Here is a 288,358-nt window from a genome sequence, read left to right as displayed (position 1 = left end):
ATTGAGGCATATGAATGGTTGGCCCCCATTGTTTTGGCTCCAAAGGATGGTGGTGCAGGAGTCAGGATGTGTGTTGACTTGAGGGATCTAAATGAATGGATTTGGGTGGACCGACAACCTCTGCCAAATATCTCTGAGTCTCTGAGTATATTGAAGGGAGCTCGTGTTTTTAGTGTACTTGTGGTAAATAATTTAATTACCGGGACTTAATTTGATGCGGAAAATCTATAATAAATAGCTCAGTAAAATAAGAGGCAGAATCCGTGGTATTAGAGGTTCGGAACGGGCTTTATTCCAAAATCAATTCGAATTGAGGACTCCATATTCCATCACCACGAAGGTTCAGGAAGTGAAGGACTCCACTTTATTGACAAGTAATCATTTATATACAATAGGCATTACAGTGAAACAGATGCCGGAGGCGTAACAGTTGATAACAAAGATAAGAACATACATGCGTAACTAAAGTGGGTGTAACTAAAGAACGTCATCAGGTATGATGTCATAAATGGGTGGTTCCATGAAAGAATTTCGCAATGTCAGCAGAAATACTTGGCAGAGATGCGCACGCAGCAGCATGACGTGTGATTGACGTGTAACTAGGGGATGAAGGGGACTTGACATTTAGCTCTACATGTGGAGACAGAAGTCTGGGGTTATGTCAACCTAATCCCAAATCATATCTAATATCCTATGTTTAAAGAACTGTGTTATCCAGAAAGAAAGGTCTCTTAGGATAGAATCTTATTCTATACTGACTATACTGTCCGTTAGTGCGTGTACAAGCGTCTAAGTGTCTACACTAGATGCGAGGGCAGAAATCTTCCATAGTAATAGGGCTATGAATTACTTGCATGAAGACAGAGAAGCCGGGCCCTTTGCTCGGTAGCTGGGAGAATGTTTACTTAAACTACTAGACAGGAATGTATTGGATAGGGAGCGGAGCAAAGCAGATAATCTTGAAGGTGAAATACAGTTTTTGGCAGGCAACAGGCTGGAGTCAGGCACCGTTAGCCGCGCAGGGAGTAGGACAAAGTTCATGGGTACAGATGCGAGCTCAGACTGGAGCTTTCAGAGGCAGAAGGCAGAAAAGACTTGATGGCAGAATCAGGGCCTACTCGTCTGAACTGTAAAATGGGATAAGTGAACCATATAAAGCCGGTGGCCTTTCATACTTAGGAATAGAATATCCGGCCCATTCATGGCGGATCTGAAAGAGGACATGTTGACGGTGGACGCACATGTGTTTGCGTCTTCATAACTGGAACTGGAGGAAACATACATGTACTTATGGTTTATACATGAAACCGTTGGGGTCCAAGATAGGGGACATAACTGACCATAAAAATCCATATTTCCACATTCCCTCCTTGTCCCCTACTTGCCCTTAAGAGATATCAATCTTCATCAATCCGTTGATCTGTTCATATAGCATCATTTGTTCTTCTTTCTTCTTCCGGAGTCTTGAATGAAAACTTGGATGTGGGATACACGAGGTGGCACACAGACCACAAATCGCTGGTCCACATTGTAGGCATAAGCAGCAACTGAATACTATGAGAAAGCCAATACCTAGGAAGGATAGGACCCTCCATCCAAAGGTAGATAATATACTCCAAAACCAACTGGACCAAGTCCAGGTGCCTGGATTCTGGTGTATCTGGCTTACAATCTTATGAAGGCGAGTTATGGCTTTATATACGGATGGCGAATTTTCTGGTATGAAAATGCAACAGCTTGATCCGATGACCCTACAAGCTCCGCCCCTATCGGCCAGGATGACGTCAAGGACAAGACGATTTTGAAGCACAACAATCCGCATAGCAGACTGCTCTTCTGTTAAATTGCCTAAGGCGGAAATAGTTTCGTTCACTACTGCTTCAAGGGTTCTGGTTAATCTACGTATCAGCTTACTATTGGTAACTGTACCTATATAGGGAAAGAGACCTTTATTGAAATCTGTGTATTTTTCCCATGCTATCTCAGTGTAATCGACTATTGGGAGATCTCTCCGTTCTCTATTGTGTACTAAATGAGTATTTCTATGATAATCAGGAAGAGCTAGGAAAACAGGTGGCAAAAGGAATCCAATGTAGCAGGTACCATCCCAATCTAGAGGCAAACGTATATATGCAGTCTGACCACATACAAAGTAGGAATGGCGAGAAGCTCTAAATGTAGACTTGCCTTGATCACTGAATTCTATTACAGTGGTGCATTTACTGTGGCCCATGTGTATAGAGCCATTCTTTTTTATACATAATTTACCTTTAACTGGAAGTACTGACATAGCGGGCAAAATTGGTGCAGGTTCGGATTCGACATTCAGGATCATGAGATTAAGCGTGAAATTACCTAATCCATATACTTCATTTTCTAGATCAGTTCCTGTTCTTTTGGGAAGTCCCTCCTTGTTAGGGTAGCAGACTTTAAGTAAAACTAAGTGCAGGTTTCCCCATACCCAGTTGTCTTGATAAACTGCGGAATTCGAATCTTGGGAATTAATTAGACTAAACCATGCTCCACAGGAGCCATTGTGTGTGAACGGGTATGGAAAGAGAGGCAGAATTCCTTTATAGTTCTGATAGGGAGGGAGTCGGCCACATATCCAACAATTTGTAGCATTGCTAACCTGATGGGAATGATGTAACATACTAATAAAAGTGTTGTTGCGCAGCGCAAATCTATATGACAACTCATGCGGGGGAAGTTCACTAAAAGAATGTTCAGCAGTAACATTATGAACATGTTTAGAAATAGGATAATATATGTGCAACAATATACTTGCAGCTATTATTAAAAGACATAAGAAAAACAAAATTAATAACGTCACTGTGCAATGACTACGCAGTGATTTATAGTACGCATGTTGTTTCATTCGCTTCCTTCGGTGTCTTTCTCTATTCAGGTCTAGGGGATTCATGTCAGGGACAAATTCGACCGATTCACCTTGGAGAGGACTTAAACAATCAAATTGTCTGACTTGGTAGACCTTAATTTTAGTCTGTATTGTTCTTTGTCATTCAGTTCAACCAAAGGAAGCTTTGAGTCAATCGGTGAAGACACGCAAGGTGTGTCATTTACATCGGACGGTAGTCCATGAAATTTCTTGATATGACTTGAATGTATCCAGCCTTTTCGACCTTCGATCTTCACGGCTGTCCTCGTTTTTAACAGTACGAGTTGAGGCGATCTCCACCTAGGATCCAGCTGAGATTTCCGGTCAAAGTTCCTCACTAACACCAGGTCCCCTGGAATTACGTCATGGGGTTTCACCTCGGTGTTGTCGGGAAAAGCTGCAGCTACCTGTGAACGACAAGATTGTAGTGCAGACATCAAGGAAGCCAAGTAATCTGTCAGCATGTTACAGTCAACATCAGTTATTTTTCGTGGTATAGGCGTCCCCCACATATTTGGTGGTCTACCAAAGACCACCTCATAAGGGGATAGCCCTGTTCGAGAGTGCGCTACCATTCTCATGTAAAAGAGTGCAACTGGTAAGGCTACTACCCAGTCGACACCTTTCTCTCTACATATTTTGGACAATCTAATTTTCAGAGTTTGATTATGTCGTTCCACGAGACCTGCTGCCTCGGGGTGTCGGACACAGTGAAATCTCCACTGATAGCCTAACAAAAGTGAAACGTGTTTCATTAGTTCGGAGGAGAACGGCTGGCCGTTATCTGAGTAGACAACACGTGGTAAACCGTATCGTGGGAAGAATTCTCGAACCAACTGTTTGGCAGTAGTCGGGGCAGTGTAATCTGAAACCGGGTATGCCTCTGTCCAACGGGAAAGAGCACAGACAACTACGAGAACATATTTGAATCCTCGACATCGTTCCATCTGGATATAATCCATCTGGAGGACTTCAAAAGAGTGATCAGGAGGCTGAAATCCACCCTGTTCTACGGGAATGCTTTTACCTGGGTTAAACTGACAACAGATCATACAGGTACGGACTTTTTGTTTAGCTGCTGCTCGTAAATGTTTGTTGAACCAAATGTGTTGAATGCTGTCTAGCATAGCTTTTTCTCCTAGGTGCGCTGGACTATGTACAGTGTTAATGATAACTTGGACCATTGAATCAGGAAGGAACCACACAGATTTTTCCTTCGTCATCCATCCTTGATCCGTTTGGGTCCCTCCTAATTCAGTCCATTTCTTTATTTCATCTGGTGTAGCATGTGTCTGTATGTTAATTACGTCAAGAGCGGGATCCTTAACCGTCATGCAATGTGTTGGTGTCGGAACTATTGTCTTTGTCATGTCAGACGTGTGGGTTTGAGCAGTCTGTTTAGCTGTTCTGTCAGCTAAATCATTGCCTTGGGAAATGATATCAGTAACTTTCGTATGAGCTTTACATTTCATAATTGATATTGCAGTGGGTAGATGTATTGCATCTAGTAAGGCATGAATAAGGGGTCCGTGCTGAATGTGGGTACCGTGAGAAGTTAAATAACCTCTCTCTCGCCACAGCACGCCGAAGTCATGTACAACTCCGAATGCATAACGTGAATCAGTATATATGTTGACTTTTTTATTCGTAGCTTGAATACAGGCTTGTGTCAGAGCGACGAGCTCTGCTACTTGAGCGGACAAGGTATTTATGCGATTTGTTTCAATAACTTCAGTATCTGTTGTGACTGCATACGCGGCCACTAACTCTCCTGTACTTGTTCTCATACATGACCCATCTACATACAACGTCAGGTCTGGATCTGGCAATGGGACGTCTGTCAAGTCTTGTCTAGGTTTCGTCGTGATAGTGATAACTTCAATACAATCATGTGCAAGTGGGTCTGTTCCGTTTACTGGTAACAGTGTGGCAGGATTCAATGTACTACAACGTCTGATTTCTATATGTGGCTGAAACAATGTTAATTCGTAACCAGTGAGTCGTGCTATAGTCAAGTGTTGTGTCTGTGTGCGGTTCAAGAGAACCTCTACTGCATGTGGTACTTGTACTGTCAATTGGTGTCCTAACACTATGGCATCGCTTTGTCTGATTGCTAAAGCTGTTGCTGCCACTGATTTCAGGCACGCAGGCAAAGCCTGAGCTACGGGATGTAATGTACTAGAAAAATAAGCACACGGTTTGTGTGATCCTGCTTGTTCCTGAGTGAGTACTGACAAAGCAGTACCTTCGCGTTCTGTAACAAAGAGTATAAAATGTTTATAGTAACATGGTGTTGCTAAAACGGGTGCTTGACATAAAGCTTTCTTTAGGCTTTCAAAAGCTTGTGTATGTTCCTGAGTCCAAGGGAGGACAGTCGATGTGGCTGCCTCCTGTGTTGTCAACTGAATGAGTGGTTTTGCTAGAAATGCATACTGAGGGATCCACTGCCTACAATATGAAGTGAGGCCTATAAAAGCCCGCACCTCCTTTTGTGTCTTGGGTATTGGCATGTTAGCAATTAACTGGATGCGATCTGGTGTAAGCTGCCTTCCCTCCTTGGACAGCGAGTGACCAAGGTAAACAACTCGCTGGACACAGAATTGCAGCTTAGAAGGGGACACCTTGTGCCCCTTTTCGGCCAAAAATTTTAAAACCGTCAGTGAGGCTTTTTCACATTCAGGTTCGCTTCTAGCGGTGATCAGCAGATCATCGACATATTGAAGCAGGGCAGTGTTGACTGGCATGTGTATACTGTCAAGTTCTCGTTTCAGTGCTTGGCTATAGATGCTGGGGCTTTCTGTGAATCCTTGGGGTGCGCGTGTGAATTTAAAGCTTCGTCCATTTAAACTAAATCCGAACAAGTATTGGCTTTCCGGATCTATTGGGACGCTGGAAAAGGCATTCTTGAGATCAATTACAGTAAAGAATGTTGCTTCGGAATCAATAGCTGTCAGTAATGAAGAAATGTCTGGAACTACGGGGTATTGTGGTACAATACATTTATTTAATTCGCGCAGATCAATAACCAATCGGTATACTGGCGGGGCCTTTGGATCAGTTCGTTTAAGAATCGGAATTATCGGGGAATTACATACATTGGAGTCGGTTTCCACAACCACTCCTTGGGTAATAAGTTCGTCAATGATTTGCAGTAAAGCCACTAAAGCATCTGGTGGTAACTTGTATTGTCGCATTCGTGGTAGTACCACTCCTGCCTTTAGTGTGACTCGATATGGTGTAATGTTCATGCAACCAACATCTGTAGGGCCTTGTGCCCATAAATGTGTGGGTAAAGTCTGCAGTCGGTGATCCATGTCTCGGGACACATAGTGCCCTTTGAAATCACGTAAAAACAATCTTACTCCTTCCGGAGAACAACATATTATAGCTCCTAGAGCTTTCAAAGTTTTTATACCTAACAAGTTTTCTGGGCATGATTTAGTAAGCAATAAATCTGTAGTTCGTGTCAAAGGACCAATCGTAAGGGGAAGAGGCTGTGATACTTCGTTAACGATAGGTTTTCCAGAAAAGCCAAGGGAAATATTCTGTGAGCCTGAGAGGGGTGCCCCTGGAACTTCACTACGTTTTATTGTTGTTCGGCTTGCCCCTGTATCAAGTAAAAATTTTCTATCTTGGCCTAATAGTTCACTGTGTACATAAGGTCCTTCTTGATCTACAGGGACCTCAATAAGGGGTAAGCCAACTTCCCTCTCTAGGCTGTTTCATGAGTATCGTTGATAATCAGGATAGTCATACTGTGCGGTCTGGTACATCTGTCGTGTCGTTGTTTGTGTGGCAGCAATAGGCTGCGGTGGTGGAGCTGGCATAGACTGTTGCGGAGCTGGCATGGCCTGTGCATGCTGCGGAGCTCCTTGTTGGTTCTGATCCTGTCTAGGTGGCCGTGGTCTTTCTTTTGTATTACCTATGGCGATATTATGTTTTAAAACTGGACAATCGTGTACATAATGACCTGGCTGTTTACAATAGTTGCATGTCCCTTTTACAGGACCTGCTGGAACACTGGACTGTGTCATACCCTTTTTATGACCGTCAGCTGGAACTGTCTGGGAAACTAGCATTTTCATTTTCGTGTCTTTCATGCGTCTTTGTTCATGTTCTTGTTCCTCTCTAATTCTATTGTGATGGTACTGTAGCATTTGTAACATTTGTGACGGAGTGTTACCTTGCCAGGTACTCTCGAATTTCAATACTCTATTCTTAACTTGGGGCAAAGAATTTTCAACTAACTTTGTCACAAACAGATGTGGATACGACTCGCTACTTGCTTTTATTCCACTATTTATACCAAAACATTTTTCGAATCGGGCGTAGAAATCACTAGTGTCCTCGTCTGGTTTTTGTTTACAGGCTGAGATTGCACCCCAGTCTTCCTTTTTCGTAGTTAATAAACGTGGCAGTACCTGTACTAGTAAACCTGGTAGTGTTTTGGTCTTCTCCCCAAGCCCTGCACCTGGACCTCGAGCTTTTTCTTCGTTTTCTAATGCTGTCCAATCTATCTTTTGGTCTCCCACCTCCCAATCCTTTTCCTTGAGTTTTTCATAAATGCCCGCAGGCATTAATACCTTCAATATTGTCATAATGTCGGGGTAGGTATACTCTCCCATGAGCAACATGTCTTTAATTTCTCGGTGGAAACCCGCTGGGTCTTTGTCATGACTGGGTACCACCTTCTTCATTTCCAATAGTTCTATTTTAGATATGGGTGTGTATACAAACACACGTTTAAACTGATTGTCCTCACCTTTTATCGGGTGCACTTCGCGTAAGGGATTCTGTCTATCCATATAGTACGTCGTTCTTTCCTTGATGGGCAGTGAAACATGTTCGGGACATACAAAAAGAATGTACTGCTTTCTGGATTCTAGTATTTCTCTAATTAGCTCAGTACCTGAACCTCTCCATTTATTCGTGAGTAATTTAGTCAATATATCAGGTAAGGGACCAGGGTCGGAGTGTTGGCTTTTATATAATATAAGGAGTTTGATATATATTTTCTAAGTGTGTAGTCATTCCTGGTAGCTTCCCTAAATATATAGCAGCTCGTCGGATACGTAATGATGCTAGCATCATTTCGTCCCCTTTTCCGGGCACAGGGTCATATCTACAATCTATTAGAAGTTCCTTGAGCGTGTTGGGAGTTACTAGTTTGGGCGTCCGTTGGTGTGCTAATTCTTGAAAGGAAAGTTTATTTACTCTGGGTGGCGTGGAAAAAATGTTTGATGTACCTCCGGTAGCCCCACCTGGGGTGCTGGATGTGAAAGGATTCGTCGAACGTGATATAGCAACTATAGGTGTGGATACAGATGTCGAAGCAGATGTGCTTGCCTGAACTTGTGTCGGAGTTTGCTGTTGTGGAGGTACAGACGGAAAAGGGTCTTGGCGTTGAACCCCCTCTGCAGGCGTTCTATGTGGCGCAGCATTAGCATACTCGGGAGCTGCGTCGTCTAAATAAGAGGAAAGAAAAACATCTTCTGCGGTTCTGGGATGCCCTTTGGGATGTACCTTTATCGGAAACAATGGGGGTGGCAAGTCTTTTGGTATCTCCGGAGTAGCCTTAGGTAATCCTTCGGCCAGGAGAGGATACATACCATTCATAAGGGCATTTCGTTGTCTGTCTACTTGTTCTGATTTTACTCGAGTACCTTCTTCAATTAATATATTTTCTCGAACTTTATTTAAATTCTCCTTACTCTTCTCTTCCTGTCTACGTGCTTTTTCTGTACGTCTATACGATTCTTTACGCCATAATTCAATGGCGTCTTTCTGTGATTGTCTAGCTTTCTTTTTCCATAATTCTTCCTCTACTTTCACGATGCAATCTGCATCCCAGGTCCCAGCTGCGGGCCACCTCTGACTTTCTGGTAATTCCTTGGTGTAGTCTACCCATAAATCAAGAAATAATATGGCGTCTAGGCCATGTTTATGATACATAAAGTACCCTGGAGTGTCCCTAGGAGGAATGGGAACAGCTTCTTCGAGTACCCCTTTTCTAGTTTTGATCTGTCTTAATTTCGAAAAGAGCGGCATTTTGAGAACTGATCTGATCTGATACCTAATTTTGAACACGTTTAATACAACGAAACACAATAATGAACAGTCATTCACACCACAATATGCAGAACGTATTTAAAACATTTAACATTTAATGAACAACAATGATGGCCGTTCACTAAGCATAATACTCGATACTAACTAGATAATTCTGACTTCATATACTAGACATACTTGATATACTGCTAAACAGTACAGATACACTGCTGAAACAGTGCAGACCGGATTTGTGTACCCAAACCCGTCTTGACCGGCACAACCTATGTGCACGTCAGAACGCCTCCCCGACAATGGTACTCACCGGGTAGCTCGGAACGGAAGGCCTCGGAACTGAACTGAACTGGACTCGGACCGGACTGGACTCGACTCGATACTTCGGAACTTCGGAACTTCGGAACTGGTGGGCCTCTGTATACCTCGGATCTTGCTCTCTCAGCTAGGCTCTGGTCGGGATACTTCGCACTTCTCACCGCCTCGTCTGGGTGTTGATCGCAGCCTCAGTTATCCCCGCTCGGCAGGAGGGAGATACAGGAAGTCCTGTGGGTACGCGTTGTTGTCCGTCCAGCTGTGACAGGAGACCGGGCCTGCAACGCACCTCCGGCGCGTGAGATGAGAAAGTGTCCCTGTTCGGGCGCCATATATGTGGTAAATAATTTAATTACCGGGACTTAATTTGATGCGGAAAATCTATAATAAATAGCTCAGTAAAATAAGAGGCAGAATTCGTGGTATTAGAGGTTCGGAACGGGCTTTATTCCAAAATCAATTCGAATTGAGGACTCCATATTCCATCACCACGAAGGTTCAGGAAGTGAAGGACTCCACTTTATTGACAAGTAATCATTTATATACAATAGGCATTACAGTGAAACAGATGCCGGAGGCGTAACAGTTGATAACAAAGATAAGAACATACATGCGTAACTAAAGTGGGTGTAACTAAAGAACGTCATCAGGTATGATGTCATAAATGGGTGGTTCCATGAAAGAATTTCGCAATGTCAGCAGAAATACTTGGCAGAGATGCGCACGCAGCAGCATGACGTGTGATTGACGTGTAACTAGGGGATGAAGGGGACTTGACATTTAGCTCTACATGTGGAGACAGAAGTCTGGGGTTATGTCAACCTAATCCCAAATCATATCTAATATCCTATGTTTAAAGAACTGTGTTATCCAGAAAGAAAGGTCTCTTAGGATAGAATCTTATTCTATACTGACTATACTGTCCGTTAGTGCGTGTACAAGCGTCTAAGTGTCTACACTAGATGCGAGGGCAGAAATCTTCCATAGTAATAGGGCTATGAATTACTTGCATGAAGACAGAGAAGCCGGGCCCTTTGCTCGGTAGCTGGGAGAATGTTTACTTAAACTACTAGACAGGAATGTATTGGATAGGGAGCGGAGCAAAGCAGATAATCTTGAAGGTGAAATACAGTTTTTGGCAGGCAACAGGCTGGAGTCAGGCACCGTTAGCCGCGCAGGGAGTAAGACAAAGTTCATGGGTACAGATGCGAGCTCAGACTGGAGCTTTCAGAGGCAGAAGGCAGAAAAGACTTGATGGCAGAATCAGGGCCTACTCGTCTGAACTGTAAAATGGGATAAGTGAACCATATAAAGCCGGTGGCCTTTCATACTTAGGAATAGAATATCCGGCCCATTCATGGCGGATCTGAAAGAGGACATGTTGACGGTGGACGCACATGTGTTTGCGTCTTCATAACTGGAACTGGAGGAAACATACATGTACTTATGGTTTATACATGAAACCGTTGGGGTCCAAGATAGGGGACATAACTGACCATAAAAATCCATATTTCCACATACTGGACTTATCGTCCGCATATCATCAGATTCTTTTACACAAGAATGCGAAGCACCTAACCTCATTTGTGACACCTTTGGGGGCATACCGCTTCTTGAGGATGCCTTTGGTTTGGCGTCGGCGGTGGCGTGTTTCCAGAGGGTCATGAAGAAGGTTTTGGGGGACATAAGTAACATTATGTTTTTTCAAGATGATATCCTGATTTATGGTGAGGGCGAGGCAGAGCATTGTAAGACACTAGTTAAAGTTTTAGAGAGATTGAGAGAAAAGGGACTGACAGTAAAGAAAGAAAAATGTCGCATTGGTGTGGAGACTGTCTCTTATCTGCGTCATGTAATTTCAGGTGATGGTAGATGCTTCCACGCCAAAGGATAAAGAACAAGTGAGATCGTTCTTAAGGCTCGCAGAATTTTATTCCAAATTTGTTAGAGGGTTTGCTTGTGTGACTGAACCTATTAGGGGATTACTGAAAAAGGGGTCATATTTTGTGTGGTCTGATGATTGTCAGAAGGCTTTTGATGTGATCAAAGCAGAAATTGGAAATATGCCTACGCTTGGGCATTTTGACGTTAATAAGAAAACTGTGTTGACCATCGACGCCAGTCTCAAAGCATTGGGCACAGTGCTCTCTCAATAAGTGGATGGTGAGCAAAGAGCAGTTGCATTTGCGTCTAGAGCTCTTAAAGTTGCGGAATCTAATTATTCTTGTATTGAGAGGGAAGCATTGAGTTTTTTTTTGGGCTGTGCAGCATTTCAAATGTTATCTTTGGGGAATCCCTTTTCTGGTTAGGACAGACCATCGTCCCCTGGTTCAGATTTTTTCTTGCCGACATAGTGAGCACATTACGCCAAGAATCAAGCGTTGGAGTGAAATTGAGAGTGTATGTTAGGTAGCGGAATCTACCTTGTCGAATGAAGAGTGGACTGATGGTGTGAACAAGGATAGTGTTCTGTCATCTCTTAGACTGTGGATTAGTCAAGGTTGGCTGGATTACAAAACTTTAAATCATGAGTTGAGAGCATATTGGACTGTGAGGGATGAACTGTCATTCATTTGTGGAAATCTCATGAGAGGTAACAGAGTAATTTCACTAGTTGAATTCAGGGACAGAATTATAAATACAGCTCATGAAGGCCATCTTGGACGAAGTCTTACAAAGAGTCGGGTGAGAGAAAGATACTGGTGGCCGGGTATGGATCACATGGTTGAAAACGTTGTCAAGGACTGTGTATTGTGTGCTTCAAGTGATAAATCGCACGTACTTAATCGTGCACCACTATCTCCTGTTGAGGTTCCTGAGCTTGTATGGACAAAGTAAGGGTTAGACATCATGGGGCCTTTTGAATTGTTGCCGTCATGCGAACGTTTTGTTATTTTGCTGGTTGCCTATACTTTAAAGTGGATGATTACGAAGTGTGTTTCTTTTGTAAACACGAGGACTGTTATTGACTTTCTCAAAGATGTGTTTGTTTCGGAAGGTGTGCCTAAATTTCTGATTACTGACAATGGTGTACAGTTTGCATCTCATGAGATGCGTGAATTTCTCAAGGATTTTAACATTGTTCATGAGAAGACAGCATTATATGCACCTCAGGGAAATGGTTTGACTGAGAGATTGAGTCGAATTGTCAAAGATTGTGCTCAACGTGCTCTGGATGCTAGGATCTCCTTTAGTAGTGTTTTAAGAGACACGTGGTAGGCGCACCGTACCACACCTAATGCCATTACACAAATTTCTCCTTTTGAAGCCTTAAGAGGTAGAAAGGCTGTGTCCAAATTAAATCCTTCTTGGTTGCCTGTGTGTGTTGATGAGAGATTATCTGGGGAAACAAGGCGTTTGAGAATATTAGAATATCAACGTAAATATAAGATGAGTTATGACTCCAGGATGCATGTGAGGAACAAAAAATGGAATTTTGGTGACAAGGTTCTGGTGAAAAATCCTAAGCATACCTTGAAGGGTAAGAGTACCTTTATTGGTCCTTTTACCATTGTATCCATTAAGATGAATGTTGTGAAGGTAGATACAGGATGTGTGTGGAGTATGTCAAGGTTGGTGAAATGTATGAAAAGATCCACGAATGCACAAAATCCTGAAAATTGTGATGATCAACATGGCACAAAAAGTGATTCTTATATCGAGAAGATGAGGATTCTTCCTCAAAGGAAACAAAATCCTCCTAAAAAGTTCAAGGATTATGTTCCGCATTAACCTGTTTTTTTTATCAATAAGATTGAATTCGGTATGTATAGAATTTCATTGTTGTTCACTATTCTTTATTAATTCTTTATCATTAATTTTTATGTAAGGGAGATGCGTTGTAATTTACTTATGAATGTTAAGAATGTTGATATGCAGAACCTTTACTATGTCATAGAATGCAGAGGCTGAGGCTATTACATTGTGGCCTGAGCTTTTGACTGGACTTGACTGTTGATGCTGAGTGGTTACACTTCTTAAATAAACCACTTCTTATTCACCTTTTGGTGTTGGAAAATACTTTATCACAACCACTTTGGCTGTTCCCCTGCCGTTCTACTTGTTATGTTGCGGGGGGGCCGCCCTCCCACTTTGAGCCGCACTAACGGGCCTTGCAGCGAGCTACATTAATACACGGACACATAGTATGCAGGAATATGTGGACTGCCTACGCAGCTCTGCCTTCTTTATTATATATGCCCGCACACGCCGGCCGGCGTGAGCGCAGGGGCGGGGATTGATGAACGCAAGCCAGCGGGGAAAGCTGGTGCGCTAACTGTTACATCCCATCTCAACTCAGGCCTTGACTGGATCACACAAAGTCTCATTGCTCACTTACTTGGCAGGCAAAGTCTCTCAGGCGGGGGCTTGGTGGAGGATTCTCTCTCAGAGCATACCTGGTGGCTCCTCAGCTGGCTGTGGGTGCGGGGACCAAGGTGCTGGGGACAGGAGCCAGGTCTGGGGTGGCCTCGGTGACTCCTGGACTCCCGGCAAGGGGAGCACTCCTGAATGTTGATCATCAGCTCTCAAGGGCTCCCTTTGGCGGCCCTCGGCCTCCTCAGTGTGGTTCTCGATGGCAGCAGGAGAGACAGGTTGGTCTACTTGTTTGAACCACGAGATGTTGCGGGTCACCGTTTCTCCTGCTTTCTCCACTATCACCATGGTCCCTTGCCTGCCGACCACTGTCCAGTGCCCTTGTTCGTACCCAGTTCGGAACTTTCCTCCGGGCCTTCGGTCTCTCAGGATAACAGTGTCTCCTTGCTGGAGCGGGCGGACTGCCACTCTCCGAGTCTGGCTGGCATTGTTGTTATGCTTCTCTCTCCTCCTGAGTGCCCCTTCTTTGTCGAACGGAGGGGGTGACCATCCTGGGGCAATGGGGATGCCATCTCGGCGGGTGCCGTAGAACATTAGCGCCCAGGATGTTTGGCGCGTTGAACAATGTGGCGTGCTCTGATATTCTCGTAGGAACCTCTGGAGTTCTTGCCCGGGGTCACTCTGCTCTGCCACGGCAATACAAAGGGTCTTGTTTATTGTTCTCATGAACAGTTCGATCTCCCCATTGGCTTGAGGCCACTGTGGGGGTATGCGTTGGTGCCGGATGCCGTGGTGGTGCATGAATTCGCGGAATTCTTATCCTTGGAATGGGGGTCCATTGTCACTGCTCAGTTATTTCGGCCGCCGAACATTCCAAATATTTTCTCCAAGGTCGGGCCAACATGGAGGAAAGCTGTTGCGTTCATGACTTCTACTATCGGATACTTGGAGTAGCTGTCAATGAGGGCAAGTGTGATTCGCCCATCCGGGAATCTCCCAAAATCTGCGCTCACTTTCTCCCAGGGGCTCTGACCGTGTTCTTCTGTGTGAACGTGCGCTGGTCTATCAGGCCTGCTCGTTATTTGGCATGAAGGGCACTTGCGGACTATTTCTTCTATCTGGGCATCCATCCCTGGGAACCAGACCTTTTCTCTCATGCGGGCCTTCATTTTTTCCATTCCCTGGTTCCCTCCGAGGGCCATTTGCAGGGATGCCGGGTTGATGATGCGGGGCAACCTCAGGAGAAGGCTACCTTGGGTGAGGCTCAGTTCATTTCTCACCCTCCACATGTGCCTCCGGCTTTCTTTCTCTGGGCTTGACCATGCGTTTGCTGACTGCAGGAACTGACGCCATAGCCCTCCTTGGATGGTGTCCGGGACTTTAATCATGACAGGGTCTTCTCCAGCCGCGATGGCTGCCTCTTCAAGCGTCAGTGCCGCTATCATGTCCAGGTGGGCTTCCATGTCCTCACAGTTCCACTCCTCTCTATCTTCCCCAGTCGTGTCTATGTGTAGCTTAAGAGGGGCTCTCTTTATTTTGCATAGCCCCTTAAACAAGAATTTGAATTGGCTCAGCAACTTTTACGTCTGGTCCATCTGTATCCTCCTGGCGAACATCACCAGGCCTAGATCTTCAGCTGCGTGGCTGCTGAGCAGCGTGTCCATCTCCTCGTTGATTACGTGGACATCGATGGTGATTTCGATGCCTCCTGATCGTACTGGCACAGTCATCTTTCCTTTGAGCGGTAGTGGCGAGTTGCTGCCATATGTGAAGATTTTGGCCTTCGACGGTCTGAGTTCTGGCTTGGGTTTCAGCTTGTTGTACTGCTGGATCCCCATTACAGTCACTGATGCGCCAGTGTCAATCACCGCATTGACGTCAGACCCTGCGATCTGGATCGTGCAGAGAGGTTGGGGTCGCCTCCTACTCTTCAGGGCTCGGGTGAATAAGACTAGATATGTCTCCCCTTCGTCCTCCGATGTGGACTCGTCCCCTTGGTAGGTTGGATGTTCTCTTTTCTTGCTCCCGGGTTGTGACGTTAGCAAAACTTGCGACAGCTGGCGGACTATCCTTCTCATTGGTTTGGGCCGGTTCCCTTCCTTGCGCTGTGACTTTCTCCTGCACACAGATGCAAAGTGGTTCGTGATGCCACAGTTGGTGCAGGTCTTCCCTTGTGCCGGGCACGACTGTGAGGGATGTTCCTCATACCCACAGTGTCCTCAGCAATTCCTTGGGGCCTGCGGCTGGCTATCTCGTGGCCTTGTCTCTTGTTCTAACTGCATCAGCTCTTTCCAACTTGACCGTGACACTCTTCTCTGGCCCCCTCATCAATGCCACGTCCATCTCTTCTGCACACGCCGCCGACAGGTCATGGGACCGTGCTAGCACCAGGATATCATTCATCAGTATGTTCGGCTGCCTCAGTATGAGGCCACGTAGGACCTTGCTGTGTATCCCGAGGATCAGCTGGGCTCTGATTTCTTCCGTGGCCCGGTCACCCATGAGGTGAGTGGTGGCTTGCTCCCTGAGCCATGCGTGAAAAGCGTCTACTGACTCACACTCTCGTTGCTTGGCTTGCCTCAGCTTGAAATGTTCGAAGTCTGGGTTCATTTGGGGATCAAAATGGGCATTGAAGGCTGTGACTGCTGCGGCATAATCATTGGGGGGCCTGTGTTCGGTAGATGCTTGAACAGAAGGTAGATTTCGTCCCCCGCATAATGGAGTAAAAGCGAGCGTTTTACTGCCCCATCCTTTTCCCGCGTGGCGATTAAGTAGTTTTCAAGGCGGCCAAGCCATGTTTGCCAACGTGGTGCAGCTGTGGGCCCACTTGTGCACAGGTGTGTGGCACTTACTCGGCTGGTATAGGTAACCAGGGTGTCCTTGTGGTTCTCCTTGGGGCATGCACGACTCACCCCTTTTAAGTGTGGCGTCGGTGGCCCACCGGGTGGATGCGGCGGCCAGGAGCAGTTGAGGGGACTGTAGATGCCTCCAGGAGGCAGCTTCCTCCTGGTCTGGGGCCAAGTCAGGGAGCACGTGTGGTGGGCCTGCTGAGATCTGGAGGAGCTTTGTGGTTATAGTGGGGTGATGCCACCAGCTTCACACCTTCCACAGGGCAGGTGCAGGCATGTACTCTCCCCCTCATCGCCAGTGTTATGTTGCGGGGTGGCGCCCTCCCGAGATGAACCGTGCTAACAGGCCTCGCAGCGCGCTGCATAAGTACACGGACACATAGTATGCAGGCATACGCGGACTGCCTACGCAGCTCTGCCTCCTTTATTATATATGCGCGCTCACGCCGGCTGGCGTGAGCGCAAGGTCGGGGAGCGTTGAACGCGCGCCAGCTGGTGCGCTAACTGTTACACTACTGTCCCAGCACCCTGCCATACACCCATATCTGCTCGCCCCCGCAAGTGAACCGGGTACAGTGGCGATGGGCGGACAGACCAGCAACAGACCAACAGCAGTGATGCCGTCTATGGCTGTGGGTACAGCATCGGCCCAAACTGAGTCGGCTGCTAATTCACCAGCCGTGGAGCAAGACAAAAAGGCTGGTGTACGGTAAAAATCAAAATACAAGCAACAGGTCTTTGTGGGCTGAAAACAAAGACATCTCAGTCGCAACCAAGCCCTCGATGTCCACGGATCTCCTCTCCTCTCTCCGTGCAACACTCCCAGCAGGCAAAGTGTGTGGGCGGGCATGAGCACAGCATTAGGGAGAGAGTTCCTTGGACAATTCAATCAGAAGCATCTGAAACAAGATAAAGGGACAGCATAAACACAAGCGAACCTGCTGCTTCAAATTCCAAAAGTACTGAGTGTATTGCCTCAGCACGGGCCCTTCAACTCTGCAGGGGCCCAGGCATTGCCACGATAGTCTTTCACAGCCCATCCCGGTCCAGACCCTGCACACCTACCAGCACAGCGTGGTCAGGGGAATGGCTTCAGGAGCAGCTGTACAGATGGGCAGCAGGCACCAACAGGGCCTTCCAGGGTAGGCAATTTAGTTACCACTGGCTGTGCTTTCAGATGAGACCAGGCAATGTATCAGGCAAACAGTGTTCAAGAGCGCCAAGCCCCACAATCCAACACCATTGCAGTACCAGCCTTCATAACAGGGAGGCCTCACTGAGATGGCCCTTGCCCAGCAAGTCCAGGATTCGCTGGGGTACCAAGGAGGAGACAGTAGCGTCCAACTTGGCCCACGGACCTGCTCCTGCATGAGCACCACAGCCCGAGACAGGAAGCAACCCCGGGTGCCTTGTCCACACACACCTGCAGTCCCGGTTCCCTAACTCCGGACTGCCACACAACTGAGGCACACATGCACCCGGGGATTGCAAGTGATGTGGGGGGACCCCCTTGCAACCTGCAGGATCCTGGGAGTAGGAACACCGGGGACAGTCCAGTATCTCCCTGCTGCTGTTAGACCCCCTGGCTTTCGCTGTGATGCAGCCACGCCCCTCACTGTTGAAGAGTAATACAACTCTAGTGTGCAACAGGGAATGGGCAGGGTACCCTACAGTTTCCAGTACCGAACAAGCTTGCGCAGATTCTGTTGTGAGCTAGTAAAGGGCAGATGACATCTGATACTATAGGAGGTGGCCAGGTTAGGCAGTAGAAAACAGATCATCAAAAATGTTGCACACAGCATACTATATTTAGGAATCTCCTCATTTATGCATGATGAAAGAGTGCTGTGCATTGTGAGCCCTCTTGGAAGGGCTGTCCTGAAGCCAACTGTAGCTTCAGCGAAAGGTTATGTAATGAACAAAAAGAAAGGGTCTTGTCGTGTCCCTTGTCTAGTACAGACGACAAGGACACGTATCAGTATTCTTGTATCTCTATTTCACAAGCCCCTTCCTCCTTCTCGCTCAGTCCCTGTCTGACCCCTCCCTTTTCGTTCATCCTCCTCCCGCTCTTCCCAGGCTCCCATCCCGGGTCCTAGTGCCCGTGTCTTTACATATACCACACCACTACACCTCCCCTCTCCTTACACAATTTGAACTGGTATCAACAAACAATAGAACAAGGCAATTAAAGAAAAGAAAGGAACATAGTTACAGTTCTTCAATTAGACGTGCAGGCCTCCGATGAATACGCTGTGGCCGACAGGCAACATCTTGAGTAGGTCTTTCACTTGCAGCCAAGAGAAAAGGAGACACATGCTCACTTCCTGTCACCTGATTGTCCTCTTTTGCTGCACTTTCTGGAACTTCTAATGTCTCTCTTGTGACTGGCTTGCATCTCTGAAAATGCACAACGTTTCTTGTTATCTTCTTGTCATCTGAAGCAGCCGTGATCATGGTCCCTTTCTGTTTTGTTACCAGTAAAGGATTAGCGTGATATCGACTGTCAGATTTTTTGTTGTTGTGCTTGGCGGACAAGTACCCAATTCCCTTCTTTGATGGATGATGGTTTGGCTCTCCTACGACTGTCCGCATATTCTTTCATCTAGGCTTTTCTAGCACCATCTATTGCTGCTAAATCATCATGTTCTGGATTTTGACCCCTACAACAAGTGGATTCTTCCCAATTTGATATTCTCGTGCGCAGTCTGCGACCCAGCATCACAGTTGCTGGACATCTGTCTGTAGTGCTGTGAGGTGTGATTCGAGACGTTCTTAACACCTCGTTCAGTGCTGTTTGAATAGCTTGCTTGGAGAGTTCTGTCTGCTCTATGGCCTTCTTCAGAGTAGCCATAAATCTTTCAACCATAACATTGGCCTGTGGCCACACGGGGGTGATCTTCCGATGTCGAAAGCTGAGATGATTTGAAAATGCGGCGAATTCCTGTCCGTTAAATGGAGGGCCATTGTCTGTCTTAACTACTTTGGGAATTTTCCAAGCTGCGAAGGCTTCATCTTGCACCGGTATGGTGGTGGCTGCTCTGGTGGATGACACAAGGTGAGCAATTGGGAAGCGGGAGTATTCATCCATTATGACAAGGATGTATTTGCCAGATTGTATGGGACCAAAGAAATCAACTGCAACATGTTGCCACGCACCCTCTGGTAGTTCTGACATTTGTAGAGGTGCAGGTGGTTCATCTCTACTGACCAGCTGACACTGAGAGCAGTCTTTCAAGGTGAGTTTCACCATCTGATCGAGGGAAGGGAACCAGACCCGCTCCCTCAGTGCTCTTTTCGTAGCTACGATGCCTCGGTGTCCTTCGTGTGCTAAATTGACAATGCCTTGACACAGTTGCTTTGGAATGACAATCCTTTTATCTCTTAACAGAAGGCCATCTTTGGCAATGGACAGTTTGTCTTTTGCATGTCCGAAAGAAGCTAGCTCATGGCCATCCACCTGATGCTTGTGTTCAGGCTCTTCTAAGTGTCTCCAACTGTTTGTCCGAATGCGCTGTTTCACTTCCTGTAAAATGGCATAGTTCCTGTGACTTCAATGATGGCTTCCAGGGGAACTGCAGGGGGTGTTGCTTGAGCCACGACAAAGTGTATATATTCCTCCACTAGCGACGGATTCGAGCATGATGACTTCTTGGGAGGTCGCGACATGTAGTCTGCTGGATTGGCTGCTTTTCCAGGCTGGTGGATGATAGTGTATATATATTCTTGAAGACGAAGTCCCCAGCACTCTATTGTTAAGATCCAATTTGGCAAATAGTTGTGCACTGTTCAAAGTCATGATCATATCACTGATATGAGGTCCAGTGTGTCTTTCCCTTTCAATGGCAGAATTGGTCGCTCTCATGTCAACATATAGTCAGACCTTGCCTTCCGATCCTTTCTTTGGCACTACAACTACTGGAGAGACCCAGGGGTGGGTCCAGAAGTTCTTTCAATGATGTCTTCCCTCAGAAGATCCTGCAGCTCTTCTTCCACCGACTGTTGAAGATGAAATGGTATTTTCCTGTGGTGTTGAGCAATAGGTGTCACCCGTTCATTAATATGTAAACAAACTTGAAAGTTAGTCATTTTTCCGGGTCCTGTAAACAGTTTCGTAAATTTGTGAACTATGTCAGGTTCATCATCCACTCGGTATAGTATCTCCACCAGTTAAAGTCCTTCCGCTGTGGACAAACTAAGGAGACAGTCGGCTTCAGGCCCCTCGATGACGTGAATGCAAGCTTAAATGGATCTGTCTTTGTATGTGAGGGAGGTCTGAAATTGTCCTAAGCATGGAAGTGGCTCCTTCGACATCCATGTGTACACTCGCAGCGCAGCTTTATGCAGGAGCGGTCGTGGATCCATTTTGTTGTATTCGACAACTGAGACGTAATCAAGAGATGCCCCACTGCCCAGTACAAACTTGGCTGAGTGTTCACCCATTCGGAGGTGCAGTCTGGGATATTTCCTGGGTCTGTCCGGGTCTGTGACCTTGCAGACGTATTCCTCACTATCTTGCGATACCGGTGTGAGGGACCTTGATTCTCGAGATTCTGAATGTCGCGATCTGAGTGATACGTGAGAATGGAGACTCGAACGTGACGAGCTGGAAGACGTATCCCTGCAATCTCGTACTGCTTTGGTGTGATGTCGAGAACTGTAGTATTTGAATTGCCTGTGAGTGTCTCTGCGAGTTGCCCTGCATACCTTTTCAAAGTGATTTTCTTTTCCACATCGCCGAAACTTCGGACTTAATACAGGGCACAGCTCAGTGTGAGGAAAGTCTTGACCGCAGGGATAACATTTGAGCTGTCGCTCCCGCCCCTTGTCAGCCCGGTCCGGACTGCGATGATGACTTGGTCTTTGAGAATACTCCTTGGACTTGGACGGTCTTCGACCTGCAGAGGAGCGACGGTCCGTGTGACGAGACTGGATTTGGAAAGCTTGTTCCCGTTTGTCACCATAACCAGCCTTCCATTCGTTTTGCATGTTCCTCTGTCTGATCGTTGACTCTTGTGATTTCCTAAATTTCATCCAAGGAATAGCTCTTATTTAGAAGATGTCCGCGTAGGGATTCAGATTGACACCCTTCAATTATGCGTAGGGGAAGAGCATCTTCAGTCGTAATGGAGTCAAACGCACAGTAACGGGCTAGCCGTTTAAGGCGCAATATGAATTCTCCCATAGATTCATCTTTTTCTTGGGAAGCGAGATTGAAAGTATAACGTTCGGAGTCAATGTTACATTTGTGAAGAAATTTTCCATTGAGCGCTTCACGCACATCTGGGTAAGAAGATGCAACATCAGCTGGAAACCTCTTGATTATTTGACCAACTCCTTTCCCAACAAGATTGCGCAGGGCGATGAGTTGTTGACCAGGATCTGACACTTGTGAGCCTTTCATGAAGTCCTCAAAGTCTTCAAGCCATTCCTGCCAGTGAAGACCCATACCTCCCCCAGGTACGAGATGCAACGGTTCCGGGGGGTGCAGGAAAGGAACTCCCAGCATAACAAGGGTATGTCCTTCCACTTGGGACAAAGAGGTGGGAGCCTGGGACGCAGTTCCCTTGTCCCATGAGTCAGAGCGTCGGCCGGTAGCTGGTGAAAGAGACATAGTTGGGGGCCGACCAGGAGGGAATGAGCGTGAGGTGAAGACGTCCTCGGAGAAGAAAAAGAAACTGACCCAGCATTAACGCCGTGTCATACAGGCAATTTGAAGCTGATGAATATACGGATAGATTCCCGACTGCACTCTACCAAGGAGCAGTGGTGCGAGCAGCAGGCGGGGTCCACCCTCGTCGCCAGTTATCGTGTCCCTTGTCTAGTACAGACGACAAGGACATGTATCAGTATTCTTGTATCTCTTTATTCCACAAGCGCCTTCTTCCTTCTCGCTCGGTCCCTGTCTGACCCCTCCCTTTCTGTTTCTCCTCCTTCCGCACTTCCTTCCCAGGCTCCAGTCCCGGTTACTAGTGCGCGTGTCTTTACATACACCACGACACCACAGGTCTTTGGATCACCAATTTCAAACATTGATGTCAAGGACTGAGCACTTGAATGGTCTCTTGAGCCCCCTTCTAGATTGCCACAAGTCTCCTTAAGAGGATCCCAAATAAGAAAAAACTTAATTAGTAATCTTATAAATCTCAATTGAAGAAGATAAATGGAAATTATTAGAAATGGCAAGCACCAAATCCATATGAAACGTAATGTCAAAAAATATAATGATCACCATAAGTGCATTAAAGTGGAAAAGAGGTCTTCCTTAAAAGCCCAGAAATTAATAGTGAACTCTCAGTAGTTTAAATTACTTCAGAAGCCTTCTTCACTGTTTTAGGAATATGATTTTTTTTGTCCCTTCCTGATCAATGAACATATCACAAGCACCACTATCCAAGAAAGCAGAAGTTTGACAATTTTTCCTTCTTCTGCCTTGATATCAACCAGTAATAGAAATTAATAACTGTCATCTTGCTTCATGCATACACCAATCTAGGGGATTCAGCATGCTCCTAACATTTTCTAAGGAGAAGGCAGAATTATGTCAGTCTTGTAAGGCTGTTCAGCACAGTCTTGCATCAAGTATTCATAACCACCACAATAAAGATGCAGCTGGTAATTTCTTTCACCTTCCATCAAAGCACCCTTCATGGCTCCAACTTCTCCAAGCTTTGCCTGAGACAATCGGTCCACTGTGACCACTGAACAACCAGACAAAGAAATCTTAGAGAAATTAAAATGACTGTCTTGAAACGTCTATCTTTCCTTTTGTCACTCTTACAAATTATGTTTAATTAACAGCAACAAGCCAATAAGTTTGTATAGAAAATAAAGGAGAACATTCTGAGTAAATTAACTAATGCCTGATATTCTCTCTCAAACCCTGTGAGAAAATAGTCACCTGAGTTATCTTTGCCCAGGAAATTTCCATTGCCAAATGATGGAAATAAGTCACATGCAGCAGAATATTTATTTTGCCCTGTTGAATGTCACACAATATTCCTCTGCTCAGTAATCCAAATCAGGTGCTCAAACATCTTTTTAAAAGCTAGTAGGAAGGTCATAGGACTGCAAGCAAGCATCAAAATAGGTTACCAAAAAAGATCGCACTGAAGAAGATCCAGGAAGACATCAAATGGCATAACTCATTTTAGGTTGGTCTTGTCTAAACGACAGGGCGAAAATGTCACTTAGAGAAAAACAAAAATCCCTTAATGTCTGTTTAATGTGGCTCATGCACGAGGACACATTTTTCAAATTTGTGAACTGTAGATTACTTTCATTGAGGGAAACGATGGTGGTTATCACGGAGTGTCGGGGTCGCTGGACTGAGGCTGCATGCACTTGGAAGATGTACTTTGTAATAGCATGCTAGCAATCAGCTATGATTCCCAACAAGTGTTGAATTCTTGCACGTTCTAGAGAGACTGCGCCATTGTGGATTATTGGGTAAAACGTCCCTTGTGGTTTACGGCATAATTTGCTAGGCAATCATGCAAAAAGGTTGCTGAGCCAGGACCTTACTACATAAAAGTCAGATTTCCTGAGGGAGCCCATGGCTTCCTAAAAGAAAGTTTTGAATGGACTGTTACTTGAACATGAAATACCTTGAAAAAAACAAGAGACAAGAGGCGTTTGTCAAAACAGGAACAGTTTGTTTAATTAAACATAGTGGCTGGGAGAACAGTTACAAGCGCAGGGTCTGAGGGCCGTCTCAATTTACAGTCGGTCTGTGGCCTTCATTTACACAGTTATTTCTAGGTAATAAAAGGTTTCCAGTGATCCGTGTATGGTGAGGAATGTAAGCTGCTGTCTTTGGGGTCTTAAATTAATTGTCTAATGGAAAATATGGGTGGGCGTCGACCTTGCATGTCCAGCATGGGGAGTGCGTGATCACTGCTTGTGCTGGTCTCTGATTGGCTATATGCTCCTAACTCATGTGGCATCTGACTTTATGGTGTTTTAGGGGCGCACATACCTCCTCGGCCATGTGGGCATTATTGTGGCCCTTGACAGTAGTGGTTTCATTGCACCTATCTGTAGGATTGATCTAAGGTTTCATGTTCATGCATTTGTCTGCTGGCTACGTGCCTCCCCACCTGTGACAATCTGTAAGTGATCTTTGGCCTTAGTGCTTGCCTGACTATGCAGATGTCAGTCAGGGTTAATGTGGAGTTCACAACAGGTCAATTAGTTAATAAAGATTTGATTTCCTCCTCATAAATGAATGTATAATTTTCAATATTAACATCAACTTTTTCAATATTAACATTCCCCCTTCTTGTTGATTTTTCAACCACACTATCTAACTCATACCTTTTGACAGTTACTTTATTCTGGACCTGTTGCTCTTGATACTCACTTTTGACAACCACTGCCTTCCTGGTTACTTACATGTTTCCCAGTTTGGGGACTTCTCTTTTTTCAGCAGGTAAACCCCAATTGTACAGACCCGCACACAAATAGAAACACAATACCAACTGTCAACAGCGATTCGCACAAACCGGATATCCACCTGGGGAGCCAGGAGAACCAATTCAAAAACCATTCCTGTTTAGGGGCACCTCCCTATTCACACATGTCTCTTTGTAAGTGGTGTAATGCTTGGATGGCATGTGTCAATGTCCCATTATCCATATCATTCCCTGGAATAAAGGTACAGCAGGTAATGCCGATCTTGGTGCACACACCTCCATCCATCGCAGTCATTAAGTCCAATAAATATCGTTGCTGCATTACCATGAGATGGATTGCTCGCAGTTCTTCCTTGATTGAATTGGGGCTGAGCTCATTGCGGTTCATCATTTTGAACATTTCCCACCTGTAACCAGCTGGCGATGGCTTTCACCTGGAGGGTGTAGAAAGGTGTATGCGCTCCTGCCGACACTGTGCATCAGTAAACAGTCTGAAGTCTTTTGGAATGTCATTGTATTGAGCCCAGCCAAAATAGTCCGCAGTTTTCTTCTCCCGAGCCTGGTGCAGCAAGGTTGTCTTCTTCCTTAATGGGTGCTGGTATAAATCCAATAGTTCTTCTCCAGGAATGACCAGGTAACAGAGTCCATGCCATCCAGGGATGAGCTGAGTTTAGGCACACTTGCCGCACTGCCAGTAATAATCCATCAGTACAGAGGTGTCCCATTGCACATCCAGAATAACCCTGGGCGTAATATGCGTAGTCGCGCTATGCGTAGCTATGTGAAGTTGCACATACGCTTCACGAGCTACGCATAGCTACGCGAGCGAGCGTAGTTCCTTGTCCCGTCCGTTCGCGATGCATTTTTCTTGCTCGCGAACGTGTATTGCGTGTTCGGGAGACTGTTTGGGTGCTCGGAGTATACTATCTCGTGAACTTACCCATGCGGTCGCCTATGGGCGTGGCCATCTTGTTTTTGACTTGTCCCGCCCGTTCGTGATGCCTTATTTCCTGTTCCGGGTCGCGTATAGCGTGTTTGCGATATGCATGTCATGTTCGGAGACGCGATTAACATGTTCGCAACATTTTGTGCGTGCTCGTGGAGAAATATCGCGCAAACTTACCCACACAGTTGCGACGGGCGCGGCCATCTTGTTTTTTCACTCTATGCTATGGTTCTGGCCCTGCTTTTCTGTCCTCCCTCAATCTTTGCCATCCTTAGCTTTTGACACTGTTTTTCTGATCTTTTTTATTTATTATCTATCAGTCTCTGTCCCTAAGTCTATATTTTGCATTTTATTTCTACTTTTACTGTGTTTTTTCTCACTTTTCTACTGTTTTATATTACTTTCTTTTACTCCTTCCTCTAACTTTATTTTTCCCTTATTTTCTTTTGTGCCTCCCGCTCACCCCCAGAACCATGCCTAAGGGTACCAACGGCCGCTCCAAGGGCAAGGAGCCTGCGCCCAAGAGCCGCCTGCCTTGCGGCAGACTGCGCCATCCAGGGGTGCAGGCCCAGGAGCTTTTTAGAGAGGTGGAGGTGGCCGCCCTTGTTTTTTTGTTCTGCGCCATCTCCCCTTGACCTTGGCAGCAGGCCTGGCTCCGGGTACCAGACCCAGGAGCGTCACTGCCGGTGGGCGAAGGTTCGCCAGGCTGTGTTCCGTGAATCAGGGGTCCAGCGCACCCATCACCGGCTGTCCCACTGGTGGTCCGACATCTTGGACTGGGAGCAGGACCTGCTGGACCTGCTAGGTGTCGAGGTCATGGGGCTTGGTGAGTAGCTAATATACTAGTAGTATAAGTATTGTGTATAATTCATTTCCGAATAGCAAGAATACTGCTGCTTACATTGCAGGTAAATTACGCTTCAAAATCTTCTGTGATTGTAGGACACAGGTGCTCGGCGCTGCTCTTACTTGATTGCAACTTTGCACTCGCTTGGGCTGATTAATTATGTAAGAGTTTACTTAGAGAACTTAAGTTAGGTAATGCTATTGCTAGAGAGACTCTAGTCCTTCCTTTGTCCTCCTGTCACTAAGAAGAGATAGTGGTGTATGGATTGATAGGTTTAGTTAGTATTAGTTGGTAATTATTTAGAGGTTTGCGCGACACATCCTCTCTGTCACTGAGTGCTGCTTAGTGCTTACCCCAGTCCTTAGTAGTACCTTTTGTAGTTTGTTTAGTGAGTGGTAAGGCTAGCAGTATCACTAGCATGATAACATCAGACGCAACCAACCAACAATTTGGTGTATGACTATGCACAAATTTATGCACGTGTCCTACACCTATGCATTTTTGAGGGCTAAAATTTAAATGCAGACTTATTGAACAATTGGCCCGTCCGGAATATGTGGGCTAGGTCAGGAGGTACATAGGCTTAGTTTAGTTAGTATTCAGGAATCAGAATGGAATACTGGATTAGTGTTCATAAATAATAAGTAGACGGTCTGTGAGTCCCGCAATAATACTACTAGTCGATCAGATGACATAGGTCAATTTTGTTGCAATTGTTTCCTAAAATGTTTTTAGAGCATTTTTTAAAATATTTTATTTGTTTCATAGTACAAGAATCATTAATGTTTGTCTCTTTCTTTGTTATATCTTACATGATCAGCACTCAGGAGCAAGACAACGGGGTCAAAGGCGGCGGAGGGACAGTCACAACAACTTTAAAATCATCAAGCCTCCCAGGGCCAGGACCAGTCCTCCTCTACCGAGGTCTCTGCTGCTGGCCCCAGTAAGTCCTCCAGTGGTTATATTAATAATTATATTTCCCTAACTTTTACTGCACCTTATTTTTTCCGAAGTATCATTTCTGTTTCCTAATTCTATTTTTTTCCAAATCTTCTTCGATCTAGACTGTTTCTAAATTCTTGTCGTCGTTATCCCTGCCTCCAACTGCCTGTGCTATGAGCCGGCTATGACTCTCTGTACTACTACTATTAGTCTGTCTGTAGCTAAGCTTGCCCAGTTGGCCACTCTTTATTTAAAAGGTTTTAAATAAACTCAGACTCACCAATAGCTCTAGCAACGGAGTCCAGTCCTTTGGGTTGTCCTCTTCTGGTCTTCTTAATCTTTCTTGAGGCTTTTCGACAATTCCCACCAACAAAATGCCCAACCAGATATTTGACTATTTTTGATAGGATATACTACTACTGTTGGGGGGATTCTGTACAGCCACATAGGGTGTTGGTGATGGGAGATTGGATCTTCCTCACACCTCAGTCAGAAGTTAACCCACCACAATCCCGTGACCGACTAGCTAAACTCGCTCATTAGGACCCCGAACCCCCCCAAAGAAACCAATGATTAGACACAACCCAGAACATAATAACACCCTTTTGCTCACTCACTCGTGTAAGTCCACCACACCAAATACCACAGAGTCTTTGTGCAAGTTGAAGTTCAAAAGGTTTATTTTCAACTGACAAGCTCTGTACGTTGTTCTACAATACAAATCATTATACTATACGAGCCAGCTACAAAAGCAAAATGCATAAGATGAAAACAATAAACATTGCTACAACAAGTCCACTGAAGAGTCAGACAAACGATCTCTGTACGAATTCTGGGGTACCCCTCACCTTAGAACATAGAAGTACTGGTTACATGCATCATAAGCCTTGCAAAGCTCTGGTTTGTTCGTAGAAGGGATTCTTCCGCCTGTTTTGAGAAAAATTGTGTGCATTAGATAGTATAATGCAAGCATTTCTCATTCATGGCAAAAAGTGTAGCATGTTATGTTATGGCTAAGCAACACGGACTGACCAGAACTCCTTAACAAAGTGGCTTGTTTTTCGACCTCTTGTACGTAACGCTCAGACAGTAGCTGTATGAGCTCATGTGGTCTCAAAGCCAAAGGCAGCCACAACAAGCTGCGAGGTAACGTCCGTGCGCAAAAGACATGAAGCTAAAATGGTGCATGGCTCAGGCTAACTTTGCAAAGAGTAGAGTAGACTAGAATGACCCTAGGGACCATTACACTACTAGCCTACTCTAGTCTAGTACCCGATTTGGACTAGTGATGTATGTTTTATATGTATGTATTGGCTTTTTTTCAATCTTGCTAGTGAAAAAGAATGAATGGGGGAGGTGTATATGGCATATAAAAATGTGTAATGTTTTTTCTAGGCGTACTACTGACCACCACCAGTGCCGGGGTCAGCGGCGATGCGGCCATTCCGGAGGGAGCCGGAGATGCAGGTGCGGAACCTGCAGGAGCTACAGGGGGTGAGCCTGCAGCCACGGTGGTAAGTTATGTTCCTTACTTATTGACATTACACTAGCGTGAAGGGTGTACTAGTGTACACTCACTCACTGTACTGTTGAGACTTAGTAAGTATGAAGTTGCAGTGAACATTAGACAACGGTTGAAGAGAAGACACCCTTTAATTAGCAATGGCATAAGCAGCAATAGCATCAGCAGCGTGAGTTGAGTAACCAATGGCTTCTTCCATCTGACTCCAACTCAGCTGTGAGTTTACGGAGAAGACTAAAAGTCCGATCAGATCAGATGACCTTGATGGATGTGTTGAACAAAAAGGGAAAGAAGGGTGGAACTGAAGAAGGAAGGACGGGCGAGATGTAATATGAGCATGGGTTGTTGAAGGATGGGTGGAAAGTCAAAGAAGAGATGCCTGCATGGGTGCCCACACCGTATGGGTTTGCAAGAATCGTCAGCAGTGTTTTGGTTGCACCCAAAGCCAAGTCAAGCAAGGAAGGACGCATGGGTGGTTGTTGGTGAAACAAACTAAGGTTTGTTGAGAGATTAAGAAGCATGTTAGACGTTTACTTTGAATGGATGGATGCCTGAATGTATTTTAGCATAGTTTGCGAGTGCGACTGTCACTGGATGCAGAGTTGCAGAGTTGCATGCAGACCAGTCTTTGAAGAGAATGTTAAAAAGAAACCGCGCCACTGTAGCAAAGCTGACTACCGAGGGGAATATATAAGTTGTATTTTCAGAATACTCCCTTGACTCACAGTAGTTTGCAAGCACATCATATATATATATATATTGTGTATGATGTATGTAGTTATCAGCGCCTTCCTCCGACTCAGAGGACCACTCCCTACCTACCTATGTTAATTTTACTGTCAGCCAGCCTGCTATTGGGGTTGGTTACACGATCAATCAAAATAAAGTACCTCATGTCGTCCCATACAGAAGCAATGATCATTAGATCAGATGTATAATCTACCTTTTTGTAGTAGTCAGGGCAGGGTGAACGTGAAATTGAGCAATTTCCCTTGATGTAACAGAGAGACTATGTCCAGTGCCACCCGTAATAGAAAATTACGAGCTTCCCTACCTGCAGATAGTAGTAAATACTAAATAGAACTAACGTGAGTCTGCGTCATCATCATGAGTCAGGCTCGAGTATGTTTGTCTTCGGCGCAAGCTGACTGAGCTGGCATGTGTCGGCTACAACAAGGTTATGTAATTTTGCTAAACAAAAGAGAGAAAGAAGACTGGTGTAATGTGCCATAGTGCTAGTATAATGCCTGAAAAACTCCCACAAATGTTAGAGGCTGAGGAAGTGGGAGGAAAAATACATACCACAAATGTTATGTACTGTGCTTGGTAGTGCTACAGCTACTATGTGTTGAATTAATTTTGTGTTACTGTTTTGCTAAGAGTATTGGTAAAATATATATTTTTTCTTTCTTGATATAGCTCCTCCTAAACCAACAAGGAAGGAGTTGGCAGTTCTGGCCCGGTGCCGGAAGCCATCTGTGCCGAGTACAGACCGCTGGTGGCTCTGGCGGAGGAGGAGGAGGCGGCAGCAGCTGCAGCCTTCTCCAATGCCCCGGGCCCCAGCCAGGCACCTCCAGTTGTTCGGTGCCGCGGTCAGGCAGCCGCCATTTGCCGCCCACCAGCAACAATATCCAGCACTACTGCTGCCCCCCTGTGGATGCAACTGCAGGGCATATGCGCGGCGCATGCTCCTCCGGAATGCGTGGCTGGAGGAGGGGCTAGAGGAGGTGAAGAAGCGTCTGAAGGTCCTGGAGAGAAGAGCCCGCCGCTAGGAAAAAGACCCTGTTCAATTGCCCCTTTTTTATCGGTTCTTTTGGTGGGTGGGAATCGGGCGTTGGGGTTATGGTTATGGACAATTGGACGTTTTCATTTTGGACATTGGTTGGGGTCAGGGAGAGGGGTGGGTCAGGTGTTGTGGGATTTTTTACATAGTTTATTTTTGTTAGGGGATTAAATTATATATATTTTACTTTACATACGATGTGGTTAATGTTTTGTGGGTGGGGTTACTGTTTTACGTCACACTGTGTCCTTGCTGCTTCAGGGCTACAGCCAGCGTTTGATTTAAATAATTGGCTGACTTTGTAAGACGCAAACAGATAGCTGCGGTACACCTCACTGATTGACTTGTCCTAATGTTACGGTCACTCTCTCCTCCTCCTGTCCTAGTCCATTATTATACCTCCCCCAAATATCTTTTCTTTTCTAACCTGTGATTGATGTTTAAGTTAGGCACAGCGATGGCTGTATGACGTTGACGATGCAGGTTGGGTTTCCAAAGAGAATGCAGAATCAGATGCCATGGTTGTGGTGGTAGTAGGAGTAGAAAATGAGACAGTCAGTCACCTGAGAGAGACTCTGGGAGGAGTAGTAGAACGAAGTAAATAAAACATAATGGTGTAGGGGATAGCCTAGTACAACAAGTTACAAACGGTAGTTGTTTTCAGGTCACTTAACTAGGCCTACACTAGACACAAGCGTAACCTTTAGTGCTGTGTGTAATAGGAAGGATGACAATCGATGCCGGCAATTAATGATGATGGATTACGTTCCTTTGTTAAAATAGTTGACTCGCAATTCGCAAATCTACGTATCATCATGGGTGGGCAAGCAGAAAAAGATCCTCCACCTGCCTTGAAATTGAATTAGTGTTGCTTTCGCCACGTCTGCCCCAGCAAGCGTATGATCAATTATTGGTGTACATTAATGTAGTCACACCTCAATAAATCACACAGCCCGGGGGAAGAGGGTTAGGGTTTGATGAATGGTTGGGAAGGGGGGTTTGGGGAAAGGTTTGACAAAGAAAAACAGTACGCATGGACAAACAACAAAAGAAAACACAATTTTTTTAGACTAACATATCCATAAATGTGTTAAGGGTGAAAAAGGAAATGCATGCATGATGATGATGATAACTTGATGGTTAATGATAAGTAAAACTTACTAACTACTACTAGTCAATTAGACAGTGCAGAGCATCAGTATATATTAATATTAGGCAGAGAGACACAGATTACATACAGTTTGTGTTCTGTTCTGTTGTACCGGGCTTACTTTTAAAGATTGCAAAGAAAATTTAAAAATAGCTGTAGGGATGAATTATAAGCAGAGAGCAAACATAATTAATAATAACAACAATACACGGCATTACAGATTGAAGACCAAAAATGAATCAAATTGTTTAAAAGATGACGAAGTTGATACTGTTACTGTGTTATGTGTTATGATTGTTATCCTGGTAAAATGGGGAGTTGCATCTTGGCATTCCTCTTGGTCCTCAGTCCCTTCCATGGATGCTCCGTCCATCAATTTTGGGTGTCGCCACTGCCTGCCTGGCATATGTAGATTCATTAGGAAGGTAAGTGTGCGTTGTTTTTCCAAGTATAGCACAGGGTAGAAGCCGGCCTATAAGTGTAAATGGAAAAACAAATGGGATACTCAGAAATCAATGAATAAAAAAAATACATCAATTACGGTGGAGTGCAACAAGAGTCAGACAGAGAAGAGAACACTTTTAGACTGAGGCGGCATGGATAGATACATCATGTCTGTCTACTCTGTTTACAGCATTTTTTAAACTACACCAACAACAGGACAGAGCATGCCACGCCACGGCACCGGGCCGTGACCAAACCTCCATTTAGCTGAAAGTTTGACAGAGCCAGACAAAGCACAGATACAGCAACCTAGCCTTTTCAAAATTAAGTGACTAAATCAAATCAATGGCAATGTACCGCTGTCAGTCATACCACTGCACTACTCGACTCCACCACTACACGGACATGTAGGTCTGATGTGGTTGTTGACTTATTTACCGTTTTAAGCCACTTGATTTGAAATGCACAGAGTTATTCCATCAATCATCTCCGATCCAACTGACTGACTGCGAAAGTGCGAAGATAGTATGGTCATGACTCATCATCATGGTGTTGTTGTACGTGTTGGCCAACTCCAACTCAGTCTGTAGTATACTGAGTACGACTCTGACTAAGTCCATATTCCATATTAAAAATTGCAACGGATACTGGCCTGCAGTAGTAGTAGGAGTACAATTTGGTTATTAAACAATAAGAAGGGAAACATTGACTGTCACTTGAGTCACTTTTGGTTGGTAGATTAATTACTAGTACAGTTCGACTTCATGCACAACGTCATCAACATCAACACAAAAAACAGCAATCACTCTGAGTCTGCATACAACGCATGCATTACCTGTCTTGCTCTTCTCTTTTGCTGTCAGATGCCTAGTTCTTTTTGACAGGTGTGTGTCTTTTTATCGAGCCAGTGGCCTCATTATTACTCCACAATCATTTTGAGTGTTAGTCGCTGTTTCGGTTTTCTTACACATCTGTGGCACCTCTTTGTTGCAGGTAAAGTTGGTTCACATCATCATGGTCAGTGCTGTTAGATGGGCTGCGGCCTGGGTAGCGGTCATTGTTCAGTTGAATTGAGTTTGCAGAAATGTGACATGTCAGCAAGTTTCTTCAAAGAGTCTTTTGTCTTTCTCTGCCAAGTACCTTCTGTTCTGACATTGATGATCTTTTATGCCTGCCGAGGCGGTAGCCTATTTCTGACAGGGACGAGTTTCGGCTTGGAAACAAAAGGAGGATACCTATAGTCACGTTCCACTTCTTCTGGAGGGACTGTTAGAGGCAACAATTTTTCCTGTGCTATTCTCCATCGAATGTCTGGCTTGAGGGAAATGTATTTAGGGTGAGTCAGGAAGATGGAGGATGACTCTGAGGAGTGGGCAGTAAAATGCACAGAGGTGCAACTCCAATAGGGAAATGAAAAGAGAAGATGGTGGTGATGGATTCATTTGCTGTGGTTTGATTTGAAGAAGAAAAAGACAGATACACACATAAATAAAGGAAGGTAGAAAGTAACAATTTGAAAGCCTAGTTGTCAGGGAAGAGGAGCTTGTCCTCAAACTCTGGTGGTTCGGACACAAGTAGGTCATGTAACCCACTACTTATGTCATCAAAGTCGCTCTCCTCTTCCTGCTGTGATTCATGTATTTTGTAGTCTGGTGGTATAAAGTGCTGATTCATTTTGATCATGGTTAACCTCGCCACGCTTTTGGGAGAGAGACTGGTACTTTTCACCATTACAATTTCACCAGCAGCACTGAAAACACGCTCAGAAGAGACACTTGCGACAGGGGAAGCCAGATACTTTATCGCCAGGCTGCTGAGCACTGTCCATCTGCTTCTTTTCCCATACCAACACACCAATGGATTTCCATCCATGAAGACCTCTGTTGGGTCATCCAGATACGCCTGGACCATCCGCTCAATGCTCAGGGGTGTTCCGATGTGCTCGGCCTCTTTTGCCTTTGCATCAGCTCCGGACTTACCATACCCCTGCCGTAGAGACCAATCAGTTGCCAATTGTAGTGTGGATGATCCTGTTCTTGCTGTTGATATTATTGGTAGTGTTGGTGTCGGTGACTGCTGGGAGGCAAACGCACTGCCCTCAGGCTCTGAAATAGAACTTGACTTTGGAATCTGCCCTGGAGTACTTGTTCTGGGCTGGGGCGGGGGGCCTCTAATTACCAGCCGTTCGTTTTCAAAGTCAATGGCTTGCTCAGCTATCAAAGTTTTGTACTTGGCAACATCCACTTCTGAAAAAGGAATTACTGCCTTATTGTTCAGAAATGTTTTGTACCGTGGATCCAAAATTGCGGCAGTAATGTAATGTGGATGTGACACAATGGTATTTTGAATCCTTGTATTTTCAGAGAAGCGGACGGCTAAGGATTCCGCCAAATAATGTGCATCTTGTTTGTCATCCACACCTGCGCACGTTTCAGACACCTCCTTTAGCTGTTGCTCTAGCATGTGCAAGAATGGGATAGCTTGCCCATAGTACAGTCCTCCCTGCTGACTTCACATTTGAAGACCTCAAAAGGCATTTAACGAGGTCCCATTGACCCATCTCAACGGTCATGCCTCTCACAGTAGGATCCCCTAATCTTCGCATGACATAAGCATTGAGTGGTATGTACTGCTCAAACAGACGATCAAGCATGTAATAAGTTGAATTCCAACGTGTTGGCACCTCCTGGATGAGCGCTTTGACTGGCATTTTATGCTCACTTTGAATGACCCTCAGCCGCTTCCGCGCTTTAATCCATTCACCGCGGGGGTAATTCCCCCACCGCGCAAGGGGCGGCAGCGCCACGGTGCTCGTGATGAGCCCAGCTCGTCATGAGTCACAGTGGGCTGTGCTCACGACAAGCCGGGCTCGTCACGACTCCGCCCACTGATTAATTCACCCGCACAGGCGGGGAATCAATCACGCGTGGGCGGACCTCGGCCGGTATGATGAGCCCAGCTCGTCATGAGCACAGCTCCACTGTGACTCATGTCGAGCTGGGCTCGTCATAAGCATTGAAGGGGTTAAAAGAATGGCTGAAATGTGTGCATTTTCTTCTGAAGGTGACCAGTAAGTTGCTGACTTTGTATTCATTTTTCAGAAAGTCTTGAACAACAATGTTAATACAGTGTGCCAAACACGGGACCCAGAAATAGCCACCATCTTTCATAGCCCTAACTACATTACTGCCATTGTCCGTGGCAACAAAACCAATGTTAAGCCCTCTTGGGCGCAGCCACTCAAAGACCTTGCTGTTAAACTCATCCAAAATGTTTGCAGCAGTATGAGATTTCTCCATGGCAAACATGGCTACAGTTGCATGTTTGCGAGTGGCATCAAAAATCTCAGCAGCGTCAACACCAACAGATATCTGTTCTCTAACCCCCACGAAAGAGATCCAGTGTGCAGTTATGCACATGTAATCAGTGGCTTGACAACTGGTCCACATGTCTGTTGTCAGTTGGATGCTATGAACAGCACTCTGCTTCAAGGCGTTTCCAAGCAATTTCGGCACATCGTGATGTAGTACTGGAACAGCAACTCTGGCAAAATAATAGCAGCTGGGAACCTGCCATTTTGGGCAGATGGCTGTCACAAATTCCAGAAAACCCACCCCTTCAACAAAAGAAAAAGGGAGAAGGTCCAGTGCTAACATTTTAGCCAGCTTCGCATTGTACAAACTTGCTATTGGGTGGTTGCATTCGTACTGCCCCTCCACCGGCCTAAACATGCTGATAATGGTGGGCTGCATGGTTTTCCTTCCTCTTAGGCTCAACTACGCACTTTTTTTCATTGCGGTACCTGTTGCTGTCTCAGGCTGACTCTTACTCTTGTGCCACTGAGATGTTGCTGAAAATGTGGTCGACGATAACACTGCACTGCTGGAGACATGGGCTACTTTGTGTACCACTACCAGAGAGAATGTCCTTCCTCTCCCACCGTGATCGGATCTTCTTCTACTCGTTTATCCCCACCAACACCAATGGTTGCAGTTTTTATGCCGCGAAGGTGGTCCTCTCAGTTGATCAAGTGGTGTTTTTTCAGATGGGTTATTTGGCCTCCGGTACCATAGATTGTACCAAGCTTACCCCGACTAGCAGAGGTATTACAAATGGAGCATATAGCAATGCTCTCCTCCTTTTCACTAACCGTAAAGAAGTTCCAAACTGGGGAGCTTAACTTTTTCCTCCTGCTGGAGGTACCACTTCCAATGCCGGATGAACTGGAGGGTGTGCGTTGAATTTGACTCTGTGCTGTACCACTACATACTTCTACTGAGGTGGTGGTTGTGCTGGATGTAGGTCACTGACGGGCCTTTGATAATGCAAATATGGAAGCTGTAGGTCGTGTTGGTGTTACCTGTGATGGAGGTATGCGTGCTACATCCCTCGCAGCGATTTTGGATAGGGTAATAATGTTGGTCTCCATCTCCTCGGGGAGTGATGTTCGTGATGACTGGCTCATCATCATCATCATCCTGCTGTTCTACATCAACCTCCATAACTGTAAGGCTTTCTGGAACCTTCCTTTTCCTTGGTGGGGCTTTGGAAGTCAATGGAACTTCTGAATGAGTGGCTTCCTCTTCTTCCTCTGCATGATGCTCAATTTTTTGAACTGCCCCTACTTCGGGAGGAACAACAACTACTATTGCGGGCGGTGGTTGTGGCTGTTATCTTCTGTGTTTCCTCCTGCGTTGATTGGGTACTACTTTGAGATAGCGATAAGTTTAGCTCAGGCTTAGCATCACTGCTTTCCACCATTAGGCTGGCTACCTCTTCCACACTCATTTGCTTGGGCCTGGGTTGGTGGGTTGGGGCCACTGATGCAGAGGTGCTGGTCCCAGCTTTTCCCCCGTACACCGCTGCAGCAGGCGTAATTTTCGGTTTCCCAAAAAACGTTTTGGGCGGCACACCAGACTTAAGTGTCACTCCCTTCTTCGTTTCCTTCTTCTCAATAGCAACTTTCTTGGTACTGGAGTACCTGATACCTGCTTTCTTTGGGCCCATCTTATTCAGATGTCAGCAGCACTCAGTTGCACAAGTTGCAGAGATGTCTGGTCAGGTCACTCACACGTCACGTCGTGTACAGCAGCAGGACGGCTGTCTGGCAGCACAACGGGCTATGATGACACACCTCCTCCTCAGTCTTTTGTGCACCTAAAAGCAAAAAAGCCAGAAGAACATCAGTAAAAAGATAGTACAATCAAACTAATATAATATATAACTTCTTAGTGTGTAGTGGTGGTCACAATTATTAAATTTTAGTAACTCAGTGAACAACAGTATAGCCATTTATGAGACTTTGACAACAAGGCCAGGGCTTTCCTGGTGTACTGTACTCTGTACACTCAGGAAGAATAAGAGTAGCAAAGAACAAAAACAAAAATGTAGTGGAGCCTGTGTTTGGCCTACATTTGTGCATCACGTGGGATGGATGCAGCATCAGGGAGCTGCAGCTGGCAATGGGGATGGATTTGGAAGCAGACAAGAGGAACAATGGAAAGACACGCAGGCCAATGTGGCAAAAACAGCACACTACTAACATCCACCACAAAATTGCCCCCAGCCAAATGGTCAGGCCAGCCACAATAACAAGAAAGTGAAGACAAAGGACAGGACCAGGAAGTTGGAGACTCTGGGGAACTTCCTTCCCCTTATAAAAAAAATTGTAAAAAAGAAAAATGACTCCTTGCTCCAAAAACTACAGCCAAATGACAACCTGAGGAGTTTTTTTTACCAAAATGAAGAGAATCATCGTTTTTGAGAAGGTTTTATGCTGCTCGCAAGATATTCTTTGCCATTCGCGAACACGCATGTTGAGCGCGCGAAGAAGACAAAAAGTGTGGCGTGGCCATCTTGTTTTTGACTTGTCCCGCCCGTTCGTGATGCCTTATTTCCTGTTCCGGGTCGCGTATAGCGTGTTTGCGATATGCATGTCATGTTCGGAGACGCGATTAACATGTTCGCAACATTTTGTGCGTGCTCGTGGAGAAATATCGCGCAAACTTACCCACACAGTTGCGACGGGCGCGGCCATCTTGTTTTTTCACTCTATGCTATGGTTCTGGCCCTGCTTTTCTGTCCTCCCTCAATCTTTGCCATCCTTAGCTTTTTACACTGTTTTTCTGATCTTTTTTATTTATTATCTATCAGTCTCTGTCCCTAAGTCTATATTTTGCATTTTATTTCTACTTTTACTGTGTTTTTTCTCACTTTTCTACTGTTTTATATTACTTTCTTTTACTCCTTCCTCTAACTTTATTTTTCCCTTATTTTCTTTTGTGCCTCCCGCTCACCCCCAGAACCATGCCTAAGGGTACCAACGGCCGCTCCAAGGGCAAGGAGCCTGCGCCCAAGAGCCGCCTGCCTTGCGGCAGACTGCGCCATCCAGGGGTGCAGGCCCAGGAGCTTTTTAGAGAGGTGGAGGTGGCCGCCCTTGTTTTTTTGTTCTGCGCCATCTCCCCTTGACCTTGGCAGCAGGCCTGGCTCCGGGTACCAGACCCAGGAGCGTCACTGCCGGTGGGCGAAGGTTCGCCAGGCTGTGTTCCGTGAATCAGGGGTCCAGCGCACCCATCACCGGCTGTCCCACTGGTGGTCCGACATCTTGGACTGGGAGCAGGACCTGCTGGACCTGCTAGGTGTCGAGGTCATGGGGCTTGGTGAGTAGCTAATATACTAGTAGTATAAGTATTGTGTATAATTCATTTCCGAATAGCAAGAATACTGCTGCTTACATTGCAGGTAAATTACGCTTCAAAATCTTCTGTGATTGTAGGACACAGGTGCTCGGCGCTGCTCTTACTTGATTGCAACTTTGCACTCGCTTGGGCTGATTAATTATGTAAGAGTTTACTTAGAGAACTTAAGTTAGGTAATGCTATTGCTAGAGAGACTCTAGTCCTTCCTTTGTCCTCCTGTCACTAAGAAGAGATAGTGGTGTATGGATTGATAGGTTTAGTTAGTATTAGTTGGTAATTATTTAGAGGTTTGCGCGACACATCCTCTCTGTCACTGAGTGCTGCTTAGTGCTTACCCCAGTCCTTAGTAGTACCTTTTGTAGTTTGTTTAGTGAGTGGTAAGGCTAGCAGTATCACTAGCATGATAACATCAGACGCAACCATCAACAATTTGGTGTATGACTATGCACAAATTTATGCACGTGTCCTACACCTATGCATTTTTGAGGGCTAAAATTTAAATGCAGACTTATTGAACAATTGGCCCGTCCGGAATATGTGGGCTAGGTCAGGAGGTACATAGGCTTAGTTTAGTTAGTATTCAGGAATCAGAATGGAATACTGGATTAGTGTTCATAAATAATAAGTAGACGGTCTGTGAGTCCCGCAATAATACTACTAGTCGATCAGATGACATAGGTCAATTTTGTTGCAATTGTTTCCTAAAATGTTTTTAGAGCATTTTTTAAAATATTTTATTTGTTTCATAGTACAAGAATCATTAATGTTTGTCTCTTTCTTTGTTATATCTTACATGATCAGCACTCAGGAGCAAGACAACGGGGTCAAAGGCGGCGGAGGGACAGTCACAACAACTTTAAAATCATCAAGCCTCCCAGGGCCAGGACCAGTCCTCCTCTACCGAGGTCTCTGCTGCTGGCCCCAGTAAGTCCTCCAGTGGTTATATTAATAATTATATTTCCCTAACTTTTACTGCACCTTATTTTTTCCGAAGTATCATTTCTGTTTCCTAATTCTATTTTTTTCCAAATCTTCTTCGATCTAGACTGTTTCTAAATTCTTGTCGTCGTTATCCCTGCCTCCAACTGCCTGTGCTATGAGCCGGCTATGACTCTCTGTAATACTACTATTAGTCTGTCTGTAGCTAAGCTTGCCCAGTTGGCCACTCTTTATTTTAAAGGTTTTAAATAAACTCAGACTCACCAATAGCTCTAGCAACGGAGTCCAGTCCTTTGGGTTGTCCTCTTCTGGTCTTCTTAATCTTTCTTGAGGCTTTTCGACAATTCCCACCAACAAAATGCCCAACCAGATATTTGACTATTTTTGATAGGATATACTACTACTGTTGGGGGGATTCTGTACAGCCACATAGGGTGTTGGTGATGGGAGATTGGATCTTCCTCACACCTCAGTCAGAAGTTAACCCACCACAATCCCGTGACCGACTAGCTAAACTCGCTCATTAGGACCCCGAACCCCCCCAAAGAAACCAATGATTAGACACAACCCAGAACATAATAACACCCTTTTGCTCACTCACTCGTGTAAGTCCACCACACCAAATACCACAGAGTCTTTGTGCAAGTTGAAGTTCAAAAGGTTTATTTTCAACTGACAAGCTCTGTACGTTGTTCTACAATACAAATCATTATACTATACGAGCCAGCTACAAAAGCAAAATGCATAAGATGAAAACAATAAACATTGCTACAACAAGTCCACTGAAGAGTCAGACAAACGATCTCTGTACGAATTCTGGGGTACCCCTCACCTTAGAACATAGAAGTACTGGTTACATGCATCATAAGCCTTGCAAAGCTCTGGTTTGTTCGTAGAAGGGAATCTTCCGCCTGTTTTGAGAAAAATTGTGTGCATTAGATAGTATAATGCAAGCATTTCTCATTCATGGCAAAAAGTGTAGCATGTTATGTTATGGCTAAGCAACACGGACTGACCAGAACTCCTTAACAAAGTGGCTTGTTTTTCGACCTCTTGTACGTAACGCTCAGACAGTAGCTGTATGAGCTCATGTGGTCTCAAAGCCAAAGGCAGCCACAACAAGCTGCGAGGTAACGTCCGTGCGCAAAAGACATGAAGCTAAAATGGTGCATGGCTCAGGCTAACTTTGCAAAGAGTAGAGTAGACTAGAATGACCCTAGGGACCATTACACTACTAGCCTACTCTAGTCTAGTACCCGATTTGGACTAGTGATGTATGTTTTATATGTATGTATTGGCTTTTTTTCAATCTTGCTAGTGAAAAAGAATGAATGGGGGAGGTGTATATGGCATATAAAAATGTGTAATGTTTTTTCTAGGCGTACTACTGACCACCACCAGTGCCGGGGTCAGCGGCGATGCGGCCATTCCGGAGGGAGCCGGAGATGCAGGTGCGGAACCTGCAGGAGCTACAGGGGGTGAGCCTGCAGCCACGGTGGTAAGTTATGTTCCTTACTTATTGACATTACACTAGCGTGAAGGGTGTACTAGTGTACACTCACTCACTGTACTGTTGAGACTTAGTAAGTATGAAGTTGCAGTGAACATTAGACAACGGTTGAAGAGAAGACACCCTTTAATTAGCAATGGCATAAGCAGCAATAGCATCAGCAGCGTGAGTTGAGTAACCAATGGCTTCTTCCATCTGACTCCAACTCAGCTGTGAGTTTACGGAGAAGACTAAAAGTCCGATCAGATCAGATGACCTTGATGGATGTGTTGAACAAAAAGGGAAAGAAGGGTGGAACTGAAGAAGGAAGGACGGGCGAGATGTAATATGAGCATGGGTTGTTGAAGGATGGGTGGAAAGTCAAAGAAGAGATGCCTGCATGGGTGCCCACACCGTATGGGTTTGCAAGAATCGTCAGCAGTGTTTTGGTTGCACCCAAAGCCAAGTCAAGCAAGGAAGGACGCATGGGTGGTTGTTGGTGAAACAAACTAAGGTTTGTTGAGAGATTAAGAAGCATGTTAGACGTTTACTTTGAATGGATGGATGCCTGAATGTATTTTAGCATAGTTTGCGAGTGCGACTGTCACTGGATGCAGAGTTGCAGAGTTGCATGCAGACCAGTCTTTGAAGAGAATGTTAAAAAGAAACCGCGCCACTGTAGCAAAGCTGACTACCGAGGGGAATATATAAGTTGTATTTTCAGAATACTCCCTTGACTCACAGTAGTTTGCAAGCACATCATATATATATATATATTGTGTATGATGTATGTAGTTATCAGCGCCTTCCTCCGACTCAGAGGACCACTCCCTACCTACCTATGTTAATTTTACTGTCAGCCAGCCTGCTATTGGGGTTGGTTACACGATCAATCAAAATAAAGTACCTCATGTCGTCCCATACAGAAGCAATGATCATTAGATCATATGTATAATCTACCTTTTTGTAGTAGTCAGGGCAGGGTGAACGTGAAATTGAGCAATTTCCCTTGATGTAACAGAGAGACTATGTCCAGTGCCACCCATAATAGAAAATTACGAGCTTCCCTACCTGCAGATAGTAGTAAATACTAAATAGAACTAACGTGAGTCTGCGTCATCATCATGAGTCAGGCTCGAGTATGTTTGTCTTCGGCGCAAGCTGACTGAGCTGGCATGTGTCGGCTACAACAAGGTTATGTAATTTTGCTAAACAAAAGAGAGAAAGAAGACTGGTGTAATGTGCCATAGTGCTAGTATAATGCCTGAAAAACTCCCACAAATGTTAGAGGCTGAGGAAGTGGGAGGAAAAATACATACCACAAATGTTATGTACTGTGCTTGGTAGTGCTACAGCTACTATGTGTTGAATTAATTTTGTGTTACTGTTTTGCTAAGAGTATTGGTAAAATATATATTTTTTCTTTCTTGATATAGCTCCTCCTAAACCAACAAGGAAGGAGTTGGCAGTTCTGGCCCGGTGCCGGAAGCCATCTGTGCCGAGTACAGACCGCTGGTGGCTCTGGCGGAGGAGGAGGAGGCGGCAGCAGCTGCAGCCTTCTCCAATGCCCCGGGCCCCAGCCAGGCACCTCCAGTTGTTCGGTGCCGCGGTCAGGCAGCCGCCATTTGCCGCCCACCAGCAACAATATCCAGCACTACTGCTGCCCCCCTGTGGATGCAACTGCAGGGCATATGCGCGGCGCATGCTCCTCCGGAATGCGTGGCTGGAGGAGGGGCTAGAGGAGGTGAAGAAGCGTCTGAAGGTCCTGGAGAGAAGAGCCCGCCGCTAGGAAAAAGACCCTTTTCAATTGCCCCTTTTTTATCGGTTCTTTTGGTGGGTGGGAATCGGGCGTTGGGGTTATGGTTATGGACAATTGGACGTTTTCATTTTGGACATTGGTTGGGGTCAGGGAGAGGGGTGGGTCAGGTGTTGTGGGATTTTTTACATAGTTTATTTTTGTTAGGGGATTAAATTATATATATTTTACTTTACATACGATGTGGTTAATGTTTTGTGGGTGGGGTTACTGTTTTACGTCACACTGTGTCCTTGCTGCTTCAGGGCTACAGCCAGCGTTTGATTTAAATAATTGGCTGACTTTGTAAGACGCAAACAGATAGCTGCGGTACACCTCACTGATTGACTTGTCCTAATGTTACGGTCACTCTCTCCTCCTCCTGTCCTAGTCCATTATTATACCTCCCCCAAATATCTTTTCTTTTCTAACCTGTGATTGATGTTTAAGTTAGGCACAGCGATGGCTGTATGACGTTGACGATGCAGGTTGGGTTTCCAAAGAGAATGCAGAATCAGATGCCATGGTTGTGGTGGTAGTAGGAGTAGAAAATGAGACAGTCAGTCACCTGAGAGAGACTCTGGGAGGAGTAGTAGAACGAAGTAAATAAAACATAATGGTGTAGGGGATAGCCTAGTACAACAAGTTACAAACGGTAGTTGTTTTCAGGTCACTTAACTAGGCCTACACTAGACACAAGCGTAACCTTTAGTGCTGTGTGTAATAGGAAGGATGACAATCGATGCCGGCAATTAATGATGATGGATTACGTTCCTTTGTTAAAATAGTTGACTCGCAATTCGCAAATCTACGTATCATCATGGGTGGGCAAGCAGAAAAAGATCCTCCACCTGCCTTGAAATTGAATTAGTGTTGCTTTCGCCACGTCTGCCCCAGCAAGCGTATGATCAATTATTGGTGTACATTAATGTAGTCACACCTCAATAAATCACACAGCCCGGGGGAAGAGGGTTAGGGTTTGATGAATGGTTGGGAAGGGGGGTTTGGGGAAAGGTTTGACAAAGAAAAACAGTACGCATGGACAAACAACAAAAGAAAACACAATTTTTTTAGACTAACATATCCATAAATGTGTTAAGGGTGAAAAAGGAAATGCATGCATGATGATGATGATAACTTGATGGTTAATGATAAGTAAAACTTACTAACTACTACTAGTCAATTAGACAGTGCAGAGCATCAGTATATATTAATATTAGGCAGAGAGACACAGATTACATACAGTTTGTGTTCTGTTCTGTTGTACCGGGCTTACTTTTAAAGATTGCAAAGAAAATTTAAAAATAGCTGTAGGGATGAATTATAAGCAGAGAGCAAACATAATTAATAATAACAACAATACACGGCATTACAGATTGAAGACCAAAAATGAATCAAATTGTTTAAAAGATGACGAAGTTGATACTGTTACTGTGTTATGTGTTATGATTGTTATCCTGGTAAAATGGGGAGTTGCATCTTGGCATTCCTCTTGGTCCTCAGTCCCTTCCATGGATGCTCCGTCCATCAATTTTGGGTGTCGCCACTGCCTGCCTGGCATATGTAGATTCATTAGGAAGGTAAGTGTGCGTTGTTTTTCCAAGTATAGCACAGGGTAGAAGCCGGCCTATAAGTGTAAATGGAAAAACAAATGGGATACTCAGAAATCAATGAATAAAAAAAATACATCAATTACGGTGGAGTGCAACAAGAGTCAGACAGAGAAGAGAACACTTTTAGACTGAGGCGGCATGGATAGATACATCATGTCTGTCTACTCTGTTTACAGCATTTTTTAAACTACACCAACAACAGGACAGAGCATGCCACGCCACGGCACCGGGCCGTGACCAAACCTCCATTTAGCTGAAAGTTTGACAGAGCCAGACAAAGCACAGATACAGCAACCTAGCCTTTTCAAAATTAAGTGACTAAATCAAATCAATGGCAATGTACCGCTGTCAGTCATACCACTGCACTACTCGACTCCACCACTACACGGACATGTAGGTCTGATGTGGTTGTTGACTTATTTACCGTTTTAAGCCACTTGATTTGAAATGCACAGAGTTATTCCATCAATCATCTCCGATCCAACTGACTGACTGCGAAAGTGCGAAGATAGTATGGTCATGACTCATCATCATGGTGTTGTTGTACGTGTTGGCCAACTCCAACTCAGTCTGTAGTATACTGAGTACGACTCTGACTAAGTCCATATTCCATATTAAAAATTGCAACGGATACTGGCCTGCAGTAGTAGTAGGAGTACAATTTGGTTATTAAACAATAAGAAGGGAAACATTGACTGTCACTTGAGTCACTTTTGGTTGGTAGATTAATTACTAGTACAGTTCGACTTCATGCACAACGTCATCAACATCAACACAAAAAACAGCAATCACTCTGAGTCTGCATACAACGCATGCATTACCTGTCTTGCTCTTCTCTTTTGCTGTCAGATGCCTAGTTCTTTTTGACAGGTGTGTGTCTTTTTATCGAGCCAGTGGCCTCATTATTACTCCACAATCATTTTGAGTGTTAGTCGCTGTTTCGGTTTTCTTACACATCTGTGGCACCTCTTTGTTGCAGGTAAAGTTGGTTCACATCATCATGGTCAGTGCTGTTAGATGGGCTGCGGCCTGGGTAGCGGTCATTGTTCAGTTGAATTGAGTTTGCAGAAATGTGACATGTCAGCAAGTTTCTTCAAAGAGTCTTTTGTCTTTCTCTGCCAAGTACCTTCTGTTCTGACATTGATGATCTTTTATGCCTGCCGAGGCGGTAGCCTATTTCTGACAGGGACGAGTTTCGGCTTGGAAACAAAAGGAGGATACCTATAGTCACGTTCCACTTCTTCTGGAGGGACTGTTAGAGGCAACAATTTTTCCTGTGCTATTCTCCATCGAATGTCTGGCTTGAGGGAAATGTATTTAGGGTGAGTCAGGAAGATGGAGGATGACTCTGAGGAGTGGGCAGTAAAATGCACAGAGGTGCAACTCCAATAGGGAAATGAAAAGAGAAGATGGTGGTGATGGATTCATTTGCTGTGGTTTGATTTGAAGAAGAAAAAGACAGATACACACATAAATAAAGGAAGGTAGAAAGTAACAATTTGAAAGCCTAGTTGTCAGGGAAGAGGAGCTTGTCCTCAAACTCTGGTGGTTCGGACACAAGTAGGTCATGTAACCCACTACTTATGTCATCAAAGTCGCTCTCCTCTTCCTGCTGTGATTCATGTATTTTGTAGTCTGGTGGTATAAAGTGCTGATTCATTTTGATCATGGTTAACCTCGCCACGCTTTTGGGAGAGAGACTGGTACTTTTCACCATTACAATTTCACCAGCAGCACTGAAAACACGCTCAGAAGAGACACTTGCGACAGGGGAAGCCAGATACTTTATCGCCAGGCTGCTGAGCACTGTCCATCTGCTTCTTTTCCCATACCAACACACCAATGGATTTCCATCCATGAAGACCTCTGTTGGGTCATCCAGATACGCCTGGACCATCCGCTCAATGCTCAGGGGTGTTCCGATGTGCTCGGCCTCTTTTGCCTTTGCATCAGCTCCGGACTTACCATACCCCTGCCGTAGAGACCAATCAGTTGCCAATTGTAGTGTGGATGATCCTGTTCTTGCTGTTGATATTATTGGTAGTGTTGGTGTCGGTGACTGCTGGGAGGCAAACGCACTGCCCTCAGGCTCTGAAATAGAACTTGACTTTGGAATCTGCCCTGGAGTACTTGTTCTGGGCTGGGGCGGGGGGCCTCTAATTACCAGCCGTTCGTTTTCAAAGTCAATGGCTTGCTCAGCTATCAAAGTTTTGTACTTGGCAACATCCACTTCTGAAAAAGGAATTACTGCCTTATTGTTCAGAAATGTTTTGTACCGTGGATCCAAAATTGCGGCAGTAATGTAATGTGGATGTGACACAATGGTATTTTGAATCCTTGTATTTTCAGAGAAGCGGACGGCTAAGGATTCCGCCAAATAATGTGCATCTTGTTTGTCATCCACACCTGCGCACGTTTCAGACACCTCCTTTAGCTGTTGCTCTAGCATGTGCAAGAATGGGATAGCTTGCCCATAGTACAGTCCTCCCTGCTGACTTCACATTTGAAGACCTCAAAAGGCATTTAACGAGGTCCCATTGACCCATCTCAACGGTCATGCCTCTCACAGTAGGATCCCCTAATCTTCGCATGACATAAGCATTGAGTGGTATGTACTGCTCAAACAGACGATCAAGCATGTAATAAGTTGAATTCCAACGTGTTGGCACCTCCTGGATGAGCGCTTTGACTGGCATTTTATGCTCACTTTGAATGACCCTCAGCCGCTTCCGCGCTTTAATCCATTCACCGCGGGGGTAATTCCCCCACCGCGCAAGGGGCGGCAGCGCCACGGTGCTCGTGATGAGCCCAGCTCGTCATGAGTCACAGTGGGCTGTGCTCACGACAAGCCGGGCTCGTCACGACTCCGCCCACTGATTAATTCACCCGCACAGGCGGGGAATCAATCACGCGTGGGCGGACCTCGGCCGGTATGATGAGCCCAGCTCGTCATGAGCACAGCTCCACTGTGACTCATGTCGAGCTGGGCTCGTCATAAGCATTGAAGGGGTTAAAAGAATGGCTGAAATGTGTGCATTTTCTTCTGAAGGTGACCAGTAAGTTGCTGACTTTGTATTCATTTTTCAGAAAGTCTTGAACAACAATGTTAATACAGTGTGCCAAACACGGGACCCAGAAATAGCCACCATCTTTCATAGCCCTAACTACATTACTGCCATTGTCCGTGGCAACAAAACCAATGTTAAGCCCTCTTGGGCGCAGCCACTCAAAGACCTTGCTGTTAAACTCATCCAAAATGTTTGCAGCAGTATGAGATTTCTCCATGGCAAACATGGCTACAGTTGCATGTTTGCGAGTGGCATCAAAAATCTCAGCAGCGTCAACACCAACAGATATCTGTTCTCTAACCCCCACGAAAGAGATCCAGTGTGCAGTTATGCACATGTAATCAGTGGCTTGACAACTGGTCCACATGTCTGTTGTCAGTTGGATGCTATGAACAGCACTCTGCTTCAAGGCGTTTCCAAGCAATTTCGGCACATCGTGATGTAGTACTGGAACAGCAACTCTGGCAAAATAATAGCAGCTGGGAACCTGCCATTTTGGGCAGATGGCTGTCACAAATTCCAGAAAACCCACCCCTTCAACAAAAGAAAAAGGGAGAAGGTCCAGTGCTAACATTTTAGCCAGCTTCGCATTGTACAAACTTGCTATTGGGTGGTTGCATTCGTACTGCCCCTCCACCGGCCTAAACATGCTGATAATGGTGGGCTGCATGGTTTTCCTTCCTCTTAGGCTCAACTACGCACTTTTTTTCATTGCGGTACCTGTTGCTGTCTCAGGCTGACTCTTACTCTTGTGCCACTGAGATGTTGCTGAAAATGTGGTCGACGATAACACTGCACTGCTGGAGACATGGGCTACTTTGTGTACCACTACCAGAGAGAATGTCCTTCCTCTCCCACCGTGATCGGATCTTCTTCTACTCGTTTCTCCCCACCAACACCAATGGTTGCAGTTTTTATGCCGCGAAGGTGGTCCTCTCAGTTGATCAAGTGGTGTTTTTTCAGATGGGTTATTTGGCCTCCGGTACCATAGATTGTACCAAGCTTACCCCGACTAGCAGAGGTATTACAAATGGAGCATATAGCAATGCTCTCCTCCTTTTCACTAACCGTAAAGAAGTTCCAAACTGGGGAGCTTAACTTTTGCCTCCTGCTGGAGGTACCACTTCCAATGCCGGATGAACTGGAGGGTGTGCGTTGAATTTGACTCTGTGCTGTACCACTACATACTTCTACTGAGGTGGTGGTTGTGCTGGATGTAGGTCACTGACGGGCCTTTGATAATGCAAATATGGAAGCTGTAGGTCGTGTTGGTGTTACCTGTGATGGAGGTATGCGTGCTACATCCCTCGCAGCGATTTTGGATAGGGTAATAATGTTGGTCTCCATCTCCTCGGGGAGTGATGTTCGTGATGACTGGCTCATCATCATCATCATCCTGCTGTTCTACATCAACCTCCATAACTGTAAGGCTTTCTGGAACCTTCCTTTTCCTTGGTGGGGCTTTGGAAGTCAATGGAACTTCTGAATGAGTGGCTTCCTCTTCTTCCTCTGCATGATGCTCAATTTTTTGAACTGCCCCTACTTCGGGAGGAACAACAACTACTATTGCGGGCGGTGGTTGTGGCTGTTATCTTCTGTGTTTCCTCCTGCGTTGATTGGGTACTACTTTGAGATAGCGATAAGTTTAGCTCAGGCTTAGCATCACTGCTTTCCACCATTAGGCTGGCTACCTCTTCCACACTCATTTGCTTGGGCCTGGGTTGGTGGGTTGGGGCCACTGATGCAGAGGTGCTGGTCCCAGCTTTTCCCCCGTACACCGCTGCAGCAGGCGTAATTTTCGGTTTCCCAAAAAACGTTTTGGGCGGCACACCAGACTTAAGTGTCACTCCCTTCTTCGTTTCCTTCTTCTCAATAGCAACTTTCTTGGTACTGGAGTACCTGATACCTGCTTTCTTTGGGCCCATCTTATTCAGATGTCAGCAGCACTCAGTTGCACAAGTTGCAGAGATGTCTGGTCAGGTCACTCACACGTCACGTCGTGTACAGCAGCAGGACGGCTGTCTGGCAGCACAACGGGCTATGATGACACACCTCCTCCTCAGTCTTTTGTGCACCTAAAAGCAAAAAAGCCAGAAGAACATCAGTAAAAAGATAGTACAATCAAACTAATATAATATATAACTTCTTAGTGTGTAGTGGTGGTCACAATTATTAAATTTTAGTAACTCAGTGAACAACAGTATAGCCATTTATGAGACTTTGACAACAAGGCCAGGGCTTTCCTGGTGTACTGTACTCTGTACACTCAGGAAGAATAAGAGTAGCAAAGAACAAAAACAAAAATGTAGTGGAGCCTGTGTTTGGCCTACATTTGTGCATCACGTGGGATGGATGCAGCATCAGGGAGCTGCAGCTGGCAATGGGGATGGATTTGGAAGCAGACAAGAGGAACAATGGAAAGACACGCAGGCCAATGTGGCAAAAACAGCACACTACTAACATCCACCACAAAATTGCCCCCAGCCAAATGGTCAGGCCAGCCACAATAACAAGAAAGTGAAGACAAAGGACGGGACCAGGAAGTTGGAGACTCTGGGGAACTTCCTTCCCCTTATAAAAAAAATTGTAAAAAAGAAAAATGACTCCTTGCTCCAAAAACTACAGCCAAATGACAACCTGAGGAGTTTTTTTTACCAAAATGAAGAGAATCATCGTTTTTGAGAAGGTTTTATGCTGCTCGCAAGATATTCTTTGCCATTCGCGAACACGCATGTTGAGCGCGCGAAGAAGACAAAAAGTGTAAGTCCACGGTGTCACGCAGTGTGGAGTTGCCAAAATTGAGCGAGCTGAACACCTAGGGTTACCTACTGGCTGAAAAGGCCTATTTGTTTAACACACACCAAAAAACTGAATATTTCACCCCAAAAACCACATTACCACATTTTGCAATTCAATCCAATGCTATAAATGGTGTTAAAATTCAACTGACAACACAGAAACCGTTTTTAGGCACCCATGATGAGATGACTACCTCTGGGCCTACTGGCAGACTAGGCCACAAGCTTGGGACTGAAGCCTATGGCAAAAGCAAGCACACTTCCTGACTCCACAAAATGGCCGTCACCCACATGGCCAGGCCACCCACAGAAAGTAAAGACACTAGACAATGAATGCAGGCCTATGGCAAAAGCCGTGCACACAGCCTGGATGGCTCCACAAAATGGCCGCTGGCCACCCACAACAACAAAAAATGGAAGACAGACAATGCAATCCTATGGCAAAAGCACACTGCCTGCCTGCCTTCACAAAATGGCCGCCACTCACATGGCCAGGCCACAACAACAACAAGCATAAGCCAAGGGTAACAAAGAAAAGACATGCAGGCCTATATGGAAAAAGCAGCACACTAATAAACTACCACCATAAAATGGCCCCAAGTCACATGGATGGTCAGTCACAACAGGCCATAGCAAACAATGAACTCAAGCAGGCCTATATGACCAGACAAAGGAGGCCTGCTAAACAACACAGCTTTAATACAAAAATGCAAAAACGAAAATCAACAGGGCTACGAAAGGTTGGAAAATTACACAGCAAGCACAAACACACATCCAACAAAGGTATTTCTTTATTAACAACACACACACACCCAAAAAGTGAAATACACCCCAACCACATTTAGCAATTCCATCCAATGCCATCCATGCCCTACATGATGTTTAAAATAAAATTCAACAGACACCACAGAAACATGCACCCATGGGTCCCTCTGGGCCTACTGGCTGAAACTTCAAAGAAAAACATCTAGGCCCCTACAGAAACTACAGGCCACCCAAAACAAGAAACTTTAAAAACGATGAAAATGCCCAAAAATGTAGGTACAAGCCCCAATCAAACAAGTACACCAATTCCCCAACTTACTTGTAAAATCTCAATTCCAAAAGTCCTCAAATCCAATCCAATGATATATGATGCAGCAGACAGACACAAAAAGTGATCCTTCAATCAATCGATCAATCAATCAAACAATTTCCAATCTCCAAAATCCAAATGAAAGTGAACAGCACGGGGTTGTGTTGCAATATTTGCGTCGATTGGCCCCTGATGTGGTATTTCTTCAAGAGACGCACTTGGTGGGCAATGTATGTCATGCTATGAACAGGGGGGCTACCGACTGGTTGCACACTCTGGCTTCACCACTGGATCCCGAGGGGTGGGCATCTTGCTGCGATCTTCCCTCCCGCTTGAGATCGACAAAGTCACTCTTGATGATAGAGGGCGCTATGCGTCCTTGACTGGACGGTGGGAGGGGCAGACTCTTTCATTGGTTTCGGTCTATGTTCCCCCGGGCCTCCAGACCTCCACTTTCTCTGATGTGGGTCGTATGTTACTTGAACTTCCTGATAGTCTCTTGCTTGTGGGTGGGGATTTTAATTCCGTGATTTCTGGCGAGTTGGATCGTTACCCTCCCAGAGCCCTCTCTGCCGCCCAGGCGTGGCTCGGCAGGTTCTTGGACACTTTCGGTCTAGTGGGCTGCTGGAGGTTGATACATCCGACACAGAGTCAGTACACATTCCACTCCGGGGCCCACGGGAGTCTCTCCAGACTAGATTATTTTCTTATGCCCGCGGCCCAGACCACCCGGATCCGGGAGGTTAAGCACCTGGCCCGGGGCATTTCCGATCATTCCCCATTGTGGCTCCTCTTCGATACCGGGATGCGATCCGCTGGGCGGATTGCCCCCATTAACCCATGGTACTTGCGTGACCCCAAGATTCGCAAGGGTCTCATTAAGTCGCTTGATCAGTATTTTCTTGAGAATGAGGGGTCCGTCCTGTCCTCAGTGTCCCTGTGGGAGGCTTTCAAAACGGTTCTTCGCGGACACGCCCTATCCCTGATCGTGGAGGCCAAGAAAGCTAAGAACGGGGAGGTGGTTGCGTTGGAGGCTGAGATATCGGGGTTGGAGGCTGCCTTGGAGACGGGTGTCACTCAGGACGGGCTCCACGCCCTCAGCCTGAAGCAGTTCGAATATAAGTCCCTTGTTACAGATGCTGCTCGGACAATGTATAGGGAACAGCAGGGTAGACTGTATGATGCTGGGGATAAGGCGGGTAAATTGATTGCTTGGCTTGATAAGAAGGAGAGAGTGAATCGAGTGGTCCCCGTGCTTCAGACGTCGGAGGGAGTGAGTGTGACTGACCCTGGTGAGATTGTGGAGTGTTTTGCGGACTACTTCTGTGCTGTGTACTCCCCGGTGTCGGCTAGAGATGAGGCTGACTCTCGTCACTTGTTGAAGGATATTGCTTTGCCCTGCTTGTCGGTGGATGAGCGTGAGCAGATGGATGCCCCACTATCGGTCGACGAGATTGCTACCGCGATTCGCTCCCTTCGCTCAGGCAAGGCCATGGGCCCCAACGGACTTCCGATTGAACTCTATAAACTGCAACCGGATAAAATTGCGCCATTTCTCCGTCGTATGTTCTCGGAGTCGCTTGAACTTGGTTCTCTCCCTGATGACCAACGTCTGGCCACTATAGTCGTGATTCCCAAGGACGGTAAGCCTCGAGACCGTTGCGCCTCGTACAGGCCTATTTCTCTGTTGAACGCCGAGCCGAAAATCCTTGCCAAGGTTCTTGCGAACCGCCTGCTTACTGTTATTTGCGATCTGGTGCATCCGGACCAATCCGGTTTTATCCCGCACCGGAATACGGCCCTTAACTTGCGGCGCCTACATGGCGTACCTGCAAGGGCGGAATATCTTTCAGAGCCGGCCATCTTGGTTTCCTTGGACGCCACGATGGCCTTTGATACGATAGAATGGCCGTATCTTTGGGCCACCCTGGCAAAGTTTGGCTTCGGGGCGGGATTTATTAATTGGGTTAAACTCTTATACGCTGCTCCGCTGGCACAGGTTGTCGTTAATGGGAGGGTTTCCCGGCCTTTCGTTCTTGGGAGGGGCACTAGGCAGGGGTGTCCGTTGTCTCCCCTGCTCTTCGCGTTGGCTTTGGAACCGCTCACTGCTTGGCTTCGTTGGGAACCGTCGATAAGAGGGATCCAGTGGGCCCCTGGCTTCGAGGATCGTGTTTCGTTGTACGCGGACGACATTCTCTTGTACCTCACCTCACCACGTAAGTCACTCAATGTGCTCTTTGACATCCTCACTTCCTTCGGCAAGAACTCTGGTTTGATCATTAACTGGTCCAAATCTTGTGTCTATGCTATATCCGGTGGATTTCCTCTCTTGCCTTCTCGTTTTTCCATTAAGGCGTCCCACTCCGGCTTTACGTACCTGGGGGTGTACGTCTCATTGGACCCGGCGGTCCGCTACGAGCGTAATCTCCTCTCTCCACTTCGGAGATTGAGGTTAGACGTGGCCCGTTGGCGTCAGCTTCCCTTGTCTCCCCTCGGTCGTGCGGCACTTTTTAAAATGATGTCTCTTCCCCGATTCCTTTACGCACTTCAGAACTCCTTTGATATTATTCCGGCGGCCTACTTCCGGGAAGTGGAGAGCTTACAAAGGAGACTTGTTTGGGACGGTCGTGCACGTATTGCTCTTGCAAAACTGACTCTCCCCTGGTACGACGGGGGCATCGCGCTCCCGGACATCAGGAGGTACTATTGGGCTTCCCAGCTATCTGCTATTAACCATGCAACGTACGCACCTGGTCCTAATCTGGCTTTCGAAATGGATAGATTTTTGTTGCCTGGCGGCAACTTTAACAGAGCGCTTTACTCTCGATCGGCTGGGAGGAACTTAACCGGTCCCACTAAGATTGCAGTACGCTTGTGGGAGACTGCGAATGTGGCCATGGGCTGGAATGATCGTTTGACGGGTGCGACCCCCTTGTTTGCGTCTGAAAGATTGGGAAGCCTTTGGACGACGAAGGGATTCGAGCGTTGGGACACGATTGGCATCAGCAGAGTAGGTGACCTTTGGGTGAAGGGTGCGGTCAAATCCTTCGCTGCGCTGCAGAGTGAGTACGAATTGAGTGAGAGGGAGTTCTTTCGGTACGTTCAGGTTCGGCACGCTTTGCTCTCGGCCATCGGGGCTGAGACTGCAGTCCATGTGTCTTCGCCACTCGAGGACCGCATACTCGACGGTCACTTGCCCGACAGTACTATTTCCCTTATCTATAAAAAACTAATAAACGTTCGGGCGGATCTCCTCGTGCGTCTTCGGGAGGCGTGGATCCGGGATGGGGTGGAACTGGACGATGAGGATTGGCAGTCTGCGCTGTCCTCCCCTAAGGAAGTGGCCATACCCGCGCGTCTCCGTCTTGTCCAGCTTAAAATTCTCCACCGTGTTTACGTGACGGGCCCTCGTTTAGTTCTGATGGGTTTTTCTGAAGACGGGCTCTGTAGGCGCGGCTGTGGGCTCAGCGCCACTTTTCTCTATGTTCTTTGGGAGTGCGGTGAGGTGGCGGAGTATTGGCGCCGGGTGCATGCTGTCATGGAATGTGTCACTGGGGTCGCTCTGTTGCCTGAGGTTCGCCGATGTTTGCTGAACGTGTGGGAGCCTAATGACTATAATGCGGCTCAGACTCGGTGGGCGGCCCTTGGGAACATGGTTGCTAAGAGGGACATTGCACAGCTTTGGGGTTCCCGGCGGCCTCTCACCGTGTCAGTATGGAAGGAGAACATGGATTGGTGCATGTGCAGAGAGAAGACTGTGTATGTGGCTCGGGGTAAGCCGGGGGCGTGGGGTAGAATTTGGGGCCAGTGGAACGCGTACCGAGGGAACATCTGCACACCCCCCCTCGTGGACACATTTGATGCTGCCTTGTCCCCCTGCTCCAGAGGTTCCCGGACTATTGCATTTCACCTGTAGATGGTTGTGGCTCTCCCGTCGCCCCCACCTCCCCCCTTGATCATCCTCATTGACCACCCGAGGGTGGAGTAGGTACTGTGTGATCCCCCGGCCGTGGTTAGACGCCCTTTTTTCGATGGTTTCCGCCTTGCTTTTTGGTGTTCTTTTATTTTTCTTTCTTTGTTTGTATTTCTAAAAGTTATGTATCCTGACAACCTCTGAGGTGCACTCGGTAATTTGTTAATTCGGCTGAGCCCCAGGGGGCCTATTTCTTCCTTGATGATGTCGAACATGTATATATTAGCGGCCGGCCCTGGTGGTTGTAGGCCCATGTTTGTATTGAGTTTTTATGTGCAATAAAATTAAAAAAAAAAAAAAAGAAAGTGAACAGCACATGGACAAAGCACTGGGAGGAGCCTGCTGGACAGGAACTGGAAGTTGGAGACTCAGGGGCACTTCCTTCCTCTTGAAACAAAAAGTAAAAAAAGAAATAGGACTCCTTGCACAAAAAACTACAGCCAAATCACAATCTGAGGAGTTTTTTTGAGCAAAATGATCATTTTCAAGAAGGTTTTATGATGCTCGAGAGATATTCTTCGCCAGATTGTAGTTTCTGCGTGTTCGGGATCGCGATCCTACCAAGACTGCCACCGGAAGTCAGCTCGCGCGTCCGAATGACGTGTTCGCGTTTGCACACTCTCGCGGGATCGTGCGGCCATATTAAAAATCTCGTGGCGCACGCGAATGGATAGAAAATCGAGTCGGCGAACGCCGAATCACGGTAAGTCGTTACCGCACGCGCGAGAACACATATTGAGCGCACGAAGAAGAAAAACAGCAACGCTACATTGCAGATTGCGTAGTAACTACGCGTTCTACGTGAACTGCAAAGTTACCGAAACTACGCAAACTCCGCGAACGGAGCGCAGTTCACCGCCCAGGGCTAATCCAGAATGTGAATGATCGCTCCGCAGTTAGCATTCATGCCCATTGAAAGAGTTTCTTTACCTCTGAAACATAAGGAATATAGTGTAAGTTTCCGTACAATTTGGAGTTGTCTTTTCCATTCTAGCCAAGTGTATCCACCCACCTCGGTATACCAGATTTGCTGCCCTGGAGTGGTCATGCTCTCATTCAACCCTCCCCCATGTGACTGATTCCCCTTTCTGTCCTCGAGCTGGATGGCCCTACACAGGAATTCCATGTGGGGGACTGCTTGTTGTTAAAAAAGACCTCCCCAGATACGCTAAGGGCTATCCTCGGTCCACAGATGGATGCAGGAGAGGACGTGTTTGTGCAATGAGTTGGGGGTTTTCCTACCTCGAAGAATCTCTTCTATGGGAAGTCTCGGGTCCAAACAGTGTCCTTCCCTATGGTGTCCTTTCCATGCATCCTGTCCAGATTGATTTGGATATCATTAGGTTAATTGAAGCGGTATAATGCAGTTGAGTTAATGACGTAACAGGTCAAATTTACTACTACCCTGTGAGTTCTAACTTGTTGCGTTGGATTGTGACCTTTATTCTGCATAGATATAGGTGAAGAATGCATTTTGCTTTTTTAGGGGCTACCTCTTGGGATAAGTAAAGTCTGCCTGCGCCTACTGCATGCGGAATCAATGAACAGACATAACATGACCTGGCCGATGTTTAGGAGCCAAATGCAGTGATGTGATGGTACCAAGTGTTGTGGAAAAGGGCTTTGTGTAGTGCATGTGGGATGCTCGTCTTCTGCTTAGAGTAATTGTAGGTGACAGAGGAGAGGTCCCTACACAAGCGTTGTGGTAACTTTTGAATAGACTCCATTTTACTCAGCAGTGAATACGCGCGATATCTCCCATAGTGGACAGAGGGTACATAACAATGCAATCATGCATAACTTTTCATTTGACATTGCCAGTCTTGGTATGGGTTCACTGGGAGGTGTCTGTAGTCCTCCAGTGGCTTCCTCTCAATTCAAACAAAAAGTTTGAAGTGTTAGTTCAAAGTTTCAAATGTGAATTTCTTGTCCGGACTGGGGTGTTTGATGTAGCAGCTGGGTGAAGGTTCAGTGGTTGACATGTTTGAATAAGAACTTGGTTCATTGTTAACTTAGAAACATTACATATGTAACGTTATCAATGGTTTCCGTAGTTCCTGTATTTTTACCCATGGGTGTGTCTTGCACACTCCACTAGTTGGTATTTTAATGAGGCATCAGAAGGTGGCCCCTGTAGGGTTTCTTTTTGATAGTTTGGGGAGATTTAAGGGAGATTATTGGTTATCCAGGCAGTTTAATCTCTTTATCAGCAATTGAGCCCCTCACCCCACCCTTCCTTCCTAACTGGATGCTTAGGTTAGTGCAAGATATTTGTGGGGTGGTCTCAGGGGAATAGGGATGGATAGCATCATGCTTTAGCATGTGTTGCATGGGCCTCATTAGTTTTCTATGAAAGTGTCTCGCCTGGAGTGTGCATGGGGGTGCTGTTGATGTGCATTGTGTCTTTTTTATCTACATGTGAGTGGGAATATGTGATGGGGGCATTTCACTATTTAGTGCCTCTGGTGATTGCAATATGCCCGAGATCACGTATCTCTCAGTTTCCAGCATGTGGTGTGCCAGATGACCCTCCCTTGTGGTGCTAGGTATCTCAAACCCGCCTTTTATCTGGAAACCTATTTCTGGGCTCTTTTTCTTTATTTTTGGGCTTTTTTCTAAGTCTCGCTTGATCTACTGCCTCATTTGACATGTGTGGGAGGAGGTTGGAGGCTTCTATGTGGCCTCCTTTTTAGTCCAACCTATGCTGCCTTGTAGTGTCCGAGGTCAGGGCCAACTGCTTTCCTTGGATGGTGCATGCAAGGTTTGGAGCATTTGTTAATCGCTATGCTTGATCTGGGGGTGGGCGCATCCGGTGCCCTACCTTCGTCTGGAGCGGCAGTGGACATTTGAGATCCATCTTCCCAGGCCCCCCTCTCCCTCGGACCATCCGTTGCTTCCTTTCAGCACACTCGAGCCTGATGTCCCTATCGGGTGGCTAAGATCTCTATGATCATGCATCGTAGGGGCATGGCACAGTGACCGAACATCGTAAAAGGAGGATAGTTCATAAAGCATATGAGAAGGCTAGCTAAGTCAGTATTTTCTTTGTAACCTCAAAAAACATGGAACTCAGGAATTTTTGCAGGAGTCTGCCGGGTGACGAAAACAAATATTCAGGGATTGTTTTAGCAAATCTACGACCCTAATCACTCTGTTGAACCCTCCACTGGAAGCTTGGTCTTTACATCATGCGGATGCCTCGCAGCTTATTGGCTCTTGGTGAGTTCGCTGTGGAGTTTTTGGGGTTCTATCATCCTAGGCACTTAGGAATACTGGTTCCTGCCTCTGGGCACAACTTCATTTTAGAACTGAAAGGGAGCCTCCGTTGAGCTGAGGCTTCCAGCTCATTGGAGGCACTGTTGGGACAGAAAATATTGGTCCCGATCCGGATGCCCGAGAATGGTTACAGTTTGACTTGGTGATTGGAACCCGTCCGTATGACTTGGCTGGGGGGGCCTGAGCGTCCTCTTTTTAAATACATTCTCTGGGTGCTGTCCTGTCCTCTCATCAGACTGCCCTCTCCTGGGGTGTGCCCAGCCAACACCGCCCTAGGGGGATTAGCAGCAGAGTGGGGCCTTATGTGGAACTCTAGTGAGGATATCCGGCCAAAAGAACACATTTAGCAGCCCAAACATCCTGGACCCCAATAAAATCCATGGATTCCTATTGCTGTGGGTTTTTCTTTTTTACACTTTTTGAAGGGAGAGGGATATTGCTTGAATTTAATAGGGTTTTTGTCAGTGGTATTGTTGTTATTTGTCTAGTCTACTTTGCCCTTTGGTTCTGAGGTTGCATGAGGGCACTACCTCCCCATACTTTTACTCCTTACTGCTGGTACTGTGGCCCCAGTCCCTGATATGCTGAGTCCCTGTCTGTGGTTCATGCTTCTACAAGTTTATCCAACTACCTGATCACTGCTGCATGGGTGCGGTAGTTGGCTGACCTCCCTGATGGTGAGTGTAGAGTGCATTTTGATTCCCCCTGGGTGTAGTTTTGTGGATGGACATTCATGGGGCTTTGTGGTGGCTGACCCTGGCTCATCGATCTCTGCTAATGGTATGCCTTTAAATGGTATCTGTTTGCCAGGTGGCCCAGCCTGTGGCATTAGTAGCACTTTCTAGGGTCTGTTTGGTGCCAGCCTCCCTGGCCTCTAGGCCATAGCTAGGTTGGAACCCTCTGGGTTCTGTGGTAGAGTTACACTGGAGATTGGTGCCATTTGCACGGTCATGGCCTCCTCGAGGGCGGTCTTTTTCAATTTGTGTTGGACCAATTTAGCAGTATCTCTCTGGGCTTGCGCCTATTTTCTGTGTCTTTTTCTTGCTTCTTTTTGTGGCAGAGTAATATCTGGGCTTGTATTTCCCGCCATGGTTTTGTATCTAACTCAACCTCGCGTTTCAGCCCGCTCTGTATCTCGGTGGGTAAACCATTTTTAAGAATATTGTAGAAAAATCTGACTTGTAGGCCCATTTCGATTCACGGCACTCTTGTGATTTGTCCCCATCATTCCCTCCTTCTACTCAGGAAATCTGTTATGCTTCTCCATGGTTTCATTGTCTTTGCCATTAACCACCTTACATCTGGGTGGTCAGTGGACATATTTCTCAGGGCTGTCCATATCTGGTGCCTGAATGAATTAAAAGCGGCCCGTCATGCTCTGTATCTGTTAGCATAATTGCTGGAATGTGGGCTTAAGTGAACTGGTCTCTTCCCCAATAAGGCTAATTAACAGGCTCTTAGAAGCATAATTACAACGAAGTGGCGGAGCGTGGAGTGGCGTCAGCCTCCTTATCTTAACACCGCCACTTCTGGAACACAGGGCTGCACCATATTACAACAATATGGTGCAGTCCTGCGTTTCCCCCTGTGCTGGTGCTAAATTTAGCAGCCTAGCACCAATGCAGGCACCCTTGCACCATAGTGCAAGAGGGTCTGGGTTGAGAGGAAGATAGTTTAGGTGCAGGAAGTTGTCCCTTCCTGCACATAAGCAATCTTTAAATGGCATTTTGAAACTTCTATGTGTGCTGCTTAATGCAGCACACATACAAGTTGCAAAATTTCATTTTCTTAAAAAGATTGTTTATGTCCAGGAAGGGTCACCTTCCTGTACATAAACAATCAATAGCCTGTTGCTATTTTTATGTATGCTGCACAACACAGGACACATGGAAACAGCAAATACAAGGAGAAATAAAGCAGGTTTTCCCTGGTCTTAATTTTGGCGCTGCCTCCTATTTATGCTGCCCTTCAAATAGGGGGCAGCGTCAAAATCAGTGGGTGTTGCAGTGGAACGTCCACCACAAAACCCATTGCCCTCCCCTTTTACGCAGAGTTGAGCATAAAGGGGTACCTTATTTATAAGGCAGCGTTAAGCCATGTTAAGTGGCTCAACACTGCCTTGTAAATAAGGTGAACTACATATCGCCACAGGAACATCACTTTTCAGGAATGTCACTAAAAGTGACGTTCCTGTCACTAAAGGGTCTTATAAATATGCCCCTTAAAGTCTCCTATCGCTAGGTTGATACCTACAGTGTTTTTCTCAAAGCATGAAGTCCCTTTCCCTGCTCCATCCAGCAATGATACTAACTTTGTCCTTAAACTTTCTTTGTCCAGCTAAGCCCACAACACGTATACAATCCCAGTCTCACCCCTCTGTAGTAATTGGTGCATTCTTATTTCAGGTGACTCCATTGGTTTCTCCTTAACATGGTGTCTCCATCTTTTTAGGCATTCCTGCATGTAGGGGAAGATCCATTTGTGGTCGCCTCCTCCATGTCAGATCAAATTCTATACTATAGCCCTCTCCCCTGACTCAAATGACCCTTCCTTCATCCAAGGTCTATCATATTGGTCCCTTACCCAAAACGGGCATGCAAAGATTGCACCTTCCTCTCTTGCTACTATCTCCCTCTGGGTTAGTTTATCTTTGTTGTGCGCATGTGTGAAGCAGCGCGCTTCAGCCTCGCTGCTCCCCTCGTGTGCACACAACGGTGCCATCTTATTTTTCCTGCATCTTGGTTGGATTAGTACCAGCCTGCCTTGTTTTTTTATTCACTGGTCAGCCCCTCTCCTTTATTGACTGATTGGTGAGGCTCTGATCCCAGCTAAAAGCCTCTTATGTAATTCTGCCTCTGATTGTTCTCCAGTCAGTGCCCTGTACCGACACCTGTTTCCCTCATATTAAGAGCCCGCTGTCCTGTGTTCTTGCTCACTTCCTGGGTGCATGCTCTTTCTCTCTATCTCACCTCAGCTCACTCCTTTCGTCCTCACTCCATCTGGTTTGTCTCCTCCTCTCTGAGCTCTGCCCATTTCTTTTTGGCTGTGTTTCGCCTCAAAACTCGCTCTCTGTTGTCTCCTCAGCTACCCAGGCAAATCCTGTAGCCTCACCCTCATCATTGGTTCCTGGCGGACTTCCTCTCCCACACTCATTGTATCACTATCTAGAACTGCCACAAACCTCCATGTCACTCATGTGTGTTTCTTCAAACCAGTGGGAGTGCATGTCCTCCTTGCTGCTGAGGTCCTATGTGTTGGACATGGAAGACGGAGGGTCGAGCTTTTGGGGACTTTTTCAAGGGACTTGGGTTGTGCTGGAAATACCTGGGCTCACTGGCCTTTTGGTTTCTTATGTTTGGGCCTAAATGTCTATAGTTCGGTGGGGGGCCCATCTGCTCCTACTATTGGTGGATTGAAATATCCTAATGCCAGGAAAGCTGGCGTGAACACCTCCATTCCTGCATGTTGTGGGGGAGGTACTGACGCCTTGCTTGGTATTGGTAGTATAGGCCTATCGCTCTGGGCCTCTTCAAAGATGGCCCATAACTCCAGTAATTTCTCTCTCCTTTCTCTATTTTGACCTGTATATTTAGTTTTTATATATGTTTTAGTATGATCAATTGCGTTAGTGTCAGATGTTCCCTCCTTAGACCAGGGAAATGTGTGTGACTTTGTGTGTGTGTGCCATTATTGGCAACACTTATTAAGTTTCTTTGCTTCTGTGGGGAACCGGGTGGGGAACCGGGTTTCCATGTGTTTTAATGTGGAATCAATGCCAATTTTAGTGGTTTTGTGGATAAAATATGACGCAAATCTTTTGGGAGTTTTTGTTTACTTTAATTGTGGTGACAAATGTGAATGGTGCAATCTTACAATCCTACGTACTATGAGCTCAGCGCTATTCACAGATGCATCACACAATTCACCTTAAACAATTGAATAAACAAAGATAACTGCATATGAAGGGCTGCAACACAGATGAAAACATGCAATATAAAAACAGTATCTGCACAATATCAACTTTTTGCACCAAATACAGTTTGCAATAAATAACATAACCCTAATATGTAGTATTGAAACATGGGTGAGAAAACATGCAATATTAGGACAGTAACTGCATGATATACAATATTGCACAATATACAGTTTGCAATAAATAATAGCACCATAACATCATGTGTACATCACACCAACTCAACAAAGGTTCACAGAAAAATAATTATTGCTTTATCAAACATTTCTCAGTGCACTCCTAGCGCATGCTATCCTGTAAACAGGGGAGCTTTGCGCGGTACACGGTACTAAGTGAGCCTGATAGTCTGCTAATATCGGTTCCAGTTATGTGTCCTTTGACCTCATGCTTTGAGCCACTCTTGAGATTTGGAGACAAGACAGTAGAGCTGACACATTCTACAGCAAGTAGATGTGCTTGAGGGTGCGGGGGCTGTATGGAGTATGGAAGGCTGACCAGTAAGGAATCTGTAAGCATGCGGTAAGTCTCACTGGAAATAGTGGATGTCGCCACTAGCTCCATAATGGCCCTGGCTAAGCCTGCAGAGAAGACCTCAGCATACCCTGGCAGCAAAACGACTATACTCTAACTTACGTTGATTCTGGACAATCCTAGAAATACCCAAATGTTATTAACTCCTTTAAGTGATGGGACCTGTGTGTGCCTGGGAGTGTTATTGTATCACAGCGACGGGCAGAGCAAATAGAGCAAGCTCCTGAGGGAGCCTAAGAGGGACCCGCTACATTGACGAGGACCCCTAACAATCATCAGGGAGATGAGTATCACTTTGAATGGGCGCAGTGGAACAAATGATGTCTATCCATTCTTTCAGCTGCCAAATCTGGGGCAAAAAACAATGCAAAAGTTATACGTAACAGACAGGAGGAAAATGCACAGATTGGTAGTATATTAACCGTAGGGGTCGACATGGTGATTAGTGCCTATGAAGTGTCTCCATCTGCGGGCCTTTGAAACTAGTGTGGCTTCAGTATAAGCCCTGCTACTCCCAGGGACAACTTCCACCCCCATCCCTACACTAGCAATACACCTGGAACTATCGCCAGTGGGTGATTTCTTTGTACATGGAGGATCCCCACTCTTGTGCCCTGGCAGTCTACTGTCAATTTTACAGGCCCTGGCTGTGGATGCCTCAAGTGATTTATGGAGAATTCTTGAAGAAGTGATGAGAGAAGCCAAAACAATCAAATCTCCACAGAGAGACATGGCTGATGACAAAAAATAAATGTTGGATGGTTTGTATGTAGGGCATCTGTCCTCCTGGATTGACGAGATGGAGCAACAGGTGTCTGAGTGCAAGGATAATGTACACTCATTTGCTGAATTTTATGAGAATGTGGAGAAAGAGCTTTAATGACTCAAAGATAAACAAGAGCTGTTGGAGAACCATTCAAAATGCACCCAATCTGCGCATAACATGAATTCCAGAGCACCAGGAGCATAACGTGGGCTCTGCCTCGTTCATCAAAGGACTATTAAAATCTTATGTAATACCTTAATATATGCATGATCTAACAATTATGCACGCCCACTGACACCCAGCTCAGGCATTCAGTCAAGCCAAATACTCCAGGACAATGGTGGTGAATTTCTTAGTTTACAGAGTCAGAGAAGCAATCCTTGCATGAGCAATTAAAGAGAAGTCATTTGTTACACAGAATAATTTTGCCTTCCGTAGCTTTTCTGACATAATGGTAGAAATGGCCCAATTATGAAAGGAGTTTAAAGACTTGCTCCACAATTTGAAGCGGCAGGGGAAAAGGCCTTGGTTTTTCAATTGTCCATATTAAAAGAGGATTTGGGTGTATTTTATGATATGGCTGTGGGACCTTAATTATAGAATACATTCACAAAAACTGTCTTGGGTCCAGTCAGGCTCGTTTGTATTACCTTTGCTTAATCCTGGGTAGCTGTGGCTTCAAGCAGCAAGGCTTGACAAAGGAACTTAGTGTAAAGCATTTAACAGTATCACACAATGAATAAAGAAAGTCACACAACGAGAGAAAGACACAACAATTTATAAACATAGAGCATATTTTTATGAATGTTTAGAGATCTTGATCATCAAAATCCAAAGGAGGGTTTCGGAGGTACATATTCTTGAAGATATAAATACTTTTAGATGCAACTGTAATCAAGCATTGGTCCAAACAAAGTTTGTAAACTTTTGAAAAGTTTGAAACAGTTAGTTTGGCAACTCCGGCCATGCTTGGATGACCAAATCCCACAGGATGGAGGTCTAGGGGGTCAGAGAGGATACTTAGGACAGTTACTTGGCCACCAGAGTGTTTTTAAAGAGTGCTCCGGATGCTCATGATACAGCGGAAAAGATGCTGAAGGATTCTCCGGTTGAGGTGTGGTCAATGGGTGGGGTCCTAAGGGTGAGTCCTCGGTCCACGGGTAATGTGGGATGACTTAGGTCACAGAGATAAGGGTCCCTCAAAGTCCTCTTTGTTGCAGTAACTGGCTACCCACTGCTCAGCTACTGGTCTCCTTGCACCGCGGTTGGGGCAAAATCACTTGGTGGGGGCTGGTGTGCCTCTTGGTTGATGAATTCGGACTCGGACAACACTCCCAATCGGGTGCAACTTTTGTCCCTCGAGGATTAGTGTACATCCGGCAGAAGGTAGCAGCAACACTTCTGCCGTGGCTACCAACTTGCCAGCTTGAGCTTCTTCAGCTCTTGTGTTCCTGGAGTTGGTTCCAGGGAATCAGCCACCTGATTCTTGGAGTCACTACTTGGATCTGGAGCCAGGAATCAACGTTTCCCTAGGTCAGGAGCCAGCTGAAACTTTACTAACCCAGAGTGCAGCAGATGCAGTCCTTCCAATGGTGCAGGCTCTCTTCATATAGTGTCAAGGGCAGCAAGGCGGTTTTTCTCTGTTTTTTTCTTCAAATCCAATGCCATAATTATCCCAGGAAAGTGCCCTGTGAAGACCTTGCAGTCACTGGCCAGTGGACTGCTGGGTCACCTACCTTCTGGTGACATGTCTCCTGCAATGTGTGTCATCTGGTTATCCCAGAGTGCACTATTCTAGCCACTTCCAACATGTCTTGACCCTTCCTCAGTTGTCAATAGCTGTATAGCCCACCCTAGAGGTGTGGTTACCTGTGGGCTACACACCCAAGGGAAAACAGCTTTGAGTATGGTTTTCGCCTCTCTGTCCCTGTATCCATCTTTTTCTGCAGGAAAAAATGGCATCCTGCTCAGGAGTGTTGTCATTGACGGACCTTAAAAGACTGCTTCCCCTTTGAAGCTCGCCTTTTGTGCTAACATCCCGAGTGGCCTTCCTGGGCAAGGAGGTAACACCACACTCTACAGCAATTGCCTTTGTTCCTTAGCCTGGGAATCATTCATGTCTCCTCATACGGGCTGAAAGTTGTCTGTGTGTTGGAGCCTTTGTGAAGCCACAGGAATAGCTGGGAACAGAGTAGCAACTTTCTAAAAGTTGCTTAACTTTAATTGTGACAATAACTTTGACCTGGGAATCAGGTCGAGTTCATTGCCATGATTATTTTGATACCTTACATTACCCAGTTAAGTAGTCCCATTCAGAAGTTATCCAGGCTGGAGTGCCAGCCGGTAACCTTGTGCTACCTAATGGGGCTACTAACCTGTCGCCAGCAAAATGAAAATTTAGAAATGTTGCTGTTAGTACACATGATTTTTTTTTTCTTAGTTAACACTATATAGCTCTCTACCTTAGGGCTCCATAGGCCTTCCTTAGGGGAGGCAGACATAAAGGGTTAAAGGAGTTTTGGCTTTGCTGAAGTTTTTAAATGGCAAAGTCGAACTAGATGTGTAAACACTTGCTCTTACTATCTGCAGTGGCAGGCTGGGAGCCATTTTGTCCTTTGTCACACTCAGGGTGGCACAAACTGTGCTGCAGTCCTGGGTGGACTCTCTGATTACATGCCCTGGGTACCATATACTAGGGACTTATAAATAAGTCAGTACTTGCCAAATGGGTATAGCCAATTTGACATACACTTTGAAAGAGTAAGAACACTGCCACTGAGGTCTGATTAGCAGGCCTCAGTGCACTTCCAGAGTCGAATAACCAGCAGCCTCAGTCCAGAAAATGTGGGGGTGAACATGCAAAAAGAGGCACTTCCTTACAAGAGTACTTAAAAAGTTTTCCATGTGGTCAAGGATGCAGTATCCCCCATTGTAAGCAGCAGTCTGTATGTTTGCTGTCTGATTGCATGTTTGTCTATAACAGTGTGTGTGTGTGTGTGTGTGTGTGTGTGTGTGTGTGTGTGTGTATGGGTGCCAGTATTTGTGGCATCAAACCATATCATACATCAACATATGACTATAACTTCAAAGAACGTGTACACCCATAATAAGCCATACCTGTGGGATTTGCCAATGCTTATGTGACACGTGGTGTAGAAACTTTGTCAAATCAAGAATTACAAACCTTTATCCATATCCTTGGAAATCAATGGGAAAGTCTTTTAGATGAATCAGAGTCTTAAACTTTATCAAAACTCTAACATTTATTACCTTCATTGATTTTGTTCCTATGACATCATATTTAACTAAAACTTTACATTACCTCTTTAAACAATCTTTTAATGATATTGGTAACAGATGTCAATGAATAAGTTCAAATGAAACATATTAGCTCAACTTTATGAATGAGTACTGTTGGCTGTAGCATATTTATCCTATTGATCCACAAAGTTCCTTTCGGGGTGTAGATTGTTTGCCAAAATTTGAAATCTGATTATTTTGAGATTAAGGCCTTGATCTTTCCACTGGACCCTCACTGGTGCCCTCATTGTGCATGTTTTCATGTTACTTTTATGATGTAAAAAAAAGGTTATCATATAAGAAGGATGTGAATTATTCATAAGCAATAAATCTGTAACGTCCCTTTTACTGGGAACAAAGAACTCCATTGTAGCACTTGACTCTCGCCGGGTTAAAGAAGTAGAGCAGTCAAAGGCCTACTATGGGAAAGTGGTGCGAGATAGTACTCCAGCTTGTTGAAACAGAACAAGTAACACTCAATAAATCATTGCCCAGTCAGAGCTTTTTCTCATGAAAAGAAAAAGTACTTTTATTACACAGACACTATTAAATACTTTGCATTAATTACAAATATATACAGTCAAATAGATGGAAACACCCTTGTGACACCCTCAGAACACTTTACACCCTCAGCAATCTCTAAACACTCCGTTATCATCCTCCCCTTATAATAGATATAATATCACAATAAAAGTGGGTGTCAGTATCAATATGGCAGGGGTACCAGCTTTATTAGGGCATCACCACATTAGTAAAAGCAGAAGACATATTACAATCTACCACTGCAACACCAATGAAATCATTGTGGATAGTCCCCACACTATCCATTATAATGTATAACCTTGCATTGCCAATCATCAACATTGTCAATAAAGCATTGTATTGAATAACATGTCTCCCAGAGTCTTATTTCTAGTTTTACTATGCCGCTCCAGCAGCTCTAGGACTAACCAACAGTGTAGAGCCCATGTGCAAAAGCAAAGGCTCTAGAGGAGCTTGAAAACCTTAATCTCTCTCAGTGGCATGCCTGTGAGCTCCTGTGAGACTTAGGATGAGTCTTGGTACAACTTATGGGGGAGCTGGTGCACACCTGGCATTCTCACAGACCTCATATGAAAATGTTGGTGGAGCCCCTGTCCCTTCTGGGTCACCACAAAAGCCAGGTCTGCAACATTAAGGGCCCTTGCAATGACTTATGGGTGCTCCATCACCCCAGGCAAGAATATTTCAATAGCGGCTTTGATGCTTTAAAAGAAAAAATGCATCTCTCTCTTCATATACTGTCTTGCACTGCGATCCTTTTTTAGATGCCAGGTGTCCGTGCCCATCTGCACTGGGGTATTGCGTAGGGTCATGGCAAAATGGGAAGCCCACTCCAGTGGTGCCCTGCCAGCTTCCTGCACTACAGCACCATTCTTAGGTGCTGAACAGGAGCTGGCTCCTTCTTTGCTCCTGCACAAGCTAACCATGGGTGGCAGGCTTGAACCGGTATGCGCCAGGCTGACCCGCGAAATTGGCAGGGAGGCAGGTGGAGCAACCCAAAGACTCTGCAGCCCTCGTCCTTTCTGTCCTGGGGAGATGGCGACCCCCAGGACAGCAGACTTTGTTTTGGGCCCTTGGGGATCGGGTCCCCAGAGACATAGGACTGCTCAGGGAGAAGGTCCCGTGCATGCCCCTCCCCATCAAAATTAAAGTGATGAGAATCCACTGATCCTGGTGGCTTGGCTCTCCAAGGGGAAGTTTTAGAAACTACAGCGGAATACTATGTGCTAGTTTTCCAGCCTGGTCCCCCTAAGGCCAAACTGCTGAGACTGGTTTAACATGCCTCGTAAGGCTAATTTTCTTGCTTTTGGTCTCCAAACTGGTCCTGTGGACCAGTTTTGGACACCAGAAGCATTGTATTTCAGCCAGGCTGGCCTCTAAATTGGTATTTCATGTGGGAACCTGGTTTTGCTGCTCCCTTGCCAGCTCTGTCCTCTGCCTGGGCTCCTGAAGCTCTGTACTTGTTGGGCATCTTCCTTAGCCCATCCACAGCCAGGAAGCCGAACACATTCCCTGCCACATTCCACTGTAACCACAGTCTTCGAGCTACTTGAAAGGAACCCATGTGTCAGCTGCATCCAGGGCCAACCCACAGACATTACATGGGAACCATACCCCAGCAGGTCCCCCCCCCCCCAACTGTTCCTCAGGGACAAGACAGAGCCAGCATCAGTGACCCTGGAGAGACCCATCCTAATCCTGGGTTACAGTTAGAACTTAAGAGTCCCAATGTCCTTACTTATAGGGGAGTTAGTTGTCTTGTTCCTTCATGCTGGGCATTATTTAGGAATAGCAGCCCCAGGTTCAGTGTCTTCTCAAGTGCCTTTCACTTGTGCAGGGGTTTTTAAGTAGGAGTAGAATGTTCTAAAAACCAGACACTACTGGCCAATCCTAGGGTGCCACACAATCACTCCACCACTGCCCGAACTCTCCTGCACAACATTCCTGGCAACTTCAAATGGTCCATGGAAAGATTTTCCCTGGGAAAATCAGCTCTACCCTATAATGATACAGCTACTTGATCCCTTCCTACCCAAATGTCAAAGGAGAGCTCCTCCTGTGTTTAGTTCCAGAGGTCTGGCCTTCCTCTCTTGTTTCTATGATCCTGGACTTTTCCAGGTGCAGGCTGAAGAGTTAATTAGCACATTCAGATTTCTTCCCCACCCCTTCCTTTTCCAGGAACTAGGCCAAGCACTAGTAGTGGCTCTTTTTTGTGAGGAGACCTTTGATCCTCTGGCCAGCAGAGTAATCAATTTGACCTAGTAGGGGGAACAAAGGCCATGAATTTGATTAGGGCTGAGTCAGGGAAGTAGGACAATTCTCAATGTGCCATAAGGAGTACAGTTATCACAAATGTGAGAGTGAATCGCCACTTGGTGTACATGCTAACCCTAAAATTTATACCTGACCAGTATCTCTAGGCCTAAGTTTCGTAAAACTGTAGTGGTATAATGCAGTTGGCACGCAGACTTTTTAATACACACTACCGATCTACACAATGAATGCCCCCGACATTATAAGTCCTACACCAGATCTGCCCCAGTCTCTGAAGGGTCCGATCTGTGACAGGCTTAGAGTAGGGAATACCTGCATCACCCCAGAAAAGGACATGGGGGTAGATGGAGGGCGCCAAACACTTCTGCGACAGGGTACCTGTGTGCCAATACTGGGCAAAAATAGACAGGAGTGGCAAATTAACTGCAACTTTTACAGTTATATCCTTATTCGTAGCAGGATTTCTCAAGCTTTATTCTTCCTTTTTTGTAAGATTTTGTTTATTACTTAAGATGCAACTAATCTGTTTTGGATCCTTTTTCACACTTAGTTCAAACAAATTCAAATTTTAATGTGACATCAATGCCTCAAATCGCCCTTGCCACAAACAACTTAAATCCTTGGTGTCTTGCTCTTTCATGTGAAAGGGAAAGTATGGTTTCAAGCGTGAAGAATAAATTCAGAAGTTGGAGGGCAAAAATGAACACACCAAAAAGCATTTAATAACCTTTTGTAAAAATATATTGGGACTGATTTACAAGAAAGTCCTGCAGCGCGGCAACTCAAAGCCCTTTGGGGGCACCATGCTGCGGCACTTTCAAAGCACAGGAATGCAGCATATTTACCATAATATGTTGCATTCCTGTGCTCTCCCCAGCGCTGGCCCACAAACAGCTGCCATGCACCGGCACAGGCACCCTTGCACCAAGGATAGATGGGTCATGGGGAGATTGTTTTTGTGCGCACAAAAAAAATCACTACAGGCATTTTCTTCTTTCAATGCATGCTGTAGAATGCAGCATGCATTGAAAGAGGAAAAAAACAAGGAGAAATGAAAACATTTCTCCTCGTGGCACCACGCTACGCCACCCTTAGAGTGGCGTTGCATTTTGACGCATTTCCAGGTTTACGATTCCTCCTAAATCTGGAAATGTGTCTGGTTCCATGGGTGTTGTGTGGGAACACCCGCAGCAACACCCATGGAACACCCCTTTCGCGCAAAGTGTTGCGTGTAAAGGGGCCATATTTACAAGGACAGGAAAAGTCACACAGGGTGGCTTTTCCTGTCCTTGTAGTTATGGAGCAGTAAAATGCGCCAGCAGTACGACACAAAAAGTCACGCACCGGTGGTGGCGCAAGGGGCCTGTAAATCTTCCCCATTGTGATTAATGTAAATCAGATTAAAAACATGCTCTAGCTCAGAATTTTAGTGTAATGATGCATCGCTGTTTGCTTAAACTGCAGCAGTAAGGATGTACCACAATCTGACTTTCACCTTCGCTGCTGGCATTATGATGTCACAAATAAATGTAATACCTAATACTTTTGAGCAACTACGTCATTTCATTATTGCAGGTGACAAGAGATGTCCCAACTGGACTCCAATAAGGATTTTAGAGACAAGCTTTTATACTGAGATTGCAGGCACCCATGTGTAATATTAACATTGGCCTCATTTAAAACAACAACAACAAAAATAATAATCTGATTTGAATTTGGCATGGTAAGTTTTGTTCAGATCCTTTGTGCAGGGATAAAAATGTATTTTTCGTTTTAACCGCTATAGAAAGCTTTCAACTGTGCTACAAGAAAACAACTGACGGATTTACACCAAACATGGAATGAACTGAGAACTTCACTTAAGGAAATGGTGTAGCTTGAATTGCAGTAAATCCATTTAGTAGTTTTTGAGAAATTATCATTAGAAAAGAGATTTTTGCAGGCCTCAAATTTAGTCAATATGTTAACTCAAAATTTGTGGGCCATCCATTGACCCACATTTTATAAAATAATCAAATCAAAATGGGCAAGGGAATTTTTTCTCTCATCATCTATTTTGGATCTGTGTAGCCAAAAATGGATTTGCTGGTCTGTAGATCTGTGATTCGCTGGTAGCAATTTGAAGAAATATGTTGTGGCTGCCATTATAGGGCACCGGGACAAGTCAACTTGCTGGCCACAGTAAATGCACTGTAACTCATCCCTTCTCTGTGTAGTTCTTATACACTTTCATATTACATCACTTATAGCATGTTAAATAATAGCTTTCATAACAAGACTCATGACATCTGAAATGACATTATTTATGAGAATACTGTGCATGGTATAGGGGGTGTTATAGTTCATTTACTGTGGCTAGCAAGTTGACAACACTGTGTATGGAATTATATTAAGTTCGAACTATACCTTTAGGATTTCTAATGTTTGTGTAGTTTAAGTTGGTTTTGTATCGAAATAATAAATTATGTTTTCCTTACTATAACTAATCTTAAACCTTTGTTTTTTTCATTGATGCTATTTATTAGAGTGGAGTGGCGTCTTGTAGAGTAGAGAGGCGTAGAGTGGAGTAGAATGTTGTAGGGTAGAGTAGATTGGGGTGGCATGTCGAAGAGCATATAGTGAAGTACAGTGTTGTAAAGTGGAGTTGTGTAGATTGGTGTACAGTGGAGTAAAGTGTTGTACAGTGGAATGGAGTGGAGTAGAGTGGAGTGGCTTAACGTATAGTGAAAAAGTGCCATAGAGTGGAGTGACGTGTCATAGAGTAGAGTGGCGTGGAGTGGAGTAGAGTGGAGTGTTGTAGCATAGAATGGCGTAAAGTGCCATAGAGTGAAGTGGCATGTCATAGAGTGGAGTAGAGAGGTGTGTCACAGAGTGTCGTACAGTGGAGTGGAGTGGCATAGAGTGGAGGACATAGAGTGAAGTAGAATGTTGTAGAGTGGAGTTGTGTAGAGTGCAGTGACGTGTCGTAGAGTACAGTGGAGTGGCATTTCATAGATTTGCGTGGCGTAGTGTCTTACAGTGGGGTGGTTTAGAGTGGAGTGGTGTAAAATGGAGTGGCATATCAGAGAGTAGAGTGGTGTCTCAAATAGTGTAGTGGTGTGTCATACAGTGGACTGGCTGATGTAGAGTGGAGTGAAGTGATATGTCCTGGATTGGAGTTGAGTAGAGTGGTGTGTCATAGAGTGAAGTAGCATCTTGTAGTGTAGCATGGAGTAGCTTAGAGTGGAGTGCCATTTCATAATGTAGAGTGGGGTGGCCTGTCATAGATTGCCATGTTGTAGAGTAACTTAGAGTGGAGGGGCATGGGATGGAGTGCCGTACAGTGGAGTGGCATGGAGTTGAGTAGAGTGGAGTGGCGTGTCATAGATTGGCCTGTAGTGGAGGGGTGTGGAGTGAAGTAGAGTGTTGTAGAGTGGAGTGGCGTAGAGTGTAGTGAAATGCCATTAAGTAGAGTGTAGTTACTTGTGATACAGTGTTGTGTCATACAGTATCTTAGAGTGGAGTTGCGTAGAGTGGAGTAGAGTGGAGTAGCGTGGAGTAGTGAGTCATAGGGTAGAGTGGAGTAAAGCGGTGTGGAGTGGCTTAGAGGGAGTTCCATAGAGTGGAGAAGAGTGTTGTAGTTTGGAGAAGCATAGAGTGGAGTACTGTGTTGTAAAGTGGAGTGGCGTGGAGTGGCGTAGATTGGAGTGGTGTAGCATACAGTGGAGTAAAGTGTCATACAGTGGAGTACCATGGAGTAGAGTGGAGTGCTGTAGCATGTCATAGAGTGGTATACAGTGGAGGGGTAGAGACTGAAGTATGATGCTGTATAGTGGAGTGGCATAGCATGAAGTTGCATGTCGTAGAGTACAGTGGAGTGGCATGCCTTAGAGTAGAATGGCGTAGATTGGAGTGATGTAGAGTGAAGTGGCATGTAGTAGAATGGAGAGGAGTGTCATAGAGTGGAGTGGCATGTCATTGAGTGGAGAGCAGTATCGTAGAGTAGAGTGGGGTGTTGTATTGTGGAGTGCGTATACAGTGGAGGGGCAGAGACTGAAGTATGATGCTGTATAGTGGGGTGGCATAGCATGAGGTTGCATGTCATAGAGTACAGTGGAGTGACGTGTCATAGAGTGGCATGCCTTAGAGTAGAATGGCGTAGATTGGAGTGATGTAGAGTGTAGTGGCATGTTGTAGAGTGGAGAGAAGTGTCGTAGAGTGAAGTGGCATGTCGTAGAGTGGAGAGCAGTATCGTAGGGGTGTTGTAGAGTAGAGTGGAGTGCGTATTGTGTCGTACAGTAGAGTGGCGTGCAGTGTCACAGAATGGTGTAGAGTGGGGGGGATATAGTGGTGTGTCATACAGGGCAGTGACATGTCATAGAGTGAAGTGGTGTGGAGTGACGTAGAGTGGAGTGCAGTGTCGTAAAGTGGGGTGGCGTCAAATAAAGTGAAGTGGCACATTGTAGAGTGTAACGGCATGTCGTAGACTGGAGTGGCTTATTGTTGAGTGTCTTTTGTGATATGTAATTTTTATTTCAATAGGTACTGAGGTACTTTCTAGATATGGCTAAAGGCAAAAGTGTTTTTCTGGTCAAAAAAAGTTACACATTACCATGGAACAGCCGGCACTGAAGCGAACTAAAATGTTTGTGAATTTATTCCTTGTGAAAAGGCAGCATGCCGTAACTCATGGTGAAGTCAGTCACTGGCTGAAGTGGGCTAATATTGCCCCTTGATGCATGCTGGTGTGAATGAAAGACATATGTGAATGATAGATTCACACGCCAATAGATGAACTCTGTCTGAAAACCGCTGTATGTAACTATATTATGCACACTTTTAGTAAAATCTCACGGTCTTGCCATACACACACCTAAAAAAAGCAATGGCGTATATAAGGACAAGGGGCAACCCAGTAATGCTGGGACCTGGATAATAAAGTGATATAGAAAAACAGTGGTCCATCAAGGGAGAAGTGTAATCCTCTACTTCCTTGGGAGAAGTTAGTCAATCAATCAATCAATCAATCATTTGTAGAGCGCACTACATACCCGCGAGAGTCTCAAGGCGCTGGGAGGGGGGGCGCTACTGGTTGAACAGTCAGGTCTTGAGTAGCCTCCTGAACGTCAGCAGGTCTTGGGTCTGTCGTTGGCTCAGTGGGAGGGTGTTCCAGGTCTTGGTGGCGAGGTGGGAGAAGGATCTTCCGCCGGTGGTTGTTCTACGGATGCAAGGGACAGTGGCGAGTGCGAGGTTGGCGGAGCGGAGCAGGTGGTTGGGGATGTAGAAAGAGAGTCATCTGTTTAGGTAGGCTGGGCCGGTCTTGTGGAGTGCCTTGTGTGTGTGGAGGAGGAGCTTGAAGGATATCCTCTTTTTGACCAGGAGCCAGTGCAGGTTTCTCAGGTGGGGGTTGATGTGGCTGTGGCGTGGTACGTCGAGGATCAGTCATGCAGAGGCGTTTTGGATGCGTTGCAGACGTTTGATGAGCTTGGTCGGGGCTCCCGCGTGGAGGGCATTTCCGTAGTCGAGTCTGCTGCTGACGAAGGCCTGGGTGACTGTTCTTCTTGTGTCTGTCGGGATCTACCTGTAGATCTTGCGGAGCAGGCGGAGGGTGTTGAAGCAGGAGGAGGAGACGGCGTTGATTTGCTTGGTCATGGAGAGCGTTGAGTCGAGGATGATTCCCAGGTTGCGTGCGTGGTCGGTGGGTGTCGGGGGTGTCCCCAGTGCTGTCGGCCACCAGGAGTCGTCCCAGGCAGAAGGGTTGGAGCCGAGGATGAGGACCTCCGTCTTGTCCATGTTCACCTTCAGTGGGCCGATCTTCATCCAGTCGGCGACGGCCTTCATTCCTTCGTGAAGGTTGGATTTGGCGGTGATGGGATCCTTGGTGAGGGAGAGGATCAGTTGAGTGTCGTCGGCGTAGATTATGTTGAGGTCATGCTGTTGGGCAATGTGTGCGAGCGGGGCCATGTAGATGTTGAACAGTGTTGGGCTGAGGGAAGATCCCTGGGGTATGCCGCAGAAGATCTCGGAGGCTTCGGATCGGAATGGGGGAGGCGGACGCTCTGGGTTCTGCCGGAGAGGAAGGAGGTGGTCCATTCCAGAGCCTTGTCTCGGATCCCTACGGCGTGGAGGCGTGCACGTAGTGTGCGGTGGCAGACGGTGTCGAATGCGGCGGAGAGGTCCAGGAGGATGAGGGCCGCAGTCTCACCGTTGTCCAGCAGGGTCCTGATGTCGTCAGTGGCGGCGATGAGGGCAGTCTCGGTGCCATGGTTGCTGCGGAACCCTGACTGGGAAGGGTCCAGGATTCTGTTTTCTTCAAGGTATCGGGTTAGCTGTCTGTTGACGATCTTCTCGATGGCCGGGAACAGAAGCAGAGAGATGGGCCGGAAGTTCTTGAGGTCTCTAGGGTCTGCCTTGGGTTTTTTGAGTAGGGCGTTGATCTCAGTGTGTTTCCAGCTCTCTGGGAAGGTTGCGGTCTTGAGCGAGAGATTGATGACGTTGCGCAGATGGAGTGCGATGGAGCTGCTGGCTTTGTTGAAGATGTGGTGCGGGAGTGGGTCTGACGGGGAGTTGGAGTGGATTGTGCTCATGGTCTTGATGGTGTCATCGAGGCTCACGTTGGCCCAGGCTAGCAGGGGGTCGTGGTCGATGGTGTGCGGAGAGTCTGTTGTGTTTATGTCTGTTGGGGCTGTCAGGGTGTTGAAGCTGTCGTGGATGTCTGCTATCTTGCTGTGGAAAAAGGTGGCGAGGGAGTCGCACAGGGCTTGCGACGGCGGGATGTCGTTGGTCTTGGATCTGGGGTTGGAAAGTTCCTTCACGATGTTGAAGAGCTCCTTGCTATTGTGTGTGTTGTTGTCGAGGCAGTCTTTGAAGGAGGTCAACCTGGCAGTCCCGATGAGTTGATGGTGGTTGCGGATGGCGTCCTTGTGGGCTGCGTGGCTGTCCGGAGTCTGCTCACTGTGCCATTTCTTCTTTAGTTTACGGCAGGCTCGCTTGGAGGCTAGGAGTTCTGGGGTGAACCAGCTGGCCCTCTTGCTGGTGTCACTGTGGGAGGGTTTCTTCAGCGGGGCGAGGGTGTTGGCACAGTCGTCGATCCAGCAACTGAGGCTGTGGGTGGCGTCGTCGGTGTTGGAGGGTTCGGTGGGTGGGCTGAGAGCGAGGTTTGCGTGTAGTTGGTCTTCGGTGATTTTGCTCCAGCAGCGGCGAGGGATCTGTTAGGTGTGGTGGGTTTCTGGAAGGTGAATCAATCAATCAATCATAGCATTTGTAAAGGGCACTATATACCCGTGAGGGTCTCAAGGCGCTAGGGGGGGAAGCTGCTACTGTTCGAAGAGCCAGCTCTTGAGAAGTCTTCTGAAGGTCAGAAGGTCTTCGGTCTGCCGTAGGCAGATGGGGAGGGTGTTCCATGTCTTGGCGGCGAGGTGGGTAAATTGATCTGCCGCCTGCGGTCACTCTTCGGATGCAGGGGACGGTGGCGAGGGCGCGGTCTGCGGAGTGGAGCTGGCGTGTGGAGGTGTAGAGGTTGAGTCGGCTGTTGAGGTACGCTGGTCCGGTGTTGTGAATCTGGAAGTGTAGGTGTTCGGCGGTGCTGAGGGTGTCGTCGGTGTTGGTTGAGACTTTGAGAGTGTTCCTGTGGACGATGGCGATTCCTCCTCCTACTCCATTGGTGTGGTCCTTGTGGGTGATCTTGTAGGCTTCCGGGATGGCTATGGTGATGTCAGGTGCCGAGGAGGGGTTCAGCCAGGTCGCCGTCAGGAAGGCGACGTCTGGGGTGTTGGAGTCCAGTAGGTCCCAGAGTTCCACGGCGTGTTTGCGTGTGGATCGGGTGTTGAGGAGGATGCATCTGAGGTAGTTGGGTTCTTTGGTAGGTGGTTTGGTGGGCCGGATGCTGGTGAAGCGGCAGACCTGGCAGGTGAAGGGTCCATGGGTGCGTTTTGGGGCAGCTAGGCAGCAGGTGCGTGATCGTCCGGTGTTGAGTGCGTGGAGGGTGCTGGAGTCGTAGTGGATGCGGGTGTCGTGGTGCTTGTGGGGGCCAGGGGTCCTGGCGCTGGGTGCGGTTCAGGCGCGGACGGGGCAGACGGGCTTGCCTTAGGCGTGCCTCCGGCGTGCCAACGGCGCGCCCGCTGCATGGCCTCCATATGTGGGGATGTGGGAGGGAGGAGCAGTTGGGAGGCGGGAGCGGGCGGCGAATGGGATTGCGGGGGCGGGGCCACAGGGGACGCAGCGGCGGGAAGAGCGAGGGGGGAGTGGGTGGGCTTTACCGAAGGCAAAAGCGGGCACCGGGGAGAAGTAAGACGAGACAACAGTGCAAACTGTGGAATAAAGAAACGGGCAAGACATCAGTGCAGGATGCGGCAATACAAACAATATAAATCACAATAACAATCACAATAACAAAGCGGAAATGAGCGGGGCACGAGCCAGTATGAAATGGCAGCAGCGGGCTCAGGGCACACAGGTGGAGCTGTGTGGCAGCGAGGGGAGCGACCTGCCTGGTGACAGGGTCAAGGGTCAAGGGTCGCACTTCTCACTGCTGCGCGTCCTCCATATGTGGGGATGTGGGAGGGAGGAGCAGCTGGAAGGCGGGGCGGCAAATGGGATTGCAGGGGGGCGGGGCCGCAGGGGACGCAGCGGCGGGAAGAGCGAGAGGGGAGCGGGCGGAGTTTACAAAAGGCAAAAGCAGGCACCGGGGAGAAGTAAGACGAGACAACAGTGCAAACTGTGGAATAAAGGAACGGGCAAGACAAACAATATAAATCACAATAACAATCACAATAACACAGCGGAAATGAGCGGGGCACGAGCCAGTATGAAATGGCAGCGGCAGGCTCAGGGCACACAGGTGGAGCGAGGGGAGCGACCTGCCTGGTGACAGGGTGAAGTGGATGCAGCGGTGGTCAGTCCAGTGGAGTTCGGTGGTGTGGCTGAAGGAGACGTGGAGCTTGAAGAGAAGACGGGATCGAGCGTGTGGCCGGCGGAGTGGGTAGGTGTTGTGACGAGTTGCTTCAGTCTGAGGTAGGCGAGGTTATCGATCAGGGTGGCGGAGTTGCTGTCGTTGTTGTTCTCAAGGTGAAAGTTCAGGTCTCCGAGGAGGACGTAGTTGGTGGAGGTCAGGGCGTGCGTGCTGATGAAGTCGGCGATGGTGTCGCTGAACTGGGGTTGGGGTCAGGGGGGTCTGTAGACAAGTGTGCCTCTGAGGGTGGAGTTGGGGCGGTCTCTGCGGGTGATCTGGTAGCCGTCTGGGATGGCAATGGCGATGTCAGGTGCGGAGGAGTTGTTCATCCAGGTCTCTGTCAGGAAGGCGACGTCCGGGAATGAGGTGTCGAGCAGGTCCCAGAGCTTGACGGCATGTTTGCGTGCAGAGCGGGTGTTCAATAGGATGCATCGGAAGTGATTGTGGTCTTTCTTGGCGGGTGCTTCGGCGGTCTTTGAGGCTGGTGTAGCTGCAGTTCCGGCAGGTGAAGGGACCCTGTGTGCGTTTTGGGCGGCTTTGAAGCAGGTGTGGGTCTGTCCGGAGTTGAGAGCGTGGAGTGTGCTGGCATCGTAGAGGCCGCAGTCATCGTGGCGGGGACCAGGGGTTATGGCGCTGGGCGCGGTCCAGGCACGGACACGCGCAGACGGGCTTGGGGAGGTGGGAGGGAGGAGCAGCTGGGAGGTGGGAGGCAGGGCTGGGGCAGCGAATGGACGGTCAGGGGGGCGGGGCCGCAGGGGACGCAGCGGCGGGAGCGGTGAGGGGCGATGAAGGGAGCAGAAGGCAAAAGGGCACCGAATTACAGGGACAGCGAGGGAACATAAGGCAAAAGCACAAAATTACAAGGCAACAAAGGGAACAGAGGCAAAAAAACAAGCACAAAATTACAGGGCAACGAAGGGAACAGAGGCAAAAACGGGCACAAAATTACGGGGCAACGAAGGGAACAGAGGCAAAAACGGGCACAAAATTATGGGGCAACGAAGGGAACAAAAGGCAAACACGGGCACAAAATTATGGGGCAACGAAGGGAACAGAGGCAAAAACGGGCACTATATTACGGGGCAACGAAGGGAACAGAAGGCAAACACGGGCAAAAAATTACGGGGCAACAAAGGGAACAAAGGCACAAACGGGTACAAAATTACAGGGCAACGAAGGGAACAGAAGGCAAACACGGGCAGGGAAAAACGGGGACAGCGAGGGGAACAGAAGGAAAAAAAGGGCACAGACCAAGTACAGGCACCGGGTGAAGACAGAAACAGCAGTCACAGACACCAAATAACAATAAGGCAATGCAGTAAGCTATAGATGGTGATACAAACCCAGCAGCGGCAGCTGGGGCAATGACACACAGGCGGTGCTGTGCGGAGGGGGAGTGACCTACCAAGCAGGGTTAAGGGTCGCTAGTATAACCATCAACAGATTGGTTCCCTTTATAAACAAAACCATTGTGTTCAATTTGTTTAATGCCAGAAACAATCATCGGCATTTCATAATCAAATTAATTTAAAAGTAAAAAGATAATCCCAAACGGTGCAGCGGTGCAGTGTAGGTGAAATAGGTGTGTGTAAAATGTGCTTGTGCTATACAGTCTATGTACATAAATAGTAACTGATTCAAGATGCGAAGGTGGTTGATGCACAAAGTAAAATGCTCGAGAATCAAATAAAAATGGTACACTGTTAGTGTGTCAACAAATAAATAACAATGTTTTGACCCTATGCATATAGTTTAGGGATGCAAACGCAAAAGTGGGGAATTTCTTGTGTGTGGCAGGAGATGGCACCAATCAAGTGTGCGTAAAGTTTGTAAGATGCTAGTAATGCGGTGCAAACAGGTGAGGCAGAACCACTAAGCCCTCATAAAAAAAGACCCTAAGGTCAACATATGTTTATGGCAAGCCTATGCACACGCTGACATTTCAATACTTAATTAGACATTAGTGTACAGTCCTCACAGAATTAAAAGGTACAAGTATCATACAAATTAAATCAAAACAGTGTGGTTGTGATTATATTGTCTTCTTTAATCCGAACAGTTGCCCAGCAAACACATGTTTTGTCTGGGGATGTACCCCATGACTCCTCCAGGGCTGAAAAGATGTACAATGGAACATATTATATCATGGGATCATAACATAGAACAATAAGATATGTTCACCACATACCATGCACCGAAAAGTGGAAACCCTAAATTTGAAATGTGCACATAAATCACAGTGCACATGTATTTCATGAAAACACACTCTTATTCATTATTAGAACAAACTAGACACAGGGGGGTCAACAGAAAGTTCAAAGTATTGACAGTTCTTAAGGCCCAAACTAGTAACTATAAATACATTTCCATGAACGCCAATAGTGGGTGTAAATAAACTATCAAGACCGTCAAAACGGTAAAGAGAGAATGGGAGGAGGCACCAACATCAAACTTGAATACCTTAATGGGCATTCTAATTGAAAATGCTGGTCGTAAAGTAGCGAGATTACAATCAGAAATCAACACCTTAGAGGGGGAAATTAGGGATTTAGGCTTACAAGAAGCCACAGAGAAGAATTATACCATTGTTAAAGTCCTACAAAAGCATCAGGAGGCTATAAAACAAGGGAAGGCAAGGAAATTAAAGAGGGACGAGATTGACTAAAAAGAGGGCAGAGTATTTACCTTTGCTTAGAAATACAATCAATTCTTGATGAGTGACCAGGAGAAAGGTAGAACGACAAAACCAGACACCATCTCCATCTTCTCAAGTTCAACATCCATCAGTGCCCCTCCTACCAGTGACAGTGAGGTAGAGAATGTAGCAAGTACTTCAGGAGACAATAGACCGGGGAACTCATTTTTAAGGGAAATACAGAAAATAAAAAGGGGAACAAGACACAACCCAGACGTGGGGGCCAAACAAGAAAACCCGTAGAGGGAAAAGAGCAGGGACAAGACGATTTTAGAATGAACTTGAGATCGTGAGACAAGAGGAACTAAAGGATTCTAACGAGAGTGGGGTGGATGTAATCAACTTATAATCCAAGGCACTCACAGATGACACGATTTCACTTAAGAAAGGATTGGGTTTCAGTCCAGCTGAAGGAGGAGATCTTTGTAAAGTTAAAATTGGTCTTTTCAAATATGTTAGAGGTTTGAAATTAAAAAACGTTCTTTATGAACAACCCTACATTGAATAAAAGCAGTAAAAACATTCCTATGTGTCTGATGTCAGATGTTCTTAGTATACAGGATATCTATGATACTCAACTACTGTTATCTATCACAGACCTGGAGCAATCACCGAGCGAAATGGACAATCTCTTAAAAGAACTGAATGTGGACATGGACTACTCAATAGCTAGCGGACTTAAGGCCAATTGCAAATGGACTCCGACCTTGGCAGGGGGCAACACAATACACACATTTTACAAACTAGTGTTGGAAGACTTAGACAGATATGACCAGAAATTGAGGCACAAGAAGACGAGATGCTTTGACAATCTAGAGAGAGGGGAGCGGAGAGTGATGGAACTTTTGACCGCTGATAGTCAGATTATTATCAGGGAAGCGAACAAAGTGAGCAATATTGTGGTCATGAATAGAGAGGATTACGATCAAGAAATATTAACACAACTTAATGACAACATGTGTTATGATAGATTGGAAATGAACCCCATTGGCCCCCTCATCATTAAGATCAACAAACATCTGAGAGAATGGTACCCTGAGGGATTGCTAGACGAGGACGAACATCTTTACCTCAAGGTGTATAGACCTACTCTCCCTTGCCTCTATACTTTGCCCAAGGTTCATAAGCATCTTCCATTCCCACCAGGCAGACCCATATTGTCTAGCATAAGGGGTCCCACAGAGAGGTTGGTGGAATATGTAGACCTGTTCCTTCAACCCATGGCGCAGTACCTCCCTTCCTATATTAGGGACACGAAACATATCTTAAGTATCCTATCTGATCTAACATGGGAGGAGGACATAATATGGGTAACATTAGACGTGGTAGCCCTCTACACTACACCAGTGTAAAACCCACACTGGACATAAACGCTATTGAATGGCATTTACGTAAAAGACCGGCAACACAATGGCAACATGCCAGGATGCTGTTGTTAATGATGGAGTTGATCCTGAACAATAATTGCTTCATCTATGAGGGTCAATGGTACAAACAGAAGCATGGAGACGCAATGGGCTCAAAATCTTCCCCATCTTTTGCTAACCTCTTTATGGGGAGTTTGAAAGATGACTGGATATGGAGCTAAAGAGGTAGTCCTTGGAATGAAAACATTGTATACTGGGGGCGATATATCGATGAGTGATTACTACTATGGTCAGGCACTGAAGAGAAGTTGTTTGAATTCTATGAATACATGAACACCAACACACTGGACATCAAATTCACACACCATCATAGCAGGACACATATCATTTTTTAGACATGGAATTATACATAAAAGATGGAAAACTGCACAGCAAATTACACTGCAAGTCGACGGCTTGTAACGCTATTTTATACGCTAACAGTTCTCATCCATCCCATCAGATTCAGGCAATACCCTATGGAGAATTTGCCAGAGCAAGGAGGAACTGCAGTGATGACAGTGAGTTCCTCTTATGCTTGGGTAAGATGAAAACCTGATTTAAAGTGAGAGGCGATAAGAAAAGCAGAAAGGCGAGTTTTGAAATTATCAAGGAGTGAGACACTAATGGAAAAGAGTAGAAATAGCACATCTAACCAACCAGTTAGACTAGTCACTAACTACAATGGTATGGCGGATATCCTAGTGAAAAGCTGGAATAAGCATTGGGGTATCCTAAGAGCAGACAAATCACTAGAGGAGTTTACCACTCACAGACCTCAAATTATGTATAGAAAAGGCAGGACTCTTAGAACTATACTTAGTCCCAGTGTCCAAAATGACAAGAAAGATCTGAATTGGCTAACCCCACATTCACTAGGTTTCCACAAGTGTGGGTCCTGTGGAGTGTGCAGATGGGCTTCAGACAATAAAAAAGTTTTTGCTGGACAGGATGGACATGAATTTATGCTCATACACAATATAAACTGTACTTCAAAATATGTAGTTTACATAATTGAATGTAAGTACAAGAAACTATTCGTCGGCAGCGCTATTAGAATGTTGAAGGAGTGAATCAGCGAACATGCAAGGGCCCTGAAACAATGTGATGATAAATATCCAATGGCAATTCATGCTATGGATTGCAAAGCACAGGGACCCCATAAACAATTCTCGTTCTATGGGATTTAAATAATTCCACATAATTCGTGGGGGAAAACAGAGAGCTGACATTACGTCGCACAGAGGCAACTTGGATTATGCGTTTCATAACGGTGGGATGTGGCTTGAACACGGACCACAAGATGAAGTATTTTCTGGGGGGCTGAGTTTCCTGACATTACTACACTATCGATAGCATCAGTGTATTCTCCTCCTTAATATGTTTAGACATGTCCAGGACATAGGATGTGTGAATACAATTTGGGTTTTGTTTTGCCTGGATGTATTAAGATCTGCACTGAGATATATGTTATGTACTCTGACATGTGGCTCTAACTATTTTTGCCATCTACATTCATTTTAATCCAATCACCGTATGTTAACTCAATAATGTATTCGCATATTCCCATCCTGTGAATGTACTCTCATCTTTGTTACTTGTAAGATATAACTGAGATTTACTCACCTATACTTCCATCTGCATTACTTGCGCTTCACACTACTATAGTAATTTATTTTCTACAGGCACAGGTTAGACCTTAGATTTGGTGCTCACATCCTTGAAAAATATTTAATCTATACTTGTATCTCACTTCATTAATCCGCTTACTACTTTCCTGTTGAATTTTATCTTGGACACGAATTGTTTCAAAATTAGTGATCAGGCGCACTCGTTTACCAGGTAACTTTATTATTCGGTATACTTTCCATCACAGAGGAGCCTACCCATGGCACTGCGCTGTCCATTGTATTTTTCGCTTCACACCCATATGGATTGAATATTCTACACTATTGGTGAGACCTTTTTATAAGGCTTAACTGTCTTTATAAATCATAGATTTAGAATTCTAGATTTTGTCATTTTGTTTGTTTAAGCTCGCTCTACTTTCCTGAGATAAATTTTCCACTGAGACATTTTAAGAGTTTAGAATCATGCATACTCATAATTTTGGAGTGCATCTTTACTGGTTGTATCACACTCGACTCACGTTTTAAGTATGGTGGCAAGAATATTCAGGACACATGCTTCTGACGATATCCTGGAAAATCGATTACATAGCTGGCAACTTCCGTTAGACACACAGGCACGCTACCACTCATAAGTTAGCGGTCTGGTATGTTGACGATCTCCGACTATAAAGAGGATCCCCACTGCGGGGAACTGCTCCCGGGAGATATCTGGAACCTCGCAGCGGCATTCACCACGGCCAGCGCACTCGCAGTTCGAAGTAAGTTTGTTTTCAGACGGGGACATGTGAGAGGGGCACCAGTTTGGTAGTGTTCAAAGATACTGGTTCTGACATAGACATTTGATGTATTGTTTTAGATACTTGTACTCGGCATACCACGATTCTCTTGACTCATTGACTTGGATACTGCGTACAGGATAATACACCTAATTAAGGTGAGATTTTGGGGCATGCCCTTTTGGCTTTTGTTTTAAACGGTACGATGCAAGGTTATTAAGTTACATTAGCTCATATGTTTACAGTGTCTGTCTACTTCTTTTCAATTAGGACCTGCGTCCATAACCAGGACAGCGTTAGAGAAGGTTTCATTTCACTCACCAGCCGGGACGGAATTATAACCGGCAGAGAGGTGAGAGAGTTGTCTCACCTTTTCATTGATCGCACAGCACAAACTGATACATGTTTCTTTTTTACCTGTTACCTATTTAGCCCTTAAGATCTGCAAGTGTTGCCATAAAGTAGGGTACTCCCCTTTTCAGCACTCCATTTCCACACACTATAATGCATGATTCTCCGGGGACACTATTCCAAGATTTCTCTCAGATCAATGTTCCAAGTTACTCAGGGAAATTGTCCTCCCTGCCACATTATCACATGATCTTGTGACTGTATGCATGCACAATCAGATCTATTTCAGATCAACGTCTGACTATTCAGTGATTATTCTCCCTGCCGCACTGATGCATCTTCACTTGAATGCATGCATGCAACTACCAGTTGTGAGGGCTACATTCCTCACTTCTTATTACTATAACATGTGGGGGCTATGTTTGGACCCCTACTCACCCTGCAGTGTCATTTCTCTCCATGTTTTTTGCAACTGGGAGAGAGCATCCTTTCTCTTCCAGGTCTTTGCTTTTTCCCCTTTCTCTCTTTACCGTTTTGACGGTCTTGATAGTTTATTTACACCCACTATTGGCGTTCACAGAAATGTATTTATGGTTACTAGTTTGGACCTTCAAAACTGCCAATACTTTGAACTTTCTGTTGACCCCACTGTGTCTAGTTTGTTCTAATAATGAATAAGAGTATGTTTCCATGAAATACATGTGCACTGGGATTTATGTGCACAATTCAAACTTAAGGTTTCCACATTTGGGAGTATGGTATGTGGTGAACATATCATATTGTACTATGTCATGATCCCATGACATATTATGTTCCAGTGTACATCTTTTCAGGTCTGAAGAAGTTGTGGGGTACATCCCCAGACGAAACACAGGTTGGCTGGGCAATTGTTCTGATTAAAGAAGACAATATAATCACAACCACACTGTTTTGATTTCATTTGCATGATACATGTACCTTTTTATTCTGTGAGGACTGTATACTAATGTCTAATTAAGTATTGAAATGTCAGCATGTGCATAGGCTTGCCATAATACAATTTAGGGATCACTGACATAATATTGGGAACACAAATATCGTGATACAAAAATATTGTGTCAAAAATATCAGATACAAAAATATTATTTTTGTATACCGATAATTGTACAATATCGAAAAAAAATATATTGTTTAACACTAATATCGTACAATGATACAGAAATATTGACTGCGGACAAGGACAATTATCTAATCGCACTCCAGAAGACGCAACAGTAGAGAAAGCGTTGGATTCCGGAGGGGGGAAATCTGCTATTCCCGCTCCAGTCTGAGCAACATTCCCACTCTAGTCTGTGCAACAGTAGGGAAAGCGTTGTACTCTGGAGGGCGGGGGGGAATTACTATTCCCACTTGAGTCTGTGCAGCAGTAGGGAAAGTGTTGGACTATGGAGGTGGAAAGTCTACTATTCCCACTCTAATCTGCGTAACAGTAGGGAAACTGTTGGACTCCATATGGGTAAAATGTACTATTCCCACTCCAGTCTGAGCAACAGAAGGGAAAGCGTTGGACTCTAGAGGGGTAACATTTACTATTCCCACTCCAGCCTGTACAACAGTAAAGAAAAGAGTTCACTTCAAACACATAATGTATTTTAATAACTACATTAATTCTCCATAAATGTAAAATTGTTAATCTAAAAAATATGTAAATTAAAAAAATAATTAAACAATTTACTAAATTATTAACAATGTTATTATTATAAAATAAAAAAATATTATTTCATTATTTAATTGCATTACCACACTATACTTCAACAAACCTAGTAGTACAGATTTAAAAATAGTTAAAATAAAACACTATAAAACAATTATCATGTTAAATAAAAATTAAATAATTGTAAATAACTGCATAATTAACTGTTAATTAAATATTACTTAAATTAAATTCCAACCATATTCCACTACAGTTACAAAACACCTGCAACTAACATATAATATAAAAACAAATTACTAAACAATATAATATTTATAAATAAATTAAATATATTAATAAAAATAATAAATAATTATAATTATTGATAATTAGTTATTACTTAATGAACATTCCACCCTAGTCCCCTACAAACACAATGAGCACCTAAAACATAATTTAAAATAAAGACTAATTAGGCAATTTAAATAATTAATTGTCAATGAAATTCTTCATATTAATTAAAAATGAATTATTAATTAATTATACTTAATTAACTTCCCACCCTATACCCCTACAAAACCAATAAACGATACCTAAAATATAATAAATATACTAATTACACAATTTAAATAATTAATTATTACTTAAACAATTAATATTAAAAAGTAATGATTAATTAGTTATAGTTAATTGACTCCCCACCCTATACCCCTACGAACCCAACAACCCGAACCTAAAATATAATTAAAAAAATACTCTAATTACACAATTTAAATAATTAATAATCAATTAAATAAATATTTTAATTAAAAATACATTATATTCATTTAACATCCCACCCTATACTCCTGCAAACCTCACAACTCACTACAACTCTAGAAATTACTATTGATAGTCAAATTATACATTTATAAATAACTTAAAATTGCAAACTATATATAAAAATATTAACAAAAATTATACAAACAATATATAACATATACAATCAAAATAGTCACCAAAACACATACAAATAACTAAAAACTATATTTTTTACAACTATATTATTGCAAACAATATTAACAACACAGATGTTATTGCAAATGATATTAAAAACACAGATATTTTTGAAAACGATATTACTTACCTAAAAAAAATCGATCTTTGTGTCAACGATATTTCAGCATCACGATATAAATGTAGCATGATATTTAAAACTCGATATTTGTGTGTCTCGGTATTTTCGATCCGATATTTTGTACATTTACCATAATTTACACAGAAAGAAAGAAAGAAAAAAGAAAACACAAACAAGAAAGATGGAAAGAATGAACTAAACAACAAAAGAAGAAAAGAAAGGAGAGAAAGAAGATGGAAAGAAGGAAGGAAAGAGAATTCGCATAGTAAAATAACGCATACTAAAACGCAAATTACACTATGGGCCCGATTGCGAAGTCGGACAGACTGAACTTCATCTGACATCGCTTTGGAAATGGAACCGAACGACTTCCTGTCATCGGTTCCAGCCCAGCTATTAGGATGCGACCGAACCCTGTTCGGTCACAATCCTATTCTTTGCTATGGGAGCATGCATTCAGAACGGAATGCATGCTCTCAATGTGCCTGCCACGGGGTGCAGGGATCAACAGGGGGGGCACCATAGGTGCCACTAAGGCCACCATTTGGCGGCCTTGCACCCATGGGGCCCCCAAAGACAGTTTCCCAATGCCTCTCTGTGTCCGAAAGGCCAGTACGGAAAGGCAGTGGGAAACTGCCATCGTAATCCCTTGGCCGGAAAGAGACGACTGAGGGATTACTGCAGGCTGTCTGAATGGCGGACGGGCTCTACAAGTCCGTTGTCAGCCATTCGGAATTCCTGTTTGTAATAATTTCTGACCTACTCCATCAAAATGGGTAGTTCGGAAAAATTTACAAACAGGAGATTACGATGCAGTAAGGATGGCTCCGACCGAGGGTCGGAGCCATTCATTACCGCATTGTAATCAGGCCCTATATGTTTAAATAAAACTGTTTCAAGTGTGCTGTAAATTAAACACCATACAGTGTGGTTTTCTTCCCAGGCAAAGTTTGTCAAAGTACCATTGGTGAAACGAAGTCCAGGAGCACAATATGGTATACTGTGAAATAGCAGCAGTCCACTTTAAAAGGAGCTTACAATAGTGTTGAAAGGAAACAGGAACTGATAAAGCTTGAATGTGCTCTGTGCTCACTTACGATGTGTCCTACTGTCACATCAGCAGGCCTAGGACTAAAGAGAACTCCTTATGTGCAGATGTGCACCTTGTGAAAGATCAAAAGGCAGTCACTTAAAGTGACGTTATCCAGAAGCTTAAGCAGGCTGACCCATCGCCCCAAGCTGCATGCTATACTGGGCGGAAGCAAAATAGAAATGACACAACAATAGACCAATGGATGAAGAGAGGTGGCTGAAAGCCACTTTAAGTAGGTATATTATACATATCATTTTAGTAAAATCCAAAGGTCTTCCCTAACGCCAGACCTAAAAAGGACCCTTTCCAGATCATAATCTATATTCTTGCTAAATTTTATGTAAATCCATTCAGCAATTTTAAGCCTGAGTAAAAGGTCTATGGAAAATGCATTGGTAGAAAAACATGCATTGGAATCCCCCCTTTTTTTCTTTCCACCTCTTTCACTAATCACCACAAAACTTTGCCTCATCAGCCAATGTAGAAAACGGAACAGTTCTGTAAAGATTCTTGGAGATTTGTCAAACGGTGGCAAAGTCATTAGCAATCCAAAATCTGAGGAATTCCTATCTCTTGAAATCCTAAATATAACTACAGAATGGCTACCTCCACTGTATAATAATATACCAGAGATAGATAGATAGATAGATAGATAGATAGATAGATAGATAGATAGATAGATAGATAGATAGATAGATAGATAGATAGATAGAGAGATAGATAGATAGATAGATAGATAGAGAGATAGATAGATAGATAGATAGATAGAGAGATAGATAGATAGATGATAGATAGATAGATAGATAGATAGATAGATAGATAGATAGATAGATAGATAGATAGATAGATAGATAGATAGATAGATAGATAGATAGATAGATAGATAGATAGATAGATAGATAGATAGATAGATAGATAGATAGATAGATAGATAGATAGATAGATAGATAGACAGATAGACAGATAGATAGATAGAACGAACAGTGAGGCATTTAACTCTAGTTTATGGAAACAACTGTATCTGGGTTTTATTTAGACCAGGTGTTTGGCTCTTCCCTCTAACCATTTCCATCCTGTTCTGTTCCTAATTAACTGAGTTCGCTGTTTTGCCTATTCTTTTTTCTATTCCTGTTCCAGAAACTTTAAAGTGGCGTCTAAAAGCACTGTGCTGTATAAGTTATGATTTGATGGAGTTTCTGTTTGGTGTATTTGAAAACTCAAATGACTTTGTAGCACAGTTACGTGGTTTTCAAGATTTCATTGCAAACCTTCTACAGTGTCATGTGCTCATGCACACAGCGTACCTTCCACTAAAGTATGGAATACAGTAGGCTAGCATTACAAACTCATATTGTTGAAATAGATGAAACAGTTCTGACTAGCAATCAAACAATTTTTCTTCCTAATGTAAACTGTATAAATGTAACAGTTAGGTGTTATATCACAATCCTAATAATTGCTCATGTAAGTTTATGATACATTATGGGTGTACAATTCTATCTATCCATCTATCTATCTATCCATTTAGAATGTATGACGTTAAAACGCATACATTCACAACACGGTACTTTACATTGTGTTCGCTACAACTCAAGTTGTTACAACGGCTTGCGCTGGAGGGCGCTGGACTTAGGAATAGTATGATTTACTATTCCAACTCCAGCCTACGTTACAGTAGAGAAGGTGTTGGAATAGTAAATCATACTATTCCTTAGCTTAGAGCACCATCCAGCGCAAGTGGTTGTAACGACTTGCGTTGTAATGCTCGCCATGTAAATATACCGCGGTGTAACAACCGCATTGTTAAGGTCATTCTCCATCAATTTATATATCTATCTATAAAACTGTAATAAAACTATTATACAAATATCCACAGAAGAAAAAACAAGGTTAAATTTAGATTTGTTTATAACAAACGTTAATTTATATTTAAACAAAACCTCAAAGTTTCACTTAAAAACCACAGTTAAAGTACAGTCATAAATTAAAAAACAAAAAACACTGAAATGTGCAAGTTATGGGTAATCCATAATGCATATCCAATAGCCATACAAGCCACAACCTGCACACCAAATACAATGTCTTTCTTCTTCTGCTTCTCAACTTTTCTTCCATTTGCAGAAGTTCAAAAATAGACATGGTGAGTTCCAGAACATGGGAGTCACTATCCCAATCTAGTGATGCCATGTCGACTGTCCACCTCTAACTACTAACTAGTAGTTCCAGAGGAATAGGCCACGTATACAATGCATGCCTTTAGAATGCGGGCTGTACAACGAACGCTTCGTTACCACGTGTTCCATTACAACGCAAGTCATTACAATGACTTGCTTTAGGGAAGTGCTGGAGTTTGGAATAGTATATTTTACTATTCCAACTCCAGTCTGTGCCACAGTAGGGAAGGTGTTGGATTTAAAATCTAACACTGAGTTCCCTAAAGCAAGTTGTTGTATTGATTTGCGTTGTAATGGAACGCGTGGTAAAGGCGCGTTTGTTGTAGTGCCTGCGTTTTAATGGTGCTGCGTTGTTCTGACAGCGTCGTAAACGCTGTTTTCCGTTCCAGAGATCAGGCAGTTAGCTATCCTACTCCTTGTGCAGTACTCTGAGAGGAACACAGATGGTGGATTGAAGTAAAAACTGGCACATAACTCTTTCTCTAAATTAAGCTTCACCCACTCATGTCTGGATTCTGTCTTCCAAATTCACAGGAACCCCCTTTGGTTACTAGAGTCAGAGGTCTGATTGACCCCCTGCCCCCTCTCCCTCCAACAACTGCCTTTTTACCTTCGGGGATGCATCCAGGTGGTACATGCAATGGAGTTACAGCTAATAAGATTATGGGTGACTTGCTATGATAAACATAATCTAATCTCCCCAGGATAAGCCATCGTTATGAAGAGGCTTCGATCTGGTAGCTGTGGCAGCAAAGTAATTCCCTTTCCTAGCAGGGCAGCTCAAGACAGGAATCCCATTAAGGCTGTCTCAAAGTAATATGCTTAGATATTAGACATCTGAATTGCCTGATACACAGTGAAACTTACTCTTGATAGAATACCTGAAAAATGAATTGGTAGGAAAAGTCACATAATGACTAAAAAGTTAACTTTGAGGCACATTTTATTCAAAATGCAAACATCAGTTTAAACAGTACAGATTTTACACTTCAGCCAAAAAAAAGGGAACATGTCTTTTTGGATCCCCAGTTTAATTATTAGTAGGCCACAGATAATTTAATCTGGGTAGCATCTGCCACAAAACTACCTTTGTGCAGAGGACATGCTGAGGCAGACAAACAGTGCATCTTTCACACCAGTGTTAACACATATGCGCTGACAGTTGCACCTCATATTCATCTTTAGCAAAAGAGCACAGCGGGTGTGAATCTATGAAGGAGACTCCCTCACAGCCGAGGTCCAAAATCTAGATATCGAAAAACTACAACTGTTTTCTTCATAGGTCACTATCTGCTTTCCTACATTGCCTATCCTGAGAGGCATCTCTTACAGAAGAGCTTGTTCTTCTTCAGTCTTCTCTCACAAGTAGAATTCTGAAACTCATTAAGATGGCTTTTGTAACCTTCACTGTGATCTGAATTTTGTCTCAGGATCTTCTGGTTTACAGATCTCTATATAAACTCTTCATCTGAAGTTTATCGCATTTTCCCATCAGCCTATCTGTTTCAACGCACTGGCAAATGATGTAAGTTTCCCTATTTTTTTTTTGTGCTTATTTTGAAGTCAACTTTCCAAGTTTAATGTTCAGAGTAGTCAAACTCATTGAGCATGGCTCTTGTTCTTAAATCTTTGGACTGAGATATCCGGGAGACGATACTGCTGAGTACCTGGACAAAACAGAGAAAAGCGGTAATTGAAATCCAGAACTGGATTAATCCAGATAAATGGAACCATCCGAGAATTTCAACCAGGGAAGGTCTGGGACTTCAAGGGTCTATAGACCAGCTATAAGGACAGTAGAAACAACAGTTAGGCATATGGAAAATTGTATATCAATAAAATTTGAAAGGCTGAGTAGTTGGATAGAATGAGGCTTACCCATCATAATGGTGTAATGTGTTGTAGCAACGTACTGTCAGTCTCGTATACCAGACAGGAACCGTTAAACACCAGAAGACTGTCAAGTCACAAGCTGGGAACCACATTAATGAACAAGGAAACACCAGGAACAAAGCACAAGTACAACTAAGCAAATAAGGAAACTAAGGGGAAGCTCTAAGCAATAAGAACAGGAAAGATAGAAAACAATAAAAGTTAAAGATAAATGGGTCTGACATAAAGGAAACCGGAGACCTACAGCAACTAAACGATGCATTGCCAGACATCCGCTACTTCTTAAAAGGGGCTTACATACTGGCTCTCCCACTAAAAGCCTGGGGGCATATTATCAAGAACGGCGTTAAAATGATCGCCGCTTTAGCGGGAGGAAACTGCCGCTAAAGCGGCGATAATGGGCTTGATAATATGTCCTTGAGAATTCCAATAGAAGCCCATGTTCTGGTGTGAACCTGGGCTTCTATTGGAATTCTCAAGGGCATATTATCCAGCCCATTATCGTTTCCTGCCGCTAAGCGGCGATAATTTTAACGCCGTTCTTGATAATATGCCCCCTAGAGATTCTCAGGTTAGCAAGGAAGTGAGAATATCAAGTGAAAAGCTGTTGTGAGGCCTTTTGTCTGTATGAGCTCAATCTCTACTGCTCTGTCTCCTCCATACTTTCCAGGCCTTTCCCACCCTGCAATTGACTCAATGTCTAAAATGTTTCAGAATCTGACAGAACTCCCTCTGACACCACTAACCCACACTCCACCAAAAAACCTCCCACCTGGAAATATGCTGCTGGACCCAATTTTTGTAGGAAGTATTTATGAGACATCTGTCCCAATCGGGGAGCATGAACGTAATGTGCGTGTTCCCATGCTCTTTTAGAAATATCTGGAGACAATCAAAGACTGTGTAAAAGTGCCATTTTAAAGGCAACACAACGCAGAATGCCGGAGTCCCTATTCGACCACCAGTTTCAAAGGGGCCAAAAATTAAGGAGTGAACTTAGAAAGAGAACTTGGACTTGTGAGATATTTAGTATATTGGTGGACAACTACACATCGCTCCCTTCCCTAAATGTCAGTGTAGCATTCCCATGATGGTCTACAAAATGCTCATATTGTACTTTTACTTGCAGTAGATGTTGATAAGTACCTCTTTGGAATATCTGGATGCATTTCAGAAGTTTGGTAACTGAAGGGAATGGTGAAGGTGATGTCCTGGCTGGCCACATATAGGGAAGGTATCCATATGTGCATTAGAAAGGAGAGCTCCCTAGGGAGGTTTGCAAGGAATTGTTTCAGGTTCTGAATAGCAAAAAGGAGATCATAGGCAAACTCCTCAAAATCCTGATTGTTCATGAGGTATTACCTCGAGTACTGTGGGATGCCTAGGTGTCGAACACCAGAGGCTGGATTTCTCCACATGGTGTGGGGCTGCAGATGGTCCATTGGGCCTGCGGAAACGTCGTGGGAACTACATCTCTTCTAATGGAGCACTTGATACTGCTGTCGCCTGATTTATGCTTGCTTGGACTCAGACTTCGGGCCAAGGGGGATAAATACCTGCAAAATTTTATAGACCTTGCTTTCATCCTTTTTAAACAACAAATCACAATGTCTTGGAAAGCTACAGCAGGCCCAGATGTACAAGGCTAGATTACCACTTTGCTAGATGGGCAGAAGTTGAACGAGACATCCTCGAGGTCGTGTGTGTGCAGAGGTGGGAATGCAGGAGGCTGGTAATGGGACATATACATTTGTGATTTGGAGCAGAAAAATTACACGCCCACCCTGAACGCCTCCCTGTTCCTTAATTCCCTCTCCTATCTATATGTGGTGTTTTTCAAAGGGCACACATGTGTAGGTGAACATCGCCACTGGTGCAGTGAAGACCTGCTGCAGCATGCAGGAGTTATGGGTTGATTTTCTTGCGATGGATCTGATGGGGATTCATGTTGGACCTCACGAGCCAGGTGATTCACTGGAGGGTGACACCTCATGCAGGGGTGTGGGCTCTCCTCACATTTACATGCACCCAGTAATGGAGTAGGCGGGTGGGTCCCACGGATGTATCAGTGGTATGCTCTGCTCCCCAAAGAGTCTGGGGCATGTATCAATATGGTGCATGCCATTCCTATGGAAGGGTTTCCATTGCTACAATGCTCTATTGCATCCTAGACTAAGGGGGCAACATGCCGAGGGTTAAGGTAGTTCCACTGTGTTTGTTCCTCAAATATTTCATTGCCATGTCTCTCCTTGATACTGTAATATAAACTTTGCAATTAATATTCTTTTTGAGCTTTACCTCTTTATGTTTCTTTTATTTGTCTTGTGATTTTTATTTTATAAACTTAATAAAAGTGTTTTTTTTAAAGTACTGTTGAATGGTCTTTAATTGAGGCATTCCATCTGGCCATGTATTTGAGGGTGGTGAATGATAGACCTTAAACGCTTGGTGCCTATTCGTTTTATGAGTGCCTTCCAGAATAAAGCTGTAAACTGCCTGAACACCTCTGTCAATAACAATTGTGTCTTGTAGGCCAGACAGATGACAGATGCCCTCAGGGATGATTTGTGCGCCTAATAAATATAAAATAATTATGTAAATTTGAAAGATTCAGGTTAATTAAACCTCTTTGGCTAACATCTTGACATGAAGTGACCCCTCTTGTTGAAATAGTTCCACAATGAAATCCATTGATATCATGGTCCATTGATAATCATTGTCCATGGCTGAGGAAGATTGGTAATGGCTGCAGTAATGCCGGGAGACGTGGGGCAGGACCTTTGACAAAAGTGTGACTAAAAGGCTACCCCTTCTACCGCTCCCCCTGAGACACATATAATCTTCCATAATAGAGCGGGTACAAAACATAAGAAAACCGGAAGGGAGATAGTATACCTTCCATACCATTCACAAGAATGCAGCTTTATGCATTCACAATTAGAAAAGTTAGGAAATTCCTTTTGTGAATATCAATGGAGGGAACTTCTACTTGCCCTGAAGAAAGCTCGGGAACCAAGTGGCCATTGCAAAAGGCTGAAGCATGTTGGCAAGACACTAGGTTCATAGGACCATCATCTCCTGACGACCCCTTGTATATACATTTTTAACATCCCCTACACCTCCACTAATGAAGGGATACGTGGAGACGGAGGAGGATTTTTATCTTTAGACCCCCAGGCCTATCTCTCCTAAGTGCTCCCTGAAATATGGTCGAGCTCACCCTGACCTTTAAGAGTCAGGGTGAACCCGATGATGAAGCATGACACCACCAGGGTGTGTGAGGGTTACTAAACAAAAAGGAATTGCTTCCTTTCCCGCGCTGAGCGGTTGACGCCCCGAGAGTTTAGCGCTGAGACTTATTTATGAGGTGGGATACCTTGAGTAGCTAGCAATTTGATTTGGGAGGAGATATCCACACCCGGAATACCTCTCTACCCTTCCCACCAAGGTAGGGGTTCCTCTACCTTGGCCAAAGTACAGTAATACATTTAGTAGATAGTTTGAATATATTTGTTCACATATGGAGCATGGCTCAGCATACTGCTTGACTGACTGCTAAGGGCCCCATTAGGATGGCGGGCGGACTCCTGTCCGCCCGCCACCCTAGCGGTGCCGGGACTGGCCACCAGTGGTGCGGCGGTCCCGCACCGTCAATTAGGATGCCACTGGCACAGTGGCATCCCACATTCACAACATTGTGGAGGGCGGTGCTTACAGCACCGCCTGCCACAATTTTGTGAATGGACATTGTGCATTGGCATGCACAACGTGCCAGGCACCGTGCGGTGCCTGCCACCTTGTCCATGCCAATGTTGGGGGATACCATGGGTACCCCCCCAAGTGCTGCCCCCACCCCCCTGGGGGCCCGCTACGGCCCCCGTAGCAAACACCACATGCCTTTCCATGGTGGAGTCTCTGCCATGGAAAGGCATGAAATATGCCACATCCAAATATGGATGGCGGTGCCTGCAAGGCACCGCCACCATATACAGGCCCTTTTCCGCGCGGTCTGAAATCCGACTGGCGGTAAAGCGTCGGACGGTCTTACCGTCCGCCGCAGAGACTCTCACCATAGTAATATGACGGGGGGTAATATGGGGCAATCCGCCCGCAATCCTAATGGGGCCCCAAGTAAGGACACTAGTGTGTATTGGTGACCTCTTGCATCATCCTCAATACTGGATCTCCAAGTGCAGGGGAGACACAGCATCACTTCATAACTTGTTGCATTTCAGAATTGGAAATGTTTTCGCAAAGTCATGTATCTGATTCTTTCAGAATCTGCTGATTGGTAACAATAGCCAGTTGTGGGTATGTAAGAGATTCCAGAAAAGTGGCCAGTTGTTTTGATTACTTTATAGTAAGAATGTAAGGAAGAGGAAACGGAAATGTCTCCTGCTCCTGGTATTATTTTCAGTTGTAAGGCACACTTTTATTTGTTGATTTTATGACCGGCTGGATTATTGTGAAGAATTCTGTATACATTTTCTGTAGATGTTGGCAAGTCCAACCTCTTGTACCTCTTTTACTGAGCATGAGGATAGTCACTCCATGACTGCTTCAGTTACCCCTTCAAGCACTCTCATAAAGAATATGCAGAGATGCGATGATAGCGTACTGTGTTTTGTGAATTAGTAGTCGTGACCAGACATTTTTATCTGTGTCACTGAAATGAAGACCTAGTGGCCCATTTGACTAAAGTTCCACTTCTATGCACTATCCCATGTGTGTTTATTTGTGGAAGCCCCTGGCCCACTCATATTTTCAAGATGGAAGTGATGTTGTTTTCATGGAAAGTAGAAGTATAATATTGACATTCCAGAAGCTAAAGGAGGAGACCGAGACACTGACGTGGGAAAAGAGGAGACAGGGCTCTCTTTAGATATTTGATTAGGTCCTTTTGTCAAGAGGGGCTGCTGATTTGTCTTCTCCATCACTTCCATTTGGTAGATAATGAGGGTGAAGGTTTTGTGTTGCTCAGAGCTTCAAGGGTCCGTTAGGTGACGTCCGCCTTTTGTCGCTTTCCTGATCATTGTTCATTGTGGCAGTGCCAGGTGCAGAAGGGTCAAACCTGCTGTGTCTCTGTTATGGATACTCCAAGCAGGAGACTAACCTACTGTGAGGAGCACCGTGCCTATATAACAGCTTGTAGAGTCCACATTGAAGAAGGATCGATCCAAACAGGTTCTACTGACCTATTTGTTGTTCCAATTTCAAGTTCTGTTTGGCTAAGTAAAGGAGTGTTCTGCAGAATTCCCAGTGGACGACAAGCAACCAGAGCTAGTGTCTGGCTGACTGCCAACTTCCCAGACGCAAGGAGGCATCACTTGGCATGCAGCCAGAAAGAAAGAAGCTGTCCCCATGTTCTGAAATGCCTTGAGGCCAAAGTACCTGCTGAGAGATGTAATAAGTGAGCAGACCCTGCAGAAGGTGTGATTGTCTGGAATTAAAAGCAGCTTACCCCTGTGCTTGAGGATCCTTTCACCTGGGCAACTGTGACATTGTGAAGTTGTACCCAAGCATACAGTGCCACTGTGGCATCCTGAGGTTGTGCCTGAAAAGATTATGACTTTGAACTGCACTTGAACACACTGTGCTTCCAATCCAGCAATGTGAGCCATGGCAGGATCATGCTGGAAGAAGAAGAGTACCACTAGGCATCCCTGTGGTCCTTGACCCAAAGCCCAACTAACTAACCTAAAGGTCATAAGCAGGCTTCCATTCAACTGGAGACCTATGAAGATGCCAGAATCAGTGTGGTGGCCTCAACTGCTGCCTTTAATAGACTTGACATGAGTGTCAGAGAACTCGTAGACAGCATACCTCCTCCCAGAAGAAGGAGAGAGAAAGAAACAAAAAATTGCTGTGGGACCCAGCTGAGGTGAAAAGTAGACAAACTCTGCAGTGATGAGAAAAGAGCAAAAGTCACCTTTAACCAGCTCAAAGTCTCTAGAATCCCATTTGTATGACAGTAAACACTTTGGCCAGAAGCTGAATAGCTCCTTGATTAGGTGGAAACTGTCCTTGGGAGCTGAGACAAAGACCTAGGGTGTGGGGACAGGTTGACCTTCCCTTGACAGGACTGCCTGGGGGCTCTACCCACCCCTGTACAAATCTACAAAGGGTGCCTACCCTGTCACAGACAAATGTAGTTCACACCTCCCTTTTGGCTTTCTAGGCAGTCAGGCTCAAATACCACTGGGAGAGGCACTCCCCCCACAAATAGCTTTGAGTGACCGCAGAGAAGAACTTGCTCATTTTCCTGGTCACACCTCAAGGCTGACATAACAGCGCTGCACAGAGGAAGACAGGTTTGGCGATGTTGAATTTAGGTATAGAGAGGCACTCTGGAATTCTTTTCAGTAGGGCACATAAGAACCTGTGAACCTCTTCGCTATTTCATAGGTAGGGGCCAGGAGTCACCCCCACCCACAGGCTAGTGCCAGACATGAATATGGCACCCCTGGGCACCATCTGCAGAACACTACTAGACCAGTAAAAGACAGAAGAAGGGCTGCACCTGCTAGTAAGACCTGTGAGAAAATCCTAAATGCTAGACCTGCTCACTCTTGTACCAGGACAAAGAAGTGCACTCCAAGAGTCAGTTAACTGACCTCCTGTTCAGCTGCAGGGACACAAATGATTTCCTGAAAGAGCCAGCTGATCAGTTTCAGTTGGACTAGTCCATGTCCCTACTAGTGTCCTCTGTTGGAGTGAGTGCTGTTCCTGAGGTCCTGGAACCCCTGATTGGTGTCAGAGTGTACTCCACCCAACCCTAAAAGCTGATACTTAGAGACTTTTTGATGAATTTCTACCTGAAGATTCATTGCAGGATCAAGACCAACCTGTCAGCCAGTCCATTGAGGGTGCATCGCCAGTGGGCCTTACTTCGCCACAGCTCCCACTAAGTTCTCCTCCATAGTAGCAAATCCGATTCAGTGGTCCTGACGCTGACCAGCATCCAATGACGTTGATGCCTCTTCAGCTACATCCTGCAACCTTGTCCCACTTAGGCCCAACACCAAGTAACATCTCATTGATGTTGATGGCTTCCTGGGGACGAACTCTGGGCTTTTCACACCTTCTTCGGCGTGTTCTCTGAGACCTCATCACCTGATAACTCGTCGTCAATAAGTCCATCTTTGGATCCAGCCTACATCCTTGCTACACTGGAAACTCTACCTTCTAGAACATTTTCTAAGTCTGAAGGTAAGTTTAGCACGGAGAGCAACATCTGACCCCGCTCCATTGCAGTCAGCCTGAAACCTTACACTTGTCCCTGTCTAGCATGACCAGTTGTCCACGAATAGTGTTTTTAGCATTTTTACGCTATTTTTACTTAAAAAGTTATAAACGCCTTTATTGGATTTTTGTTGTCATTTTGTTTCTTTAAAATATTCCCTACTTTTTTTAATTGGAGTGGGACTTTTATTGCGTTTTCATTTTTGTTTTACTGTTTTGATCATTCTAAATGATTTACCATTTTCTTAAGTTAAGGCTGTCTGCTCCATGCAATAGTTACCACTATTTGAGTTCAGGTTTATCTTACCAAAACCTTTACTAGATCTAACAAGAACAGTTATCATATTAGTTGTGATGGATGTAAGAAATTGGGTTACTGGATGAGTGCTTGCAATGCAAAGTCCGGCGTCATGGGTGCGATGGCGATGCGTTGGTTTCGAGGAGCTGCAAGGCTGAGATGCTGAGTCCAGCATTGTCATCGAGGCTGCCATCAATGAGAAATGCAAGGGTCTGCAACGATGATGCGTCATGCAGCAGCAGTTCGGAGGTGCTCGCGTGCAACACGGGTGATGCAAGTCTTTGTGACAGGGTCGATCCACGCAACAGCTGTTCTGCTCAGCGTTGCGCCGCACAACAGAACAGATTAATCAGTTTCACTGAGTTCACACAGGCTGGCAGAGTACATTAGGCCCACATCCAACAGTCCAGGACTGGGGAAACAGCACTTGGTAGGGTAGACTCATGCATGGCAGAGTCCAGGTGCTGGGGTCAAGGTTGTTGTAGTCTTCTGTCTCTGAGGCTCAAGTCAGGAGGACAGCCAAATAGCTCTTGGAGTCACTCTGTTGGTCCTGAGTTCAACAGATGCTTCTCACCCAGGCAGGAAAGTAGCAGGCAGCAGGTCAGCACAACAGGGAATCAGTCCTTCAGAGCAGCAGTCCAATAGAGTGGCAGTCCTTTCTGAAGTGCAGAAATAATTTTTCCAGGCAGAGTAATCACATGTCCAGGAGTGTACTGAAGAGGTGGTGTCTGAGGTCCAATACTTGTACACAGGTTTGCCTTTGAAGTGGGGGAAGCTTCTAGAGGCTTTCCTTTGAAGTCCACAGGTGCCCTACATCTCCTACCCTGCTTCTCTACTAACTACAGGGGCTATGCAACCTTTTGTGTGGAGGCAGGACACAGCCTATTCAAGTGTAAGTAGGGCTGTGCCCAGCTCATCCCTCCCATCCTGCCAATGTTGGCACATACATGAACCCTTATGCTTTCTATTGTGTGTGGCTGTCTAGTTGACAAAGCCCAACTGTCAATTACACCCACTCATAAGACCGAGAGGCAGACTGCAGAAACAAAATGGGTATGGCTTTCAAAATTGTAATTTAAAATCCGACTTCACCATAAATTAGGATTTTTTATTACAATACCAAAGACACAAAAGATGAATAAGTTACCTGTTTCCATTTGGAAGTTACAGCTTAATAACTATAATAAGATAACTCCAATGTTATTCTGTGGGAGATGTAGGCCTTGCAGTACTGAAAAATTAATTTAAGACTTTTCCGTACCAGGACATGCAAAACCTAAAAGTACATGGCCTAATTTTAAGTACATTGCACCCTGCCCTCTTGGCAGTCTAAGGCCTACCCTGGGGTGATTTACATGTATTAAAAAAGGAAGGTTTGGGCATGGCAAAAGGTTTCTTTTGCAAGGTCACGGATGGCAGTATAAAACTGCACACACAGGCTGCAGTGACAGGTCAGAGACACGTTTGAAAGGCTACTTAAGTGGGTGACACAATTAGTGCTGCAGGCCCTATGATAGTTTTTAATTTACAGGCCCTAGGCAACAGGTAGTGCCACTTTACCCGGGGCTAACAAGTAAGTTAAATATATCAATTGGGTATTAGCCAATTCTACATGTTTATAAGGAGAGAACACAAACACTTTAGCACTGGTTAGAAGTGGTAAAGTGTGCAGAGTCCTAACGTCTGCAAAGCCGAAGTCAGCGAAACAGGAGGTCTGACGGCAAAAAGTTAGAGGGAAAACCACTCCAAGGATGCTAGGTCTAACAATGGACTAACACCCACCCCAACTAATAATCCACTTTTTCACTCCCTGTATGTATTTCAATGAGTGGAGCCTTCTCTGAACTTCTACTAGTGGGCTTCTGAGTCTTCAAGGGATTATGGACCAGCTATAAGGTAAGTAGAATACAACAGTTAGGAATATGGAATATTGTATAAAGATGAGTCTAGAAAGGCAATGCAAATAGATGAAACGAAGTTCACTCATTCGTAAAGTAGTAGGGTGTTGTAACAAGCTCCCTTCATACAAGAATGCTAAGTAGAAAACTGAAGATGTCAGAAGACGGTCAGGTTGTAAGTTGAGAACTAAATGGGTAAACAGGAAAACACAATGAACCAAGAATAAGTACCAATGTGCAATGAGGGAAACTAAAGGGAAAGTATAATTGTGGGGAACAGGAAAGAGAGAAAACAACAAAGATGTATAGGATGCGTTCAAAAAAGAACTACAACAACTGAATAACACATTTCCCCGTTTTAAAAGAACCTTAAAAACAGATTCTCTCGCTAAAACCCCAGAAGTGCAGCGGCTCACCCATACGTGAGTGTGTCAAGTGAAAGTGTGACTGCCTGCGTGAGCCCACTCTGCACTGCCCTTTCTTCCATACTTTCCAGGCCTTTCCAACCCTGCGAGTGACTCGATGACTGAAATGTTTCAGAAACCTAACAAATATACCTCAGATATTGATCTGCAGGAGATTTTACTTGAGCCATTTATTTCCTAGCTTGAGCATCAATGTAGTTTTATAAATGTTGTCTACTTTAAGGCATTTTCACACTTTCATTTCTCATTTGCCTAGCCAGCTATGAAAAAGGCATATTGGGCACTTTCTGTATTGTTTGCTTGGTGGACCTACCTGATTCTCTCACCCCGATTTTAAATCACTAAAACCTTTAGGGCCATATTCACAAGGATCTATCGCCAACTCAACGGCACTTTATCGCAGCCAAAGTTGCGATAAACTTATCGCCCCAATCACAAGCTGGTGTTAACAGCCCACAGTACCAGTTTACCTGCGATAGCAGCCGCAAAAATCATCGCCGCAAATGACCCCACCAACTATCGCTAATGAGATGCAGAGTAGGCGTTCCAGTGCCAAAAGCTGCGACAACACCACTCCACAACATTCTCAACGAACAGCCAGATCTGCGATAAGAACACGAAACAGGCGGTAACACGCGTTAGCACCAGGAAAATAACACCTGCTCCGACCTGGTGTTAAGTTGGACCACAGCCTGCACCACAAAAAGGAGACCAGCCCAGAGCCACACCTGAAGAACAACAGATGCACCCGGGCAACTGAACATGCAGCCCAGAGGGCTGAAAGGAAAAGAGCACCCGCCGCAACCGCCGGGACGGGGCATAATCGCAGACTGCACACCCACTCTGCAGCTCAAGGTGCCCCTAACTCAGCGCACCCAAAGTCACCATCCCGTGGCGGTGTGCCTGTGCCAGCCGCAATGCTCCAGGTGCCACTAACCCTGTGAACCCCAGTCAGCGCCACTTGGTGGTAGGCCCGTGACGGCCGCAAGGCCTCGGGTGTAACTTATCCTGTGCGCAACAATTCTTGGGCCCTTTATGATTGATAACCGTGGAGCGTCCGTCATCCAGTCACCAAAGGCAGAGAGGAATGTGACGTCGTCTGCCCCTTATGTTGGCGCAGTCACATGACCTGTGATGCCTGCGCCGGCTGGGTATGGTGTGCGTGCAGACCTGCCCCAGGGAGTGGCTGTGACATGCTGACATGCTGACAACTAGACCAGTGACCTGCACACCACCAGCGAGTACACCTGCGACAGGTAGCAATGAAGGCCCACCCCCTCGGAGCGTAAGAGGAGTGGTCTGGCCTGCCGTACGCCGGACCAGCGCAGGGCTTGAACAATGATTTGTGGGATATGGGCGTGGTTCAGTCCATGTCTGGACATGGAAGTGACTAATGCGTGTGTCCCTGTTGTAGTGTTCATGGGACCCGGTACACCATATGTAATGTAGCACCCTCTGACTGGCATCCCACAGGATGAGCATCATCGACGCAAGGGACATCACTGTCCCTACATTCATCCACACATTCATACATGAATGATGAAAGACATAACACAGCAGTGCGTCACTAAATGTTTATTGCACATTCAGTGCAGTCCTACAGCTGGAGCGGTACAGGGCAATGCCGAGCACACTACACAATATGGGCCGGTGGAGGGTCAGCCAGAGTTCATCCGGTGATGACAAGTACTGCGGAAGAGGAAGTGTACAGTCCGCAGTCTGGTCGCCGTGTCATTGGTCATCAAACAGGATATGGCAGTCCATGTCGCTGTCCAAGGTGAGTGCATCGGAGTGTATCGGGGGTAAGTGGAAGGTCATGGGGCCATGTGCGGCACCAAGCAGGAACAGGCCAGGTGGCGGAAATGAAACTAGTGCCTCCTGATCACAAACCCATCCACGTCCTCGTCCCCGGATGTGTGCTCTGCCCCACCTGTGTGTGTTGCAGTACCGGCTGGGGCACTGTGTGCCACTGACACATCAGGGGCCGTGGGTGCCTCCTGCTGGGAGGTTTGGGTGGTGGGTGGGGTCTCCTCGATGCTGCTGCTCAGCCCTGATCCTGGAGGTGAGTCGCGGATGATGTCAATGATGTCTAGGAGGGCTTGGGTGTCGATGCTGGGGTTGTCCTCCTCGTCATCAGTGAAGAGTGGGTGGGACTGCTCTACAGGGGGTGTTGACGCTGGCCCTGCAATGTGAAGGGGGGATGGTGTATTCATATTGCAATGTGTCCACATGTATGTAGCCGCATCGGACGTGTTGACATTCAGACAGCATGGCATTGTACATTGTGACAGTCTATGGATCTGGGCAATGACCCAGAGTCATTGAGGATGTGCACTATGCTCTGCTTAATTGTCCATGTGTGCCATCGTGGCCATCTCCACCCGTCCCCCCAGTACCTGGTGGTCACTCACCCTGTTGCGTTGTGTCCTGTCGAGCAGTGTCCGGTCCCCCGACTCCGGCTACTGTATCCGCACTGATGACTGTCGACACCAGCTCCTACATGTCATCCAGCTTGAGCTGTGGAGCTGGGCCCCCACCTCCAGTCTGCATTGCTGCCTTCTGGTTGGCTGCGAGTTTCTCCTTGGTCTTCCGCTTGATGTCATTACATCACCTCTTCACCTCGTCCATTGTCCTCTTGTGCTCTCCGACGGCATTCACCTTGTCCACGATGTCCCGCCATATTCCAGTTTTGGTGCCCAATGACACGTTGGTGGTGACGAACAGTTGTTGATGGTGTTCCATTGATGGAGCAAGGTTTTATATTCTAGAAACTTGCTTGTATGTAATCCTCTCAAATAACATGCAACAACTTAACCAACAAGTCTTGTAAATGCTAACATTGCATTACATTCATTATATTGTATCCAGGGGATGCTTGTCTATGTGTATTATTAACAAGTAACCTGAGTGTCTAAAAATGGCCACCAAAAACACAGGAAAGTCACTGCGCATGAGTCTACTGCATCTACGTAGTATGACGTCTTCTTTCGCTTGGTGGTAAAACTTTGCAGCTGCGCAATAGCTTTTAAAATAGCCGCTTGAAACTCACATGGTAATGCACAGCACATGCTATTGCATAAACTAAACCTATAAGTTCTACTAAGCACTAATGCGAAAAGATTAAAATAAATAAATGGGGATAGAGTAGAGATAAGTGGTATACAGTGAAATCATTTATTATCCCATTCTAACGTGTCTTTTTCTGACTTTATTATTAGTTCATATTTGGGCCTCGGAGGATGACTGAAATCCCTACCCCATCTAATCCGCGCGCAGGCGCATAGAAACTTGCCGAAAACTATGATGACACATTTTAATCACACCCAAGGCCACATTGGGCGAAGACGCCTGGGAAAGCAAACCGATGAACCGGATGAGAGCAACAAACATGGCCTACATACAGTTATTCTCCATCCGCACCAATCCTTCCTTAGTATTGTCAACGAAACAGTTGTACGTGATCTCTGGAGCATCAACCATGACCCCACAGTACAATAACCCCGACACCCTCCACCCCCTACTCCTAATCAGACGTTTGATTCACCTCTGGTCTTGGTGGTTCGCATATGTACCCTCTGAATTTATTCCATTTTCCCTAGATTCTTTCCCACTTTTGAGGGCACTCCCGATGTGTATACACCGCTCTTTCCGCCACCATAGCTTCATCCATATACCTACACCAGTCCTGCAACGTGGGTGTTTCACCGGATCCCTACCTCGTTGCAATATTCCTTTTAGCATACATGATTCCTAGTGTTGCCCAATCCTGTGTCGGGTGGGTTAGATCATTTGGTTCACAAATATTTAGTAAACACCGTTTCGGCTCCGGGATCAACGAATCCTCAACGGTTTGAGACACTGTCCTCATTATCTTGACCCAGTACGCCCTGATCTTCGGACATTCCCACACAGTATGGTAGAAAGTACCACAGAAGTGATGTATGGCCATCCCTATTTTGAAGAGGGTCACTCTGGTGTAATATGTGCGGTGAAGTACTTTGAGTTGTATCAACCGCATGCGTGCCGGTATTGCGACTTCTCGAGGAGATGACAGGGCCTCTTGCCACTCTGCATCATCCAATTCTCCCAAATCTGCGACCCATTTTTGCCGAAGCGCTAAAGTGGGGTCCGGCAAGTTGTTTACTAACTTACGATAGGTTAGGGAAGTGTCTCTTTTATGCATATAGTCAGTAAGTAACCTATCTTCCAGAGGTGAAGCCTCTGCCAAGATGGTCCCCACCGGTAGATGTAGGTGTTCAAATGGGATTACCTCCCCCTTCCTCCAGAGATCACCCACTGTTGATATGCCTATCGCATCCCATTTATCAAAGCCTTTGCTTTTCTTCAGGCGCCCAAGCCGCTGAGAGGTCCAGAGTGGTGTCATTTGGGTGATAACCCCCTTCCAACAATTTTGAATAAAATGTATAACTTGTATTGATCATAATGTGAAATACGGGTGGGAATAAAGCTATGGGAATGTAAATTAAGGGGCGGAAACATAGAACAACAGTCCAAAGAGAAATATTACTTTTTATATGGCGTGATGAACTCACCTCTTCGCCCTGACCAATCAGAATAGGGGAAAACACGAAAATTGAAACTTTTGGGGGTGTTACACGAATACAGAATAGTATAATTGAGGTAAGCTAGATAGAGACTTTGTCAGACTTGTCAGATCCGTCATTCCGACTCGTCATCGACCCAACACGTATGCTGCTACATATTCTGTCTGAGACGCTGTCTCAGACCCTGCTGCTGCCAAAACTCTGCTCAAGAAAAGAGGTACTGATCGATAATCTAATCATCTAGAAGGGGATTTCAGAAGAAGGACATTCGAGGAGAGTAGTACCAGAGAGGGGTGCGACGCTGGCGTTGCACTTTAGAAGAGGTCACCTTCCCAGATCTGAATCTGCCCGATCCTCTGTCTACATCCTGTCCTGGGAGATTCTATCTGGCCTATCCTTAAGGTGTTGGGTTCATCTATCACTTTAGGTAAATATAATTCTGCGAAATTTGTCTTGGTACCTGCTCTCTCTCTCTTTTCCCTCTTGCAGGTATCGTCTTCATTGATCATTATTAATGACTTTTCTATATTTGACTTTAATTTGCCTCTTGAGAGAATGTGTTTAAACTGTAATTGATTCTGACTCACAAAATTATTGATTTAGATAAAGTTTTTAAAACTTTTTGAGTTTGTGGTTATTTCAAGTTTAAAGATAAATGTCATTTTCTACCTTAAACTATCTCAGCAACCTAATTCCTCGAGTAAGGAATTCTTAAGGAGATCAAATTGGTAAGACTTGGTTAAGGTGAAAATCAAATTACTGGTACAAGTCAAAATTGATGTCAGCTGGGTTTACTAGCTTATCTGTGTGAATGTTATGGGCCCAGGTGAGTATTAGGTAGGTGTGTGTGTAACCTGAGCTGGTAACCCGCGCTCTATCACCATCACCTCCGTGACTATGATCCTGTTCGACTGCCGACTGAACTTCGTCTTCCTCTTCTTCTTGTCCTTGCCGTTTCCTGTCCCCGAGGTCCCGGGCTGGTCGTCCGGGGTGCTTATGGGGTTGCGCTCGTCCTCTGCGCCTGCTCCGGCTGCCTCCATGGTGCTTGGGTGCTGGTCAGTTTGTGTTTGGCTGTTTTTCTACTTTTATGGCGATTTTTCACGCCGACCAGGTGTTTTGCAGGCCTGGCGCTGCTTATCGCTGATTTCCTCATCGCGCTTTGGCCCATCGCAGGTATTTGGTGTTGTGGTTTGTGTTTTTATCTCCATCGAGGTGGTTGTATCGCGGACATTGTCCGCGGTTTCGGTAGACTATCGCATGAATTCCACGTTGACACAGGGTTGTTTTCCCACAATAGGTTGCGATGTGTAAAGTTGCGTTAACATTTTTTGGTGATGTTTAGCACACGTTCTTGTGAATATACCCCATAGTTCATTAGGTAACTGCAAGTGTGGCTCTATCATTCTGCCCCGTCAAGTCTCCAAAGCTGTCTCAGAACAACTATTCGTCTGACACCTTCAGCACTCCAGGACAGTTCTGCTTTTGATTTTCTCACCTCTGCCTCAAAGGTTTACCTTGTGTGTTTAGTTGGTGTCCAGGTTCTACAAGAATTCAAGGTAGCTCACTTCTATTCGCATATTCTGTAAATTTATCCATTACTTGGAGTCACACGAATGACAGGGATGGAACACAGACCCTCCAGTCCCTGTGCTGAAGGGAGGCCCCCAAACTTTCTGGTGTGGGGGGCAGCCCTTCAAGCAGTCTCCATTCACCCCAAGATCAAATGAATTACTGCGAGAATAGTGGACTCTGGGCCCCCTCATCACATTTTGCAGGGGCCCATCTTTTTTGTGTTACGCCACTGCACACAGGATTGCTTTAGTACGAGCCATTGTATTTTGAAGACTCTTCTCATCTCTTTTTCTTAATAGCTCACAGGTTCTGGTACATAAACTACATGCTGTCCAGGGCAGATCAATTAGGCTTTTGTGAGGTTTAGCGAAGTTTGACCAGGTATCAAACGTGATGAGAATTTTGATGACCACCGATAGCCTTGTAGGTTAAATGAAAGGTGCTCTGCACTATATCAGAAGCAATGTATGGACTGACAACAGACGATTCTTTCAGCAAGTCACAAATATCACTTCAATCTGCTCAACGTCCCAATGTGGTGCTGCACTAAGGTTGCACAAAACAGACAGATGCAAAAAAGGCAGGTGTCTTGTTAAGGAAGTGAGTGTATTTTTCACTCAGGTCTTCCACTACACTGTGTGCCTTTAAAAGAGATCTGAAATTGTAATTTTTATATTTGGAAAGATCCGATTTGATGTCAGAAAATGTAGTTTCCTCATGTTTAAAATAATTATCTTGTAAGAGTGTTTGTGACTTTATATTCTGCTGTACGTTTTTGTTTCGATAGTACTCGGAACCTAGGTTAAACGTACAATAAATAACTATACAAATAATCTTGTCCTGTTCGCCACCTTATCTGATTCCAACCCACCAGCTCTCACTGCAGTCTCTCATCATCACCCAGTAAACAGTTGTGTTTACATCATTGGCCTAGCAGTGCTTGTGTATTAATTTGCACCTCTCATCCAGAGCACAGTGGCAGGGCCTTGTCAGCCACTCCCCGATTTCACTTTTTAGGTTCACTGTTAGCCAAGACCTTTTGGTTTTACTAAAAATTTACATATAATGTACTTATTTAAAGGGGTTTTCAGCCACCTCTCGTCATCTATTAGTCTGGTGTGTAATTCACATTGTGCTTCCTCCCTCTACAGCATGGGACAGTTGATCAGACTACTTTAGCCACTTAACTTCACTCTGAGTGACTGCATTTTTGTATTCCACAAGGAGCACATCCACACACAAGGAAGTTCCTGTCCATTCCAGTGATTTGTGTTTTGACTTTATACATACTTCATTGTTGTCTTTGAGTTTAGTGCCAGGCATGTTAGCAGGACTCTTCTGATGTGAGCACTGGGCACATTCCAGCTTAATCAGATTCCATCCCTGACTAATACTGTTGTAAATTCTTCTTATATGGGCAAATCAGTGTACCCTATCAATATTTCTTGTTTTCTCTCTTTGTTTAATTTCCTTCCTTGCTACCATCCTTCCTTCCTTCCTCTGCACTCCGTCCCTCCCCCTTTCTTTCTTGACTTCTTTCTTGCTTCCCTTCTTTCTTTCACTATTTCTTTCTTGCCTATTTTCTCTATAAGGGAAGAGGCTGACGTCCAATGCCAAACCCATTGCTTTTTTTGTATTCAGACATAGGGGCCTATTACGATGTTGGTCGAAGGGCACCGTGGTGAATTCAGGACCGACCGAACTCCGGTTGGAGGGCCCGACCGCCTAATTATGATGCGACCGCACATGGTGTGGTCACATTCTCCCATTTCTCTATGGGAGCTTTTGTTACGGCCGTAAACAGGCCATAACACAAGCTCCTATAGAGAAATAGGAGATTGTGTTAATCCCTGCACCCCGTAGCAGACACCTCAAGGTGCCCCTTCGGCCCCCAACTGGAGGCTGCAAGGGAAAGAGGGCCCTGCTAGGGGCCCCCAAACACGCTTCTGACAGGGTTTCTGTTGTAGTAAAAAGTCCAAAGGAGGCCAGGTTGTGGTTTCAGTAAGTACTTTATTTAAGTTTTAGTTACAGAAGCTTAGAATTATAGCTAAGATTGTAAGTAGGCAAATATGTACACTCCACCAGGAGCAGTCTCCTAGCTGCTCAGCCTGCTGACACCAACTGACTCACATCAGGCACCGAACATTCACAGACCTCATCGACATTCCACACATACTCAGGCTGCACAGCAAGGGGAAAGGGAAAGCACAGAAAGAACATGAACATTCACCCTACTACATATCCTCTTTCTTTACATTAAAAAATCAAAACAAAGTAAGAATATATGCAACAAAGTAAATACATCACTTGAGCAAATAAATACAATAAGGGATTGTTAGAAATGGGATTTCTGGTTGGCTAAGGCTTGCGCCAAAGCCAGGCAGAAACCACCACTCTAGTCAGGGCAAGGAAATTACACGCTAAAGATAACCCCTTGGTAGCTTGGCACGAGCAGTCAGGCTTATCCCAGAGGCAATATGTAAAGCATTTGCGCACGCACACAGCAACAACATCCCAGGCACACTACATAAGGAATTCCACACAAGGTTATAGCCTTTGTATTATCATAACACATTAGAATAGTAAACACATATTATACACGGTGCCACCTGGCACTAGGTTATATTTACAAGGGATTATTTACACCTGACAGGGCCAACTGGACCACTGTCAGTACCATCACAAAGTGAACTTAGTAAATGTAGAACTTATCATAAACATAAAACACAACCAGTACTACTGGTAATCACTGTACTTAGCATCAGCCTGTAACATAAACTACATTATGCACAGTATCACATCAGGTGCAAATTACATTCTGCGCCAACCTCACCATCATAAACACATGAGGCAATCATCTCACAAGTCTAAACGCATTAGACTCTGACCTCCTAAGTATAACAACATTAGGGAATAAATCTCACTAGCACAAACCATAATATGCGAACCAACCTCATAATCATAAAACACATTTAGAGGTATCAACACAGGGTGCGTAAATCATTCTACATGAATCACATTTCCTATCACCCAAAATCACAGTAGGGCCTGGTGCCCTATTTACCTTCTAGTCCTGCTGGCCAACTGGCCATCTCACAAAGGGGGCTCAAATGCCCTATGTCCACAGAGTCAGGGCGCGCTGCCAATGCAGCGAACGTCAAGGGTGCGCCATTGCGCAAACCTAAACAGTGCAACTTGCACTAAGTGCTGCGCAGCTGTGAAGGAAAGGGGGGCAAAAGGAGTGCATCTCACTCCTAACTTCAAAAAGACATGCCCCTCCAAAGAACTGAGGCCTAAACGATGCAGCTGCCCACTACTTGCTGGGCAGCTGGAAATAGGGAAATGAAGTATGGGCTCTCAATGGCCCTTGAAACACATTATGCCCCCTTTGTTGGAGCCACGCACGGGCTCTAGAAAGGATGGGGACAAAACGTTTGAGCTACACGGGGCTCTAGGAATAATGATGCCCCTGAACAATAAAGCATGGGCCCCTCTGGGCCTGGGTAAACAATTATGGCCAGGGTAGAGCCACACACAGGTTCTTTAAACAATTAATGCCGCCAAGAGTTGGAGTGGCCCGCTGCCATTCAGGGCCATGCTGGATAATGGCACTGTTCCTAGTGCCTGGACAGTTAGAGAGGCGTGGGCCCCTCGGGGCTCCTTCAGCAAATTCGCCCCATCGTTGGAGCGGAGTAGCGCTCAAAACAAACATGCCCTAAAAAGAACTAGCCCCCACGTCTGAGCCACATGGGGCTCTTAACCAAAACAGGCCCCAGTTGGAGCGGCCCGCTGCCAGACGGGGCCGCTCTGACTGTGCCCCATGGGCACCACAATACCCAAGAGCCGTCGCCCCCATGGAGCCCTACTCACCTGCTCTGGTCGGGGGAGGCTCTCTCTTTGCCCGGTCCCCCTCCTGGGACCGTGACTTCACCGTGGAGCCTGGAGGCTCCGTCACTTCTCTCTTCACCCGGGCCCCCTCCTGGGACCCGGGACTTCTCAGGACTTCTCCTCCGGCACCGGGGCTCCCAACCACTCACGGGGGCCCGTGAGGCATTCTCTGTCTCTCTCCGGTCTCCTCAGCAGTGCGGGCAGGGCTCTCTCCACTCACGGGAGCCCCGCTCTTCCGCAGACCATGGCTTCCTCTAGACTTCCCTTCAGGCCTCACGAGGCCACGCACACGTCCCAACAAGGGTTGCCTGACTTCCGGGTCGCATTTGCAGCGGCCCGGCAACGTTTCAAAAGCGGCTCGGGCCGCTGCGGTGATTCTTCTTTATCGGCAAAATGAGGGGTGGGCTCCCTCGCAACCAAAATCACCACGCAGGGTGGGCACCTGCATACTCACATAATGGCAAAGTCGCGGGGTGGGCACCCACGCAGTTAAAACAAACTCGGAAGGCCACAATTGCGGGGTGGGCACCCGCTAATCCCAGCAATTTCAGGGGAATCCCTATACTGGGGATTCCCTCAGGGCAACATGCAGCTCAGCGCTGCCAAGCTTCAGGGCTCCTTTTGGAGCCAAATCTCAGCACTCACAGGGCGCAAAAAGGCAGCTTCAAGCCGTGGCAAAGTAAAAGGAAAATCAAAAGGGTCCAAGAAGTCCTGGAGGTATCAAAGGTGGAGCAAAACAGCTCCCAGCAAAGGAAAGTCCTCCAGGCATCCAGGGGCAGGGCAGGGCCCAGGGAGGCAAGCCTTCCCCTGGGCCCCAGCATCAGCGCGCCCCTGGTAGTTTCAAGTCCAAAAACAGAACATCTTCATGGGGTCACAGCCCCTTCTTTTATATAGCACTTTCAGATACAACTGGTTCAGGAGCACTTTGTTTTGCTCAGCTCCCCTCTCTATTCACAGGACAGGCCAAGGACATCAGACGCACCACAGGAGGTGGAGCCCGCATTGTGGAGGGAAGGCCCAGCCCTATTCAGGTCCCAGGTTCAACTCCTCCCTCCCATCTACATGCAGATCTCTCCATTCACCACCGGGCAGACTCACCCTGGCTCGTGGAATTCCCCAGCCCTCTCAGCTCCTGTCAATCACAAGCCAGACATGCACTCCACATCAGGCAGGCAGACACACAGTACACAGAAATGCCAACTTCTAGAAGTGGCACTTCTCCACCAGCCACCATAAATCTGCGCACACTATTGCGCAGCATTTATTCTCACGAGTTCGCACATACTAAACTCGACCCTCCACTCCACTCACATCGGGAATTACCATGAACACACATATCCTCCATGCATTCCTATGGGAGGGCAGGCCAATCTCACCACACGCACTCAGAGAGCGCACGCTCTTTACACTGGGCAACAGTGCTAAAGTGCCCTAGGCCTAAAACCACTAACACCATGTCGGAGCTTAAGGCAAAAAGTTCAGGGGTGAACCTGCCAAAAAGGGCCAAGTTCCACACGACCCCCTTCCAGCCAAAACGCAGGGTAGACCAATCATTCCCTTGATGGGCTTCCCTGCTTCAGGCGAGAAAACACGGACGCGGGCCCGCACTGCAGGGACACCCTCCGGTTCTATGCCACTCTGAACTCACGTTGTTCCCTCTAAATAATAAAATACAACAACAAAAAAAAAATAATAATAATTTAGGCCGAACTATGCTACCCCACTGGTACTCCCTAGTGGTCCACGGCCAGGACCAGGCCCTAGGCCACCCAGATACCACTGTTCCTTGCCAAACGACAGAGTGGGGGGCAGTAACCCCTGGCATACAATAACCATTCTCCACTCTCCCTCTCAGTGTAGTTCCAAACTACCACTGATCCTTCAACCTAGGGTCCGCACCCTCAGGCTGACCAGAGGTCACGGGCAAAGCATCTCCTCACCCTACCTCTACTTCTGGGGTTCCGCACCCTCCCAGGGAAGCACCCACCAGAACACAACTCTCCCACCAGTTCAGGACCTCTCTCGATCAACTGGTCTGCCACCTGGGATCCACATTCACCGGATGCACCAGGGTCAGAGGTGAGGACTCCCTCCCTCTGCACCCCCTTCCAGAGTTCTACACCCTCCCACTGTAGTGCAGGGTCTCTTCACTTAAGATGGGCCCCACCTGCTCTCAGGGTAGTACTACCACACTCGGCCAGGGACCCTAAAGATCCCGGCTAGGCCTGCACCACCCCTTCTGGGAAACACAGGGTCTCTTCACTTAAGATGAGCCCCCCTAGAAGGCAAACCGGCCAAGACACTGACTACAGTCGCCCTTATGTCCAGATCCGGAAACACCGGCTACTGGCTCCCCAACCGAGGGACGTACCCTTTGGTCAGATGCCTGGCGAACCAGGACTTCCTGAGGGTGACACATACCTAGCGTGTCGTGTGACAGGCTGCCTGGCGCAGAGCTCATGACCTCCTGTCCCTCTGACAGTGCATGAAGATGCCCCTGCAACCTGGCGCAGAGCTCATGACCTCTTGTCCCTCTGACAGTGCGTGAAGATTCCCCAGGACAGAAGTGGCGTCACCATGGTCACTCATTGGTGGCTCAGCCCTTCTGGCCGGCCCCTGACCCACTGGTTGACACTGGGGACTCTTTCCCCCTCTCACCCCTCAAAACTGGACCCCACCTGTGTTCAGGGGGGTACCACCTCACAATTGCCCGGCGAGCCAGGACTTCCTGGGAGTACATATACCCCCCCGAGGGTGACACATACCTAGCGTGTCGTGTGACAGTCTGCCTGGCGCAGAGCTCACAACCTCCTGTCCCTCTGACAGTGTGTGAAGATGCCCCAGGACAGAAGTGGCATCACCATGGTCACTCATTGGTGGCTCAGCCCTTCTGGCCAGCCCCTGACCCACTGGTTCCCACTGGGGACTCTTTCCCCCTCTCACCCCTCAAAACTGAACCTCTGCACCCTCTACTTAGGAGTGGCACTGCTAGACACCAAAACTGATGGAGGCCTGATTACAGACACTGCCAGCTCACCTAAAACAGGAAGGATCACCTCGAAGAATGGTCCAACAGGACAGACTAGGCTCCCTACCTGGTATTCCCTCATGGAACCAACCAGTCCTGAAGTCTGAGGTTGGGGTTCAGAATACCACCCAGTCTCATGCCCTCAACCAGTTCAGGTGTGAGGCCACACAACCTCCTCACAATAAGGGTACCTAGCTGGGCTACTCTGAACCATATCTGCCGCAAGGATTTGTGGAGATACCTGCACCATTCTTCTAGGGTCACTCCCCAAAACAAGCTCCAAAGACTCAAAAGAATTTACACACTCCAGGTGTTGGTGTGACTTCGGAAAACAATTACTGGGAGATTCTCTCTGACACAACAGACTGAAGAACCCTTTAACACCATTTAACACCCAATCGTCCAGTGCAACACAACATCCATCTACACTCCCCCCAATACTGGTGAGACGGCATCTTATTGCCCCTGAAACACAACGTGTACCTCACTCAACTGGCAACCAGATTCCATACTCTGGGAACCAGAAAGCTAAATAAAAAAAAACTAATTTACCCTCCCGAGCTAGTTAATCCATGCCAATTAAGTTACCACTGTAGGCCAACCCTAGAAATAGCAGACAGCACAGGGGCAGTACAACTCCTTCAGCTTCGGGCCAACCCAAGGAATAGCAGACAGTACAGGGGCAGTAACAACTCCTTTAGCTTACGCTGCAGGCCAACCCCATAAATAGCAGTCTGCACAAGGGCAGTACAATACTCCTTCAGCTTCAGGCCAACCCAAGAAATAGCAGTCTGCACAAGGGCAGTCACTCCTCCAGATTATCTGGTTTCTGTCCTTGGCAGGAAACCCAACTCAAAGTGCAACAAGAAACACATTTCTAAAGAAATGACACTTAAAGCAAACTTAGAACAATAATCCCATCCATGTGACTATCTAAAATGCAGAGTTTTGTAGTGCAGCCAGTCGTCGCTGTGGTACTGCACAAATGCAGGTCCTAATCCCACCGCTGATCACCAATGTTAGAAATGGGATTTCAGGTTGGCTAAGGCTTGTGCCAAAGCCAGGCAGAAACCACCACTCTAGTCAGGGCAAGGAAGTTACACGCCAAAGATAACCCCTGCTCACCCCCTTGGTAGCTTGGCACAAGCAGTCAGGCTTATCCCGGGGGTAATGTGTAAAGCATTTGTGCACGCACACAGCAACAACATCCCAGGCACACTACAAAAGGAACCCCATACAAGGTTATATATAAAAATAGCCTTTGTATTATCATAACACATTTGAATAGTAAACACATATTATACACGGTGCCACCTGGCACTAGGTTATATTTACAAGGGATTATTTACACCTGACAGGGCCAACTGGACCACTGTCAGTACCCCCACAAAGTGAACTTAGTAAATGTAGAACTTATCATAAACATAGAACACAACCAGTACTACTGGTAATCACTGTACTTAGCATCAGCCTGTAACATAAACTACATTATTACTAAACTCGACCCTGCACTCCACTCACATCAGGAATTACCATGAACACACATATCCTCCATGCATTCCTATGGGAGGGCTGGCCAATCTGACCACACGCACTCAGAGAGTGCATGCACTTTACACTGGGCCACAGTGCTAAAGTGCCCAGAGGCCTAAAACCACTACTACCATGTCAGAGCTTAAGGCAAAAAGTTCAGGGGTGAACCTGCCAAAAAGGGCCAAGTCCAACAGGGATAAAATGAAAGTTAATGCAAAATACAATATAACTATGGAACAATCTCATAAAATAGACAAATAAGAGATAAGAACAATCGTAAAAACATACACACGCACCCAATGGTAATATGTCATAAAGCAGGTGCTAAATAAGAACATCACTTAACAAAAAAATGAAGAGAACAACACCCATCCCCTATTCTCACAAGGAGAGGGCAGAAAAGTAAAGCGTATGCCACAGAAAGAGCATACAAGGCAAATCCTGCAAATTACAAGAAACAACAAGCACACAGGATCTCAATTCAAACATGTAACAGAATGTATGAAAAACACGCACCAGACCAGTACGCCTGCCATCAAGCCACCCCTACGTTCTGTGAAAAGGAGCAAACAACGAACCTGCGCTGCAAACAGAGAAAGACCAGAGCACATAACGTAGAAAAGAAAAATGTACGTGCGTGTAAAGTAGCAAGTAGGCAACCCTCAAGAACAACGTAAAAGCAAAATTGTACACCTACACACACACCCCGCAATGAAGGGGTAAGAGGTAAAATGTAAAAACTGTGCAGTAAGTCTGTGAAGACCGTAAAGAGTAACGTAAACTCAAAAAACACAAGTAAAATGCAGAAGTTGCGCAGTATGTCTATAAAGACTGCAATGAGTAAAGTAAACTCAATAACCAACAAGAAGGTAGAAACTAGGCCTAAAACTGTAAAGTGTAAAACATTCTACACCAAGAAAGAAAGAACAAATGCATTCATGCAAGTAAACCCAATGTAAATAGTAAATAATGTATAAAAGCTGGGTACATATATAAGAAAAAGAGGTAAAAATAATATGAATCACAAAGAAAAATAGGACTGGGATGACCTAAACTAATCTCTCACCCAAGTAAACAGCAAAAGAAACTGCACTGCCAGCGCAGGAAAAATAATCAACTCTGAAATACAAGATTTACACTGGGCGCTTGGCAAAATAAGTTGGGTAAGGAACATTCACCCTACTACAGTTTCCATGTCGGATAGGCCGGCATGGAAAACCTGCCTAAAACCGTGCTTCGTAATCCGGACGGCGTAAATCACCGTCCATATAGATTATAGGGCCACTTCCGACTGGCCGATCAACATCGTAATCAGCCACAAAATACTGAGTAAAAAATATCGCCATACCAGAATATCTAGTCAAAAATATCATGATATGGAAAAATCATTAGCAAGAATATGAATGTCAAAAATATCGATTTAAAGGTAAGTAATATCGATTTTTAAAATATCGTAGTCACTAATATCGTTTGTAAAAATATAGGGCCTGATTTCGATGTTGGTCGGAAAGGTTTCAACTGCTGGTCGGAGGCTTTCCGACAGATATCGTAGGTTTAAATTCGACCGCCATATTGCAATGATGATGGCCTGTGTTTGAACCTGCCGGTGATTCCGACTTGGTTCCGATGGGCTCAAGGAGCCCGTCAGGCAGACGAAGGGCCTCATAATCCCTAACGAAAGGCATTTCTGCAGTCGGGATTATGATGCCACTTTCTGACAGCAGTCCCATGTTGGGCTCTATGACATGGAACTGCTGTCAGAAAGTGTCTTTGGGGGCTGCTAGCAGGGCCCCCTTCCTCGCCTAGCCCTCGGGTTGTGGCCCCGCGGGGTTCACATCCCTGCACCTTGTGGCAGGCACCGTGAGCTGCCTGTCACACGGTGCAGGGAGGTGCAAAAACTTAAATTTTTCAATAGGAGCTTGTGCTGTGGGTGGTTTCAGCCCACCGCAAAAGCTCCCATTGAGAAATGGAAGCTTGCGACCACACCATGGGGCCGATTACGATGTCAGGAGAGCTGTCTGGCCTACACACAGCTGGCGCAAAAGGTCCACAGACTCAGCACTGATGACAGCAGGGGGGACAGGGACAGGGGCAGCGGTGCCAGGGATGAAGGACACTCTTCCCCTCTTACTGAGGTGGACACTGGCAGCACCAGAGGAAGTGGCTGGGAGGGTGGGCACTGGGCGCTGTGTGGTGGAAGACGATGCAGAGTCCCCGTTCCCTGTGCCCTCCAACATGGATGCATCCCCGCTGGCATCAGATGATGTGGTACTTTGCGTCTCAGGCTGGGATTCCTCCAACAGACTCCTGTCCCCCTCTGAGGCGCTGGTAACATCTGTGTCACTGGGCTCCTGTGCAGCTGTTGTACTTGTTTCACCCCCACTGGTGTCCGTCTCCTGTCCCTCCGTGACCACAGGAGATGCTGCATGAGAGAGAGATGTAGGGTCAGGTCAGTGACAGCAACAGAACAAACATATGCAAGCAATGCATTACAAAAGATGACCACATCTACATGTTGCACACCACCCTGTGCAATCACATTGTGCCAACTCACTATATGGACTCAAGCAGTGCGTGGAAACTGGACACTCAGGCATGAGTGAGCCATGTGATGACCACACAGCACAACACCCTGCTTGTGGCTCTGTTCAACCAGACACACAACTAGCTCTGAGGACACCTAGGGACATGATGGGGGCACACTACTTGTTGCCAATGGCAGATCTGGATGGAACAGGAGAGGACAACACAGACCCACACTACAACATGACAGTCCACAATGGACATTAGCCCATGCCACCCACCATGTTGTACTGTGGGGACAATAGAATGGTGCACATTGCTGTCAGATGTGTAGACCTCCCCAATCTGGGTGCATGCAATGGACGCATTGATGAAGGCACAGTCAAATTGGGCACACTGCCGTTCCCTCCCATGGGATTCCCAAGACTACCCTAGTGCAGAAGAAACCTTAAGAGCACAACTCAGAATGTAATGTGAATGCACAGCATCCAAATCACCGTTGTCAGTACAGGTAGGGCAAATGCATGCCACCGGCACCCAGCCCAGCAGCCACTTACATGCCACAGCATCACACTACCAACATCACATAGGCCAGCGCTGGCACAGGCTCTGTACACATGCCGCCACTCCCAGCCAAAGTCACCCTCCTCAAATGCTCACCCCTGGCTTGCTGCTGATGCTCCTTCAAACGTGCATCCAGCTCAGGCTGTGTCACTGCCAAGATGCGCCACATTAGTGGTGTCATGCTGTGCTGTGCCAAACGCCCAGTGTGAGGAAGCAGCCCCAAGGTCATCTCCGCCATGTTCTTTGCCAGCCGGCTGATGTCGTCCCACCTCTTGTGGCAGTGGGTGCGCCGTCGGTTTGAGACCCCCAGAGCTCGAACCTTCGCGGCAATGGCCCTCCACTCGGCCTTACGCTGGTGTACCTTGAGCTGCAGGCATGGGAGACAAGAGGGGGGAATCATCAGAGACACAGTGTTATGTACCAACAGCTATCAGTATAGCAGCAAGATACAAACTCATCACATATCCAAGGATATGTCTATCAGAGACTAGAGTACATCTCACATGGTACATCTGCATGAGAAAAGCTGATGTGAATGCATGCAGTTGTGAGGGGGAACACAGTCCCTGCACATCTCACACACATGCAGGATGCCAGCACTGGAACCCCTATGTAGCCTGCCCACATCTCCAGTCCATTGTTGGGTTGAGCAACACATGCATCACATATCAACCTGTGTTTGGGGGGTAACCCACTGTGTCCAAGACTGCGCAGCTCCAATGTCCCTGCCCTGTGACTAGATAACTGTGGCATGGATGTCAAATTGAGGGACATGATCTCACAACTACAAAATGACGTTCACAAGGGCGGTTGTGTGCAATCAACAGTGCTGGGATGGCCCATAGCTGGAGTGCAATGTGAAAAGACTGATGTCATACTCTGTAAGTGAAGTGATGTGTCCTTGTCTTTGTAGACAGGGACTGTGCTGCCCAGCTGGGCTCACACTGAGATGGACTACAGGGGCGCACACAGCCATCCAGCCAAGTAATCACTGTCCTGACTACAGCATGAACAACCTTCTGTGTCACTGTATGGCTGACAACACAACACAGGTCACTCATGCATACATGTCCAGGCAGGGAAACCTGTGGCATTGGGTACACACACCCTCCCCCTGGAGATAGCATGTCAGGCAGTGCATGACACTACCCCACACTCCCAGGCACATACTGCATCAGTCCAACTACATGTGTGGCCCCCCGCCCTACCACCCCACTGTTGATGACTTACCATGACATTTGGGGCACCATATATCTTGGGTACTGTGTGAGCACCTTGTCCACCAGGACCTCCAGCTCCTCACTCGTGAAGGAACTGGTACGGATCTTCTCTGTCCTTGCCATCACTGTGGACATGAGACAACAGCGGCGGAATTGGGTGGTGAGGGGTCTCATGCAGCAGTCCCTGGAGGCAGCAGCAGAGGAGGGGTCTCTGGCAGCAGTCCCTGGAGGCAGCAGCAGGTGAGGGGTCTCTGGCAGCAGGCTCTGGAAGCAGCAGCAAGTGAGAGGTCTCTGGCAGCCGGCTCTGGAGGCAGCAGCAGGTGAGGGGTCTCAGGCAGCAGTCCCTGGAGGCAGCAGCAGGTGAGGGGTCTCAGGCAGCAGTCCCTGGAGGCAGCAGCAGGTGTTGGGTCTCTGGCAGCAGGCTCTGGGAGCAGTGAAAATGTGAGGCTCAATTCCACACATATACAGCCCCCTTGGGTCGTTTCAAAGGTGCCAAGCTGCAGCAATTGGTGGTCCAGGTCTGCCTCTTTCAAATGCATCCAATGACCGCCCCCGCGGTGGCGGAGCCCGCCTACCGCGATTTTCAAAATTGCATCATGCCACCGCTATCGAGCTTCCCATTGGCTCTAGGGCAAGCTCCATGGTGGGGACACACTGCCGGGGCCCGGTGTGCGCTAGCGCGATGGTGCATCTTTCAAATGCATCCAATGACTGCCTCCTCCGTGACGGAGCACGCCTACCACGATCTTCAAAATTGCATCATGCCACCGCTATCGACCTTCCCATTGGCTCTAGGGCAAGCTCCATGGCGGGGACACACTGCCGGGGCCAGGCGGTAGCTACCGCGATATGGGTAGCAGAGCATGCCCACCGCCATTTCCCCATGTCTCCATGCCTATAACTACCGCACTTGTGTGAATGGGGGTGCTGGTGACACACCGCCGGGCCAGGCGGTAGCTACCGCAATATGGGTGGCGAAGCATGCCCACTGCCAATCCCCCATGTCTCCATGCCTATCACTACCGCACTTGTGTGAATGGGGGTGCTGGTGACACACCGCCGGGGCCAGGCGGTAGCTACCGCAATATGGGTGGCGGAGCATGCCAACCGCCATTTCCCCATGTCTCTGTGCCTATCACTACAGCACTTGTGTGAATGGGGGTGCTGGTGACAGACCGCCGGGGCCAGGCGGTAGCTACCGCAATATGGGTGCCATACATTGACACGAGGCACCGCGATTTAGGCGGCGGAGCATGCTAACCGTCATTTCCCCATGTCTCCATGCCTCTCACTACCGCACTTGTGTGAATGGGGGTGCTGGTGGCACACCGCCGGGGCCAAGCAGTAGCTACCCCGATATAGGTGCCATACAATCACAATGGCCATCTGGCAAACATCAACAGTGCACAGTGCCCACATGGTCAATGGCACATCATTGTGCACATGATGCCAATGTTCCATTTTACTCCACTGATGGCTACACATGCCATGTTTGTGTGTGTGATTTCGTAGATTGGCCTGTAATCACTCACATGTCACTTATAGATTTGATGTTTGAGTGGGCAGGACAGTGTTGTTCTGGACTCTACAATGTGTACAAATGTCAATGTGTTGAGGTGCATTGGCAATCACAGCAATGCTCGACTTAATGAATGATGATCCATTTTGCATTGCCTCAGGGTGCATGGTGGGAGTAGTGGTACAGGCCTCCCACCCACAAACACCCTCACCGTGAAGATGGCTACCTACCTGTCAGTTTGATGTGGGTAGTGTAATGGCTAACACATGCTTCTGGGTGGGGTGGAGGGAGGGATCCATCTTGCTAGGCTGTGGGACAGGGGGCATGGTGGGAGTAGTGGTGCAGGCCTCCCACCCCCAGACACCCTCCCAGGGAAGCTGGCTGCCTACCTGTGCCCATTCGCTGTCCCCTGCCACCCGCCTCCCAGCTGCTCCTCCCTCCCACCTCCCCTTAAATGGCGGCCGCTGCGCAACTGCACAGCGGGCGTGCCGCTGGCGCGCCGAGGGCGCGTCTAAGGCAAGCCCGTCTGCGCCCATCCGCGCATGGACCGTGCCCAGCGCCAGAACCCCTGGCCCCCGCACCAGCCATGAAGACCGCCTCCGATACGATGCCAGCACCCTCAATGCTCTCAACTCAGGACGGACCCTCACCTGCTGCAGGGCCACCCCGAAGCGTACCCACAGTCCCTTCGCCTGCCGGAACTGCAGCTTCTCCTGCATCGAAGACTCCGAGACACACGCCACGACAGAACACAACCAGCTCCAATGCATCCTGATCAACACCCGCTCCGCACGCAAACACGCCGTCGAGCTCTGGGACCTACTTGACACCGCATCACCAGACATCGCCTTCCTGACCGAGACTTGGATGAACGAAGCCTCCTCTCCAGACATCGCCATAGCTATCCCCGACGGATACAAGATCGCCCGCAGAAACCGCACCAACGGAGTCGGAGGAGGAATCGCCATCATGCACAAGAAGACCATCAGGGTCTCAACAAACACCGACGACACTCTCAGCACCGCCGAACATATGCACTTCCAGATCCACACGGACCCCAAGACCACCCTAAGAGGCACCCTCGTCTACAGACCACCCAAACCTCGACCACAATTCTGCGACGCTATTGCCGACTTCATCAGCACGCACGCACTGACCTCCACCGACTACATCCTCCTCGGAGACCTGAACTTCCATCTGGAGAACAACATCGACAGCAACTCCTCCACCCTGATAGACAACCTCTCCAACCTCGGACTGAAACAGACGCCGACCCGAATCGCCGGACATACGCTCGATGCCATCTTCTCCTCAAGCCCCCACATCTCCGAACCCACCTGGACCGACCACTACTGCATCCCCTTCACCTTCCGGAAACCCATCGCACATCACTGCACCCTACAGATCCCCCATCGCTGCTGGGGCAAAATCACCGAAGTACAACTACAGACAAACCTCGCACTCAACCCACCGACTAACCCCTCCAACCCCGACGATGGTGCGCGAACCCTCAGATGATGGATGGACGACTGCGCCAACACCTTAGCCCCGCTGAAAAAACAAACCCTCAAAGACACCAGCAAGAGAGCCAACTGGTTCACCCCGAAACTCCTAGCGTCAAAGCGCACCTGCCGGAAGTTGGAGAACATATGGCACAGCGATAAGTCGCCGGGCAGCCGCCCAGCCCACAAAGATGCCATCCGCAACCACCACCATCTCATCAGGACCGCCAAGAGGACCTCCTTCAAAGACCGCCTCGACAACAATGCACACAACAGCAAGGAGCTCTTCAACGTCATGAAGGAACTCTCCAACCCCAGCGCCAACGACATCCCGCCGTCACAAGCCCTGTGCGGCTCCGTCGCCACCTTCTTCCACCGCAAGATCGCCGACATCCATGAAAGCTTTAACCCCCGGACCCTAACAGGCCCCAACACGCCGGACCCATCACACCCCACTGACCATGACCCCCTGACAACCTGGGCCAACGTGAGAAACGAAGACACAATCAAGACCATGGGCACAATCCACTCTGGCTCGCCTTCTGACCCTTTTCCTCACCACATCTTCAACAAAGCCGGCAGCTCCATCGCACCCCACCTGTGCAACATCATCAACCTCTCCTTCGAGACCGCAACCTTCCCTGAGAGCTGGAAACAAGCTGAGATCAACGCCCTACTGAAAAAATCCAAGGCGGACCCGAGCGAACTCAAAAACTTCCGGACCATCTCCCTGCTTCCGTTCCCAGCTAAGGTCAACGAGAAGATAATCAACATCCAGCTCACCCGCTACCTCAAAAACAACAGCATCCTGGACCCCTCCCAGTCAGGATTCCGCAGCAACCACAGCACTGAGACCGCCCTCATCGCCGCCACAGACGACATCAGGATCCTACCGGACAATGGCGAGATGGCGGCCCTCATTTTTCTGGACCTCTCCGCCGCCTTCGACACCGTCTGCCACCGCACACTACGCACACGACTCCACGACGCAGGAATCCGAGACAAGGCCCTGGACTGGACCTCCTCCTTCCTCTCCAGCAGAACCCAGAGAGTCCACCTCCCCCCGTTCCGATCCGAAGCCTCCAAGATCATCTGCGGCATCCCGCAGGGATCCTCCCTCAGCCCGACGCTGTTCAACTTCTACATGGCGCCTCTCGCACGCATCGCCCAACATCACGACCTCAACATAATCTCCTACGCCGACGACACACAAGTGATCCTTTCCCTCACCAAGGACCCCCTCACTGCCAAATCCAACCTCCACTAGGGAATGAAGGCCGTCGCCGACTGGAAGCAGGATAGCCACCTTAAGCTGAACACAGACAAGATGGAGATCCTCATCCTCGGGCCCAACCCCTCAGCATGGGACAACTCCTGGTGGCCCGCATCGCTGGGGACACCCCCACACCTACCAACCACGCACGCAACCTGGGAGTCATCCTCGACTCGAAACTCACCATGACCAAACAAGTCAACGCTGTCTCCTCCACCTGCTTCAACACCCTCCGTATGCTCCCCAAGATCTACAGATGGATCCCGACAGACACAAGGAAAACAGTCACCCAGGCCCTAGTCAGCAGCAGACTCGACTACGGAAACGCCCTCTACGCCAGAGCCCCAACCAAGCTCATCAACAGACTGCAAAGAATCTAGAATACCTCTGCACGGCTGATCCTCGACGTCCCGCGCCACGACCACATCACCCCCCACCTGAGGAACCTGCACTGTCTCTCCGTTGACATAAGAATCTCCTTCAAGCTCCTGATCCACGCACACAAGGCACTCCACAAGATCCGCCCAGCCTATCTCAACAGTCGACTCTCCTTCTACGTACCCAACAGGTAACTCCGCTCCGCAGACCTCTCCCTGGCTACCGTCCCTCGCATCCGTAGAACCACAACCGGAGGCAGATCCTTCTCCCATCGCGCCACCAAGACCTGGAATACCCTCCCCCTCAACCTAAGACAAACCGAAGACCTTCTAACCTTCACGAGACAACTCAAGACCTGGCTGTTCGACCAGTAGCAACAGCACCCCCCCTCTCCCCACCCTCAGCGCCTTGAAACCCTTGCGGGTAATTAGTGCGCTTTACAAATTATCTGATTGATTGATTGACTTGTAAGTTTGTTTGGTGTACTGTGATGGCTTACAACTGCTTCTGGGTTGGGAAGGGCTCCAACATGCTGAGGGGGGCAGGGTGCATGGTGGGAGTAGTGGTACAGGCCTCCCACCCATAAATACCCTCACTGTGAAGATGGCTGCCTACCTGTAAGTTTGTTTGGTGTACTGCAATGGCTTCCAACTGCTTCTGGGTGGGGGAGTGCTCCATCCTGCTCAGGTGTGGGACAGAGGGAATGTTGGGAGTAGTAGTGCAGGCCTCCCACACTCAGACACCCTCACTGTGAAGATGGCTACGTACCTGTAAGTTTGATGAGGGTGATGTAATGGCTTCTAACTGCTTCTGGGTGGGGGGAGGGCTCCATCCTGCTGAGGAGGGGGACAGGGTGCATGGTGGAAGTAGTGGTACAGGCCTCCCACCCACAAACACCCTCACTGTGAAGATGGCTACCTACCTGTAAGTTTGTTTGGTGTACTGCAATGGCTTCCAACTGCTTCTGGGTGAGGTGGGGGGAGGGCTCCATCGTGCTCAGGTGTGGGACAGGGGGCATGGTGGGAGTAGTGGTACAGGCCTCCCACCCACAGACACCCTCCCAGGGAAGATGGCTACGGTGGTAAGTTTGATGAGGGTAATGTAATGGCTGACACATGCTTCTGGGTGGGGTGGGTGGAGGGCTCCATCTTGCCGATGCTGACAAGGGGGCCTAGCCTAGTGCTGTCTGCTGTACACATGCCCCCATGGTAATGTTGATATCTACGTTTGGGGTGAATGGGAGTGGGTGAATATTGGATCTGTGAGACATGTTTTTGTGAGTATGTGGTGCAGATGGATGGAATTTGTCCTAGGTGGTGTAGCTTTTTAGTTGTGCAAGACAGTACGTACCAGAGTGGTGGTAGTCATTTGTTTGTACTTACCAGCTTCCACTCCCCCGGCTACTCCTGTGAGACTCTCTGGATGCAGTATGGGAAGCACCTTCTCCTCCCATGGTGTGAATGGTTTTTGTGGAATGGGAGGGCCACCACCAGTCCTCTGAGCCAGCTCACAGTTCTTGCTCCTCCTCTCCTTGACCACCCTCTTCAGATCATGCCACCGCTTCATGATCTCCTTTTTTAAACTTGGCGTGGTCCCTACTGCATTGACCCTTTAGACTATCCTTGCCCACATTTGTGTCCTTGTGGCTAATGGTGTCTGTTGGACCAGGCTACCAAAAAGCTGTGGTTCCACTCTGACTATCTCATCTACCATGACTGTCAACTCACTCTCTGTGAATTTTCTGTGTGGCCATGGTGTGTGGTGTGCAAAGTGGTTGTGGGTGCAGGAGTGTGAGTGGTGGTTGTGGTTGTTATGTGCATGGTGTGTGTTTTGCAGGGGGGTTAGTTGTGCAGGTGTGGAAGTGGTGGTGGTGCTGGTTGTGGTGTGGCTAGTGATGTTGTGTCCTTTGCCTGTCCTGTCAGCTGGGGTATGTGTCCCTTCTCTCATGGAGTATTGCAAATGATTGTGGTCAGGGAAGGGGCTGGTTTTATTCTCAGCTATGTGGGTGAGTCCAATTGGGGTATTGCTGTCATGTGTGTTGTCCTGGGATTTGTATGTTTCTTTTTGCCATGTGGTTGTGTCATTGGGGTGTGTTTTGTGTATTTGGGGGGCATGGCTCGTTTTCTGTGTGCACTTTTTGGCCTTATTGTGGGTTTTTTGCTTCGTCTGCCATTTTTTTTACGGATCGTCCGCAGCGGTGGCTGTGCTTCAGCTCTTCCGCTGGCTCTCCCATTTATCCCATTGTGCGACCGCGGCGGTCGGAGACTGCGGTACGTACCGCTGGACCGTCGGGGATATCCTAATTTCCCGTGCGGTGTCTCCGCTATACTTGCGGCTGGTTGGTGTTTTTCCGCCGCGACTCCAACCGCCGCGGACGTATTTTGGCCATCTCCACCCGCTACGGGTGGTTTTTCTTGGCCCCGTTCCGCCGCGGTCAGTGTTTTTTGGTGGATGATCCTAATTTGGCCGCCGGTTTTCCCACGGTGCCGGTGGGCGGTTGTTTTCTGCTTCCATGGCGGTCGGGGTGGTTTTCCGGCCGCCATCCTAATAGGCCCCTTAGTTTTTCATTATTAATATTTGTGTAATTGATAATTAATTATGTTAATTGTGCAACTATTATTTTTATATTTTATTTTAGATGTGCATTTTGCACTAGTATGGATGGATAGTGAATTCATTTTAAGTAATGAATAATTATTTTTGAAATATTAGAAATTATGAATTTGATAGTTAATTATGTTAATTGTGTAAAGAGTTTCTTGATAAATCTTATGAGTGTGTGGTGTGTTTTGTGGGGGTATATTGTGGGAAGTACATTAACTATAATTAATTAATAATTAATATTTAATTTACGATAATTAGTGTGTTGATAAATAATTATATTAATAGTGTAAATACTTTTTTTAAAGTTAAGTTTTAGGTGCAGGTTGTGAGATTTGTGGGGTTATAGGGTGGGAAGTAACTAAAATAAATGTATTTAATACATATTATTTTACTAACAAATAATTTCTAAATAAAATATTTATTTGTATGAAAATCTTTTTGTATTTTTTAATAATATTTGTAGGTATTTGTGATATCTCTTTAACATTGTAATATGTTTTAATTTTATTTATTTTTTATTATTAAATATATTTGTATTTTAATTTTCAACATCATATTTTTCTATATCTACTTTGTTTTTTAAATAATTTAATTTTTGTCAAGATATTTTGTTTGTTTTTTTGTACTGACTGGAGTGGGAATAGTAAATTGTACCCCTCCGCAATCCAGCACTTTTTTCTGCTGTTGTACTGACTGGAGTGTGAATTTGTAAATTCTACCCATCTGCCAGCCATTATTTTCACTACTGTTGTGCTGACTGGAGTGGGAAAAGTCAATTGTACTTCTCTGCAATCCAACACTTTCCTTACTTTTGTACTGAGTAGAGTTGGGATTAGGTAGATTTGTTAATTTTACCCAGTTTTATTATTTTTGCATTGCGTGAAGTGGAAGTAGTACATTTTGTATATATTTACTATAATAGTTTGCATAGTTTTGTATAAATCGTAGTGGGAATAGTATATGCATTAAATTAATTATATTTTATATTGTTGCAATTTATATTTTTATTATTTTGTTTATTTCACATTATACTATTATTAATGTTTTTAATGTGTAAAAACTGGTAAGTTGTTTAATTTTAAATTTAATTAGAATGTTTTTTTTTTAAAGATGTTGTTATTGGTATCTATTTAAATATATCTGTGATATTTCTATATTATTTTGGAATCGTAATATAAATTAAAATTATTTGTTTTATAATTGTTTTCAAGTAGATATATATAAATATATATTAATTATTATATATGTATGTTTAACTTTTTTAAATTAAGTTTATTTGGTGTATTTGTTAAAATATATATTAAAATCTAGTTCTTTTTTTTAATTCATTTTACTATTCAATATATTTAATATTTATTATTTTATTTTATATATATTTATAAAAATGATATTTAATACAACGATATTAATGACCAATATTGTCCCCCGATGTTTTTGTCCTCACCTTTAAAAGTATGGGATGACGATATTTTTGACATGGATATTGGTCACAATATTTTTGTATGTCAATATTTTTAGGGTCGATATTTTGTTAACCAATACCTACTGGGCCTCATTAACTATATTTTGATGCACAGGAGCGCAGCAAGCCTTTCTGCTGCATGGCTGTGCATTAAAAGAAAAGTTCAGGAATGCGCCATATCTACAGGGTACGGCGCATTACTGTCATTTCCCCCTGCGCTGGCGCACAATGGGATGCCATGCGCCAACACGGGCACCCTAGCGCCATGGTAGAAGGGTGTCTGTGTTGTGGAGGTGATTGTTTATGTGCTGGAAGGGACACATTCTAGCAGAAAAACAATCACAGGAGGTGTTTCCTCTTTTTATGTGTGCTGCTGAATTCAGCATACATAGAAAATGGAAAAACAAGGATAAATAAAGGTATTCTCCTCGTTTAAGACCAAGGGGCTGAATACTGTCCAGAACTAATCGGTTCCGGACTAGTTTCCTAACAAATTGGGTCCTGTGAGTCCAGACAACCAATTACGATGCCTCCCAACATCATTCAGTCGGACTCGCATTGACTTCAACGGGAGCCTGTGTTTTCCGAATGAGAAGACAGGCTCCCATTGAAAAAAGGGGTGGTTGGGGAAAGCCTTGCACCCTGTGGTGGGCACCTCATGGTGCCTGCCACATTGTGCATGGTTGGGAAGAGGGGTCACTTGGGTACCCAAGGGCTACTTTTGTACATCTCCGGATGAAGGTCGGCCCGCAACAGGCCCCAAAGATCGATTCCGGCAACCATTTTGTCTCGGGCAAACCAAATCGGAACGGCTGCCCGAATCGGTCATCTAAATCGCTAGTCCAGAAACCACGTCCATAGAGCTGTACAAATCGGCTCTGAAAGACTCGGGCTGTCCAGATGCATTTCGGAACTGATTCAGACTGCTCGAACAGTTTCAGTCTTTGGGAAATCTGTACGATTCGTTAGGAAACAAGGGTTCGGATTCAGATTCTGCAATACCGAATCCCATTTGGAGCCCTACCTAACGACATCATAATCGGCCCCTAAGATTATAATATGCATTAGCCCACAAGGAGAGGGTGGCACTAATAGATATCACACAAAGCTCCCTGGCCAACCTTGAGATGAGCAGTAACTGTTTTCAGTTTCCTGAAGAGAGGTTTATGCTTCTGAGTGGCTCTGATAGGAATTTGAAATTTAATGCAGAGTATCAGGAAGGTATTTTAAATTCTAGTGGGAATGGGTTATGTCTCTTAAGTATCCCATACAGTTTAATTAACACTATCATCTTTCTTACAGATCTGAGATACTGAATGGAATCTGTATTGCATATTTAATAAGAACCGATGCAAATTACAACAAGCGCAAACATTTAGATATTAAATAAAAAATATATAATACACTAAAATTCATATATTTGAAGATTAAAACATAATCAATTAAACAGTGTTTAGGGCCTGATTACGATGGCACATCATTTCCTATTTAGGACCGCCCGCCGACAAGGCATCAGTCCCACAATAGGAATAACAATGCGACTGCCACCGAGGCGGTCGCATTGCCTATTTTTTGTATTGCTGCATGTGCTGCTGGCTGCAGCACACACCGCAAGACAAAAAGGGGTCACAAGACATATCCCTGCACTACGTGGCAGGCACCATGAGGTACACACACAAAGAAAAAGGGAAAGGGGGGATTTAATTGGACTAATCTGCCCCTGGGTGCTGCTTCCTTTCCGTTTTGGAAAAAACAAATGTTTTTTAATACTGCCCTCACACACTAAATAGTGCCATGCTTCATCATAGGACCGCAACAACATAAAGACGCAGACCAACCTCAACTGACAGAGCGAAAAAATTATTCTTTCAAAAATAACTGAGGAAATTAACTCACATCCTCAATCCCCATTGGGACTGGGATCAACTCAACACAAAAATGATGATTAAAACTACATGAGAATGTACAAACAAAACTTTATTCTTCACTTCTTCTGGCGGGGTTAGAAATAGCATCTTGGGGCTGTATTGGCTGTTTAGTATCTGGACCCCCCTTACATATAGTGTTGTTAAGCTATCAATATGTTTTGGCCATCCTTGTGCCCCTTTCGGGTCTCTCGGCCTTCTTCAGGATTAGGATCCCTTGGCCTTCCTTGGGCTCCTTGTCACCCTCCCCTATATACAGTACCTTGGTTTTCAGGTATTGGAATGGGGATATGTTTCTTTTGGTCTTTCCTCTTAACTTAGGCACATCCTGCAATTAAAATACATTGCTTTTAATCATTACTACCCCCCTAGTGTAAAGCAGCTCCCTACTTTCCGTCGCAATAGATTTATGTTCTCTATCTTAAAAGACTAACAGTATACTTCACATGATACACTATGAAATCATTGTTTTACACACACTCTCATAGGTAAAGACACTTCCAGAAAACGATAACTTTCGCAATTTGCCAAGTGCGAACTCAATTAGCCTGGTCTGTTTCTCTTACCCAAGTTTCATTGCACCAATCTGAAACCAGGGTAGTGGTGGGAACGTCTCCCTTAGTCACACTCAGTGATTAAATATGGTACATGATTAGATATTCATTAGTATTCCTACTCCCACTGTTGATATTCTGCTTCAATCTCTCAATACAGCATACATTTAGTTCTGTGTCCTTTTCCCATAAGGGGAACCGTGTTCTCTCCCAAAGGGTTGGCCCCTAATATGTCGTTTCCGAGTGGTTTATTTCCTTAGCAATTTACTCCCCTTCTTTCAAAGGTGACTGCTTCCGTTAGCAGAGCTGTCCCATTTATTCAAAGTGCCCAGTTATTCGTGGCCTTACAGTGTCAACATCTTATATATGTGGTGAAAGCTCCCGGTTACAAACCGGTTACTATGCTTCAAAGTGTCCCCCCTTTATTTTGTTCTCGCTTATACGTGTCAGCTCGAGACTTCCATAGTGATCGGACTCTCATCTCAAAACTCGCCTGGCTGCCCCTGTTGGCATTTCTCCCCCCCCCGGGTGGGTATGCAGGTCCAAGTACTTACTTCGTAGATGCGTTACAATTTTTCAATCCGTTACCCTCCGTAGATGTATTTCCTCGGATGCTCAACGCCATCTATACTAGCATAACGCATCACATCCTGTGCGCCTCCTCTGTGTTCCTACTTGAGCTTAACTATGTATTTTCCTCTCTATTTGCAGCAGCCATATTGGTTCTCCTATTTCTGCATCCTTTGAAAAATTTGACATATGAATGAGGTATTAATTTTGTAAAAAAAGAAGAAACCAGATCTTTTCTCTTCATATGTGTTGATTACTCACTTCTGTTACCCATAGTCACAAGCATATTTGTATACTCTGCTCTACTGCCAGGTTCCTATGTTCATCCATAGAGGCATTACATTCACCCTAGATGCAGGTTATCAAAGAGGAGCTCCTTATTATTTCTTAAAGAAACGAGTTATATTTGACTAGTTTTTGATTAGCTTGTCTCTTCGGGCTCTATTACTTAATACCCCTAAATTCAAGCTATTTAATTGATGCCAAAGGATGACATCGTTCAGATATCTGCTGTTACTCTTGGTCCTGAACACCCATCTTTGTTCTCTCTTCAGGAGTTCCTTTTAAACATCGGTGCCCATTCTTGTCAGGGTTGGTTTGTCTATCACCACCAATCTCAGATCATCTATGGTGTGATGTTTCTCTACAAAATGACTAGTGAGTTTTGTCATTGTTTTTCTACATTGTACATTGCTCATATGTTCCATGATCCTCACTTTAACCTCCCTCGTAGTCATTCCAAGGTACATGGACACCTGATTGGATATACCACATTTTCTGAATGACATGTTGTGTCGTTTTTTAGAAGCTAAGGGGTTCTAAATCCATGGTCCACACTTTTTGTGTTCATTGTGAGAGGGCAAGCTCTGCGTCCTCCATATGCGTTGTCACCTGTAACAGCTGGAAGGTGCCGTCGTTTTTGCTGTCTTTCTTGGGCACTTGGTTGGGGTCTTGTATGTACTACGTATGTACTACGTGGCTACGTGGCTACTAATGTTTGCATTTTTCTTAAATACGAACATTGGTCTTGCTGTGTTTTGTCACCCTGAATTGGGTATTTTCCAATTCTTGGTGATGATTCTTTTCACAGCATTTGAAGTTGTGCTATAGGTGGATGCACACATTGGTGCCGATTCCGATCGGGTAAAATTATTTCCCGTACAACTCGTATCCGTATTTTTTTACGTACGAGTCGTACAAGTCCCGTACAAACGGCGAAGTACGATTCGTTCTGTAAAAATACATACGATTTGCTTTGGGAAAAGTCTACGAGATGTCCCTGGACAGATTTACGTACGAGTCGTAAAACTGAAGTCCGAGCGCACATTCCGATCCGTACCGGCGTCCCAAATACACAAGCGTATGGAAAACGTCCCGTACGGAGCGTACTTTGTACGACCCCTACCCCGGGTACACTTGGGCCCGGGGTACGAGTCGTACAGCCCCCCCACCCCACCTGCACCATACCCCAGCACCCGCGTATGTACATGCCGTACCCCAGCACCCGCGTATGTATGCGCCGTACCCCCCCACCCCAGCACCCACGCATGTACGCGCCGTATCCCAGCACCCGCGTATGTACGCCCCGTACCCCCACCCCAGCACCCACGTATGTATGCGCCATACCCCAGCACCCGCGTATGTCTGCGCTGTACCCCCCACCCCAGCACCCGCATATGTACGCACCATACCCCAGCACACACGTATGTACGCGCCTTACCCCCCCACCCCAGCACCCATGCATGTACGCGCCGTACCCCAGCACACGCGTATGTAAGCGCCGTTCCCCCCACCCAGGCACCCACGTATGTATGCCCCGTACCTCCCACCCCAGCCCCGTGCTTGGACGCACCGTACCCCAACACTGTACCCCAGCATCGCGTATGTACGAATCGTACAACACCATTGCATGTGTGATCACTGTACAACAACATAACTATGGACACACCTTACATACGCGAAAACGACTCGTACTGAACCAGGACACTGTAAAACAGCACAAGGAGGGTCAATTCGACTCGCACAACACCACAAAACACGTCTACAGGACAAAAAACAACTCTAAGACTGACCTGGCACATCCAAACAGTCAAACAGACGCCCAAACTCACAACCACCTCTTATAACACACCCACCAAAAGTTCAAACCCAGCCACACCCACAAATGGACCAATAAAAAGGGCCCACAATCACAAACCATGAGCCTTTGCAACAGACCCACTGCTGACAGACATCACACACAAACAACTGCACCCATACACCTTAACTTACACACCTTCACACAACCTCTTCACACAGAACCCCTCTACGCATACACACACACCTACACATTTACACCCACACACCCACAACCATCCACACCCACACCCCACACCATGCCCACAGACAAGAACCCAAAGTTCACAAGGGAGGAGCTGGACATCCTTGTCAATGAAATCATCAGAGTCGAGCCACAGCTCTTTGGAACATTGGTCAGACAGACCAGCATATCCCAAAAAAACTAGCCTGTGGCAGAGGATCGTCGATCGGGTGAATGCTGTTGCACCCATCAGAAGGACCAGGAATGAATGTCAAGCCAGGTGGTACGATCTGCGCAGGGCAGTCAAGCACAAAATGAACGAGGAATACGCCCAGAGTAACATCACAGGAGGTGGGCTGCCCCGCAGACCGGTACATTACCATCCCTGGGAGGAGAAGGTGATGGCCCTGCTTCCGCCGGTGGGAGTACACGGAGTCGAAGGAGTTCGAGAGCCTGGTGAGTACACAAACAACTCACGTAACATGGGGGGAATGGCATCCACACCCCAACTACAACAAATGCACTCACCTACCCCCAAGTCCTCACCTGACACAACCACACTCTAAACAACACTCATGCCACTAACATGAGTATGCCCCATTCACAAAGCAAGGCCATGCCATGTCCCAGCCTACACAAACCACAAACCCAAGACAGGATGGCCGGGATGCTGGGAGGGTGGGGATCACTAAACATATTTTACAACTCAGAAACAGACACCATTGCCCTCAGCCCATATGGCCCAGGTACATACCCATGCACCATGCGCAATGCACAGGGACTGGCAAAGTACTGACAAGGTAGCTGACACCTGGCCCTGCTGTAGGCAGCACAAGGCCCTCGTGTGACAACTGCAAACTCGAACACAAACACAACAAGCTCAGAAATCTAGGACAAGAACTCACACTCACTGACATGGCAGCATGCGCCATGGTGGGACAGATACATCACCTGGGAGAACCACTGCCAAATCACACCACACCCACCAGCAGGCACTGTCAATCAATCAACAATCGATCAGGGTATGTGTAAGGTGCGCTACTTACCTGTCAGGGTCTCAAGGCGCAGGGGGGGGGTTCCACCACTGCTCGAAGAGCCAGGTCTTGAGGAGACTCCTGAAGGCAAGTAGGTCTTGGGTCAGTCGTAGGTGGGTTGGGAGGGTCTTCCAGGTCTTGGCAGCGAGGTAGGAGAAGGATCTGCTGCAGGCGGGAGTACGTTGGATGCGGGGGACAGCTGCGAGGGCGAGGATGCCGGAGCGGAGCTGGCGGGTGGGGGTGTAGAAGCTGAGTCTGATGTGCAGGTAGGCTTGTCCGGCGGTGTGGAGTGCCTTGTGTGCGTGGCTGAGGAGCTTACAGGTGATCCTCTTGTCGATGTGGAGCCAGTGCAGGTCTCTCAGGAGGGGGGTGATGTGGCTGTGGCGGGGGGCGTTGACGATCAGTTGTGCCAAGGCATTTCCGAAGCATTGTAGCCGCCGTTGGTGTGTGGATGGGAGTCCTGCGTAGAGTGCAGTGGCGTAGTCCAGTCAGCTGCTGACGAGGGCCTGTGTCACTGTTCTACTTGTTTAAGTCGGGATCCACCAGTAGATCCGGCGGAGCGTGTGTAGGGTGTCGTAGCAGGAGGAGGAGATGCCGTTGACCTGCTTGGACATGGAGCGGGAGGATGCGCGGAGCAATCCTAGGTTGCGTGCGTTTTTGGTGGGTGTCGGTGATTTCCCCAGAGCGATCGGCCACCAGGTGTCGTCCCAGGGTGAGGATGTGGGTCCCAGGATGAGGACCTCCATCTTGTCCGAGTTCAGTTTAAAATGGCCGCTCCGCATCCAGTCGGCGATGGCCCTCAGACCCTCGTGGATGTTTGTCTTGGCGGTGTGAGGGTCCTTGGTGAGGGAGAGGATGAGCTGGGTGTCGTCAGCGTAGGAGATGTCTTTGAGGTTGTGGTGGCGGGCCACTTGTGTGAGGGGGCCGTGTGGATGTTGAACAGCGTCAGGCTGAGGGATGATCACTCATCCCTTACACAAGCACACACCCCCGGAGCAGCTAATGGAGTCACACACTCTCACAATGGACATGTGACACAACAAGATCAAGCCACAGCGAAAAAAGCATCCAAGGCCAAATGCAACATGTCAAAGACCCTGGATAACATTTCAATCAGTCCCCTGCAACATACCCATCCACAAGTGAACATTGATGTGAATGCTAGGCACATACAACTACCTGGAGGAACTGTGGCAACCAGAACATGTATGAAACATGGATGTCGCATGAAACAGCATTAACATTGTCTCTCTCTCACACACAGGGCAACGTCATGGATCTCCCGCCAACACTGGGGGAAACAATCACAGGCCCAGGCTCGGTAGGAAGATGATCCCACCGGCAGCGATGACTCTCAGCACTCTGTGGATGACCCCAACCAACCTGGACCCTCTGGTGCCCAAGCCCCTGCAGCACCTGCGTCAGGTACATCTGTGCCAACCACCACCCCCATTCTTGCCACATCCCAGGAGACACCCAGGAGCCCTGCCCGCACAGAACAACTGAGCCAGTCTGACCTGGAGGAACAAGGTTCTCCGGCCACCCAGGATGAGGCAGACAACCCTGCAAATGCCAGCCCACAGTGGTCCCGTAGACCCGATGTGCCCACAACGGCAGGCCAGGCTCGTGTGGGCAGGGGTGGTGGGAGTGGAGGCAGGCGGAGGCGCGAACCTAACCAGCCAGCTGAGGGAACCGGTATGTCACACATATGCCACATCTTGGAGACATACCGGTGTGACACCAGGGGCATCAGCCAGGTAGTGGGGACCCTCAACGAGATTAAGAACCATCAGGCCGAGCAACACGCCAGTCAACAACAACACCAAGGACGGACGGAGGCAAGACTGGCTGAGCTCCTGGCGGTGCAAACGGACATAAGCCGTTCACTCCGTCGGATCGCCGACAACATGGGCAACCCTCCCTGTGCCACCAGGCGAAGACCAGCACCAGCCACAGGGAGGGAGGAGGAGGAGGATTCGTCCGACGGAGTGTCCCAAGCATCGTCAAGGCCTGCATCTGAGGGTCCCGCAAGGAAGGTGGGTCGTCCACGGAAAAGACCGTGAGAGGCAGCGGACCATCCACATCTCCCAGGTCACCTGGCCTGGCACCTTGCCCTCATGCGCAACAGCAGCACCTCATCCAATGACATTCTTTGCCACATGGACTTGCTGGTCACAGTCTGACCAATGATGACCAACACTGTGGTCTGGACTCTGATGACTCCAAATGACAAGGATCCCATCTCCCCCCTGTGAACTTTGGATTCCATGCACACTGTATAGCACCTATTTGTCCACACTAAACAGGCCCCCACCGAGAATAAATCTTAATTTCTACAATTACATGTTGCATTCATTTTGCATGAGTGCACAACCTACGTGTGGGGAAATGTCAAACTATGCATGAGTGTTGAACTAACTCCAGCCATCCATACCCTGGAATCTGCGTCTGGGACAGGACACACATGGGTCACAATGTATCATACTATACAGACATGGAGCACAATACTCACCCGTGATGGCCTCAAGCTGCTGAGGGGGGGCATGCATTACTGTGCGGACAGACCAATTGGGAAGAGTATCCTGAAGGCGTAGAGGTCATGGCTCATGTGGATGTCGCTGGGGAGGGAGTAGCAGGTATGTCTTGCCAGGTGGGAGAACTATGTCCTGCATTCTGAAGTACAGTGGATGTGAAGAATGGTGGCCAGGGCAAGGTTGGATGCACGGAGTTGGCACAACGGGGTCTCGGATGATAGACGGCCAAGGTTGGTTTGGGGTCTGGGGTTGTGGCCTTCCTCCTGAGTGTGGGTGAGGAGTCTGAAGGTCATCCTGCAGCATACAGTGATCCATTGCAGCTATCTCTGGTGGACATTGATGTGGCTGGGGCGTGGGATGTTGAAGCTGAGGTGTGCACATGCAGCCTGGATGTGGACAAGTTTCCCGGGAGTTAGGATGTACTTGCTCCGTAGAGGGCGGGGCAGGAGTTGAGACGGCTGGTGTAGTGGGCCTAGGGGATGGTCTGACTTTCCCTGGAGTGGATCTATCTGTGGATCATGTGCATCATGCAGAGGGTGTTGCACCCTGAGGTACAGATGCTGGTGATTAGCATGGCAAATGTGAGTGACAAATCCATAATGCACACCATCTTGTGTGCTTGGGCACTGGGTGCATGTGCAGGGCTCTTGCGGGTGGGACACAAGCAGTTGACCCACCTGTAAGGGGACAATCCTCAGATGATTACCTCAGTCCTGTACAAGTCCAGTCTCAGGTGGCTAATGTTCAGCCATTCATCAATGGATCTCATGCCTTCTTGAATGTTGGAACTGGCAATGGCTGCGTCTTTGGTGAGGGTGAGGAGCACCTGGCTGTCAATGGCATACGAGCTGATGATGAGGTGCTGTGAGCATGTGAGGCCGGTGAGGGGGACCTGGACACATTGAAGATTGACACGCTGAGAGATGATACCTCGGCCATGTGCCAGATGATGCCACTATACTACATGCTGAAGGCTTGAGTCCCACTCCCATGGCCTTGCTGGTGTACGGAGCCGGTGGGGAGTAGGAGGGACATGACCTGGTTGGTGTGACAGGGCCTGGAAGGTGGGACAGCGCTGTGTAGGCAGTTGGAGTTGCACACTCATCATGCAAAGGTGTCGTGTGTGCGCCTAGGGTATGCCTGAGATCAGGCGGTAGCTCTTCGGATGGACAATGCTTGGAGTGTGGCTGCAACATCAGACTGTAGTGTGATGTGGGTCATGTAAGGACATGAGGGTCGTGCAATGTGCACATTGCATGCGCTGACGGTCCAGCCTTTGGCACCGCGTGGGCGCAACAGTGGCACAGACAACCTGATGCCAGCCAAATGAATGGGTGGAGGGAGGAAGGGAGGAGCATCTTTCAGGTGTGTGTGTTGCCGAATCTGTAAACTTTGTGTGCCCTTGCTGCAGGGGCCGCAGCAGCAGGCGGCATGTCCTGGAAACTATGCCACAAGTTGCACACAAAGACAAGGATGTCAGAAAGGACTACTGCAACAGGCATATGTAAAGGAAGGAGTGTCCGGTTTCCCATGGCACACCCAGAGACAATGGATGCACAATCACCAAAGATGACTGACACCGGATCATGAAACTGAAGGACGAGCTGCGCACAGGATACACACCCTCAGCAGGTGTTGACGGCCCGTTGTGGTCACCAACATGCCCAAATACATACACAACCATGGACATCATGCACAATAGAGATTTTAATCCCTGAAGAACTGCATGCATGTTGCTAAACTACACATAGACTCATATGCACAATCTTTGCTAACTATGCCAGAGATGCCGCATGCAAAGTGGCAAGAGACCTGCATTGACAGAGGTGAGGCACCTTGGAGGGTGAGGAACACCTTTATTACTCAGGTTCACACCTAGGGAAATGCATCAATATGAACAGACTCACAGGTCATTTGGCTGAACATGTGGGACCTACACTGGACACCCCCTTCACAACACAGATGCTGTAAATCCATTGAATTGGCACACAAGTGAAGGGGGTGAGCCAAACACCCCCTGCTGCACACGGAGGGGCTGCAATTCCCCATTGATCCTCTCATGGGGATGTCCCACACTATGTCCATCCGTAGCATCCCGTATGTTTCAGAGGGGAGTTGTACACACATTGATGCCTTCATCAGAATCCACAGTCGCATTACAGATGACTGTTACGAAGGGTGACTATCAATACATGGGAGTCATGCAACATGTCATGTGCCCCATGGTGAGTCGACATGTATGTATAGAAACACAACATGCACAGGAGCAGTGCCTACACATTCCAAACACCTACCAACACGAAAATGCCGTGCAGCAATCCTTAACCAAAAAGACTTTTCACCATGTCCGTGCATGGGATGCTGATTCAGCACACGTTGCAATACTCATGAGGAATAGCAGGAGGCCAACGATGACACAAGCAGACAGCATGCGAAACGACCTGGGGATGACAGACACAGAAGAATTCAGGGAAAAGATTGTCATCCGCATGCATGGTCATTTACTCTACAGGAATAAGTGTGTCACCATGCTATATTAAAATTGAGTGTCTAAGCTAAAATGTGTGGAAGGACATCATCACTCGAGTGACACATCTGAACAGACCTCTAAGTCACTTAGCATACAGTCAGCTGGACACACACATTGCAACACATGCCACACAAGGCTCCAGGCGTGCACACTCAGACCCATGGACTCACCATTATGAGAAGAAGTTGCGTATGAGCTGACTCAGGATGTCGTCGTCCTCCTCCTCCTCATCCTCACTTGCCTCGTGACCAAGCCCTTCATCCTCCACGGGTGGATGTTCCTGCTCATCCGGATCCAGGATGAGTGGCACAGCCTTCTCCACTGCCATGTTGTGCAGCATGCAGCACACGAGGAAAATCTTGCAGGCCTTCATCGGTGCATATGGGAGGGACCCGCCTGTCTTGTGAAGGCACCGGAATCTGCTCTTCAGGAGGCCAAATGCCCTCTCGATCACTCGCCTGGTCTGCCCATGTGCGTTGTAACGGTGATCTGCAGCTGTTCTGGGGTTGTGGAGAGGCGTCATCAGCCATGGCATGTTGGGATAGCCAGAGTCCCCTACATGGAAACATCATGTAAAGAAGTGGGTCAGGAGATGCCGTAAGATACAAAAATAGCGTTAAACAAAGGACAGAGTATACCCACCAACAAGACATGCTCGTTCGTTGTGCAGCCGCAGCATCATTTCTGGCACCCTGCTACGCCTCATGATGTAGGCATCGTGTGCTGACCCTGGAAAACGTGCACAGACATGGGAAATCAGCATGTTAGCAAGACACACCACATGGGCATTTATAGAGTGGTAATGTTTACGGTTGCGATAGGCGACCTCCTGTGCCTGTGGTGGTACCAAAGCCACATGTGTCCCATCAATAGACCCAATTACATGGTGCATCCCTCCCAGGGCATAGAACTCACCCTTGACACCTGTCAACTGCTCACGAGTTGGAAAATGGATGAATTCATCCAGGTGCTCCAACATGGCTTCTAAAACATCATGCAGGACACGGCTGAACATGGTCTGTGACATGCCACCCACATCAACTATGGTGAATTGAAACGTACCGGTGGCAAAAAAATGGAGGGCTGCCATCACCTTCATCTTGGGGGTCAGCACAGTAGGATACCTGTGTCGCGGTTGGAGGTGTTGTTCAAGCTTTGCGGTCAAGTTCTCAATCAACTGTTGCAAGAAGCGGTAACGTCTTATGCAGTCACGTTCCCTCATGGCACCCAAGTCTGGCATTGGTTGGGGGAGAGGCGGTGCCCTGCAGAAAATTTGAAGGAGTAACGAAGAGTGAGTATATAACAACCTCAATGTCAATGAACTGAGCACATGCTCAACTGCTACTACACATCTGCTAAATACAGAGTCTGGTCTGTACAATACATCCAGGACACGTATGCCAGCCAGGTGATACTCCTACGACAAGCCAGCTACACCCGTTGATAGTCAAGTTCTACATGACATGCCCCGAAACTAGCTGTGGGCCAGTGTAAGTGAACAGCCAGAGACATCACAGGAGTGACATACATCCACATATCTGCATTTGAAGGATGTAATCTCATACAGACTGTTGGCGGCAAGCTAGATGCACAGGTCACATGTCATTGAAAATGTACAGATCACACACATAGCGATGAAGGGGTACACGTGAAAAATGAAAACACAGACATGGATATGGCGCAGATATGTCCTCATGTCAAAAAATCATCTTTGAAGCATCCAGACACACGTAACATGTGAATCCACATGTGGCATGGTGTGCGTATATGTGTGCCATGCCCATCTACACACAGACACATGTTGGATGCAGCAACAGCAGATGCAGTTGACGGAACACCAACAGCAAGCTCATGGGAACACATGACACACACAGGACATAGTCACATCGGGGCACGCTGGTACTTAGATGTCAGGTGTTAGTGTCCCTGTCCCTGGCATCAGGGGACAGTTGCAGGTGTTGGTGACTGTGCCATACCAGTGATGCAGTGCTTGACACGTTTGTACTACATGCACACATGTGCAAAGTGGGAAGGGGAAGTGTGCCACATACTGCCCCATCACACATGACATGTGTACACAGGTCATCACACATCTATTGTGCTAAAACATGAGGAGACATGTGCCATATCACTGCCTGACACACCTAGGCCCTGCACATGAAGGACTGCAATGACAATGACTTGATGTACAGCCGTGCACGAGTCTGACACCTTCATTCCTTTCGTGTGCACCTCCTATCACCAGTGTAAGCTGTGAAACGCACCGTACACATGCTCTGAGGGCATGTGAACGGTCCGTATCATTACATTGGTGTTCCTGCCGGAGTATGGGTGTGTGTACGGACCATACAAACGTACGTGTACTACCAGTGTGTACACGTACGTGTACGACCAGTGTGTACACGTATGTGTACGACCAGTGTGTACACTGCCGTAGTACACGTACGTGTACACACTGGTCGTACACGTACGTGTACGACCGTAGTACACATACGTGTACACACTGGTCGTACATGTACGTGTACGACCATAGTACGTGTACACACTGGTCGTGGTCGTACACGTACGTGTCAAACGCACTGTGCAACTGGTGCCGTAGGGTTACGTGTGTAACCCACCGTACCTGTGTGTGGATTGCTAAATTACGTAGGGACACACAAGGGACAAGTATTAGGGCCTAAATGCATGCTGGTTGTCATGGATACCGATTTTCAAGTTCAAATTTTTCCATCAGGTGGCCTGTAAAAGGCAGTTGGCAACTATATACAATGTTGCAGAGTGGTTGTTGACTTCACATTATGCTCAAAGTTTGAACCATGCAAAGGCACTCACTGGTGTATGTTTAAAGGGATTGGAGGAAACGTAGGATGCAAATGAGACTGACCAATCACTCTGTACTCCTGTAAATGAAACAGCCCAGCAAGGCAGATATAAGTCAGCCAGAACCCATGAGAGGGCACTTGCCTGCACTACCTTTCACTCGACACCACTGCTGCTGCCTGTGCTTCCTCTGGCACCATGTCAAGGTCTGTGGAGAGGGCCCAGCCATTCACCCAGGAGGAGAATGAGGCATTGCTGGATGTCATCCTCCCACAGTACACAAGCCTGTATGGGAGACCAGGGGAGCAGGTGAGTGCTGACTCCACTACCTTTGACTGTGCACCTTTTTTGTGACTGTCACTTCTGGCATTGTGTCCAGGTGTGACACACATGCAATGTTGTTTAGAGTGGGTAACAGGGGGGAGAATGGCTTATGTCTCCCTTGCAGAGCATGATGTAGTTCCTGTGTGCACTCTTCACTTGCATTGTGCTTACTGTGACATTCACTGCGTAGTGCATGGCACATTCAGCCTGCCCAATCCTTTGGCCCATTTTTGTTCTATAGTCCAGAGGTGATTCAGTGGCCCCCCCGGTGTGACAGGTGACTGTACCCACAGATGTGTGTGAGTTGAGTGGAGCTGTCGTGAGAGTGGTGAGAGTGTCCAAATGATGTGTACGCCCCCTGGACATTGATGCATGTGAATGTTCCTTGTCATGTGGGTGAGTGTCTATGTGGAGTGTTGCACCACAGCTGTATGGAGGAGGCAACAGCTCCACCCATCTGATGTGAGAAGTAAGCCGTGCGGAGTGTCTGACTTGCTGAGCTATCACCACACCTGTGACACCCCACAGGCAAATGGCACATGTGCAGAGTGAGGTTTGTATCCGCTGTTGCCAATGGCAGGTGATTGATCTGTGCCTGTGTGTGTCTGTGTACTCTGCTGAGGTTGCGTCAGTGGCCTGGGGCATGTGACTGCTTGGAGGTGCTGTCCATCAGCCTGGTGTTGCATGTGATGCACAGTGTGTGCCATGATCAGGGAGTGTGTTGCACCCCTCATGCCACCTGTGTACTTTCAATGCCATGTAGTGTATTGGGGCTTCCACAGAGGCTAATGTGCCTATGACAAATGTGCTATTTGTTGCCAGCATACTATGCCCTGTTCAACATATCAAAGATGTTCAAATGTGTGTCTCTGTGACATGGAGCAGGTGTAGTGATGTTGTCTCACTTTGTCATCCTCACAGGTAACTGCCTACGCCAAGGGGGAGATCTGGAAGCGGGCCGTCAGGGCCGTGAGATCGGTGGAGGGTCGCAGTCGGCGCCTAGCCCAAGTGAGGAAACGCTGGCAGGACATCCGGTGCTGGACCCGGAGGATCGCCCGGTGCCAACTGAAAGACTCACCTCCACGCAAGCACGGCGGGCGCCGACGCCTGACCCACCAGATGAAGCGTCTCCTGGCGGTGGTCTTCCCTGACTTGGATAGGCGGTTACAGGAGTTGCAGCAGCAGGAAGGGTGTAGGTACATGTGTGTTTGTTGTGTGTCACCAGCTTTTGGAAGTGCTCAGTAGCCTGGATACACTGCGAGGGTTAATTTGTGCAGTGCATATCCTGTTCCCCAAAGTCAAACGGTGCTGTTCTTCCTCCCTTCCCCTCCTTGACATGTGTTCCCTCGTCTGTGTGTAATCACTATTGCACATGGTCATCTAGGCTGCCAGTTAATCCAAGTGCACATTGCTTTCTGCATCATGTGGGGGGGGGGTCTGAGACATGTGTTGTTACCTTGCCTGTGCCCTGTCCTGTTCAGTCATTTGGGGGTCCATATTAGTTGGCACTGATGCTGAGTCTCAACATAGGAGTGTGAGTTTTCAAATGAACAGACTTGCAGCATGCATGACCGATGTTGTGGCCTCAGACATGATGTGCATGAGTGGGAGATATGCATAGTGCCGGGACGGTAGCTCATGTTACAGTCAGATAATTCCAGGACCATGGAGCAGTGTGCCCACTACAGTCCCCTAAAACACCCTTGCCTCGGAATCATGTGTGTCATCCAACACTGTGCCCATTCTCTGTGTGTTCAGCATAGTTTGGCCTCTGTGGCATTGTTCCCTGGCCTCATTTGTATTTATCTAAAGTGTGCTACATGTGTCCACGGGACAGGGTGACTCCATTTGGCTTGTGCATCCTCACACTGGGCAGTGCCTGTGTGTCTATGTACAACTATCTGTTGATGGTTGTTTGTCACGAATATGTGTTGGCAGCCTCATGAGGTGATGTGGAGTACATTTAGGAATTCTTCATGCACATTTTAGTAAACCCAGATTAAGAGGTGTAACTTCTTGATCGGTCTCAATAACATTGTCTCAGGTATGGGGGGTTTGTGTGGGCAAGGCCTACATGTCCAAACCTTATGTCTCCTTGCCAGGTCTGACCTGTGTGTGATAGTTGTCTGGACAGACACTCAACATGCAGTGACCCAGTCATGTTGTGCAGGGTTGAATGTTTGTGCTTTGCAGCATGTGTCAAAATTTAAAATACATGGCTCATGCTCATCCATTTTTGCCACCAGTGTGTGGTCGAGATGCTACGTGGTTTGGTCTGTGTGTGCTGACATCTGTGTGGACATTCTTGCTTGCCATGAGGGTGTCTCCTCAGTGCAGGTGCTCCTTATCCCGACACATTGCAGGCCCATTAGCTAATGCATTGTCCTGTGTTTGGACATGTGTGCCACTCCACATGACAGGCAGTGGCTCAGATGTGTTGCCAACTGTGTCATCATGGTACGGATGGCCATGTGACAGGTGGCATGATTCAAGTTGTTAGTCAAGAAGTATTGTACCTTGGCACTCACTACACTTGTCAACATGTCTCAATTTTTCATATGCTTCACTTTTCTAGTTTGTTGTGAAGGACAATAATGTGCCTGCATGACAGATGTCTCCGAGGGAAGTGCAAAAGAAAGTACCTTTACACTTTCCGTGGACACGCTGGCACATTTTAAAGAAAGGCACAGTTACGATTACCACTTGTCTTATGATTATACATATCCATGTTCACACAGTGTGTTTGCATTTGGGTAAGTCCTTGGTTGTTGCTGATACCAACTTACGAGTGTCAAGTCATCCAGACCACCGTGGTGCCATGTATATGTACTTACTGATACCCCATTTCTTCTTTACAGTGGCTTATTTGAATTCGACTGGCAGCTCATACAATGACTGTGTAAATGTAGTTTTGTGTGCACCTCATTGTGTGACTTCTGTTATACAGGCAGATGTGTGTTCTGTTCACAAAGTGGCACATTCACACATTCTAAACATGTACATTGTGTAAAGTGTTGTGAGTCCCAAGGGATCGCAATGTTTTTCGTTTGGGTTTCCAAAGTACTCACAGGTCTCAGAGTGTGGGGACACCTTCAGCATTGAGGTCTGTTATTTGGCCTTGGGTGCACCAATACTGCTTTGTTCACAGTGAACAAGAGGTGGCATGCCTTCATAGTCTTGCTGTGCTCAACTGTTCCCAGACCCTTTCACCTGATAGCCTCTGAGGCGGAAGCCGGAGGTGTTTGTAACTCGCTTTTAAAATTGTCACTTAAATAACTTGTATTCACTGCTCTTTTTAAGCATACAAACGCTCTGCCTTACCTACTGGAAGCGCTGCTGACACGCGCTAATCCAGCTCATCAGCCTCGGGGAATCGCCATTACCGAGAGCACGCCAAAGGCGAAGCCACGCCCCTGCGAGGCCACGCCCACCGACCCAGCCTATAAACGCTCTTCTAGCGCACCGACCCCCATTCACCTGATAGCCTCCGAGGCGGAAGCCGGAGGTGTTTGTAACCCGCTTTTAAAATTGTCACTTAAATAACTTGTATTCACTGCTCTTTTTAAGCATACAAACGCTCTGCCTTACCTACTGGAAGCGCTGCTGACACGCGCTAATCCAGCTCATCAGCCTCGGGGAATCGCCATTACCGAGAGCACGCCAAAGGCGAAGCCACGCCCCCTGCGAGGCCACGCCCACTGCGAGGCCACGCCCACTAACTTCCAGCACAAATGTGTCGACCCCCCCAGCGCAGCGGACGAGCGCAGCGGGAGCGCCGCTTGCGCGCCGAAGGCGCGCCTAAGGCAAGCCCGTCTGCGCCCGTCCGCGCACGACCGGGCCTAGGGCCAGACCCCCTGGCTGCCAGAGCCTCCGCCAAACCCACATATTCCCGCCGTGACCTTTTAAGCCTCAGACCTTCTACCGCCCCCTCATGCAGATATATCCATGATATGGATGGACCCTTTGTCAGCTGCACGAACTGCCAGCCAGCTCAGCTTCAAATCCCGACACGAGTACTGAAGCATGCAACCCTCAAACTTGCCTCACTGAACTGTCGCTCTCTCCCTAAACATGCGACACAAATCCACCACCTTATAGAAGACTGCGAGATTGACATTCTCTTCCTAACGGAAACGTGGCTCACCCCACACTCTGACTCGGACACAGTGTCAGCCACACCTCAGGGATTCCTCATCCAATCCCTCCCTCGACCACTTGGCAGAGGGGGAGGCATCGCCATTATTTACCGTGACTCCTTCACCTGCAACGCCAGCGATGCACAAATCCCAGACTCGGAAAGTCTTCAATTCTCAATTAAACTTGACCCTATGAACTCCCTTTCAGGGATTCTAATCTACCATCCCCCCGGCCACCCCGGCCCTTTTTCCAATGCCCTCCTAGACATGGTAGCAACACAGGCTCACTCCGCCACGAACTTCATCTTAGTGGGAGACCTGAACATCCACTTTGAAGACACGGCAGATTCTGGAGTAGCCGACCTGATCTCCGAACTAGCGGTCTCGGACCTCCGTCTCATTAACTCAGGAGCCACCCACATCAAAGGCCACCTGCTGGACCCAGTGTTCACCAGCACCCCCGCGATGCAAGAAATAGACTCCATTCCCCTTCCCTGGACGGACCACTTCTTGGTCCTATTCCAACTCCCAGGACCCCTCAAGAAACCTCAGAAACCTCCCTCCTTCACTAAAGGCAGGACTTGGTCCAAACTACCTATTGAAGAATGGGCCAACACCCTGACATCTACCACCCCTACTCTCGACAATATCCCGGACAACGCCGATAGCAACTTCAGAAATTGGATCACGACCTCCCTTGACTCTGTGCTCCCACTCAGAATGCGCGAAGATAAGACCAACAACATCGGCTCTGCTCCGTGGTACACCCCAGAACTCCGCCAGCTCCGCAAAAACTGTAAAAGAGCTGAACGGCTTTGGAGAAAAGACTGGCACAACGCCAGCAAAGAGGCATACCACTCCTCAGTCAAAACCTATAAAACCGCAATCAAGCTCTCCAAAGCCTCTCACTATGACACCCGGATAAAGGAATCATCCAATTCCTCTAGGGAATCTTATCTCATTGTGAAGGAGCTTCTGAAAGTTCCCATCGCTTCCTCGCCCACCACCCCTCAGGTAGATAGAAGTAATGACCTAGCCTCATACTTCAACAACAAAATTGCCCGCATCCTCACATCCCTCCCTCCCCCCAGCTCCCCTTCCCGCAGAAACACTATTCAGCCCCCCGATGAGACGGGATTACGTCCCCAACTCGAGACATTCAAGCCGACAACGCCCAACGAGGTGGAAACGACATTGAATAAAATAAAAAGTGGATCTCCTTTAGACCCTGCTCCTCTGAGATTCCTCAAAAACGTGGCCCCCGCTATCACCCCTACAATCACGGAGCTTATCAACTGCTCACTTGCTCAAGGATCAGTCCCCCACAGCTGGAAAAGGGCAGTGGTGAAGGCACTCCTTAAAAAACCTCAGCTCGACCCTACTGATATGGCAAACTACCGGCCCATATCACTCCTTCCAGGGATTAGCAAGATCACCGAGAAACTGGTGAATAGTCAACTCTCCAGATTTCTCGAGACAAATAACATCCTGCGGCAATCCCAAACCGGGTTCCGTCCGGGACACGGCACAGACACCGCCCTGCTTGCCGTCATCGAGGAAGCAAGGCGCATTCTAGACTCAGGGGGATCAGTGGCAGTGATCCTCCTGGATCTGAGTGCCGCCTTTGACACGGTCAATCACCGTGTCCTTCTTCACCGACTGGCTGCAGCAGGGCTCACCGGGATGGCACTCAAATGGATAGAGTCCTTTCTCACTGAACGCACGTTCCAGGTTTGGGATGGCGAATTCCACTCGGCCACACTCCCACTCACCAGCGGGGTTCCTCAGGGCTCCTCCCTGAGCCCCACACTTTTTAATGTGTATATGGCCCCCTTGGAAGATGTGGTAACACCATACGGGATAAAAATCGTGAGCTACGCTGACGACACACAATTGGTCGTCTCCCTCTCCCAACTTGACGACCACCCAGACAAATTACCAAACTGTCTCACCGAAATTCACGGGTGGATGTGTGAATCGTCATTAAAACTCAACGGTTCCAAAACCGAGGTGATGCTCATGGGCAAACAATGGGCGACCATCCCCCCGGCAATTTGGCCAGACGTGTTCGGGGAAATCCCCACCCCGAAACACGAAATCAAGACCCTCGGAGTCTGGCTAGAACCCGCTCTCTCAATGAAGACCCAAGCGGCTAAAACCGCCGGAATCTGTCTTGGGCTTCTGCGAACTGTTCGCAAAATTCTCCCCCTCCTACCACCCGTGTCCAGGAAACTAATAGTACAGGGCCTCATATTGTCACGGCTAGACTACAGCAACTTGGTCTACCTAGGTGCGCCGGAAGCCACCTTAGCGAGACTGCAAAGAACTCAGAACGCTGCAGCCCGCCTAATCATGAGCGTACCTCCTAGAGCATCCGCTAAACCCGCCATCAAGGCGCTGCACTGGCTGCCAGTCCGCCAAAGGGTGGAGTTTAAGGCCATGTGCACGGCCCATAAACTAATCAACGGATCGGGACCTGCGATCCTTAGGGGTCTGGTCACCCCCTACATTGCACCAAGGGCCCTACGGTCGGAGAACGAGCACCTGGCCAACATCCCTAAATTCAAAAGAACACGCACTGGAGGCCGACGCTTCTCTGTTAAAGCGTCCACTGGTTGGAATTCTCTCCCACGCTCCCTCAGACTGGAACCCAACCACCTGACATTCAGGAAAAAACTTAAAACCCTTCTGTTCCCTAAATAAACCCCCCACCTCTCTCCCCCTCAGCAGGACTCAATATTAACAGCGCGGGGATGCCCTCGGGTCACCAGGCGCTATACAAATTGCTAAATAAATAAATAAATAAATACACTAGCTTCTCAGTATAATTCGATATCAAGTTATTTGCTGTTGTGTCATAATCTCCATTGTTTCCAAGTGGCATTGTGGGTCAACCAACTAGGGAGTGCAGGGTTACATATGTGCGGACTATTCTAGATGTTACTCATGATGCATTTCCTGATATGCACTGTGACATTTTTTTTTGGACTCATGTGTCAGATGTATACTGGTGACTGATTATTTTCTGTATCTTCACCACAGCATCATCGGAGGACACCAAGGGAGACACCTGCACGGACATGGAGGAGGGATCCAGCACCGCTGCCACCACTGCTGGCGAGTCTGCAGGAGCAAGTGGCACGGAGGGCGAGGGGAGTCAGACGGAGGACCTGTCTAGTGACAACACTGACTATGACGCTGACAGGTCCGAGGCTGAACTCCTCGAGGGGGCGGCGGTTGCTACAACACCTGGCAGCAGCACTACATCTGTCACCGCCCCCTCCATTCCCATCACCGCCCTCCCAGTTGCTCCGGTCCCTCCTGTCCGTGCTAGGCAACACCGTGTCTCCTTCGTGCCAGGCACCGCACCCCCTGCCCCTGTCCCCCCTGCTGCCCTCACTGCAGAGTCTGTGGACATTCTGCGGCAGTTGCAGGTTGGCCAGACATCCATGCTGAATGTCCTCCATGGCCACACCAGAATGATGACACAGATGGTGTCGTACATGGAGGGCATGTCATCAGCGATGTCTGACCAACGGATGTTGCTGAGGTCCATGGACTCTTCATTGACGGCAGCAGTGAGTCTCCTGCAACGCTTCGTCCCCCCTCTACCCCTGCACCATCCACACTTCCCACTCCCATGCCTGTCCCAATCACACACAGACATTCCCAAGCACGCACCCCACCAGACACAGGCAGCACACCAACACGTAAGGGCAAGCGCACTCCTCCTGGCACGCACACTCAGGGGGATGAAGGCACACCCACTGGGTCTGGGGCACACAGGCATACAAGCAGCCACAGTCCGAGTCCGCATGCCGCACTACCCAGTCCCTCCAATGGCACTCCCCTCGGCTCCCCTACCACACAACCTGACAAGGAGGCCTGCTTGGCTGTGCTGGGCCTCAACCCCTCTGGCTCTCCAGCCCGCAAACGGGAATGGCACTCCACGGGTAGGGGAGTTGAGTCCCCCCCCCGTCCACCCCTCCCCCAGTAGCGCTGCACCCCATCACTCCGACCCCCCCCCCTCCTTTGAGCCTGTGTTTTCTTCGGGTGCAGGGGATACGCTGGACGACCTGGCAGCAGTGTGCAGCGCCGAGCTGACCTCCACCTTTGGTGCTGCCCCACCCCCTGTGGTGGAGGCGTCCATCCCTGCACCCACCACACCTACCCTTACACCTCCTGTCCCTGCGGTGCCTGGTCCTTCCCCACATGATGCCCCCCCAGTCGACGAACCTGAGGGTTCTAATGTGCAGGCAAGCTAGGGGAGACGTGTGGCCATGTGTCCCCGCCCAAGGACTTCTGATCTGGACTGGCCATGTGCCTTTGGAATAGGGTCCTTTTATGAATTTTCATTTAATGCTGAATAAAGCATTTTCTTTTCACTTTGAACACTATTGCATTTCAGGTATTGATGTGGGTGCTGATGGTCCAGGAGTTGGTGTTGTGGTAATGTGTTATTTTTCAGGAAAAAGTTGTAGTCTGATGTTCATGGGGTAGACCATGGTATCTGCGTGCCATCACAAGGTCTCTGCAAAGTATCTTTGGTCGTGTGTGCTATTTGTGTTTGGAGACATTGTCCCAAGGAGTGTTCCTTCCTCTGTGGCACCTGACATCTTCCCTGCAGGGAGTTGCACATTTGTTGTGCTGACCTGTGTCTACATTTCCTTTGTTGGTGACGGATCCCTTCAACTATGGCCATGCCTGCTCAGCAATGTCTCCAGCTGCATCGTCTGTGCCATCCTTGCTAGTCACTGTACTTGTGTATTGAGTATGTTGTAATGCCTTAATGGCGACATTCAGCATTTTCCGCACTATGCATGTGTGTTATCCGATCCTAGCACACAATTGGTACTTGTTCTGCAGGGTATTTGGGCACCTGACTGACAATTGTGGGCATTGTATCTGTGGGAACTCCACCCTATTCCTTCCATGAGAGGCAACATCTTGGTGGCTGTCCCAGCACCTGTACATTCCTATCAGTCCTGGGATGTGCGTGACAGTGTGTGTTCCCTTTGGCTCTCTTAGTCTAGTGGGCATTGACATGAGTATACAGTCTTGTGGCATGATCTCTGTGTGTGTATTGTGCTGCATCAGCCAGGGGTGGGTATGTATGTGTCATTTGTCCTCACACCAACATGTGTTGTGTCATGCAGTGGGGGAAATACATCCATCCTCATGGGAGTGGGACACTGCTGTCAGTGATGTGTTGTTATGGCACTATCAACATAGTTGAACATTAGGCATACGTACATACACCCATGGAGTTGTGGTCATCTGATCATGATGTACACACCCCCATGTCTCTCTCCACTGCTGGTATTCCTCTGCACCCACCCCTCACATGTCTCTGTCCACTGCTGGGAGTGATATGCACCCACCCCTCACATGTCTCTGTCAACTGCTGGTATTCCTCTGCACCCAACCTCACATGTCTCTGTCCACTGCTGGTATTCCTCTGCACCCACCCCTCACATGTCTCTGTCCACTGCTGTTATTCCTCTGCACCCACCCCTCACATGTCTCTATTCACTGCTGGGAGTGATATGCACCCACCCCTCACATGTCTCTGTCCACTGCTGGGAGTGATATGCACCCACCCCTCACATGTCACTGTCCACTGCTGGGACTCCTAGGCAGACACACACCCACCCACCCGCACCCATGGTGCTGTACACTGCTGTCCTGGCCATGAACACACCCCAATATACTGGTTATATGCTGCACCAGGCCCTAAGCCAACATTCGTGGCGTGTGTACGCCTTGTATCACTAATGTACGGGTGATGCGGTCCGTACCCCCGCTCTGAGGGCGTGGGTACGGCCCGTACCACCATTGTAGTGGTGATGTAGGGGTACGCGTGGTACGGGCCGTTCACACGCTCTGAGGGCGTGGGTACGGTGCGTACACCTACATCACCACTACAATGGTGGTACGGGCCGTACCCACGTACTCAAAGCGTGGGTACGGCCTGTACCACCATTGTAGTGGTGATGTAGGGGTACGCGTGGTACGCGCCGTACCCACGCTCTGAGGGCGTGGGTACGGCCCGTACCACCATTGTAGTGGTGATGTAGGTGTACGTGCCGTACCCATGCCCTCAGAGCGTGTGTCCGGCCCGTACCACGCGTACCCCTATATCACCACTACAATGGTGGTACGGGCCGTACCCACGCCCTCAGAGCGTTTGTACGGCCCGTACCACCATTGTAGTGGTGATGTAGGTGTACGCGCCGTACCCACGCCCTCCGAGCGTGTGTACGGCCCGTACCACGCGTACCCCTACATCACCACTACAATAATGGTACGGGCCGTACCCACGCCCTCAGAGCGTGTGTATGGCCTGTACCACGCGTACCCCTACATCACCACTACAATGGTGGTACAGGCCGTACCCACGCCCTCAGAGCGTGTGTACGGCCTGTACCACCATTGTAGCGGTGATGTAGGGGTACGCGTGGTATGGGCCGTACACACGCTCTGAGGGCGTGGGTACGGCGCGTACACCTACATCACCACTACAATGGTGGTACGGGCCGTACCCACGCCCTCAAAGCGTGGGTACGGCCCATACCACCATTGTAGTGGTGATGTAGGGGTACGTGTGGTACGGGCCTTACCCACGCTCTGAGGGCGTGGGTACGGCCTGTACCACCATTGTAGTGGTGATGTAGGTGTACGCGCCATACCCACGCCCTCAGAGCGTGTGTCCGGCCCGTACCACGCATACCCCTACATCACCACTACAATGGTGGTACGGGCCATACCCACGCCCTCAGAGCGTGGGTACGGCCTGTACCACACGTACCCCTACATCACCACTACAATGGTGGTTCGGGCCGTACCCATGCCCTCAGAGCGTGTGTACGACCCGTACCACACGTACCCCTACATCACCACTACAATGGTGGTACGGCCCGTAACCACGCCCTCAAAGCGTGGGTACGGCCCGTACCACCATTGTAGTGGTGATGTAGGGGTATGCGTGGTACGGGCCGTACACACGCTCTGAGGGCGTGGGTACGGCGCGTACACCTACATCACCACTACAATGGTGGTACGGGCCGTACCCACGCTTTGAGGGCGTGGTTACGGGCCGTACCACCATTGTAGTGATGACGGGTACGCGTACGAGGGGATTGGTGGACACCCCCCCCGAAGTGACCAGACCCTGGAGGTAATGTATGGACAGTATATGGTATTTTTAAAATTAGGTATAGGTTATGTTTCCTGCCCCTCGCCCCCCCTTTGCCCCAGGTGTTGTGCTGACCTTCTGCGGCATGCGCAGCGGTTTCAGTGCACCAGGTCGTAGGCTAGGAAGGCCGGGATGACACATAGGATGGGGTCCATGGCTGTCCGTTGCGTACCACTGCTCCTTCTTTGCGTCGTCCTCAATTTCCCAGGAGTTTTTGGCTGCAGTAAAAAATTATCCGTGCGGAGTGACGTAGGCACGAATCGTACTTGCTGGTCCGTAGAACGCTGCCTGACTCCGTCCGGACGTCACGTACGCGATGTCCCGGATCGGAATTGTGGGTATTTTTTCGTCGCACGTAGTTTTTTACGAATCGTACGGAAATGGTATTTCTGTACGAATCGTACTTTCTGGTTTGTAAGGAGCATTTCCCGGGTACGAGTCGTACGGAGAATACGCTCCGTACGACCATTCGTACCCGGGTTTTACAGGATCGGAATCGGCACCATTATGTTGTTTACTTTAGGTTTCCAACTGTTTCTAACATGGCCTCCCTGTTATTATTCCGGGCTCTTTTCCATGCTTTGTTAATTACCCGATTGGGGTATTTCTGTTCTTGGAGACACCACTTCAGTTTCTCCACTTCATCTTCAAAGGTATTTAGCTCTGTGCAATTTCTCCATAACCTAAGGAACTGTTCAACTGGCAAATTCTTTTTCAAGGTCTTGGGGTGGAAGCTGTCGAAAGACAGCAAATTATTTCTGTATGTCGGTTTACTATGGACCTTCGTCTCCAATCGCCCTGCTTTTAGAGTTATATCCAGGTTCAGGAATGGGAGTGTTTGTTTTGCTACTGTGGAGGTGAAATGGTGCCTGCCACATGGTGCATGGACATGTAGAGGGCGCCATAGGTGCCCACAGCCTAGGGCCAGGGGGAAGGGGGCCCCGCTATGGGTCCCCAATGTCCCTTTTCACCAGCTTTTCCCTAGCCGATGAACCGCCATGGAAAGACTAGCGGGTAGGGACATCGTAATCCCTACGGCGGTGCCTGGTAGGCACCGGCACCAATGCAGGGATTGCGAGGCCCTCTGCTGCACCAGCGGGCTCAAGGAGCCCATCGGATGCACGGCGGTCAGTGTTACTGACTGCCATCACACCGCCCGCCATCCTAATGTGTAGGGCAGTGAAGGTGGTGCTGATGGCGGTGAGACCGCCACTGACAGCCCGCCAGCATCATAATGACCCCCTAAATTATGGGCATCTCAATGATCTGAACTGAAAGAAAAAGCCTGCAGATGAGGATATTGTCAAATTGTTTTACCATGCAGTAGACACAGGCATATCTATTGCAAGAGAGATATGCTGCATTACAACAGCATTGGCATTTGTTTTTAATGCATAGGACATTTAAATGAATACAGGCCTGCAGTAATGGCAAGTGACAAATATTCAAGGCGGATTAGAATAATTCCCAGAGTTGTTATCTTTGTTTTCAGAATCGCTCCTGCACCCTCACAACACTAACCAAATACAGCCAACTGTTGGGATTCGCTAAAATTTAGTGAGGTGCAATTTTTTAGAAAATGGAAAAGGTGCTCATATCTGACTATCTCTTGGCACTATGATAAGATGTTTCCTGACAAAAATATTTGATGGACACAGAGCTTTGCCAGTTTGTCAATCTGTTTTTCAATGATGATGTCTGCACGAAACACAACTTCAAGTGGGACACTTACTCAGCAATCTAAATAAACAAGCATTGTCAAAGCCAATAGGTTTCGCCAACGGGAGACCTATTGGTGTCAATATTTTTTGTTAGATGTTGCAGAGCAGCGCAGACTGATGTGCAGCATGGCCTAAAGTAAATAAAAACAAAACAATATGGCGTGGCTGGTGGCTTTTTTGTTTAGTTTAAGACATGTTGCACAGTAACATATCTAAAAAGCATCAATTGAAATACAACAAAAATAGACAACAAGAAGAGAGGGAACACAAAAGGAAAGGAAAGGAAAAGAAAAAGGAAAAGGAAAAGAAAAAGGAACACCCCCCTATTACAACGTTCTGGGATGTGTGTGTTTTTTTCCCTCATTGCTTCCCATCCTCAAAGCCACCTCTGGTTGGCAAGCACTATGAAACAACCTAATCCTGCATTCTGGTGCTATAGGTGCAACAAATAAAAGCAATAAGAACATTTATTGGAACATTGAGAGTGGGGCAGAAAGCGACTTCAGGGGCCTCTATCTAGCAGGGCCCCCATGCCTCAGCGGCATCCAGTTGCGGGCCTAGGGGGCATTTATGATGACCCACTGTTAATCCCTGGGATGTGCCTGCCACGCGGTGCAGAGATTAACAGAAAATCCCATTTCTCTATGGGAGCTTGTGCTGCACCCGTCTTCAGACTGCAGCACAAGCTCGCATAGAGAAATGGGAGCTTGCGACCACACCATGGGCCTCATTACGATGTCGTTCGTAAACCAAACCACCCGACTGCTTGTTGGATTCATTTCCGACCGACTCACGGTCGACGGTTCTGACCGACTGATTATGATGCTTCCGAACACCATTCGGAAGGACCCCCATTGACTCCTATGGGAGCCTGTGTTTCAACCGCAAACATAGGCTCCTATTGGGAAAATGGGAGTCTGCAGAAAACCTTGCACCCTGTCTAAGCACACAATGGTGCCTGCCACACTGTGCATGGTTTTACAGGGGGGTCCCTTGGGTCCCCCCTTGAACCCTGGCCGGAGGCCTCAAGATGAAGGGGAGCCTGCTAGGGGCCCCCAAAGTCAGTTTCTGACAGCCTTTTTGTGTCGGACAGACCGAGTCTAAAAGGCTGTCAGACTCTGACATCGTAATCAGTCAGAAACACGGTCTGTAGAGCTGTACAAATCGGCTCAGACCGACTCGGACTGATGCTGGTCGGAATCGATTTGGAATGATCGAACGGTTCCCCTACCTTATAATCAGTTGGTCGGAATTGTGTCCGACTGAGTCGTGGATGGGTTCCGAGATGGTCTAGGAGATTCTGACTGTTGACATCGTAATCAGCCCCCATGTGCAGTCGCCTCGTAATTGCGGTGTCAGGACGCCAACCAGGGCTCGGTCCTGAGACTGAAGCAATGTCAGTCGGAGCCAGCTCCGACTGACATCGTAATGAAAGCCCGTTGTGTTTGCCAGTCAAGATTCTAGGCCCCAATCAATCATAATAGAATAGTGAATTTTCAGAAGGAACGAGGAAAGGAGGTGATAAATATTTTGGCAACAAAATTGTAAGTATTCCCTATACCTCCTTAAGTGCCGTCTGAATAGCTGTACATCCATTAGTCAGCCAAGAGCCAATAACTACTATAATTGAATGACTTTGTGTTCAGCAATTTTAAACTCCCTCTCTTGTCAAACTTCTCAATCTGAGGCACGACAAACCACATTGTAGACTAGTTTTCAGTAATATTTTCTCTCTCCCCCTTACTGATTTCCATTTTTCTGGATTCCTCTAGAATAACCCCTAATCTAATTAACAATGGTCCCATGGAAAAGAAAGGCCAGTTATCTTCACAAAAAATTGAGTTAAGTGCAAAACGTGCGTGTCTTGCATAGGAGTTCCTTGTATTTACTGCTTGATTTGGAACAGATATCAAATTAATAAATAGACAAGGATTATTATTTTCTTTTTGCAGTTTTATATAGCGCAAACTCAAAGGGAAAGCATTGTAGCGCTTGCATGACCAAAAATAAAATTAAACAAGGATACATTTATTTTTTGTTTAGAGGCATGGGGAAATAAAGGGATTTGCCTAGAATCACAGGATGTTGAGATGGACAAGACTCGAGCCAGGTCCCTCTGTTCTAAAGTCAGCAGCTCTGCCCATTACACCACACCATCTCCTCTCAATGAAGAACGTCATTACTCCTGGGATATTGTTTGTCAAGAAAATGAGTCTGAAGCATAAAGCGAAGCCACATCTTTGACGGTTTTCATTTATATTGTGCGGTTCATTTCCTGCATCAAGTGTGAAAAGAAAAAAAACATTCTCTCTGCGAAAATATGTTTCTGACACCATAGTATCATAAAAGGCGGAGGAAAAGTTCAAAGGGAGCAGCACAAATGCAGGCGCCAAAGGCATTTGCTCACAAAAAAAAGTAGGTCGAAAAAAGCAAATGAAAATTAGTACTTAGGAAAAACGCCACTGATAAAAAAAAACAGACAAAGAGCAGCAGGAAATAGCAACAGAACCGAGGAAAACAAAGTGGCAAGCACACGAAAGAATGAAAAGATATTGATATTGATTTCACAAGCACAGAGCAAGCGGTGTGCAGTCAAAACCTAAAAAGTGATAGGAGAGTCACTATATGGAGACCCCCTTGATTCGGGCTTTATGAGTTTAGTAGCATACTTTCTCTAAACCATCTAATGCCATACAAAAGTAACACATCCAATAATCACTGGAGTTTAAAAGAGAACGATTTGTATTTATTTAGTTCTTTTAGCGCTTTCATCCAAAGCCCAATACAAGGGATAGTGATTCAAATAAAATAAATATATAGAAGTCAAAATGCAGTGTAAAATATGAAACAAAGCAGAACAATTGAGACAAGAGAAAAGAAGTGATATTTTAATTTCTCATCAAAAATTTAAAGATAATGTAAGAGACGGGCAAGCAAAAGGAACATAATTCCAGTAAAATGATCACAAAACCTAAAAACAATCAGAAGCAAAGAAGAACAGAGTGCGCAAAAGCTTTCAAAACAAAATTGAGTATAAAAATGATGAGAAAGGGGAGTCATGTAAAGAGGAAGTTAAACATAGGAGATGTTAAGGCCATTGTTGGACCTGGCCCTGTTTATAGGGCTATCCCAAAACGGTTTGCCTTCCTCCTGACCCTTTTTGCAGGGTTGTCCCCAACGTTTTGCCTTCTTCCTGTATTTTTCTGACCTTTTTGTTGGCTTTAGGACTATTGGCACTTTACCACTGATAACCAGTGCTAAAGTGTATATGATCTTTCCCTAAAATGTAATGGTCATTTGTTTTTCCGTGATTGGCAGATTTGATTTACTAATAAGTCCGTAGTACAGTGAACCAGGAGTGCCCATGAGCTTTAAATCAAATGCATCTAGGAGGCCTGCAGCACTGATTGTGCCACACATGAGTAGCACTACAAACATGTCTCAGACTTGCCACTGCATTGTCTGTGTATGCAGTTTTAAACTGCCATTTCGACCTGGCAAGTGCACCCACTGGCCAGGCCCAAACCTTCCCTTTTATTACATTTAGGGTACCCCTAAGGTAGGCCCAAGGTAGCCATTGAGTGGTGCAGTGTATTTAAAAGGTAGGACATGTTCTGTTGTATTTCACATGTCCTGGCAGTGAAATACTGGTAATTTCAAGTTTTCACTACAGCAATGCCTTTCTCTTCCATAGGTTAGCAATGGAGCTGCCTTGTAACACCTTACAAGTGTATCTCCCAATTGGGTGAAGATATAAAATTAGAGTTTGGTGTCTCTGGACCTGCAATTTAAAAATACATCTTTTATCGAAGTTGGTTTTCAAATTGCAGATCTGAAAATGCCACTTTTAGAAAATTTGCATTTTCTTACTTTAACCATTCTGTGCCTCTGCCTGTGTGTGGCATACACATCTGAGCTTGGAAGACAGTTGGCCTGTTTGTGCATTCACTGTAGACAGTCACACAAAGGGAGCTGAAGTATGCACTACATATCCTGATGACCCCTCACCAGGCTTATGGGTCTTCATGAGATAGAGTGGTGGGAAGAGTTGACACTGACACCTGAATAGGGCTGTGCCTGTACTCACACAAAACCTTTTCCAGTCCCCCTGTAGTGGGTCTGGAGCCAGGGCTAGGAAAGGCAGGGTATTGTGCATTACAAAGACTATCCTTTGAAGCTTGCCTTCTTCAGAGGCTGAAAGTAGTATAAGTACTGCACCTGTGACACCACATCCAGAGAACACTTCTGGGTTGAGGACATTCTGCCAGGAAGAAGAGGTGGATAGGTGTAGGGAGGGACTGTCACTTTGCTATATGCCTTGCTGTGTTAGCCTGTTGCTGTGCATCTGCCCAGTGAGTGAAAGGACTGGGATTTGCTTTCTACATCCTACTTCCAAGGCTCTCAAAGGGCTTGAGTTGAGCTTGCCTTTTGTTAAGAAGTCTCAGGGAAATCAAAGTCTTCACCTGTTCTTGCAAATAGCAATTGGGCTCTTGTACTACAGGTCCAATCTTGCCAAATGGTGCCAAATCCAGTTCCTGGGCCCTTGGAGTCAAGTAATTTGTGCTGCACCTCAAGAAAAGCAATCATCGACACTGCTACGGGTACTGGAGCAGAGGGCACTGCTTGTGAAGAGCATGACGAACCTCCCTGACTTACACCGCAGCCCCAGTTGCCAACAACAGCCACTTATCGAATCTGATGCCACCATCAAGGCTGCTGCCTGCACCAGAGCCGAGGGCACTGCTGGTGAAGATCACAACCCACCGTCCAGACTTACACCACAGCCCTGGTCCATCCAATGCCTGCGCTTCTGCATCGATGCGTCTTGACCAACGACAGCTTATCGACACCGGTCCAAGGTAAGGAACCGAGGTACCGCACCGGCAACCACAGCATCCCCTCAACTGCAGCAGTAAGGAAACAACACATCATCTCCCCTGCTTGTCAGTAAGGAACCTACACTTCACCTCCCCTGTCATTGAAATGAACAGATGCCACACTAGCCTCCGCAATGCCTCACCTCCTGTATGCTTCGCAACATCTTTGTTTTTCACGATGCCTCCAAGGTACTATACTGGGGGCTTCCAACTTCAGTAACTGGCCTGCTCCATCGAGGTCAGATTGTCTTTGTGGAGTCCTCGATGTTGACCACAGCTAAATAACAGTTGGAGCTATTTTTGATCTCTAAAAGCTATCCTTGATTCAATCTTTAAAAAGTGATATCTTGATTTGTGTGTGTTGGATTTTTGTAGTTTTGTTTTATTCAGATAAATATTGGCTCTTCTTTTAAACTGGTGTGAAGCCCTTTTGTAGTGCGTTCCCTGTGTTACTTTGTGTGTGTGGACAAATGCTTTACACATTGCCTCTTGGATAAGCCTGACTGCTCTGTGCCAAGTCACAAAGGTTGGAACAGGGGTTATCTGAGGTGTGTAACTTACTTACCCTAACTAGGGTGGTAGGTTTTGCCTGACTTAGGTGCATACCCTAGTCAACCTGAACCACCATTTCTCACAGCCATGTACAGATTCAAACAAAGACAGTGCAACAGAAGTCGAAGATGATTCTTTGGAGAACAGATAGTTAGTGACTTTGGTCAGGAATTGTTGACCAGCCAGAGGAAACTGCAAGAATATTGATAAATTGGGCAGTGAATAACTGCAGTATCGGGACAGAATAAAGGACATTAGAGGAAAGTCCAAAAAGGGGAGACCTCCAATTATAAAGTAGTGAATTATGTAAGCATGAGAAAAACAGTTAGCAGATGTCATAGGAACAACAGAACAAAGATAAAAAATAAAAGTTGAAACCCACAAGAAGAGGCAACAGAAAAAAGAAACGACCAATTACTACACCAAGGTTATAAACAAAAGAGGATAAGAGAATCGAGAGAGGGTGAAAGAAAATATTAGAGAGCATATTAGAGGAGTATTAGGAAAAGTATGAAAGAAAAGAAAAGAATCACAGGATTAGCAGGGTAGATAGAAAGGAGCCTTGAATGCATCCAGCAGAGTAAGGCAGACAAGCACACAGAAATACGACAATAGATAGAATGGGAAAAGGAAAGAAAAGGGAAGGTAATGTAATATTGTCATAGATGGATAATATTGAAAGCCGAGCGATGAGCTAACGTCTCCAGGGGAGTGGAGTACACTGAAAATAGAAGAGAACCAAGGACCAACTTCTGAGCAGTGCCATTCAGGACCAGAGGACAGTGACAAAGAGAGTTAATGTTGCATCGATAAACAGAGGATGGGCAAATGTAGTGGGGTGGGGCCAACACCAAGAAGCATCAAACCCTAAGGGACACTGATATAATTAGTGCGGAGAAACTAGTGAAATGGATTTTGAAAGAAACATTCTATTTGAACCATTTTGATCAAACATGCACGATTTTCAATACCATGTAATTACTTTATAAAATCACCTAAATTAAAATGTAGATAATTATTTCCTTACAATTAAGTATGACTATATGCATTTATTTGCTTGGTACATTGGAAGCGTATTTGAGGTAGCATATCTTTTAATACACACTAGGCAGAGTACTCGTTAATAAATTGCAAACATGAATTAAATATTAGGCTGCAATTAGCAATGTTGTAGCATTTCTTAAGGAGCGTAATTACGTATATTACTATTGTATCTGCAGGTCAAGAATATTTGTGGCAAGATGATTGTTAAAGACTGATGTCATAGTGGTGTTTAGTATACTGGGCTGTTTGATAAAATATTATTTTCAGTTTTCTTCAAAATCCTTTGCCCAAATGTTGTTTACCACATTGTTTCAACCAGTGTGATGCACAATCATACATTTCCTGTCACAATACCTAGGTTTATCCCAAAATGGTCAGTGATGAAAGTGGCACCAACTAGAGATCTTATAAATGTAAATGTCATAAACAGCTTTCAATTGAAAAAGACAAGTCTTCATTAGAAAATGTGATGCACGTCGGTTTAAAAACCTTGTTTCCGTCTTTCAAGAGCGTGTCAACACAAAGTGCCTTTTTCAAAGAGAAGAGGAAGAATGCAAGGGCACATCTAAATAATGAACTGTCAGTGTCTCTGAAATTGCTGATAGAGGCTCTCGTTTAATATCACTTAAGCTTGCCTGGTATCATATTTATTCTATTTTTAGAGCAATGAAATATATATAAAGAAGCTTTCAGCATTTTCCCCTTTGAACACTATAGTTTGCGACTGAAATTGTAAAAGGCAGTCATTTCGCCTTTTCAAAACTGGAAGCAGGTCACCTTTATCTCCCTCGTAACAAAACATTCCGTTTCATTGCCTTTTTACAATTCTATCTCAAATTATGTTCTTTAAAAAAAAAAATCTTGACTCTGTCTTATGTGTTTTTATAAAATGCATAACTCCCCAAATTCCTTTCAATTTCAATGCTTTCATTGTATACCTGCAAAGTCTACAAAAAGGTTACTCATTTGTTCCAATTTATCTTACCTCACATTTCATGGACAGGGCCGCGTCTCCGGATTCCATGAAACATCTTATCTGAGGCAATCTTCAGCATTTTAAAAATATTAGCTTAGTTGTTTTCATAATGTCACAAACACGTTCCTTCCCTATAAACAGACCTTAGTTCGAATTTATGAATTTTTGAAGACGGTTGACGCTAGTTTCTGACTTCTATACAAGCCCTCACTCACTAATACCTGCTAAAAAGAACATTTAAAAATCAAGATCTCTTTATCCCAAAACCTAGACCTTCCTATACTGAATAGGAAATCAGAAATTATGAGAGTAGGGCACTCAAATAAACAGTGAGAGGGGAGGCAGGGCATAGTGGAGAAATACAATTCTACATATGGCAAGAAGCTTGGAATGGCTAACATCCTGATTCTGGGTCTAGCCAGTTTGCCTCTTATTCAGGCAAATTTAAATATTGTGTTTGTGTTCTTTCATAATTAAAATGATAAACATCGTTTGTACCACTTGCTATTCAATTTTTGGACATTCAATTTGAGAATTCTATGAGTGTTGTGCCCCAATCCATCCTGAAAATACGGGACCAAGACACCAGCAGGCAACCTCCCAACTATAGTGGGTCCCTCCTCTTGGGAATCTCCCTGTACAGGCAGCGGTATCCGTCTCCACGGGTGACATGACCACTTATCTCCCCTGCCACTTCACGCTACGTGCTTCTCTGACTCAGTGGACATCTTACAACTGCTTGGGCACAGTGGAGATAAGGACACTTCTTCCTCTGGTAAGAGTTATGGGCTTCCCAAAAATCCCAGTTCTTCAGAGCCCTTCATTCAACTGATTTAATTACTTGAATATGGTGTGTGAAATCTGCAACTTCCATTCAAGTGAGCACAGTATACTACAATGGGACAGAGCTTTCCATAAGGTAGCGCCATTTTTTCCAATGACAAACATCCTAATATCCATATATAAGAGGACAAGTACCCGCCAGATTGATTTTTCTTGTTACAGACCATGCTTCAGGTCCAATCAGTCCCAGAAAACACTGACTTGCAACTTTCATCTGCAAAGAACCATCCTCAAAAATACTGCATATTCCTTGTGGAAAATTGTACCGCTATTTCTTCAGTTCCATCAAGAGTTTGCCTTTTGCCTTGTGTTGGGTTTGACAAAGTCTTCACCATAATGAGTGATCTCTTCTGGCCTTTTTGCTTGTAAAAGTAAGGAATCACTAATACAGCTCCATAGTGGAAAATCCTTTTGGATTTCCCAGGTGCAAGCATTCAGGCTTGCCACCAAAAATACTGATAAGGCCGGGTTCCACTACAGAAGTTTTAATTGTCTCTTTTTAGCTGCTGAGAAGTGTAACGGGGAGAAACAACACATCTCAAACAATCCAGTTTCCAGTAGTAACCAGGACTCAAAGATCACAGACTCCAACTTCAGTTTAGGGGGGTTTATTACAAAACCAAAAACAACTGAATATTCAAGCACCTCAAGACAAGGTTGTAAAAATACATAGGAACTAATACAAAGCCGAACCTACGAATGAGTCAGCTCCGTTAGATCATGAAGAGAATAAATAATTCCAAAAACAAAACGCTAGCAAGGACTGCTCCAACATTTAAGTCGGACTTCATCTGTGGCTGAAAAGTGAAAAGCATTAGACTGTCCCTACACTATCTCTAAGGTGACATCCCTACTTAGCATTTCCCGGACAAAATCAGTTAAAAGGTGTCATTTTGTGAAGACTTCCTAAGAAGTGCATTCACAATAAAGTAACAGAGCTCGTTCTAAGATACTCTTCCCAGATCAATCTTCTAACCCCTTCTCCTAACTCATAATGTCTCCTTCTGCTTCTCCTCCCTCGGGGCACTTTCCCTAATACAAAACACAAAAATGTAGAACACGCCCACAGATCACCTCATACTAACGGACACCTCTTCTAGGTAGTTTTCCACCGTCTTCTCCATGTGTATCCTTTTGACATTGGTTCCCAGGCCTCCTCAGCGAAAAAGAACACCAGCTCCCAATTATCGATCTTCTGTTTACAAAGTAACACTTCTCCTGCATGCCTAACTCCTAAAACAAAAGGCGTTAGTTCTAACTAACAAAGGTAGCTTATTCCACCTGCAACAGAAACGTGAGAACAGAAAATCTCTGCGTGCACATAAAATTTGCTGACTACTACTAAATGTGAGAGCCTACCAGGGAAATTACATTTCCAGGCCTACACAATTCGGCTAACATAATAATAAATTAATAGGCCTTTTATAGCACAACGTGGACATTCATTTAGGCCTTTACACATTCGGGTTTACACACATTTTAATAATGCTTCTTACTGCAAACATCTAGAATCATTCCATAATAATCATAACTCATTTGTTCGCGCAATCTTCATCATGGTGCATGTTTAAATCAGAAATGCATTTCTCTACACATAAGCTTTGCGCTAGGCTACTGCAATACATCAAGGGTTACAATTTCAATATAAACAGCATTTCATTTCTCTTTGCGTAACACGAAATACTTTTCTATTACTTCACTTGCACATTTTGTTATTACAATGCGATTTAACTAATTCAAGATTAATACAACACAAAAATATATATGCGGGTGCGGACTATCCGTTATTATGATGCACCCCTACAATTTTAGACACCATCACACTCCATCAATAACATGACTGCTACTTCCCCCTTTTAGCTGCCCATCCTTGCCCCCTGTTTTACTGACCATCTTATAGTTGGTTGGTCATTTGAAAGCAAAAGCAATGCATTGGCATATGCTAAAAGTTTACATACCATATTCCTTCCCTTTGCACCCTCAGTGTCCATGCCCCCTCTTATATGAGTAAGTTGAGCCTCAAGATCAATGTTAAATAAAAAAGATGGATGACAGGATACCCTTTTCTAGTTCTCCTTTCTAAGGTAAAGCTAGATGAAACCACACTTTTAGTGCAAACTCATACCAAAACATTGGCATATAAAGAAAATATCCCTTTAATGAAAGAAGTTGATAAGTCAAAAGGTACTATTTTCTTCAAAACTGTCCTCTGTACTCTCAAAACCTTTTCCCCATGTATGTTCACACCAGCCATCAAGACATTTGAGTGCCTATTTAGTTCAAATATGTCTAGTAATGTGTAAATATTGGTACGTCCATGTCTTCCTTGAATAAAATCTCATCTGAAAGTACTAAACATGCCCTGGCACAAACCTTTATGACCTTGAAGCAATAATGTAGGTGACCAAATTTAAATTGATGCTCAATAGAGAAATTGATCTGTAATTGGCACAATCATATTTATCCTTGTCAGTCTTTGGAATAAGAGCCATCTGGAGAGACTCGATTTAGACAAATTTCATGGAGGATTCAAGAATTTCATTGCATATCTAGCAAAGCAAAGGATCATTTACTAAGATACATTTAGAGTAAAACTCAATAAATAAATAATCTAACTCTAGGAGTCTTACCCACCATGATCAGATGTATGACTTCTATTCTCAAGCATCTTCCTATTTTCCCTATTTTCCTGACCTAAAAAGGAAGAAAAACACCCTTGAGAAAAATATGCAATAAATCTGTATCTTATTGTCTTTCTTCCTTATAATATACTCTATAATAATCAGCAAAAGAATAATAATACTTTCTCTGTTAGTCAATAAATCAATCACAGTTCATGCATTATCAAAGGAATAAGTCTAGACTCTTCTAGCTTTTGTGAGTATGTACATAGCTTGGAGTCTTTTTACTCTCCCATCCAACACCAGTGCTAGGCCTAGTGCATCACAAAATCAGCTTGTCTATTAATTAACAAATTTAATTCAGAGAATACTTAAGTAAATTGGTGAATGCTTTGCTCGTTTTGAGAAATAGTAGTTATTTTCTAGGTCTTCAAGAGAGGTTCTAAAATGGTATATTTATTTGAGTAAAAGCTAATAAATCTGCCTCTTACAATACGTTTTCAAATATTCCTATGAGATGATATAGTGGGAATCTGAACTCTCATTATGTTCCCAAAAGTCTGTGATGTCAGTAGACAGAAGGGTAACAAAAAGTAATAGTCTCGCAGTGCAGCCACCTGATTCCATGTCCTCATGGACACAGTTTCTAGCACTAGGCTTTGCTCAGACACCCTAATGCATTCTGGATATTGGAATCTTTGTTTGCTTCCAATGAACTAATTAGGCTAATACACATAATGGTTCTCATTTGTAGGTGGAAACACCAGACCTAAAAACATTGTCTGTGATGACACAGAGTGAAGTGGTCAGCCTTTCTTTCATCAATGAATGAAGTAACTAGGTTTTGGTATGAAAATTACCTCAAAAGTCAAATCGAGCTAAACAGGGTTATGGTGAAAATAATACGTGATTCAATCACTGAGTTATGAAGTGGCATTGAAACTAAAAAATTAAAGCTTGATAAGTTGCTATGTAAAACCTTTCATCTGAATGTTCAACCAGCAGACACAATTCAGAAGTATTTTTGACTTTTAACTTTTAAAGTTTCATTCATTTATCATGTCTACAACACTAACATGATGAGTTTATGGAACAATGAATAGGTGGTTCGATGTTAACAGTAAATTTCCTGCCATGTTGTTATTAAATTGGGATTACAACAGCAAAACCGCAGAGTGGCCATAGAAAATGTAATGATTGTCATTCAGGGCACAGACTTTAGCTAACAGCTAAGTTGTATCATCACTTTTCATTTTTGCAAGAACCTCTCCATCATCTTGCTGAACACATAAAATGTTGCAATGAAATGTTTTGTCAAAGCGAAAAAAAACACTCTAATTTTAGAGTCATAAGTGCTTGAACCTTCATAACAAATTGACTCCTGGATAACATTAACAACTCTTTCTGTAATAAGCGAGTTCTTGTAATAAGAAAATGTCTGTTTTTTTCTTTCACGTTTATAACATACGTTTTTCCTTTTGATTGGGGGTACATTCAGACTCTAACATTTCAGGAGTTAATCTACAGGTTATCACTCATAACGAGAATAGGAAAATACTTATATCATAAATATATAAGTACTCCATGGTCACATGCATATATACACTATACCTCCAAATATATCTATTTTTTAAAACGAGAGAATGAACCACCTAAAAACAAACATTTACAGGAGCACAGAAACTGGATTACAACAAAGGTAAAGAGAGGGGTAATGCATCTGGGAAAAACAAACGGGTAGTTAGGAAAGTAAATGAAAAAGCCGAGTGACCCCTGAAACTAGGTTCCTTCTGATCAGTGTGAAAAAATATATATATACACACATGATTAATCTATCCAGCATGAACAACAGTTAAAAATAGAAGCAGCAAAAGCGACAGTCTTTATATTCCTTTACACTGTATAAAACAATTTGAGTAAACTTGGTTTAGATTAAGCAACCAAGGAAGCCACTCGTTAAACATTATGCGCTAAATAAATGCCAACTGGACACCAAATCATTCTTATTGGATGCCAGAAACTGTGCCTTCAAATAAAAGGATTGATAATTAAGTTGCTACATACAGCACAAGTGGTAAACAAACTTATACATTGAAGTAAACTAATTTAAAGAAAGGTCTCCTAGCAATTACAACCTTAAATAATAGTTTCATCTATTTTGATCAATACAGAAATAAATAGTCTGTAGCCCTCATCAACTATACACAAAGCCTTCGTAAGGACATAAATGGCAGAACCAGGCAGCCAACTAACTCCCTGAAGGGAACTTTGAACATTCTCTTTTAAATTTCATAGCCTTAATAATTATAATAATAATAATAGTAATAATAACAATAATAGTAAATTGACGATGAGCCACACTGTTAAATGGTAGCGGCAGTTTCAGTCGATAACCCTTCAAGTATTGCCCGGCGGTAATCGCCTCTCATACCATTCGATAATTTACCAATGAAAGAGGCAGGCGCCGGAGACTGGAAGGCAGGAAACAAAGTTTTTATTCCGTCGGAGCAGAACACATCAGATCAGACAGCAAGGTATCGTCACGAGGTGCTCTAACTGCATCTCTGAGGCCTGGCCTCTTATACACAGGTTTATGACTTTATTGCAGGTTTATCATACATGGCACATTCTTGAGATTGTTTTGGAACATGAAAGAACATCCTCGGAATCCCCACTTCGAGCTCGTTCCCACACATATCTACAGTGGAAGTCCCCACCCCATCCACAGTAGGAGATGGCTATCACACAGCTGGACATTCCGCCAATTCCCGGGGGTGTGTGCGACCGGCCGGGTCTCAGGGAGTAGGGGCTTTGATCTACTGTAATCCCTTTGATGTGGGGTGTTTCCCTTACAGTAGGGGCAATAAACTGCATCCGCAGGGCTAGGTGATGGCCTGGGATCGATTCGGACAATGGGGCGCAGAGGAAGGGGGTTATCAAAAGAGATGCATGACCATGTATGGGATGTCGGTCAGGCGTAGGATGTGGTTCCATGGCAGGGTCGCGCAGAAGGAGAGGGTTTATGGCCCGTGTGTGAGAGAGCGGGGGTGGCAGGCGCGCGGGGGATGCTTGCAGCTCCAGGGGAACGCGCTGGCGATCGACAATGAGCGGGGGAGAGAGTGGGGTGCCTAAAATGGCGGCCGTGCGTTCGCTGTGCGTGGCGCTGGGGAGAGGCAAGATGGCGCAGATAATGTTTAGTTACAAGCTAAATTTCCACAGTCCTCCCTTTTAACATATCTCGCCAGCTTGCCTAGTTCGGATCTATCCCCATAATACTACGAACTTCCACCTCATAAAGAGCTTTCATTCGCTCTGCTTCAAAGTTCAAAGTCTTAGGGCAGATGCAGTTCATAAAAAGCGAACACAAAGGTGGCAGACACTGAATCCCCAAGCAACATCCACATAGTATCACAATCGGTATTAGGATAAATGAAAATAGCCTCCATCCCCAACTTTTAATAGTGTCCCAAAACCAGCTTCCAAGGGACTATCCCTCTTGCTCCTGATGAACCTCTGCAGAAAGTCTGTGGAGGTGTTCAATTGCTTTGTAGACTGAGGGTGAGTTATCCGGTACGTAGGTACAACAGCTGGACCCAATGATGCGGCATGCTCCTCCACGATCAGCCAGAACCATATCTAGAACGAGGCGGTTCTGAAGAGCCACCAGGCGGACGGCCTGAAGCTCGGCAGTGTTGTTGGCGAGGATGCCAGCCGTAATGTTCATCGCCGTTTCGACTGCCTGGGTTAAGTGGCGGATGGCACGGCTGTTTGCCATTGGACCCCAGAGTGGAACAAGACCTTTTACTGCGTCCATGAACTGCGCTCCGGTGGAGTCGGCTTGCACAATGTCTTTGGCACGTTTCTGTCGGTGATGGTTTGCTGGAGCCACATATGTCGGAGGAAGGACAAAGGCGATGTAGCAGGTGCCTCCCCAACCTTTCGGAAGCCAGGTGTAGGCCTTAGTACCACAGATGAAGTACATATTCGGGGAGGCAACAAAGGAGGGGGGATCAACTGAGTCCAATGTTCGGGTGATGAAGCAGGAGCTGCGGCCCACCAGCTGCGCCCCCAGGCCTTCGAGGCACACAAATCCAGTGATGTTGATGACGGATAGGGCCACTGTTAGGGTGGCGGCCGTCCGTTTCCGGAGGTAAGAGAAGGTGGGTCTGGCTGGGTTGTTGAACACTTGCATTTCAACTCGTTCTTTGGCAGGGATGTCCATGTGAAAGGAAGTGTTTGATCTCAGAGGACAGAAGGGGGCAGAAGTTCTTCCAGTTTTGTTCAGCCAGAACCCATGGTAGAAGTGTGACATAGTTCTGCTGGAAGTGGCATTGTCCTTGTAGCTTTCCTGCAGGAGTATTAGCCAGGCGAGGCAGGAACCATGGACAGAAAAAGGTGAAGGGATGAAAGGGATAGAGTGTCCAGTGGCATGTGGTAGCAATCCACAGATCCAGCAATTAGTGGCATTGGCGGCAAGATTATGTTGGTGGAGCAACTGCACAAAAGAGTTATTCCAGAACTCCTTACGTCTTTCTCGGAGTTGGGGTGAAAGTGAGATCAAATGGTGTTCTTTCATGGTGATAGGTTGAACGGTGGTCAGCAATGTCTTATGAGCGGGTGTGCTCTCCTCCATGATCCAGAAAGTGACCATGAGGAGAAGGCAAAAGAGAAGGGTAATGAAAAGTGTAATAGTCTTTGAGCTGTGCATTCTGTCAGTCTTTGGGTTTTTGTAGTGGATCTTCGGACGTCCGGTTGCTTCCATCATCTTCATGTCGGGCGCTTCCATCACCTTCAAGGAACTCGGTAGCGGGCAGAACCACAGACTTTGTTTAGTTTCTCTCCTGGTGGCCTTTGAGGTGGCTAGGCTACCGCTCTGAGATTTCCACTTAGTTTGTGGTCTGCTTAGCCGAAGTTCTCTCCTTTCGTCGCAAGTTATACCCTTCCTTGGATGGCACGGTGGGATCGGGATATTTCACTAACTCAAGTGTTTCTGTATCTGGGCAGTGGTGCAGGGGTGGTCGGTCCTTGTCCAGAAGTTCTTCTTGGGCGGTGATGTTGTCCGTGGTCGTCAGGGTCGGTGATACCTTCTTGCAGTGGTGTGCATGCAGCCAATTACGTTTCCCCTCCACTCGAAGAGCTGTTCGGGTGGTGATCAGGACTTGCAGGGGGCCTGTCCACCGGGGCTCCAGACTCTTGGTGCGCTGGAAGTTACGCACTAAGACGAAGTCACCGGGTTGGATGTCGTGTCCGGGGCCCCTGGAAACATCGGGAATGGCGTGCAGCACCTGCTGATGGATAACAGACAACGTTTTAGTTAGGTTATACAAATAGTCAGACATGAGGACGTCCGGGACGTCGTGGATGGATGTTGGCTTTTGTGCAGTCCAAAGGTTCATGGGCCGCTCAGTAAACGACCTCGTAGGGTGTCAAGTGGTGTTTAGTGGGGGTGGAACGCATTGATAGCAATGCTAGCGGGAGAGCGTCTGGCCATTTCAGTCCTGTGGTGGCAACTATTTTTGCTATCTTAAGCTTCAATGTGGCATTATGTCGCTCAACCAAGCCTGCAGATTGGGGATGGAAGACCGCATGGAACTTCTGTTTTACACCCAGCCCCTTTAAGATGAGTTGGATAACCTCGGCTACAAAGTGGGGGCCGTTGTCGCTCCACAAAATTCGACAAAGGCCGTATCGGGGGAAGAATTCTTTCAGTAGTACTTTTGCGGTAGTCATAGCGGTGTTGTCGTGGGTTGGGTAGGCTTCCACCCACTTGCTGAAGGCACACACAACGACAAGTACGTACTTCAAACCTTGGCTTGACATAGTCCATTTGTAGGACTTCAAAGGGGTGATTGGGAACCCCAAACCCTCCCCGGGGTACAGCAGTTCCTTTCCCAGGGTTGTGTTGGAGGCATACCAGGCATTGTTGGACCAGACGTTTGGCTGAGTCTGGGATTTTGTCGTTGTGCCAGACTTTGGAGATGAGTTCGATCATGGGGGCAGACCCTATGTGTGCGGGGGAGTGTGCCATGGTCAGCATGGGGATCAAGTATGAGCCGGGTAGCAACCATTTGTTCGAGTCTTTAGTTCGCCAGCAACCGTCATCGTCCTTCAATCCCACCCGGGCCCATTCAGTTAATTTGTGTGGTGTGCTGGCTAGTTGGATATCCCTAATCGTTTCCCTAGCATCCTTCCATTTCTCAGTTTGTGACCTGGTCACGTACATATGGGTCGTGGACCTATTCTCGGCTGTGGTTCGGGCAGTAATGTCAGCTAGTGCATTTCCCTGTCCTATAATGTCTGTCACCTTCTTGTGTGCCTGGCATTTGATCACAGCCAGCCGTGTGGGGAGGAGGACTGCTTCGGTCAGGGCAGAGACTAGATCTCCATGCAGGATGGGTGTGCCATGGGAAGTCAAGAATCCCCTCTCTTTCCATAAGAGCCCAAAGTGGTGAACTACCCCGAAGGCGTACTGACTGTCTGTGTAAATGTTTGCGGTTGTCCCTGCTGCCAGGATGCATGCTCGTGTGAGAGCAATTAGTTCCGCCGCCTGCGCGGATCGCTGTGTGATGCGGGCTGTCTCAACAACTGTTCGGGCTGTGGTGACTGCATAGGCAGCTGAGGTGGTGCCATCGGGGAGCTTGATGCATGACCCATCCACCCACAGTTCTCCGTCAGGGTCCGGGAAGGCAGTATCCCGGAGGTCAACCCTACTCTTGGTCTGTTCGTCGGTGACGTTCACGCAGTCATGTAGAGGGGACGCATTGGGGTCAGCGTCAGGGAGAGGTAGTAGAGTAGCTGGATTCAGAGTGGTGCATCGTTTCAATGTGATGTGGGGTGCAAGCAGAGTCAGTTCGTAACCAGTCAGTCGTGCGCTAGTCAGGTGTTGAGTCTTGGTTTGGTTCAGGAGGGTGTCAACCGCATGGGGTACCAATACTGTGAGGGGGTTCGAGAGCACGATCCCCTCACTTTGCCGGATAGAGACAGCAGCGGCGGCTACTGCTCGAAGGCAGGCAGGCAAAGCTCTGGCTACAGGGTCAAAAGTGGCAGAGAAGTAGGCACAAGGGCGTTGTTTAGGGCCTATGGACTGGGTTAGGACAGACAGCGCACATCCCTCCCTTTCGTGGGTGTAGAGGGAGAAAGGTTTAGTGTAGTCTGGGGTTCCTAGGACTGGGGCCGAGCAGAGGGCGTCCCGTAATTCTTTGAAGGAGGATTGGCATTCGGGTGTCGAGGGGAGGGGGAAGGGGACATCTTTAGCCAGCAGGAAAAGCAGAGGTTTTACGATAAGACTGAAGTTTGGCAACCATTGTCGACAAAAGGAGGTGAGGCCTACTAGGGACCGCACTTGCTTCTGAGTTTTGGGAACAGGGGTTTCTAGGATGGTCTGAATTCGGTCAGGGGTAAGTTTTCTCCCGTCTTTGGATAGTAGGTGGCCTAGATATGTTACTTGGGGTTGGCAGAATTGCAATTTCTTCCTGGAGACCTTGTGACCGTTCTCCGCGAGGAAGTGGAGGAGGTGAATGGTGGCTGTGACGGCAAGTGGAGTGGTGTCGGCCGCCAAAAGAATGTCATCGACGTACTGTATTAACACCACTCCATCGGGTAGTTGGACTGCATCTAGTTGCCTCTTGAGGGCTTGGCTATAAATGCTGGGACTCTCAGTGTAGCCTTGGGGTGCCCTACAGAATCTGTACGAACGGGCTTTTAAAGTGAAGCCGAACAGGTAACGGCTGTCTGGGTGGATGGGGATGGAAAAGAATGCGTTCTTGAGATCAATAACGGTAAAGGTGGTGGCAGTGGATGGAATCAGGGTGAGGATGGTGGTGATGTCTGAGACCACGGGGTACTGAGGTATGACTACTTTGTTAACTTCTCGTAAGTCAACAATAAAGCGGTATGCTTTCTCATCTCCCTCGCCTTGCTTCTTTACAATGGGTAGGATAGGGCTGTTGCAAACATTACTGACTACCTCTTCTACCACTCCTGCATCGACTAGGGACTCGATGATTTCCACCAATGCCTTCTCGCCTTCGGGCGATATCCGATACTTTGGAAGCTTTGGGAGCATTGCGTCCGGTCGGACGGTTATGTGTACTGGGTCGATCACCATGCGTCCTACATCTGAGTCGGTTTTAGCCCATAGATGTGAAGGTAATGTGTCGAGTAGGGATAGGTCAGCATCGGTTATAGAGAGCATACGCCGTGTGTGACAGGGTCTGAACAGATCTGGGTTATCGTGCAGGATGACTCGAACTCCGTCTGGGGAGCATCTGATGGTAGCTCGAAAATGTTTTAGCAAATCAAGTCCCATAATAGCATCGGGGGTGTTGGAGGAGAGCAGAAAGGTCGTGTCAGTGGCGTTATCTTCTACTTCAAAGGAGATTGGTGCTGATAAGGGGTTAGTGGAGGGCGTTCCATCGAAGCCTATTGAGGTTACGTGTGAGCCAGACAAGGGTGCCCTAGGAATCAGTCGTTTAGATAACGCACTACGTGTCGCCCCAGTATCTACCAGGAATGGAGATTTTGTGCCCAAGACCTTAGCGGTGACGTAAGGACCTTGCTGGTCAACACGGAGTTCGACTGGATCCCTCCCTTGCCCCTGGCGGTCCTATACGAAGTCATGGGTGCTTTCGTAGTCGGACTGCTGACACTGGTTTTGTCGGGGGCGATCAAAGGTGTTTGGTCTGCCTGGCCTGTCGTTGATGGCGTCGTTCGTGTACCCTCGTCCCTGTCCTCTATTTCTGGGGTCATATGCTGTGTCTCTGGGGTCCCTATTTTTGTTCAATTCCAGAAGGACCGGGCACTGGGATTTCCAGTGTCCGAACCCTCTACAGAACGCACATTGGTTCCCATCTAAGTCTCTCCGTCCGTTGTAGGGTGCAGGTGTATGGTCTCTAGGGGGTAGCTTTCTAGGGGCGGTTGGTTGGTAATTCCCTTTCGGTGGTTCCCTTCCTATAGTCACCCCTTGCAACTGTGCTATCATTACCCTCTCCTTCAGTTCCTTTTTCTTCCTCTCTGACGCCCTATCGTTCTCATTCTTTTGGTTTTCGTAGTATTGGGCCATCTGGAGGATTGCTGCGGGTTTGGAGGCTGCCCAACTACTCTCGCTGGTCTGTAGCTTCTGGGAGACTTCTTGTGACAGACCTTTCACATAATTCTGGACAAAGAGGTGATGTCCGGTTGCAGTGGTCATGTCCTGGCCACTATAATCGGAAAACACAGTCTCGAATCGGGAGAAGTATTCAGACACATCCTCCTGGGGTTTCTGGCGACAAGCCGTCACTATCGACCAGTCTACTTTTCTTTCTGGGATTAGAGTCTTCAACTTCTGTACAATCTTGTCTGGGAGCTCCAATATGGCTTTTGGGGGTTTCTGTCCCGTTTCTCGCTGTTTATCTATGGTATCGAGTTGTACCCAGGTATATCCAAACGGCTCAGCATGGTCAACTTTCCGGATTTGTTTCCACACATCAGCCGGCAGACATAGCCCGAAGAACAAGTCGATATCTGCTAAAGTCATTATTGTTGAACCTAAGGCTGTACCCAGTTCGGTGTAGAAGGCAGTCGGGTTCTTTCTTAAGTCGGGTAGAGTTTTTGTAAAGGTCAAAATATCTTGTCGGTCCCATGGCTGGTAGACCCAATTATATACAACCCTCCCCTTCGCATCTTGGTGGTTGATGTCGTCATGTGTTCCCTGACCTCGTGGGGGGACCCAGTAGGGGGCGGCCTCTTTGATGGGCATCATGGTATCAGTCCTTCCTTCCTGGGGCTTAGTCGCTATGGGGGTTTCTGCTTTGGTTGTCTGTCCGTGTTCTTTAAGGTGTCGATAGACCTCGAGTGTACGAGTGAAGAGGTTCGTCACATCGCCCTCTCCTTCTTCCCCAATGTCTACCTTCCTATATAGGGCCGCTAAGCCTTCGGGACCTTTATCGCGGTACCTATCCTCATATGTATTCAGAGCGTGATAACAAAGTCGTACGACAAAGTGTCGTCTGCAGCTGTCGGCATACGAGTTATATACGTCTGTTATATACTCCTCACTTTCCTTACGCTCCACCAGTGTCTTTACTATCTTGTCGATTCCTGTTAGTTCATCCTTCGTTAGTCGATTCATTCTGGTGGAATCTTTCTTTCTCATCTCAGGGTCATCCAACGTTATTGCCGATGTTGTGTTCAGTACAAGAGGCTCGGCCGGCGCGGAGGCCGTGAGGACCGAGGCCCCTGTACTGCTTTCGCTCGTGTTTGGGGGTTGTGGGTGTTGCACTACCGATTGGGAGGGTGCGTATGGAGGGGGCATGTAAATGATTGGGGGACCTAATAGTAATTCGTCATTCGTTCGTTGCTTAGAGGACAACTCAGGGTAGAGCATAGAGGGGGTCCTAACAGCGTACTGGCCTGATGTTTCGGGCTCCTGTCTTAGTTTAGTTTCCCTTCTCTCCTTTATTTCTTCTTCTAACTTTCTAGCGGCAAGGTGAGCTGCCTTTCGTAATTCCTTTTCTGCTTTTACTTCTTCCCTCTTCTTCCGTTGCGTTGCTTCTTTGCGCCACATGCCGATACTGTCATGCATAGTAGGCGTCGTTTTATTACTACGCAGAGCTATTTTTAGCATTTCTATCTTATGGTCGTCGAAGGATCCCATCAGTGGCCACTGACTCTCGGGGTCCTTCCTTGTATATTTATGCCATAGCTTGCTATAAGCTACGGCGACTAGTCCGTATTTAGTGAACATGTCCTTATTAGGGGTGCCTTCCAGAGGAGCCGGATGGTCCACTCTAATAAGCGGTCCGGGCAGAACCAACTACCAATCAGTGGGGAGAAGATAGGCATGACGGGTTTCAACGGGGACAAAAGTCAGCACTACCTATCTTTTCACTGCTTGCAAAGACTAGACAGAATATCTCTATTCCACGTTATTTGTAAGCAGAGAATACCTCCAAAGAACCAATATCGAACAACTAGTGTTCGGACAATCAATCAATCAATCAATGGGGAGATAAAGATAGGCACGACGGGTTACAACGGGGACAAAAGTCTGCGTTACCTACCCTTCACTATTTGCAAAGACTAGACAGAATATTTCTATTCTACGTTATTTGCAAACAGAGAATATCTCAAAGAGCACTATTCTTCAAAACAATCAATGTTCGGACAATCAATCAGTGGGGAGATAAAGATAGGCACGACGGGTTACAACGGGGACAAAAGTCTGCGTTACCTATCCTTCACTATCTGCAAAGGGAGAGAGAGAGAGTATTTCTACTCCTCCCCGTTTGTAGACAGCGAATATCTCAAAGAGAACAATCAATGAGCAATACTAGTATTTCAAACAATCAATCAATTATTTCGCAATTTGTCGTGTTTCACGACCTTACCCGGACCGCGTGGACAGTTTCTCGTCTTCCGCCTCCAGCGCCCGATTGTCCTCTACTCTCCGTATTTGCCGCGGCACTCCTGATGGTTCCCAGTCAGGACCGTAGATCACTCGAGAGAGGTCTGCTCGGAACCAGTGAAGTTCGGATGATCGGCTGCCAGACGAGGGTCTATCGGGCAGGAGCTCTCCCGATCGTTGCAGTCGTTCACTCTGTCGTCAGGACCTCTCCCACTGGATCCACGTGTCGCTGATGGGCCCCACGCTTGGGACGCCAATTGTTAAATGGTAGCGGCAGTTTCAGTCGATAACCCTTCAAGTATTGCCCGGCGGTAATCGCCTCTCATACCATTCGATAATTTACCAATGAAAGAGGCAGGCGCCGGAGACTGGAAGGCAGGAAACAAAGTTTTTATTCCGTCGGAGCAGAACACATCAGATCAGACAGCAAGGTATCGTCACGAGGTGCTCTAACTGCATCTCTGAGGCCTGGCCTCTTATACACAGGTTTATGACTTTATTGCAGGTTTATCATACATGGCACATTCTTGAGATTGTTTTGGAACATGAAAGAACATCCTCGGAATCCCCACTTCGAGCTCGTTCCCACACATATCTACAGTGGAAGTCCCCACCCCATCCACAGTAGGAGATGGCTATCACACAGCTGGACATTCCGCCAATTCCCGGGGGTGTGTGCGACCGGCCAGGTCTCAGGGAGTAGGGGCTTTGATCTACTGTAATCCCTTTGATGTGGGGTGTTTCCCTTACAGTAGGGGCAATAAACTGCATCCGCAGGGCTAGGTGATGGCCTGGGATCGATTCGGACAATGGGGCGCAGAGGAAGGGGGTTATCAAAAGAGATGCATGACCATGTATGGGATGTCGGTCAGGCGTAGGATGTGGTTCCATGGCAGGGTCGCGCAGAAGGAGAGGGTTTATGGCCCGTGTATGAGAGAGCGGGGGTGGCCGGCGCGCGGGGGATGCTTGCAGCGCCAGGGGAACGCGCTGGCGATCGACAATGAGCGGGGGAGAGAGTGGGGTGCCTAAAATGGCGGCCGTACGTTCGCTGTGCGTGGCGCTGGGGAGAGGCAAGATGGCGCAGATAATGTTTAGTTACAAGCTAAATTTCCACAACACAAAAGGACCAAAGAGGGCAGACAGCTGAATGCCGGCCAATTATCTTTGATACAAGCACTAAACTGATAAGGCTGTGCATGTGTTCAGCTTTGAAGGATATTTCATCATCTGGTTCAAGTTTATGTAACGAAAACCTTAAAAGATCTGTGAAGAACAATGTCACTATACAAGTCATTTTGGAACACATCTGTAATCATGCTCATCATTTAAATAAGGGAACCATAAGAGAATTACATTCTGCATGAGGTAGAGAAAGACTACCAAAGGCCCAATATATGTAGACAAATCTGTATGAGAATTAAACTTCACAAGGCCACTTCTGCTACTCCCTATTTCCTCCTCATTACTCCCTTTTTCTCATCTATACTCATTTAAAAATGTATTAAATGCTACTGTTTTTCTTCGTATGTTCGATTAGTTAGAGTCCAAAGTATTTCCAATATGGTTGAAATGTCTTATGCTATCTTGCTTTACATATTTTTTACTTTATTATATCTTCTTCATAATGTACTCACAATAGTACTTGTTGTTTTTTCGAATTGTAATATATTTCATTAACACAAACACAATTCATTAGTTCACGTAAGACAAAAACATGGCTCGTAGGTGGGCATGGAAAAGGACTATATTTATTATATAATAGGTTATACCCAAATTGAAAACTGTAGTACATTTGCATCTAGCATGGACAATGTTTACAAGAATTAGAGGAGAATTTATTTTACAGATGTTTTGAAAACAAAAAAGTGTTATTGCGCCACTGGAATTTGACCTACGAGGGAACCATTGAGAAGGCATAGTTCCAGACCTGTCAAATCACACGGTGACACCGTGTATCACATCATTTCGATTCCCTTCACCTGGTCATCTGGTGAGGAGCCGATATCACACGCTGGCAGGGAAGACAAGCTGGAAACCACTGCATATAGTAGATTTCCAGCTGATTTTTGTTGCTGTAAGCCTTAGTGGCCCTTTGTGTTTTTAGGTCTCGTCTGACCCAGCGCATGCGCTGGTCTGGCGAGACTTTTTTTGAGGGCTCAAAAAAATGCTACCATGGCCAACCTAGAGCTACAGTGCATGTGCGCGGGCGCGCGCGCTTAGGAGCAGAGGCTGGCAAATCTCGTCATGCTCCTTAGGCGCCCACGATCACTTTCACTTTCACCCGCGATCACTTTTGCAGCGCCCCTTTGATGTTCTCGTTCAAAGAACATCAAACATCAAAGAACCTGTTGTGTTAATGCTTTGCTGCGCCCGTTTGACTTACAATGTGCATTCTCTTTCCACAAACTCGATGTTTGTGTTCCTTTATTTTGAGATGCTTCTAGTATTACTGTTTGTGACTTAAAGAACATTAAGGAAATGTTACTGTGAAACTGGACAATGTTCACATTGTTTATTTCTGATCGCAGCGGCTGCTTCATGTCTATTGCACCATTCAAGGAGTCCTTTTGTTGGCGCTTTCATGAGGACATGATGAGGAAGCTGCAAAATTTTGGCACATTCTCTTTAAAAGCACAGCATGTTGGCGACTGGTTAATCGATTAGACCTATGCAGCGCTTTAGATCTCAAAGCGCTATGGTGGGTGCAGCAGTTACAACTCATGAAATATGGGGTGTAACTCACAAGGAGGTGGCAGGTTTTAGTGCACATTGGCTGCAATTGAACTCTCGATGATGGGCTGTGTGTATCCATTATCAGCACTCAGTCTTCGCTAAGTGATCTTGTTTGTTTTGTTGTTGTGTTAATGCTTTGCTGCTCCCGTTTGACTTACAGCGTGTTTTCTCTTTCCACAAACTCGATGTTTGTGTTCCTTTATTTTGAGATGCTTTTAGTATTATTGTCACACACACAACCCCACACACACAACCACACACACAACCACAACCACATGCACAACCACAACCACACACACAACCACACATACAACCACACAAACACACAACCACACACACACAACCACACACAAACACACACACACACACAACCACACAACCACACACACAACCACACACACACACAACAACCACACAGCAACCACACAACCACACACACAACCACACACGCAACCACACACAACCACACACAGGTACAACCACACAACCACACCCACAACCACACACACACAACCACACACACAACCCCAACCACACACACAACCACACACACAACCACACACAACCACACACACAACCACACACACAACCACACACACAAACACACACACACAACCACACACACACAACCACACACACACAACCACACACACAACCACACACACAAAACCACACACAACCACACACACACATAACCACACACACACAACCACACACACAACCACACACACAACCACACACACAACCACAATCAACCACACATACACAACCACACACACAACCACACACACACAACCACACACACAACCACACACACAACCACACACACACAACCACACACACACAACCACACACACAACCACCCACACAACCACCCACACAACCACCCACACAACCACCCACCCACACCCACAACCACACCCGCAACCACACCCACACCCACACCCACACACACAACCACACACACAACCACACACACACAACCACCCACACAACCACCCACCCACACCCACAACCACACCCACACACACAACCACACTCACACACACAACCACACACACTACCACACACACACACACAACCACACACACACAACCACACACACACATCCACACACACAACCACACACACAACCACACACACAACCACACACACACACAACCACACACACAACCACACACACACAACCACACACACAACCACATACACACACACAACCACACACACACAACCACACACAACCACACCAAGCATTGGCATAGCCAATAGGTCTCGCCTTTGGGACTTTATAAGTGTTTAGCCACACAACAGTTGATGTGGTTGCACCAAGGATATTGTGCTGCATAACTAAATACTTAGAAGGTCCCAAAAACTAGACCTATTGGCTATGCCAATGCTTGTTTTGAGGTAGGGAGGGGGTAGTGGGCTTGTTGGAGGACAGAGTGTCTTTTAGGTAGCTCACGGCACCAGACCCCACCCCGTCCAAAGCTCTGCCCCTTTTCACGCAGCAAGACTTATTTACAGGTTGGCAGGTCTGTAGTACATTAGCATACGATGTCTGGATAAGCCTTGGCTAATTTAGAGTTATTTAGTGGAGTCTATGCTTAAAATCAGAATGACAATTAAGGATTGTTTATTCCTGTTGTCCTCATTTAATTTTTGTGAGTTCATGTAAAATACCCCACTGGTAGGTTTTTTCAAATGTGAGCCTAATATCTGCCCTCCCTCACGTCTATACAGTTTGTGAATATAGAAAAATATAAGTTTAGAATCTACTTGAAAAACAATGCACATTGGAAATGAGGTTAAAGGATTATTTTCTAAGGGTTAGACGGTGTTTTGTTATGGCTGTGAGAATTGTGTTTGCATGTATTGCATTCTATTGTGTCTTAAGGATGTATAACAAAGGAAATAAAAAAATATCTGCACGAGACTCCTTTAGTAACATTCAGGTGTGTTTTGGCACCATTATCTTAGTATGAGATAAGCCCTGTTTTTCAACCCCAATTGAGGTTATTGCTGAACACTGTAGACAATCTGTTTGCTCTGCTTAATGGTGGGTAGAGATCTATCCTATCAAAAAGCACGATGAGAAGTGGTTAACGAAAGAAGCGTATTCTAAAATACAACACTAGTAATGGCGGCATTTTAAAGGCTTTTATAAAATGGCTAACATTGTATAATGCTTAACTCATTGGCATATGGAATAAACATATTCGAAGATTGCAAAATTAAGTTTCCCATGATAGTTGAAAGAAGTTAATAAAGCTATTTTTGACACAAGTGTACCAAAAGTCATTTAATTAAAGGCTCTATTAGGTACACCTGAATGGGACACAGAACACTAAGCTATTTAGTAGAAGGGAACAACAACCATTACATTATTCTGCCATCTGGTGGCTAGGTCAGGAAAAACAAGTTGATTTTGTTTTTTACTTAGGCTGTCAACCATAGGTGGAGGCAGGATGACTCACCATCACCTCAACCTTGATTCCACCATACCCTACTACATGACTACAACCTTCAGATTCTATTTTTCCCTGACATCCTTGGTGTGATTTTCCCCCAACGTTTTGCTTTCCAGCCTACTGCTTTTGCTGACTTTAGGAATCTGTGCACTTTATCACTGCAAACCAGTGCTAAAGGGCTTGTGTTCTCCCTTTTAAACCTGGTGAAATTGGCTTACAACCAATTGGCACATTTCATTTACTGTAAGCCCTCAGAAAAGTGGTGTCACATGTACAGAGGGGCTGTACATTAACTGCTACCAGCAGGCCTGCAGCACTTTGTTTTTTGCAGTTCTATATAGCATGAACTCGACCCAAAGGTATTGGAGCACTTTATACGAGCACCAGTTACAATATACAAGGACACTTATTGTGCCACCTACCTAAGTAGCCTTTTAAACATGTCTCATGCCTGCCATTGCAGCCTGTGGTACAGGTTAAACTGCCATTTCAACATGGCAAAAAAAACTTTTTGCCAGGTCGGAACCTTCCTTTTTAAAACATATGTCAACTCTAGGTTAGGCCCTAGACAGCCCATAGGGCAGAGTGCAGTGTATTTAAAAAGCTGGACATGTATGTTGAAGTTTTATATCTCCTGGTAGTGAAAACCCCCTCAATTAATTTCTCACTACAACAAGTTCTGAGAAATGAATTACATTGGATTACATTTCATAAGTGATAACTTTCATTTAGGAGCAGGCAGGAATTTTGAGTTTGGTGTCCAAAGAATTGAAATTTAAAATCCTCTTTAATTGTAAAGTTCGATTTTAAGTCACATTTCAAAAAGTGCCACTTTTAGTATGTTGGCAGGTTGTTGTCCTAACCATTTGGTGTCTGCAGCCTGTTTCCTAGGTTACTTGACTAGCTGGCAGTTAGTCTTTGTATTTTGCTCCAAGACAGTGAGACAATGGAGCATCGGTGTTGGCAGGATGGGAAATCTATAACTTAATAAGGGGGAGGAGCTGTCCCCTACCATACTTGCACATAACAAAGTCTCTGCCTGAGCACACTCAGGGTTTGACACTAGTCTATCATGACCCCAGACAAGATGAGTCCAGGGCAGGAAGGCAGAAAATTCCAAGCACCTCTGGGGGCTTGAAACGTCTAGAACCTTCTCCTACGTAGAAGTGGGCATTAGCTATAAATATTGGACCCTCAGACCCAACTCGTCAGAAAGGACTGGTACTCTGTCGCCCTGCTGCATACTGCCCTTCTGCCTGAGTGAAAGGACTGGACCTGCATTTTGAACCTAGGACCCCAAGATTGACTCCAAGGTCTAGTTGGCTGGCCTCTTAATCAGAGACTCTGGGGCAGAAAAGGCTCTAGCCACCTTAAATCCAGCATCTGAACTCTGTCGGCTGTGAGTCCTACCCCTACAACTGGTGCCAGGAAATTAATTTGGAATGAACAAAATAAAGTTAGACAAGAATTATGGACAAAAATCTTCCATGCAAGTACTCAAACAAACTCAAGGGAATTCTGGAGACTGATTAACGGTCTGACCCAACCGAATAAATCTGCTGTAGGATCTGCCTTACTGAAGACGAATGGTCTACGTTTCTTATAAAACACCTAAACCCAGAGTCTTCACCAAATATTGAATGCAACATACAGAAAAAGATGGATACATTTGACTTAGAATGTGAATATGAAATTAATATAACTCAATTACAAGTGGCCAAACTGATAAAGAAACAAAAGGATGGGGCACCTGGCCCCAACGGTATTCCGTTTGCGTTATATAAAGAAGATCCAGAATTTTGGTCCGCATATCTAACTGTTGTCTTTAATGAAGTGGTTCAGAGTGGATTAATTCCGAAATCGTGGAGAGGGTCACTAATATCTCCTATCTTTAAGAAAGGAAATTGGCAATTGCCGGAAAACTACCGTTTAATTAGCCTTCAAGATACTGATGCAAAATTGATTGCTGGGATTCTATTGATGATTTTAACAGATTGGGCAAAGGAAAAGCAGGTGCTGCCCCCGAATCAAACAGGCTTTATTAAAGGTCTGGGAACCTCCACAAATATATTAATATTATCCGTACTAATGGATAAGGTAATCTTAGCAAAACAACCTTTATATTTCTGTTTTGTGGATTTCAAATCTGCTTTTGATTGTCTTGATAGAAATCTTCTGTGGACAAAACTTGAAAAACAAGGAATTCCTGATACGTTGTTAAAAATGATTAAGCTTCTGCACTCTGATACTTGGAGCAGGGTGAGGATTGGTGATGGACGCATACTAACAAAAGAAATCCCCATGTCTAGAGGACTAAAACAAGGGTGCGTCCTGGCCCCCCTACTTTTTAATTTATTTGTAGCTGATCTTTCTACGGCTTTGAATGAAATAAATGCACATCCACCGAAGCTAGCTGTCAAACAAATATCCAACTTGTTGTATGCAGATTACGTTATACTCTTAAGTCACACTAAAATTGGATTGCAACGATTAATCAACTGTATTTTAAATTTTTTAAATGAAAATGGTATGGTAATAAATGAAGCTAAGACCAAGGTAATGGTCATTACTAAAAACACGCAACTTAAATATAAATATAAATGGTTTTTGGAAGGCAACGAATTGGAACAAGTTGGTTCCTATAAATACCTGGGTGTTATTTTTAATGACAATGGAAACTTCTTACCACAAAAAATGGATATTACAAGGAAAGCAAATACCCTGGTTGTGGCATTTAGGACTATTCAGAAAGCTATAAATGGCTTGTCTTATTGTCCCTTTTTAAAAGTAATTGCTGCAAAACTACTACCAACTTTAACGTATGGGAGTGAGGCAATGAATGGGAAAGATGCTGAGATCATTAATAGTTCGGTTGCAAAAACCTGTAAAATGTTATTCTCCCTGCCAAAGAATGCCTCACAAGCACAGGTGAGATTGGAATTTGGGTTAAATAATCGGCAATATGCAAGGAAAGGACAAGCACTTAAAGTATGGAATAGAATAAAAGATGACCAAGATAACCAAATGTCTCGGCTGTTGTGGCAAGAAGTAAAAGATAACAGAAAATTACACGCTTGGTCCTATCTAAACACAGCGATAGAGGAATATGGCATAACATCGATTTGGAATAATACAATTGCACAGGAAAGCCTCAAAAAAACTATTAATAAACTTACCAACCACCTATCCTTGATAAAGGATAAAGACATGTTAGTGAAAAGGAATCATGCATGGCCATTTATAAATGGATTTAAGGGAAAAAAGGTTCAAAAATATCTTGAAACATCATGGTCTAAGAAAAACAAACACATCTTCATTAAAGCTAGATTTGGTTGTTTGCCAGGATTATGTCACTTATCTCCATGGAAGAGAACAGAGGAGGATAAACTATGCAGGCTATGTAAATCCAGACAGGCGAACATTATCCACTTACTGTGTCTTTGCCCGGAGTTGGAATATGAAAGAAAATCCACTCTTAAGAAACTATTTAATAATCGTGGTGTAATGACATGTAGGCAAGCCTTGATAGCATGTTTTAATCCTGAAGAATTACTAATAAATTCTGCATTTGCAAAATGTATATGTGTTGTTGGGAAAAAGCTGGCGGTATTTATCTGATTTTATAATGGATTGTGCTAATATATATCATATAATTAAGTTTTTGTAAATATAAATCTTATATGATTGATTGTTTTATAATTTTTTAACTTTGATGATATTTTAGCAATTTTTGTAAGATTTTAATTAATCAAACAAATAAATAAACTTACTTACTAGTGCTTCACCATATTAACTGGTGCCACTCCAGGCATTAACCCTTGGAAGTGTGCCTAAAGGTGCTCTGTCGGCCCAGCTGTGGTCCTGTGAAGCAGAACTGACATAGTGCAACATTTCCCCTCGCAGGCGATTCAGAACTGCATCAGTGCAACGCATCCCCGGCGCTGGACATTGCATCAGAGCTCGCAGTCTCCTTTGAATCGCCACTGCATGACACATCCTTGAAGCAGGCCTTCACACCACAGGCTTTTCATTAATGACATCCTTGATGACAATGCAGGACTTCACATCATAGCTTCTTTGGCACCGCCAGTGTGCGATGCATCTTCAACGCAGAACTTCGCATCGTGAACCCCTCGTGATGGCATCCTTAACTGCGATGCAGGACTCTACATTGCAGCCTCGCAGCTCTTTGGTACTGACACTGTGTAACATATCCTCGACAGGGGATCTTGCAATGCCCTGCAAACCAGGATTTAAGGTACTTTGTTCAGTAGGCCTAACTGGGTCCCTATATCTGGCTCGTGCTCCATCAAGGTAGGAATGAACCTCTAAATTTGTTGCGCTCTGGTGCAACTACATTACCACAGTTTGCGTTTTGTGCTTCTAGGCACTATTTTAACCTAACATGTTGAAATTGCATTTCTCTAGTTCTACTGATTGGCTTTTTGTTGTGTTGGTCTCAATTAATCCTATGCACAATTTTTTTACTTAAAACGTTGAAATTGTATTTCTCTGGTTCTACTGATTGAATTTTTGTTGTTTTGGTCTCAAATAATTTATTATATTCTACTTTATTTTTCTTGTGTTGTGTTTTCACTTTATTACTATTTGAAGTGCTATGTAAATACTTTACACATTGCCTCTAAGTTAAGTCTGACTGCTTTTGTGCCAAGCTACCAGAGGTTTGAGCAAAGGGTAATTTGGGGTTTACTTGTGTCTCATCCTGTCAGAGATTGTGGTTGTTGCTTGGGTATAATTTCAACTCCCTCAACCAGTAACCAATTTCCAACAACAGTGACATATGAGGTGTGATACAGATTTTCTAGAAATAAATCTATTTACATTATAAAATACTATTTGCAATTTAAAGTATTAATGCACTAATTATATCTGAAATGGTGGCTTGTCATGTGAGTCTAGCATACTGTACAGTTGCAAAACTATAGTTACAGGTAAGTAATTAGTGTCTTTTGCAGTGTAAGCCTATTCTACATTTGCATGCTGAGCATCAATTATCTTAGAAGTATCTAGCCTGTAGAATAGATTGTGAAGCAAATGAGAGCACTTCACACCACATCTTTAAATTACAACGCATACTCAAAGAAATCATACAGTATCTATAATTGTGTCATTGTTAATGCTAAGATAATATGCCTTGCCACTAGAGAGATCATTTATACCATTGGTGAAATCATCAGTTACATCAAGGGTGACCTTATGAGCATTAACTTTGTTGGGTGAGATATGGATGCATGGCAACCTTAACTTGGGGTTTCAATGTTTCTTTCAGTTTTATTTTGTAAATTCTTCACTTTTAAGAATATAGGCCCTGTGCCACACACACTTTTGGGCTTGGAGAAGGCCAAGCATAAGGTGGGTCTGACGCCCACTGATGGTGGGCCACAAAGCCTGGCCAGAGGTCAGGCCCTGTGCCCCATCCCTTATGGCACACAGCTAATTTCTTTGTGCAGCAGGGGTCAGAGGCATGCGGAGAATGGGGCGTAGGGCCTGGTCAGAAACAGTCCCACTTTTCCAACCTGCAGAGCACACATCCGAAGGTCATTCTCAGCTGAACTCAGGTACCCATGGATGGTGAACTGCATGACCTGACTGCACACTGGGACCTGCTGCCCACCTACCTTATGCGTGGCGTATGGCCATGATCAGAGGGGGTAAGACGGCCACAGAAGGTGGGAGACAGGGCCTCGCCTTCAGCCAGGCTTTATGTCCCACCCACGCTGCAGCTGGAGCCAGCTGTTGAGGGGAAAGTGTAGGGTCTTGCTGAAGAAAAGGCCCTGTACCCAATTATTGCTGCATAAGGTGATAACTGACACAAATTATTTTTTCCCTCATTTATGTTTTCCACTTTGGAACATTTTACCTTCCAGTAAAATGGGGTTTTGTCTGGGGTCTGCAAAGAATCCGCAGTTCCTGTAAATTGCAAAAAAAAGATTTGTATAAAAAACAAAATGTGTTGATAAAGTAAAGGTGGCTCTGAAAACAGATTTTGTGTTCATGATGTGTTTTGTGCATTGTATAGATAGACTTGGATACATTCCTTCAGGTTGCACAGAAATATCCTATTTTTTTCTGCTGTCAAATATACGTCATCTCTTTGGAAAATTCCAGAAATGTTGAACCGTATGTTATTGTTGTAGATTGATCCAATGCCTCTGTTCGGAAAGTATGCACAAATAGCTTTGCTGACATGTTACCCGGATCTGGCGATTGTGAATAAATCTCTTCAGACCATTTCCACTTTTGTTTTTAACAGATATCAGAACAAACAAAGGCTAAGTGGGGGAAAAGATGGATTAAAATTCCAAACGTTTCTTTCATTTTGAACGATTAAGCAAAACGAGTAATTGCGACTACATCATTCCCACCACAACGCACATTGCTTACATCTAGTGGCTCACATCTTGAATGCTGCCCATTAAAGATAGAAGTTGATGCCATTTAGTTCTACAAATGCCAATTTGTGTAATGTCCACAGTAGGCAATCCAATATGTTTGTCAATGCCACAAAATGTAGCATATGCATGCGTCCAATGAATAAAGGAGTGTTCAGCTATCCTGACATGAACCATGCTGCAGGAGTGCCTGTGAACCTCAGAGAATGTGCTGAAGAATGACAAGTCTTCACCAAAATGTTGTGATTTGAAAAGAAAAAAGGCATTGCTTAAAGGTAGTTACATTGTGATTGACTGCCGTCATTTTCACCTTCTCAACTTTGCAAGTGGACACCACGCAGTGCAAAGCATGGTCTTCAGAGTGATTGGTTTAACTCCTAATGTAACACCAAGCACTACCAAAAATGCAGGCTCCTGAAGACCAACCTAGGCATGATGAACTTTTGGCCTTACTAGAAACTGGGAACATGCTCCGATCTAGCAACCGTAGAAACTAGTGTACAGACAAAGGGACTTTTTGTTATTGCGTAAAGATAATAAGGCTATGACAAAATGCACTCAATGGTTACTTTGCAACAAATAAGGAACTGGTCACATGTGGAGAGTGAGCCACGGGGCCTGGCCAGACACCAAGTCCTGCAGCATCACAGTGTGAGGCTCCTGCCCCTGCTAAGTAGGGACAGGCCGTCAGCGGAGGAAGGGATGCTCCTGAAGCAGACAGTTGTAGGATTTGGGCAGCGTGGGTTGCTACCTGTTGGGGGTAGGTTGCTCCTGTAGCACACTTCTGCTGCTCAGAGCCTACAGCCATGCAGGGTGAGATTTATTCACTCATGGATTTGTCTGCCACATTCGACACAATCTCACATGGTATTCTACTTGCAAGACTAGAATCCAGCGGCATCTCCAACACTATTCTGACTTGGATCAAGTCCTTTCTGACCAATCGTAGGCAGGCTGCCTCTCTTGGTTCTTTTCTCTCTGCCGAATGACCTATTACTTCAGGAGTCCCACAAGGCTCTTCTCTTATCCCGCTGTTGTTTCACTTATATATGGCCCCCCTCATCTTCCTGATTTCATCATTTCAGATTGAAGTAACGTCCTATGCCGACGATACTCAGTTGAACTTATCCCTGGACAAAGACTCCACCATTGCAGAATCAAATTTTAAACTCTGCTTATCAGAGGTCATCCAGTGGATGAAGGACAACCATCTCAGATGTAATACCGATAAAACTGAGATCCTCCTGATAGGGAAAGACAACCCCTTCCAACCAAGTGTCTGTTGGCCGGAAGATACTGTAGCCCCCCCTCCCCCCTTTCTGCTGTTAATGTAGCAAAAAACCTGGGAGTGCAATTTGACACTTCACTCTCCTTCCGCCCCCACGCCTTGACGGGGGCAGGGACTTGCTTCAGTCTAATCAAAACATTAAGAAAAAATCGACTTTCTCCCCCTCTCTGCTAGGAAGACAGTGGACGTGGCACTGATCCTCTCGCGCCTAGACTATTGTAATAGACTTTTGGCGGGGGTTAATAAATCAACACTTAAGAGACCACAGATGGTCTAACACGCGGCAGCCCACCTAGTCCTGAAACTCCCTCGGAGGTCATCTGCATCAGCGGCGCTTAAAACTCTTCACTGGCTGCCTCTACATAAGAGAATTTAATTCAAAATTCTATTAATTACTTTCAGAGCAGTTCTAAAACTTGGTCCAACTTACCTCTCAGTCAGATTCACCTCATACACCACAGTCAGGATCCTCAGATCTTCTTCGGCAAACCTCCTTATACCCCGCTGTTTCAGATATAAAACCAAGGGAGGGAAATCTGTAGCCTCCCTAGGAGCCAAAGCATGGAATCTCATGCCAGCTCAATTGAGGCTCTTGAAAACAGAAACACAGTTTTTGGAGTCCCAGATGAATTCTGTCGATCTCTCATATATGTCACCGCCTTTCGTTGCTCAGCCTGACCCTCATTCGCTTAGCTTCAGGATGCTCCTTCCGGAGTGACAGTTTGTGCTTTATAAATATCCAATTCAATTCAATGGAGGTTGTGCATGGCCATGTGCAATGGAGGGGTCAGACATCCATGGAGGGTGGGACCCATGACCTGACCCAAGGACATGTCCTGCATCCCACGTCAAACAGAGAATGAGCAAAAGCTGTAAGCAGTGGTACTTGGATGCCTATGTACAGTAACGCACCCTTTCTGCTTACAGCTAACAGCATGTGCAGTGGGGGTTATCTGCCCATGGGGCATGAGACATAGTGCTAGGCTGGGCATGACCCTTTGAGCACTGCATAGGCCATGTGCATCATGGATTGTCAGCCATAGTGTGTTCAATGTAGGGCCTGGATGAAGACCAGACCCTACGAGCGGCCCCCACAGTGCAATAAGTCTCTCTCATTTGCTTAGTTTCATGTGATGCGATCTGTCACTGTCCAACACTGTTTCACACACCCATGTCTTCTCCCGTACATATAACTAAGTCTTTCAGACTTACTGACTTTCAAAATAAACAACATTAATTTTTACCTTTTTATAAACCATACAATTTGGTTCTAAAAAGAACCATTTTTTATAAACAGTGTTGTTTTTTAGTATTGTTAAACTTTTAGGGAAATATGAAACAAAAAATAAAACTGCAGCAGTGGATAATAAATGAAAATCTATTTTTTGCATGTCTCCTGGGTCAAAGGGTCTTTATTTGTTCCTCCTGCATGTGCTCTCTGGTCTCCATCAGAGATCACTGTTCTGCACACCAAGCAGTAGATATAAACTAATAGTGTCAGAGCATGCATCACTCTCATCCTGCTCCTACTGAAGGATGTCCTGTGGCCGTCTGTTGCCAGAATGGATGGCGTGCTGTAATATAGTAGCAGAGGAAGAAGTTGTCCCACCACTGACATACTGAGCAGCTGCAAAAATAATCTTCTGTCTAGCAATTTTTAACACATCTGGGAGGTGAAAAAAGTGAGTTGGTGGGCATTAACGTATACTCTTTTTAATCAGGTGTTACAAAGTGGGCATCCTGATAAATACTCATTTGAGACATCAGGGCTTCTCGGGGCGATGCATCTCAATAAATTATCCTGTAAAGATTTGCGATAAAGCTGTGTGTGGTAATGGTATATCTGTGGTAAAGACTCCGTTGTAAAGGCATGTGTGGTACAGGCATTTGTTGTACTGTCATACAACCCAGGCCATTCCTCTAATTACCTGCCTCCTAATGACAGGAGGAGAAGGAGGGGGCTGAAGGGCGATCCATCTGTAGAGTGTTGTTTAAAAACACAGCACTCTGTTGGTGGATGTCTGGATTGCACATGTGAGGGGCGTTGTTCAACTACGATCCCTTCAGATCCCTTCACCCAGGCACAATCCATAATATTTAGAAGACATATTGCGCATGTCTCAAGCTGCACAGTATCTCCACTTGAATGTGGCTGCCCAGGTGTGCATCGGTGCATCCTGAGGCCAATGAGAAGCCCCAGAGAGCAGCAGTGGCAGAATCCCCAGCAATGTCTCTGCTTCCGAAAGAACTGTGCTTCCAGTCCTATCAAGAAGCTGGAAGAGGGATAGAGTAAGTGAAAGAGTGTGAGTTAGAGTGAGTGAGAGGGAAAAGAGTGAATGTGAGAGGGAGTTGATATGATTGAAAGTGAGAGAGTGAGTAAAAGCGTGTTCTTCCTTGTTTTATGATTGTGAATCTGCTGCTGGCCATGGCATACTCACTATAATTCTGGGCTTATGGCAGCAAACAAAGTAACATGCTTCCGCTGGCATATTGGAAATAATTATTGGCATAAGGAATGGTACCCATGGCAAAATGAAGGCCCTACATACTAGAAGATATTCTTGGCATAGAGGTCACTGTGGAAAAATACTGGCACTTGCATACTAGAAGAAAATATTGGCATGGGGGCACCTATGACAAAATGCTGGTGCTGTAACACTACAGGTAGTTCTTGGCATAAGGGAGGACACCAAGGTAAAATTCAGACCCTGAAATACTGGACGTAATACTTGATATAATGGGACACCTTTGGCAAAATGCTGGTGTTGGCATACTGTGGGTCATACTTTGTCTCAGAGGGGGCAGTAATGGCATATTTGGGCTGATCGGAAGAGAGTGGTTTGGTGTCACCAAATCATGATAACATGCTGGCTCTGAAATTGCGGAAGCAATTTGTGTCATATCATATAGGCCATCAATGGTATTTGGACAGTATCAATGGCAAAATCCTGGAACTGGAATGTTAAATGTAATTCTTACCATAAGGAGGTAACCATATCAAAATGCTGGCATTGGCATAATGAAGGTAATTCTTAACATACGAGGAATGGAGTGATTTGCTAGCAGGTATTAGGTCTCACCACTTTCAAAGATCCACAGCTGCCACTGGTAGTAGGGCACCACTATCACATTACCTGTTTTCCATTTGCTCAATGGGATGCAATATGACAGGGGAACAACCTTTACAACGCAACTTTTACAACGCACTACCTTTACAACGCATTTTTTACAACGCATAATCCATTACAACGCATGACATTACAACGCATACCATTACAACGCATTTTTAAAAACTACCTTTACAACGCATTCCATTACAACGCATACTACCATTACAACGCATACCATTACAACGCATAATATTACACTACACTATCCAACACTTACCCTACTGTTGCACCCCCTGGAGTTAGAATAGTAATTTTTACCCCTAAACTATCCAACACTTACCCTACTGATGCACCCCCTGGAGTTAGAATAGTAATTTTTACCCCTATACTATCCAACACTTACCCTACTGATGCACCCCCTGGAGTTAGAATAGTAATTTTTACCCCTATACTATCCAACACTTACCCTACTGATGCACCCCCTGGAGTTAGAATAGTAATTTTTACCCCTATACTATCTAATACTTACCTTAAATGTAATTTAATATAATGCGTTGTAATGGTATGCGTTGTAAAGGTAGTATGCGTTGTAATGGCAATGCGTTGTAAAGGTATTTTTTAAAAATGCGTTGTAGTGTCATGCGTTGTAATGTCATGCGTTGTAATGGATTATGCGTTGTAAAAAATGCGTTGTAAGTGCATGCGTTGTAAAAGTGTGCGTTGTAACGTCATACATCCCATATGACAACCATAATGCAACACTGTTACAATACTTTGTTGTTGTAATTAAACCAGCATTGGCAAACTGAGACCAAGTGGCTTTGCTAATCAGTGCATGAATGTGTACATCAAATTCTGAATCGTCAATCATTTTAAGCAAATTCTCTATGTATGTGCTGTTTTATATTATAATATATTCTATTGCTTTTGCTTTACATAAAGCTTGTATATAATTAACAAATGAGAAGCTTAATAAGGAAATACTGATTACGAGGTTAAATGTCTTGCTTTCATTTGAATGTTTTAGTTTAATGTTTGTTGACAAAGTTTGACTTATTGTCCCTAAGTAGCTTTAGTTAATATTATTTCTCACTTTTAATGTATACGTCAGTTATGAATTCATTTCCTTTCGCTACTTTTTGGAACTGGGTTGCTTTGTTTACTTGGATTGCATGTTTTCATTGGGATGCCTACAAGTAACCTTCGCCTTAGTTACCCTTTAAATATTTTGTTTTCTTTGTGTACTGTTGATTAGAGCCTAGATTTGGATGGGATTTTGGGCCGAGGTTGTATTAGATTCCTTCATCTCTGCCAACAAACGTAGAAGAAAGCTCTCACACATGTGAATGTAACTTTCAATGCTACTCAGTGTTACTAAATAATACCTCTGGAGCAGTATTTGTATGTGTAGTTGTTTTAGCCAGAAGGTGTCGATTACGCAGCGATAATGAACATCATTCCAGCTATCGTTCCTCGTCCTAATACTGACTACAAGAGGTAGTCCCACCTTTCCCGACCACCTCGTGTATAGGAAATCCTTCTTCTTATCCCAGTTCCCTTCTATCCCTACCCCTAACTCAGAGGTCTTCAATCTGTGGGGCGCGACCCCCAGGGGGGCCGTTGAGTCCCTGGAAGGGAGCCGCAGATTCCCCAGCTTCACTTGTCTCTGCAAAAAGACAGCGGTCCTGGGACGGCTAATTTAGATCGTTATCAGCTGCTTGCCTAAATTAAAGGCAAATGTGCCTTATTAGTTCATCTGCAAGTGAAAGGGATGCTTGGGAGCAGTTCACTTAAACCTGGGGCAGCTCCAAAAACGGACTCCTCCTCAGTGGAGGCGTAACGAGGAGAAATGTTTTAATTTCTCCTCGTTTTCACAGATGAAGAGGAAAACACCCCTCAGGATTGTTTTGGTGAAGGAAGGTGCCTCTTTCCGTACAAAACCAATCCTGCCTATGTTGGTGCTAGGCAGTAATTTGTGCACCAACGCAAGGGAAAAGGACTACGGTGCATTACTGCCCTTTAACATTGGCATAGGGCAGTGCAGCAAGAAGACATGCAGCGCTGCCCTACGCTTACTCCTCATAAATTAGGCCCTTTGTATTTAGCCACACCTTTGGCTACACTCCTATGCTCACTGACCTTTGGTTTGCTAAACATTGTGTAAAGATTATTTGCTGTGGTAATTGGGGGCTGTTAGAAATTGGAGTTTCTAGTTGCCAATGGGACCCTTCCTTCTTGTAAGGGTAAGAGGCATACACTACTGAAATAACCCCTGCTCACCCTCTTGGTAGCTTGGCACAAGCAGTCAGGCTTATTTCAGAGGAAGTGTGTAAAGCATTTGCACATAACCAACAGTAATACAGTGAAAACACTACAAAAGGACACCACATCAGTTTAGAAAAATATCCAATACTTTATATATTCAAAACAAGACCAAAATGATAAAAATCCAACATACAGTACTTAGGTGGTGCGTCGCAACACTTACTAGCAGTGCCCCAAGCCACAGTGCAGTCACAGGTGTCGAAGTCAGTGGGCATCGACGGCGTTGGTGACACCAGGGCGGCGAAGTGAAGCGCGGTGGTGCGGAGTGCGGTGCCCACAGGTCACAGTGCAAGCAGCAGCTCGGCTGCGGCAGTCATCGACGGTGAGACCAGGGTTGCCGTGTGAGATGCAGCGGTGCCCTCTGCGGTGCTATCAGGACATGGGGCCAGTGACGGAGCCAGCGATGGAGTCAGCGACGGAGTCGGTGATGGAGTCGGTTGCTTTCTCCCCTTTGTGGCAACTGACACCACAGTTCCAGAGGCGGTACCTAAAAGTTCTAAAGTTCTAGGCCCCAATATTTATACTCAGTTTCTCTTTGTGCTTTAAGGCAGAGAATGTCTGTGCCCAGCCCAAACCAGTTCCATCCCCTGTGGCACAGCTTCCTGGCAGGAGGTGGAGACAGCATTGTCCAAGGCAGACCAGGCCCATTCAGGTGTAAAGAAATCTCATACTACTACTCTAAATACAGCCCAGGTCTATTCAGCCCAGCGCTGACTCATCCAGGAAAGGCAGGACACACCTTGACCCCCCTCCCCTGTCTGATGAGAATGCACATCCCCAGCCCCTGTCACTCCAAAGCCAGACAGTCAATCCATAAACCCAGCAGAGGCACACAGGATGGCTAAGCAAGAAAATACCTACTTTCTAAAAGTGGTATTTTCAAACACAGAACATAAACATCATCTTTACTAAAAAATGTATTTTTATATTCTGAGTTCAGGCATACTAAACCCCATTTCTCCATCTTATCCCAATGGGACGATATTCGTATAAGATGTTATACGTAAACTCCCATTCTATCCTATGGGACAGATAGCCTTTCCATAGTGAATAATGAAACACACTGTAATTCACTACCAGGACATGTCACACACACCAGTACATGTCCTACCTTTAATATGCATGGTACCCTGCCCCCATGGGTACCTTGGGAATACCTTAGGGGTGACTTACATCTAAGAAAAGGGAAGATTAGGGCCTGGTAAGTGGCTGCACTTGCCAGGTCGACATGGCAGTTACAAACGTTTCAGGGCTGCTTGGGTGAGTGGCACAATCAGTCCTGCAGGCCCACCAGCAGCATTTGATTGAAAGGCCCTGGCACCCTCAGTGCACTTTACTAGGGATTTACTAGTAATACAAACATACAAATCAAGGAAACACCAATCCATAATGCAATTTACAATAGGAGCACTTGCACTTTAACACTGAACAGCAGTGAGAAAGTGCGCAGAGACACTAAACCAGCAAAAACAGAGTCAAAACTAGGAGGTCAGAAAGAAGAAAGACGGGGGAAACATGCCAAAAGATGCCAGGTCTAACAGGGGCATTTATGGTTGTCGATAATTGTCGATGATGAGGTGTACCAGTTTCTAGAGAACTTTGTCAGAAGGGGGTCCTTACACCTAAAAAGGTTTGACAAGGGGGTCTCAGCATCAAAACGTTTGAAGACCTCTGCCCTAACTGCAAATAAACAAGAATTACAATACAAACTACAAGTACAACCGTAAATCAAACCTCTTTCTGTGGTCAAGCTATGCAGTCTTTTCAGTCTTTAAAACTAAAACTGCGCACTGCATTGTTAGATTTGTAAGAAAGAGCCAGGACTTAATTTGTAAATATGTTTAATTGCCAGGGTCTTTCTCAGGAGGCCACTGGAGCTTGCACAGGTAATGAATTGTCCCTGCCAGTGCCGCCAATGACAGTACCAACACCAGTACTAACCGTTCGCTCTTACAAGTGTAACAATTCAGACTATTTCCGGCCACCCAGAGCTATTTAATGGCATGGCAGACAGTTATTTTTTATTTGTATTGTATATTGAATTCGTAAACACTATTAATTTGCTCCTCTCCCAGTGAGACAGACAGGGCTGCCATGTGGAGGACTGTCATTATTAGTGCCATTGTTGAGGATTATGCGCTGCTGCCAGCACCAGAAACCATCAGCTAAAGTTAAGCAGTAGCGCCTCTCACCATTAGAAGTCATATATTGGTGGGATTTAGAGGTGATTTGGAGTTTTCTAGGTCTGGGATGGGTACTTATAAGGACTTGTGAGGGGTTTTTAGCATTCAGGGATCTGAAGTTTTTAAGGCCAGTTTGGAGATATTAGGGTTCAGCAAATGGTAGTGCTCTAGAGTAGTAAGGATTTTTTAGGGGTCAGGATGGGTATTGTTTAGGTTTAGTAGCAAGTTTTAGGGTTCAGGGATGGGTAGTGTTCAGCGATAGTAAGGGTTTTTTATGATTTGGAGATGGGTAGTTTAAAATTAAATTATAGAAATACATCCAATTAAATTAAAAGTGATGCTAATTTACATTTAAAATAATATTAGAGCAATTTTACAAAATAATATTATATGAACATTAACCTCTTCGGTGCCCATGACGAGCTGGACTCGTCATGGGCCGCGGTTGCGCTGTGCCCATGACGAGTCCAGCTCGTCATAAACCCCGCCCGCTAATGTAACGGCCGGCACAGGGCGGGGAAAGGGGCGGGCACTGAAGGGGTTAAAGATTAGTGTTTAGGATAAAAAACATATGTAGGTAGATAAATACTTACATATATTAATGTTTGTTTGTATATAAATATACAGATATACATATGAGTATACACACATATCACTATATATTGAGTTAAAATTAATACTTACCACCATACTTGCAAATTAAAGGCCCTGTAACTCTCAATTCCATCTGTTAATTTATACTGTATCCATCCACTCTTCCTATAATCTCTTTATTCTTGTATCTCTCTCTATGGGGCATATCAGCCACACCCGGCGATAATTATTGTTAAGCGCTCTTAGCGTGAGGATAATTATCGCCGGGTAACGTGGATTTTTATCGCTGAGATAGCGCTTATCTCCTCAGCGATAAAAATCCTCACGCTAACTGCCGAACGTGAGATTACCAGCGATAATCTCACGCAATGTGGCGTTAGCTTGCTGATAGGGACTCACAAACTTAGCCATGATATCCACCTTCCTTAGGATATCATGGCTAAATCAGTCCTGAAGCAGGCGTAAGGAAAGTAGCGATAACAGGGGTTATCGCTACTTTTCCTGACGCTATGCTTCATAGCGTGGGGCTTGATGATAGGAGAAATGTCGCTCAGCGACATTTCTCCTGTCATATTAGGTCAGGAACGCCCACTTTGCATCGCATGAGAGATCAAAGAATCCTGACGCTAAAGCAAGGTTTCACGCGTCAGCCTGACCTTGCTAATTAGGCAATAAAACATTTTTAACGCCTGCTTGCAAATATGCCCCTATGTTCTTCAATGTATACTTTCATTTTTGCTTTCCTTAATCTCCTTTTAATCCCTTCTAAGTCCTGCTAATAAATACAGAGACAGCCCTCAGGCAAGTGATAGAAGATTTAAGCCTGGGTAGGAGTAGACCGGTGCTGCCTCATGGTAGCTGCTTTTGCCCACTGTGAGTGTGTCTGAGAGGTGGCCCGTGAAGCGTGAGACCACAAGGAAGTGAAGGAAGAAGGAGGCGATGCTGTGTGCACCAGCGAAGGGAGTCAAACCGTGGTGTGTTCGCAAGCAACAGCGGCACTGGAAACCTGCCTGATCGGAGTCAAAAGCTTTGGTGAGACACGGGGCCACAGTAAATAAAAGCAGCAGCCAATTGGGGCTCGTAGTGGCACGCCGGGGATAAATCTGGGTAAGAAAGGAGACCGGAGGCAGCTGCAGAAAACGTAAATGCACAGACGCCTAGTGGTCCCGCGGGACCAGTGCCGGCTGGTAACTTTAGGAGGAAGTGGGGCAGACGGGACACACATGTACACACATACACATTCACAGCCATGCATTCACATGTGCGCAGACACACACAAACACATGCATTCACAACACTCATTACCAAACATTCATAATACATGCACGCACGCACTAAAACATTAATTTTAAAAAAACATACCTGCAGTGGGATTGGGTCAGTGGGACTGCTGACTCCACCCCACTCTGTGAGGAAGTGTCACTGATTGACACTGGACCCTGGAGGCTTCAGGGCTTAAAACGGAAGCACCCAGGTACGAGGCAATCAGTGACGCTACCCCTCATCATTGAGGGGAGGGCCACAGAGACCTTTGCTGAACTGAGGAGTTCACGCCCACAGGAGCTGTGACATTCTCAGCCTGGCAAAAGTTCAGCTCCCGGGCATTTCTCGGGACGCGGTGGCGGGACACGGTTGTAGGCGAAATAGCTGATCTACCTATTCACTATATTGAAGGTGAATTTTCTGTCCGTGCTCTCGGCATTCTCGAGGCACTTTCTCCCCGCATTACCAGCTTATTCCCACTGGATTTTCAGTAGGAATTTTTTACTCCTAACCAAGGGCAGGGTACACCTTAGCGCGTGTATACCACCCTGGTTAGCACCATCACATCCGGTCCTGAAGAAAACCTGGAGACTTTTTCCACCAGGGTTGAAACATGTAGACCTTTTTATATATATGACCAACCACATATATATATTTTTTTCACTCACTTTACACTTTATTGCTAGATACCACGGGCCAATTTAACCCTATAGGGTATCCCCATTTACTCTTTTAACATTGATCAAGTGCTCTATGATTAAATAATTTTTTACAGAGTTAAAAACTTGACCAAATTTTAAAACACTACAATCACTTGCACACACAAATAACACCAGCTCCACTGTAATCAGGTGTCGCAGCACACCCAGATGGCACTCGGCCTCTGGGTGGGACCCCGATGATGAAGCATGTCACCAACTAGGTTGGTGAGTGAGGGGTCTTTAACCAAACTAAAGGATTGTCCCTTTCAGTACACCTCTCTTTAACCTGGAGGTATCATTTGACCTCAGAGGGCGCGCTCCTTCTTTTGTTTGCCAAATATTTGTCCAAGGGGAATAGGAGTACCCCCCAAAAAAAACCCTTTCTCTCCCATTGTTTTTCATACAAAAGTTCAGCTCAGCCAGCCAGAGCCTGTGTATTTCGCGCATGGCTCCTGGCTGCCTGACCTAAAAAAATGAACAGTGTCTTTCAGGCTGACCTTTGTTCAGCCTGACAGTCACTGTCATGAGGGGCAAAAGGTGAGAGGGCGTGGCCCCTCAGCCCCAGTGGACTAGCTGCGGATGGCGGGGACTACGACCAGCAGGCCCAGAAGGTTGCGGGGCCTAGTGCAGGCACTGTGGGGACAGAGACTGGAAGTAAGGCAGCATGTCCCGCTGTGTCCTGCTAGAGTACTCTGGAGACTCAGGAGTGTTACCCTCCCCCGAGAGTGATTTCAGAAGGTGCAATAGCAGGAAAATCTTTACAGAGAAGGTGTAACAACATAAAAGGCCCTCACTTCACGGTCAGTGCGACGTTGCTGGCAATCTACACATGGATCGCAGGGTCAGGTAGAGACTGCCCTGAAAGAGAGGAGAGACCTTACTGGTGGTGTGGCTCTGGTACTACACTCTGTAGCATACCACACCTACTAGCAGAGAAGTAAGCAGTACTGATTAGCTATAAGAGCGTGATACCATGCAGGAGTGCATCAACAGGTGCCACAAAAAATCCTGAGGCACAGAGATATACCATAATGGCTCGACGAGGTGAAATAAAGCATCTTTATCTAAACTTAGCAAGACCAAAACGACAAAACTCCAATATACAAGTATTAAGAAAAATGACTTTCAAAAGGTTTTAGCCACTGAGTCCATAGAAAACTAAGGATGCGTGATTTATTGCAAAGTACCTGTTGTTGCACAGAAGTTCACCAAGCCAAACATCCGCAGCAATGAGAAGGATCGAAAAACAAAGACATGCGTAGTTCCTTAAACCTTGCGATGCGACGGTTCCGCTGTACATAGGGGAGCGATGCGTCGGGTCCGGTCTGTAGAGGGAAGTGATGAATCGATTCTCAGACAACTTCGATCAACGGGTGATGCGTTGGGGAAAACTTGCCGCACAGGGACGATGCGTGGAAATCCGGGACGCGTTGGCGAACGATGTGGCTGCGGCGAGCGGCGCTGGGTCGACCTTTTCAGCTGCGATCCCTGTATGCGTAGATTCTTGCAGCGATGACAGGCTCTGCGTCTGTTTCAGCAGCAGCGCAGCGGTGCGGGGAGATTCTTCTCGCACCGGCGTTGCGTCGCAAGAAGAGTGATGCGTCGATTTCCTTGTTGTTGAGTTGCTTTCCAGCTCCCAGCAGCAGAAACTAAATAGGAGATTTGCATTTGGGTATAGTGGGAGGAGTAGTCCCCTGACCCTGAATAGATCTGTGCCTGCCTAAGTGAATGCTGGCTCCACCCCCCTGTGGTGTGTCTGAGGACCGAGCCCCATTTGACAAAGGAGGGTGGGAGCCTGGTAAATAGAGTGCTTCAACACCCCCAGAACCAGTTGAGGCTGGTTCCCCAAGCCCTGTGCCAGGGCAGAACAAAGGGAAAATGAGTATATATACTGGGGCTGTGACCCCATGAAAAGTGTGCTTCCTTGTGACTTGAAAGTTGTTGCTGCTGGGCCCCAGGAGGAACTGCCACGAGGGACTGCCTCCTGCTGGAGGGCCCTGTGAGCTGGCCTGCCTGGGCCCAGCCTTTGCCCTGGAAACTCTGGAGTTCAAGTGCCGCCTGGGCGCTGCACCATCTTCCTTATGCTCCAGGATGAGGGGAGCGTTTTTTAATTGGTAGTGCTTGGCTGCGAAGTGTCTGGGGGAGATCCCGACGTGGGGATTCCCCCGCATTGCCAAAGGAAAGCGGGAGCCCACCTTGCATTTTTGTGCTCCTGTTAGCGGGAGCCCACCGTACAATTACCAGCCTTGAAGAGCGGGAGCCCACCCTGCATTGGTAAAGAGCCGCCGGGAAATTGCCGCTAAGTTCGGCGGCCCGGACGTCAGGCAAGCTGCCTGATTGGGGGTGGGCCCAGAAGAGGAAGATCCCGGCCGGGGCACAGGCAGAGTCGTGCCTGGAGGAGGGCAGGAGCCAACCCCACCTCCGTGGCTGAGAGACCCCGCAGAGACCACACCTCGGTGGGAGCCTACCCCTCATTGGCCCATCCGCGAGGAAAGCGGAGAACGGGGATGGGGCCGGTCGAGGCACATTGTCGGTGCCTGCCCCACAGTATCCAAGGAGAAGCCCCGGTAAGTGAGGAAGAGCTTGAAGTATTGGCAGGTGCCGCGAAGGCACCAGGAAAAGCCCCAGTGGGTGGGGCAGAGCAGAGCAGTGTTGGTGCTCCCTGAGGCACCGTGGTGCCAGTGCTGAATTCATTTTGGGCCAATTTTGGTTCCCTAAGTCCCGGAGTGGGACCGAAGAGGCACGGTGGTGCCAGTGCTGGAGCAGAGTTTTCTGTTGAAAATTCATCGGGTTTTGAAGCTTCAGTTGTCTAAACGTGGTAAAATTAAAATTATTAATTTTTAATTATTAATTATTTTGTTTTGTGTAAATGTAGTTTTACTAACTAACATGAATGAACTAACAAGAGAAAACTACACGAGGGTGTGTGCTTTTGTGTCCTGCTTGAATAATAAATGTGCGTGTTTATTAAATAAATGTTGCTGTGTGCTGTTTATTTTAAAGCACAAAACGCTTTTGAATTAATGCTTTTCTTATGTTGCAAAGGCTAGATAATTACATACACATAAGGGTATTAGTGGGGTTAACACTGTTTAATCACTATGCTGTGGTAACGTTGTTTTTGTCTCTTTTAATTAAGATTGCGTATTTTGGCCTGTTACAAAATGGCCGACATTTGAAGCCTAGTTTCGAGTGAGAGTTTGTGATGAAAAAGGCCTTGCTGAATATGGATGCAAGTCATCTGACCACAGTCTTCGCCTGGTTAAAATTTTCCGTGAGGACAGCAGCACTGGGCCGGCATCCAAAAGGCTTCTAAGTAACCTTGGAGGACAATGGAGCCGTATTAAATGAACTCTGAGTTCGGCGGAGGAAATGTAGTTGTGAAAAAGATACTTTCAATATTCAGTTCCTGTTCTGTCTTTTTATTTTTGTGATTTTTCTGAGCGGAGATTTTCCAAATGTAGCGATGCTACATCCTTTTCCTTCTCGCTCTGCTCAGCGGTTCAGCGGATGGTGATAATGTTAAATGTTTCTTTCCTTTGTCTGATTTATTATAAATATACTAGACTAGAGAGGGTTTGTTGTTGCGTTTTGCCATCTATGCCACTTCTTCCCAAATCTGCGTTGGTGAGGATCGATGCTGTGAGGACGGCGTCTCAAGAGACTTTACTGAGAGACTTGTCCTGATCCATTCTGACGTTTAGCTAGAATAGGTAATTATGAGAAAATGATTTGCTATGATTTGCTATGATTGATTTTACTTTGACTAATTTTAGATACATTTTCATTACTTTAATATGGTGTTGGTGGTTATTTCTTGTCAATTATTGAGTTCCTTATTTCATTATTGATGTTTAGAATTATTGTTTAAATCAAGACTCAAGACAGTTCCATTTAGGTCTTGTCGACCGTGGTGCAGATGCAGGGTGTTTAGAAGGATTTTCTTCCCACAGGTTTAGTGGTAATAGAGTAATTGAGTGTATGTTAGTAAAATGGGCCCAAGTGTATGGTGAGTATATGTGCGTGTAACTGTGAATTTACTCTATCTGTGGAAGTAAGTAAGATTTATATACCCTGATCTGGATCAATTTCCTGGTAGCAGAGATATGATGGTTTTGGAGATTGTTTTGATCTGATTAGATTGCTTGTACATTGGCTTTTTGATTTATTGATTATTGATTAATGTTGATATATGTACTAATACTATATGTTGGAGTCGTCATGTTGAGTTATATGTAGCGCTTCTGGAATTTGGGGGCTAATAGCAGTTCCGTAGTAGAGCAGAGGGAAGTATATGCTGCTCTCGGGAAAGACGGAATTGTAGGAAAACGTGTGACAATTGAAGTTGTTACGCGTCACATTGTCTGGGTTCGGAATAAGTGACATCGTAGTGTGTTACTACTAGATATATTTCTGGTATATAAGGAGTGCGAATGGTAGCGAAGGTTATCTGTGAAACTCTGGTCTTAAGTCCCAGGGATCCGTAAGGTTCACCGTTAAAGCTTATTGCGGGAGGAGTAATAGGTATTCTCTGAGCTTGTTTGAAGGACTGGGCAGAGGTAAGCTGCTTGGTTAACGGGTGTTATAATCCTGTAGTAGGGCAGATTGTTCGCTGTTTTCGGGAAGGTAGGATTCTGTGTGTATGTGTACTATATTTTCTTGTATGAATGTGCGTGAATGTATAAGTATTTAGTTGATTGTAAAACTCTTTGGACAAGTCCTAGAGGAAACAGTTAATGAATGTGTGATAGAAGGGCAGAGTAGAGGGATGTGCTACTGTGTCAATGAAATTCTTGTGAAATAGATTTTTCTTTACTATTCTGTGGTTAGCAAAGCAGACAATGGAGATGTTTATATGTTGTAACTAATAGATTTTGTAAATTTTGACACGAAGTCTACTGAAAAGTTTTTGTGAAGGAGGGGTAGACGAGTGACAGGAGACAGGAGACAGAGACTGCTGCAGCGACTGTTGACGTCATATAGACCGCGCTCTGATTGGATAGTGGATCAATACAGTGCTCGCGCTGAGATTGGTGCGTTGGTGTGAGCCGCGCAAGGATTGGAAGGGATTTTAGTGACGTAGACGTTCCAGGATTGGTGCGTTAGTGTGAGTCGCGCTGTTATTGGATAAAATATCGTATTATTTAGTTGTAATACGGAAGGGATTAGAAAGTTTTGGTAAACGTTAAAATGTATTACCAAGAGGAGAAAAAGAAAAAGACTTTGTTCGGAAAAATAAAGAGGTGGTTTGAGAAGGATAAGGATGTTAAAACAAGAGAGGGTGAATTGTTACCTCCATCGAAAACGCCTGCATCCTTCATGGCTGCAAAATATGGGTATCATACCTGTATATGGTTGGAAAATTGGGTTAGATATACAAAGGAAAATGGTGTTCTAGCATTTCCAGAACATGGTTCATTTAATTTGGCTGTGTTGAAAAATTTACGGGAAAAGATGTTGTGTCTTGACCCGAGACCAAGGCCGACACAGTTTGAGGCTCTGGTAGAATGGGAAGAGGAGGTGCATGAGCGAGAGAGACAGAGGTCTGGAGGACATTATAGGTACATGTTCGGAAGGAGACATGATCGTGAAACTCATCATGATCGAATGAAAAGATGGCGGGATGCTAGTATGTCAGAGGGATTATATCCTATGAGAACAATTGAAGAAAGGGTTCCTGAGGCAGAAGCGAAAAGATATGGAGTTAATGAATATGAGGATGAGGTCTTGAATGATATGATTTACAAAAGACCACCTCCATATAGACCAGAACCAGAAGAGAGCACACCAGTTGTTTCTCCGATAAGAGATACATTGCGTATCATTGAGACAGAAAATGTGACACCTGAATTAAGAAGTGGTAATCCTTTCAGGGAAAGAGAGAATCGAGGTGGTGACGAAAATACAAAAGAACTAGCCAGAACTACAACAGAGCTGACTGAAAAGATTAGGGAGTTAACAAAGAATCTGGAAGCTGTTACGGTGCCTGTAACAATAGGTCCAGTTATGCCTGTTTTTGATAAGCAGAGGATAGGTGAAAATGGATTGGTGATTCCATATGTTGGAAATAAAATGACAAGTTTGGCAGGTCCTTCAGGAGATTCAGGAAGAAGAATAGAAAATGATGATTCAAGACAATCAAGACATGACACATGTAATGAAGGAGTGGATGCTAGTGAAGCTAGTTGTTCAGGAATGCCGATTTTAGAACCGCAGAAAAAAGTGGTTCCAGTGAGAAAATCTACTGAAATAACAGCTGAAGATTTAAATGAATGGATGAAAGTTCTTCAAAAGAGGGATAAAGATTCACAGGCAATTGATGTGGCTAGGTTACGTGTAGAATTGGAGGAGCTTGTTGCAGGGACAATTCCTACAGAAACTCTAAAAAATCATCATGATGGTGAATTGTTGTTCATGTGTAAGAATATTACCTGGAGAGCTAGAAATACACATGACAGACTGAGAGCAATAGCGAATGAACAGGGAGTTGACATTGATAAGGTGAAAGCTTTGCAGAAGTCTTACAGGATGGATTTCACGGACAAAGATATTGAAAATCTGAATGGTGCTGGTAGAACAGGACAGATTAAAGAAATGATCGCATTATTGCGAAGATGGGGAGATGTAGAAAAGTGGAAGGATAGGTGGTATAAGAAAAGGGAAGAATCAGGAGATAGGACTTATTCAGCATTTCCTGTGAGAGAAAAAGAGAAAGTATCTGCTACTGTGTATCCTATGAGAGAAATACCTGGAGGAGGATATGTACATGTTCCATGGACCAGACAGGATATTTTATCATTTACGAATGATTTTCCTCGACTGAGAGAAAAGCCCGTCGAGTGGTATAGGCAGGTAGATAGGTTTGTGAAATTGTCAAAAGTGCTGTGGGTTGACCTGAATAGTCTATTTGATATAATTGTTCCAGCAGACTTGTGGACTGAGTGTAAAATAGTTGTGAGTTGGCCTACTGAGGAATATCCAAGAGATCAGAGAACAGGAGCACCAGATCCAGAGGTAATGAGAAAGTATGATCAGGTGATGGTATACCTGAAAAGTAAAGTACCTCCAAAAGAAACAGACTGGGTTAAGATAGATCGAACACATCAGGAAGCAAAAGAATCAGTTCATGCTTTTTACGAGAGGCTGATACTGGCTTTTAAACAATTCAGTGGAGATGAACACCTGGGTGACAAAGATTTGAGTCATTTTGTATACAGATTTGTATATGGCCTGAGACCTGAGATTGGTGAGAGAATTCGTGAGCATACAGTGGATTGGCAGAGTAAGAAAATAGATGAGATTCTGAGACATGCAAAATACTTCAGTGATGAAATTGAGGCAAAACAGAGAAAGCTGAAGGAGAAAGCAATGTGGGCACAAGTGAAAGTTGCGGAAAGACAAGAAGCACAGTTGGTGGAACAGGCAAATAATCCAGGAAACAATGCAGGGAATAGACCTAGGTATACAGGGAAAGGAAAAGGAAATCTTGAGGAAGCGAAAAAAAAGTTCCCGTGTCACAACTGTGGCCAATTGGGACATTGGAGATCTGAGTGTACCAATCCACCATTAGCGAATAATGAGGGAAAATCCTTAAATCAACAGGTGCAGAACGAAGGGAATAATCAACAGCAACAACAGAAAGTTGTGAGACAGCAGAGTCAAGAGCCGAAACCGCCCTTGCCGCAGAATAGAGGGTTGCAAAAGTATAATCAGGATTCAGGATTCTACAATGATGAGCAGGTAAACAAACCAAGGCGTTCTAACCAGGTACAACAGTACTTGTTAAAGAATGAAGAGAGTGAGTCTGAGGGTGATTATTGACGGTGCCGAAGAGAGGAGGAAGAGTGCATACTTGGTGCAACTCTAGAAATAGACCAGGCAGGACCATTTGTGGATGGGAAAATAAATGAAGAGAGTGTTACTTTTTTAGTGGACACAGGTGCGACAAGATCAACTGTCAGGTCAGCAGATATTATAAATCTTCCTCTCTCGGATGAAGCAATCCAAGTAGTTGGTGTAGCGAATACACAAATCAGAACACGTCTTACTGAACCAGTAAGAGTACAGATAGGGAAATTTTCAGACATGCACAGATTTATTGTCTGTGACACAAGTCCAGTGAACCTGTTAGGTAGGGATCTATTGTGTAAGATGAACTGTACAATATTTTGTACACCGGATGGAATAGCTTTTGAAACACCGGATGAGGATGTTTTGTACCGAGTGACTCTAGAAAATAGAGAGAGTGAGTTAATTGGTGCATATGCTGTGTTTGATCCGGAAGATTTACCTAGAGAGCTGAGAGACACAGTAAAAAGGACAGTTTGGGATTTTACTGGAGAAGATGTGGGATTGATGAATAATGTAGATCCAGTGAAAATTGCAGTGAAAGAGGGAATTACTTTTCCTAACATTCCGCAGTACAAGATGACACCAGAAATAATTGAAGGAATAACTCCTATTATTGAGAAAATGATTCAGCAGGGAGTTCTGAGAGAACTACTGAGTAGTCCTTGTAATTCACCGATAATGGGGTTAAAGAAGCCTAATGGAAAGTTTAGAATCGTACAGGATTTGAGAAAGGTTAATCACATTGTGGTGGCATGTTGTCCTATTGTGCCAAATCCGTCAGTGATTCTGTATCAGATACCACATGATGCTGAGTGGTATACGGTGATTGATTTGTGTCATGCTTTCTTTTCAATTCCATTGCATCATGACAGCCAGCCGATTTTTGCATTTAGGTTTGGCCAGCGTATTTTAGCATGGTGTAGAATCCCACAGGGGTATACAGAGAGTCCTTCGATTTTCAATCAGCTATTGAAAAAGTCATTAGAGAGTTTGATCATGCCTGAAAACTCAGTACTAGTGCAGTATATAGATGATTTGCTTGTGGCATCAAAGACACGTGAAGCTTGTGAAGTAGATACCATAGCTTTACTGAATCATCTGGCAGATGGAGGGTTAAAGGTATCTCCAGCCAAATTGCAGTTTTGCAAGAAAGAGGTGCATTATCTTGGACACAATATTGAAAAAGGTCTGAGAAAAGTGACTGATGACAGGATCAGAATCATCAGAGAAATGAAAGCCCCAAAGACCCAGAGGGAAGTGAGAATGTTTCTGGGTATGGTGGGTTATTGTCGTCAGTGGATAATTAATTTTTCTCTGATAGCAAAGCCACTGATTAAGCTGACAAAAAGTGAAATGACAGATCCATTGGAACTAGATGGAGAACAAATGGCAGCATTTGAAGAGCTGAAAAACAGGATGTGTGAAGCACCTGCTTTGGGTATGCCAGACTATGAAAAAGAATTTGAATTGTACTGCAGTGAGAGAAATGGATGTGCACTTTCAGTGTTAATCCAGAAGCATGGATTATTGAGAAGGCCTATTGCGTACTTCTCATCGACACTTGACCCTGTAGCTGTGGGTTTACCAGGTTGTCTGAAATCTGTGGCTGCAACATGCAGAAGCCTAGAACAGAGTGAGGGAATCATAATGGGATATCCTGTAAGGGTATTCGTACCTCATAATGTGGCAATTCTTTTGACAAGAAGCAGAACCCAGTACATGTCACATAGTCGGCTGACTAAATATGAAAAGGTGATCCTGGGAGCATCAAATGTGACTCTTGAAAGATGTGTGAATATGAATCCAGCGACATTGTTGCCGGATATTGAAAATGTGGGTGTGAAGATGGAAGATGATCATGATTGTTTGGATGTGTTGGATTATTGTACAAAACCGAGACCAGACATAAGGGATCTTCCTTTGCTTGAGAGTGATCATGTGTTGTTTGTGGATGGATCATACCTGAGGAATGATGAGGGTGTGCTGAGTGTGGCATATGCAGTGTGCAAGGTTTCAGAGGTAATGGAAGCATCATCATTGAAAGGAGTGAAATCTGCACAATTTGCTGAATTGGTGGCATTGACGAAAGCTTGTGAAATTGGGAAAGATTTGAGAACAACTGTGATAACTGATAGTCAGTATGGATTTGGAGTTGTGCATGATTTTGGCCAGCTTTGGCTGCAGAGAGGTTTCTTGACGTCGAGTGGAACTCCAATAAAGAATGCTGAAGTGATTGGAAAATTACTTGAGGCGATACAGCTGCCTAAGGAGTTAGCAGTTGTAAAATGTGCTGCTCATGGACAAGGAGATGATTTTGTGACAGTTGGCAATCGTTATGCCAATGACATTGCCCAATATTGTGCGAAACACAATCAGTCCATTAATCGGGAACGAGAAGGGGAAATGTCTTTTTGCTCTGTGATGTTTACTAATGTCCTAGAAACGTGGGATGAAGTGAAACAGTTGCAGGATGAGGCAGGAAAGGAAGAGAAGAAAGACTGGATCAAGGCAGGTTGTGCCCCAAGAGAAATAGACCATGTTTGGGTCTATAAAGATGGTAGACCAGTCATGCCTAATTGTATGTTGTCGACAATGGCAAGGATGTATCATGGCCAGGGACATTTGGGAAGGGATGCAATGATCAGGTCTTTTAAACAAACCTGGTATAATGCCAAGTTCAGGACAATTGCAGAGAGCATCTGTCAAAGATGTTTGATTTGCCAGCAATTTAACACTGGAAAAAAGACAGTGGTGAGTCTGGGAACAATAGGCAGAGAAGGTGGTCCTTTTACGAGAATGCAAATTGATTTCATTGAAATGCCCCAAGTGAACAGATTGAGGTATGTTCTAGTGGTAGTCTGTTTATTCTCAAGATGGGTGGAGGCCTATCCGACTAGGAGAAATGATGGAATAACAGTGGCAAAGTTACTGTTAAGAGAGCTGATTCCTAGGTACGGGTTTCCAGTGACGATTGAGTCTGATAGAGGTGGACACTTCTATAATGAGCTCATGAGTCTGATTTGTGAAGCATTGGGCATACAACAGAAGCTACATTGTGCATACAGGCCAGAGGCTTCTGGTGTTGTTGAACAGATTAATGGCACAATCAAGAATAGGATTGGTAAGATGTGTTTAGCCACTGGCATGAAATGGCCGGATGTCTTGCCTCTAGTGCTAATGACTATTAGATCTACTCCAGATAGAACTACTGGTTTAAGTCCACACGAAATTCTCATGGGACGTGCAATGCGCCATGCATTTGTACCTGTCAATAAGTTGGTGACAATAACTGATGACATGATTTTGGATTACTGTAAAGGCCTGGCTGACGCAGTTCATTCTGTGTTTCACCAGGTTGGAGAAGAAGCTACCACACTTGAGAAGAAGCAAGCTCATGATCTGAGTCCAGGGGACTGGGTGAGGATTAAGGTGCACAGAAGAAGAAATTGCTTGGTTCCAAGGTGGGGAAGGCCGAGACAAGTCATTTTGACTACAACAACTGCAGTAAAGTGTGCTGGTGTGAAAAACTGGGTACATGCAAGTCATACTCTGAGAGTTCCAAACCCAAAAGAAGGAACTGGTAAGGAATATTTTGAAGAGTCAGATTCCAGTGATGATGAAGACCCAGAAACAGTGAGAAAGGATCAGAATTCAGAGAAAGAAGCAGAAAGGGCTTCAAGGGAACAGAGATCAGATTCTGTAAAAGAGCCTGAAATTTCAAGAAGCAGTGAAGGAAAAAGAAGAGAAAAGAGCAATTCCACAGAGACTACTCCTGAAGTAGAAGAGGAGATTGAGATTGAAGAACCACTTGAGACTATTTCAGAAGAGGTAGGGTCAGAAGAAGATAGAGAGGGACAGATTGCGGAAGACCCCCGAGGAGGTGTAGGGAATATTCCTGATAAGCTAGGTGAAGGGACAAGTAGACAGCAAGAAGATTGCGTGTTGGAGACCCGAGGAGGGACAGAAGTAGGGAAGTCTCAAACAGTGGTGAAAAAGACTGTGGAGCAAAAGAAAACTGCTAGAAAACAAAAACAAAAGGCATTTGAAACAGAATCGGAAGAAAGCGAGAATGAGAAATCAGAGGGTCGAGTTCTGAGAAAGAGAACTTGGATTGGAGAAAGAAATAATAAAGAAATAAGGCCGAAAAAAGTAACAAAAGGAGATCGTTGGCCTAACAACAGAATAAAAAGGTTGCGATACAGATTGATAAGAGCAAATACTTCGAAAGCTGAACAAGTGAATGAAGTATCAAGTCAGAATTCAACAAAAGGAGAAGAATCGAAAGAACCAGAGGAGATCAAAAGAATAAGAAAACCTAACCAGAAGTATAGGTCGCCGGAATGGATGTACGTGGCACTGTCTGAAGGTGAAGAGACAGAAAGTCAAGGAAATCCAGAGGAGGCCATACGTGAAGTGGTTGAGGAAGGTACAGGTGAAATCCTGAAAGTAATCTTGACTGACATTGGAGAAGAGTCAGATACTGAGGATTTTGGTGTTGGAGATCTAATACAATTTGATGTTGAAGAAGTTGAAGTGAAAAATGACAAGTATCCAAACTGAATAGACAGAAGGAGGATTCACTTGGATTAAGTGAACAGAAGAAGATCACTTGGAGAAACTGAAAAAGAGAAGAGTTTGAAAATTAATCGTTGAGAGTCAAAAGCTCAAGAAATTTCAGTAGTGGAGTAGTAGAGGCTAAGTCAAAAGACAAGGTCAAAGTAGTAAAATGGCTAACATAGAGAATAATCAAAGTAGATGTGCCTTCTTGAAAAGATGGTGTAGAATGTGCTGCTGTTGTACTGCATTTTTAATGCTATTATGGGGTGTTTTAGCTTTATTAGTTACTTTTAAGGTTACAATAGGTACATTTGAGATACATAAAGAGAATGTGACAAATGCAGAAAAGAGTTCACAAAAAGTAGTTCCAACTAGAATTAGTAATACTTATATACATAAAGATAGGTCAATTAATGATTTTTCTAGTAATGTTTTTTCAAAATTGTTATACGAATATGTGAAAACAATGGAAGTGAGGGATTGCTATGTTTGTATGCAGTTACCTGCATCAGTTTCAGAGGGTGTTACTTATCACCATTTACCAGCTACGTATGGAATTTCATGTAGTGTATTAAGTAGTGTTTTTTATTTGTTAGGGAAAATAGATTATAAGATGTCTAACAAAGGTAGTATTTTTGGGCACTTGCCTATGAATGAGAAGCTGAATCCAGCTAAAGAAGCTAACATTTTTGGTGAGATTTTTATTGAAAAAGAAGAATTAACATTAGATTACATTTTTAAGAACAATTTAACTTGCAGTCTGAAAGAAGAGGAGAAAGCTTTCCTGAACATGGTAGAGGAAAGGAGAATGAGCATGCATGAGAAAGTAGGGAAATACAAAGTGAGTGAGACAATTTGGGACATTGAGATGGGAAAAGAATTGGAAAATGGAGCTAGTCCAACTTTAGCTCTAGATGCACCACAGAAGGGTAAGCTGTGCATTACAAGAAGAAAATCCCAATATGATACATATTTTGTTGGGACTAGTGAGTGTCATGATACATACTTCATTGCAACCGGATAGGGTTTTAGAGGTGGAGAAGATCCAGTTTTCCCAGGAGTGTATTATGTTTGTGGGAACAAGGCTTATTACAAGTTGCCTGACCATTGGTATGGCACGTGTTATGTGGGCCTGGTCTTTCCAAAAAATTTTCATATAGATAGAATAGAAGATGTAGAGCATATTAATTTACTAACAAGATTTAAGAGAGAAACTTGGTCAGAAATAGTGGGTGACATTTTTGGAGCTTTAATTCCAGCAGTGGGAATTTCTTTGAATGCTTATGGAATTCGGAAACTGTCAACAGTGGTTGATCGTTTATCGACAAATACCGCTGGAGGGTTTGTTTTGGTGAATACGGAATTGATTGCCGTACGTGCCATGTCTATGCAAAATCGACTTGCCCTTGATATTCTATTAGCCAAGGAGGGTGGAGTTTGTGGAATGCTGAAAGTTCAACATTGTTGCACTTACATTCCAGATGAAAGCAAAGATCTGAAGGTCTATATTAAAAATATTACTGATTTGCATGAAGAATTAGTACCACTAGAAGCTGAGAGTTTATGGACTAGAATAGCTAATAAAATAGTTGATGTTAAGAATTTTGTTGCAAAAATAGGTAGTACTATTATAGGTAAGATATTGTTTCCTTTAACTTGTATAATTGTTGCTTTATTGATACTAAGATTGGTGTGTGTGTGTTGTAAAAACAGGGGAGGGAAAAAGAAATTAATTAAAAGAAATAATGAAAAGAGAAATAAAAGGTTGAAAAGAGAACCACAAGAAATAGAATTAGAAGAATTAAGGGAGAGTGTTTATTTGGAAACAAAGAGGGATGATGAAAGGGAGTCTGGTGTCTAGTGTTGTGAAAAGAAAAGACATTTCCAGTTTCTCCTAAAATTGGGACTACATTTTACTAAATTTTTTTTGGGGGTTTATTTGGTGATAAAATCACCAAAGGGGGGATTGCTGGAGCAGAGTTTTCTGTTGAAAATTCATCGGGTTTTGAAGCTTCAGTTGTCTAAACGTGGTAAAATTAAAATTATTAATTTTTAATTATTAATTATTTTGTTTTGTGTAAATGTAGTTTTACTAACTAACATGAATGAACTAACAAGAGAAAACTACACGAGGGTGTGTGCTTTTGTGTCCTGCTTGAATAATAAATGTGCGTGTTTATTAAATAAATGTTGCTGTGTGCTGTTTATTTTAAAGCACAAAACGCTTTTGAATTAATGCTTTTCCTATGTTGCAAAGGCTAGATAATTACATACACATAAGGGTATTAGTGGGGTTAACACTGTTTAATCACTATGCTGTGGTAACGTTGTTTTTGTCTCTTTTAATTAAGATTGCGTATTTTGGCCTGTTACAAAATGGCCGACATTTGAAGCCTAGTTTCGAGTGAGAGTTTGTGATGAAAAAGGCCTTGCTGAATATGGATGCAAGTCATCTGACCACAGTCTTCGCCTGGTTAAAATTTTCCGTGAGGACAGCAGCACTGGGCCGGCATCCAAAAGGCTTCTAAGTAACCTTGGAGGACAATGGAGCCGTATTAAATGAACTCTGAGTTCGGCGGAGGAAATGTAGTTGTGAAAAAGATACTTTCAATATTCAGTTCCTGTTCTGTCTTTTTATTTTTGTGATTTTTCTGAGCGGAGATTTTCCAAATGTAGCGATGCTACATCCTTTTCCTTCTCGCTCTGCTCAGCGGTTCAGCGGATGGTGATAATGTTAAATGTTTCTTTCCTTTGTCTGATTTATTATAAATATACTAGACTAGAGAGGGTTTGTTGTTGCGTTTTGCCATCTATGCCACTTCTTCCCAAATCTGCGTTGGTGAGGATCGATGCTGTGAGGACGGCGTCTCAAGAGACTTTACTGAGAGACTTGTCCTGACCCATTCTGACGTTTAGCTAGAATAGGTAATTATGAGAAAATGATTTGCTATGATTTGCTATGATTGATTTTACTTTGACTAATTTTAGATAAATTTTCATTACTTTAATATGGTGTTGGTGGTTATTTCTTGTCAATTATTGAGTTCCTTATTTCATTATTGATGTTTAGAATTATTGTTTAAATCAAGACTCAAGACAGTTCCATTTAGGTCTTGTCGACCGTGGTGCAGATGCAGGGTGTTTAGAAGGATTTTCTTCCCACAGGTTTAGTGGTAATAGAGTAATTGAGTGTATGTTAGTAAAATGGGCCCAAGTGTATGGTGAGTATATGTGCGTGTAACTGTGAATTTACTCTATCTGTGGAAGTAAGTAAGATTTATATACCCTGATCTGGATCACCAGTGCTTGTTAGCTGTCTCAGCTGCACCGCAAGAGTGCGAGCAGCTGCAACGTGGGGCCATTTATTTTCTTCTCTTGATGAGGAAGGGGTGAGTTGCATCCCCCCTGCCCCAGTACGCAACACACATTGCTTTAGCTGCATTGGCAGCCAAAGGGCCAGTGGAAGGCCCCAGTGAGAGGCCTGACATTTGGGACAAAGGGCATTGGGTCCCAGAAGACCTGACCCTCTCAGGTCTCATCCGGGACTCAGGGAACCAAAATTGACCCAACTTCCCAGCAAGGAAGTTCATGGGATCTGGGAGGTGAAGTCTTTGTGTTCCTGAGACTTCAAAGCAGGAGGCAAGCTCTACTCAAGCCCTTGGAGACTTTCCTTAAGCAGGAGACACAGTATACATCAAAGTACTTCTCCTTTCTTTGGCAGAAAAAGCAAATGCAGGCCAACCCCAGACACACATCTAGGGCAGTACTTCTCCTCAGTTTCTCCAGCTGAGCAAAGGTTCCTCTTGATTCCAGAAGTAGTCTAAAGTTCTGGGGTTTTAGGTCTAATACTTATACCCCAAAATGTATTTGTTCTCTTTGTGCAAGGGTCTCTGAGCCCAGTCCAAATCAGTTTTGTCCTCTCTGGTGCAGCTGCCTGGCAGGAGGTGGAGACAGTATTGTGTACGGCAGCCATGCCCTATTCAGGTGCAAGGGAAATCTCCTCCCACCACTCTAAATGCAGACCAGGCCTATTCAGGTGCTAGTGAGTACTCCAGCCCCTACTCTGAATGCAGCCCAGGTCTATTCAGCCCAGCCCTGACTCATTCAGGAAAGGTACCTCCCCAGCCCCTGTCACTCCAAAACCAGACATTCAATACACAAACAGGCAGAGGCACACAGAACGGTTAAACAAGAAAATGCCTACCTTCTAAAAGTGGCATTTTCAAATACACAATTTAAAAAACATCTTTAGTAAAAGATGTGTTATTAAATCCTGAGTTCAGAGATACTAAACTTTAGTTTTACCTCTTATCCCTATGGGAAGATATGCTTGTAAAATGTTACAAAGCATTCCCCTTTCTGTCCCATGGGGCAAGAAAACCTTTCAATAGTGAAAAACGAAATTGGCTGTATTTCACTATCAGGACATGTCACGCATACCAGTACATGTCCTACCTTTCACATACACTGAACCCTGCCCACAGGGGTACCCTGGGCCTACCTTAGGGGTGACTGATATGTAACAAAAGGGAAGGTTAGGGCCTGGCATGTGGGTGCACTTGCCAAGTCGACATGGCAGTTAACAACTGCGCACAGACACTGCAGTGACAGGTCTGAGTTACTGTTTCAGAACTACTCATGTGGGTGGCACAATCAGTGCTGCAGGCCCACTAGTAGTATTTGATTCACCAGCCCCAGCACTCTCAGTGCACTTTACTGCGGACTGACCAGTAAATCAAATATGCCAATCAGGGAGAACCAATCATAATAACAATTTACACAGAGAGCATATGTACTTTAGTACTGATCAGCAGTGGTAAAAGTGCCCAGAGTCCTAAAACTAACAACAACAGGTCAGGAAAAATAGGAGGGAGAAGCAAAAAGTTTGGGGATAACCCTGCAAAAAGGGCCAAGCCCAACACAACCCCCTTCCAGCCTAAAGCCAGGGTAGACAAATCCATACCTTGATGGGCTTCCCTCCTTGGGGTGATAGAACATGGAACCTGGCCTAAAACAGCAGGTGTCTATTCCCGTTCTATGCCTTCCTGAACCTAGTTGGATCCCTCTAGCCATACTTTGCTCACAGATGTGTCCCAACAGGCAGACAGTACCCAGATGGCCAGCAAAGTGGTGTGACCCAGTCCACCCCTGGGGTGTGACTCACCCTGTTCTCCTCCCCGGGGCTCTGCATCCCCCCACTGGGAGCATTCACCCTCGATTGCAGAATTGTCAGGGTACCTGTGGTAGGTGTTCTGCACAATTCTCCCACCAGTTCAAGGGTGCTATCCTGCAACTGGTACACCAGCAAAGGGTCTGTACCCTGCGGGTGGACACAGGACTGGGGTGTGCTCTCCCACACCCGGTCCTCCTCCCTGGGGCTCTGCACCCTCCCACCTGGAGCAGTACCCCCAGAAGAAAAACTGGTAGGGGCACTGTTAGCAGTCGCCCCTGCCTCCAGGTCAGGGGGGACACCCTGAACCTGGTCCTCCAACCCAGGGTCTGTACCCTTAGGCTGGACCTGTACCTGGCAACCCAGGACTTCCAGGGGAGTACACCAATGCCCCCAAGGGAAACACACTGCTCATGAGCTGTGCGAGAGTCTGCCAGGTCCAGGTCTCCAGCCTCCTGTCCATCTGACAAAGCATGAAGACCCCCCCAGGTCAGAAGTGGCCTCACCCGCGTCAGTTCTGGGGTGCTCTGATTCGGGTCATTCCACTGGCGACAGCGTCCCCCTCACCCTTTTCTCTGGACTCATACACCCTCCGCACTGGAGCGGTACAGCCAGCCAACTGAACTGGTGGGATGCTTGCTACAGCAGTCACCCCTGTCCACCTGACATATTGGGATCCCCCTCAGGGGATGTCCTCTCAGTACAGACTAGGCCCACCATCTGGTGTTCACTCATGGAACCAACCAGGCCTGAGTACTGGGTTTCAGGCACCTTGGGACACAGCCCACTCCTTCTCCTCTGAGACAGGACGTGGGACTCTACACCCCTCCCACTGCTCCAGGACCTATCTGGGCTACCACAAACCTCCCCTACCTCACTTGGGTGGGGAAAACCTGAGTCACCCCCTTCCGGATCACTCCCAAAAGCTTCTTCAGACCCTCTGGAATCCACCAAAAGGTTTACCTCCAGTGCAAGCTCTCTGGGGTCAGAGAACTCACACTCTACCGGCTGTTGGCATAGCTCTGGAAAACAGGGATAAAAAATATGCTCTCCAACAATTGAATCACGCAGCCCCACACATGTGTTGACCAAGCTACTCTTTGCCTCACCATCCAGTGCCTCACACAAGTACCTCACATCACCCTTCTGAGACTGGCAAAACAGTGTCTGACTGTTTCTATCACTCAACCCACACTCTTCTGGGTGGTCTCCATACTCACATACCAGGGCTTCTACCATGGGGTGTCGTGTACTTCCTATATTACCTATACAGGATTTGCACATTTTGGATAACATAAACTGTGGGATTGGTGGTGGACTGATTCCATGCACCCCCACCGGATACGTTAGCCTGTTTGTATCAGCTAGCTCACAGTGCCACTAGAATCTTCTCTTATCGGGGAGAGACTAGTTTCTGGCAACCTCAGAACATGACAACCCTGTTCCCCAGGATCATGGAAACACTGTACTACTTTTCACTCAGTCACTCGTGCTCACTTAGTTTGTCTCAGAGGTACAAGGAATAAACAGTCTGGGCGTTTCAATAAGAATTTATTGAACAGTTGTTATTCTAGTGTAGAATAGATGAGCTGCAACAACCATTAAACAGTAGCAGAGATATATGATTAGCAGTACTACGAAAGTAAACGGATGGTAAAGTTCTACCATTTTGCAGTAATCATGAATATATACAAGTAGATAGAATACATGATAAAAAAGTGTGTACTCCCACAATGCCTCCTTAGTAGATGTACCTAAATGTACCTAGCATCGGTTTAAGTGGAATGCCAAGAATCCCTCTAGGATCTAGTCCTCCCCATTACCTGAGAATTAGAGAATGTGGGACCCCGTTCTGGTCTCGAATTAGAAACCCCGCAAGGGATGTTAGACCACTGCTAGCTGGAGTGTCTACATGCAGGAACCTCAGCGTCTCTGGTCAGTGTGTCAGCTGGGAAGTCACGGTCTCCTCTGTCTTTCTAAAGCAAGACATGATGTATATATAGCCACAGGTCTCCCCAGGGGTCCCACCTTGCTGTGTTACTGTGTTGGCCTAAAGGAGGACGTCTGCCCTGAACTTTATACAGAGATATTATACTGGAGATGTCAGTCCTTCTGTAAGTCCTGCTGTGCTTCCAAGAAGCCTCATGCATAATGTATGAGATTCAAACTAGGGAAAAACCCACGTTCTGAATGCAGTGTCGTATCTAGGTAAAAGGTCAGTGCCTAAGAACCGTTATGTATGTAATGTAGGGAAGAATATAGGTGAAAGCTTGTGATGTTACCTGTGCCTATATAATGTATCTATGTGAAATATAACTCCCACTCCTCTTCGGACTGGAAAACCTATGTAACCTATAGCGTACTACGAGCCTAACTAGATATAGGTATGCTCAAAGTTCATAAAACATTTGTTTAGCTAAAATGTTGAAAACTTCTAAAAACTTCTAAAAAGCTTTTTAAAAAAGTTAAAAGAAAAATATTTGCAAAGTATTGCTCAAAAAGTGTCCGTAGTTATAGTCCGAACCACTATAAGCATTAGAAAGCCATTAAAGGAATGTCAATGACAATTTTGTTTCTGAGTTCCAAATTGAGCCTGTTTAAAAAGGGTAAATTTTTTCCCAGCTCACGACGAGCCAAAATGAGTCAAATGCTTATGTGTCCTGGCTGGTAGACGCAACATTTTCGTTGCTTGCTTCCGCAGTAGACGGCCCCTGTAGCACCTCGCAAAGCATGTCAATTTAGCACAGATGATGTTCCATGCTGTCCACAGCCGGTGCTGGAGCAGCCCGTGCACCATCCAAAGCATGGGTGTCAGCAGAGGAGCCGGTGTCCATACCAACAGGTGCAGTTACTACCTGCAGTGGCTCAAGGGATGCCGCCATCCACATTGGAATACGCTGGGGACATTGCAGAACATGGGCCGCTATTGGGTCCAGTAGAGGATTCACGTCCAGTTGCGCTCATGATGGGAGTGTCAAACAAACGTCTAACATGCATTCTTCTTCGCAAAACAGGCAACAGAGGACAGGTAAGATGCAGTCCATCCAGACTGGTCAAAAATGACAGGAACCAAGATGCACTTAGTTCTCTTAGGCGAGGCATGCCTAGATGTTGTACCATGCGGTCAGGGTATTTCCGCTCTAGGAGTGCTTTTTCCATCTTCTTGGTGACTGGGATGTCTATTGTGTAGAGGATAGAACACAATCAGGATACCTGCTATTAGAAACAGGATGAGCGGAAGTACTCCAAAGAAGCTTCCGAATACAGAGTGTATGAAGTTTGGTATAACTCCAAGTACCGTCTGAAAGGTGCTTAGAAGTCCAGAACATATGGTCTTAAATAGGTGGACAATGCCAGTCATATCAGACATTTTAAAGGTACGATTTACCATTTCTACGAAATGGAAAGGGCAGTTTGTATGAATAAGCGCCTGTATCTCTGCTGAAGACCTTGCGATCTGGAGATCAAAAGTCTCTTGAGTGGAGGTTAAGGGCACAGACCTCTGTAAAAGCATCTTGCTCTTCTCGAGGCATGTTGATGTAGACATCTGTATTTGGTCTTATAGCAATTTGTTTTCCATTTTGTTGAGTTTGATTTTGAAGCTGAACTTCAGGTTCTCCAGCATTGTTGCTTAGTCCTTCCTTCTGTACTGGAGGCTCTTCGAACGTGATGATGCTTTCCGTTTGAACTTCTTGAATTGTAGCAAGAGGAGGGCATCTGCTACTTTGGAGTCCACGGGGCCTACAACTTAGTATTGGCCACATTTGATTAGGTCGATTGAGACAAATCTTTTCTCCTTTTTTCCGGCAAGTGGTGGTAGAAGTACAGTTCTTGTTCCTTCGATGGCTAGGACTGGTACAGGCTTTCTGTAGGATGGCCCAAATTCCTTCTTGTCCGCTATTTTCTCTCTGACCAGATCCCCGACTTTTGGCATCCAGACAGGTCTTGCCATGACTGATTTGACCTCCCCAGTGGCGGTCTATTTCAGATGGACATTACTTTGTTGTGTCCTGTATTCATTTAGATCCTGTAAAACAGCCAAACGATCATGGATGTCAAATGGTTTTTCATCCGCCACTGCGTCTTCACAATCAAGATCAGGTACCCACATTCTTGTCCCAAATAGGACTTCATATGGAGTGACCCCACCATAGAGAACTTCTTGGCATGTTATTAAGGGCCCTCTGGCCTCCATATAGATGTTTTACCCAGCACTCACCCATGCCTAATACTCTAGCTGTTAAAGACTGCTTTCAGTCTCGGTTTTTCCTCTCCATGACCGAATTTCCCTCGGGATGGTACAGAGTCGAGTACCACAATGCTACACCCAATCCTTGCATGGCCTCCTTGTAAGCCAGAGAGCTAAACACAGGGCCCTGGTTAGAATGTAATGTGCCAATTGCGTATGTACCTATGAAGACTCGCAGATCTTTTATAACAGTTTGAGCGTCAGCTAGGCGCTGGGGCCACACCCATAGGAACCTCGAGCAGGAATGCACTGCAACCATGATTTATCTGTAAGCCCGATCTCTTTTGAAAGGGGCCGCAGTGGTCTATAACATAACATATTGTGTATTTGTAAAGCGCGCGTTCACTCATAGGTCTCTTGGCGCTGAATAACAGATGTTTATTGTTACCCGACTCAATGGTACTCATTTTATCGACCTCAGATGGATGAAAGGCTGAGTGGACCCGCCGGATTTGAACCTGTGACCATGAGGTCGAACACAGGCCTCTGCAGTGGATGCATTAGTCCACTGAGCCACGAGACCCATAAACAAACACTGGTGGTTTGCCAGATATTAACAATGGTGTCTGTGCAGGGCGTGTTACAGTGGAACCTTTCATCTGCTGGCAGATGTCGCATTTCAAGACATAGTCATTAGTCTGCTTTGTTAATCCAGGCCACCAATAGCATTGTTTCAGTAAAGAAACTGTCGGCATAACTCCTGCATGCGCAGAACCTATACCTTTGTGTGCCGCTAGAATTAAACCTTACCTATGATCCATGTTTTGAATTACTCTATCGCCCACTCCAGGAATCTGAGCAAATGGAATGTCATTGGCATCTAACTTGTAGGAGTATTTGAGTGGAAATCTTTTTGGTACTGCACAGTTGTTTTTGTGTGAAGCAATAACAGCTACCATAATCTCACCGTCTATTCTCATTTTAGAATGAGTGATTGCAGCTACGGAAGCCATGCGTACAGCCCCCTTCACAGCTTCATCAGCCAATGAATTCCCTTCAACGTGAACGTCATCATGCGGATCACTGACAAAATATTGAGAAGGAGAATATCGACCTGCCAAAATATCGAGGAAAAAATATAGAATGCCAAAATATCGAATCCCTATCTACAAACAGGTAAGTACAAAAATATAGAATCCAAAATATTGTTGTAAAAAATATAGTTGGTCAAAATATCGAATTATTTAAATGTCTTAAAAGTAATGTAAAATTAATGAAATAATACATATAATTAACTAAAACATACTTAAAAATACTTAAATAACTTTAAAATTAATAAATAATGAATGTAAGTAAAAAACAAAAGTAATACATATATATTAATGTAATATTAATTAAAAATATTCTATATTTTTTGCGAAGGATAGCGGGCGGGTAAAATTGACTATTACCACTCCAGTAAGTGCAATAGTAGGGTAAGCGTTGGATAGCGGGAGGGTAAAAATTACTATTCCCACTCCAGAGAGTGCAACAGTAGGGAAAGCGTTGGATAGCGGGAGGGTAAACATTACTATTCCCACTCCAGAGAGTGCAATAATAGGGAAAGCATTGGATAGCGTAGGGGTAAAAATTACTATTCCCACTCCAGAGAGTGCAACAGTAGGGAAAACGTTGGATAGCGGGAGGGTACAATTTACTATTCCCACTCCAGTGAGTGCAACAGTAGGGAAAGCGTTGGATTGCGTAGGGGTAAAAATTACTATTCCCACTCCAAAGAGTGCAACAATAGGGAAAGCATTGGATAGAGTAGGGGAAAAAATTAGTATTCCCACTCCAGAGAGTGCAACAGTAGGGAAAGCGTTGGATAGAGTAGGGGTAAAAATTACTATTCCCACTCCAGAGACTGCAACAGTAGGGAAAGCGTTGGATAGCGTAGGGGTAAAAATTACTATTCCCACTCCAGAGAGTGCAACAGTAGGGAAAGCGTTGGATAGCGGGAGCTCAAAATTTACTATTACCACTCCAGTGAGTGCAACAGTAGGGAAAACGTCAGATGGCGTAGGGGTAAAAATTATTATTTCCACTCCAAAGAGTGAAACAGTAGGGAAAGCGTTGGATAGCATAGGGGTAAACATTACTATTCCCACTCCAGAGAGTGCAACAGTAGGGAAAGCGTTGGATAGCGGGAGGGTAAAATTTACTATTCGCACTCCAGTGAGTGCAACAGTAGGGAAAGCGTTGGATAGCATAGAGGTAAAAATTACTATTCCCACTCCAAAGAGTGCAACAGTAGGGAAAGCGTTGGATAGCGTAGGGGTACAAATTATTATTCCCACTCCATTGAGTGCAATAGTAGGGAAAGAGTTGGATAGCGTAGGGGTAAAAATTACTATTCCCACTCCAATGAGTGCAATAGTAGGGAAAATAATAATTTAATATTTTATTAAAAATAAATTAATTAGTAATACCTACAAAAAAAGTATTAAAATTAATTACCAATCACACAATATTTAATACTTAATTAATTATAAATACCAATAAATTTATATTTTTAATTAATTACCTATTAATAATTAATTAACAACCAATTAATTTTCAATACCAAAAATTCACAAATACAAATATTACCAATTAATAATTAATTAATAATAAATTAATTATCAAAATACAAAAATTATTTCAATAATTGATTATTTACAATTAAATTACTTCCCACCATATTCCCCTATAAACCCACGAACCCGCTACAAATAATAAATTAATACAATTAACATTATTATCAATTAAACAATTAATACAAATTCATTACCAATTAATACAAATTATTTACCAATTAATAATTAATCAACAACCAATTAATTTTCAATACCAATTAATAATTACTTAATAACAATTAAATTACTTCCCACCCTATTCCCCTATAAACCCACAACCCGCTACAGAAGCAAAACGCAAAAGTAAATTAATAATAATGAATAATTCCTAAAAATTATTATTTAATGTACTATAATTAAATTACTTCCCACCCTAATCTTCTATAAACCCACAACTCGCTACGGAATTAAATTATCCAAAAATTAAATAACATAAAATTAATTACTTTAAAAATATTCAAACATACATTCCAAAATTAATACATACTTTTAACACATATACTAACACTTAAAACACTATAAAAAAATTCGATATTTTTAACAACTATATTATGACTGTCGATATTACTTACTTCTATATTATGTAAATTGATATTTCTTACCTGATTTTCGATATTCTTCACCACTATATTTTGGCAATTCGATATTCTGTCCATTCTATAATCAAAACTCGATATTCTGTCCAGTCGGTATTTTTTTTTCGATATTATGACTGTTTACCCATCATGCTGATGACTCAGTGTATGTATCACGTGAGTCCTTGGTAGTTCGGATTTAAACTTCACTACCTGTTCCGATAGCAGTTTGTGCTTAATTGGGCCACCTTTTGCATCCTTGAACCCGTTTTGAACCCGGTATTGCAGGTATTCATTGTAAGACTGTACACAGTAAAACGAATCGCACACAATTAGTGTGGGGAATTCTCGATCCGTGTTTACCAGTGCCAGTATCAGCGCTTTTAACTCTGCCAACTAAGCCATGCAGTCTCCTAGAGATTGCGTTTTGGTTCAACTTGGATGGAACTTTCCATCCCGCAAGCGACCTTCAACGATTGCACACCCTGTGCTGTATTATTGCTTACTCCCTATGGCCGGTTGAGAAGATCCGTCAGCGTAAATTATATATTGATACTGATCCAGAGGCATTATTTAATTTGGTAGAGGATATTCTTGTTCATATTGCAGGAATGCTTGTGTCTTTAAATTTGGGTCGTATTCTACATCTGTTGCAGTGAGACAATTAGCCCATTATATCCATCTCAAATGTAAGTCTTTAGCATTAGGGACGCTTGCGTTTTTCGCAGCCTCTAATGCTTGAACCAGAGTTACTACTATTATTCGTTTCCCCTGAGCCAGTGCTCTTTCTCTCACTCCAGCAGTCTGTACCGTTGTTAGAATCTTTTCTGTGGATGCAAAGTGTATCTCAGCATTTGTGTACACATGTGACTTGTATGCAATAGGTACGGTTTCACCTTCATTGTATGTCAGAAAGGTGTACCCAGATTGACCCGCAATTATACGGATCACCAGGTTGCGTACGTTCATGCATGTCTATAAGTGTTTGGAAGCTATGATGTCAGCTTGTAAGGAATAAAGTGTATCTGTGTGTTCCTGTGTCCAATGTTATACTGAAAAATCAGGTTTTATTAAGTCGTAGAAAGGTTTTACTCTTTTCTCGTAATCCAAAATGTATGTTCTACCAAAATTTAGGAATCCCAGTATCAATTATAGATATTGTAATGATTTTGGAAGTTCGGGCAGCGCGTATTTTTCTAAAAAAGGACACTGAGGTAGGCAATTTTGGATTTTTTAAAGTTACATTTGTAGCCCTCAGATGCAAATCCCAAAATTATGGTATTCACTCTGTTCAAGTGCTCCTCCAGGTCATCGTCAGTCAGATAAATAGCATCCATATAGGACAATGCCTCTTCATCTAATTTTTGAAGTAACTTGGTTCCTCAGGCCGAGAACAACCCCGGGCTGTTCTTATACCCTTGGCAGAGTCGACAAAATTTTCGCTGTGACCCTAGCGCTGAGAATGCTGTTAAATACCTGCTTTCAGGAGCTATATTTTGACAAAAAAAATCCATTTGAGATATCTAGGGGTCGATTCCGATCCTGTATTTTTTTTTCCCGTACGACTCGTATCCGTATTTTTTTCCGTACGAATCGTACAAGTCACGTCCGACCCGTGAAGTACGATTCGTACGGGAAAAAGTACATACGGATCGGACCGATCCGTACGAATCGTAGCGGGAAAAGTTGTACGAGACGGACACGGACACTTTTCCGTACGAATCGTAAAAAGACAGTCCAACCGTACAAGTACGATCCAGACCGGCTTTCCGATTTACGAATCGTACGGAAAACGTCCCGTACACAGGGAATGACTTGTACATATGCAATGTCGGTGTACGCACCGTACATACGCAATGTTGTTGTACGCACCAATTTTGTATTACGCACCGTACATACGCAATGGCGGTGTACGCACCGTACATACGCAATGTCGTTGTACGAACCAATGTTGTAGTACGCACCGTACATAGCAATGGCGGTGTACACACCGTACATATGCAATGGCGGTGTACGCACCGTACATAGCAATGGCGGTGTACGCACCGTACATAGCAATGGCGGTGTACGCACCGTACATATGCAATGGCGGTGTACAGACCCACAACCATCCACACCCTCACACCACACCATGCCCACAGACAAGAATCCAAAGTTCACAAGGGAGTAGCTGGAGATCCTTGTCAATGAAGTCATCAGAGTCGAGCCACAGCTGTTTGGAACATTGGTCAGACAGACCAGCATAGCTGAAAAATCACGCCTGTGGCAGAGGATCGTCGATAGGGTGAATGCTGTTGCACCCATCAGAAGGACCAGGAATGAATGCCAAGCCAGGTGGTACGATCTGCGGAGTGCGATCAAGCACAAAATGAATGATGACTACGCCCAGAGCAACATCACTGGAGGTGGTGCGCCCCGCAGACCAGTACATTACCATCCCTGGGAGGAGAAGGTGATGGCCCTGCTTCCGCCGGTGGGAGTACATGGACTGCAAGGACTTCCAGAGCCTGGTGAGTACACAAACAACTTACGTAACATGGGGGTAATGGCATCCACACCCCAACTACACAAAATGCACGCAACTACCCCCAAGCCCTCACCGACCAGAACCACAGTCAAAAATAACGCTAATGCCACTAACATGTGCATGCTCCATTGAGAAAGCAAGGCCATGCTATGTCCCATGCTACATGAAGCAGCAACCCAAGAATGGATGTCCGGTATGCTGGGAGGGTGGGTGGCACAAAACACATTCTTGAACTCCAAATCAGACACAATTGCCCTCATCCCATATGGCCCAGGTACATACCCATGCACCATGCGCAATGCACAGGGATTGGGAAAGTACTGACAAGATAGCTCACACTCGGCCCGGGTGTAGGCAGCACAAGGCCCTCCTGTGACCAGTGCAAACACAAACACCAAGACAACCAGGTCAGATATCTAGGACAGATACTCACACTCACTGTCATGGCAGCATGCTCCATGGGGGGACAGCGACATCACCTGGGAGCCCCAGTGCCAAATCACACTACACCCACCAGCAGGCCCTGTCACACACACCCCTTACACAAGCAGACATCCCCGGGACAGGCAATGGATTTACCCACTGTCACAATGGACATGTAACACAACAACACCAATACATAGCCAAAGAAGCATCCAAGCCAAAATCTACATGTCAAACACTCAGGAGAACATATCAAACTGTCCCCCGCAACATACCCATCCACAAGTGAACATTGAGGAGAATGCTAGGCACATACACCTACCTGGAGGAACAGTGCCAACTTGAATGTGTATGATACATGCATGTTGCATGAAACAGCATTAACATTGTCTGTCTCTCACACACAGGGCAACGTGATGAATCTACCCCCAACAATGGGGGTGAAGATTCACAGTCCCTGGCCCGGGAGGAAACTGATCCCACCGGCAGCGCCGCCTCTCAACATTCCGCGGATGACTCCGACCGACCTGGACCCTCTGGTGTCCAAGCCCCTGCAGAACCTGGTTCAGGACTATCTGTGCCAACCACCACCCCCATTCCTGCCACATCCCGGGAGACACAGAGGAGCCCTGCCCACAGAGAATAACTGAGCCAGTCTGACCAGGAGGGACAAGGAGCGCCGGGCACCCAGGAGGAGGCAGACGACACCGCCACTGCCATCCCTCAGGGGTCCCGTAGACCCGATGTACCCTCAACGGCAGGCCAGGATCGTGTGGGCAGGGGTGGTGGGAGTGGAGGCAGGCGGAGGCGAGAACCTGACCAGCCAGCTGAAGGGACCGGTATGTCACACATACACAACATCATGGAGGCATACCGGCGTGACACCAGGGAGTTCAGCCAGGTAGTGATGACCCTCACAGAGATCAAGAACCAGCAGGCCGAGCAACACGCCAGTCAACAAGAACACCAAGGACGGATGGAGGCAAGACTGGCTGAGCTCTTGGCGGTGCAAAGGGACATAAGCCATTCACTCCGTCGGATCGCCGACAACATGGGCAACCCTCCCTGTGCCACCAGGCGAAGACCACCACCAGCCACAGTGAGGGAGGAGGAGGAGGAGGATTCGTCCGACAGAGCGTCCCAAGCATCGCCAAGGCCTGCATCTGAGGGTCCCCGGAGGAAGGTGGGTCGTCCACGGAAAAGACCGTGAGAGGCAGCGGACCATCCACATCTCCCAGGTCACCTGGCCTGGCACCTGGCCTTCATGTGCGACAGCATCACCTCATTGACTGACATCATCTGCCACATGGACCTGCTGGTCACAGTCTGACTAATGATGCCAAACACTGTGGTATGGACTCTGATGACTTCAAATGGCAAGGATCCCATCTCCCCCTGTGAACTTTGGATTCTATGGTCCCTGCATTGCACCTTTTTCAGTGCACAAATCACTCCCCAGACCTATAATTAAATAATTAATATGTGAAATGTTATGTTGCAGTCATTTAGCATGAGTCCACACATACGTGTGGGGATATGTCAAAGTATGCCTGAGTGTGGAACTAACTCCAGACATCCATACACTTGGATCTGAGTCCGGTCGAGGACACACATGTGTCTCAATGTATCACCAAATACAGACATGGAGCACAATACTCACCCGTGATGGCCTCAAGCTGCTGAGGGGAAGCTAGCAATACTGCTCAGACAGACCAATTTGGAAGAGTATCATGAAGGTGTAGAGGTCAATGGTCATGTTGATGTGCCCGGGGAGGGAGTCCCAGGTCTGTTTGGCGAGGTGGGAGAACTATCTCCTGCATGCAGTGTTTATGTGGATGTGATGAATGGTGGCCAGGGCAAGGTGGCCTGCACGGAGTTGGGCCAACGGGGTGTTGGATGACAGACGTCCAAGGTTTGTTTTGGGTCTGGGGTTGTGGACTGCCTCCTGAGTGTGGTTGAGGAGTCTGAAGGTGATCCTGCAGCAGACAGTGAGCCATTCTAGCTATCTCAGGTGGAAGGTGATGTGGCTGGGGCGGGGGATGTTGAAGATGAGGTGTGCGGATGCACCCTGGATGTGGACAACTTCTCCTGCAGTTTTGCTGTTGTTCTACGTAGAGACCGGTGCTGTAGTTGAGCCGCCTGGTATCGTGGACCTGGGGGACGGTCTGTCTTGCCTTGTAGTGGATCTATCTGTGGATCATTTGCAGCATGCGGAGGGTGTTGCAGCATGAGGTACAGATGGTGGTGAGTTGCATGGTAATTGTCAGCAATGGGTCCATGATGAACACCAGCTTGCGTGCGTGGCCACTGGGTGCTGGTGCGGTGCCCAGACCAGTGGGACACAAGGAGTTGACCCAGCCGTAAGGGGACAATCCTCTGATGATGACCTCAGACCTGTCCAAGTCCAGCCTCAGGTGGCTGCTGTTCAGCCATTCGTCAACTGATCTCATGCCTTCTTGAGGTTTGGATCTGGCAATGGCTGGCTCTTTGGTGAGTTTGAGGAGCAGCTGGGTGTGAATGGCATACGAGATGATGATGAGGTTGTGTGCACATGTGATGGTGGAGAGGGGGGTCATGGAGACATTGAAGATCGTCACGCTGATAGAAGAGCCCTGGGGCATGTGCCACATGACCCCAGTGTACTACATGCTGCAGGGTGGAGGCAGACTCCCTGGGCCTTGCTGGTGAGCTACTTTCTGATTGAATCTTGGGCCCTCCTCTGGATACCAGTGTTGGAGATGTGTGAGCTGACAGTGTGGTAGCACATGGTGTACAATGCCATTGAGAGGTCAAGGGGGGTGGGCTCACCATTGTTGAGCAGGGCAAAGTTGTCGTTGGTGGTGGCAATGATGACGGTTGCAGTGGTGTGATTACTGTGGAATATGGTCTGGTGCCGGTTGCCTGGAGTTGGTTGCGTGGAGGAAATTTGTCAGTTGCTTGTTGAGTGTCTTCCGGATGACATTTGCTGGGTAGGGAAGCAGGGTGATGTACCAGGAGATCCTGCGGTACTGCCGTCCGTTGTTTAAGAAGGGTCTGGGTCACTGCATGCCTCCAGCACCCATGGAATGTGGCTAACTCAAAGGAGACATTCAGGACGCGCTGGACGTGGGCTTCAAGGATGGGGAATGATGTGGTTGAGATGTTGTGTGGGAAGGGGCCTGATGGAGAGCCAGAGTGGATGGTGCACATGAGCCAGGTGGTGTACTTGCTGCTGACGGGAGGCCAGAACCTGAGGGGGGTTTGTCCTGCGGATAATAGTGCCGTCTGCCTCTGTGTGCCAAGGCTGTTGTGTATGGCCATGAGCTAGCAGTGGTACAAAGTTGCAAGGGATGTGATCTGCCTTGCAAAGGTGGGGTGTCTTGGATGGAGATCTGCTGTCAGTTCACTCACAATGCTGATGAGCTCCTTGATGTCGTGTGTTTTGGTGTCTCAGCACTATCTGAAGGATCTCCACTTGTCCTTGCTGATGATATGGTTATGGCTGTGTGTGGTCTTTTCCAGGCCTGTAAGGTAAATGATGGCTCTTTGTGTTGCAAGGTGTGCACAAGAGTCCGGCTACGTCTGTAGGAGCCCAGTAGGTCTGCCTTGTCCCAGGTGCCTTAACTATTGTTGTGCTTCACAGGAAAGTCCGTCAATGTGGAAAGATTGTTGGATCAGTTGCTGATCCAGTGCGTGAGGTTTCAGGGTGTTGCGTTGGTGTTGTTTTGAGTGTCCCACACAGCTTGTCTGTGGTGACTTACATCAAGCATCTTTGGGGGATCGTTAGCAGGGTGTGGGGCAGTGTGTTGCTTGTCGGAGACGTCGATTAAAATGTTGATGAACCAATGATGGATGGTGGTGTGGTTCTCCTCCAGCCAGAAGTTACTGGCCCCCAGCCACATGTAGCCTGTGGAGGTGAGGGCGTGCGTGCAGATGTACGTGTTGATGGCTTAGCGCAATTGTGGATGTACGCCTGGATATCTGTAGATGAGTGTTACTCTGAGGGTTGCCAGGGAGTTGCTGCAAACCCGGATTTGTGACTCTGAGGGTGTACTTGTGAATCAATTGCAATTCATCCTCGGGGATTGTTGGTGCCGTCCCTGCGGGTGATCTTGTATCCGTCTGAGATGGCAATGAAGAAGTCGTGTGCTGAGGATGCTTATGTCCAGGTTACTGTCATGAAGGTGATGTGTGGGCCTGTTGTGTTGAGGAGGTAACAGAGTCCAATGGCGTGCTGGTGGACGGAGCGGGTGTGGAGTAGGAGGCACATGACCTGTTTGTTCTGACAGGGTCTGGTAGGCTGGGCAGCGCTGTGTAGGCAGTTGGAGTTGCACATTCAGCATGCGAAGGTGTCGTGTGTGCGCTTAGGGGTTGCCTGATAGCAGGTGGATGATTGTGTGGGGGACATTGCTTGGAGGTTGGCTGCAGCATGAGCCTGTTGTGTGACATGGGTCATGCAAAGACCAGAGGCTCGGGCACTGTGCACGTTGAAGGCGCAGACAGTCCTGCCTTTAGCACGGCGTTGGCGCAACAGTGGCACAAACAAGCTGCTGGCTGCATTTAAAATGGGTTGAGGGGGTAAGGGAGGAGCATTTTAGAGGCGTGTGGGTTGCAGAATCATGGCACTCGGCGGGGCGGTGCCGCAGGTGACGCAGAAGCAGGCGGAAGGGGTGAGAAACTAGGCAAAAAGTAGTACACAAAGACAAGGAGGTCAGAAAGGCACAGTGCAACAGGTGTATGTAAAGGAAGGAGTGTCAGGTAACTCATGGGTCACTACGAGAAAATGTATGACCAATCAGCAAAAATGACGTCACAGGGTCAGGCAACAAAATGCGGAGCTGCGCACAGGAGACACACCATCAGCATGTGTTCACGTCCCGTTGTGTGGAGCAACCTGCACAAATACATACACAACCAGGGACTTCATGCACAATAGATATTATTAGCCATGAAGAACTGCATGCATGTTGCCGAAGTACACATACACATATGCTCAATATTTGACAAGTATGCCATAGATGACGCATGCAAACTGGCAAGAGAGCTGCAGTGACAGAGATGAGGCACTTTGGATTGTGCTGAACACCTTTATTCCACATACACACACAAAGGGAAATGCATCCATGTGAACAGACTCACAGGTCAGTTGACAGAACATGTGGGACATACGCTGGACCCCCCTTCACAACACGGATGATGTCAATCCCAATGAACTGGCACACAAGTCAAGGGGATGAGCCAAACACATCCTGCTGCACGCGGAGAGGCTGCAATTCCCCATAGAGCCTGTTGTTGTGATGTCCCACACTATGTCCACCCATAGCATCCGCAATGTTTCAGAGGCAAGGTTTACACACATTGATGCCTTCATCAGACGCCACACTCCACTACAGATGACAGTCAAGAAGGGTGACTATCATGTCATGGGAGTGATGCTACATGTTATATGCTCCATGGTGAGAAGACATGTATGCATGGTACCACAACATGCACAGAAGCAGGCCCACACATTCCCAACCCGTACCACCACCAAAAAGCCTTGCTGCTATCCTTACCCAAACAGACATTTCCACATGTCCGTGCATGGAACGCTGATTCAGCACACGTTGCAATCCTCATGAGGAATAGCAGGAGGACAAAGATGACACGAGCAGACAACAGGCGCAAAAACCTGGGAATGACAGACACAAAAGAAGTCACCTAAAACAATTCTCGCCGCACACATGGACATTTACAAAACATGAACAATGTTGGACACGTAAATTTCAAAGAAAGTCTCTCCTCAAAACTGTGTGGCATGACATCATCACTCGAGTGACACATCAGAACACACATCAAAGTCACTTTGCATTCAGTCAGCTGGACACACACATTGCAACACATGCCACTCAATGCTACAAGCTTGCACACTCATACCCAGTGACTCACCATTATGAGAAGAAGTTGCGTATGAGCTGACTCCGGATATCATCCTCATCCTCCTCCTCATCACTAGCCTCGTGAGCAAGCCCTTGATCCTCCACGGGTGGATGTACCTGCTCATCCGGATCCAGGCTGAGTGGCACTGCCTTCTCAACTGCCATGTTGTGCAGCATGCAGCACACGGGGAAGATTCGGCAGGCCTTCTCCGGGGCATAAGGGAGGGACCCGCCCTTCTTGTCCAGGCACCAGAATCGGCTCTTCAGGAGGCCAAACGTCCTCTCAATCACTCGCCTGGTCTGCCCGTGTGCATTGTTGTACTTGTGATCTGCAGCTTGGGTTGCGGAGAGGTGTCATTAGCCATGGCATGTTGGGATTTCCAGAGTCCCCTACATGGAAACATCATGTAAAAAAGTGGGTCAGGAGATGCCGTAAGAGCCAAAGATACCGCAACACACAGGACAAACAGAGTATACCCACCAACAAGACATGCTCGTTCGTTGTGCAGCTGCAGCATCATTTGTGGCACCCTGCTACGCCTCATGATGTAGGCATCGTGTGCTGATTCTGGAAAACGTGCACAGACATGGGAAATCAGCCTGTTAGCAAGACACACCACAAGGGCATTTATCGAGTGGTAATGTTTTCTATTGCGATAGGCTTTTTCCTGTGCCTGTGGTGGTACCAAAGCCACATGTGTCCCATCAATGGATCCAATGACATGGGGCATCCCTCCCAGGGCATAGAAATCACCCTTGACAACTGTCAACTCCTCAGGAGTAGGAAATGTGATGAATTCATCAAGGTGCTCCAACATGGCTGCTAAAACATCACGCAGGACACGGCTGAACATTGTCTGTGACATGCCACCAACATCACCTATGGTGCATTGAAACGTACCTGTGGCAAAAAAATGTAGGGCTGCCATCACCTTCATCTTTGGGGTCAGCGCAATAGGATACCTGTGTCGCGGTTGGATGTGTGGTGCCAGCCTGTCGGTCAAGTCCTCAATCAACTGTTGAGTGAATCTGTAACGTCGGATGCAGGCACGTTCTCTCATGGCACCCAAGTCTGGCATTGGTCTTGAGACAGGCGGTGCCCTGCAAGACATTGTTTGTAAGAATGAAGATTGAGAGTCTGCCAATATCAATGTCAATGAACATAGCACATGCTACACTGCTAATACACATCAGGTAACTATGAAGTTGGGTGTGTGCAATACATACAGGACACATATGCCAGCTTGCTGGCACTCCTACAAAAAGCCAGATACACCTGTTGATTGTCAAGTCTACATGACATGCCCTGAAATGAGTTGGTGTCCAGTCTGAGTGACGAGCCACAGATATCACCGGAGTGACACAAAACCACATAGCTGCATTGGAAGGATGTCATCTCATCCACACAGCTGATTGCAAGGCACACGCACAGGTCACAAGGAATGTCAAATGTACATATCAAACACATTGCGATGAAGGGGTACACGTGACAAGAGAAAGACACAGCCATTGAGACAATGCAGACATGTATGACTGGGAAAATATGATGTCCGATGCATACAGACCCTACAGCGGTGGGAATCCACATGTGGCATGGTGTGCGTAGATAAGTCCCATGCCCATCTCCACACAGACCCATGTTGGATGCACCAACAGCAGATGCAGTTGACGTAACACTGACATCAAGCTCATAGGAACAAATGACACACACCTGACATAGTCACAAAGGGGCACGCAGATCGTGACATGCCAGTTGATAAAGTGACCCTGTCCCTGGCATCAGGATACAGGTGCGGGTGGTGATGACTGTGCCATCCCACTGCTGCTGTGCATGACACAGTTGGACTACAGACACATGTGGCAAGTGTCAAGGTGATGTGTGCCACATAGTGCCCCATCACACATGACATGTGTCCACAGGTCATCACACATCAATTGTGCAACTAGATGAGATGACCTGTGCAATATCACTGGCTGCCACACCTAGGGCCTGCACATAACAGTATGCAATGACAAGTACTTGATGGACATCCTTGTGCGACTCGTAGCCCTCCATTCCTGGCATGTGTGCGCCTGTATTACCATTGTAAGCGTGTGAAATGCGTACCCGTAGGTGTCTAACGCACTGTACTACTAGTTCGTACCCATACGTGTGAACTAGTGCGTACCCGTAGGTGTCTAATGCACTGTATTACTAGTGCGTACCCGTACGTGTGAACTAGTGCGTACCTGTAGGTGTCTAACGCACTGTACTACCAGTGCGTACCCGTACGTGTGAACTAGTGCGTAGCCGTAGGTGTCTAACGCACTGTACTACTAGTGCGTACCCGTACGTGTGAACTAGTGCGTACCCGTATGTGTGAAACGCACCGGACACCCGCTATCATCGCGTGTGTACGCTTCATTTCACCATTGTACTTGTGCCATAGGGGTACGTGTCAAACGCACCGTACACCCGCTATCATCGCGTGTGTACGCTTCATTTCACCATTGTACTTGTGCCGTAGGGGTACGTGTGAAACACACCGTACACCCGCTATCATCGCGTGTGTACGCTTCGTTTCACCATTGTACTTGTGCCGAAGAGGTACGTGTGAAACGCACCGTACACCCGCTATCATCGCATGTGTACGCTTCGTTTCACCATTGTACTTGTGACATAGGGGTACGTGTGAAACGCACCGTACACCCGCTATCATCGCGTGTGTACGCTTTGTTTCACCATTGTACTTGTGCCATAGGGGTACGTGTGAAACGCACCGTACACCCGCTATCATCGCGTGTGTACGCTTCGTGTCACCATTGTACTTGTGCCATAGGGGTACGTGTCAAACGCACCGTACACCCGCTATCATCGCGTATGTACACTTCGTTTTCCCCATTGTACTTGTGCCGTAGGGGTATGTGTGAAACGCACCGTACACCCGCTATCATCGCGTGTGTACGCTTCGTTTCACCATTGTACTTGTGCCGTAGGGGTACGTCTGAAACGCACCGTACCTGTGTGTGGATTTCAAAATTACATAGGGGACACATAAGGGACAAGTATTAGGCCCTAAATGCATGCTGGTTGTCATGGAGACAGAGTTTTCAGTTGAAAAGTGTCGATCATGTGTCCTGGAACAGTCAGTTGGCCACAAAATACAATGTTGCAAAGTGGTTGTTGACTTGACATGATGTTCAAAATTTGAACGATGCGAATGCTGTCATTGTTGTATGTTTAAATTCATTGGTGTATGTTTAAAGGGATTGGAGTAAACGTAGGATGCAAATGAGTCTGACCAATCACTCCTCTCCTCACCAATGTACTCCTCTAAATGAATGCCCCTCAGCAAGACAGATATAAGGCAGCCAGAACCCATGAGAGGGCACTTGCCTGCACAACTTTCCAGTCGACCACACTGCTGCTGTCTCTGCTTCCTCTGGACCATGTCACGTACTGTGGAGAGGGCCCGGCCATTCACCCAGGAGGAGAATGAAGCCTTGCTGGACGTCCTCCTCCCACAGTACACCAAGCTGTATGGGAGACCAGGGGAGTAGGTGAGTGCTGAGTCCACTAACTTTGCCTATGCACCTGTTGTGTGACTGTCAATATTGTGTCCAGGTGGGACAGACATGCAATGTTGTTTAGAGTGGGTCCCAGGGGAGGGACATGCTGATGTCTCTCATGCAGAGCATGATGTAGTTCCTGTTTGCTCTCCTCACTTACATTGTGCTTACTGTGACTTTCACTGCATAGTGCATGACACTTTCAGCCTGGCAAATCCTTGGTGTTTTTTTTCCTATTATCCTGAGGTGATTCAGTGGTCCCCCCGGTGTGACAGGTGACTGTACCCACAGATGTGTATGAGTTGAGTGGCCCTGTGGTGAGAGTGTCCAAATGATGTGTACGACCTCATGGACTGTGATGTGTGTGAATGTTCCTTGTCATGTGGGTGAGTGTCTATGTGAAGTGTTGCACCACAGCTGCATGGAGGAGGCAACAGATCAACCCATCTAATGTGACAAGTAAGCCGTGCTGTGTGTCTGACTTGCAGAGCTAGCATGACACCTGCGACACCCCACTGGCAAGTGGCACATGTGCAGAGTGAGGGTTGTATCCGCTGTTGTCAATGACAAGTGAGTGATCTGTGCTTGGGTGTGTCTGTCTAGTATGCTGATGGTGCGTCAGTGGAGTGGGACATGTGACTGCTTGGCACGTGCTGCCCTTCAGCCTGCTGTTGCATGTGTTGCACAGTTTGTGGCATGATCAGTGAGTGTGTCGCACCCCTCATGCCAACCTGTTGACTTTCAATGCCATGTAGTGCATTGGGGCTTTCACACAGGCCAATTTCTTATTGTGTATGATGTAATTCCTGTCTGCATCCTATGCCCTGTTCAACATTTCAATGATGTTCAAATGTATGTCTCTGGGACATGGAGCAGGTGTATTGATGTTGTGTCACTTTGTCATCCTGACAGGTAACTGCCTACGAGAAGGGCGTGATCTGGAAAGACATCATCAGGGCCATGAGATCTGAGGGGGAGCGTAGTCGGCAGCTGCCACAGGTCCGCAAGAGGTGGCAGGACATCCGGTGCAGGACCCGGCGGATCGCCCAGGTCCAGCTGGGGCTCGACAGTCCTCGCCCCCACGGCGGCCGCCGACGCCTGACCCCCACATGAATTGTGTCCTGGCTGTGGTATTCCCTGAGCTCGATAGGCAGTTACAGGAGAGACTGCAGCCAGGAGGGCGTAGGTACATGGCTGTTTGTCCTGTTATGTGTCGCCAGCTTTTGGAAGTGCTCTGTAGCCTGGATACACTCCCAGAGTTAATATGTGCAGTGCATTTTCTGTTCCCCAATGTCACCTGGTGCTCTTTTTCATCCCTTCCCCTCCTTGACATGTGTGTAATCACATTTGCACATGGTCATCTAGGGTGCCAGTAAATCTAAGTGCACATTGCTTTCGGCATCATGTGGGAGGGTGGTCTGTGACTTGTGTTGGTACATTGCCTGTGCCATGACCTGTTCACTATGTTGGGGGTCCATATTTGTTGGCACAGATGATGATTCTCAACGTAGGAGTGTGAGCTTTCAACTGAACACCCTTGCAGCATGCATGACCATTATTGTGGCCACAGACATGATGTGCATGAGTGGGAGATATGCATATTGCCATGACGGTTGAACATGGTACAGTCAGCTCATTCCAGGACCACAGAGCAGTGTGCTCACTACAGTCCCCTGAGACACCCTGGCCTCCTAATCATGTGTGTCATCCAACACTGTGCACATTCTCTGTGTGTTCAGCATAGGTCTGCCTCTGTGGCATTGTTCCCTGGCCTAGTTAGGTGCCGATCACGATCCGGTAAAAACCGGGTACGAACCGTCGGACGGAGCATATTCTCCGTCCGACGCGTACCCGGTCGAAAATATATCCAAACATGGAATTACGATTCGCACGGAAATCCCATTTCCGTACGATTCATACAAAACCCCGACCGACGAAAATAAACCTACAAATGTGATCCGGGAAAGCGCCGACGTGACGTCGGGATGCACGCAGCCTGCCATTCACGAACCAGGAATTACGATTCGCACCGACGTCATCCCGCACGGTGAATATTTTCCGGCAGCCAAAAACTGCCGGGAAATCAGGACGACGCGAACAAGGAGTACCTGCATGCGACGGACAGACATGGACCCGAACCTACGTGTTATCCCGGCCCTCATAGCAGTCGACCTCCTCTACAGGTTACGACGCAGACGCCGCAGAAGGTCAGAACAACAAAGGGAGGGGGGAAAGAGGGGGGGGCAGAACCAGGGGCAGGCCACTAAACCCCCACCAAAGTCACACAGCACACATGCCCTGGACATACCTGACCCCCAGGCCCTGGTCACTACGAGGGGGTGGGGGCGTGTCCAGCAAAGCCAGCGTCCGCCACAACGGAAGTGCTTGACGACGCGAACCGGCAACACAACAATACAGGTACGTCCCGTACCCACGCCTTAAGAGCGTGGGTACGAGTCGTACCACGCCCACACCTACGTCATCCCAACAATGGCGGGACGGCTGTACCCACGTGGCAAAGGCCTGGGTACGGCCCGCACAAGCATCACATAGCGTGGGGACGGATATGTATGTACCGTACCCCCACCCCCCTATGCATGGAGCGTACCCCCACCCCAACAGTGTAAGTACGACCCGTACCCATACCCGCGTACGTATGGAGCGTACCCCCACCCCAACAGTGTAAGTACGACCCGTTCCCCCACACGCGTACGTATGGAGCGTACCCCCACCCCAACAGTGTAAGTACGACCCGTACCCACACCCGCGTACGTATGGAGCGTAACCCCACCCCAACAGTGTAAGTACGACCCGTTCCCCCACACGCGTATGTATGGAGCGTACCCCCACCCCAACAGTGTAAGTACGACCCGTACCCACACCTGCGTACGTATGGAGCGTACCCCCACCCCAACAGTGTAAGTACAACCCGTTCCCCCACACGCGTACGTATGGAGCGTACCCCCACCCCAACAGTGTAAGTATGACCCCTACCCTCACCCGCGTACGTATGGAGCGTACCCCCACCCCAACAGAGTAAGTACGACCCGTACCCACACCCGCGTACGTATGGAGCGTACCCCCACCCCAACAGTGTAAGTACGACCCGTACCCACACCCGCGTACGTATGGAGCGTACCGCCCATGCCAACAGTGTACGTACGGACCATAACCCCACCTCGTATGCATGGAGCGAACCCACACCCATGTATGTTCTAAGCGTACATATCGTGAAATAGGAGGGTTGGGTGCAGAGTCCTCCCAGCTGTGCCCAGACACAGGAGGGGTGGGTGCCTAACACTCCCAGCAGTGCCCAGACACAGGAGGGGTGTGTGCAGAGTCCTCCCAGCAGTGCCCAGACACAGGAGGGGTGTGTGCAGAGTCCTCCAAGCAGTGCCCAGACACAGGAGGGGTGTGTACAGAGTCCTCCCAGCAGTGCCCAGACACAGGAGGGGTGGGTGCCTAACACTCACAGCAGTGGCCAGACACAGGAGGGGTGTGTGCAGAGTCCTCCCAGCAGTGCCCAGACACAGGAGGGGTGGGTGCCTAACACTCACAGCAGTGCCCAGAGACAGGAGGGGTGTGTGCAGAGTCCTCCAAGCAGTGCCCAGACACAGAAGGGGTGTGTGCAGAGTCCTCCCAGCAGTGCCCAGACGCAGGAGGGGTGGGTGCAGAGTCCTCCCAGCAGTGCCCAGACACAGGAGGGGTGTGTGCAGAGTCCTCCAAGCAGTGCCCAGACACAGGAGGGGTGTGTACAGAGTCCTCCCAGCAGTGCCCAGACACAGGAGGGGTGTGTGCAGAGTCCTCCCAGCAGTGCCCAGAAACAGGAGGGGTGGGTGCCTAACACTCACAGCAGTGCCCAGACACAGGAGGGGTGTGTGCAGAGTCCTCCCAGCAGTGCCCAGACACAGGAGGGGTGGGTGTCTAACACTCACAGCAGTGCCCAGACACAGGAGGGGTGGGTGCAGAGTCCTCCCAGCAGTGCCCAGACCCAGGAGGGGTGTGTGCAGAGTCCTCCAAGCAGTGCCCAGACACAGGAGGGGTGTGTACAGAGTCCTCCCAGCAGTGCCCAGACACAGGAGGGGTGGGTGCCTAACACTCACAGCAGTGCCCAGACACAGGAGGGGTGTGTGCAGAGTCCTCCAAGCAGTGCCCAGACACAGGAGGGGTGTGTACAGAGTCCTCCCAGCAGTGCCCAGACACAGGAGGGGTGTGTGCAGAGTCCTCCCAGCAGTGCCCAGACACAGGAGGGGTGGGTGCCTAACACTCACAGCAGTGCCCAGACACAGGAGGGGTGTGTGCAGAGTCCTCCCAGCAGTGCCCAGAGACAGGAGGGGTGGGTGCCTAACACTCACAGCAGTGCCCAGACACAGGAGGGGTGGGTGCATAGTCCTCCCAGCAGTGCCCAGAGACAGGAGGGGTGGGTGCAGAGTCCTCCCAGCAGTGCCCAGAGACAGGAGGGGTGGGTGCAGAGGCCCCCAGCAGTGCCCATGGAAAGAAAAAGGGTGGAGTACCCACAGATCCAATGGCCACAATTGTCAGTCAGGTGCACAAAGACCCTGCAGTACATGTAACACATGTGTGCGAGGCTGGGAGTACACACATGCATACTGCCTAAAAGGGAACATGTCCACATGAAGTCATGTCAACAGATTACATACACAAGTACAGTTATCACCAAGGATGCCACGAATGATGCAGGTGGAGACATCGCTCTGCATGCATGGCCAAAGTTGAAGGGGTCCGTCACACACCCAGCTAATGTAGACACAGCTCAGCACAACACATTGGATACACCCTGCAGGGAAGATGTCAGGGTACACAGAGGAAGGAACACACCTTGGGACAATTTCACCATGCAGTAACAGCCTACATGAACAAAGAAATTTAGCTAACACCTTGTGATGGCACACAGATACCAGGGTACCCCCTATGACCAGCACACTACTACATTTCCCACACACCCAACACATGATCACAACCCAAAATCATGGAGCAGCCCCACCAACAGCAATACCACAAAAGCAGTAGGGTTCTAAGAAAAAAAAATAAGGCTTTATTCAGCATTAGCAAAAATAGTATTTGTGGAGAAAGTTCAATATTTACAAGGCCCATAGGGCAGTCCATGAGTCACAGCTGGATGGGGGACACAGTGGGACGCGTGTCCCCTAGCTTGCCTGCACAGTCAGACTCCTTCGTCTTCCAGAGCGGGGAGGGCATCATGTGGGGGGGAAGGACCAGGCACCACAGGGACATGAGGGCGAAGGGTAGGCGTCGTGGGTGCAGGGATGGAGGACTCCACCACAGGGGGTGGGTCAGGGCCAAAGGCGGAGGCCAGGATGGCGCTGCACACCTTTGCAAGGTCCTCCAGCGACTCCCCTGCACCCGAAGGAACCACAGGCCCCAAGGAGGGGGGGCGGAGGGATGGGTCGCAGCGCCACAGGGGGAGGGTGTGGACAGGGGGGGGGACTCAACCACCCTGACCGGGGACTCCCTTGACCGCTTGCGGGGTGGTGTCACAGTGGGGCTCAGGGACAGAGCGGCCATGAAGGAGTCTTTGCCGGATATGTGGCCAGGAGAGCTGAGGGGAGGGGTTTTGGAGGGAGTGGACTTGGTGGAATGCGGACTCCCACTCTGGCTGCGTGGCTTACGTTTGCCCCCCGACCCAGTGGGTGTGCCTACTTCACCCTGTGTGTGCGTGCCAGGAGGTGTGCGTATGACCTTCCCTGCTGGTGTGGTGCCTGTGTCTGTTGTGGTGGGTGCATGCTGACGTCTGGTTGTACGTGGGACAGGCATGGGAGTGGGAAGTGTGGACGTGTCAGGGGTAGGGGTTTGGATGTAGCGCTGCAGGAGACCCACTGCTGCAGTCAGTGTCGAGTCAATGGACCTCAGCAAGTTGCGTTGGTCAGCCTGCGATGAAAAAATGCCCTCCAAGTATGCCTCCATGTTGTTCAGCACTTGGCTGTGGCCATGGAGGACATTAAGAATCGCAGCCTGACCAACCTGCAACTGCCGCTGGATGTCCACTGACTCGGCATTGGCGGCAGCAGTGGAGACAGGGGCAGGGGGTGCGGTGCCTGGCAGGAAGGAGACATGTGGTGACCGGGGACGCTGGGAAGGGACACGAGCAAGTGGGAGGCGGCTGATGGCAATGGAGGGGGCGGGCTGAGATGTTGTGCCGCTGTCAGCTGCTGGTGCAGCCTCCGCCCACTCGGAGAGAACATCCTCGGACCAGTCAGCTTCATATTCTGTCGTGCCAGTGGACAGGTCCTTGGCCTCACTCTCCTCCGCCTCAGTCCCACTCGATGTGCCAGCCACGATGTCAACGCTGGCACTGGTGCTCGGACCCTCTGCTCCGTCTGTGCTCATGTCTCCCTCCGTGTCCCCCGACGATGCTGTGGGCAAGGTGAAGAGACAGCAATTAATCATACACCTGCAAACATATGTCACATGAGTCCAATCTACATAGGTTACAGTGCATAGCCTGAAAAGAAAGATCAGTAACATCTACAAAACAAGGTACAGATGTAGGGCATGCAACACACAGTTGGTTGACCCACCATGCCACTGAAAAGCCATGGAGAGCATGACACAATAGCAAATGACATGAAATGGAGTTTGACAGAGGAGCCAGGCCCTGGGGACAATCCAGCACTGCATCTGCACCACACAGCGTTGCTGAAAATAGGGATGAGCAGGGACCATATCCATGAACTTGAGGCACATGCTGCATAGGTAATACTGAAAACATGCCCACCATGACTGGCTCACTGCACCTTGAGTGTATGTCCAGACAAACATCACACACTGGCCACACCTAGCAAGGAGATTTCAGGTTTGGACATGTAGGCTTTGCCCACACCAGCCACCCCCTACATGAGACAATTTGTTGAGACACAGGAAGCACTTACATCTCTTAGTCTGGGTGAAATACACAGGGGCTGCATAAATGCAAGATTGGACGCCAAATACCCAAGGTGCGCCTGTCCAAATAATCATGTACAAATGGTCATCATCAGATGATTGTAACAAGACACACAGGCACTGGCCACCGTGAGTATGGACAAGGAAAATCAGGTCAGGCTGTACAGTGGACACTTGTACTACATTTTACGTCAATATACATTGTGCCAGGGGACAAAGGCACAGAGCACAACCTATGCTGTAGACACTGAGAGTGTCCACGTTTTGTGATGATACACATGACACCTAGGAAAATATGCCCCAGGGGACAGTAGTGGCCACACAACTCCATGGTCCTGAATGGGACTGACTGCAACACACGCCACCATCCCTGCACTATGCGTATCGCACACTCATGCACATCATGTCACAGGCCACAACATAGGACATGCGTGCTGTGAGGCATGGCACTTGAGAGACTAACTCCCATGTCTGGACTCAGCATCAGTGCCAACTGACATGGAACCCACATGTACTGAACTGGACAGGGCACAGGCAAGGTCCCAAAACCTGTTACACACCACCCCCACACATGATGCTACAGGCATAGTTCACGTGGAGAAAGCGCGAGCCTACATAACCTTGTGAAGGAGTGACTACACACAGACCAGGGTACACATTGCAAGGAGGGGAAGGGAGGCAGGAGAGCACCGCTATACTGTGGTTAACTGGATCTGCACAGCACCTTTAAACCCGGGCAGTGTATCCATGCAACTGTGCACTTACAAATGCTGGTGACACACAACAAACACACATGTACCTACCCCCTTCCTGCTGCTGCTTCTCCTGTAAGCGCCTCTCCAAGTCTGGAAATACCACCGCCAGCACACGCTTGTGGATGTGGGTCAGACGGCGGCGCCCGCGGTTCTTATGGGTCTCAGGTGAGTCCCCCAGCAGGACCCGTGCTATCCTCCGTGTCCAGCACCGGATATCCTGCCAGTGTTTCCTCACCTGGGCCAGGCGCCGGTTGCGACCCTCCGTCCTCCTCACGGCACTGACGGCGTTCATCCATATCTGCTTCTTGGCAGAGGCGCCTACCTGTGAGGATGAACAAGTGACACTACATCAATACACCAGGTACATGTCACTGAGACACATATTAGAACAAATTTGCTGTTCACAACAAGGCATAGTATACATCCAACGCATTGCACCTTTGTCATAGGGACATGATCCTCTGGGGAAGGACAAAAGCAGTACGTGCCATTGAAAGGACACAAGTGGAATGAGGGCAACGACACAATCAATGATCCAGGCTCACACTGTGCATCACAAGCTACACCAGGATAATGTGCAGCACCTCTAAGCAGTCACATGCCACAGGCCACTGACGCTACCGCAGCAGAGTACACAGACACACACAGGCACAGGACATTCACCTGCCATTGCCAAATGCAGCGACAAACCTCACTCTGGACATGTGCCACTAGACGGGGAGGGGCTCACAGGTGTGGGGCTGGCTCTGCACGTCAGACACACAGCACTGCTCCCTGCTCACATCACATGGGCAGGGTACATCCATCCCTCATGCAGCCCGGGTGCCACACTCCACATATGCACCCACCCACATGACAGGGGACTTACACACACACCGATGTCCAGGGTACGAACACATCATGTGGACACTCTCAGCACAGGTACACCGAACTAACACACATCTGTGGGTACAGTCACCTGTCACACTGGACTGACCATATCATAAAATGAGGACTGTAGAGGCTACATTCCCAGGAGGACAAGACAGGCAGAATTTTGCACGCACCATGCAGTGATTGTCACAGTAAACACAATGCAAGTGAGGACGGCAGACATGCACCACAGCATGCACTGGCTGGAAGACATCAGGCATTCCCTCCCCTGGGACCCCCCCTACAGTACATAGCATGTGTGTCACACCTGGACACAATGCCAGAAGTCACAGTCACAAGCAAGGGACACAGTCTGTGCTCGTAGACTCTGCACTCACCTGATACCCTGGTCGCCCATACAGCAGGGGGTACTGTGGGAGGATCACATCCAGCAAAGCCAGGTTCTCCTCCAGGGTGAAAGGCTGTGACCTCTCAACAGACCTTGACATGGTCCCAGGGAATCAGTAGCAGCAGCTGGGTCGTCGAATCCTAAGATGTGCAGGCAAGTGCTCCCTCATGGGACCTGGCTGCCTTATATCTGCCTTGCTGGCCTGTTTCATGCACAGGAGTACAGAGTGATTGGTCACTCACATTTGCATCCTATGTTTCCTCCAATCCCTTCAAACCTAGCACAGTCAGTGGGTTCTCATTGTGTTTTTTTCTTGAGCATGATGTCAACTCCAGAACCACATTGCAACAAAGTAGATTCATTCAAACTGACTACTGCTGTGCACCTGCTGGAAAACAAAATTCAAACTTTAAACTTGGTCTGCATGACAACCAGCATGCATGTAGGCCTTTATACTTGTCCCTCATGTGTCCCCTATGTAATTTGGAGTTTAACACACAGGTACGGTGCGTACCGGGGCCCTAGGGCACCACAAATGCATTGCAACGGCCCGTACAGGCGTGTGTACGGTCCGGACCACTATGGGTGTGCTTGCGTATGCGTACCCATAGTGAAAGTGAGCGTACGCATGCGTGTACGCTCACTATCACTATGGGTGTTCTCGCGTATGCGTACTCATAGTGGTACGGACCGTACACACACCTGTACGCTCACTATCACTATGGGTGTTCTCGCGTATGCGTACTCATAGTGGTACGGACCGTACACGCGTGCGTACGCTCACTATCACTATGGGTGTTCTCGCGTATGCGTACTCATAGTGGTACGGACCGTACACGCGTGCGTACGCTCACTTTCACTATGGGTACGCATACGCAATCACACCCATAGTGGTACGAACCGTACACGCGTGCGTACGCTCACTATCACTATGGGTACACATACGGCAGCACTCCCATAGTGATAGGGAACGTACACAGGCCCTCTGAGCGAAAGTACGGTGCCTTTCACACATCACAGTGGTGACAGGCAGCACACAGGAAGGAATAGGGCTGACATACTTGTCCATGGATGGACATCAAGGCATTGTCTGGGCAGTACTACATGTGTGGGGCACAGGTGTGAAAGGCTGTGATGTGGCACAATACTCCTGAGTGGAGAAGGCACCAGATGTATGATGAGATGTGTACAGATGTTATGTGTGACGGTGCAATGTGTGCCAGGCATGCCCTTAACTCCTTTGACATGTGTGCATGTCGTACTGCACACTTGGGATGAGCGTCACTGGCATGGCACAGTCAACAACACACGCAAGTGTCCCCTGATGCCCGCTACTGGGGTTACCACACCAGACGTAAGACTACCCACGGTGCACGATGTGACTATGTCATGTATGTGTGGGGGGTGCCCATTAGCTTGATGTTGGAGCTCCCTCTAAAGCATCAGCTGTTGCAGCAACCAACATGTGTCTGTGTGTAGATGGACATGGCACACTGTTCCGCACACCAGGCCACATGTGATATCGGATGTGAGGTGCGTATGTATGCATGGGACACAGAGTAGCGTAACAAGGACATGTCTGCATCCTCTCTATGAATGTGTGGTGAGTCATTACATGTACACCTTATTGGCAAGGTGTGTGGGCTGTCCTAGTGTAATGTCATGTGACCTGTGGCTCTAGTGTTCCGCTACCAGTCTCTGCAATCGACATCCTACTTCTGCTGATGTGTTGATGTATGTCACTCCTGTGTTGCGTCTGGCTGTTCACTTACACTGGGACCCAGCTAATCCCATGCCATGGCATGTGGAGGTTCACAATCTCCGTGTGTAGCTGGGTCTTGGTAGGAGTGTCACCTGGCAGCCATACGTGTCCAGGGCATGTGGCACATACCTCACTCCGTATGTCGCATATGTGTATTGACAGATTAACATGTGCTCAGCACCCAAAAATTGTAGTAGTAGTGCACTCACTCTTCCTTGTCACTTCCAAATTACTGCAGAGCGCCGCCTCTTCCCCGAGCAATTCCGGACTTGGCTGACATGCGGGAGAATGACTGTATCCGGTGCTACCGCTTCCCCCAACCGTTGATTCTGGAGTTGACGGCGAGGCTGGCACCACACCTGCAACCGCTGCACAGGTATCCTACGGCACTGACACCCAAGCTGAAGGTAATGGCAGCCCTACATTTTCTTGCCACGGGTACCTTTCAAAATACCATAGCTCATGTTGGAGGCATGTCCCAGAGCATGTTCTGCCGTGTGCTGCATGATTTCTTAGAGGCCATGTTGCTTCACCTGGATGAGTTCATCCATTTCCCAACCCCTGAAATGTTGACTGGGGTCAAGCGTGGATTCTATGCCCTGGGAGGGATGCCCCATGTCATTGGGTCCATAGATGGGACACATGTGGCTTTGGTACCACCACAGGCACAGGAGGTAGCGTACAGGAATCGCAAACACTACCACTCCATCAATGCCCTTGTGGTGTGTCTGTCCAACATGGTGATTTCACATGTCTGTGCTCGTTTTCCAGGATCAGCACACGATGCCTACATCATGAGGCGTAGCAGGGTGCCTGAAATGATGACGCAGCTGCGCAACGAACGAGCATGTGTTGTTGGTGGGTACACTCTGTCTGTCCTGTATTTAGCGTTGACTTCCAGCACGACCGCTTCTCCTGTCCTACTTATGTCCATGTGCTTTCCATGTAGGGGACGCTGGCTATCCCAACATGCCATGGCTGATCACACCTCTCCGCAACCCCATCACGCCGGCCCAGCTCCGCTACAACACCGCCCATGGCCGGACAAGGCGAGTGATAGAGAGGACATTTGGCCTCCTGAAGAGCCGATTCCGATGCCTCCACAAGACCGGCGGCGCCCTCCCATATGCCCCGGCGAAGGTCTGCAAAATCTTCATGGTCTGCTGCATGCTGCACAACATGGCAGTTGAGAAAGCTGTGCCACTCATCCTGGATCAAGATGATCAGGACCATCCACCCGTGGAGGACCAAGGTCTTGGCAATGGGGCTAGTGATGTGGAGGATGTGGTTCTGCAAGAGGACATCCGGACTCGGCTCATACGCGACTTCTTTGCTTAGTGGTGAGTACCAGTGTCTGTGTGTGCACGCATTGGTCCCCGTGTGGCATGTGTTGCGATGTGTGTGTCCATCTGCATGTATGGCACGTGAGTCAGAGGTGTGTGTGGATGTGTCACTGGAATGATGGTGCCAGTGATGAGTGTATTTCCCCAGTCATAATTGTGACCTAGCATGTTGTCATCCTTACATGTGTCGAGTACATGCACATGCAAGTGGCTGTGCTTTTTGTGGCTGACTTCTTGTGTGTCTCTCATCCCCAGGTACTTGCGCATGCCGTCTGCTGGTTGCATTGTTGTGGCACTGCTATTCCTCATGGACACGTCATCGTGTGCTGACTCAGCGTTACACGCACGGACAAGTTTGGAAGTCTCCTTAGGGTAAGGGATGCATCAGGGGTGTATTGGGTGTGGCAGTTGTTTACAATGCATGCACACTGCCCCTGTCGATGTTTGGTTCCTCTGCAGACATGTCGCATCACCATGGGACACATTACATGCAGCTGGGTACACCTGAATAGATGGTCAGACTTGTTGACAGTCATCAGTGATGGGATTGTGGAATGTGATGATGGCATCAATGTATGTTACACTGCCCTCGGACACATACGGTTTGCATTGGCTTGACATGGTGTGGGACTTCCACATCAGCGGATCAATGGTGTATGGCAGTCTCTCCGTGAGCAGCAGGGGGTGTTTAGCTGTTAGCCGACACTTGTGTGCCAGTTCCATGGCTATCACGCATTTGTGCTGCAGAAGGGGGGTTCCAGTGTTGGACCTACATGTTACTCCACATGACCCGTTCATGTGTACTCCGAGTTGCCTCTGCAATCCCGAATACATGACTAATAAAGGTGTCCCTATGCCTCCAAGGTGCCTCTTCTCAGTCAATGCGGGTGTGTTGCCACGGTGCATCCGGCATGTCTGGCATGGTTTTCTGTGATAGTGGCTATGTGTCTATGTGTCGAGTAGCAAGATGCTAGCTGTTTGTGTGGGATTAGACTGTGTATTGTGCATGATGTCCATGACTGTGTGGGTATTGTGACATGTGCCATCCCCATGCATCCAACGTTGGCCAGGCCACCATTCTCTGCATCCACCTGACTCAAGCTTGCAGGACATGGTTCTGCCACCTGTCCACACATACCTGGGTGCCCCACAGGACACTCCACATGATCCCTGACCTATGAGCATGGCTGTCGCTGTACTCAAAATGTCTGTCGGCACGGTTGTGCGGCCACCCCCTCAGCTGGTTGGGCCCATCACGGGTGTGTATGGTGCTCCATGTCTGTCTTGCCTAATACGATGTGACCCATGTGTGTCCTGTGCCAGACTCAGGCCCCAGGGTGTGGATGGTTGAAGTCAAATGAGAACTCAGGCATGGTTAGACTTTACAAGACACATGTAAGGTAATAATGCAAAAAGTAGGCATCTTCTCTTTATGCTGAGACTTTTTATTTTGGTTGGGGTGGGGGGGGTATGACATGAGGGGCTTTCCGGGTGTGTGGAATCCAAACTTCACTAGGGGAGTTGGTGTCCTTGCCATTTGAAATCCTCAGAGTCCATGCCACAGTCTTTGTCAACATTGGTCAGACAGTGACCAGCAAGTCCATGTGGCAGAGAATGTCTTTTGCTGCTGTGCTGCTGTTGCTCCAGTGGGCCAGGCCAGGTGTCCTGGGAGATGGTGCAGTTGCGCCGACCCTCACGGTCTTTTCCGTGGACGACCCGCCCTCCTGCGGGGACCCTCAGAAGCAGGCCGTGACAATGTTTGGGATGCTCCGTCGGATGTCTCCTCCTCCTCCTCCGGATCCCTCCCTGTGGGTGGGGATGTTCTACGCCTGATGGCACAGGGAGGGTTGCCCATGTTGTCGGCTATCCGACGGAGGGTACTGTGAATTCCCGTGAACACCGTCACGAGCTCAGCCTGTCTGTCCTCCATCCGCCCTTGGTGTCGCAGTAGACAGGCATGTTGCTCCGCATGTTGCTGGGCCTGCTGGGTCTTGATCTCATCGAGGGTCCCCTTCATCTTGTTGAGGGTGGACACAACCTGGGCCATGCCTGTGGTGTCCTGCCGGTATGTGTCCAGGATGTTTCGGACATGGGAATATACCGGTTCCCCAGCCAACTGGTCAGGCTCGCGCCTCCGCCGTCCTCCACTCCCACCACCCCTGCCCACTTGCGCCTGGCCTGCCCTTGTGGGCACATCGGGTCTCCGGGACCCCTGAGGGGTGGCATTGGCGTTGTCGCCTGCCTCCTCCTGGGTGCCCGGTACACCGTGTCCCTCCTGGCCAGCCTGGCTGCATTGTGGTGGTGGGGCAGGGATCCTGGGTGTCTCTTGGGATGTGGCAGGAGTGGGGGTGGTGGTCGGCCCAGTTGTACCTGACGCAGGTGCTGCAGGTGGTTGGACACCAGAGGGGCCAGGTTGGTCGGGGTCGGGTTCGTCCACAGAGTGGTGAGAGTCGTCGCTGCCGGTGGCTCCGTCATCCTGCCGAGCCGGGTCCTGTGAGTCTTCCCCCCAGTGTTGGGGGGTGATCCACGACGTTGACCTGTGTGTGAGAGAGACAATGTTAATTTTGTTCCATGCAACATCCATGTTTCATTGGTTTCTAAGTTGGCACATTTCCTCTGGGGATTTGGATATGTCTTGCATTCCACTCACAGTGCACTTGTGCATGGGTATGTCCCTTGGCCACAGCTTTTGCGACTTTACCTATGTGTGGCACAGTCTTACTTGCTGCGTCAATTGTGACTGCAGTCAGCAGTGGAGTGAGCAGGTGTGGCGAGCCATGCATTGGCGCCTTCCGTGTTGCACTGTACGTGGGCACATGGAGTTGTTCCACACACTTAGATAATGCAGGTAGCTGTCGTTGTGCTCGTGCACAGGTTGAGACATGGCCCAGTGTTTTGCCATGGAGAAGAGGGTGGATTCAGGCACTGGCCACCCTTGTCTACATGCACGCAGTCCACCTGCTGACGAGCAGACATTCCCACACACCCCAAGGCTGAATTGGTCTCCCTGTGTGTCCCTTTCTCACTCCCTCTCTGTCCCCCTCTCCCTCCCTCTGTGTGTCAGCCTCCTCCCTCTGTCCGTCTCCCTGTGTCTCCCTCCCTCTCTCTCCCCCTCTCCCTCCCTCTGTGTGTCACCCTCTGTCACCTCAGCCCAGCTTCCTAGGCACACACTTTTTGCAGATCTTTTACTGGCCCTTGGCTTGTGGATGTGAGTTTGTTTCTGATCTGCAGGCACCCATTGGGTGTAGTGTCTGTGTCTGCGCTGCTGCTGTGGTGGTGTGTGCTGCCACTCTTTCACAGTGTTGGCTGTTCATTAGCTGCTGTCATGTGCAAAAACGTGCCGTCACCCCCATGTGTTAATGCAAGGCGTCCGCCATTTGCTGGCAAGTCTTCCCTGTGTGGGGACACACTGTTTGTCTGGCTGTGACCTAGGCCATGTGGGCAGGGGGAATTGTTGTCTGCTTCTGAGTTGCACTATGTGATTTTTGTGGCCCACACTCCCGCCATCCGGCTTACCGTGTCTTGTGTTGGTGTTTTGTGTGGCCTGTGACTTTGCATTGTCCAGCTGGGTGCATGGGGCATGGTGGCGCCAGTGGCATGTGCGTGTTCATGGAGTGTGGTTGAGTCATGCGATAGCTTGGGGTGGTTGCGTGCCTGTTTGTGAGTTTGGTTGTGGATGACGTTTCCCCCATGTGAGGTGAGTTGTTTGTGTACTCACCCGGGTCTCGGAGTCCTTCTAATCCGTCCACTGACACCACCGGCAGTATGGCCATCACCCTCTCCTCCCAGGGATGGTAGTGTACGGGTCTGCGGGGCGGCCCTCCTCCAGTGACGTTGGCCTGGTTGTGGTCGTCGGTCATTTTGGCTCGGACCCTCTTCCGCAGATCGTACCACCTGGCTTGGCATTCATGCCTGGTCCTTCTGGTGGCCGCAACAGCATTCACAGCATCAACAATCCTCTGCCACATGGCTGTTTTTTCGGTCATGCAGGTCTGTCTGACCAATGTTCCAAAGAGGTGTGGCTCGACTCTGAGGATTTCGTCGACAAGGACCTCCAACTCGCGGCTAGTGAACTTTGGATTCTTGTTAGTGGGCATGGTGAGGGGTGTGGGTGTGGATGGGGGGGTGTGTGGATGGTTGTGGGTGTGTGGGTGTGGTTGTGCAGGTGTGTGTGTGAATGTGATGAGGGGGTGTTTGTGAAGGTGGTTGTGTGAAGGTGTGCAAGTGTAAGGTGTAGTAATGGTTCTAGTATGGTGCTGTAGGTTGTCTGTGGCGTCTGGCAGCAGTGAGTCTGTTGCAAAGGCTCATGGTTTGTGTGTGTGGGCCCTTTTTATTGGTCCATTGGTGGGTGTGGCTGTGTTTGAAGTTTGGGTGGGTGTGTTATAAGGAGTGGTTGTGTTTTGGGCCTCTGTTTGGGATTTTGGCAGTTGCAGGTCAGTGAATGTGTTGTTTTTGTGCTTGTTGGACATGTTTTGTGGCTTTGTGCCATTCGAATGGTGTATTCTTGTGTTGTTTAGCTTTGTCCTGGTTGTGTACGTGCGTTTTTAGCGTGTGTACGGTGTGTACGTGGGGAATTTTGTTGTACAGTGCTGTCCTTGTGTCTGGCTTGGTACGACTCGTACATGCGCGATGTTGGGTGAAGGTGCTGGTGTTGGGGCCTGGGGTGCGCTCCGTACTTAGAATGTTGGGGTGAGGGTACGCTCATGCATACGCGGGTGAGGGTATGTGTTGTACATACACGGTTGGGGTGGGGGTACGCTCCATACGTACGCGGGTGAGGGTATGGGTCGTACATACACGGTTGGGGTGGGGATACGGTCTGTACATACACGGTTGGGGTGGGGGTACGCTCCATGCATACGCAGGTGAGGGTACGTGTCGTACATACACGGTTGGGGTGGGGGTACGGTCCGTACATACACGGTTGGGGTGGGGGTACGGTCCGTACATACACGGTTGGGGTGGGGGTACGCTCCATACGTACGCGGGTGAGGGTACGGTCCGTACATACACGTTTGGGGTGGGGGTACGGGTCGTACATACACGGTTGGGGTGGGGGTACGCTCCATACGTACGCGGGTGAGGGTACGGGTCGTACATACATGTTTGGGGTGGGGATACGGTCCGTACATACACGGTTGGGGTGGGGGTACGCTCCATGCATACGCGGGTGAGGGTACGTGTCGTACATACATGGTTGGGGTGGGGGTTCGCTCCATACGTACGCGGGTGAGGGTACGGTCCGTACATACACATTTGGGGTGGGGGTACGGGTCGTACATACACGGTTGGGGTGGGGGTACGCTCCATACGTATGCGGGTGAGGGTACGGGTCGTACATACACGGTTGGGGTGGGGATACGGTCTGTACATACACGGTTGGGGTGGGGGTACGCTCCATACATACGCGGGTGAGGGTACGGTCCGTAAATACACGGTTGGGGTGGGGGTACGGGTCGTACATACACGGTTGGGGTGGGGGTATGCTCCATACGTACGCAGGTGAGGGTACGGGTCGTACATACACAGTTGGGGTGAGGGTACGGTCCGTACATACACGGTTGGGGTGGGGGTACGGGTCGTACATACACGGTTGGGGTGGGGGTATGCTCCATACGTACACAGGTGAGGGTACGGGTCGTACATACACAGTTGGGGTGGGGATACGGTCCGTACATACACGGTTGGGGTGGGGGTACGCTCCATGCATATGCGGGTGAGGGTACGTGTCATACAGACACGGTTGGGGTGGGGGTACGGTCTGTACATACACGGTTGGGGTGGGGGTGCGCTCCATACGTACGCGGGTGAGGGTACGGTCCGTACATACATGTTTGGGGTGGGGGTACGGGTCGTACATACACAGTTGGGGTGGGGGTACGCTCCATACATACGCGGGTGAGGGTACGGTCCGTACATACACGGTTGGGGTGGGGGTACGCTCCATACATTCACGGGTGGGGGTACGTCTCGTACATACACGGGTGTACATACACGGGTGGGGATTCGACTCGTACATAGGAGTCCTGGGGGGGTATTGGGCGTGTATGTGGGCACATGTCTCCATGGTTGCTATGGGAGTTCGGTGCGGACTGTGTTTTTTCCATACGGTTGTAATATCGGACGCACGGGATGGATCGTGATTCCGCGGTCGGACTTCACTTTTCACATTTGTACGGTAAATCGTCCGAGGACGTGTCGGACACATTTTCCGACCCGAGGACGTGTGGGCAATAATTCCCAATGCGGTTCGTATGGACTTTTTTCCGTGCGAATCGTGATTGGCAGTTTGTACGGCACTTGTACGATTCGTACGGTAAAAAGACCGGATACGAGTCGTACGGGGACATTTTTACAGGATCGTAATCGGCACCTTAGTATTTTGCAAATGTGTGCTACATGTGTCCACTGGACAGGGATACACCATTTTGCTTGTGCATACTCACACTGGGCAGTGCCTGTGTGGCTATTCACAACAATCTGTTGATGGTTGTTTGTCACAAATATATGTTGCCAGCCCCACGAGGTGATGTTGTGTAAATTTAGCTATTTTTCCTGCACAGTTATTGTAACCCTGAATAAGAGGTGTCACTTCTTGATCTGTATCAATCACATTGACTCAGGCATGGGGTGGGGTGTGCGGGAGATGCATACATGTGCAAGCCTGATTTTCCTTGCCAGGTCTGACTTGTGTGTGAGACTTGGCTGTACAAAGAATCACCGTGCAGGGCCCCTGTGATGCTGGCCAGTGCTTAATTTACCTGCTTTGCAGCCTGTGTCAGTTTTTTAAAAACATGATTCCTGCTCATACATTTTGAGCACCTGTGTGTGGTTCAGATGCAACGCTGTTTGGACTTTGTGTGCTGAAATCTGTGTATACATTCTGGATTGCCATGAGGGTGTCCCCACAGTACAGCTAGGCTTTTTTTCTACCCAATTGCAGGCCCATTAGCTTATGCATTGTCCTGGGTGTGGACATGTGTGCCACTCAAGATGACAGGCAGTAGGTCATATGTGTAGCCAACTGTGTAATCAGGTGACGGATGGCCATGTGACAACTGACATAATTCAAGTTGTTACTCTTAAAAAACTGTACCTTGGCACTCACAGCACTTGTCAACAGTTCTTCATGTTTTAAATGTGGAAAATTGATGATTTGTGTTAAGAACACTGATGTGCCTGCATGAAAAAAGTTGCCCAAGGAAGTGCACACCAAACGACATTTCCACTTTCATGGAACACACTGGCACATTTTCTAAGAACCCACTGTTAGAATTAAATGGTGTTGCAGATTCTCCATATACATGTTCCCACAGTGCTCTTGATTTTGTGAGACTCCTTTGTATTTGGTGATACAAACTGACAAGTCTCAAGACATCAAGAACTCCGTGGGCCCATGTATATGTACTTTCTGCAACACCATTAATTTCTAACAGTGGCTTCTTAGAAAAGTTGGCAGCTTCTTCAATGACAGTGTAAATGTACTTTTGTGTGCACTGCCTTGTGCGACATATTTCATGCAGGCACATGAGTGTTCTTTTCACGAAATGGCGAATTGGCACATTCAAAACATGTAGATTGTGTAAAGTATTGTGAGTTCCAAGGTAGCAAAATGTTTTCGTTTTGTGTTCCAAAGTACTTACAGGTCTCTGAGTGGGGTTACACCTTGAGTATTGAGGTGTGTCAGTTTACATTGGGTGCACCACTACTGTTTCTTTCAGGTTAAACAAGAGGTGGCATGACTTCATTGTATTGTTGTGCTCACCAGTTCACAGACACTAGCTTCTCAGTGTATTTCTCATTCAAGTTGTGGCCTTTTGTGTTCTTTATTTCCTGGTGTCCAAGTGGCATAGTGGGTCTACCAACTGGGCAGTACAGGGCTTACATATGTGTGGAGTTATCTAGCTGTTACTCATGATGCATTGCCTGATATGCACTGTGACCAATTGTTCTGGTGCTCATGTGTCAGATGTATACAGGTGACTAATGCATTTCGGTTTCTTCTCCTTGCCCACAGCATCATCATCTGCAACCGAGGGAGACACCTGCATGGACCTGGAGGAGGGACCAAGCGACAGTGCAGCCAGTGCTGGAGAGTCAGAAGGAGCCAGTGGCACGGAAGGCGAGGGGAGTCAGTCGGAGGACCTGTCTGGAGGCGAGAGCAGCTACGACGCCGACGGGTCTGAGGCTGACCTCCATGAGGAAGCGGAGGCTGCAACACCAACTGGCAGCATCCCCACATCTGTCCCCGCCTCCTCCATTACCATCTCCGCCCTCCCAGTTGCTCCCGTCCCTTCTGTCTGTGCAGAGTCCCCCCATGTCTCCTTCGGCCCAGGCACTGCACCCCCTGCCCCTGTCACCCCTGCTGCCCTCAGTGAAGAGTCTGTGGACATACTGCAGCAGTTGCAGATTGGGCAGGCATCGGTGCTGACTGTCCTCCATGGACACACTAAACTGCTCACACAGATGGTGTTGTTCATGGAGGGCATGTCAGCAACGATGTCTGACCAACGCAGATTTCTGCGGTCCATGGACTCTTCCCTGACGGCAGCAGTTTCTCTCCTGCAGTGCTCCGTCCCCCCCTACCCCAGACCCATCCACACTGCCCTCTTCCATGCCTGCCCAACGCACACCCAGACAGTCAAGGGCATGCACCCCACCAGACACATCCAGCACACCCCCAAGTAAGGCACAGCACACACCTCCTGGCACGCACACTCAGGGGGATGTAGGCACACCCACAGGGTCTGGGGGCAGACGACATACACGCAGTCACAGTCGCAGTCCGCAGTCCTCACAACCCTGTTCCTCCAAAACCACTCCCCTTAGCTCCCCTGCCAAACTCTCACCTCAGGAGACCTATATGGTTGAGCTGGGCCTCGCCCCCACTGAGCCACCACCCCACAAGCGGGCGAGGAAGTCCCCGGGCACGGGAGCTGAGTCCCCCACCATTTCTACCCCCTCCCCCAAGAGCGCTGCACCCCATCCCTCGCCCACCACACCCTCCGTTGGCCCTGGGGTATCTTCAGGTGCAGGGGTTAGGATGGAGGCCCTAGCAGCAGTGTGCAGCGCCGAGCTCACCTCCACCTTTGGCGCTGCCCCACCCCCTGTGGTGGAGACGTCCACCCCTGCACCCACCACACCTACCCCACCCCTCATGTCCCTGCGGTGCCTGGTCCTGCCACAGATGATGCCCCCCTGGTCGACAAACCTTGAGGTTCCTTAGTGCAGGCAAGGTAGGGGTGGACGCGGTCCCCTACGTCCACCCTTGGACTTGAGAAATGGACTGGCCATTGGCCTTTGTACATAGTATCTTTTAAATGTATTTATTTTTGGTGCTGAATAAAGCCTTTTCTTTTACTTTCAACACTATTGCATTTCAGGTACTTGATGTTGGTGCTGAGGCTCCGGGAGTTGGTGTTCTGGTAATGTGTTAGGGTTCTGAGAAATGTTTTTGTCTGATGGTCATGAGGTGGACCATGGTATCTGTGTGCCATCACAATGTCTCTGCAAAGAATCATTGGTAGTGTTCATTTAGTTTGGAGACATTGTCCCAAGGAGTGTTCCTTCCTCTGTGGCACCTGACATCTTCCCTGCAAACAGTTGCACAATTGTTGTGCTGACCTGTGTCCACATTTCCTTTGTTGATGACGGATCCTTGCAACAATGGCCATGCCTGCTCACCGATGTCTCCTGCTGCATCGTCTGTGCCATCCTTGCTAGTCACTGTACTTGTGTTTTGGGTATGTAGGATTGCCTTCAGGGACAAATTGGCCCTTTTCAGCACTATGCATGTGTGTAATCACGGCCTCCCACACAAATGGTACTTGTTATGCAGGGTATTTGGGCACCTGACTCACAATTGTGGGCATTGTATCTGGTGGAATTGAACCCTATTCCCTCCATGAGAGACAACATCTTGGTGGCTGGACCAGCACCTGTACATTCCTAACACTCCTGGGATGTGCGTGACAGTGTGCGTTCACTTTGGCTATCTTAGTTTTGTATGCAGTTACATGACTATACAGTCTGTTGACATGAAATCAGGGTGTGTATTGTGCTGCATCCGCCATGGGTGGGTATGCATGTGTTATATGTCCTCACACCCACATGTGGTGTGTCATGCAGTGTGTGACAGACATCCTTCGTCCTGGGAGTGGGACCCTGCTGTCAGTGATGTGTTGTAATAGCACTAAAATCATAGTCCAAAGTTAAGGATGCGTCCATACCACCATGTAGGTGGAGTCATCTGATGATGATGTACCCCCCCCCCATATCTCTGTCCACTGCTGGGAGTCCTCTGCACCCACCCCTCATATGTCTGGACACTGCTAGGAGTCATATGCACCCACCCCTCATATCTCTGTCCACTGCTGGGAGTCATATGCACCCACCCCTCATATCTCTGACCACTGCTGGTAGTCATATGCACCAACCCCTCATATGTCTGGACACTGCTAGGAGTCATATTCACCCACCCCTCATATTGCAGGCCACTGCTGGGAGTCATATGAACCCACCCCTCATATCTCTGACCACTGCTGGTAGTCATATGCACCCACCCCTCATATCTCTGACCACTGCTGGGAGTCCTCTGTCACCCACCCCTCATATGTCTGGACACTGCTAGGAGTCATATGCACCCACCCCTCATAGGTCTGGACACTGCTGGTAGTAATATGCACCCACCCCTCATATCTCTGTCCACTGCTGGGAGTCATATGCACCCACCCCTCATATCTCTGACCACTGCTGGTAGTCATATGCACCCACCCCTCATATGTCTGGACACTGCTAGGAGTCATATGCACCCACCCCTCATATCTCTGTCCACTGCTGGGAGTCATATGCACCCACCCCTCATATCTGTGACCACTGCTGGTAGTCATATGCACCCACCACTCATATGTCTGGACACTGCTAGGAGTCATATGCACCCACCCCTCAGGTTGCAGGCCACTGCTGGGAGTCCTCTGTCACCCACCCCTCATATGGCTGGACACTGCTAGGAGTCATATGCACCCACCCCTCATATGTCTGGACACTGCTGGGAGTCATATGCACCCACCCCTCATATTGCAGGCCACTGCTGGGAGTCCTCTGTCACCCACCCCTCATATGGCTGGACACTGCTAGGAGTCATATGCACCCACCCCTCATATGTCTGGACACTGCTCGGAGTCTTATGCACCCACCAATGCACCCCCTTGGAGCAGTACACTGCTGGCCTGGACCTTTACACACACCAATTTGAAGGTAACATGCTGGGCCAGTCCTCTAAGCCCACATTCCAGGCGTGTGTACGCCTCGTATCCCAAATGTACTGGTGCCGTAATGGGGTACGTGTGACACGCACCGTACCCAAGCATTCATTGCGTGTGTACAGTCCGTATCACTGTTCTAATGGTGCCGTAGGGGTATGTGTGGTACGCACCGTACCCACGCATTCATTGCGTGTGTACGGTCCGTATCACAGTTCTACTGTGCCGTAGGGGTACGTGTGGTACGCACTGTACCCACGCATTCATTGCATGTGTACGGTCCGTATCACAGTTCTACTGTGCCATAGGGGTACATGTGGTACGCACCGTACTCATGCATTCATTGCGTGTGTACGGTCCGTATCACAGTTCTACTGTGCTGTAGGGGTACGTGTGGTACGCACCGTACCCACACATTCATTGCGTGTGTACGGTCCATATCACTGTTCTAATGGTGTCGTAGGGGTACATGTGGTACGCACCGTACCCACGCATTCATTGCGTGTGTACGGTCCGTATCATTGTTCTAATGGTGCCGTAGGGGTACGTGTGACACGCACCATACCCACGCATTCATTGTGTGTGTACGGTCCGTATCACAGTTCTACTGTGCCGTAGGGGTACATGTAACACGCACCGTACCCACGCATTCATTGCGTGTGTATGGTCCGTATCACTGTTCTAATGGTGCCGTAGGGGGTACGTGTGCAACGCACCGTACACGTACACTTCCGTTGTTGCGGTACGCAGGGGTTGCTGGCCACGCCCCCCCAAGTGACCAGAGCCTGGTGGTAATGTATGGCCTCCATATTATAGGTTTGGCTTTGAGTATGGGGTTTGTTTCCTGCCCCTCACCCCCACCCTGGCCCCTTGGTGTTGTTCTCACCTTCTGCGACGTGTGCGTCGGGTGCGGTGCACCAGGTCGTAGGCCAAGAGGACCGGGATGACACGTACGATGGGCTTCATGGCGTGTACGTCGCGTACCGGGGCTCCGTTGCGTAGCGGTTCACGTCGGACTCTGCTTTTCCGGCTGTGTTTGACTTCCGTAAAAAGAAGAGCCGTACGAAGTGACGTAGGGACAAATCGTACTTGCTGGGCCGGAAACCGCTGCCTGAATACGTCCGGACGTCGCGTACAAGCTGTTCCGGATCAGAATCGTAGGTTTTTTTTACCCGTACGGGCTTTTTTACGAAACGTACGGAAATAGGCTTTCTGTACGATTCGTACTTCCTAGGTTGTACGGAAAGTTTACCAGGTACGAGTCGTACGGGGTATACGCTCCATACAACAATTCGTACAGACTTTTTACTGGATCGGAATCGGCCCCCTAATGTTGTTTTGTATTTTTTCCGCACAATGTTATTCATTAATGCGGCACTGTGTGCATTTTGAACCGCAAGTGTCTTAGTGCACGTGTTTAAATGTCTGTAATCAAAAACTAGACGATATGTATTGTCAGGTTTCATGACAGGCAACAAAGGATAATTCATTTGACAGGTGCATGTTTCAATCACCCCTTGGTATTCAAGTTAATTTAAGATCTCCCTAACCTGTTTTGTTGCTTCTTGCTTTATTGGATACTGCCTCTGTGTAGTTGGACTATTTTTTAAAGGAATTATGTGGTGGGTTGAATCCTCATCTCATCCAACATGGTTCTTGTATAATGCCGGAGCTTGGGATACTGCCCACTCCTGCGCATATGTATGTTGCAAGTGCCTGGGAACATGATCTGAGAAGGCTGGTAGAATTACCGTTTCTATGAAATGGAAAGGGCAGTTTGTATGAATAAGCGCCTGTATCTCTACTGAAGACCTTGCGATCTGGAAATCAACAGTCTCTCGAGCGGAGGTTAAGGGCACATACCTTTGTAAAACCATGGCTTTTATTCTGCTTAGAGTATCAAACAGTATTAAAGAAACATTCAGTGAAGGCGATAATGGTGCCTCCCTGACTGTATGTGTCATTGGAAACAATACATGCATACAACAAGTAACCCTGGAGCTCATGGTTACCAGATATGCGATGCCCGGAAGCATTCCGCAGCAGCCTCGATCATTCAGCATCAAGTAACTTCTATTTGAAAGCAGCCCGAATACTGGAGTAATCACTGCAGCTGGGGAACCCCTCAGATGACAGAACAAGTTCACTACAGAACCATTACAAGCCCCACGCAGCATTATATCCTGACATATGACTGATCCACTTAAAGCGCTCCTACAGTTTGTACTGCTAAGAAACACTTCTCGATCCCCACTCCGGCATCGAAATCTGTATGGTAATTCCCAAGATTCCTAAATGTATTCTTTACCCATTTTTTCATATCTGCCTTCCTGCTTTTGTTCAAGGCAATATTGAAACTGAAAAGTAGTGACCGGTAGAGCTATGTGGCCATGGATTAGCCATTCCGTGGATGGTGATTCTGCCATTGTAAATGGCAATCTATCCAGTTTTTCGATATGCAGCATTGTATATTTTGCTCCCTTTTGTGCCATTTCTAACTGTTTATCTGTTAGATTGTATTCAGAAAACAGAGGTGTGCTGTTGATAAAATGCCATGGCAAGTAGCCTGCAAGCAAAGATTGCAACGTCCAGCTTAACAACATGATAGAACATAATTGAGATTGCCCGTGTTGTAATATGGCCAAATCTTGTTCTAGGATGTCTAACGCAGAAGATACAATGTTGCCTAAGGAATACATCATGGAGGTCAATGTTGTTAACCCATTGTCTACCACTGCTAGAGATTTTTCTAGATTTATAAGGTCTATTTCCCGTAGTCTCTCTGCGGCCTCTTGTTGGGATATTTTCCATATTTCATTGTAGGCAGCATAAATGCCAGCATATATGAAATGTTTCTGACGTGGTTTCCTGGGACCTAGTAAAAAATCCATAAGATCCATATCCTGTGTAAGTAAAGATAAGTGTCCATATCCTGTGTAAGTGTTGAGGTTTTTAGCCAATCGAGGTACAACTTCTCAACACTGTGTGATGTCACTACCCCTGGATGTTGTCTCTGTACATAGCGCGGATCTGGCCTATGAACCCTTCAGTCCTACCCATGAATCTTTCCTGACAACCATTGGTGTCTGTGGGCCAAATCAACCATTTCTTCCAATCGGGGTCTCATCTATTGTATTGTATGATGGCATCTAATGTAATCCCTTCCTGTGATTTACTGTCACCCTCGGTGTGTGATGGTGTAGGCAGCCGAGGTGTGTTGAAGTCTTTATTCTTGGCAAGTCCAAGGCAAGACGTCTGTTGCACTGTCTTGTTCAAAAACATGAGTTGTTGAGGGTTGAGGCATGCTCTAAATATAGCTTCTATCCCCTGCACTTGCCATTCTCTAGTACCCCAGACTGATTTCAAGTCTATAGTGTCTTTCCATAACTTATAACCTTGTTCAGACAACTGGGCAATAAAGGATGCAGAGTAAATCTGTTTTGTGTTTGTTAACATATTTGTCTGTGCTGATGTTGGTGCAACCATATGATAATATGAGGCTGGGTCAGACATATTAAAGCCTAAAAAAATATGGAAACTTTGGTGTAAAGGTTTTTTAACTGCCCTTCGGCGGTGTTGGACAATGTTCCCACTGGTGGTATGTGAACAGATTTCTAGGATTTGCAGATTTATGAAGAAAGTGATGACCATAATGTTTTTTTTTTTTAATGTTTTTATTTTTGTATTTGATAACAAACAGCAAACAAAAGAAAGCTTATCTCCATCGGTTACAGTCGTGCAAAGGCATACATATACAATCCACATCACATATAGTCCCACATTGTCATCCTTTCAGGTGGTTAGAGTCTGCAGGTTCCACCCATTCACCGTTCTTCTCTGCAGTGTCCTATGTTTCTTCCCCTTCTGGAGTGATCAGAAACGGGCGAGCCGGCAGTCATGAACAGAGTTAAAGGAGGTTCCTCCTAAAAGCTTGTTAATCATCTCCAAGTCCTCCATCCAACCCATAATATGCCCTCCACTTGCCCCCTACCCTACGGAACTTTCTCGGGCAGACTCTTGCCTGATATGTGACTTTCTCTGTCACCAAGTACATATCCATCCAGACTTCCATTCTCGGAGCTGGGGTGGCGCTGCCACTCCCCATGTGCAAGCTACATCCTTTTTGCCACCACCAGAGCTAACATGGCGAAAACGAGTTGCGGACGGTCTAAGTCCACATCTCCGGGTATGCCCAGCAGTATGAATTTAGGGTACAGTGGTAACGTTGCCTCTAGAACCTTGCTCAGTTCACCCAACACCATTTCCCAGTAGGCCTGTATTTCGGGACAGCCCCAGATAGTAATATAAAAATCTCCCTGTGTCTGGCCACATCTCAGACAGTTCGGGTCGCTTGCACGGCCCATACGATGAAGCTGAGCCCTATCATAATAGACCCTGTGTAGAATCTTGCATTGAATGAGACGAAGACGGGATTTAATGGCCACACTGTGGTGCATCAAAACCGCTTCCCAGTCTATGTTCTCAAGTATACCTAAGTTTAGTTCAATGACCATAATGTTGATAACAATACATGGTTTCGTAATCTGATGTGCCTTCCAATGTTTCACTATTAGAAAACACAGCAGATTTTTCCAAATCAGACAACATGTTATTTACAGTCTCAAAATCCCAATCATCGAAAATGTACTTGAGGTAATGATATCACTTAATGATATTTTAAATAGATGTGGAATTTTTGTAATATCTGTCGGGCCAAATATGTCGAAATCAACCTTGTCCCAAACTATACCATCAGGTATAGGAACTGCTCTAATGATCACAAATGACAAGTCTCTTTGTTGTCGATGAGATGATTGATGTGGTTTTAAAATTAAATTCACGTTTTGGGCTGCAGAGCTTTGCAAAATATATTGTCCATTAATAAGCATGTTAAAAACTATTACTAAGCCCAGCCAGAAAAGAAAGAAAGGTACCCTTGTAATTATCCATAGTTCTACCCTCAGTGATACCAGGAAAGTCTTTTTAATAAAGTTCAGAAAGTCTTTAACTTGCTGCTTGAGTGATTTTTGGGCTGGCGTCATTTCTGGTTCACTTGGATCCAAGGAAAACATATCAAAGTTTATGTAGTAGCCAGAAGCAGTTTGATCAATTGTTGGAATTGCATCGGGATTTGTTGAAATCGTATTTTGCTCTTGTCGGGGCATGTTGATGTAGACATCTGTATTTGGTCTTATAGCAATTTGTTTTCCATTTTGTTGAGTTTGATTTTGAAGTTGAACTTTGGGTTCAAGAGGAACGAGTTCCCTAGCATTGTTACTTAGTCCTTCATTCTGTACAGGAGGCTCTTCGAACGTGATGATGCTTTCCGTTTGAACTTCTTGAATTGTAGCAAGAGGAGGGCATCTGCTACTTTCGAGTTCACAAGGGCTACTACTTGGTATTGACCACATAGTGTGGTTTGATTAGGTCGATTGAGACACATCTTTTCTCCTTTTTTCTAGCAAGAGGCAGTAGAGGTACAGTTCTTGTTCCTTCAATGGCTAGGACTGGTACAGGCTTTCTGTAGGATGGCCCGAATTCCTTCTTGTCCGCTATTTCCTCTCTGACCAGATCCCCGACTTTTGGCATCCAGACAGGTCTTGCCGTTCATGATTTGACTTCCCCAGTTGTGGTCTGCTTCAGGTGGACATTACTTTGTTGTGTCCTGTATTCATTTAGATCCTGTTAAACAGCCAAACGATCTTGGATGTCAAATGGTTTTTCATCCGCCACTGCGCCTTCACAATCAAGATCAGGTACCCACATTCTTGTCCCAAATAGGACCTCATATGGAGTGACCCTCCCTAGAGAACTTCTTGGCATGTTATTAAGGGTCCTCTGGACTCCATACAGATGTTTTACCCAGCTCTCACCCATGCCTAATACTCTAGCTGTTAAAGACAGCTTTAAGTCTCGGTTTTTCCTCACCACGACCAAATTTCCCTCGGGATGGTATAGAGTAGAGTACCGCAATGCTACACCCAATCCTCGCATGGCCTCCTTGTAAGCCCAAAAGCTAAACGCAGGGCCCTGGTTAGAATGTAATGTGCCAATTGCATATGTCCCTATGAAGACTCGCAGATCTTTTGTAACAGTTTGAGCGTCAGCCAAGCACTGGGGCCACACCCATAGGAATCTCGAGCAGGAATCCACTGCAACCATGATTTATCTGTAAGCCCCATCTTTCTTTCTTCTTTATCTCTTTATTTCGGCCTATTAGGCCATAAAAGATACAATAAAATAATGTAATTAACATAAAAACATCCACTTGTATTAAGACCATTCCATAAAAATCGTAAAAATCCATTTGCATGGGGGTTCTAATCACGGGAGGGAATTACAGTTCATGTCATCAATATTCAGTCTTTTAGTAATTTTAATAATTTTCTCCTTATCTGCCACATGGCCATTATGAATTTGGCAACTGCAAAAACTATATGGGGGAGGGTACTTGTTTTCAATATTCTGTACGAGTACAAGTGGCTCCTTATACCCAGGTTTCTGCATAGTGGCACTAGCCAATATTTCCTTGGTCTGTTGTAAGCTGGGCAGAAGAACAGTACATGGATTTCCTCCTCATCATAATTACTACACCCTGGACAGATTTTATCATCCCTCTTTGTCCATTTGCAGGTAAAAGTTTTAATAGGCAAAGTGCCTAACCTCCATTGAATGAACAATTTTCTTGCTAAAATGGGGAAAATAATGTCCATAAAACCTTCAAAATGATAGGAGTTTTTGGAATCCAGAAATCGATCAGTTAAAATACCATTGTTGGATGCAGAGACCAGAGAAGCTAGACTTTTCTCCTTGTATATCTCCACAAGTCTTTTTCGAGGGACCCTTTGGCAGCCTTGTTCAGGAAGCTCCCATAGCTCAGGGAGTCTCAACCGATACAGTTCTTTCTTTATAAAGGCCAACCACGGGATTCTATCACGCTGGTTCAAGTTCGTTACATGGATGAGCTCTTGCCTATAGTGTACAAGCTTGCCAGTGGACCAGAGCCTGTGCCAAAATCTTAATGGCATTAATTCCAAATCCTGTCCTATAGAGGGAAGACCCATATCCAATCTTAAGGGGAACAGGGGTGTGCCACGAGGAAGGGCCAGGAGACGTCTGAGGAAATTGTTTTCTACAGTGACAAGTTCTGCCCCTGCTTTATACCCCCATAGCTCACCACCATAAGATGCAGCCGCTTTAGCTTGGGTTTTGTACACTTCTACTGCTGGACTGATAGGTTTAAAAGTAGAAGTGTTTACAACCTTCAAAATTGCCCCAGACAATTGGGACATCTTAAGCCGACATCTTGCTATTTGGGGTTCCCAAGATAGGTTCTCATGTAGGGTTACCCCCAAGTACTGGAAAGTTTTTACCCTCTCCAGTCTTACTGAACTCAGTGATGGGTTAGGTCTGGTTTTGGGTGAGGGGTTAAATATCATGAACTTGGTCTTCTCTGTATTGATCTCTAGACCATATTGTCTACAGAAAAGACCAAATCCATCTAGAATCCGTTGAATCCCCATCGGGGATTTTGAGAGCAGGAGGGTATCGTCCGCAAACATGATGGCCGGCACCCTCCTGCCCGCCTAAGAGGGAGCGTCATTGTCCCCAACATTGTCAAGATGAGATATGACACTGTTAACATAGAGGCAAAACAGGGTTGGCGCCAAAACGCAACCCTGTCTTACCCCTCTAAGGACTGGAAACCTATATGACAGCGCTCCATCCCTCCCACACCTAACCTGAGCAAAGTTGTTGTCATGAAGCCTAATTATGGCGTGTAATAGATGGGTAGGAACACCCAGCTCCTTTAGGACCTCCCATAATTTCTTGCGGGGGACCAGGTCAAAGGCTGACCTCAGGTCCACGAACACCATGTACAGCCTCCCCCCCCCCCTCGATCCTCACAGTTTTCCAGTAGAGGAGAACGAGGCGGAAAATCTGATCCATGGTGGATGTGTTTTTCCTGAAGCCAGCCTGGAGGGGGCTAAGGATTTAATTTTCCTCCATCCAATCTAAGAGGTGGTCCAGGAGGAGGCGAGAGAATAGTTTTTGGGGAACGTCTATGAGGTTGATCGGCCTGTAGTTGGCTGGGAGAAGAGGAGAGCCCTTTTTAAAAATAGTTACTATCTCCGCCCCCAGCCAAGTACAGGGGATCTCCATACCTCCCGCGATGGAATTAAAAAGAATGAGGAGGTAAGGGCCCCAGATCTCTGAATGATGTCGAAAGAGGTCACCGGGCAATCTATCGAGTCCCGGGGCCTTCCCCATCGCCAGACCCTCTATTGCACTGACCACCTCGCCGAGGGTAAATTCCAATCCAGCTACAGGATTGGATAAAGCATCGGAAGCCACATCATTAGCAAATTCAGAGGTTTCTTGGTACAATTTGCCCAAGTGGGCCTCCCAAACAAAAGCTGCAATGTTTGGCTCCACTGCAGCTTTAGGTTCTCCTGTGCCAGTATTTACCAAAGACCAAAATCTTCTCGAATCCCTCGCTTCTAATGCTAGGGAGAGGTCCTGCCATCTATTCCAATCCCATTCCGATCTTGCTAATGCCATGGCTTTCCTGTATTTCCGCCTGAGCTCAATGACCTTGCCCTTGTCAGAACCTATTGTTATTGTGTTTATTAGATCTGTCTTGATCTTTTTACAGGAGGAGTTGTACCAGGTTGGGGTTCGAGTCTTTTTCTTCCGTGGCGGTACCACTGGGTAGTAAAACTTCACCTAAGGCTCCCACTAAGTCTTCGTGGATTTGGGCTAGCTTCTCATTAAATTCTAAGGGTCTGGGCTGGTTAATTAATACATCCAATTCTTTTAGCTTAGGGAGTGCTAGCTGATAAATTTTGCTTATACTCTCTTCTGAATTTACCAATTTCCCCCATTTTACCCTGCGTCTGATGGAACTAAGAATCAAATTCCCTAGGTCCTCACTGGGCTCAGCGGGGAGTGATCCAACAGCACATGCGGGGTGCACCATATCCAGTAGGAGTGCGTTGTGGTCACTGTCCGTTCTTGCAATTACTCTAAAATCCTGGACCTTGGACCACAGACCAATGTCTACAAAAATGTAGTCCAGCCGCGATTCATGATCCTTCCTATTGAAGGTACATAATGAAGGAATGTCAGAAGGAGTGCGTCCATTACAGGCCCTTAGCGCAAAGTTTAGTGTTAGGGACATAATTTGTACTGCGAGAGGGGACCAAGATTTGGGGTGGGGGGATTGACATGGCGGAACACCCCAAAAGTCATCTTCAGCAGTAAGGGCACCTTCCTTTAGACCTTCCAGGGGTTCGAAGTGACAATTAAAATCACCGCCCATCACTATCTTACAATCGTTTGGAAGTTGGCCCAGAAAAGACGAGAGATCATCTAGTGTGGGTGATTCCATAGCCGCACTGACTGGGCGAGAGTACACATTAATGATTGCCAGATTTAAGGCATTGGGCCACTTGAGTAGAACACACTGTATGTCCTGCGAGAGCGTAAGTACATTCTCCACATTACACCCAATGTGACTAGCTACCCAAACTGCCAAACCACCTGAAGGCCTCCCTTTACCAGTCCAACTGGCTTTAATTTCGAAAACTGCATATCCTACTCTACACAGCGGTTCTCTGGCCCAGGTCTCTTGAAAAAGGCAGATGTCACTGTTGCCTACTAGGGAATCCCAGTCATTTGTATATAATTTATTGGCAATACCCGCCACATTCCAAGAGAGAACCTTCAGGATTTCAACTGGAGGTTTTAATCCCAATCCACCAGTTTTCTCAGGTGCGATGTCCAGTGATGAGACTAAGGGCCCTTGCAGTGATATTTCCAAAATGGATGGGGCAGTAGATGTTGCATTGGGACCAGGCGGGACTATCGATGTTAAGTTGTAACCAGGTGGACTCTGAAGTAAATTGGTTACTTGGCCCCGAGAGCTAATAAGAGTTAAGCTCTCCCGACGGGGTGCATCAAATTCTCGGGTGATAGTATCTATATCACCTCTCACGGTCCCCTCTCCTACAGGTTTAATAGTGATACCTTGGGTATGCCGTGAGGATGCACCCTTATGTAGTCAATCAACCTGGTCAAGACAACTATACCTATTAGGGTGTATATAGTTGCCGTGAGCAGTGATAACATTACGGGTGGGCCTGTATCTAGACCCATCAAAAGCAGATCCCACCCTTGTCCAGCCATCGTCCCTCATCGTAGTCAAGTCACGTGCGTTGGGGTAAAAATATGACAGATGGACCAATTCGATGGATGTGGCTCCTACACTCCCAAGCCAATTACAAATATAAGGGGCAACCTGCGGACTCTTAAAGCTTACAATTATACAATCCCCCACACTTTTCTTGACGGTGTACCCGACCCATGGAACCCTTCTAACCATAAGAATTTCTCCTCTTAGATTAGGTGGTAGAGGCCTTTGTATGTTTAACCAGCTAGTAACCTTATTACGTAGGGAATCATAGGATTTCACCACGTTGCCGGAGAGCTCTGGTACCGCCTTCAAAATCACAGTATAGGCTGCCGCCTCTGGGGGCAAGTTAACTGTTTTTCGCCAGTTATGAGGGCTAACTGCCCGGAATGGGCAGTTAACTGTGTCATTTGCTGGTCTCTCCTGGCCTGGTGTAGAGGCCGGAGCAGACGGCGTCGACCTCCTGGCAGTTGGTGCCGGAGGCAGTTGCCTAGGGAGAGGTACAGGGGCAAGTTGTGGCAAGGGGACTATAGTGGTGTTTTCCCGGGAGGTAGCTGTTGGTAAAATAGGAGCCACAGTGATTGAATCAGTTGAGGTGTGAAGAGTCCCAGCATTTGTCCCATGGGCTCCGTGTGTTCTTGCTCTTGGCCCTAGCTGATCACTACCCCCACTACCCCCACCACCTAATCTTTCTATAGCTAGAAGTCTGGCCTCTATAGAGTGTAATTTGAGGGAGAGAGGATCCAGCAGGCTTTTGAGGATACCAGTAAATGAGCGGATAATGTGCTCTGAAATGTTGGGGGCAGCACCACCAAAAATAAATGGGCCGGTGTGCATGGGTATGGAGGTGGGGGGGGGAGTCCTCACCGTTTCTGTGTCATTCCCCATGGTGGATGTTACGGGGGTATCCGGGCTATCTACAGTAACATTCATTATGGGATCAACTTTAGCCCTTTTGGCGCCTTTAGACTTCCTAGATCGCTTCCTTTTCGGGGAAGCGTCTTCTCTATGTCCCATACATTCCACTGGTGTGGCACCGACCCCCAGAGCCCTAGATGGCACTAACTCAGCAATGGGGGGGGGGTTCCACCTCGTCAATAATACGTACTGAGTCTCTGTCCCTGTGAGAATTAGATGGTGACCTTATTTGGTGTAGGACCGACTCTATGGTTTGATCAATGCTGTCCATGAGCGATAAGTGCGTGGCATCAAGTAGTAACGATGATCCAACAGTGGACGGTGCCCCTGATAAAGCCAGATGCGAGTTTTCCAAACCCTCCACAATTTGCTTTCCCAAAACAGGGAGTCTCTTATTGACCACTGTATTAGCCTTAACCAGAAAATTATCCAAAGTACCTGAAACTATGGAAACAGTCTTACTTCTAGTTTCTCTAGTGGCCATTTTATTGAATCCAAGCTTCTTGACAACCAAGCGGAACTGTAGAGGCAACCTTGAAGGTAGGGCGTTTAGGAAAGTGACCCAATCCGACCCAGCCTCCAACGACCTCCAACGGCCTTTGTCTGGGCTTGGTCCTGCGCGCGTCCCGTGCGAGCGGCTGATGGATTAAATAGGAGATGTGGGCGGGAAGAGGGGGTGTAGCAGGCCAGATGCGTCAGTGTTCCTCACACTGGCCTGTGGTCCTCGCAGTCCTCGCAGTCCCTATGCCCTCCGGAACTCCTTCGGATCTCCTTCGGCGTTTCCCTCAGCGGTAAAATAAATAAGAGGTGTGGGCGGGAAGAGGGCGTGTAGAAGGCCATATGCGTCAGGAGCTCCTCATACTGGCCTTTGGTCCTCGCAGTCCCTATATCCTCTGGAACTCCTTCGGTGCTTGCCTCAGCGCTAAAATAATCCTTCCTTTGGCCCCCCCTCAAGTTACTCAGGCAACGCACCGTGCTGCCCCCTCTCGGCACCGGTGGCGCCCCCAGCACGGCTTCGTTACCCCGGTTCCTCCTCAGCTGGCAGGTCTGGTGTGTGGGGAGGAGTTTGTCTGCCTGACTCAGTGTGCACAGAAGTCTGATTTTACAAAGAGGGGGTCCGTAGATCGGGCTAGGGAGCAGGGAGCAGCGCATAGGCCACAACACAGCCGGGGACTCACTTGATACCGTCCCCGGGGCTCAATCCCTCACAGGCCAGTCCAACAGGGTACCAGCAGGGCACCAACAGAGCACCCGGAGCACCGCACCGCTGACAATTCCACAGGTCCAGCAAACCCACTCTCGGGGGCCGGCGACACCACAAAACGTTCCCCAGTGGCCAATAGAGGGCTCCTCAGGATACAGGAAGCGGGCGGACCCTCCGAATACAGGAAGCGGGAATTTCCACCATTTACTGTTGCTGGTTTGTTGCCTTTTTTTCCTTTGCCAAGGCTTTTATGAGTAACTATTTTTTCTCCCAATGCCTTTTCCTCACCCTGCCTGATCGTATAGTTTAAAGTTTGAATTATTTCTATTTGTTTTAAATTGAGGTGCCGTTATCCACTGTTCACCTTCTTTTGACCTCTAGTCTCTTCCAGCCTCCTTGAACCCCCTTCCTTGACTCACCAGATTCCTTTCCGCAAGCCTGTAGCTTTTTCTTCCATTCTTCTCAGCTTCCTGAGGCAGGGGATCAGAGAGCAGGGAACTCAGGAGAGCCTGCAAGCCGCCCCCAACCTGGTTGGTTCGCTTCCGCAGACTTAACCGGGCACACACTCCGCTGCCGCCCCCTAACAGTGGCTGCGCTCTCTTACACCCCCACTCCTGCTGTTAGTGCTGTTGCTGCTGTTATCACCCCCTTCGGGAATTGCTCCAGACACGTGCACTCCTCCCTCCCTGATAGAAGTGCACTGCAAGGGGGCCAAACTGCTCTCTATTCTTTCTCTTGCTCCAACTTTGCCTCACTTTGCCCCCTCTGCTCGATCCCGGTGGAGGTATGGCGCGAGACAGGGGGCTGTAGGGGCAGGGTAGTAACGTACTGTCAGTGGGCTGTCCGGGGGCTGAGCTGCTAAACTGCTCCCAAGCCGCTGCCCCTACAACCCTGCCTCCACTGCTGGTGTCTGTCAGCAATCTGCAGTCTCTCCTCTGGACTGCACACCCGAAGCATAGCCCGCACTCACAGGTCCCGCCACTCACTACCTCCTTTTCTGAGAATCCTGAGGCAGTTGCAGCAAGAGACGCTGATCAGGACAGAGCAGGACAGAGCGTGGCGTGGCGTTCTCACGGCTGGGGAGAGAAGCGGAGCAGGCAGCTTCAGGCTGTCAGGCAGACAGACGGGCTGTCAGGAGCGAGCGAGCAAAAACTCGGGAGCCAGCGGGGCAGTGATCGCTAGTCCCGCTTAAGCTCGGCTCAAGCTGGGGCTTCGGCTCCGACCATGAGCTCCGTGTACTCCATGTACACCGTGCGCAAACTCCTCCCCTTCCGACAACTTCTGACTCCCTTCCGACAACTTCTGACTCCCATCTCTTTTTAAGGGGCCGCAGTGGTCTATAACATAACGTGAAATGAGTATTTGTAAAGCGCACGTTCACCCATAGGTGTCTTGGCGCTGAATGACAGATGTTTATTGTTACCCAACGGTACTCATTTTATCGACCTCAGATGGATGAAAGGTTGAGTGGACCAGCCGGGATTTGAACCTGTGACCATGAGGTTGAACACAGGCCCCTGCAGTGGATGCATTAGTCCACTGAGCCACCAGACCCGCTAAACAAACGTTAGTGGTTTGTCAGATATTAACAATGGTGTCTGTGCAGGGGGTGTTACGGTGGAACCTTTCATCTGCTGGCAGATGTCACATTTCAAGACATAGTCATTAGTCTGCTTTGTTAATCCAGGCCACCAATAGCATTGTTTCAGTAAAGAAACTGTTTGCTTAATTCCTGCATGTGCAGAACCTATACCTTTGTGTGCCGCTAGAATTAAAACTTACTTACGATCCATGTTTGGAATTACTCTATCCCCCACTCCAGGAATCTGAGCAAATGGAATTTATTGGCATCTAACTTGTAGGAGTATTTGAGTGGAAATCTTTTTGGCACTGCACCGTTGTTTTTTTTTAATGAAGCAATAACATCTACCATAATCTCACAGTCTATTCTCATTTTAGAACGAGTGATTGCAGCTACGGAAGTCATGCGTACAGCCCCCTTCGCAGCTTCAACAGCCAATGAATTCCCTTCAACGTGAACACCATCACACTGATGACTCAGTGTATGTATCACATGAGTCCTTGGCAGTTCGTATTTAAACTTCACTACCTGTTCCCATAGCAGTTTCTGCTTAATTGTGCCACCTTTTGCGTCCTTGAACCCGTTTTGAACCCAGTATTGCAGGTATTCATTATAAGACTGTACACAGTAAAACGAATCGCACACAATTAGTGTGGGGAATTCTCGATCCGTGTTTACCAGTGCCAGTATCAGCGCTTTTAACTCTGCCAACTGAGCCATGCAGTCTCCTAGAGATTGCATTTTGGTGCAACTTGGATGTAACTTTCCATCCCGCATGCGACCTTTAACGATTGCACACGCTGCAATGTATTGTTGCTTACTCCCTATGGCCGGTTGAGCAGATCCGTCAGTGTAAATGATATATTCATACTGATCCAGAGGCATTATTTAATTTGGTAGAGGATATTCTTGTTCATATTGCACAAATGCTTGTGTCTTTAAATTTGGGTCGTATTCTACATCTGTTGCAGTGAGACAATTAGCCCATTATATCCATCTCAGATATAAGGCTTTAGCATTAGGGACGCATGGCTTTGTCGCAGCCTCTAATGCTGGAACCGGAGTTACTACTATTATTCTTTTTCCCTGAGCCAGTGCTCTTTCTCTCACTACAGCAGTCTGTACCTCTGTTAGAATCTTTTCTGTGGCTGCAAAGCGTATCTCAGCACTTGTGTACAAATGTGACTTGTATGCAATAGGTACGGTTTCACCTTCATTGTATGTCAGAAAGGTGTACCCAGATTGTCCCGCCAATTATGCGGCTCACCAGGTTGCGTACTTTCACGCATGTCTGTAAGTGTTTGAAAGCTATTATGTTAGCTTGTAAGGAACAAAGTGTATCTGTGTGTTCCTGTGTCCAATGTCTTACTGAAAAATCAGGTTTTATTAAGTCGCAGAAAGGTTTTACTCTTTCTGCATAATCCATAATGTATGTTCTACAAAAAATTAGGAATCCCAGTATCAATTGAAGATATTTTAATGATTTTGGAGGTTCGAGCAGCGCACATTTTTCAAAAAAATTGGCTGCCAGGCTTTTTCCTTCACTTGAAAGCTCATATCCTAAAAACAGGATTTTTTTAAGTTAAATTTGTAGCCCTCGGATGCAAATCCCAAAATTTTGGTATTCACTCTGTTCAAGTGCTCCTCCAGGTCATCGTCAGTCAGATAAATATCGTCCATATAGGACAATGCCTCTTCATCTAATTTTTTAAGTAACCTGGTTACTCTGGCCGAGAACAACCCCGGGCTGTTCTTTCTTATACCCTTGGCAGAGTTGACAAAAGTTTTGCTGTGACCCTAGCGCTGAGAATGCTGTTAAATACCTGCTTTCAGCTATATTTTGGCAAAAAAAATCCATTTGAGATATCTAATGTTTTGTATTTTTTCCGCACAATGTTATTCATTAATGTGGCACTGTGTGCATTTTGAACCGCAAGTATCTTAGTGCACGTGTTTAAATGTCTATAATCTAAAACTAGACAATATGTATTGTCAGGTTTCATGACAGGCAACAAAGGATTGTTCATTTGAGAGGTGCATGTTTCAATCACACCTTGGTATTCAAGTTAATTTAACCTCTTCAGTGCCCATGACGAGATAGTCTCGTCATGGAGCACGGTTGTGCTGTGCCCATGACGAGACTATCTCGTCATGAACCCCGCCCGCTAATGTAACGCCCGGCACAGGGCGGGGAAAGGGCGGGGCACTGAAGGGGTTATGATCTCCCTGACCTGTTTTGTTGCTTCTTGCTTTATTGGGTACTGCCTCTGTGCAATTGGACTATTTTTTAAAGGAATTATGGGGTGGGTTGAATCCTCATCCCATCCAACATGGTTCTTGTATAATGCCGGAGCTTGGGATACCGCCCACTCCTGCGCATATGTATGTTGCAAGTGCCTGGGAACATGATCTGAGACGGCTGGTAGAATTACTGTTTCTCCTTTAGGGCAATCCATGACGAATGCTGGCGGCCAATCTTGTTCAGCTAACAAAATGTCATAGCCAAACGTAAGGTTCTCCCAAAAGAGACCTCTCACTTTCCTACTTTTGACCCCCTCCATTTGGAGAAATATTTCATTTACGTCATGTGGGACACTCACCCTAGTACCAGGTGTTTCCATTGTGATATAATCATTCAAGCCCGCTATCACCAGAAATTCTATCAGGTTCTGGCGAGCTATTGTTACTTCTGCTGCACTGTCTAGCATCATCAGAGCCCATTCCCCGTTCGGAAGTCGGGTCCTCAGAATTCTGGGTATGTCTGATCTTTAGACCTGCAACCTTCTTTTTCTTGAACTGTGTGGCTTTTTCTTTTTTTTTTTCGTTTTTGAAAGTATAATCTGGAGTGTGCTGCTTGTCTCTGGACTTTGTACACTCTTTTTGTCTTTCTGACCGTCCTTCCCTCTTGGAGTTTTTCGATGAACCCTGAAAGGAACGAGAGCAACGTGTATCAGTATCCTGATGCCTGTAAGGTTTCCTAATATTATCCCTATTCCTAAGGTTATACCTCTTTTCGGAGGGCTCCTATGGAGGAGATCTACCTCGGGATTGAGATCTGTTCTCTTTAAAGTTTTGTTGTTTTTTTATTGTCCCACTTCTTTTTAGAAGAAGCAGGTGTCTGCTTTGAAGTTTCCTTTTCAGGACTGCCCATCAGCTGTGGTTTTAAAGCTTTCCCACCCAAACTGTCTCTGCCTAATTCTGCATACGCAGTTTCAATTATTTTGGGTAGTTTGTGTTACTGTTCTAAAGGACTGAACTCCCCCGGGCGTTGGCGGATAGCCACTGCAGCTGCTTCCCACTTAATATTAGCAGATATTAAAGCTGCCACCCCTGGCATAGTTACCTAGTAACTTCGGACCCGATTCACAGAACTTATCTGTGACAAAATCCTAAACCTACTACTTTTGGTATTCACAGAAGGCATTTAGTAGTAATAAAGTTAGGATTTTGTCTTAAGTCTGTCTTAAGTTTGTTTTAAGTCAAACTTAAGACAAGATTCTAACTTTATTACTACTAAATGCCTTCAGTGAATACCAAAAGTAGTAAGTTTAGGATTTTGTCTCAGATTAGTTCTGTGAACGAGGCCCTTCCTCCCTAAATTCACAGCATGCTCGTCCCCGTACTTGTTTTGTATTATTTGTCTTAATACATCTGGTATCACTACTAATGAAGGAATACCATGAGTCCTGGTATATATGACAGCAGACTGTACCCCAAGTGGTACAATCTTCTACTTGCGGTGTTATCCCCATGGGTAAGCAGATTGCGAGCATTCTGTGTTTTTCATACAGGATAGTATCCAGAAATACTGCCTCTAGCTGTGTAATTTTCTGAGTTACCCAGAAGGGCATTTTACCCATCACTGGCTGCAATGTTTGTGGTGTGATTTTAGTTGCTGTACCCTGAGTTTGAGTTCCATTTATTGCAACTATTGCTGGTTGGACGATAAATGTCCTCATGACTAATTGTGTCAAGTTTCTATAGATTTTAATTAATTCTTTGTGTTGTATGAGTAAGTCTGCGTGTGGCATTGTGTCAATGTCAGGATGTGGTGTGTAGGCCGCTAATATCGGCCATGTTGCCCCTTCTCCTCCGAGCGGGCCTAATCTTATTTTTCTTCTTATGTGGGGTAGGGTGCCTTTAAACCAGTATAAGTGTTCCTGGACGTGAGTGGAATCTCCATGTCCTCGAACGGACCATATTCCACTGGTACATCTTCTTCTGTGGAAGAGTGAAATGTCTTTGTTCTTGCATTTGTTGCTGAGAATGTAACCCACAAATAAAATACCTGTTTTGTTTGATTTGTGTGCCTCAATCACAAAAGCTACTAAGCCACCCCTAGCTGATAAACCATTTTCTAACAGTTTCATGGGGACTGTATGTCTGAATTTTGGTGCAATTTGTATTGTATCTGTATCTTCCTCCTCGTCTGTGAGAGGGAGGGCTTGTTGTAGTGGTTCTAATACCGAGTTAGTCATTGTTTTTAGAACACTAAATAGCTTTTCAAGGAAACCAAGATATGGTGTTTATGCACAAATTTAGGAACAATCTGTCCTCAATACTTGATTTACCAACAACTAATAAATAGGATTTTTAGCCAGCTCAGCTGTGGCAGAGTTTGTGCCCACCCACTCCAGACGTCTCTGGTGTTTTATGAGTAGGGGTCTCTGAGAATAGCACGACTGAACTACTCAGATTCTACTGTTAAATAAGTACGCAACCAACGTTGGCCGTGCCATGTCGTGTAGCTCCTATATTACCTATACAGGATCTGCGTGTTTTGGATAACATAAACTGTGGGATTGGTGGCGACTGATTCTATGCACCACCACCGGATACGTTAGCCTGTTTGTATCAGCTAGCTCACAGTGCCACTAGAATCTCCTATTATCGGGGAGAGACTAGTTTCTGGCAACCTCAGAACATGACAACCCTTATCCCCCAGGACCGTGGAAACAACAATGCACTACTTTTTGCTCAGTCACACTTAGTTTGTTTCAGAGGTACACCGAATAAACAGTCTGGGAGTTTCAATAAGAATTTATTGAACAGTTTTTATTCTAGTGTAGAATAGATTAGCTGCAACAACCATTAGACAGTAGCAGAGATATATGATCAGCAGTACTACAAAAGTAAAGGGATGGTACAGTTCTACCATTTTGCAGTAATCATGAATATATACAAGTACATAGAATTCATGATAATAAGTGCGTACTCCTACGATGCCTCCCTAACTAGATGTACCTAAATGTACCTAGCATCGGTGTAAGTGGTATGCCAAGAATCCCTCTAGGATCTAGTCCACCGCATTACCTGAGAATTAGAGAATGTGGGACCCCGTCCTGGTTTCGAGTTGGACACCCCGCGAGGGATGTTAGACCACTGCTAGCTGGAGCGACTGCATGAAGCTCTCTCAGCGTCTCTGGTCAGTGTGTCAGCCGGGAAGTTTCATCTCCTCTGTCTTTCTAAAGCATGACATGATGTATATATACCCACAGGTCTCCCCTGGGGTCCTAACTTGCTGTGTTACTGTGTCGGCCTAAAGGATGACATCGGCCCTGAACTTTATACAGAGATATTATACAGGAGATGTTAGTCCTGCTGTAAGTCCTGCTGTGCTTCCAAGAAGCCTCATGCATAATGTATGAGATTCGAACTAGGAAAAAGCCCATGTTCTGAATGCAGTGTCATATCTAGGTAAAAGGTCAGTGCCTAAGAACCGTTATGTATGTAATGTAGGGAAGAGTATAGGTAAAAGGTTGTGATGTTACCTGCACCTATATAAGGTACCTATATGGAATATAACAGGGGTAACGCCTCTCCCTGCACCTCTAATCTAGAGTCAGTAGAGTGTCCATCCCACCACTAGGAATATGAACCCCTGTGCCAGTTCCCCACTCTATCTTAGGAACACTGAGCACCACTGGAGCTACCTCAGATCCCTAAACCCCTTGGTGTATGTCAACCCCGTCCTTCAAGTCTGGCGCCACATCTCTGGGTGTGTGTACTACTCTCTCAGTACTAGACACTACCTTTTTTCTGCCACCATCTGAGCTGGACTCCACCTCCAACCCAGCCAAGCTCACTTCATGAGCTAAACACTTTTCCTTTTTCTTGGCCAAGACACTCATGGACTCAAGCCTCTTGAGCTCCATATCAAACTCTCTCATTCTCAATTCATGTTCCAAAAACATTTTCCTTTCTTCCAAGGCATGAGCGTTCTTGCGCTCTTCTGCCTTTAGTCTCATGACCTCCAATTCATGATCTTTGGCCGTTTGCCTTTCTTCCAAATCCTCTGAAGAAAAATTCCTGGAAGATTCATTGCTGCCGGCCCTAGAGGCTGCTCTCCCAACAGGCAAATCCTGGGATCTGAAACAACCTTCTGGCACACCTCCATCCACATCTGCATCATCTGTCTCCCCAGCTTCTTTGGTCTCCCACCAGGCCCCTAAGGCCTTCTGTAGCTCCTCTTTCCTAGAGTTGCTCCTCATGGAACATCCAAAGCTCCTGCAGAACTGCTTGAGTTGCTCTACTTTGTAACTGCTTAACAGTTCAATGTCAAACTCCAATACTGCAGCCGCATATGCTGGTTTACTACTCAGAGACATGGTGCGTGGATACTCATGGGTCAGATCAAAAATAGAACAATAATAAAACACAGTATGTGGTTGCGTAGTGGTCTGCACTAAATTAGTGATGCACTCCAATCACTGTGGGTCAAGTACAAATACAAGTTCAAATCCTCACTGCTGACCGACAATGTTAGAAATGGGGGTCTCTAGTTGGCAGAGATAGGTACCTTTGTCCAAATAGGGACCCTTGCTTCTAGTCAGGATAAGGGGGATACACACTTTAGATAACCCCTGCTCACCCCCTTGGTAGCTTGGCACGAGCAGACAGGCATATCCCAAAGGCAATGTGTAAAGTATCTGTACCAACACTCACAGTAACACAGTGATCACACCACAAATGGACACCACACCAGTTTAGAAAATAAAGTATCTTTATCTAATCTTAACAAGACCAAAACAACAAAAATCCAACATACAAGTATTAAGAAAAATGACTTTCTAAAGATTTTAGCAACTGAATCCATAGAAAACTATGGATGCATGATTTATTGCAAAGCACCTGTTGTTGCAAAAAAATTAATCAAGCCAAACTGCCGCAGCGATGAGAAGTGTAGAAAAGCAAAGAAATGCATTGTTCCTGAGACCTTCGTGGATGCGATGCGACAGTTCAACTGTACACAGGGCAGCGATGCCTCGAGTCTGGTTTGTAGAGGGAAGCGATGCATTGATTCTGAGACGACTCAGATCCATGGGTGACGCGTCTGGGAAACCTTGTCGCACAGAGACGATGCGTGGAAACCCGGGATGCATCGCCGAACAATGCGGCGATCGGTGCTGCATCAACCTTTTCAGGAGCGATCCCTCGATATATCGATTCTTACAGCGGTTACAGGCGCTGCGTCGGTTTCAGCAGAGGCGCAGCGGTGTGGGAAGTTTCTTCTCGCACCACGGTGTTGCGTCAGAAAAACTGTCGCCAGAAAAGCGATGCATTGATTTCCTTGTTGTTGAGTTCCTTTCCAGTTCCCAGCAGCAGAAACAACCTCCAGAGGCCCCACACAGTCACAGGCACTCCTTGCAGGTCAGAACTCCCAGCAAGGAAGTTCAGGGGAGCTGGGGGGGGTGACGTCTTTGTGTTCCTGAGACATCAAAACAGGAGGCATGCTCTACTCAAGCCCTTGGAGACTTTCCTCAAGCAGGGGACACAGCACACAGCAAAGTCCTTCTCCTTTCTTTGGCAGAAACAGCAGCTGCAGGCCAACCCCAGACACACAGCAAGGGCAGTACTTCTCCTCAGTTTCTCCAGCTCTTCTCCTCAGAAGAGTCCATCTTGATTCCAGAAGTGGTCTAAAGTTCTGGTGTTTTAGATCTAATACTTATACCCCAAAATGTCTCTGTTCTCTTTGTGCAAGGGTCTCTGAGCCCAGTCCAACCAGTGTTGTCCTCTCTGGTGCAGCTGCCCAGCAGGAGGTGGAAACAGCATTTTGTAAGCCAGACAGGCCCTATTCAGGTGCAAGGGAAATCTCCTCCCACCACTCTAAATGCAGACCGGGCCTATTCAGGTGCTAGTGAGAACTCCTCCCCCTACTCTGAATGCAGCCCAAGTCTATTAAGCCCAGCCCTGACTCATTCAGGAAAGGCAGGACACACATCAACCCCCCACGATGGCAGTCTGAAAGAATGCACTTACCCAGCCCCTGTCATTCCGAAACCAGACAGTCAATACACAAACAGGCAGAGGTACACAGAATGCTTGAACAAGAAAATGCCTGCCTTCTACAAGTAGCATTTTCAAACACACAATTTAAAAACCATCTTTAGTAAAAGATGTGTTATTAAATCCTGAGTTCAGAGATACTAAACTTTATTTTTCTATCTTATCCCTATGGGAAGATATGCTTGTAAAATGTTACAAAGCATTCCCCATTCTGTCCCATGGGGCAAGATAGCCTTTCAATAGTGAAACACGAAATTGGCTGTATTTGACTATCAGGACATGTCACACACACCAGTACATGTCCTACCTTTCACATACACTGCACCCTGCCCACAGGAGTACCTTGGGCCTACCTTAGGAGTGACTGACATGTAAGGAAAGGGAAGGTTAGGGCCTGGCAAGTGGGGGCGCTTGCCAAGTCGACATGGCAGTTAACAACTGCGCACAGACACTGCAGTAGCAAGCCTGAGTTCCCGTTTTAGAACTACTCATGTGGGTGGCACAATCAGTGCTGCAGGCCTACTAGTAGTATTTGATTTACCGACCCCGGCACACTCAGTGCCCTTTACCAGGGACTGACCAGTAAATCAAACATGCCAATCAGGGAAGACCAATCATAATAACAATTTACA

This window comes from Triturus cristatus, chromosome 6, assembly GCF_964204655.1.
Source record: "Triturus cristatus chromosome 6, aTriCri1.1, whole genome shotgun sequence".
NCBI lineage: Eukaryota > Metazoa > Chordata > Amphibia > Caudata > Salamandridae > Triturus > Triturus cristatus.
Note: the sequence above shows the minus strand (reverse complement) of the source record.